General features: G+C 41.9%; 1 protein-coding gene across 28 annotated transcripts; it reads right to left on the bottom strand.

Moving 5' to 3' along the window:
• Window positions 1–18,799: 18,799 nt before the first annotated feature.
• Window positions 18,800–201,101, bottom strand: ABI2 (abl interactor 2). 28 transcript variants are annotated; one of them, XM_073633320.1, is made up of 13 exons: window positions 200,781–201,099; window positions 123,579–123,746; window positions 88,566–88,742; window positions 78,381–78,398; window positions 75,876–75,973; window positions 74,761–74,910; window positions 71,582–71,706; window positions 69,798–69,980; window positions 64,434–64,592; window positions 52,309–52,413; window positions 24,420–24,509; window positions 21,833–22,006; window positions 18,800–21,501 (listed from the first exon to the last, which is right to left on the bottom strand). In XM_073633320.1, the coding sequence occupies exons 1-13, from the start codon at window positions 200,895–200,897 to the stop codon at window positions 21,326–21,328; spliced, it is 1,740 nt and encodes a 579-aa protein (XP_073489421.1). In that variant the 5' UTR covers window positions 200,898–201,099; the 3' UTR covers window positions 18,800–21,325. The 28 variants fall into 28 exon arrangements, with proteins under 28 accessions (XP_073489421.1, XP_073489422.1, XP_073489432.1 ...); XM_073633321.1 differs by having other exon boundaries at window positions 71,582–71,703; XM_073633344.1 differs by lacking the exon at window positions 18,800–21,501 and adding an exon at window positions 23,202–23,235 and having other exon boundaries at window positions 21,893–22,006.
• Between the last annotated feature and the right edge of the window lie 60,933 nt (window positions 201,102–262,034).

The following is a 262,034-nucleotide window of genomic DNA, read 5'->3' as shown; positions in this document are numbered from 1 at the left end:
ACACTCACATTGGTCCCGACCCTCAAGGAGCTCACAATCCAAGGTTCCCAACTCACATTCATATACTAGGGCCAATTTTGGACAGAAGCCAATTAACCTACCAGCATGTATTTGGAGTGTGGGAGGAAACCGGAGTACCCGGAGGAAACCCACGCAAGCACAGGGAGTACATGCAAACTCCAGGCAGGTAGTGTCGTGGTTGGGATTCGAACCAGCGACCCTTTTTACTGCTAGGCAAGAGTGCTAACCGCTACACCACTGTGCCGCCATGACTCCACCCAAAAGGACTGGATCAGTAGATACTGGTTCAGGGATCTTAGGTCCAAAATGGGCCTTGTGTCCCAGTTTGGTTTTTGAACCGTAAACGGGTTCAAGTAAAAACCCCCCAACCCTTTCGGATACAGAAACCTCTACATTCACTCTTTGGTGCATTAAATGATGTAGTGCCTGAAGCAATAGGTCTCTTTTTGGAGGATCCGAGTGAACACTGGATCTTAGAAACCTCTGAGGGGGAACTCCACACAACTCCAGCTTGTAACTGCGGGATATAGTTGGTGACCTACTCGTACTGAACTATTGTTCTCCAAATGCCCGCAAAGTGCAGCAGCATTCCCCCCACCCTATACAGTGGGGGCGTCTATCTTCTGTTGTTTAGAAGAGTTTTGGACCCAGGGCTTTTTCTGGCCCTGGCCTTGCGGCTTGCCCCTGGCTCTAGTGCCCTGTTAGCGGCGGAACTGCCTTGACCCTGAGACACTTGAGGAAGCAGTCCTTGAAGTTTTAAACGAGGGACGCCTGGTGCTTTTCTTCACAGGAAGTAGAGAACTCTTCCCTCCGGAAATCTTTTGGATATATTTGTCCAAATGATCACCAAATAAACGTTCCCCATGAAAGGGGAAACCTGCCAATAACACTTCTTACAAAGAAGCTCGGCTGACCATTTCTGAAGCCACAAAATTCTGCACATATGTACAGACAAGAGAGCCAAACGAGAAACCTGCTGTATTGAATCCTTTAAGGCGTCAACAGCAAAACACAGCACTCGAGGAATATCTGTCTTATTTTCAGCCAGATCATCCTCCCGGTTAGGCCTGTCAGGCCGCCTGACCTGATCCTTTACAGACTGGCAGATACCAATTGCTGCAAGAACTGGCCAAAGAAAAGGAAGCTTTTAATAATGACTCCAATTTCTTGTCAACAGGGTCTTTCAAGCCCTGTGCATTATCTACCGGACAAGTTAAGTTCTTGTTTAAGGAAGAGTCTGCTGTATCTACGGCTGGCATGCTCCAATTCTTAAAGAACTTTTCATCTATGGGATATAAAAGGCAAAACCTCTTAAAAAGGAACAAAAAATCCTGTCAGGATGTTCCCAATCAGCATTCACCACCTGTTCCAACAGAGGGTGTAAGGGAAAAGCCTGTGTTGCCTGAGGAGGCTGCAGGGACCCAAAAGAGGACCAGGGGGGCTTGGTAAACTCTGTAAGAGGCAACTTAAAGGCAGAACAAACCATCTTGGTAAGAGTCTGGATCAAAAGCCAGGTCCTCCACAGAATCCTAAGCTCTTCCTCAACCCATTCCTGCTCCAAACTAGGAGGCTCCAGTGAGGGGGATCTGTCGCACTTCTTGCCTCCCTGCTGGATGGAGGCAATTATGCCAGCAATCCTGTGCTCTAACCTGGCTAGGGCCGAGGACAGTTCATCCTTGGTGATAAAGGGTGAAGCAGCAGCGTTGACTGTAGGCACAATACCAGATAGGTGCAGCGCCTCAGATTGCCTGGAAGCCTCTGGTCTTTCAGGGGATACGACTAGGTTCATCAGGAACTACTGATATAGGTGTGCCCTTCCCTGTAGTGTTAGTCCCGCTCCTCTTTTTTTTAAGACAATTTACTAACCACAAAAAGAGTACCTGGGTATAGTATTAACACACCTCAGAAGAGAGACCCTTTAATAGGGCTCACCAAGCCCCTATGCAACAATCTTGCTAAGCACCTTTAGCCTGCCAAGCAACACTTAATGACTCACGTGACCCGGGCAAGGAGAAATGAACCGCTGCAAATACCTGGTTTAGAGCCTGCTCTGTGTCCCACAGCTGCCTTCTGGAAGCACCGCATGCTTGGCATACACAGCTTAAATAAGCTGGCTGTGCGCCAGAACGTTCTTTTTTTGTTTAATAATTGTTTATTAAGGAATTTTTACAAAAGAAAAATAAAATAGACAAATAACATACTATAAACAATCTTATGAGCAAAATACAAAAGGTGTGTTGTGCACTTAATCTCAGCATAACGCAACATTTAGCACCGGAACGTTCTGTGCATGCATGCAAAGTATTCGCGTATGACGACCGGGCGTGGATGTATTCGCGCATGACGCAAATCTTTCTGCACCTAGATAAAGGCTATGGCGCATGTGCGCCATGGCCACCAAACAAACTGCACAGCAGAGCTCTCCACTCATGGCGAACCAAGAGGCAAAAATGGTCCACCGTTTTGTGCGCCATCATACAGGTAAAAAACAGCCAGACACAAGCAAAAGAGATACACTTTGCAAAACACCCACAGCTAGCCCAAAACTCCCCCGTATGGTCACCGCACACAGGTGTCCAGCCTCTAGCTAGCTTGACTGATTGCTACAATCTCTGGGACACCCCACAATAAGTAAAGGGGTTTCACTTACCCGTCCAGGCGCAGGGCAGCTTAGAAACTAAAAGCCCAATCTTGGCCCATCACAGTGGGTTCTTGTCACTTGAGGACCTTCAAGGATTGGGTACCCTTTTGATGTTTAGGGTCCACTCCCTTGGACCTGTACAGCACCCCACAGCAATGCCTCAGTGCTGTGGTGTCCAGGATTTAACGTTGCAGGGTCCAGCGCCCGAAGGTCGCAATACAGGCAAAACCTTGCAGGATCTTGAGTCTTCTTTATGAGGCTCAGGTACCATTTATCTAAGCATATAAAGTCTGTGTCAAATGGATGCGATCAGTCAACCCCTTGATTCATTTAAGAACAGTTTGTGGGACTAGAGACCTGGAGCTCAGAGAGCTCAAATAACCGTGCCATCCACCTTGCAGACACTGGTAAAAAAACTGAAGTACTTCCTATATGGGAGGGGTTATATAGGGGATCACTTCCTGTCTGAAGACCTTTGGTCTACCAGTGTCCATTCACCTAGAGATGAAGTATAACCCAGTAGGTAATGAATATTAGCCTAACTCTGTGTCCCATGATGTTTGAAGAAGAAAAAAATGGTCTTTTATTCAGGGAAGTGATCATACGAAGCCAGTTATCACATAGTTGAATCATAGTTAAATCATAACAGAAATTACCCAAATGACCCTGATCAAAAGTTTACATACCCTGGAATGTTTGGCCTTGGTAAAGACAAGCAAGGTGACACACACACAGGTTTAAATGGCATTTAAAAAGGTTAATTTTCCACATCTGTGGCTTTCTAAATTGCAATTAGTGTCTGTGTATAAATAGTCAGGAAGTTTGCTAGCTCTCATGTGGATGCACAGAGGAGGCTAGATACTGAGCCGTGGGGAACATAAAAGAATTATCAAAAGACTTGCGTAACAAGGTAATGGAACATACATTTGGAGAAGGATATAAAAAGATATCCAAAGCTTTGAATATGCTAGTCAGTACTGTTCAATCGCTTAAGAAATGGAAAATTCAGGGATCTCTTGATACCAAGCCAAGGTCAGGTAGACCAAGAAAGATTGCAGCCACAACTGCCAGAAGAACTGTTCAAGATACAAAGAGAAACCCACAGAAGAAATATAGGCTGCTCTGGAAAAAAGACGGTGTGGTTGTTTCAAGGAGCACACTATGATGATACTTGAACAAAAATGAGCTGCATGGTTAAGTTGCCAGAAAGAAGCCTTTACTGTGCCAATATATTAGAAACAAGTATTTTTGCATCACTACAGGGTGGGACTGTGGACTACAAGATAAGTAATAGTGTGCCGCATCCTAATTGAATTACTATTTGGAACCATAAAACATGGACTTTGTAGGCACTAGAATACACATGGTTAAAAGTTTTTAACATCTTTATTACAAAAAGAATATCAAAGAGGAAAATTAGACAAATATTGTTAAAAACTTTTTTCACTACAAATATTGCCCAGATATCACAGATCACACCACCACCATTTACACCAAGGTAGATATCCTGAATGGTTGCAAGAGCGTCCAAGGCATAACGATTAGTAGTGCTCCATCAGGTTAGGTGCAAGTTGGTATGGCATGATGTGGCTCACCTCTACATGTTACGCACCTGGGCGCTTCTTCAGGGGCTTAGGCATAGATTTCAGAAAATAGCTGGTAAAAATAGTAGTGGATATCCAGGATAAGGCAGGAGCTATAAAGATTTTTTTTGTCAGCGAGTGTTCAAATGGTCCAGAGCCCAGCAACAGTTAAACTGGAGTTCCACCCAAAAATGGAACTTCCACTTTTTGGATCCCCCCCCCGGTGTCACATTTGGCACCTTTCGGGGGGGGGGAGGAGGAGGGAGCAGATACCTGTTTAATACATGTATTTGCTCCCACTTCCTGGCATAGATCACCGCGGCGCTTGCGGTGACCTACGCCACTTCCGGTGCCTACACTCTCCTCCACCGCTGTATTCTGTGAGACACAGAACACAGCAGGGACCAGAGAGGACGCGCAGCACGACTCACGCATGCGCAGTAGGGAACCAGGAAGTGAAGCCGCACAGCTTCACTTCCTTATTCCCTTACCGAGGATGGCGGAGGCAGCAGCCGAGAGCCGAAGGACGGATCGGCTTCGGCTGCCGACATCGCGGGCTCCCTGGACAGGTAAGTGTCCATATATTGAAAGTCTGCAGCTGCAGTATTTGTAGCTGCTGGCTTTTAATAATTTTTTTCAGCGAACCTCCGCTTTAAGGATCATGATATAGCAATCAGGCAATGTAGTAATATATTTGCATTTTGAAGAACCTGTATAAATTGCTAAAACCCTGATAGACGTGGGATCAAACAATCCTTATGGGCTGCGGTAAGAGTAAAGTCCACATTTATTGGAATGTGTCCACTTGTTCTAACTGCCGCTCCATGGATCATCCAGCATAGACAGTGCGCCAATGACACAAAAAGACTGGTTACAATATGCACCGACAAAGACTTTGACAAGCCTCACAACTTCTGCCACACTGTAATCTGGAGTGATGAGACCAAAATAGAGCTTTATGGTCATAACCATAAGTGCTGTTTGAAGAGGGGTCAACAAGGCCTAAAGCGACAAGAATACTATTCCACTGTGAAGCATGGAGGTGGCTCACTGATTTTTTGGGGGGTAAGCTCCAAAGGCACAGGGAATCTTATGAAAATTGATAGCAAGATGAATGCAGCATGTCATCAGAAAATACTGGCAGACAATTTGCATTCTTCTGCATGAAAGTTGTGTATGGGACGCTCTTGGACTTCCAGCACGACAATGACCCCAAGCACAAGTTGACCCTCCAGTGGTTACAGCAGAAAAAGGTGAAGGTTCTGGTGTGGCCATCAGAGTCTCCTGACCCTAATCACTTCACCTAGGTTCACATCTTAAGATGTCGGGGACTTGAATGATGAAATAAAGAAAGAAGCCGCGCTTAGGAGAAAATGAGGTTAAAAAGTAAAGGTTGCTGCCTCCCCTGATAGGTATCCCCAAGCAGAACTCTAGAAAATACCAAAAATAAAAGAAAATAGGGGTGTATGGCGCTACCTATACACTAAGGGCACTAACAGTATAAGAGGGGGTGAGGGGCTGTGCCAGGGGTGTACTAGGGACTGTACCCTACGTGTACAATCACCACCAGCCTCAGCTCCTATATCACAGCCTGCTAACCTCTACCCAGTGCCTAGTGTGAAGATAAAAGGGTCATATGAGTGATGAGAAAAAATAAATAAATATATATATAATCCTAAATTACAGTACCACAAGAGCTACCCTAAAAGTGCATCATACTATGTGCATCCAAATATGTGAATGCAAATATATGTTCCTAAAGTACGGTACCACAAGGGCTACCCTTAAAAATACATAATGCTATGTGCATACAGATACATAAATACCACCATGGGGTGGTGCATAAGATGTGCTGCTGCACAGTCAGATATATAAATCTATAAGTGCCCAGTGATGTTGCATCCAATAGGAATAAAAAATGAATAAATAATGTCCAAAAAACCCAAAAAGAGGTGTATATACGAATATATATATATATATATTTTTTTTTTCTTTTCTCATCACTCATATGACCCTTTTATGTTCACACTAGGCACTGGGTAGAGGTTAGCAGGCTGTGATATAGGAGCTGAGACTGGTGGTGATTGTACACGTAGGGTGAAGTCCCTAGTACACCCCTGGCACAGCCCCTCACCCCCTCTTATACTGTTAGGGCCCTTAGTGTATAGGTAGCTCCATACACCCCTATTTTCTTTTATTTTTGGTAATATCTGAATGATGCCAGCAGCTGCAGGTATCATCCAGGATATTCTTTTCAGCCAGCGATTCCCTGCACAGTAAAAACAAACATAGCGGCTGATTTTTTTTACAGGTGGGAGGAGGAGACATCCCCAACCCCCGCCCCGCACGCTTCTCCAGTGATCAGCAAGGCGGATAATGAATCCACCAGTGCGGAAGTTTACCCAGTCATCTCTAACATCTCTAACTCTAAACTGGTAACCTGTAAAAAAATGTTAAAGAGTAGCCTATGGAGATTTTCAAGTACCAACGTTTGGCGCCATTCCACGAGTGTTCGCAATTTTAAAGCGCAACATGTTAGGTATCTTTGCAAATCCCATAAGAAATAAAGAAATGTGTTTTGCCTGCTCATTTTTTTTTATTATACATACTGTATATTCCCAAGGGTATGCAAAATTCTGAGCACAACTGTATAAAAGATTGCAGTGAGCTGCAGACGCTACAATGCCATCAGCCAACTGACAGACATATTGTGCTTCTGACATCCTGCCTCTGTGCTATACATGCCAACAGATATAATGCTAAAGTTATTTATTTAAGGTACTTATATAGCACCGTCAATTTACGCAGCGCTTTGCATATACATTGTTCGTTCACATCGGTCCCTGCCCTCAAGGAGCTTACAATCTAAGGTCCCTAACTCACATTCATATACTAGGGCCAATTTAGACAGAAGCCAATTAACCTACCAGCATGTCTTTGGAGTGTGGGAGGAAACCGGAGTACCCGGAGGAAACCCAAGCAAGCACAGGGAGCAACCCTTTTTACTGCTAGGCGAGAGTCCTACCCACTACACCACTGTGCCGCCCGAGAAGCTGAGTTAAGTAATAAATAAAATGTACATTATAACCAATTATATCCAAATTTCATATTTTAGATTGACGCTCTTAAGAATCAAAACTATTCAAGAAATACGGACATCAAATATTTCCTTGAGTGCCTTAGATCAGTGTTTCTCAACTCCAGTCCTCAAGGCGCCCCAACAGGTCATGTTTTCAGGCTTGACATTATTTTGGACAGGTGATTTGATCAGTTTCACTGCCTTAGTAATTACTACAGCCGTTTCATCTGAGGGAAATCCTGAAAACATGACCTGTTGGGGCGCCTTGAGGACTGGAGTTGGGAAACACTGCCTTGGATGATGCATGTATAATGGTGCTCATCTCCCTGCAAGTGCATGAGAAACATAAGTTCCACCACTTTTGGTTGGGGAAGCATTGCTTTCAAGAAAGAAGTCGATAATACTAGGCTGATTAGGCTGCCAATATACTTAATACACAGTGCTCATCACTACAGCCTCCAAATGTAGGATCTCATAGCTTTTAAACCCATATATTTTTTATTTCTGTGTGTGTCTCCATTGACATGATTTTTATGTTAGATTATAGATGTCCAGGTACCCACAGAGAAGATTTGGTTTGTGTTGCTCTGCCTGAGATCCCTCAGCTTCACAGGAGAGAGTATTTGAAACAGTGTCAGGTGGCTTAATGTTATTAGGTTTGCACTTACAATAATAAATTTATTACATACTGCTGGTGTAAAACTAGTTAGAGAGCTCTGTGTACTGGAGGGGACCAATTCACTGGTGGTAATTGATGCTGGTTTTCTCCAAATCCCAGTTCCAGTGACAGTGTCCAATAAACACAAAAAGAAACTGCAGTGACACTGAAATTTCACAGCTTTTAAATTAGATCCAAACAATGAAAATGAAGCAGGGCATATCAAAGACTATATCCTTCATATAATACCCAGATCTGGAGGAACATTGGAAGAGGTCGTTCTGGAACGTGGACCGCATGGGAAAAGATGCATCTATCCTTTAAGGCTGCAGCTGTCCCTTATCCATTGGGATATCTTCTACAGAGAGGAAGGAAGAATAGATTGCCACGATCGATTACCTTGATGTGTGAATAGACCCATTCGGGTCTATTTTTGAGGTGAGGGGCTAGAACACTGGGTGTGGATTTCTCAAAGTGATCTGCAGGCTATCACATCCAATCCTGTTTTTTGCTCTTGGATACATTTCTTCCCTTCCCCTCCCTTTTTCCACAGTCGACTTTCAACCATTTGTGAAATTTTATGCACATTTTTCTACTGTTATTGGACTAATATTTCACTGTATTTATGATTGCACTCCGACACGGTTTTTGATTATTACATTGCATTTGCACTTTGTTTTGTATTTTCATATTTATATAGCACTTTATACTGTGTTGTATCTCATTGGGTATTTTAAACTGTATAATATATATATATATATATATATATATAATTTACAGTGGGGACAGAAAGTATTCAGACCCCCTTAAATTTTTCATTCTGTTATATTGCAGCCATTTGCTAAAATCATTTAAGTTCATTTTTTTCCTCATGAATGTACACACAGCACCCCATATTGACAGAAAAACACAGAATTTACATTTTTGCAGACTTAATAAAAAAGAAAAACTGAAATATCACATGGTCCTAAGTATTCAGACTCTTTGCTGTGACACTCATATTTTACTCAGGTGCTGTCCCTTTCTTCTGATCATCTTTGAGATGGTTCTACACCTTCATATGAGTCCAGCTGTGTTTGATTATACTGATTGGACTTGATTAGGAAAGCCACACACCTGTCTATATAAGACCTTACAGCTCACAGTGCATGTCAGAGCAAATGAGAATCATGAGGTCAAAGGAACTGCCTGAAGAGCTCAGAGACAATTGTGGCAAGGTACAGATCTGGCCAAGGTTACAAAAAATTTCTGCTGCACTTAAGGTTCCTAAGAGCACAGTGGCCTCCATAATTCTTAAATGGAAGACGTTTGGGACGACCAGAACCCTTCCTAGAGCTGGCCATCCAGCCAAAACTGAGCTATCGGGGGAGAAGAGCCTTGGTGAGAGAGGTAAAAAAGAACCCAAAGATCACTGTGGCTGAGCGCCAGAGATGCAGTCGGGAGATGGGAGAAAGTTGTAGAAAGTCAATCATCACTGCAGCCCTCCACCAGTCGGGGCTTTATGGCAGAGTGGCCCGACGGAAGCCTCTCCTCAGTGCAAGACACACGAAAGCCCGCATGGAGTTTGCTAAAAAAAAAAAAAACACCTGAAGGACTCCAAGATGGTGAGATATAAGATTCTCTGGTCTGATGAGACCAAGATAGAACTTTTTGGCCTTAATTATAAGTGGTATGAGTGGAGAACACCAGGCACTGCTCATCACCTGTCCAATACAGTCCCAACAGTGAAGCATGGTGGTGGCAGCATCATGCTGTGGGGGTGTTTTTCAGCTGCAGGGACAGGACAAGTACAGGGATATCCTGGATGAAAACCTTCTCCAGAGTGCTCAGGACCTCAGACTGGGCTGAATGTTTACCTTCCAACAAGACAATGACCCTAAGCACACAGCTAAAATAACGAAGGAGTGGCTTCACAACAACTCCGTGACTGTTCTTGAATGGCCCAGCCAGAGCCCTGACCTAAACCCAATTGAGCATCTCTGGAGAACCCTAAAAATGGCTGTCCACCAACGTTTACCATCCAACCTGACAGAACTGAAGAGGATCTGCAAGGAGAAATGGCAGAGGATCCCCAAATCCAGGTGTGAAAAACTTGTTGCATCTTTCCCAAAAAGACTTATGGCTGTATTAGATCAAAAGGGTGCTTCTACTAAATACTGAGCAAAGGGTCTGAATACTTAGGACCATGTGATTTCAGTTTTTCTTTAATAAATCTGCAAAAATGTCAACAATTCTGTGTTTTTCTGTCAATATGGGGTGCTGTGTGTACATGAATGAGGAAAAAAAAATGAACTTAAATGATTTTAGCAAATGGCTGCAATATAACAAAGAGTGAAAAATTTAAGGGGGTCTGAATACTTTCCGTCCCCACTGTGTATGTGTATATGTATATATATATATATATATATATTTTTATTATATATATATATATATATATATATATATATATATATATATATATTATCTCTATATAGCGCTGCTTTACTTGACTACTAACAAAACATTAGATCTGTCACTAATATAATGAAATCAGCCACTAGCTGGCCCTATAAATTATGCACATTTGAAATCTAAAGTATGTGTGTATTGCAGATATTGGGCAGATTGTGCATTTGTGGTACTCTTATTGTAACTGGATGTACAGCCAGGTGAAAACCTTAATGCACCATAACAGCAATTCCATTGTCATGCTATTTATTTATAATAGAACCTCAATTCAACTTGTCAGTGCACCAAAAGATATGTGCACTTCAGCACTTTGTGGTGCCCTACTTTGACTTAAATTCTGGAGGTCTGTGTGAAACTTAATTGTTGTGTGCCTTTGCAGCTTATTCAAATTGAGCCCCAGAAAGGGCCTGTTTATGATGAAACGCGTAGGGAAGAGTCTCACCTGTGACGTCATCATGTACAGGACACAGAAAATGCTGTGATTGTTGCCAGCTTGGTGAACATATTGACATGCACGTTTTTTATACTTGTAAGTGCGTTTTTGTTGAGATAAATAAATGGTACTGCTAAAATCTACACTATGAGGAGTGTTTGCTTGCCTTCATATGTTCCTACTTGCTTGTGCTGCCTTTATCTGGTGAGCGGTGGAGAGGAACAGGATTGTGATCTGAGTAGAAAGCTGCCGCTGTGGCCGAGCATTTGAAATGGTTATAGACCACTCGGAATAAGGGAGTCTTCCAATTTGGTAAGCTTACATCTCGTCTTCACTGTGGTGACAGGTTCACTGGTTATATTGGAAGAAGAGAGAAAGTTTGTTATGCTCTTCTTAAAGAGGACTGATCACTTATAATTTGTTAACTGTGAAATATTTTGAACTGCTCACTTTTTTCATCTTTATTATCATTATTTCTGGTTATTTTTATCAGTTTGCCTTTATTATAAACACAACACTTTTTTCTTATTGCAATACATTAGAGAGGATATCCTCTTTTGCGCATTTTTTTTTTTAAATCATAGGATGACTCATCACAATGCAAGTTATTGCATCTCATTTATGCTGCAATTTTTTAATCACAATGCAGCGAAAATGTCTAACTGGGCCCTTAAACAAATTAGCCTGTCAATATCAATAGCGCACAAAAACTACCAGTTATTCTTTAAGCTCAAGCGCTTAAATAACCATTCAGTATATAATTGTATTTTCAGCTCCAGTGGATATGCTATTTAACCACTTCAATACAGGGCACTTTCACCCCCTTCCTTCACAGACCAATTTTCAGCTTTCCGTGCTCTTGCATTTTCAGTGAGAATTGTGCAGTCATGTTACACTGTACCCTAATGAAATTTTTATCATTTTGTTCACACAAATAGAGCTTTCTTCTGGTGCTATTTATTCACCACTTGTTTATTTTTGTGATAAGCAAAAAAGAGAGCTACAATTTTGAAAAAAAAAAAAAAAAAAAAAAAACCACAATATTTTCTACTTTCGGTTTTAAAAAAATCCAAAAAAGTAATATTTTGTCATAAATTTGCCAAAATGTATTCTGCTACATGTCTTTGTTAAGAAAAATCCTGATGAGTGTATAATTGGTTTGTGGAATCACGGAGAGATGTACGTAGATGATCATGTACAGATGTGCGCAAATGATCACGGACATGTGTGCGCAGATGATCACTGGGACAGATGATTTTACTGGGACATATGTGGGACAGGTGTTTTTACTGTTTGGGGACATATGTGGGGTGACACTGTTGTGGTGACACACTGTGGGCACACTAAGCTGGTCATACTCACTGATTATTGCCGGCTGCAGCGATCCGCTCTCCCTCTCTTCACTGACAACTTTCGTATGAGGAGAGGGAGAGCCGATCGCCTAGCAACCGGCTCTCTCTTTACCTTTTTTTTTTTTTTTTTAAATTTATTTTTATTCAAATTTTCCTTATAAGACACAAAGACATAAAGACATATACAAATTGGTTGTCTAGCTTGTACAGGTAATGTCGCAAGTACATCAGGTAAAAAAAAAAAAAAAAAAAAAAAATGAAAAAAAAAAGAAAAAGAGAGGAATACATCCATGCAATACAATTTTAACATATAAGTGAAAAGGGGATTTTTGGAATTTTTGGGCCGCCCCCCCACTGCCCATAAAGGCCTATACCTATTAACTAGAAATTACATTTAATCGTCGATTCTTGGTATCGTAACTGAAGCTAGTCCAACATTAGTAAGCAATGTTCATTTCCTCCAGCCACCCACTCCAAACCTTATTAAATTTCAATTGGCAGCCTCTATTAAGATAGGTATCTTTAACCAAACGTTTCCACTGGACATTTGTGGGGGGATAGGGCTTCTTCCATTGAAATGTTATGGTTTTCCTAGCGTAAAATAGAAGCAAACCAATCATCGTGCGTTTAGCTACAGCAGGAACTAATTTTTTTATAAGGCCCAACATACAAATCTCCATAGACAGTGGTAGATTAGTGGATGCAATTTTATTGATTAGGCCTAGTACCTCCCCCCAGAATTGTTGTATCTTTGGACAATGCCAAAAGATATGGGAAAAATCTCCGGGGGTGTAGCTACATCTCCAACACTTAGGGGAGTGGGCAGGATTTATCAAATGAAGTCTGTGGGGAGTGAAATACGCCCGGTGGACTATTTTAAATTGGACTAACTTGTCACGTATAGAGACTAGCGAACTAAAAGGGAAGTCCCAAACACCATCCCAATCTTCGCCACTCAAAGCTGGAATGTCACGCTGCCAACGGGACAAAAGGCCGTCCAACGGAGGCAAGGACTCATAGATTAAATGCTGATATATGTGAGATATAGGTTTTTTTGTACAACCGGATCTAAGAGTAGTCTCCAGTTTAGGCTGTATTAATATACAGGACGAACGTGGGAATTGGGCTTCGAAAGCATGCGAAAGTTGAAGATAACGGAACTGATAGTGCTGCGGAAGATTATACTGGAAGGAAAGCTGACAAAAAGAAAGCAGTGAGGTGCAAGACACCACTTGTGAGATTAATTTTATACCATATCTAGTCCATATCTGGGGGTCAATAGATTTGTAAAAATGTGGTAAATTGGGGTTTAGCCATAGGGGTGTATTAGGGGAAATTCCCATCTGGTTGTGTTTTTCAATAGCCAGGCCCATTTTCCAGGCCCGTAAAGTAGTAAGCATAGACGGAGTTAATAAATGTGGGGCACATGGGCCTCTGTAAATTAGGTATTGAAGAGATTCCCAGGAGCCTGCCACGGTGGCCTCCAAAGCGGAGGCCACATTGGTTTTATCAGGATTTAGCCACCAGACCACTGTCACCAGCTGTGTCGCCAAAAAGTACTTATAGCAATCCGGAAAGGCCATACCACCCTGCAATAGTGGCCTCATTAATGTAGTTAACTTATATCTCGGTGGTAAGGAGCCCCAGAGAAACTCTGAAAAGCGTTGGTTTAGTTTAGTAAAGAAGGATTTTGGAATCCACTGCGGGGAATGGCGGAATAAATATATGAATTTGGGGATGACCTTCATTTTAAGCAAGTTGACCCTTCCCCATACCGATAGGGGGAGATTATTCCATGCCTTGAGTTTAGCTTTCATATCCCCCACTACCGGATCCAAGTTTAATTTAAGAAAATCTGAGGCTTGTGCAGAGACACAAACCCCAAGATATTTAAAGGAGTCAACCCACTTTAATGGGCTATCTGGAGAGGATGTCAATTTGGCTGCTTGATCTATTGGAAATAGAGTAGATTTTGGCCAGTTTACCCGGAGGCCCGTTACCATGGAGAAAGTGTTGAGGAGTGACAGAGCACCCTGAAGTGATGGACCCGCGTCCCCCAAAAATAAAACCATGTCATCAGCATACAGGGCTACCCTCTCCTCCAGCATGCCTATCCTAAGCCCCTTAATATGAGGCGATGTACGGAGAGCCTCTGCAACTGGCTCTATAGCTAGAGCAAATAGAGCCGGAGAAAGAGGGCAGCCCTGTCTAATTCCCCGAAACAGTTGAAATGGAGTTGAGAGTCTGGAGCCCAAACGAATCGATGAGATGGGACACCTATAGATCACCTGCAACCATGATATAAACCGTAGTGGAAAACCCATTCGACGTAGAGTCTCCCACAAAAAGGGCCACTCCACAGTGTCGAATGCCTTTTCTATATCTAGTAGGGCAATAGCTCTGGTACCGGAGTTATTGTGTTGGGCATGAATATTGGTAAAGAGTCTCCTAAGATTAACGTCGGTTGACCTTTTAGGCATAAATCCTGTTTGATCAGAGTCAATAACCGAAGGTAATAATGGATATAGACGGGTAGCCAGCAGTTTGGTTAAGATTTTCAGGTCATTATTCAATAGGGCTATTGGCCTATATGAGGCACATAGCTCTGGGTCCTTAAGGTCCTTATGGATCAAAGTAAGATAGGCCTGGTGCATTGAAAGGGGCAGATCACCCTTGGATAGGCAGAGGGTGTATAATTGGGCCAGGATGGGTGCCAAAAATGCTGCATGTGCCCTATAAAATTCTATAGGAAGACCATCCGGCCCTGGCGCCTTGCCCAAAGGGAAGGACCGTATAATTTTTAAAACCTCTAAGGCCGAAATAGGGCGTACCAACGATTCTCGTTCCTCATTCGACAGCCAGCCAAGTGCTAGTGGATCTAAAAGGTTTTGCAACATCTCTGGCTGGAAGTCGGGGGGAAGAGCAGAGGTATAAAGAGTTTGGTAAAAGGCTTTAAACATTTGTAAGATTTCTACCTGAGAGGTCACCTTATCCCCAGTTGAAGACCGCAGGCCCGAAACCACTGTGGATGGATATTCATGCTGTGCCAACATGGCCAGGAAACGACCATTCTTGTCCCCCTGTTCAAATAGTCGCTGTCTACCTTTATGCATATCCAATCTTGTAACTTCCGTTAAATGTAAATTTAGTGAACTGCGGGCGGCATTTAATGCGTCAAAATGAGCTGCTGTAGGATCTGTACTATAGATTAATGTTTGATCCTCTACCATCTGTTGTAACCTGTAAGTTTCCCGGCCCTGCTGTTTCTTGACACTAGCGATAATAGAGATATATTGCCCTCTTGTATAGGCCTTGAAGGTGTCCCAGACCGTCTGTGGGGTCGAGGAGCCTTCATTAAGTTCCCAAAACTCAACTAGTCTGGGTGGGATAGTGTCAGCCACCTCAGGGTGGGAGATCCACTGTGCCCCCAGCCTCCACAGGGCCGCATCTCGGCGTGCAGGCGAGCGAAGCTCGATTACCAGTGGGCTATGATCGGACAACCCACTGGGTAGGTATTTAGCCCCTATTACATCCGTCAACAGGATTGAATTAGAGAAGGCTAGGTCAATCCGTGAGGCAGTCCTATGTGAGGCCGAAAAGCATGAGTATGCCCTAATAGCCGGGTGTTTCCATCTCCATATCTCCTGTAGCCCCATTGCCTGTGCCCATATAGATAGTTCAGAGCTATAGTTTTTTGATGGGACTGGTCTGTCCAAATCTGGGGAGATAGTAGAGTTGAAATCCCCCATCACCAGCAATTTCGCTGGATAAAAAGGAGCTGCTTTTTCCAAAACCTTATATAATAAATCGTGTGTAAAAGGTGGAGGAATATAAACATTTATGATTATATATTGCTGAGACCAGTGTGAAAACACCACCATTGCAAACTTGCCCTGGGGGTCCGTGCACACGTCCTCAATAACACAGGGGAATTTCTTGTGTATTAGGATTGAGACCCCTCTAGCATAAGAGGAGTAAGTCGCATGGATGGCCCTCTGAATCCAGGGTTTTTTTTAGAGTTAAAACCTTGCTGCCTGTGAGGTGGGTTTCCTGTAGAAGAATAAAATGTGGAGAGTGGGTTTTTAAATATCTCATCAACAGTGCCCGTTTAAATTTAGAATTAAGACCTCTCACATTCCATGAAAGGACCGAAAAGGTTTCAGCTAAGGAAGTGGCCATATAGGTTTAAGAAGCCATGGCCAAGTAAAATGACTAGGGGAACACCATTTGGAGTAACTCACAAGCAGCAAGATTTTTACAATATACCATGTACCAGCAATGTTAATTTTTAAGGCAATTTTTGAAACAAGCTTATACAAACCATGACAAAGACCAACATAAAATAACACAAAAATATATATACCCAAGCACGAAGTGCTTATCCGACTAAGTCCCATCTCCTCTCAAAAAACAAAAAAAGGAGGAGGAGAGTTGGGATTAGTTTTCTCCCAAAAAAAAAAAATATTGCAGATATACCCCTAAAAGGGGATATCGTACTACTACTACTATTTGTTCAGGCACCCTATAGCCGAACAAATATATAAAAAAGGAAAAAAGAAAAAACCTATCCAATACCTATCCAAAAAAAAAAAAAAAGGGGACGGGATGGGGAGAAAAGGGCAGGAGGGGGAGGGAAAAAAAAAAAAAAAAAGAGAAAAAAGGAGACAAAAAAGGAAGCAACAGAGAGTAATTGAGGTGGGGTTGGGTTCTAATTATCTAACTCTTGGCTCTTAGTATAAGAGATATAGTCCAAGTCCAAGTCCAAGTCTTTACCTTACATGATGGCTGTGATTGGACACAGCCATCATGTGATCAGGAAGGCCAATCACAGAGCCCTCCTGCCGATCTGAGATGCGCCATGTCCGGGTGACACGAGCGAATCGGGGGGGCTGTGCGGTCACACGGGGCTGCGTGATCCCCCTCTTCTGAGGAAACACCCACCTGGCCATATATGTGCAGTGGCTGGGTGGGAAGTGGCTAAAAAGCCTGAAACAAAGTAGAGAAGATAATATTAACTACAGATCTTTTGACAGCTCTACTTTTGTAAACAAGTGTATCAGAATGTGACATTAATACATATACAATATTTTTTATGATTGCACTTGTATTAGATGTGTGCAGGGTCCTCTTATAATGCTGAAGAATTCATGGAATTCAACAATCAGCATCAGATGTGCAGATTTGTTCTTTAGGTTTGTAACTCACCATCACGTAAAGCTGGTTCACACAAGAGATCCTTCTTCCATAACAGGAGCACAATGATTAGTTTTTCAAAAGAAATTCCAAAGAAGGTCCAGGGACTCTAAGCAATTGTAGCAGAGACACAATATTGAGAACTTTCAAAGTTTTTTGATTTTACTATAATAAAATGAAACAAGCATAGCTAAAATAGAAACCATTTACAGATTATGGTTACAGAACTAAGGTGAATGTTCCACTCTTAAGGTCAAAGACGCGGCATTGTGGGCACGCTCACACGCCACATACTCCGTGAGCATGCCCGTGGGTCCCGCGGACTCGATGTCCGCCGGGGGCCTGTGATCATGACACCGAGTGGCAGAACGGGGAGATGCCTATATAAATAAGGCATTTCTTGTTCTGCCTAGCAACATGACAGGAATCTACTGCTCCCTGCCATCGGGAGCAGTGATCTCTGTCATGTTGTAGTGAGCCCACCCCCCCCCCACAGTTAGAATCACTCCCTAGGACACACTTAACCCCTTAATCGCCCCCAGTGTTTAACCCCTTTCCTGCCAGTATCATTTACACAGTAATCAGTGCATTTTTATAGCACTGATCGCTGTATAAATGACAATGGTCCCAAAATAGTGTCAAAAGTGTCCGACGTGTCCGCCATGTCGCAGTCACAATAAAAAAAATAAATAAATAAAAAAAAAAAAATTTGCAGATCACCGCCATTACTAATAAAAAAAAAATATTAATATAAATGCCATAAATCTATCTTATTTTGTAGACACTATAATTTTTGGGCAAACCAATCAATATACGCTTATTGCTATTTTTTTTACCAAAAATATGTAGAATACATATCGGCCTGAACTGAGAAAGAAATTAGTTTTTTTTATATATTTTTGGGGGATATTTATTATAGCAAAAAGTAAAAAAATATTGCTTTTTTTCTAAATTGTCGCTGTTTTTGTTTATAGCGCAAAAAATAAAAACCGCAGGGGTGATCAAATACCACCAAAAGAAAGCTCCATTTGTGGCAAAAAAAAAAAAAAAAATTGTTTGGGTGCAACGTCACATGACCACGCAATTGTCAGTTAAAGCAACGCAGTGCCGTATCGCAAAAAGTGCACTGGTCAGGAAGGGGGTAAATTCTTCCAGGGATGAAGTGGTTAAAGCAATTGCTTTGGCACAATCTTCTAATGATAGTTTTCAAAACTTTAAATGGAGATATAAAGCTTACTTTTTTAGAAAATCTGTTTCATATTAGGAGGTAAAGTGCAACTGCATTGCTAAAAAAAAAAAAAAAATGTGACAATATAATTCAAGACTTATTTTACATATATTTAACAGTAATTAAAACATTACATTGAAATAATGGGGGTCTTGATCTTCAGTACATTTCACCATTATTTTAATCTTCTGCACACAATACAAGCAACCCCAGTCTTATGCCCAAATTACAGCAGTAAACAGATGCACCTCCACAGTATTATGTAACAATTTTTACTCCTCCTACTAACCTGGCACTGGGCAGCATGAATCCGCTATAAAAAAAATGCTACTATAATGGAACCAAAAATTTTAAAACAGGATTTAAAATAAAAAAAGTTAAAGCCACTAAACTATCACAGAATTAATAAAGTTCATTGTGAATATGACTTTTTTTTTACTATACATAGCTGGTGTCTTACGTTGCCTCATTGCATAACCCCATTTTAATTTAGGAAACTATTATAAATTGTAAAAAAAAAAGCACACTTTATGGCACTTCTAAGCATTTACTGCCAGGTTTATGTGGATAAACACATTTTTGTGCCTATGCTAACACTCCCTCTCCTCATATAGGTCACAGGGTACATGTTCAATTTTCATGATGTAATAGGAAATCGCCTTACTATAATCAAGCACTTTCAATGAGCTTGAGGAATTATTAGAGAGAGTGCCTGAAAAGATTCAGGTACTTTGTTGGTTTATAACCTTCTCTCCTCCTGCAAACTTAAGAGTGTTTTGCTGGTTACATAGTCAATAACTGGAAATTGTCAGGCAATTCTCCACAGTTCTTTGCTGTGAATGCATGACAAAACCTGGTACGATTCATATGGTAATCCTACAATATGCTTCCTGCTCCCTCCTGACAGAGGTCCCTTAACTGGCTCTAAATGCTGGGGGGAGGGTCACTGGTTGGCTATCCAGGTCTGAGTTGTTAATGCCCAATAGCAACACCAATAATGATAAAAGATAGATTAAAGCAAAAATAAAACCTGATAAGTGTTTTCTGTGCAGAGGTAACACTGAAAAAAATCTGTAGTGCCCCTTCAAAATCCCTTTTGTTCCCTATTTTAGGCAGTTTTCATAGTATTTAGGCCTTAGCTGCACTATGCTGTCTCTTATTCACATAGGATGCCAAGTTATTTAATTTGTAAACAATTAAATAAACAAGGGTTTTCAGAGATCTACAAAAAAAAATTGTGGTATACCATTAAGTTGGTCTTTGACCTACCCAATTACTGCTAGCAATGCTCTGTCGCACTGATAGAGAAAATCAGGTAGAGGATATCCACTAATCTGGAGACGTCATGATCTGGACAGATTTATTGTAAGGGAAATCACATTATATACAAGTGGTTTGCAAGAAACCATTTCTTCATAACAGCAAGCATTAGCACAAAGCAATGAAAAGAGGTCTCTAGCCACAGTTAATGCAGTACAATGAATAATAACATTTAAAGTCAGCATAACTATGTGCTATTATTGTAATTTTATTTAGGGAAGGGTAAACAAACAGTTCCTGAGTTCGCAACTAGACTGCAAACCACCAGCAAGATGTACAAAGTGACAATTTTAGGTCACCAGCTTACGTGGCCACATCTTTTTGATTGTCTCCAACACGCTCGTGGTGCCACAGAATGGCTTGACACACAGTGAAATCTATTCAGTCATAGTCTTGTACCACAGATAAGACTTAATGGTCATTACTATATGATATTCAGATTTATTGGGCGCTGGAATAAAAACACACAAGTGGCAGTTCAAAGGTTTGCTCATGTGTCCATTCATAAACATATTGAACTGTATATTAGTAAATGAAGCAAAAGATGGATTTCATGGGTAAACATGAAAAATACTTGCTCATATTAAGACTGTCAATATAAATGGCTATAGTCAGTAAGTCTTTGGGGTTTTTTAACAGTAAATTGTATACTAGGCATTTTGTTAACTGTTGCATTGAACACTGAAGGCTGTTGGTACACTCCCCATAACAGCATAAACTTTTTTTCTTTATTGTATTTCTACACTACTATAGCTGTGCATATTTTTTCCTGTTTAGATGTTCTTGATAAACAGTTTCTCTGTGTTTCTTCTTAAAAAGGTTTCTTTGGTGCTTTACACAGTAAACAAAACGACCTCAATCTGCAATATAAATGGATAAAGATCCATCTTCAGCTAAGGTTTGACATCAGCTAGCATCAATCTGCTTCTAGTGCAGCTGTGGAACAGTTTACAAGACCTGGCAAACTGCAAGGATTAACTCATTACATACGTGGCACAGGAAGAAACTGATAAAAATCAAATACTTTTAGGCTAGTCAGATACTTGTGACCATCAGGCAGACAGGGATAAGGGTGAAATAGGGCTCATAAATGTAATGTCATAGACCCTTTTGTAGATTTAAGATATCTCGAGTCCAACCAACAAATTCCAATAACCCAAAACTGCACTTTAGCAGCAGGAAGATCACTTTTGTTCAAACAACTTGTAGCACTATTTCTTTTAATAAGAAAGAAAAATGAACAAAACTTAAATGGTTCAAATGACAATGATCTCCTTCAGTTTATAAATGTGGCCCCCCAGGGGCTCATGTAAATCTGGAAAGCCCCAAAGATTCTGGTGAGAGAAGGGATTGTTGCAGGGTCCTGTCATCATTCAGAATAGTGCATGATTGACTCCACGTAGTTGCCTGGGAAAAGACCCGTCACGCCATTCATGACACCCTCATACCAGCCATCATCATTCTTCTTAATAACGTATATGATAGCTCCTTCTTGAAAGGACAGCTCATCTTCTTTGTCCTTTGAATAATCGTAAATTGCCACAACTGGAAGAAAAAGGAAGATATTAACAGGGTAAAGCGCACAACTTGTATCAATGAGGAAACAGTCTGTAACAGTTGGCAGTTGAAACTATTTATCCATTTAAGACTTATGTTTGCAAAAGAACACTTTTAGATTCAAAATCTTTAACTGGCAGAATAAACTAACAAGAGTTTCTCCCAAAGGCAACAATGCATCATATATTCCACATTATTCAATCCAAAATGATTAGATATAACACAGTATGAATAGACCACAACATTGGGCACATATAAAGGCTTGTTTACTTCCAGTGTAGCAGAGGTGGCTGCAAGAACAAATAGGTTACACCATTACCTTTCTCCAAGTAGTTTCTAGGTGCCCAAGGAGGGTCTTCCTCAGCATACGGGTCACTGTACTCTACTACTGCAGCTTCCTCCTCTTCATAATCTTCTGGAGGTGGGGGCGGGGGAGGAGATTCATCAAATACTGGTTCTTCTGCAGAGGGTGGTGGAGGTGGAGTTTCTGAAACTTAAAAACACAAACAAAATGGTGCATGTTAAGGGACTCATTTATATCCTTAAGAAAACAAGATGGGAAGAAAAGTAAAGCTGTTCATAGTGACAAAGCATATTTTATCTTTTAATCCTTAAGAATGTGAAAATGAGAATATGATTGGTCATCATAGATATAGTAAAATACCTGACTGACTTGTGTTTTCAATGCCCCCCCCTTCAGCTGCAAAGGTAGTCTAACGGGGATGTACAAATGGCATGGAAAAAAAAATTATACCCCTTTGGCAGGTATGCCCACAGTTGTGGCACAGGCTTTACAGGATTAAAACCGGCACCAAGTAGGCGAAATGTTGCCTCTTCACTGCCTGCTCAAGGCCTCTGTAAAGCAATCCGCATGCGTAAACTTAGCCTTAAAATGGTTCTAAAGTCAAAAAAGTTTTTTCTTATTTTAGCTTAATGCGTTCTTTGCATTAAGGTAAACCTTTAAAAAAAGAAAAAAAAATCAAAAGCCTTAGCTGCTCTTGACACGCCTTCTATAAATACGAAGTCCTACATTGATCCAGTGCTGTGCCCGTCTGCAGCTCTCCTCTTCCCTCTCTCAAACTTGGCTGAGAATAGTGGGAGCTGTTGGCTCCTGCTGCTGTTAGTCATTTACAGTACTTTGAAGAGGTAATAGGGGCCAGGGCTGGACTGTAAGTGTCTATGGATGCAAACAGCCCAGCTTAAGTCACGCCCACCGTCATGTATGCCACCATAGGAAGCAACTTCCTATAGGGCATATGGAGAAGAGACAAAGCGGACAGTGTCAGTGGAGATCCTCCCTCCACTTCACAGCCATACTATACACTTAAATTACACAAATGGAACTGAAACCAACATGACACAGACATAGAAATATATCTAGTTAAATTATTGTGTTCCTGCCTTAAGAAAATGTAGAGTATCTTTGTATAACTATTTATTCAGGTAAATATGAAATGCTGTATACAAATATTTTGTATACTTATGTTCAGCCATCAAGTAGATCTAGACTTGTATTTGTAAATTTACAAAAGCTCTTCTTTTCTGCATTGCGTGAAGAAAAAAAAAACCAAAACAACAGTTTACTTAGCTTAATAATAGTTCAAAACTGAAATTTACGCACACATTATACATGGACCTCCCCCCCTCTTACTAAGGCAGATTCTATTGTGCTCTGTCTTAACACCCACCATGTTGTGTGCATCCTGTGTCAAAGGGGGGATCCTGTATTGCATGTTCATTTATTTAAAAAAAAAAAAAAAAAATTATATACATCGTAAAAACAAAACCTCAGTATAAAAACTTTTAATGGGAAACTGAATTCAAAATTAATAATACAAGGACACATTTTACTTGCTTAGTTAAATTAGCGTTATATATATGGGATTAGGGAAAGATATGAACAGCAGATAATTATAAATTACATCTTTAATTCACTCTTTATTGAGTCTTAATAATTATCTTTTTGCTTTTGAGTGTAAACCATAATAAAAACAGCACTGTTATTCTACAGCACTATGGGATATATTAACCTAGTAATAACAATACAATGGAAACTATTCCCTTCTACAGACAGTGTATCTAAACCAAAAAATAAACATAATATTTTAATATTAATATTTAATATTTTACAGTTTACTAATCCTTCGATGTGGTGGCTGCATTATTTTGATCTGGTAAACCTGCATTTAACATGCCCATGTCCCTTTGTGACTACACCCATTTCTTCACTGTATCTATGGAAGGAGCTATGGTTTTCACACAGGTTGGACTTCAAATACATCTTCTTTCATCTCCATTATGTGGTGGATTTATGAGACTAGTAGTAGATTCTTTGCTTTTTTTGGTCAATTCAAACAAAGTTACATAGACACTGGATTTCTGACAAAATCAACTTTTTTTCCTCTACCTGCTGAACATGTTCTTGGCATGAAAAGAGAAAATCAATGCCACAGCACATCTAAGGACTGGTAAGCTGCAATATAACAATTATTTTGTGAATTAATGTACAAACACAGAAAAAAGTATACATTAGGACTGCTAAAGTTTTTCTACACATCTTGCTACAACAAAGGATCCCCTTTTATAAAACACAACAAATTACACTGCCTCTAAGGCCAGCCATAGATGGAGCAATTTCTCAATTCCTTCATCAACACAGTCAGTCTTGATGGAGGGATCCCTCCCGCGGAGCCACTGTGTTCTCCCGGCGAGAACACAGTGATTATTGCTAGCGGCTATAACGTCAGCTTGGGCACATTCAGCCTGCCCATGCATGGTTCAAATCAAGGTTGGTTCCTGGTGAACCGGTCAAGATTCAAACCATCTAAGGTCGGCTTAGGTAACTTAATTTTTTTTCTAAATAGTACAGACTAAAAGTTTAGCAGGCTATCTACATACAAACTTACTGTTTTCTTGAACTCTCGCCACAAATCCCATCAGCGGTAACTGTGGAGTTACCTGTAGTATAGAAGGGGGAGGAGGAGGAGCATGTGATACTGTGAGGAAAGGGGACATCATTAGTAGGCACAGCTTAAAGTGTGCTTATTATAAACAAACATGTTATTAAAGATATTTAACCCATCCAGACATTGGGATTGCATTATCTGGACTGCAAGAAAACTATTATAGTTAAAGCATATATATTTATAGAACGTATACTTCTAAAAGACCTAAAAACTAAACTAAAAGACATCAGACCTAGCTTTTTAAAGTATCTACTAACTGTCCCATGGACTTGGTTATTAAATAGCGAATAGAGCATGACATCACTCAAACAGGTATATTCAGTAAACATACAGCAAAACTGCCTTATTCGCCACAAACAGATTTCATGGGACAGAGCTTCGCAAGGCAGATAACTGGTAATCTGTGAACCAAGTGGTGCTCCTTCTGTTGAAGTCAGCAGCTAAGCTTTAACACAGTCTTTATACATCACAGACACAGTGGTAAACCTACAGAATCAACTCAAAAGTGAAAAGCATTCTACAACATATTCAACCTGCCTTCACTGAAATCCAGAAATGTTGGAATTCTTTACTAGTGAACGGGACCTGCTGTATAAAGGACAGCCACATTATTATCTTGTTGAAAAAGTTATTTGATGAATGAAGCACATACCACACCACCACCCCCCCCCCCCCCCCCCCATGGCTGCTTTTTGCTCATTTAGAGCCCATACACTTTTACAGGTGAAAACAAAAAGTGTACATTGATCTGTACATTTTCATCTATACCAATTGTCGTAGCGTTCAGAGGCCCTCAAGTACAGCCCTCCACACTTTCAGAGGTCAGCCCTACAGCAATGGGTTTACTGTGTTTTGCTGCCTTGTGTCATGTTAGGCATGTAACACACCTTAAAACCACAAATTTTGGTACTGCTGCATTTTAACTTGCAGTGCATTGTCCACTTTAATGCTGCAGCATTATGAAGAGGTGTTCCCAAATGCATCTTCAATGCACAAGTTGCAGTGTATCAACATGTGATAAGGAACTACTGTGTATTGTGGTACAATATGTTGGGAAAACCGTAGTTAAGTTTTCTGGTCTGTTGTGGTGCACCGATGGCCCATTTAAGTGAATGGGCTGCCTTAACACAATGCAACGTAAAGAGCAACATAAAATGCATTAAGGTTTGTCCCTCTATGTACCGCACAATGTGAATGTGGCCTTAAACTCCCCCTTGCAGTTTGCAGGGTAGGACTGACAACCTCTGCAGGTCATTGTACATCAGCTGTCAGTTCCAGCTCCACACAGGTAGGTACATGTGACTAGGATGTACAGGAAGGAGTGGGGGCCTACTTTTGTTGCATCTGTGTGCTTTCCTTCACAATACCTAAAAGCAGCTCCTGATGTGCAAGTCGCTGGAGGAATCTGCTTATCAAACTGCAGGAGTAGGGAGCACTCTGGGCTGGTAAGCAAACCTCTTCGGCACTGAAATGCAGCCAGCACATCGGGAGTTGCTGTCAGCTAGTTGTAAAGGACACAGCAGATGCATCATTAGATCCTTTGTACCCAACAGGTGGAAAAACCCAGCCCAGTACACATCAGGCAAAATACAAAGCCAGTGGGCTACGTTTTGGGCATGACATTTTCTTCAGCTTGCTGTGTCTTTGGATTAGTTTCCAATAGGCCCATTAAATATGCAAGTTTGTATTGTAATATACAGGTGATACTCAAAAAATTAGAATATCGTGCAAAAGTTCATTTATTTCACTAATGCAACTTGAAAGGTGAAACTAATATATGAGAAAGACTCATTACATGCAAAGCAATATAGTTCAAGCCGTGATTTCTCATAATTGTGATGATTATGGCTTACAGCTCATGAAAACCCCAAATCCACAATCTCAGAAAATTAGAATATTGTGAAACGGTGCAATATTCTAAGCTCAAAGTGTCCCACTCTAATCAGCCAATTAAGCCATGACACCTGCAAAGGGTTCCTGAGCCTTTAAATGGTCTCAATCTGGTTCAGTAGGAATCACAATCATGGGACAGACTGCTGACCTGACAGTTGTGCGGAAAACCATCATTGACACCCTCCATAAGGAGGGAAAGCCTCAAAAGGTAATTGCAAAAGAAGTTGGATGTTCCAAAGTGCTGTATCAGCACTGTGTTAATGACCCACAACCTGGATGCAGAGAGTTATGACTTGGTTGCATATACATTCCAGTTACGCAGAAATATTCAAATGTCAGAGTCTCTGGCATGCCTGCTAGGCAATTAGCATTTTCAGGAGTTCAGGACTGACAGCCTCCATATTTCTCTTGGCACAGATATTCTTTAAGTGCAAATACGTGAATGGGCCATAAATAAATATGTGGGAGTACAGGACTATAATAGGCTACAACCACACTGCCTATTCAGCAGGCACTTATACCCAAAATGTTAAAATTATTTTGTTAATGAAGACATTAGTGCCGAGGTTGTATTTAGTTGACGTACTGTGGAACTCCAAGCAAAAGATAGTCACTTTGGGGTTGATTTACTAAAGGCAAATCCACTGTGCACTACAAATGCACTTTAGATTTGAGGAGAAGTTCTGCTGATTTCTATGATCCAATCATGTGCAAACAAAAATGCTGTTTTTTATTTTCCTTGCATGTCCCCCTCAGATCTACAGCGACTGCACTCCCAAGTACACTTGCAGTGCACAGTGGATTTGACTTTAGTAAATAAACGCCATAGTTAGTTGGGTTAAAAGAAAAGTCCATCTAGTTCAACCAATAAAAGAACAAATCATACAATCCCATCCCATGGAATATCCCCAATCCTATACCCACCATTGATCCAGAGAAAGGTGAAAAACCCCAGCAAAGCATGATCCAATTTGCTACAGGAGGGGGAAAAAAAATCCTTCCTGATCCCTCGAGAGGCAAATCGGATATTTCCTGGATCAACTTTACTTAAAAATGTTAGTACCCAGTTATATTCTGTACATTTAGGAAATAATCCAGGTCTTTTTTTTAAAGCAATCTACTGAGCTGGCCAGAACCAGCTCTCAAGGGAATCTATTCCACATTTGCACAACTCTTACTGCGAAGAAAGATTTCCATATTCAGAGATGAAATCTCTTTTCCTCTAGAAGTAGAGTGCCCCCTTGTCCTCTGATGACCTTAAAGTGAATAACTCAACATCAAGTTCACTTTATTGACCCCTTATGTATTTGTACATGTTTATCATATCTCCTCTTCTCAAGAGAGAATAAATTCAGTTCCTCTAATCTATCCTCATAGCTGAACTCCTCCATGCCTTTAATCAGTTTGGTTGCCCTTCTCTGCACTTTTTTCAGTTCCCAGATATCCTTTTTGAGAACTGGTGCCCAAAACTGAACTGCATATTCCAGATGAGGTCTTACTAATTATTTGTATAGGGGCAAAACGACATCCCTCTCTCTGGAGTCCATACCTCTCTCAATACAAGAAAGGACTTTGCTCGCTTTGGAAATCGCAGCTTGGCATTGCATGATATTAAGCTTATGGTCTCCTAAAACTGCCAGATCCTTCTCCACAATTGATTACCCCCAGTTGTACTCCTCTAGTATGTATGATGCATGAACATTCTTAGCCCCCAAGTGCATAACTTTACATTTGTCAACATTAAACCTCATTTGCCACATAGTTACCCAATTACACAGTGCATTGAGGTCAGTCTGTAAGTTGGAGACATCCTGTAAGGATGTTATTCCAATGCATAGCTTGGTGTCATCTGCAAAGACTGAAATGGTACTTTTAATCCCAGACCCTACATTGTTTATAAAGATAATAAAAAGTAAGGGTCCCAACACTGAACCTTCGGGTACACCAAAGATGACCTTAGACCATTTAGAGTAAGAATCATTAACCACTACTCTCCGAATTCTGTCTTTTAGCCAGTTTTCTATCCATGTACAAACTGATTTTTCTAAGCCGGTAGACTTTACCTTACACATTTGCCGTGTGTGGGGGGAACTGTGTCAAACGCTCTTGCAAAAACCAAGTATACCACATCCACAGCCACCCCTCTGTCCAAGGTTTTACTTACGTCCTCACAAAAAGAAATCAGATTTGTCTGTCAACTTCTGTCTTTCATAAATCCATATTGTCTGTTGCTTAACCACTTAAGGACCGAGCCTCTTTTTTAGATGTGTTGTTTACAAGTTAAAAACTTTTTTTTTGCTAGAAAATTACTTAGAACCCCCAAACATTATACATTTTTATTTAACACCCTAGGGAATAAAATGGCGGCCGTTGCAATACTTTGTCACACCGTATTTGTGCAGGGGTCTTACAAGCGCACTTTTTTGGAGGAAATGCACTTTTTTGAGTTAAAAAATAAGACAACAGTAAAGTTAGCTCAATAGTTTTTTATATTGTGAAAGATAATGTTACGCCAAGTAAATTGCTACCCAGCATGTCACGCTTCAAAATTGCGCCCCCTAGTGAAATGGCAACAAACTTTTACCCTTAAAAATCTCCATAGGCGACGGTTAAAAAATTCTACAGGTTGCATGTTTTGAGTTACAGAGGAGGTCTAGGGCTAGAATTATTGCTTTTGCTCTACCGATCATGGCGATACCTCACATGTGTAGTTTGAACACCGTTTTCATGTGTGGGCGCTACTCATGTATGCGTTTGCTTCTGCACGCGAGCTCGGCAGGACGGGGCGTGTTTAAAAAAAAAAAAAAAAAAAAAAAAAAAAAAACTTACTTATATTACCTTTTATTTTTACACTTTAAAAAAAAAAAAATAAAAAAATTGTGTCACTTTTATTCCTATTACAAGGAATGTAAACATCCCTTGTAATAGAAAAAAGCATGACAGGACCTCTTAAATATGAGGGTCAAAAAGACCTCAAATCTCATCTTTACACTAACATGCAATAAAAATAAAAAATAATTGTCATTACAAAAAAAGAATAAAAAAAAAAAAATGGCCGTTTTGACGTCGCTTCTGCCCTGCGTTTTGAAGTGACATTTTGAAATGACGTTTTGACGTCGCTTCTGCCCTCACTTGTCTCCATGCCCAGCTAGTGAAAGCATCCGATCGCCTCCGCCGACGCCTCCGGTAAGCGTCGGAGGGCACCGGAGCTCGGCGGGAGGGGGCCTCTCCTCCGCTGCCTATAAAAGTGATCTCGCGGCGAATCTGCTGCAGAGACCACTTTTATCTTAAAGTGTACCGCCAGACGAACAAAAGGATAACGGGGTTATGGCAGCTAGTTGCTGCCATAACAACTATATCCTCCTTCAAAGTCAGGACGTATATCGGCGTGCGGCAGTCCGGAAGTGGTTAAAATATTTTTTTTCCAGCAACAACTATTTGGTCTTTTATTAAACTGTCCAGTATCTTCCTGACTATAGAAGTTAACCACTTCCCGCCAACGACATTATATGACGTCGTCGAATTTGAGTGATATCTGAATGATGCCTGCAGCTACAGGCATCATTCAGATATCTTCTTTTAAAATCGGTGATTCCCTGCACCATATGGACAATCATAGCAGCTGTTCAGCCACTTGATCATTCTTACAGGCAGCGGGAGAGGACGTCCCCCACCCCCACCCCTCCCGTCAACCTCCGGTGCTTCTAGCTCACCCGTACGATCGGCAAGACGGAATTGGTCCATGCCAGACGTTTACTATAGAGAATCTGGCGGGCCAGATGGCCCCTGGACAACTCTATGATCTTTCAGAGGCCAGGCGCGATGTTTTGACATCACGCCCAGCCTCTGCATTTGAAAAAAATGGATCAACTTTACCTAAAAATGTTAGTTCCCAGTTATATTCTGTACATTTAGGAAATAATCCAGCGTGAGCAATAATTCTAGTGCTAGACCTCCTCTAACTCTAAACAGGTAATCTGTAAAAAAATGTAAAGCGTCGCCTATGAGGATATTTAAGTACCGAAGTTTGGTGCCATTCCACGAGTGTGCGTAATTTCAAAGCGTGACATGTTAGGTATCTATTTACTCGGCGTAACATCAAAAAAATTGGGCTAACTTTACTGATTTTTTTTTTTTTGTTTTTTTTTTTTTAAATGCATGAAAGTTTAAAAAAAAAAAAAAACAAGTTTGAAAAATTACTGCGCAAATACCGTGCTAGATAAAAAGTTGCCACAACCACCATTTTATTCCCTAGGGTCTCTGCTAAAAGAAATATGTTAGGGGGTTCTAAATAATTTTCTAGCAAAAAAAAAAATTATGATTTTTACATGTAGGAGCAGAGTGTCAGAATTGGCCTGGGTAGCAAGTGGTTAAACTAACAGGTCTATACAGTGCCTTGCAAAAGTATTCCCCCCCTTGGCTTTTTACCTATTTTGTTACATTACAGCCTTTAGTTCAATGTTTTTTTAATCTGAATTATATGTGATGGATCAGAACACAATAGTCTAAGTTGAACTAAAATTTGAAAAAAAAGATATACATAAAACTATTTTTCAGAAATAAAAAACTGATAATTGGCATGTGCATATGTATTCACCCCCTTTGTTATGAAGCCCATAAAAAGCTCTGGTGCAACCAATTACCTTCAGAAGTCACATAATTAGTGAAATGATTTCCACCTGTGTGCAATCCAAGTGTTACATGATCTCTCATTACATATACACACCATTTTGAAAGGCCCCAGAGGCTGCAACACCTAAGCAAGAGGCACCACTAACAAAACACTGCCATAAAGACTAAGGAACTGTCCAAACAAGTAAGGGACAATGTTGTTCAGAAGTACAAGTCAGGGTTAGGTTATTAAAAAAAAAAATCCAAATCTTTGGACCATCAAATCTATCAAAACCAAATGGAAAGAACATGGCACAACAAGCAAACCTGCCAAGAGACGGCCGCACACCAAAACTCATGGACCGGGCAAAGAGGGCATTAATCAGAGGCAGCACAGAGATCTAATGTAACCCTGGAGGAGCTGCAGAGTTCCACAGCAGAGACTGGAGTATCTGTACACAGGATGACAATAAGCCGTACGCTCCATAGAGTTGGGCTTTATGGCAGAGTGGCCAGAAGAAAGCCATTACTTTCAGCAAAAAACAAAATGACACGTTTTAAAATGGTATAAACCAAACTAATGAGAGAGCCTAGGCTACCTCAATAGAGATGGGATTTTTGAAGGGGACTATCATATCTGTATAATAAGGTAAGCACTAAATTCTTAGAATTGAATTAAAAAAATCATTTAATTGAATCGGTAGTCAGTACAAAAATATCGATTACATATAAAATCACAGAATTCATGAAATCACTGTTGGTGATTGATATACAGGGATATATTTTTACACAGGATGCTTGAGTATGCAGAGAGCTCTCTGCATACTCAAGCATCCTGTGTAAAAATATATCCCTGTATCAATCACCAACAGTGATTTCATGAATTCTGTGATTTTATATGTAATCGATATTTTTGTACTGACTACCGATTCAATTAAATGATTTTTTTAATTCAATTCTAAGAATTTAGTGCTTACCTTATTATACAGATATGATAGTCCCCTTCAAAAATCCCATCTCTATTGAGGTAGCCTAGGCTCTCTCTTATTAGTTTGGTTTCTATCTAATACTAGGGATTGGGGACAATCATCTGTATCTGGAAATAACCCAACAATACTCCTTTTTCTCTATACGTTTTGAAATGGTGAAAAGGCATGTGGGAGACTCCCAAAATGTATGGAGGAAGGTGCTCTGGTCTGATGAGACTAAAATTGAACTTTTTGGCCATCAAGGAAAAGGCTATGTCTGGCGAAAACCCAACATATTACATCACCCAAAGAACACCATCCCCACAGTGAAACATGGTGGTGGCAGCCTCATGCTATGGGGATGTTTTTCAGCAGCCGGTACTGGGAAACTGATCGGCGTTGAGAGAAAGATGGATGGCGCCAACTACAGGGATATTCTTGAGCAAAACCTGTACCACTCTGTGTGCGATTTGAGGCTAGGATGGAGGTTCACCTTCCAGCAGGACAATGACCCCAAACACACTGGTAAAGCAACACTTAAGTGGTTTAAGGGGAAACATAGAAATGTGTTGGAATGGTCTAGTCAAAGCCCAGACCTCAATCCAAAAGAAAATCTGTGGTCAGACTTAAAGATTGCTGTTCACAAGCGCAAACCATCCAACTTGAAGGAGCTGGAGCAGTTTTGCAAGGAGGAATGGGCAAAAATCCTAGTGGTAAGATGTGGCAAGCTCAGAGACTTATCCAAAGCAACTTGGAGCTGTGATAGTTGCAAAAGGTGGCTCTACAAAGTATTGAATTTAGGGGGGGTGAATAGTTATCCACATTGACTTTTTCTGTTATTTTGTCCTATTTATTGTTTGATTCACAATAAATAAGAAAAAAGAAAAAAAAAAACATCTTCAAAGTTGTGGGCATGTTCTGTAAATTAAATGATGCAAATCCTCAAACAATCCATGTTAATTCCAGGTTGTGAGGCAACAAAACACGAAAAATGCCAAGGGGGTGAATACTTTTGCAAGGCACTGTAGTTACTTGGTAAAGACATCGATCCCTTTTTAAATATAAGCACCGCATTGGCCCCACCCCAATCCAGTAGTACTATTCCAGTCATTAAAGAGTCCCTAAAAATTTGAAACAATGGCTTTGAAAAGAGAGCCCAATTCTTTTAGGATCCGTGGGTGGAAGCCATAACTGTCCCAGCAGTGCCATTATTTTTTTTTTTTTTTGGCTATGGCGTGCAAAACACACCCAAAAACTTCACCCGGTGCATAAAAAATGTGCACACACATAAAGAGTGCTCACAAAAAAGTACAACGGGTACACAAGATGTGCCAATTCCCTGATCCCCGGGGCGTTAGGATCCAGACGGGGACAAAGGTACTTACTGTGGTCTATCTGGCCGGAACCAGACAGACCCCGTTCTCTGGAGGGCCTGCCGAAAGAGGACCCACCCAAGTACTAGGTGGGGCTCCCCCGAAGGGAGACCCCATGAGAGAGGGCGAACTAAGCCAAAAGGCCATGTCCACCCCTTCCCAAGACTTTCAGGGCTGGCCCGAGGACCCGCATCCTTACTCGTCACACAGTGGGACAAACATGAAAAACAAGACGTGACAACACAGGATTTCAATCAAAAAATAAATAAAAAGTGGGGGAAGGGATAGTGGAGAGTGAAAGAAGTGGCCATTGTGTAAAACAATGACCAGGCCCTCCGGCCAGGAATAAAAAATTCCTCTGGTCCCAGCCAAAAGGCCCGGCCCAAGAGGCAGGTGCTAAAAAAGCGTGGCAGTGCCATTACTCCAGTCAATTACTGGGTAGTTAAAATCCCCTGTTATCATCACTGTCCCAGTCCTATCTATGTAGGGAGCTACGTCTCCACCTCCTCATTAACACTGGGAGGTCTATAACAAACTCCAGTGATAACCTTTGTAGTACACACACCCATGTACAGTTCCACCCATAATGCTTCATCCTCCTAATCACACTCTCCAACTAGGTTCTCTTTCACACTCGCTTTGAGATCACTTCTCACATAGAGACAGACACCACCATCCCTGCGTTTTACCCTGTCTTTCTGAAAAAGAGCATAGCCAGGAATATTAATAGCCCAGTCGTGAAGAATGAAGCCAAGATTCAGCAATACCAAAACATTAAATGTTAGATAAAGTGGGGTAGGATTAAAGGATAAGTTCACCTTTGCTACAGTTTACACCTGTATTTAGGGTGTAACATGCAGCATGTCACTGTTAAGCATCCCCCTGCTCATCCCCTTTTCCCCTCTGCCCACATAGGCCTGTCATTCAGTCACAGGAATCTGTAAATTAACTACAAGTCTTGTCCAACACTACGGCAAACGGGCTTGTAGTTTGAATGGGCTGCAAGCGCACTGACCAGCATGCTCATAATTTGTTCATTCTTCCCCCAAAAGGGGATACGGGCATAAGGCTAAAGGAAGAATGTAGGAGCCTGCCACTGCACCCCCAGTCTGCTAATTGAAGGTGCAAAGCTTTTTAGGCTCCTGTAAAAAAACAAATGCACTTTTTTCACCTGCAAAAACGTGCATTTTTTAAATATTTATTTTACAAAAATGAACTTGTTCTTCAACCTTTTATTACTACATTTGAGGAGTTTACACTATTTTCATTTTTTTTTTTATATTGCTCTTGTATACATGAATTAATAAGATACATATGTGTAGTATGTCCAGCTGTATGAGAGCAAAGTTCTAATTGCATACAGACCCTCCACTAATTGAATTAATTTGTGGCCTCAAGGCTATATGCACAAGTGCTGCCCTAATCCAAATACATTTATATACAGGAGAAAAAAAGCACAAGACTCGTCTATTTCTCTTTTCTCATAAGGGAGCGCGCTGCAATTGCGCTGATCAGCATGCTCATAGTTTATTCATTCTTCCTCTAGCTATGGGAATACGGGTACAAAGCTAAAGGAAGAATGTTAGGAGCCTGACATTGTACCTGTGATCTGCTGATTGCGGGATAAATGCTTTTCAAGCAACTGTAAGAAAGAAAAAAAAAAAAAAAGAAAAATTCACCTCCAAAATCATGTGCATTTATTATTTACTTTTAAACGTGAATGTAGCTTTTAAAAAAGGACCCGTTCACAATGGCCTGCACAGTAAAACAAATATTTACTGTGCAGGCAGCTGCCAGTTAAAAAGTGTTCTTTTAAGTGCATCACACTGTTTACTTTTTCTTCCAACTTTTTTGAATTTTTAAAAGTGGCTAAGTTCTTAGCGCTTCTGTCTAGCAGCACTGGGATTATCGGTTACAGTCACAAGCACAGCACTACCTGCCTGAAGTTTTTATGTTCTCCCTGTGCCTGCGTGGGTTTCTTCTGCGTACTCCAGTTTCCTCCCACACTCCAAAGACATGCCGATAGGTTAATTGGCTCGGGTCTAAACTGGCCCTAGTATGTGTATGTATGAATGTGGATTAGGGACCTTAGATTTTAAGCTCTTGAGGGCTGATGTAAAATGTACCATATATATTTAAAGCACTGTGTAAATTGATGACGCTGTACAAATACCTGAAATTAATTATAAAAAAAAAAAAAAAAAAAAAAACACAATCTCTATGCACCCCAGGTTGGCTAAAGAGAGTAAAAACAGACAGTACGTGGAGACTTTGCAGTGCTCGGCACCTAGGGGCTCCATGGCAGTGTTAACAGGGCACATAGAAAACAGTGTGCCCTTGCAGTGACTGGCGTTGATCTGATGCAGGAAAACGTCAGTTACCACATGTAGTGTTTACAAGTCCTAAAAGGGCTGTCACAAAGAAAAAAAACAAAAAAAAAAAACCAAACAAACAAGAGGATGGTTTCATCTGTTTTTTCTCGTCGTCCGTATCTCCTTTGGGAACATGTTGCTTCATTTTCTTTTGTGCCAAATATTCCCAGGGGATATGTATAGTAGTAATAAGCTGACAAATGTTCTAATTCTTGTTCACTCTATACAGGAATAGTGCCTGGAATTCTACTTTTAAATAATATGATCTCTGCTGAAGTTTCAAAGAAAATAATCTGAAATATTTATCTACACTAACCTATACTCAGAAAAGTTTTTCCCCAATGCTTTGAGAAAAGACTGGCAGTTTAATGCCTGTAAAAGCATTAATCCACTATGTGGTGCAAGAGTCTGACCAGTTGGTCTCCCCTATCTTAAACTAGTTGCCTGATGTGTCAATTTAAAATACTATACGGATGTCTAAAACAAATAGATGGATTAATATGATGTTATTTGTGTCCATGACCTCCAGCTATCTACAACCTCCTGTTTGCTCCCTCCCAAGGTCTCTTGTCAGGGGTTAGCTACAATATAGCTTTCTAAAGCAGGCCATAGATGACTCGATTTTCTTTTGTGGTGGAAGCAAAGAAAAATTGCAAGATTTTGCCATCAACACATTCAGCATTAATTGGGAAATGCCTTCCGTGAGGCTATTTTCGCTATATGTGCAATAGCTGCTGGCAGTATTCACATGCAGATGGCTCAACTTGGGTGCAATCAGCCTGCCCATACATGGACTGAAATTCGGCCAGTTAAACTGAACCTCACTTGAGTAAAATTTTTCCCCTTTCCCACTCCCTCCCCACTGGACTGTAAAGCAGGGATCCATGCTTCAGTACATCGGGATCTATGGAGAGTTCTGTGCTTTGGCACAGTTTCCACAAGTGCCACCTCTTCCAAGTAGCCCCAGACGTAGTACGTTTAACCGATCCCAAGCATGGTTCAGAGCACTCACAAAGCACAAACAAACCAGCCCGGGGGGGGGGGGGGGACTGTGCTTGGGACCAGTTGAAAGTGGCAGGGTGAGCGCACCATAAAAGAATCACACAATTACTTTGTTTTTGGTTTCAACTTTTCTGTTTTGAACATCTGAAATGTAAATATTAAACATCCGTTCAAAGCATATTTAAACTGAGATCAGATTATAGTCAAGTTTAAAGTAATAGTAGTAGCAGTGAATTTCAGATTCAGTTCACAAACTGATGGTACAAGTGGACGAATATTCAAAAGAAAAAAAGTTAAACTCTAGGTAGATATAAGAGACCTAAATTAATGCAGCTCTGTAATCATTAACACATTAAGTATATTTTACAAATGAAATAATGGTGCGTACCTGAATTTGACCCGATATCAGCCTCCTGCAATCCATGTAAAGCAGTATTAAGAGTGTAAGAGGAATAAGCAGCACAATCGATGAATGCGCTGACAAGAAGCATGCTAATTGGAGGAGAAAGCAAACTGAAAGAGAAATTACTCATTACTGTGTGCTTCCCCTTTCATTGTCCAATCACAGGTTGGGGGCTGATCCAGGGTGACCTGGGCTCAAAAGAAGAAAGTTGGATGTTGCTGGCCATCTGAGGTCATCTTCGTGGCAGAAAAAGTAAAGTGGGGGGAATTTTCTGAACCAAAAAAGGTGAATATTGCAGGAAAAGCGGGTTTTATCATTTTGTCTTTTAATGGACTTTTTTTGTTTTTTTTTTGCTGGAGTTTTTTTTTTTTTATTCCAGCTTGTCATGATAGACAATCTGATGTATTAGGCTCCTTTTACAAACCAAAGACAAGATCATTTTCAAACACATTTTTTCAGTTTACTAAAGTGTTCTAAGGAAATCTGTATTGAAAACAAATAACATTCCTTTTCTCCACTGGGGCCATTCATGGTCCAACCATGACAACAACTTTCAAAGCCATCCACAATTTAGTCCCCAGCTACATCACTAGCCTAGTCTCAAAATACCAACCTAATCATTCTCTTTGTTTCTTTCAAGACCTCCTGCTCTCTAGCTCCCTCGTCACCTCCTCCTCTGCTTGCCTCCAGGACTTTTCCAGAGCCTCTCTAATCCTATGGAACGCCTTACCCCAACCTGTCCAATTATCTCCTACTCTATTAGCTTTTAGACAATCCCTGAAAACTCACCTCTTCAGAGAAGCCTATCCTACCCAAACCTACCAACTGCATTTTCATTTTCTCCACTAGGTCATCCCCCACAGTTATTACCTTTTGTTTCAAATGACCCTCCCTTCTAAAAATTGTGAGCTCTAACGAGCAGGGCCCTCTGATTCAGCCTGTATTGAATTGTATTGAAACTGTACTGTCTGCCCTCATGTTGTAATGCGTTGCTCAAACTGTTGGCACTATATCAATTCTGTATAATAATAACCACCAAGGAAGTGTTACTACTATAACCGCTTCAAGAAATTTTCACTTTTCAACGATGTCACAATTTGAATGACAATTGCATCATGCAAACGCTGTATTCCAATAAAATTTGTATCATTATTTTCACACAAATAGAGCTTTCTATTGGTGGTATTTAATCACCGCTGGGTTTTTTTATTTTTTGCTAAAAAAAAAAAAAAAAAAAAAAAGTTTTAGTTTCTGTCAGAAAATTTTGTAAATAAGTAGTTTTTCCTCCTTCACTGGTGTGTGCTGAGACGGCACTAATATGCAGCACTGATGGTCACCGATAGGTGGCACGGATAGACATCACTGATGGGCACTGTTGGGGCTGCACTGATCATCAGCGCCCTGATTATCTGTACAGGTCTTCCCTGGGAGGAAATGCCGCTAATGGGCCTTCCCTCACACAGTCAGTGTGAGGCGAGAAGAGACGATAACTGGCATTTCCTTGTTTACATGTGATCGGCTTTCCTCACATGGTCAGTATGAGGCAAGGAGAGCTGATAACCAGCATTTCCTTGGTACATGTGATCAGCTATGATGGGACACAGCTGATCACATGGGTAAAGAGCTGCTTCATCGCTGGGACATCATATGACGTTGTCCCAGAACAAGAGAGCACCCCGCACACCGTCATTTGTCTATGCGGTGGGCGGGAGGTGGTTAAAGTAGTAATACATTCACATTGTTGGAGGCCCTAGAGCACCAGGACAGTGGAAACACCCACAAAATTACCCCATTTTGTAAAGCAAACACTCCAAGGTATTTTCTGAAAGGCATAGTGAGTCTTTTGAAAAATGTAATTTTTCACTGCAGGTTTTTGGAAAATGCAGGAAAGAAAATGAAAATGCATGTTTTATAACAAAGTTGTCGCTCAAGAAGAGATTTCTAACACACATAGGCATACTTAGAATTATACCCCAAAATACATTCTGCTACTTCTCCTGAGTATGGTGATACCACATTTGTGAGAATTTTTCACAGCCTAGTCATATACAGGGACACAAAATCCAAGGAAGCACCTTAAGGCATCTTGGGGGCAAAAATTACATATCTGAATACCGATGATATTTTTTGGAGGTCCTTTAGCACCAGGACAGTGGAAACACCTATAAAATAACCACATTTTGGAGAATAAACACCACTAGGTATTGAAGAGACATGGTGAGTCTTAAGATTTTTTTGCCACAAGTTTTTAGAAAACGGGGGGGGGGGGGGGGGGACCTTAAAATTATTTATTTTTTTACACAAAGTTGGCAATTTAAGAAGATCTTTCTCACACACAGTATGGAAATACTTTTATACCCCAAAACACATTCTGCTACTCATTCTGAGTATGGTAATACCACATGTGAGACTTATTACACTGTCTGAGCTGATTATTTATTGGACATTGCATCTTGTGTATCACACAAATCAACCAGCATACTTGTTAAAATAAATACGGTATATCAGTTCAGTTAATTTTTTTTTGTGTGTATGTTTGTTACTAGACATGTTTATGCAACTGTATGGGGGATCAATGACCATTTTCAACTTACATATGTTTATGTCAACTGTATGATTTGCCTAAGCATTTATTTGTACCAGACTATGGTGATGCTAATGTAACATTATAAAATACTTAACATGTTCTGCCCATGTATGGGCAGCTTAACCACTTAAAGCATTTGTTACCCCAACACTTCATATTCCCGATATGTACCATGTACAACACAGTATCCACTTTTCTTTGTATTGCTTCCTTTATGTGAAATCCCTGGTGTTCCGGCTAGTCCTCTGGAAATGCAGAATCGCGTATATATACAGTATCTTAAGAAAGTGAGTACAAACCTCACATTTTTGTAAATATTATATTATATCTTTTCATGTGATAACACTGAAGAAATGACACATTGCTACAATGTAAAGAAATGAGTGTACAGCTTGTATAACAGTGCAAAATTTGTTGTACCCTCAAAATAACTCAACACAGCCATTAATGTCTAAACAGCTGGCAACAAAAGTGAATACACCCCTAAGTGAAAATGTGTAAATTGGGCCCAATTAGCCATTTTCCCTCCTCGATGTCATGTGACTCACTAGTGTTACAAGGTCACAGGTGTGAATGGGGAGCAGGTGTGTTAAATTTTGTGTTATCGCTCTCATTCTCTCATACTGGTCACTGGAAGTTCAATATGGCACCTCATGGCAAAGAACTCTGAGAAAACGAATTGTTGCTCAACATAAAGATGGCCCAGGCTATAAGAAGATTGCCAAGACCCTGAAACTGAGCCGAAGCACGTAGCCAAGACCATACAGCGGTTTGAGAGGACCGGTTCCACTCAGAACAGGCCTCGCCATGGTCGACCAAAAGGAGTCGAGTGCACGTGTTCAGCGTTCTATCCAGAGGTTGTCTTTGGGAAAATAGACGTATGAGTGCTGCCAGCATTGCTGCAGAGGTTGAAGGGGTGGGGGTCAGCTTGTCAGTGCTTAGACCATACGCTGCACACTGCATCAAATTGGTCTGCATGGCTGTTGTCCCAGAAGGGAACCTCTTCTAAAGATGATTCACAAGAAAGCCCACAGTTTGCTGAAGACAAGCATATTAACCACTTCCCGCCCGGCCTATAGCAAAACGACAGCCAGGCGGTGGTTGGGTTATCCTGACTGGGCGTCATATGACGTCCTTCAGGATAACAGCTGCCGCGCGGTAAAGAGCCTCCGACGGAGGCTCTTTACCATGTGATCAGCCATGTGCAATCATGGCTGATCACGATGTCAACAGGAAAAGCCATTGAAAAGGTTTCCTAATATGAATATTACAAAATCTCTTAGGAGTATTTTCTCGATAATGCCAACTAAAGGGCTCCACTGTCATACCAAGAATGATGCTTGCATGCTAAGGAAATGAGCAAGACAATAAATGAGGAAATGTAAAAAGAATTTCACAATGATCACGCTTTTGTAGAATGTATGAGGATAAGGACCAAAAGTGCAACTTTCGTTCCACAGTAAAGTAGTGCAGAGCGGCTGTAAACTTTCACCCTTGGTTTATACCGGATATTATGCAACCACTAAGGTTTTTGTTTTTTAAAAACTGCTACTTACATTTGGACTTCTGTACAGTGCTTTGAAAAAGTATTCATGCCCTTTGAAATTTTCCACATTTTCTGATGTTACAACGAAAAATGTAAATTTATTGGGATTTTATGTGATAGACTAAAACAAAGTGGCACATAATTGTGAAGTGGAAGGAAAATGATAAATGGTTTTCTAAATGTTTTACAAATATTTGAAGTGTGGCGTGCATTTGTATTCAGCTCCCTTTACTCTGAGACCCCCAACTAAAATCTAGTGGGACCAATTGCCTTTAGAAGTCACCTAATTAGACAATAGAGTCTACCTATTATAAATAGAGCTGTTCTGTGAAGCTCTCAGAGGTTTTTTAGAGAACTTTAGTGAACAAACAGCATCATGAAGGCTAAGGTACACACCAGACAGGTCAGAGATAAAGTCGTGGAGAAGTTTAAAGTAGGGTTAAGTTTTAAAAAAAATATTCCAACCTTTGAACATCTCACAGAGTAATGTTCGATCCTTCATCCAAAAATGGAAAGAGTATGGCACAAGTGCGAACCCACCAAGACATGGCTGTCCACCTACACTGACAGACTGGGCAGGGACAGCATTAATCAAGAGAAGTAGCCAAGAGGCCCATGGTAACTATGGGGGAGCTGCAGAGATCCACAGCTCAGGTGGGGGAATCTGTCCACAGGACAACTATTAGTCATACACTCCACAAATCTGGCCTTTATGGAAGAGTGGCAAGAGGAAAGCCATAAGAAGTCTTGTTTGCAGCTTGCGAGAAGCCATGTGGGGGACACAGCAAACATGTGGAAGAAGGTGCTCTGGTCAAATGAGACCAAAATTTAACTTTTTGGCCTCAAAGCAAAACGCTATGTGTGGTAGAAGACTAACACTGCACATCACCCTGAACACACCATCCCCACCGTGAAATAGGGTGGTGGCAGCATCATGTTGTGGGGATGCTTTTCTTCAGCAGGGTCAGGGAAACTGGTCAGAGTTGATGGGTGGAGTCAAATACAGGAAAATCTTAGAAGAAAACCTGTTAGAATCTGCAAAAGACTTGAGAATGGGGCGGAGTTTCACTTTCCAGCAAGACAACGGCCCTAAACAAAGAGCCAGAGCTACAATGGAATGGTTTAGATCAAAGCATATTCATGTGTTAGAGTAGCCCAGTCAAAGTCTACACCTAAATCCAACTGAGAATCTGTGGCAAGACTCGAAAATTACTGTTTACAGATGCTCTCCATCCAATCTGACAGAGCTTGAGCTATTTTGCAAAGAATGGGCAAAAATGTCACTCTAGATGTGCAGCGAAAGGTAATTCTACAAAGTATTGACTCAGGGGAGCTAAATACAAATGCATGCCACACTTTTCAGATATTTGTAAAAAAAAAAATTTTTAAATCATTTATCATTCTCCTTCCATTTCACAATTATGTGCCACTTTGTGTTGATCCATTACAAAAAATTCCAATAAAATACATTTACGTTTTTGGTTGTAACATGACAAAATGCGGAAAATGTCAAGGGGTATGAATACTTTTTCAAGGCCCTGTATATCTTTCAACCACACGGGGCTTTTTTTATGTGATATAAAAAAATGCCTTAGTTACCCTGAAGCAGGGTTGAAACCAATCATATATTTGTATGGAGAGATGTAAAATGATCCAGTAAATTTTACTGATGATGTTGGGGGAAAAAAAAATGTCAATGCTGTGATGATTTGAGGTATTTTAGCTTGTTGGTAGCGCCAAACAGTGAATCCACTCCACAAAAGGCCATTTTGTGGCCTGTTCTGCTCACTTTTATTGAAGTAAAGATTCACAGTAGAATAGTTTCCCTCACAGGGGTTCTCACCATCAATGTGTCAAAACAAACAGTACTCCACCTTGTGGCTCTTCTCTGCAGTGTCTCTGCTTAGGCCTCCTTGCCTTGGTCCTCCAGACCGTGAAACACACAGTCCCCTTTCACTAAACGCTGAACCTTCCTCAGCTCTTACTGTATCTCCTGCAGCTCTCTGCTGCTACATTCTCACAGGCTCGACCCTTCACTGTCCCCACATGGACAGTACAGAGCAACATGCTCCTAACAGTTCCCTTGCACAGACTGACGCCCTCGGGAGGGTGGGCCCACTGACCTCGACTCCCAGCTCTAATATAAGCCCAGCGCACACTTGGCTTATTTGTGTGCCTGTTTTACGCAAAACCTGGCCCAAACTGTCAAAACAAACAATGGCACGGGCTTGCCTCTCTACAATGCCGAGAAGGTATATGGCAAGGTGGCATGCACTTTTTGAGCTGGCTAAAAATGGTGTGCATCATGGATTTGATTTACTAACGGCAAATAGGCTGTTCAGTCTGCAAGAGACTTTTCCCCAGCTCTGTGTATGCGATAAAAATCTTTGCAAAGAATACCCAATTGTGTGCAAGAAACCGTATTATTGCTTGCACATGATTGGGTGATGGAAGTCAGAGTTTTACTTGTTCACTAAGCTAAGTGAAAATTCCCTTTAGTAAATAAACCCCAAGGCTCCACACAAGTATCTTTAAATACACGCTGTCAGGGCGCATGCGTGGCGCGATGCGGGATAGACGTGACTGCTGAGAGCTCTGTCTGACCGGGATCGCCAGGCCGGATTCCCAGGGCTAATTCTGCTCTAAAATCGCCTGAAACATCCCAGCACCCCTGAGGACCATAGCGGTGCATGAAATTCACCAAAAAGAGGGGCAAACGGCGCTCCGGTCACTCCCTAACCAACTACCTCCTCACCCTGGAAGAATAGCAGGGAAAGATGTCCCAAAATGGCGCCGGTTCACAGGCTGCTCCTAACAGCTCCACACAGACACACATGCGGCCTGCTAAGGAATGTGAGTACAACTCCCCTCTGACTAAAGCTGATTTAGATGCCAGTCTAACAGCTATATATGAAAAGTTAGCTGATAAGATACAGCTGGAACTTCATAAATTGACAAATGCTTTATCACAGGAGATTGCTAATATAGGAAGCCGGACTGATGTTCTGGAAACTAAGCATGATGAACTCTCCCTTGCACATAGTGACCTCAGGAGAGATTATGAAACACTAGCAGACAGCTTTTCTTTCATGCAGGCACATGTAGAGGATTTGGACAACCGAAATCGCAGAAATAATATCAGAGTGCGTGGTATCCCTGAATCTACGATAGACTCTTCCCTGCAGTGTCTAAAGTCTTCCACAAGCTTGTGCCAGATAAGCCTATGTCAGCCTTTACCTGTGACAGGATTCACAGAGCACTTCGCTCTAAACCACCTCCTGATAAGCCTCCACGTGATATAATATTGTGCATGAAAGATTTTCTCACCAAAGAGGATATTATGAGAGCATCCAGAAATACTCCAAATATTGAACTTGATGGCATTAGATTGCAAATCTATCCTGATATCTCCCCGGCTACCCTTGACCGCAGACGCAGGATGAAAGGTCACCACAATCCTTCAGACAAATAGAATTAAATATCGCTGGGGTTTCCCATTTAAGCTGTCAGTGATGCATAATGGCACCACATACAGTTTATAACATCATAGAAAGGAAAGACTTACTCATCAAACTGGGTTTGCTACACCCAGAACCTCCAAACTGTCTCCCTACAACACCTCGTTCATCCCCTATTTGGTCTACCTCCTCTTCACGCCGCAATCAGAGAGACCAAAGAAGATGGCGCCAATACTCTCAAGATCAAGCTTAGGAATTTGTTTCTTCAGTTCCTTTGCCTCACGCTCTGAATCTAAATATATAGCAGCAAATTCTCAAAAAGAAAAGTTCCTGTTCTTTTTTTCCCGCATCCTTAAAGTTTATATTACTGACGTCATGTTAAACTTTCAGGCTAAACACCTCTTACAGTAACAGTACAGATCTGAATGGAGAAACTTTTTTTTTTTTTTTTTGCAGCATAAAAACCAGGAATCACCAAAGCTCCTTTCATAATAACTTTGAGATTGATCCTGCTCATCATCCATCCTTCAAAATACTTGTTGAACTTGACTTTCCCCTCCTGATGGTACCTTAAATATTATAATATAAAGCTGACGTTTTATTTTACCCCCCCCCCCCACCTTTTTTTCTTCCCCTTTTCTTTTTCTTGCCCATATTTTCCACCACGTCTCTCTTGTATGAATATTATTGTTGCAGAGGTTATCACAGCCTTAAATTCACAGGTTTACACCTTAAATCACTCTTTAATTATTCAGGTATTCCGAATATTACATTTAGAATGTTATTTTTTCCATGCACCTTAAAGTTTGAATACAATCATTAGCCTGGCTCATCAGCTGTCGCTGGTTTGACCCCATGCTCGCACTCACGACCTGGTGTGGCTCCACCACCGATTTGGAGACCGAGTCAGGTCCTGTTTGCGAGTTCGGACTGTTTTTTGTCCTCATTTAAATTCTATAAGGTCAGACAACTATATGTCCTCTGGCCCCCTTATGATTAAATACAAATCACATTTTTGTTTTGCCCTTATGGCACTGTTTCTAGGTATTGTACTTTCTGGAAGATTCTACCTCCATCCCTCTACAGGTTCACACAAGAAGAGATTCAATTTATTACTCTGTAGTTGTTTTATTGCTCTATTTTATAGCCTTAAACTATATTACACATATCTAATCTATGGTCGTAGTGCTGGTATTCATAGTAGCTTGTTACATCCTACCATATGGAGAACTTTAGCTCACTTCGTACATTGGTTACTTTCTAGCCGAATCAAAATAATTAGTCCATTTATTTCCATTAAAAATGGGTCTTAAGATTTTCTCACATAATATACAAGGATTTAACTCCCCACAAAAACGGAGAAAAGCTTTCAGACACTATAAAAGATTGGGTGCAGACATTATCCTTCTCCAGGAATCTCATTTGTCCTCAGAAAATCACCCACATTAGTTTGACAAGACTTATAATCAACATTTCTATACTACATTCTCTAATAAATCAAGGGGAGTAGCGATCTTTATTCATAACTCTATCATATTTGAAATTCAACAAATTTACAAAGACATAGAAAGCCGTTATATCATACTTAAGGGCACAATGAATAACCGCTCAATTACTATCGCTTCCATATATGCCCCTAATGTGGCTAAAAAATCATTCTTCAATAAATTTTTTTAAACTCTAGACCACCTTAGCTCTCCTCATATGATATTAGAAGGAGACTGTAACTTAGCCGCACATCCCTCCTTAGATAGAAGCAAAGTTGCCCTCACCTCAAAAGCCTTCTCCAAATCAATCGCTCACTTAGCAAAATTCCTACTAATAGATTCCTGGAGAGCCCATAACATTGGTGTGAAAGCTTTTACCCATTATTCCCACCCACATGACTGTTATGCCAGGCTTGACTACATCTTCAGTACCCCTATCCCGTTAGCAAACTCTTTGAGGGCTCGAATCCACCCCTGTCCATGGTCTGACCACGACATGGTTGAATTTGAAACATCTCACATTGGTCTTGCTCCTACCCCATTCAACTAGCGTCTGAATGACTCTCTCTTATCAGACCCATCTACACTCCAGGACATAACCACTCATATTGAAGATTACTTTAGAAATAACTCAACAGACGATGACATCTCCCCCACCTTACTCTGGTCAGCACATAAAGCAGTCCTTATAGGATAAGTGATTAGTATAGCAGCAGCTAAAAACAAAGCTAAACTCAGAGAAATTAAGACCCTTACCAAAGACCTAGACCTCTTATACAATAAACTAAATCAATCACCTTCGCCCGAAATCACTAAACTTATCCAATGTAAGCGTCAGGCTCTAGATACAATTCTCTCAGCAGATACCGAAAAATCCCTCAGATTTTCTAAGGCCAAATTTCTGTTATATGGCAATTCCACCTCTGCCATGTTCGCTAAAAAACTTAATCAAGAACATAAACCCCCCCCATATATACAAACTACGAAATCAATCGGGTAACCTTGTTACCCACCCTAAAGAAGTATTAGACATTTTTTCAACTTTTTATAAAGATCTTCTCTCAGGCCCCCAAACTCAACCTCATCATACCTCAATCAAGTGGCTTGACAAATTAAGTCTCCCTTCTCCTAACGAACAACAGGCCTCTATGCTCAATGATCCATGCACAGATCAAGAAATCATTAATATAATTAAATCTCTGAAAACATCAACAGCACCTGGCCCAGATGGTTTTACTACATCATACTACAAAAAATTCGCTATCATTTTAGCGCCCAGACTAGTCAAACTTTCTAACCATATTCTTATGGGCGGCCAGTTTCCAGAAGAAATGCTCCTTGCTAATTTATCCCTTATCCCTAAACCTTCTAAAGACCACACTCTCCCTCAAAATTTTCGCCCCATATCAGTCCTCAATAATGATTTGAAAATCTTCAGCAAACTTTTAGCAAACAGATTGGTGACGGTTATAACTTCCCTTATCCATATAGACCAAACGGGCTTTATACCTGGAAGACAAATTACTGACATTAGACTTGTTACAAATATAATCCAAGATGCTAATCTCTTCTCTCGCCCACTATGCCTTCTCAGCCTTGTTATACATCCGACAGTGTAAACTGGTCATACCTTAACCACCTACTCCCTAAATTTGGCATTACAGACAAATTTATCCATGGTTTTAAAGCCCTTTACCATCCTCCCTCGAACTAGAATTAAAATCCCAGGCCACAACTTAGAATTCTTTTCCCTAAGTAGAGGTAATAGACAGGGTTGTCCCCTTATCCCCACTTTTATTTGCATTCGCTATAGAACCTCTAGCCCAAGCTATAAGAAATAATTCAGACATTAAAGGCTATAGCAAAGGCCCTACTGAATTCAAATTAAGCCTATATGCGGATGACGCATTAGTATTCCTTACTAATCCTCTCACATCCATACCCAACCTCATGTCTGAACTTAAATCCTTTCACGCTTTATCAGGTTTAGGTATTAACATAAACAAATGCTCAGCCCTTCCTATCAATATCTCCCCTAACTTGATCACCAACCTACAATAAAATTTTAACTTCATATGGTGCTCCAATTCACTTAAATATCTTGGTGTCCTCATTACATCCCAGCACAAGTTATTATACAAAACAAATTACACCTCACTATTCTCACACATTAGTTCTTTACTTAAAATATGGTCTTCATATCATATCTCCCTCCTTGGTAGGATATGTGCATTTAAGATGATGATTCTCCCCAAACTTCTATACCATTTCCGTGCCCTACCTATTATCGTCCCTAAATCCAGATTAGAAGCTCTTCAAAGAGATTAACAGATTTATTTGCTCAAATAAAAAACCAAGATGTAGCTACTCTTTCATGTTCAGGCCACAAAATAAAGGTGGACTTGGCCTCACAAACATTTGGCAATACTTCTTAGCAACCAAACTCACGCAAATGGCCCAGTGGTTTGCACCTACACCATATATTCCATGGCTAAACTTCGAATCAACTTCAATCTCTCCACACTTTTTACAAGGTTTATTGTGGTCTGACTTAAACTCTCACCATAAAATCCGCAAATTAAATAATATAGTTGCCCATTTTCTCCAATTATGGCTCAAAATTGATAAAACCCTCAAACCATCATCAAATACCCCACCTCTAGCATCCTTTCTAGGTGACTCTAGACTTTTACAAAACCACAACAATAATTCATTCCCTCACTGGCGAAAAAATAATCTCACTAATCTTAGAGCTCTGCATTCATACAAAACATTCCCTTCCTTCCCCACACTACAATCTAAATATAACCTTCCCTCCTCCGAACTAATGAACTACCTCCAGATCAAAAACTTCTATACTGAACATTATTCGTTAACCATTCAATCCCAAACGACACTATTTGAACACATCTGTATAAATTCCTCAAGCGATAAAGGCTTGATTTCCCTACTCTGTAAATATCTCAACAACCTCATGATACCAGAAAAATCTAACCCAATGCTACACTGGGAAGCTGAACTAGACAGTCCTATCCCCTTAGAAACTTGGAACACCATGACCGATAATCTTCGCAAATGTAACATGGCAGCTTCTTTTAGAGAATTGCCTATGAAACTATTCTCCAGACTGTATCCAACACCCTTGAAAATCCACTCCTTTTACCCAGCAGCTTCTCCGTATTGTTTCAGGGGCTGCAATGAACCTGGCACTTATCTTCATACTTTTGGAGCTGTAGACACTTGGAACTGGTTTGGAGAGCTGCTGCTAGTAAAAGAATTAATTACAAAAAAGGAAACAACCTTTCACCACAAATATGCATACTATATGCGACAATCCCAGATATACCACCTTCCTGCCTTAGGCTTATCCACTCCTTATGCAGTTCTATCCAATGGATGATAGCTCTAAACTGGAAATCCAAAAACTTACCTTGGCCTCAGGTTCTATCCAGGATGGAAATGCTTAAATTATCTGAACGAATCCACCATACTCTTCACGACAGTATGCACATTTTTAACAAAAAATGGATTCACTGGGTTTGATAACTAAATCCTACACTATTACGTTTTTCAATCCCTATGTTACTCTGAGGTACTTACAAATATATTCGACATATCTCCATAGAACTACCTTTCACTCTCACCATTAATACAATTTATAAGGTTATATTGTACTCTCTTGTTATAGACAATATATATTTTATTACCCTGTAGCGTCTTCAACAGATACTATATACTGTTTTTTTTTCTCTCACTTTATGTACATTACTATATATTCAAAAGATATTGTATACAAAACTTTGTAATCATTTCTTGAATCTTCCAAATAAACTATTGTAAACAAAAAAATAAATACACGCTGTCATGTTTTACCGCTAGCAAGGGCTCCATTAAAAGATTAATTCCCACCTACTGTCCCAGTGACATCTAGAATCCCTGTTTTTATTGCTGCCTGTGTCCCTAATGCAGGCGTTTCCTCACTTCCTGTCTGCTGAAATGTCAGTCACCATGACAGCAAGTGAATGGAATCCCTCATGGAGCCCCAGACAGCAGTAAAACCCTGACAGGGGTTCTAAACCTTACCCATTGCATCCCAAACTATATATAAGAGTTTTGGCTGGACATACATTTTAAACACCCTAGCCATGAGTTGCACATGTTTGATGACACTTGGAGGACTGTAATGTTTGTGTTGCATTTGCACAGTTTTAGGTACAAGTGATGGGACTGTGCTCGGACTAGCTGTCTAAATAATTTTTATTAGAGCGAGAAGAGTTAAAAAAAAAAAAAAAGCGTAAGAAGAGCAATGATAGGACTCCTATATTTATTTGTTTGTAAATTTATTATGATCATATGGGTCTTAATTGATAATGTGAATCTTTTCTTGACAGAGGTGAATGATAGCAAAATATGAACAATCCGAACATTGGTATTTCCAAACCATAACACAGGCAAGCAAATGAACATGGGGTAAGGATTAGGAGTCACAAAATAGCAGAAATTTTAGCCTGCTTAGCTTACTTTTATGACGGACACCGCCTAATAAAGTGTACTGTTAGGCAGAGGTGCATCTAACTGGAGGGTGGTCATTGTCAATCTGGATAACTGGTTTGTACACTAGCACAACTTGTTCTTGGTAAGGGCACATCTTACTTGCAGCAATAGCATCTGGAGATCAAAGTCTCTTTTAATGCAAGCCTAAAGCACACATAATTAATGTGTACAGTTCCAGACATGGCAATCCACAGATGTTCCTCCACCAATGCTCTTCACTGTGCTCCAGTACACTTCAGAACAAAAACGCTCCACATGCCCACATATACACTGTATGAACTTCACAAACAGAAAATAATTTTAGATTGTGCTGGTTCTGTTTTGCACTACCTATGATTAATAAACCCCATTAGAATTCCTTCATATCTTTCAACCAAAATGATAGCAAGAATAATAATAATAATAATAATAATAATAATAATAGCCAGGAGGCTTCCAGTGGGGCCATTATAACTTAGCTCCAGTCTAATAAAAATTCAGAATGTCGTTTACATGAGACACTGTTTAATCAATGAATGCAACCAACCAGCCAACTAATTAACTTTCTTCTTTTCATATTTATTAAATCTAATATGCTGACCAGAATTAGGTACCCTGAAAAATGCTGTGCCCCAGTAACCAACATATAACAGGCAGCTTTGTTTCTAAGAGCCTTGTCATGACATATTATTTATGCCATTTAAAGAACAACTCAAGTCGTATTATTTTGTGAAGGGAATAAAACACGGTTTCATGCATGTATTCCTTCATACAATCATATTAAATTCAAGTAGTGTAGAGTCTGAAGCATATAAAAGCCCACAGTTGAAATAAGGCTTCTAGTGAGAGTACTTGCCCTGTAGGTTGGCAGGAGGCCACACAGCAAAGGCTGGCAGGTGACTCATAAAAAAATGTGCATTATTTTATAAACGTTTGGCAGGTGAGAACGTTATTATGTATATGTGCTTCAGCTGTCTATTTACCCGGTTGGTTACATATGGTCTCTACGACATCCTTTTCTGTCCTGATGATGCAGAGGGAGCTCTAACATAATGCATTCCAATTCCCCAAAACTTTTACTGAAAAATCATGATACCTTCTTTTATACTACATTAAAAAACAATTTTTTTCAAGCCTCACCATTCAAACTATTCAAAGTAAAACATTGTTCGATACTTGCATGGCATCAGCAGCCTTAACATATTATACTTCAAAAGAGGCTCAAAACCAAACTCAAATGTTAAAACCACCATAGCTGATGTCAGCAGGTTTTGTAATGCATTTAATTATGGCAGGCAGCCTTCTGAATGTCAATATGCCATTTCCACACTCTGACGAAGCTGGCACTCTTGGGCAATTTGGTTTCTGAGTGCAGAGTGCAGGGCAATCCACCGAGTGTCTGCACATGGATATTTAGTTACATTTTTCCTGCATCATGTGCTTGACTTGCTGCATCAGCAATTGGCGATTTTATTTATCCATTAAGTTTTGTGTTATCAGCAGAAAAAGCAGTTACATTTAAAGTGTGACTGTTGAAAATGTATTCTTAAAGATTACACTATAATTTCATAGGACTGGTCAATAAAGTGTACTGACCTAGCACTTTTTTCACCCTCACATTTCTTGCAATTGCTGGCTGCTTCATGTCCCTTTTGTTTACCAGTCTGACAAGCATTCCACAGAAAAGAACAGGTGGTCTATCTGTGAGCCAGAAAGTTAAGAGTAATATTAGAGAATTAAAGAGAGAGCTAGAGAGGGGTAAACAAATGTAGAGCAAGAATTAAGAAGCCAGACAGATATGTGGTGGATGGAGATCCTAGAATGCAGGAAAGCAAGAAAAAGGAAAGGGAATTGTTAAGTGTACAGATGTTTTGGCATATGTGAGACTGATTCACTGAAGTGTGTACGTCTGAAATTTACAACACGGCAGTGTGCCCAGCCTTAAAAAATAGTTACTAAGACTTCTAAGAGCAAGCAAATGAAAAGCATGGCCATTTTTCTTCTAAATGTTATTTTTAAATTGTAGCGGACAATCACACATCAGTGCATCAAGCCCAACAATTAGTAGCAAAGTCTATAGCAATGTGAGCAAGGTAATGATTAGCTTTGATGTGGCTGACAGTGCAGCCTTGTAAGTATACGGTGGGTGTGGTTACAGATAATAAGCAGCCTGTCCCCATTTCAAACATTTGCTTTGAAACCTACAACTCCAGATGAAAGAAGGAAGGCTTATATGTTATATATTTTAGTATGCCAGCTTGTAAAAGGACCAGCCCTGCTACTCTACTCACTGAAGAGTACCCAAATATTCTACCATTACTATACAGTATTATATGGGATATATAAAGAACAAAAGATTTTGGTTGCTTTTACTGGTTTAAAACATTATGGTCACATACTTGTTCCAACATACATATACAAGCCACATGAAAAAGACGCAAATATGCCATCTGATGGCAGGCCACATTACTGTAGGCTTTGCTATATTCTTGAAATATAGTTCAGTGTATCTGTCTGGTATGCCTAAACGCACTTCCACTTGGTCTATAGTGATCAGCGAGGGTGGCAGCAGATCAACAAGGCAAAAGGTGAATGGGGGGGCGGGGGTCGCAGTGCTCGGCATGCAGTTAGTGAGGACATTTATTATACGGACAGTGGTCTCGGAAAGGAATACTTCACAGAGGGGAAAATATGGCAACACATTGGAATTGGGAAGGCAGAACTGGATATACTGGTGTTGGTGCATCTTGGAATTGTGTGGATGCTTTATTTATACACATAATAAAAAGTTTCTTCTTGTAGCTTAATTATTGTCAAGCTAATAAGCAGAAAGGTGAAAATATTTAGAGACTAAATAAATTCACCTGACCAACAGCTGGGGCTGTACCAAAACTAAAATGTGTGTGCGGAAGAATACCATGCCCTAGTTATGTATGGCTAAATACATAAGTGTATCTTTCTGTACCGTCAACCTTATGTACCCATTTTACATATAACCCATGGACAGAACGTTTAAGCATAGTTTGGCTAAGTGCATATCGATACTTTTATTTATCAGAACCTCAGCAACATTAAAAGTACAAGAAACAGGTTTTTAATATTGTAATACCTATATAGCAAAAAGATGGAGCCTCTTTTCAAGAAATAAAATGGAAAGGCAAGTGTAAACAGTCCTAGTTCACAAAAGCTCAAAAAATCAACTAAAATGGACATGTGGCTCAGTAATGCACAAAGTGCAGTGCAAGGATGTTTTATCAAAATATAATGCACCCTACGTTTAAAAAGTATTTGCCACTTAACCCCAGATGTCTTGAGCTTTAAGAAAATATCTACTGAAGCATATGCAACTTAACTGAGCAAGCTAAACATAACAAAAATCCCCTAAAGATAAAATGTTCTGACAACTGCACAAGGGAAACAGTTATCAGGGAAGCGTTTCAAGAGACAATTAACTGGAAAGAAGATACATCTAACTTAAGGTAAAGAATACCTTTTCAGAAAAATGTTGAGATAATATCTTCACAATTGGTATCCTGTTCCCACTTCCGGGAGTCCGGGCCAAGGCCCTTTCCTCCTCCTCCTCTTCCTGTCGCCAGGCCAGTAGGAGAAAGGAGCAGGACCTCACGCATGCGCAGGGGTTCCCGGTGTGAAGCTGTAAGGCTGATTGAAACATCAGCTGCAGTACCGACATCACGGGACTCCAGGACAGGTAAGTGTCCTATTGTTAAAAGCCAGCAGCTGCAGTATGTGTAGCTGTTGGGTTTAATTTTTTTTTTTTGGGGGGGGGGGGGGGGCGGAACACCGCTTTAACAATACCTGGAGCTCTTCCACTTTCTGTATCAGTGCTCTGTGCTGTAATGCTGGATATATGAAAATTTACCACAATATAGCAGCATCAAAAAAAAAAAAAAACAACATATAGATGAGGTATAGGTATTTCCTGACCTCACTAAAACAGGATAATACAAGATTGTCAATATTACGCTTCCAAATCTGAAGACGTGGATTACTGCATCATGACCCGAGTAGAGATACAGGCTAGTGTAAAAAAGTATGCTTGTCTAATCAGAAAAAAAGCTGCATCCAATCCTTTGGTACTGGAGGATGCAATGTCTTTAGTGCAGTCTTAATCTATGTAAACTTATTTCTCAAGATGCTGGTAAATGAGGGGTGCACAGAAACACATGTATATGAAAAGGACCAAGACATGCAGAGGAAAAGGAGAAAACATAAGCATCATGCTATCCTTCATTTGGATAACATGCCTATTTATGTTTAAGCATTTTTATTTAGGTAAGGCAAAAGTGCGCATTATAAATTAGGTACAGAGAGCATGCCACCTCTGTTTCAAAGAAACCTCAAGTGGGAGATGTTGTGCTATTCAGATGCAAGCATACCAACCAACATTACCTAATCTCAAAAAACTCATAGCACACATTTTTACCTTCTATGACAAATATATTTGGCACCACAAACATATATAATTAAGCATAAGACCAAAGAATGCGAAAGCCCAAGCAAATGTTATACTGTACATTGATTGCATTAATAATGTTAATAATGTAGATGAGAGAATACAGTAGAAAAATATATTAACAAGCAAATAGAATACAAGCACATGACAAGTGAGTGAGATAGACCACAAATGCATTTTTTTTCCTGTAGCATAATATGCAGAAACCTTAGCGAGGGACAGTTAAAGGTCACTGGCTAATGCTTGTATTTTCACTAGTCTCCAGATAAAAATGCATGAATATATAGAGGCTGATGCCAACTGGCATATTACCCTAACCACAAAATTGTTCTTAAAGTGATTAAATGCAGAAACCTAGATAAAATTAATCAAATCAATGTAAAGTCTGGATGATTTTTTTTAAAAAAGGACAATCTATATGGTCCTGTAACCATTAACCTAAAACTCTTTATATTTTAAATGCAAGCAGTGTAAATACTTGAATTTTGCCAAAGTACCTTATATCAGTCTCATGCATTCCCTGTATTGCAGGGCTGACAAGTGAGAGGAAGAAACCACAATAGGACCCAATCAGTTCACGTGCTGACAAAAGTATGCTCATAAGAGGAGAAAGCAGAGTAACAGAGAGATGAGTTCATCACTGCCTGCTTCTCCTTTCACTAGCCAGCCACAGGATGACCTGGACACACAGAAAGAGGGCTGAATGATGTTGACCATCAAACTGAGAACATCTAGGGTCAGAAATAAAAACGGTGTTGGAAATCCCTGGATTGAAGGTAAATTTTGCAGTAAAGCTAGTTTTGTTATTTTATCTTTAATGAGCTATTCATTTTTATCTTGTCATGTTTGGCTGGAATTGTGCTTTAACTATACCAGTACAATTTTCTTCTTTACCGTCACAGGAATAGTCAATAAAATGAATAACAAATAAAAACATTAGTTCGGACACACATTGACCTGGGACCTATGAATATATTTTACATTAAAGCCTTTCACTCAGCCGGTACAAGCAGTCTGTGGATTCCAGCGGCAAGAATCAGCGGATTCTTGTCGCTGGAATAACTAGGACATGCAAATAGAAGCAGCTGCTCAGCCTATTTAAACTAATGACAGGCTGACAGCGGCCACTGCTGTTTGCATATAGCCACACACAGAGCAGTCACCTGCTGTTAGGGTCAGATGTTCAAACCTGGATGCAGCTGACTGTGCACGGGCTTGGACAACCATAACCACAGCTATCCACTCTGTGTGCAGCTACATGCAGACAGCAGCAGCCGCCATCAGCCTTAGCAGCTGCTGCTGTTCGCATGCCCCGGTTTTTCGAGCCACAAGAATCTGCAAGCTGCATGTAACCAGCCATATATATGTGGTCTTAAAGCAGTATTAAACCCCAAAGCACACATTGATTATATTGCCGTTTACCAAGTCTTAGATGTGATGGCTGTATTCATTTTCTTTTTTGGCTTTTCTTCATCTACCGTATTTATCGGGCGTATAACACGCACTTTTTTCCCCTTAAAATCAGGGGGAAATCACAGGTGCATGTTATACGCCGATCCCCCGCTGACCGTGAGCGAAACGATTGCCGGCTGAGTTTGAAAATGGCGCCGCCGGCGCCGAAATACATAGCCGTGACTTGCGGCGTCTCTTCGGCCACTTTCGGCTCCACTCGTAGTCCCGCCCGGGATGGGCGTGACTGTGAGCGGAGCGAGCGCCGCCCATATACAGATTAGATAGGTTCGGCTAGCTCCGCTCACAGTCACGCCCAGTCCCTGTGTCCATCATACGGCGGGACTGGGCGTGACTGTGAGCGGAGCTAGCCGAATACACTCGGACGTGACTGTGAGCGGAGCGAGCGCCGCCCACATACAGATAGCCGAGTGTATTCGGCTCGGTTCGGCTAGCTCCGCTCACAGTCACGCCCAGTCCCGCCCTATGATGGACACAGGGACTGGGCGTGACTGTGAGCGGAGCTAGCCGAACCTATCTAATCTGTATATGGGCAGCGCTCGCTCCGCTCACAGTCACGCCCATCCCGGGCGGGACTACGAGTGGAGCCGAAAGTGGCCGAAGAGACGCCACAAGTCACGGCTATGTATTTCGGCGCCATTTTCAAACTGCAGTGACACTGACAGCCTGGGCAAGGCTGCAAATGGACACAGACAAAGCTGCAAGGCTGCAAATGGACACTGCAAGGCTACAAATGGACACTGCAAGGCTGCAAATGGACACTGCAAGGCTGCAAATGACACCAAGGCTGCAAATGACACCAAGGCTGCAAATGACACCAAGGCTGCAAATGACACCAAGGCTGCAAATGACACCAAGGCTGCAAATGACACCAAGGCTGCAAATGACACCAAGGCTGCAAATGACACCAAGGCTGCAAATGACACCAAGGCTGCAAATGACACTGGACAAGCATGCAGATGGACACTGTGCAAGGCTGCATTGATGGGCATTTAAATGTAAGTTTTTTTCCTTAAAACATTTTTTTTCTTAAAATTCCCTCCTAAACTTGGGGTGCGTGTTATACGCCGGCGCGTGTTATTTGCTGATAAATACGGTATTTTCCTCTTTATGATCCAGCCAGTCAGTCTGTTTTTCAACAGAAAATCTCTCTTGCAGTTACAGGGACAAGGCAGTTACAATGCTGTAACTGATTTTAAAATATTAGCTGGAGTTCAGCTTAAATTTGTTACAGTATTTAAATCTGCTAGTACTTCTAACACTTCACTCCCCCCAGACTGACAATGCTGCTGTACAATGATGCTGCTGGAGTGGTGTCTGTATAATACAGGTGTGTTACTGGCCAGATCATCAGGGGAAAATGGGGGGGGGAGCCTAAAAAAAAAAAAAGAAAACCAATACAGCCACTACATGTAATTGGTAAACTGCAATAGATTACATTTTTGGGTTTTGGGTTCAATACCGCTTTAATCTTCTACATCAGGATATAACTGGTGTTGGTTTTGGCATGTGAAATGTGTATTTTTATAACCAAAAATGTTATTTATACAAAATGTTTATTTAGCTTTCTTTTTAAATTGCTGACCTACTGATGAGTGGATTCTGATTCATATCCAATATTTTTAACCACCTCAACTTTCACACCTGTATACCCCTTATGCACAACCACAATTTTACATTTTGTTTTGCTACGGGTCTGTTTATTCGGTGATACTGTTGTGATCACTTTCAACAAAGCATTACATATTTTCTTTTTCTCCCCAAGACAAGCAAAGCCATTTATGGATATTGTTTTCCAGAAAATATTTAACTTTCTATTCAGTCAATAGGCAAAAAAAAAAAAAAAGTAAAAATACACAAAATAAAAATAAACAAACATACTTTTTGACTTTTCTGTGGATAAGGCTGGGTTCACACTGGTACAACATGCGCTCCGATTTTGGGAGCACATGTGGCATGACCCGCGTAAATCAATGATTCCTTATGAGAGCCGTCCTAACTGCTGCGATACAAGTCGATCTGACTTTGAAAAAGGTTCCTGCAGTACTTTGGTCTGACTTTGGGTCTTACTCAGCCCATTGAATATCACTGAAGTTGGCTTAAAGTCAGATCATCAACTTAACTCATCCGACTTTGGCATGTGACTTGTGCTTTGAGGATCTTGAAGGGGAACCCCCAATCAAAATGTTAAAAAAAATTGGTTCCCCCCCAAAAGCCATACCAGACCCTTATCCGAGCAGAGACAGAAGGAGAGCAGCACCATCTAAGCGCAGCATTATTCCAAACACAACCAGAAGTGACGTACACTGCTGTCTGAGCCGTCCTGAGTGTCTGAAAGCGCTGGGAACCACTGGCTTCCCTGGACCCATCAGCTGCCTCTTCACCAGTGAGAAGATCATTTCCCACGAGCGGATGAACCACATTATTATTCCCACATGCACTGACATCTCATACATCTTGTGAGTTACCAATTGACTTTTATGGAATAAAAGGTTTTAATAATGCTGCACTTAGATGGTGCTGCTCTCCTTCTGTTTTTGCCTTCCACAGAGTTACTTCTAGCCTGTCAAGCCATCCACCGTCAGCTTATCTAAGAACACTTCAGCTGTCCTTGTGCCACAAATGTACCGCTCCACTTGATGTGAAAGAGTTCTAATTACCCACTCTATCTTTATTCAGCTGATCAAGCACACAGGATTGAATGTACTTACTTTTGCCTTATCCGAGCACGCAGCCCTGCAGGTCAGGGTGTCACCGCCCGGGGAAAGATGGGGCGGTGACTTCACAAAAGGGTAGTGTCTCCGGATGACGTTACTGGATGGCCATGCCCTGTGTCTATAAAAGGACTGGTAGAGAGCGGAGCTTGCATAACTGCGGGAGCTAGAATCGGGAGAAGACATCAGAGGAAGAAGAACCGGAGGCAGCAGCAGGACCAGAGGAAGAAGACAGCGGAAGGAGAAGAACTGAAGAGGGGAGAAGACCTCAGCGGAGGAGGGAGAAGAACTGGAGAGGGAAGAAGACAACACCGGAGGACAAGGTGCTTTGGGGTGGGGGGCGCAGAGCCACGTGTTGAGGGCATGTGGCCTGGTATGGTCCAGGAGGGGGGGTGTTGCTCCCTCCCCCCCCCTTTCCTGACTTGCTGGGCTGCGTGCTCGGAAAAGGGTCTGGTATGGATACTGGGGGGGACCCCACGCCTTTTTTTTATATTTTGGTGTGAGGGTTCCCCTTAAAATCCATGCCAGACCGAAGGGTCTTGTATGGTCTTGGGGGGAACCCCATGCAATTGTTTAAATTTTGGCGTGGGGTTTCCCATTAAGATGCATACCATCTTTGTAGATGTCTCAGCAGAATTCACATACACTACCGATAATGTAAATTTGTGGAATATCGGTCTTCATTTGTTGCCTTTGGCAGGGACAGTGTAATATGCCCTAACATTCAATCCTGAAAGAAAAAACCTTACAAGCATGTTTAGTGTACAAAGCGTATGGACATTTATTTGCTTGCCACCAACAGTGTACACAATGTTGCAGAGACTGAACTGAACTGTTTGTCAAGTTTACCAGACTCAACAGAAGATAAAAGTGTTACTAAACCCAAAACCCTGCATTCACTATACCTGCTCTCCCACAGTACACAGAACATGGAAATTCATTTTTTTAGTAACTATAAACGGCTAAATACCTTTTCTCCTCAGGAGTATATAGCAGTCTTGTGACTACTATCAGTGGCTGGTTAAAGCTTGTAGGAGGAGTTTTCACACTGCACTGGCTGTCCTATCAGGATCCAGGAACGCTGACCCTCTGTCTGGACACTGCTGATTGCCCTGTCCAGAATCACATGTACACTCCCAAGAAAAAAGAAAACTATCTAGCAATACACATCAAACTGAGAATGTTAAGCCTGACTCCAGTAACTGTCTTATCTGGACCTGTTTTGGGTTCTGTGGAAGAGGACGACGACCTGTGCATATAGGATAAAACAGCCTTTTCACACAATGCAGAGGATTAGCCCCTTAGGTTTCACAGTGAGTATAATAAGCATGCTTTACTGCATATACACACTTTTACTGCTGTAGGTTTAGTAACACTTTAAGTTCCTTCTCTACAACATGGTATCAATTCTGCATAGAAGTAGATGATTTGTGTAGGGAGGGTGCACCTGAGGCAGCGTAAGATGACTTTGCATCTGCAATTTCCATGTTAAAATCTGTGTTGGGTTGGCCCTATCACCCACTACTGCCAAAAACATGTTGTTATGGTTTACAACTGACCCCAGAAGGAGGGGGAAAAAAAAAAAAAAAACACACCACATTTAAAGTGGTTTTAAAAGCTCAATTTTTTTACCTTCATGCAGTGAAGCACCTACTACTGTCAATCACAGCCAGTGAGCCAATGAGGAAAGAGTGGGGGCAGGGCCGAGCCACGCTCTGTGTGAATGGACACACAGAGCAGCGACTGGAGAGCGAGTCTTGCGTGAAACAAACTCATCTTCAAAAACACTGAATTTAAGGGAGAGAGGGCAGGCTCTGGGACTAAAGTGGTTTTGTATTTGTTTTAGTTATCCATATTGAAACATGGATAATATTGAAAATTGCAAATAAATCTTCCATAACGATTTTTATTTGTGTGCTTCAGATCAAACAAATATGGTACTACACAAATAACCCATTAAAGTGGACTCAATAAATATGTCTCCTTTAATTCTGCAATAAAAAAATTAAAATAACTGCCAACATATTTTTCACTTAATTTTATGGAGAAGAATCAGCACTGCAGATTATACTACGGAGTTAATGAGGCAGAAAGACAGCTTAATTCTGGCAGAGTTTCCAGTATGCTGATTATGTTATTGTGTGAAAGACGCACTAACAACATTGATATCTAATTATACTATGGTGCAAAATGAAATATTACTTCTAGATATTTTAGTGCAGTGAAAAATGTCTTCATAATATCCAACCTGCCAATATACACAGAGAACAAAATTGGTCAAGGACCTACACTAATCAGCTAATTTGCAAATAGCATATCTCATGCTTGCTGGACGCATATTAAAGCGGTATAAAACCCAAAAGCAAACATATTGCAGCTTACTAATTATTAGATGAGGTTGCTGCATTAGTTTTCATTTTCTAAGCTTTCTTTTATTTTCAGCTGGTGAAATGGCTAGCATGGCTAGGTCCAAATTACCGCAGGCAAAAGTTTTGCTCTTTAGCAGACACGCATGGGTGCCAATAATTTTTAAAGCCCCCTCGAAGCATCAGTAAACATGATGGCGTTTGCACGCATGACAAACCATATGGTGCAGCGCTTTCAGGAGAAAAGGGTCAGGGGACATCTTTCCCCATGTTTCTGTGGGTAGAGCAGCCCACTGAATTAAATGGGCTGCACTAGAGGCAGAGTGCAGCCACAGAAGATGTGAGCCAAGCCTAAAGTGATTGTAAAAAAACAAAAAAAAAAGATGTTATACTTACCTGCTCTGTGCAAGGATATTGCATAGAGCAGTCTCTTACCTCCTCTTCTGGGGTCCAACACCCCACCAGACTGAGAATGTTGCTGTCCAAGTCTCCCTGTTGCTCATTCATCCAGAGAGTATAGGCACCCTAATATTGGAGGTGTGTTACTGATCAGATCACCAAGTGAAAACAGAGGGAGAAAAAGCCTAAATAAAAAAACCCAATGTAACCACCCCATCTAAAGGTTGTGGAGATTATTACATTTTTGGTTTTGGGTTGAATGCCGCTTTAAGTATCACTGTCTATGCAACCTATTATAAATGAATGTAGAGTAGCATTCCTGACTATGTACTCAAAAGCCATCTTTCAAAAGGAAAAGTAAACCCACAAAGTTCATCAAACTAGGATTTTTATCCCAGATATCTCTGCCAAGTCTCAGCAGCTATTTGGAGCTGATAAAATCCTCATCTCTCAAAGCTGCTAACCAGGGTGTCCATGCAGGGATTATTCCTCCAAGATTGGTTCATGGCATATACAGATAGAAAAAAATGGGCTAAGTCTTGAAAATGGCATGTTCCAATCTTGTACAATTCTTGTTTATGCTAAATACATGTTTACTATAAGAACCATCCACCTTCCAGGCACAGGGCATCAAAATGTGCACAGTATAACAGGTAACTTTTTTGTATCCAATTAATTCAAGACCAAACAGCCTAGCTGACCTACATAAGCAGAATTATTCAATAATCCAAATATTAAACAATAAAAAGACAGAATGCCCAAATCTGTGCTATAAAGGAATTTATATTAGATGCAACATTGGAAAGTGTGTGAATAAATAAAGCAACTGCCCTGGTTGCTGTGCAGAACACAAACGCATAGGTCTAGCCAGGAAAAAGTATTGGCATGCAGAGTAACATCTTAAAACCTAATAAAAGTATAAATATGCAAGAAAATGGAACAGGATTACAATATAAATAAAATAAATCTGAATAAAATACATTATGAGCTGATTCTACAAGAACATGAAAGAACACTGGAGGATGTTGTAACTATCTATGATTGGTCAGAAATGTAAAGCTGAGAACACAATTTTTCCATCGACAACTGTATCTACAGCTCTAAAAAAATAGGTACCATCAATATAACTTAGATGAAAAAGCACACTGCACACATTAGTAAAGCATTAAGAAAGGAAACTTTTAGGCATTCCATTTGTTTGAATTACTACTTTTTTTGTATATGCCCCTTTGTTTTGCAAGATAAAAAGGTCTTCCCAGAAGCAAACCATATCTGCACTATTTGACTCATTAATGCAATTATATCTAAAACAGAGAAATCAAGCTTGTCTGAAAATTTGTGTTTGTGTTATCCCACCATATTTGTGATAAAACAACTCCAATAAAGACTAAAGGTCATGTAGGTAGTTATAAAACAATGCTTTCGATTTCTGCATATATAAAAAAAAAAAAAAAAAAACAACAGATGTAGTGGGCTGCATGCAATTTTTTATGTATACATAATTTTATATATCGGTCATAAACGGAACTATAAAGAAATATAAATTCATGAGAATATATTGCCCTGTACAAAATGTCAACTTTCCTTTACTTGGGTTGCTTATTATAAATGAGGGATTTTAAAATAGACCTTGAAATAATAGGACAGTAGAAAATCTTGTATATAAAAAAAATGTTGGTTATGTCTCATTATAAAGAATATTTAAACATGGTAAACAAAAATGTGTAAATGCAATAAATTGTCAGATACAAATTTGCTAAAAATCTGAATTGTTGGCAAGAAAAAAACAAGTCTGTATAGAATGATACCCTAAAATAATTATTGAGGTTGTACCTAAACTACTACTTTGTACCAGAAAGTTTTGAAATATAAAATACTAACACTATAAAATTAAAGTCCAAATATGACTTGAAAATGTGTGGAGCTCTGTCCAAAGAGAGGACATGGGTAACAAAGCTCAACTGCTATTAAGGATAGATTGCTGCAGCTTCACTTGTTTGTCATTGATTTCTTTCAATGACAACTGGAACAGCTGAGCTGGTCACAATCACAGGCACATTTTAATTGCCTAAAAGAATTTGGCTTGTCCAAATAACATGCAATATGTACTGCAATTAAAAATCAGTGGACAAGTTACTCAACCAGTTAACTGATCAGAAAGTTGCAAAAGCAGTTTAAAATGCAAAATGCACACAATTTTTTAAATATGGTTTATATACATTAGAGTTTTAACAGAGATAAAGGAGATTTGGTATCTCCCAATACCTTATCCATGACTTGTTGCATTCAGCCTCTTACCTGGATTTTGGCTATAAAACGGCCCTCCGTTTATCTGATTTTGAAGATTTGGCTGTGAGGTCATAGATGGAGGACGACGATATGGAAGAGAACCTCCTATTGTTGGTGGTGTGTGTCGGGATGCTGGTCTGTTCATACTGTAGAACTGAGCAGGGTTACCTAAAGATGCATAAGCAAACAAACTGAGTGCAAAATTACCTAACACACAAGAACAATTTGCTTTAAATATTTTGCGCAGTTTATTTCCACAAAAGCTACAAACTCTGAAATTATATCAAAGACTGTATGTAAATGTCAACTATAAGACATAAATATGGAGTGGTATTAAGAGATTAATACATACTAGAGAATAAAGCAATCAAGAAAAATAAACATAAAATATTTAACCTATAGCCCTAAAAATAGCACATGTACAGAATGACAAGTGGCTAAAAGAACAAAATACCTTTACTGTTTTAAAGTGCATCTAAAGCTATTCTTTCATTTTGGATAGTATGGAAGGGCTGGAATTTCTTTTTTGATGCTGTCCGTGCCCTTGCAGACATCTTTTTGTTTTATAGATCATTGCCACGATAACTAGAAGTGAGGGAAAATCTGATATTATGCTTTGTTACTTGGTCTGGAAAATCTTCCAAAGGGCACACTTGTTGTGGTGCCAGCTAAGAGGATTTCCTTTACTTTGGATAAATCTACTCTCTCTCTTTGGTAATTTTAACCATGCTTTAATGTTAAAAAATGGACTCTAGAGGTACTTTAAACAGAAAACTGAATCCCCCTACATATATTGCTCTAAAGCAATTAAACTGTATATACTGTATATTGAAAATTATGTTGTGGTTTTATTTATTTTTGCTACTAATTGCTGCAAAAAAGAGTTAGGATATGCTGCGCTGACAGTACCTTGAAGTGTCAAACTGCTGTTCTTACAAAGCCAATACAAAAAAAAATGTAAAATAAATGAAAACCAGCCAAATGGTTACTTAGTTTTGGTCAGAACATAGAAGGGTTATAACCGCTATTAATTTTTTTTTTATATTTTTTTGTGTACCCATGTGTACCATGGGGAGATTTCCATTCTCTCCCTATCAGAGCAGGAACTGATGGGAAATCTCTCAACCGGTGGCACAAACAAAAACACAAAAAATACATTGTAGTGGAGGAAGAGATAAACCACCAGTTTTTTTTTTTTTTTTTTATTGCTGTTCAGGCTATCTTCACCTGGTCATGACTGCTCCCCCTATTTCTTGTATGGGGGTCAAAGGCACAAGCAAATGGGGAAATATCTCCCCAATGGGGTCAGACAGGAATAAACACCTGGCAGATTTCTGAACTTTTCTCTACTCTAGCATATTCTCCAAGTGATTGTCTAGCATCAATATTTTTTTGTGTGGTTTTATAGGTTTTTGTTTAAAATCCCATCTACTTCACACAGGAATATTTTTTGAAGGATTTTTCCAGTGACTTGGCTATACACATTTTTAACCTGAGAAGTCAGTTATGCTGAATACTAGATTTATAAAAGCCACCCCGATAAAAGGAAAAAAATGCTGCATAGAAAAATTATACGCACCACTAGCTAAAGAAGTTTAAATAACCACAGGACAATATTAATGTGGTAAAGCCATTAATATACTTTTGTCTGCTATGTTAAATGATTTTACAAAACCAGAAAACCGCACTTACTTACATTGTTAAACTTGATTGCACCATTCCTTTTGATAATATAATCCAGTTTGTTTTGGCTCACGTTATTCAATGACTGAATCCAAGACATATACCAAATATGTAGTAAAACAAATAAGTATATCCCAGATGATCTAGAAGCACTGAAACAGCTTCAATACTTATTAAACTTACCATTGTCAGTACTTCTTAATTTTTTATTTTTTTTATGAATAGTCCAATAATAACACAAATGCAACACAATCAGTACTAGATTGATGAATGTTAGACTACAATAAGTCCAACTGTGCAATGGTACTAAAGTATAAGAATTCACCCATGGCAATGTAGAAAGTATTATCAAATTCTTGCCTAATACCAAGCTAAATTTCAACTTCACATAAAACTAAGGTCCCTTTCACACAGGCTGTCTGTTTTAAATCTATCCATTAAGTCACTCCCCCACCAACCCACAACCACCAGGCCTGGGTTGTAGGGAAGAGGCCCTTGTCCTCATCAACATAACACCCCCCCATGTTGAGAGCTCGTGGCCCCCCCCCCCCCTTTGACCTCCTGGGCTGCAGGAAAAAAGGCCTAGGCTGTTTTATTTTTAATGTTGGCTCTTTTACATTGATGTAAACTGAACACTAATGTATACTGAACACTAATGTATACTGAACCCGTTTTTTCTTTCTTTCAAAAGGATTTCCCCCCTTCCTGACCAGGCCATTTTTGCGATACGGCACTGCGTCGCTTTAACTGACAATTGCGCGGTCTAGCTATGTTGATCCCAAACAAAATTAATGTCCTTTTTTCCCCACAAATAGAGCTTCCTTTTGGTGGTATTTGATCACCTCGGCGTAAAAGGAAAAAAAAAACGCAATAAGCGTATATTGATTGGTTTGTGCAAACGTTATAACATCTACAAAATAGGGGATAGCTTTATGGGATTTTTATTTAATTTATTTATTTTACTAGTAATGGCGGTGATCAGCGATTTTTATCGTGACTGACATTGCGGTGAACAGATCGGACACTTTTGACACTTTTTTGGGACCAGTGACATTTATACAGCGATCAGAGCTAAAAATAGCCACTGATTACTGTATAAATGTCATTGGTGGGGAAGGGGTTAACACTAGGGGGTGATCAAGGGGTTAACCGTGTTCCCTAGGTGTGTTTTGTGGGGGGATGGGACTGTCTAGGGGATGCGACCAATTGGTGTTCCTACTTAGTAGGAACACACGATCGGTCTCCTCTTCCCTGAGAGAACTGGGATTTGTGTTTACACACACAGATCCTGGTTCTCTCTCTGTCACGAGCTATTGGGGGTGCGCGGCGGTCATCGCGCCCACCAGGCACGAGCATCAGCTCCGGGGGACACGCTGCGGGCACGTGCGCCTTCTAAAGCATCTTAAAGAGCTGACTTACAGCTATGACGACTCTCACAGGGGAGGCAACCTGCCGCAGTGTATCTGTGGCAGCTGGTCGGGAAGGGGTTAAAGACACTGGAATGTTAGAGTCCAAAGTAAGGTTTTATACCAGACACTATAGGTATAAGAGCTTTCATCAAGGCTTATGGAATTGTGAGATCTATTTGTGTGGATAGTGACTTATACTTTGAATCTGGTATGTTGTCAAAAAAGGAACTCGGTAACCTTCAGCAGCTAATTGAGCAAAGAAGAGATACCACAATTCCATAAGTCCTGACGAAGGGCCTCTGAAATATTTTGACTTCTGTGCCCAATTAAGGTTTGGAATAAAATCTACCTTTGGCATTTAACATTCCAGCGTGGCACTTCAATTTCAGATTCAAAGATTGTCTCTACATTCTGGAGTCTTTGTGGTAGTTTCTTGGTGCAAATAAGCCCCCAGCATATCATCCAGATGCCCCACTGGGACACGATCAGCACAATATTAACTAAACTTCCAGCAATAAAGAATCACAAGCCAATATCCTATGGTTCCAGCACCATCAATTTACTACTCTAAGCTTCCTCTCACAGAGAAGCAGAGAGATTTTGCACCTCTGCTGCAACCTACAAAGCTATAAAGCTAGATCTCTACGGCAGCTGGAATTCACAGTTTTATCATTAATGTAGATAGTGTATCAGGGCAGGGTGACAAGAGAATTTGGCTTTGTAATAACTGCAGCAGTTGAAACTAGGAGTTCATTCTTGCTACTGTAAAAACCATGAGATAAAAGTTCAATTTGAATCAATGCAGCCATGCAGGCCTAATGGTTTTGTTTTGTGTGTAGTTGGCTATTAAGCCCAGAATTTCCAGAGTCAGGGGGATGTTAGCCACAGGTAGGCAAAGCTGTCATTGAGAATAAGAGTTGTGAGATATGCCCTTTTTTTTTTTTTAATTCAACACACCACATGGAACCATCCATCTAGCAAAGGAAGAGAAGCAGAGCTTAAAGTATATTTCCACTTCTGCAGCCAAATTTACTACTTAATATTTTTACATTTCCCAATACACATACCTGAACATTAAAAAAAAATGAAAATTGCAATTTATTTTAGATGCTCTATTCGTATCCTCCAGCAAGGAAAATTCCCTGTTTATGAGGGGACGGAGGAGCTCAATTTGTCATAATTAACCTAGTCTGTACTGTGCAGGTAGCTCTAACCCTGTCTGCTCTAATGAAGGATTAAAGGTGCAGAGGAAGTACTGTTTGCTGTGGATGTTAACAAGGACAAACTTGGCACAGGCTCACTCTAACACTGCTTACAAAGCCTTGCAGTCAGTCACAATACCTTATTCTAAAAAATAAAAAAACTAAAGTGGTAAAAGGAAAAAAAAATTTTTTTTTTTTTTTTTTTTTTTTAAGGCATTCTATGTGAATGGGAATAGATAGTGGGGTTTGTGAAAATATGCTTAAAGCACATCTTGCAATAGATCAAGCAAATTGGACAGTTTTTGGCTATTGAAGAGAAAATTAAAGATAGATAATCTGGCACTAACGAATACTACCTCCTAGGTAATGGTTAGGTCACCCATTATGCACGGAACATATAGTGTATATTTTGGGTGAAAATGTTGAGATTATTTGTTGAACAAATATATTCTTCCATGTATTGCCACCTTAAAGAGACCATGTCACCAACTTTAAAAAAAAGCAAAGAATAAAATCGAATATTTTAAATATTTGCTGTGTTTTTCCATACCATAAATTATTGGTATTCAATTACAATATGCCTTTAATCTTGCTAGAAAATGTGACTACTCCCATAAAATAAATTCCTCAGCACAGTTGCCTTCCTCAATGCAAGTCATAACCCTTTCATCTTCTGGGAGTGTCTAAGTACTGCCTGTGATTGCCCAGCTTCTCTCCCTACATAAAACGTATGTAGCTGTCAAGAGGAGGAGCAAAGGCAAATGCTATAGTGTCATCTGAGTGACAGTTTCAGTTCTACAGACATTATATCTGGCAGTGCCCAGCAGCGGCCTCAGGGCTTTTGGATGTCTACACAAGTGAGGTTTTTACATATAAATAACATTCATAAAATACAATAAATGCACATATAATATTATGGGAAGATGTTTGTTGAAATCAATGGTCTGGCAACAGGGCCTTTTTAGGTAATGTAGACACATTATTAAACATTTACTTAAATTTCACTGCACTGAAGTTTACAAATATTAGAGGTCAGTTCCACGTCACCACCACACTGTTAGATTCATCCACACACTCACCTGTAGAAGGAGCAGAGGAAACAGCAGGGGGAGTTGGAGAGGTGAAACCATCAGCAGGGGGTTGAGCTCCTGCAGCAGCATCTGGGGTAGTTGAGGAGGGAGGGGCAGTAGCAGGAGCATGAGGGATAGGGGCAGGTGTGGAGGTAACAGGGATGGGAGGAGTGCCAGCTGAGCCAGCAGGGGCTACGTGGAGAGAGGAAGATGTGAAGTTAATACAGAAAGCATGTTAGGTGGGAACAGAAATGCTTTCATGAAGCTCAGTGTTAGGAATTTAGTCAACAGATCTAGGTACTGCCACCATTCACAGCCAGCAGTGGATGGAATACATGCAAAGGAAAAGACTTGATTCCATATTTTTGGATATTTGTTTGAGAAAACATACAGTGAATCATGAGCACCAATGATTATCATTACTAAAACAGGCACAGTTTTTCCCCTTTACATTTCATATCTATGAAGAAAACAGTGAATGCCATTCTGCAGGATCAAATTATATACTACACAACTAAAATACAAAAATGAGCTAAAGATGTATGTAAACACAGCACACGAAAGTAAAATAAAAGCCTGGGTAATGCCAAATACCAATCCCATTTCAGGGATTTTGCAGAAAATACCAATGACATTGAAGATGACACTTGCATTGTGTTCACCAAAGTCTATACCAAAAAGTTGCACTTTTGTATTTTATCACTAGCATAAATGTATGCTAAATAAAATTGAAATACAGTTTAACTCACTGTATCCTAAAAGGACACAAGACCTTCTTCTGGCAGAATATATATTTAAGCTCTATTCATTGTTTTTTTTTTTCCCAAGGACATAAAAAGGGCTGCATAGTCCTAAAATCCCAACTGAATAGCTACACAACTAAATATACGCTACTTTGTGGAAGATAAAGCAGGATCAAATATACTAAGCCTCAGGTATTACTAAGCCTCTTATGCTTGGCTAACAATTTGTAATATCATACGGTGCCCTGTTAGGCAATAGCACTTAGCATGTCTTGGTACTGCTGGATGTTATCTAGCTGGATAATTACTGCTACTGGCAACATTTATTAATGATTACTGGACATGGGACTTCCGGCAGTGAAAACTCTCAAGTAACTGCTATTGGAGTGAACTGGGGATTTAATGGTGATTATTTCTTAGTGATTCTGCAACATTTTGAATATCAAACTGGCTATATGAAACTGAATACTACATCTAACCGACTTTACTGGATCACTTTTTGAAACTGGGAGATTAAATGTTTTATATAGGAAATGCTATACATTACTAGATGAACTGATGTGTTGGAGATGAAAGATTTCTTATAGGGGACCTAGACTCTTCGGCTTATGCAGAATCTAATGGATTTACAGTCCTTCTCCATCAATGTATAACTGCAAAACTAGTTTCCTCAAGAAAATAACTTATACTAGCATTTTTTGATCTTTAAAAAGAGGTTTGCTAAAACAGAGGATAGAAAATGAACCAGGTACAAACACAACAATGTCATACAGCAATGGGTATCTTTATAGAAATGATGTGCTCGAATCAGTAACAATATGATGCTCACAATATTTGCTACATTGCATCGAGATATAAAAGAATGCATGCAAGAATTTATGTATACAAAAAGTAAAATAGAAAAAAAAGCTACTGCGCACAGCAAAAGCATACAAAGCAGAGGTCATTAGCATAGCATTTTGTTCATGAGGCAATTATTTTATTTTACTGTAATGCAAATATCACAAAACTGGCAAAGTAAAGAGATAATTGATTTTCTTTAAAACATACCTGGAAAGACACTGGGAGGAGAAGGAGTAGGGACAGCAATCGGGACACCAACACTACCACTTCCACTGTTCTCCCGACTGCTGCTCCGACTACTGGGATGACTTCCGCCACTACTGCCACTGCTGCTACAAGGAGCAAACAGAGAGCCAAAAACAAACAGTGATGCACATTTATTAATCAGTAAAACAGGACACTTTGCAAAACGACACCATTTACGAATACATTTTTTTTTTAATACAGAAAGCCTGTTTGATACACAGCAGTGTACAAGAAATATGCTATGGCCAGTCACTTCTTAGCCTCAATTTTTTTTATAAATAAAATGTTCTAACAGTGAAATGAATAATACAATGTGAATTACTTTGTCTAATTTTTGTATAAAGTTTTGTTACTTTTATAAACACAGTTTTCATCCAATTTCCTGTACAGTACAGTCCCACTTAAAGAGGAACTGCAGTCTGCTCACATAATTTGTAATAAAAACTCTTTGCCATTCTGAAGCTTCCCTCCAACCACTTTGCATCTCTTTTTATACATACTGTGATTCTTTACTTGCCAAATATGCTGCAGAAATCTCCCTCCACTAAGTCTGGCTGCAACCATTTTAACTGTGGGCAGCTGAAGCTGCTGCCTGTTCACTTCCTGGATTTACAGACACACACATCTCCAGCCCTGCAGCTCTAAGTGGCCCTCTTATGACTCACCCCCCTCTCCCTTCCTGGCAAACTCTCACGAGAGAGAGATCTGTGCATGATGTCATAAGCCTAGGCTTTTTACCAGACAACAGGAAGTGGGCTGTATAAGGTATTTACTGGCAGAAAAAAAAAATGTTTTACTATCCAAAGTTAAAACAACAAGGGCAGATCCAAAGTTAAAACAACAAGGGCAGAACATTTAATAGAATGAAAGTTGAAAAAGGGGGTTCCCTTGTTGTTCTATAAAAGTGAATTGACTTTAGCTACCAGTTCTATTTTCGCTATTATCGTTAAAAGTCAGCACATTAAAAGAAAAAAACAAATAAAAGTGCAATATGCAATAAAACATTATCAACTATATTTTAATCTTTCATCATTATAAGGCCATCAGAACCATGAAAGATTATCCCTGATTGTTATGGCTGATCTAACTTTTTCATATTGCCTTTAGCTTTCATTAGGTGAGCATATTAATATTGTGATATGAACAAGGGGCACACCTTTAAAACAAAGTTTCAAAAATTAAAGTGAGAAAGTATTTTTTATATTGGTTGGATTTTCTCATAATGTACAGGCTCAAAGTCTCAACTTTTGAGCAAAAAAAGTATGGTTTTGAAAAAAAAAAAAAAAAAAAAAAAAACTTGTACGGCATGGAAACAATTTACCAGTCAATACTGAAAGGATCAAGTGATAATGGTAAGGTCTACAGGCACCAGCAGAACTCAGCAGACTCCCCCTGGCCAAGTGCAGGAGCAATAGTGATTGGCCATTTTCATTTTCCTCAATTACTACTGCATTCTCCCAGATTAAGCTGGGATGGCATGTGCCTCTAATCCCCCCTCCCAGTGCATTCTCAGCATGTATGTAGAGAGAAAGCTTAAGGTGGTCTTTCTTCAAAGAAATGAGTGAGAAAAAACTGCCCTTACATAAGATATATGATATAAGATATTCTGCCCCTTAGACTGGGAGCCTGGCACAACTGACATGTTTCAATTGATTTACCAATGGCCCCAGAGAAAATCATCAAGTAGATCGCTTCAATCCACCAGAATCTGATTAAGGTGTAACTAAAGACAAAACTTTTTTTTTTTTTTAGGTTTTGGATAGAGTAGAGAACGATTAGAACACCTGTCAATCTTCATTGCCGTCTTTGCCACCATTAGGGAGATTCACCCTCCCTATCTGTGCTGTTTATCAATAATTGAAAGTGAAAGAAAACCCCACGTTTTGAGTTGACTTAAGAACAGTAATAGAGGGGAAATCTTCCAATGAGGACACCTGTTGGTAACCCTGGTGCCACCCCGGGATTCCCCCACTTTGAAGGGATTTCCTCTCACTTCCTGTTTTAGCTATGGGATAGGAACTGAAGGGAGATTTCTGAAGGGGCAAAGATGGCAAAAAAAAAAAAAAAAAAAAAAAACACAAAAACAAAACCTACAGGGGATTATAACCTTCCCTTCCTCATCTAAAATGAAAAAAAATATATATTTTGCATTAGTTCTACTTTAGAACCATGATATTCTTTTTCAGGCAATTTTCTTTTGGTTATATAATGCAATACAAGTATAATCCTCAGGAGCAGCAAATCTTATTTCAGCTTTGATTGATCTGGATCAATACAGTTTGAAAGTTATTACTGTTTTTCCCAATTTCATATTGTATAACAAACCCTGTTTAGGTACACTTAAATCACTTAATCCACTATAAACATATTGTGCAAAATTAAAAATATAAAAGACAGTTCCAACGTCAACCTTGCCAAACATTAAAAAAAAAAAAAAGTAAAAACATCTGTGCAGGAAACTAAAGAACATATCTGAGAGGATTGGTACTACATGCTTTTGGGACAAGACACACAAAAGGACTGATCTCAATGTAAAAGACCTACATGGAGTTGGGGGGGATATTAAAAAGAAAAATAAATCACACACAAAAATGCTAAAACACCGGTCACAAACCAAATCTTCAAGCACAGGCAGTGCCAAATACTTTCTGATGCTCTGTAGTAGTGAAGAAGCTTGTAAAATGAAGGGGGTGTATATCTAGCAAAAAGCCCCATTTTCACAAGGGATGCCATCAAAAAGAATGGCAGTGGTTTAAAAAAAAATGAAATTAATGGATTATTTGATTGTCTTTCTGAAAGTAGAGGTAAGAAACTAAATTTCAGTGGGTCAAGAGTTTTTTTGTTTCCAATGAAACTACACCAACTTACAAAAACTGAAGAAGTCTTTCAGCTGGAGTTAGTATACAATTTAGGTTGTGTAAAATTACACAGAAGAAAATGCCAGTGAGCTCCAATGTCCAATAATAAAAATAACGTCCTAATCAGGAAATTAAATGTGGGCCTTTTTCATCTTATTTAGGACTTAAAAATTTTAGCACTAATTCAAAACAGACTTCAGTAACCTGATAAAATGTGGTGAGTTGTTTATAGGAATACGCCAGCCACCATTTGGCACAATTGCTAATATAGCTTACATATACCTGTATGTGCGGTTCCTCTGGTTGACTGAAGCTGTTCTAACAGGGCTCTGTTGCTGTGAGGGAGCCATGTTACGTGTGGGGCTGGGAACATAGTCATTTGGAACGACAGGGGGACGCACAGGCTCCAGTGTGCGATAAGGTGAGTGTCGCCTTCAAGAAGAAAAACAAAAAGTAAAAAATAAACCTCTAGATGATATCCCGAAAATGTGGGACATTAGGATAAAACGTGTTACAGCACCACATCTCAATCTTGCGATGGGAGGGGTTTATGTGTAATCAAACAACTTTTGAACAGCTTGTAAAACTGATGAAAAAGAATGTAGGCCTGACTCGAACCTCAATTAAGATTCACACGTTTCAACCCCTTCACTGCTAGAACATTTGCAGAGCATTGGTTGAGAACTTAGAACTCAGGCAACATTCAGGCTTGTAATTCCACAAACAAAAAGGGATTTGCCACAGAGTGAAGTTCGTGAAAATAAAAATGTGATGTAGACAAAAATGATCTGGGGAACTAGTTGTCAGCTGAAATAGGATAAGCATTGAAAAATTCATTATGTAGATGTGATCTTTCCAATGGGAACGTCTACAAAAGCTATTATTTACGTAATGTAATACATTGTATGCATAGAAGACAGTGTAATCTGTCACAGTGGCAAAGCAGTATAATTAGTGCAGAAAAGCATGTCCTTGGATTTGATTTTTTTTTTTAAGTAAGCCACTTCTATTATAAGGTGTTGGGCAGGAAATAAACAGGTATTCATAACTGGTTTCAAAAATAATAAATTGTTCTTGTTAACATGCAGAAGATAAGCCTTCTAAAGGTCAAACATAGAACAATTGCTGTGTGGAATAATGACATGCATATACATAACACCGACAGAATTTATAAATATTTGTGGGACAAAGACTTTGAAATGTTTATGAAACATTTAAACATTTCCTTTGAAAATATATATAAAAAAGTATATATAGATATATATATATATATATATATAGATCAGCTGAAAACTACTTAGGCAACATAACAGCCAGGAAGCCTTTAAGCTTAAGCAGAATACAATGCATCTGTGATGACTCCAGTAATCCCTGTACTAGGACAGCAAAATAATTACCCAAGAGTTCCTTTGCCGGCTACTGGTGGACTAGGGGGCTTCTGGGTAGGTGGGGTGGTACGTGGCAATCCGCCCATCTTCATATTCTGTGTACTAACCTAAATAAAATGGAAGACAATACTGCATTAGAATGGCAACGCCTGTGGAGTTTGACAGTGTAAGAATTTGTTTCATAAACAGTGCAACACTTTGAAAACTGTATTTTAAAATGCTCGAGGAACAGATTCCGCAACTGAAAAGACAATTTGAGAAGAAGTTAGGCTCCATGAACACTGGCTTAAAAATCTCTGCTTCTACAGGAGTTGTGTTCTGCCTGTAGAAGCAGCTCAATGTTATCCTATGTGTCCATGCACATTAGGATGATTACAGGCATATTTTGGGCTCAACAAGGCAGGAAAAAAACCTTCTGGTTTGTGTTTCTGATTGAAGCTTTCTGACAAAAAACGTTAAACTCTCTTAAACGCATCTAAAACTTTATACAAAAAAATGCTCTATATGAGCAATTTTTCTGCCAAGGAAACTAACATTATTTAAGCCCAGTGTCCATGGAGCTTTACAGTATGAAATATGCACGCACATTTGGCGTTCAATTATGTTTACAAACATGCACAGAAAAATGTAAGTGATGCAACAACACCTCTTAAAGGGGTTGTAAACGCCCTTTTTTTTTTAAATAACAAACATGTCATACTTGTCTCCTTTGTGCAGTTCGTTTTGCACAGAGTGGCCCCGATCCTCGACTTCTGGGGTCCCCCGGTGGCGATGGTAGCTCCTACCCGCATCAAGTGTACATGTTGGAGAAGGCTCTCCTAAGGTGAACACCTGTGCGGGCGCGCTCCCGAGTCCTGCATCTGTGTAGGTTCACACAGAATGCAGGACTCGGCCCCGCCCCCGCATCATTGCATTTGATTGACAGCAGCGTGAGCCAATGGCTGCACTGCTATCTATCCAATCAAGTGCCGAGACAACGGGCAGAGAGGAAGAGCGCGTCTCTGTCGAGGGAACGAGCGGACTCAGGCGAGTAAAACGAGGGGGCTAGGGGGCCAGTCAGTGGCAGAAGTTTTTTCAAAAAACACGAGGGTTTACAAAAAAAAAAAAAAAAAAATCAGCAGATCAAGACCACGCATACATTACATAATTTCCGAAGTTGTATTCTGACGTAACAAAATTTTCGTAACTTAAAGTAACCTGTTTATTTTCGATATTGGACTAGCATTTAAAAAAAAAAAAAAAAATATGGATGATATTCTCATCATGTGTATGAGGCTAAGGATAACCTCTCTAAATCTAAATAAAAAAAATAATCATCATAATAACTCCGATAGGCGGGTAACAATATTACTTACGAATCTCATTGTGTGTAGATTAACATATTAAGATATTGTCTTTCACAGGGCACTAAAACTTTACTAAAACAAGCACAAAAGGTGATATTGGTCTCTTTACGTCATTTGTAAGATTGGTATGTAGTGCTTTTGTTACTGTACATGATGAATAAAGCTCTATAAACACTAATACCCAAAACCAAACTACTATTTTTCTTCATTTTGGATATAGAACTTCTATATGTTTCCCCGTCTTGTAGAAACAACAGATGAGAGGTACACGTCTCAACGTAAGGGAAATTCTCTCTCATTTGTTATTGCAACAAGTGCCCCTACTGGAAGCCGCCCCCCACTTCATTTTTCCACAGTGAAACACAGAAATAAAAACCTGACAGGTCTTCTAAGCCTTCTCTACTCAGATATTTATCAGCTCCTTTTTAGCAAGAATTGTGAAACTTTATTATTCTGCTGCGTAATCTCACCAATAGGCTGAAATGCTTAATGACACCTGTTACCCTTACTTCTACCTACTTCAAAACTGCACCAACAAGCCAGTACTCATGACTGTGCCAAATGCAGCATAACCGCCAGAATAACACTGTGCTTACTGCAGAATACAGATCTCGAAGACAAACAATTCTAAGAGAAAAAATATGCACTATTCAGTACAATTTTAAGTTTATCAAAACAATAGCTTATATGTATGGTATTGAATATGTTTAAAATGTGGTATTTCCGAACTTTACTTCCAGTTAGCCCTGTGAATAAACCATTCTTATATTTTGTTTCATGTCTAAAGGGGATAAAAACAAATAAGGCATTTATATCATTGAGGCTACTAAATTATCTTGTTTTTCTATTTCCTGTAATGGGGATAATAATGAAAGGAGTGTTTAGCAGCACAATTTATTAGCTTTCTGGATTATTTCCTTCCAAGATCACACAGAGGCAAATAACATTGCTGATTATTCATAAATCAATTAGTGTAACACAGCAGATTTATAGGGCTGCATCAAAATAATATTTAAAAACAGGAATGCAATATTGGTTATGCAGTTTTTGAACACAATGTAATTAAATATTTACCATCTGAACAGTATTTATTTTCAAACCATATCTTATTTTGGGTATGGTCTACAGACTTAAAATTGTAGACATTCACACCTACACAGAGTCTTACCTTAAATCTAAGCAACCACTTTACGTAGAAAATGAAGCACGCAAGAAGAAAAGAAAGGCAGTTAAAATTTCATCGTGATTAGTAAAGAAAGAATAAAATTAATCGGGAAAGCAATTTCAACATTGGTTAGCAACACCTATACAAACACAGACTACTGATAAAACAGGATTTTCTACTTACCACAAATTCCTTTTCTAGAAGTTCATTAGAGTGGTTGTTAAGTCACTATATACTTTTTTGATAATCTTCTCAGTTTCTTAATCCTGTGTGCCCGTGTGTGCATTTTATAAAAAAAATGCCGTCTATACCTGATTTCAGAGTGTTGTGACCGGCCACCTCTCTCCATCTGACAGCTGCAACGGGAGGGGCCTAGAATCCCCTGCTGATGTCAGTCTTGAGAGGTGTGGAGGAGAGAGGTGGGCGTTCACATGAGCACCAAATGGCGATCTGACATAAGGTTTAGACGGCATTTTTTTAAATAAAATGCACACACAGGATTAGGAAACATATTATATAAAAATGTACAGTGCTTTGAAAAAGTATTCATACCCCTTGAAATCTTCCATATTTTGTCATGTTACAACCAAAAACAAATGTATTTTATTGGGATTTTATGTGATAGACCAACACAAAGTGGCACATAATTGTGAAGTGGAAGGAAAATGATAAATGATTTTCAAAATTTTTGTTATAAATAAATACATGAAAAGTGTGGCGTGCATTTGTATTCAGCCCCCTGAGTCAATACTTTGTAGAACCACCTTTCACTGCAATTACAGCTGCAAGTCTTTTTGGGTATGTCTCTACCAGCTTTGCACATCTAGAGAGTGACATTTTGCCAATTCTTCTTTGCAAAATGGCTCAGATTGGATAGAGAGAGTCTGTGATCAGCAATTTTCAAGTCTTGCCACAGATTCTCAATTGGATTTAGGTCTGGACTTTGACTGGGCCATTCTAAAACATGAATATGTTTGGATCTAAACCATTTTATTGTAGCTCTGGCTGTATGTTTAGAGTCGTTGTCCTGCTGGAAGGTGAACCCTCACCCCAGTCTCAAGTCTTTTGCAGACTAACAGGTTTTCTTCTAAGATTGCCCTGCATTTGGCTCCATTCATCTTCCCAGCAACTCTGACCAGCTTCCCTGTCCCTGCTGAAGAAAAGCATCCCCACAACATGATGCTGCCACGTTTCATGGTGGAGATGGTGTGTTCAGAGTGATGCGCAGTGTTAGTTTTCCGCCACACATAGCGTTTTGCTTTTAGGCCAAAAAGTTCAATTTTGGTCTCATCTGAACAGAGCACCTTCTTCCACATGTTTGCTGTGTCCCCCACATGGCTTCTCGTAAACTGCAAAGGGGACTTCTGGCTTTCAACAATGGCTTTATTCTTGCCACTCTTCTACAAAGGCCAGATTTGTGAAGTGCATCACTAATAGTTGTCTTGTGGACAGATTCTCCCACCTGAGCTGTGGATCTCTGCAGTTCAAGAGTTATCATGGGCCACTTGACTGCTTTGCTGGCCTGTCAGTTTAGATGGATGGCCATGTCTTGCTAGGTTTGCAGTTGTGCCATAGTATTTCCATTTTCGGATAATGGATTGAACAGTGTTCCGTGAGATGTTCAAAGCTTGGGATATTTTTTTTATAACTTAACCCGGCTTTTAACTTCTCCACAACTTTATCCCTGACCTGTCTGGTGTGTTCCTTGGCCTTCATGATGCGGTTTGTTCACCAAGGTTCTCTAACAAACCTCTGAGGGCTTCATAGAACAGCTGTATTTATACTAAGATTAAGGCTGGGTTCACACTTATGTGAATTGGATGTGGATTTTCCCCACATCCAATTCACAAAGCAGGAGAATGTGACTGGCTCTCTATGGAGCCGGTTCACATATCTCCGCAGCAGGTCTGGTGCGTTTTGCAGGAAAAACGTGTGCCTTTTTTGGTCCGTTTCAGGTCCGAATTCAGCCCAAAGTTCGGGCTGAAATCGGACCTGAAACTGTGAACCAGGAGATACCGGACCCCTGCTGTGCGACGGATCCGCCTTAGGTGTGAACCCAGCCTAAAATGACACACAAGTGGATCCTTTTTACTAATTGGACGACTTCTGAAGGCAATTGGTTCCACTAGATTTTAATTACAGGTATCAGAGTAAAAGGGGCCGAATACAAATGCACACCCCCCCTTTTCAGATATGTATTTGTAAAAAATGTTGAAAACCATTTATTATTTTACTTCCACTTCACAATTATGTGCCGCCTTGTGTTGGTCTATCACATAAAATCCCAATAAAATACACTTACATTTTTTGGTTGTGACATGACAAAATGTGGAAGGCACTGTAAATGGTATTTTAGCTGCAGGAGTGGAGGGGCAAACATGGTCACTAGCTGACAGGCAGGGGAGGGGGAGAGAGCAAAGGGGAGAGCTGCTGATGACGAAGGCACAAACTGACCACGGTGTCAGGGCTCAGCAGCTATGATAAACCATGGTCAGCTTACAGGAGGAGGGCAGAACCAGGCATTTCAGGTGATACAAGGGGCCAAATGACAGAGCACAGGCACTGTGTTGTATAACATGCTTTAAAGGAACAGGATCCTTTTTTTTTTTTATTTTTTTTTTTAGGGTAACAAACGCTTTAAGGAACACAGGGTCAAAAGGAATTCTGGGACCTAAGGATTATACTGCTATCTACAGGAGTACAAGACGCTGGCAACCAAAAAGCTGCTAATCACCTGGTAAAAGCCCACCTACTCCCAACATGCTTCAGTTTTGTGCAACACCATGAGCGATAATAAAACCCGAGTCCGTTAATGAACTCCAAGAAATTGATATTACAGTAAGTAAAAAATCCTGTTTTCTTAATTGTTCAGCATTAAACCCAAAACCAAAGATGAATTACAATGCAGCAACAGCATTTATTTTCTTTTTTTTTCCCACTCTGTTTTTACCTGGTGATCTGGCCAGTAACGCACCTCCTGTATAAGACCCATTTCACACTGGGGCGCTTTTCAGGGGTTTTAGCGCTAAAAATAGCCTCTCAAGCCACCCCGGGGTGAAAGCCCAAGTCCTTCCACTCTGGGGCAGTGCGCTTGCAGGACGGAAAAAAAAAGTCCTGTGAAGCAGCATCTTTAGGTTGGTGCGGGAGCAGTGTATACATTGAAATGAATGGGCAGCAACACGGGCGCTATTAACCCATTTTTGGGCCACTAGCGGGGAGTTAAAATCGCCCCGCTAGCGGGCGAAAAGCGCTGCTAGAACTAGCGGTGCTTTACCGCTAACGCCAACACCGCCCCAGTGTGAAAGGGGTCTTAGAATGGCTCTACTCTGGATGAAGACGCACAGTGAGCATATTTAGACAGCAGCATTGTCAGTCTAGGGCATGGTCAGTCTAGGGCAGGGGTAGGCAACCAGTAGCCCTCCTGCTTTTGTCAAACTGCATTTCCCATGAGGCATTGCAAGCCTGGCAGTTACAATTACTCCCAGAGGCATGATGGGACTTGTAGTTCTGCAACAGCTGGAGGGCCCCAGGTTGCCTACCCCTAGTCTATGGGGAGGGAAATGTTAGTGTATTTAAATCTGCTAGTGCATCTAAACAATTGCGCCAAACTACAGTTAACACTTTATAAGCAAAAGGTGGAAGAACAACAAACATACTGGTTAAGTTGAAATGAAAAAAGACCACCTTATGGAGAAAGAAAACCCCAGGCCTCAATACAACCTTGTGCTTATTTGGAACAAGAAAGCCATCTCCACAAGAAAGTCTCTCACTTAAACTCATCTCACAAAGGCGATGGCAATAATGAAAACAACCTCGTGGGAGAGTGCTGACAGAGCTATATCCCTGAAAGGTTTAAAAGCATTGTCTTTGAAGAGACAACAGAACCAGGTTAAGATCTCATGTTACTGGTGGAGGTACAGGTGGAACCATGTGGGCAACACCCTGTACAAAGGCTGACATCAAGAAACCAGAGGCAATTGTTCTGGTAAAATGAATCGCTGCAGCCAAGATTTGACCTTTGACAGAACTCAAGGCCAAATGTTAATCCAGACCTGATTGAAGAAAGGTCAGGATGAGTCTCAAGCAATAATTCCTGAGAGATGTATTTTCCCTGCCTCACCCCATGCAAAGTACACTTTCAAGTGCAATTTTTCAAGAGGTGGCTTTTCTAGTTTGTAGGAGTGTAGGAATAATGGAATAAGATGAGCCTCAATCTCTCAGAACAGCAAGCAATTAAAAAGACAAAGACCATGAAGCAAAGTGTAGTAAACTGGTTATCGGTATAAAAAAAAAAAAAAAAAGTGCAGTTTTTTGGTATACCACGACCGGTCTCGCTTGTATGGATGGGGAAATCCACCCCAGGCTTTTTTTTTTTAATCAGCCTGCCAGCTGATCAAAAAACAAAAAAAAAAAAAACTAACATCTATAGCCCGCTTTAGGTTTTAAGGTTGAAGCCTGTGTAGAGCAGACAGGTGCTCTAGGTTTTAAGGAGCTAGGGGTTCCTGAGGAAGGTTTTTAGGAATCTTACATTGTGGAAATCAAACCTTTCTTCCCAAGAACTCTTTGATAAATCAGTCAAATGCCTTAGGCCCCTTTCACACTGGGGCGGTGGGGGCGTCGGCGGTACAACAGCGCTATTTTTAGCACTGCTGTACCGTCGTTCTTGCAGCTGTATTCGGCCACTAGCGGTGCGGTTTTAACCCCCGCTGGCGGCCGAAAAAAAGGGTTAAAATCACTCGTACAGCGTGGCTATAGCCGCGGTATAGCCGCGCTGTCCCATTGATTTCAATGGGCAGGAGCGGTTTAGGAGCGGTGAATACACCGCTCCTTCACCGCTCCAAAGAAGCGGTTTGCAGGACTTTTTTCACCGTCCTGCCAGCGCACCGCTTCAGTGTGAAAGCCCTCGGACTTTCACACTGAACAAACAGCGGAGGCTGTTTAGGGGCGGTTTGCAGGCGGTATTTTTAGCGCAATACCGCCTGCAAACCGCCCCAGTGTGAAAGGGGTCTAAATCAACCAAACCAGTGTCTTCCTTGGAAGGGCATAGGTGTGAGGCGCATTTTGCAGGCAGTTTCACCCACCCAAGCTTTAAGCCATAATATTCAGTGAATTTATATTCAATCAGAACAGAAGCAACTGCTTTAATTGCTCCGTAACAGCATTATCTTGAAACACAGGGTCACGTTAGTTGTTTATTATCTTAGTTCAGTTAGCTGCAGTTTGACATACTGAAGTTGCAGCGAGAGCTGGTTGTAGGGCTGGGTATGCAACATTATATAGAGAGCCTTTGGGAAAACACTGAGATGTTGTTTTAGGACATAGACAGGAGGATCTACTACAGAAATAGCACACTTCTTTACAAACTGCGCTGTACAGCGACCAAGGTGTTAAAGCAGGCAGTAAGACTTTTTATCTCCTCCTCACTATCTGCTTTACCTATTGGAGACTGCACAAGCATGTAGTTGCAGGGTGCTTACAGAGTGGCTCCATTTATTTGAATAGGTCACAACTGGTGAGTGGTAGCGCCCACGGAAAGCGACGGAGGGCATCATTTCTGCTGCGGCAAGTGTACACGCTTGGCTGCTGCCTCTGCAGCTAAAGGGGGTAGGGATTGGGGCAGTAAAACTGCAGCTCAACTGCAGGGTCAACCCCAAGCTCATGTGTGAATGAGCCTAAGAGTGCTGCCATTGACTGCAACTTAGGGCTCATTCACAAGTGCAGCAGGCACTGTTGCTCCTCTGAAAAGAGACTAGAGCAGGTTTGACAGGTGGCGAGAAGGCGATATGTCACATCCTCAGCGCCTGATTTAAACCTATAATTGCAGTGAAATGCACACAATTGCGCCACAGTACTACAGCAATTAGAGGTTTAAATTTGTTGTAAAAGTAGTTTGTTTATCTGAATACATTCTTTACATTAAGATAAAAAAAACCTGTGTGCAGCAGCCCCCCTAATACTTACCTGAGATCCCTCTCAATCCAGCGATGTTGCATGAAATCCACAAAACGCTGGAGACTCGCTCTTCTTATTGGCTGAGACACAGCAGCAGCGCCATTGGCTCCCACTGCTGTCAAAGTCATTGAGCCAATGAGGAGAGAGAGGGGGCGGGACCGAGCCAGGCCAAGGCTCTGTGTCTGAATGGAAACACAGAACAGTGGCTCGGGTGCCCCCACAGCAAGCTGCTTACTGTGAGGGCACCAAGCAGGAGGGAGAGGCCAGGAATACCGGCAAGGGACGAGAAGAAAAGGATCGGGGCTGCTCTGTGCAAAACCACTGCACAGAGCAGGTAAGCATGACATGTTTGCTATTTTCATATAAAAATAACAAACGAGAATGAAAGTCATTCTGTTACTTTAGGAACATAAAATATGACTATGGATAATTTGACTTGGCACAAAATTATCACAACTAGCACATTAAAAATATAGCGTAGCCAAACAATCACACACAGAATTTTCTTTTTTACAATATTTATTTGTAACAAAGGGAGCAACAATCTCCTGAACTGCTTACTAGTTTATGTGGAACAGCCAAAAAGCCTCCACAAAACAATTTTCAAAACCAAAAGTAACAATTTTTCATATTTCCTCTCCACAGTATTAAATAAAAAACAAAAAAACAAACATTCTCATAAAAAGAATTGAAGATGGGGGAAGCGTTAAGAAGAGAGTGTGACTAAGTTTCAATGGACATTTAAACAGAATCATTTTCTGAGCTGAAATTGTCAGTATCCGTCTCTGCTTCTGCAGCTACTCTTTTTTGTCCGTCATCACAATTAGGAACTTCTAAAAACTCACTGTATTGGTGTCACTGGTCCCTAAAAAGTCACTTTGTGTCTAATTTGTCCGCCTCAATGTCGCAGTCCCGCTATAAGTTGCTGATTGCCATTACTAGTAAAAATTTTAAAAAATTCCATAAAAATATCCCATAGTTTGTAGACCCTATAACTTTTGCGCAAACCAATCAATATTCGCTCCTTGGGATTTTTTTTTTACAAAAACATGTAGCAGAATACCTAAACTGATGAAGAAATTTGATTTTTTTTTTTTTTTTTTACACCTTTTTATTGGGTGTGTGTTTTAAAGCAGAAAGTAAAAAATATTGCTTTTCTTTCAAAATTGTCTTTTTGTTTAAAGCGCAAAAAATAATAAAAAAATGCAGAGGCGATCAAGTACCACCAAAAGAAAGCTGTGTGTGTGTGTGTGTGTGTGTGTGTGTGTGTGTGTGTGTGTGTGTGTGTGTGTGTGTGTGTGTGTGTGTGTGTGTGATTTGTAAAAATTGATTTGTAAAAATTGTAGCGGTAACTCAAAATGTGGACAGTTTCTCCAAAAATCTTTTGAATTACTCTCTCAATATGTAAATAAAGATCTTAAATAACACTTCATCCACTTGGAGTATCTTGGTGCATGGTAGAAGTGGAAGGTGGTAGTGGAAGGGAGCAGCCCATGTCGACCTTTGTAACAGGACCCACACGCTTCAAGCTACACCTCTGAAGATATGGTTAATCACAGACCGTGAACATTGTGCTTGAGTACATTCTGTAAAATGGGCAGGATGGCCATTTAAAAGGAGTTTAACCACTTAAACACTTGCCTACCAGACCAATTGTGACATTTCTCTCCTATATGTAAAAATCATATTTTTTTTTGCTAGAAAATTACATAGAACCTCCAAAAGTTATATATGTTTTTTTAGCAGAGACCCTAGAGAATAAATGGCGGTCGTTGCAAGTTTTTATCTCGCACGGTATTTACGCAGCAATTTTTCAAACGCTTTTTTTGGGGAAAAAAATTGTTTCATGCATTAAAAAAAAATAAATAAATAAAACAGTAAAGTTAGCCTAATTTTTTTGCATAATGTGAAAGATAATGTTATTCCAAGTAAATAGATACCCAAACATGTCATACTTCAAAATTGCACACGCTCATGGAATGGCACCAAACTTCGGCACCTAAAAATCCCCATGAGCGGCGCTTTAAAAATTTTTACTGGTTACATGTTTTGAGTTACAGAGGTCTAGGGCTAGAATTATTGCTTTCACTCTAAAGTTCACGGCGATACCTCACACGTTTACATATGTGGGCGCAAATTACGTATGCATCCGCTTCTGCATGCGCGCACATGGGGACAGGGGCGTTTTAAACATTTTTTATTATTGTTAATTTTACTTTTATTTTTCTAGCTTGAAACTTTTTTTTTTTTTTGATCACTTTTATTCCTAGTACAAGGAATGTAAACATCCCTTGTAATAGGAATAAGCATGACAGGTCCTCTTTGCAGTGACATATGGGGTCAATAAGTCCCCACATCTCACCTCTAGGCTGGGAAGCCTGAGAAAGAAAGAAAGAAAGAAAGAAAGAAAGAAAGAAAGAAAGAAAGAAAGAAAGAAAGAAAGAAAGAAAGAAAGAAAGAAAGAAAGAAAGAAAGAAAGAAAGAAAGAAAGAAAGAAAGAAAGAAAGAAAGAAAGAAAGAAAGAAAGAAAGAAAGAAAGAGAAAGAAAGAAAGAAAGAAAGAGAAAGAAAGAAAGAAAGAAAGAAAGAGAAAGAAAGAAAGAAAGAAAGAGAAAGAAAGAAAGAAAGAAAGAAAGAGAAAGAAAGAAAGAAAGAAAGAAAGATCTCAGCTTCCCAGCAGAGGTGGCGCCATTTTTTCAAATGCAGGGGCCGGGCTTGACATCATAGCATCGTGCCTGGCCTCTGAACAATCATAGAGACTCCGGGGACCATCTGTGGTCAGACTTAAAGATTTCTGTTCACAAGCGCAAACCATCCAACTTGAAGGCGCTGGAGCAGTTTTGCAAGGAGGAATGGGCAAAAATCCCAGTGGTAAGATGTGGCAAGCTCAGAGACTTATCCAAAGCGATTTGGAGCTGTTATAGCCGGAAAAGGTGGCTCTACAAAGTATTGACTTTAGAGGGGTGAATAGTTATGCACATTGACTTTTTCTGTTATTTTGTCCTATTTGTTGTTTGCTTCACAATAAAAAAAAAAAATCTTCAAAGTTGTGGGCATGTTCTGTAAATTAAATGATGCAAATCCTCAAACAGTCCATGTTAATTCCAGGTTGTGAGGCAACAAAACATGAAAAATGCCAAGGGGGGTGAATACTTTTGCAAGGCACGGTATACTGTGCAACAGATAAAATCTATGACTAAAGCGAACCAATAAATTAAAATATAATCCAGAACAGGGATCTGAATCAAGTGATTGCCAATTTGACTATTCAAAGTACGTATCTTAATATCTAATTTTCATATTAGAGTCCTCAGTACCAAATCGGTTACTGCAACCATACATTAGTGTTGTTATACTGTACTCGGTACAGTTAGTATATGACCACTGAACTATTCTGCAATAATGATCAAAGCCACATTTATAGAAACATCAAATCTCCAGAGCATCAATATCACTATTCCTAAAATCATCTTACTGTGCACTTCAAATCAACATCTAAAACACCAAAAACCTAAGAACAAACAAAAATACAGGTTTATCATTTCTCCCAAATAAATTCTAATGTGTGGCAGTTATGCACAGGTTTCTACAGAAATAAAAAGTTTATAGAATAGGTTTTTTAGAGGTTTTTCAAAGTCAGTTTTATATTTGAAACACCGCACACCTAGCAAAACCATTAGTAAACAAATAAAAGCGGCCTCCATGATTAAGCCCTGTGGGCAAGGTGAAACATGTTGGGGGCGTGGCTTTGGATGAAGCCGGCTGAGACTGCTTTCAACCTGTTTACAAATGGCTTTGCTAGGTGCACAGGGTATGGGACCTTAATCTATGCATATACACAGTATGTGAGGAGTCAGCACCCATCACAGAAAACAACGTATGGACTTACAGGTGCTTGAGCGCAGGTCTTAAGTTTTATGACGTTACTTTGATATATCGGGACTAATGGCTGGTTCACTGCAAAGGCACTCCAATTCTTAACTTGACGTTTGCGTTGCCAAAAATGATTGGAATATGAGTTTGACAAGAAAAATTTATACAACACTATTACAGAGGTATTTATTAGTGCTCAAAAAAATCAAAGCTATGATATACGGTAAAAGCTACAAAACAGATTATGGGGCCATAAGTGATTATGCATCCGGTTGTCTGTACTGTTCTTCAACATTATGTTTTATGCCCAAATTCTAAACGTCAATACATCAGCACACTTAATAACAAAAGAAATTCAACATACCTTCACCCCATGTCCAGTGTCATCAAGAAACGTGTAGTCAATAGGTTTACGAATATAACGGACTGGTCTCTCCAAATTGGCTGGAGCAATTATTTTGTGCGTTCTAGAAGTGTTCTTGTTCGTTGTCAAGATTCCAATCTCTCTTCTTGCAACTTTTTCTTTATGAATATCCACTGTCTAGAAATTATAGCAATGTTAACATAAAACAAACTACAAAAAACATTACATGGGTTGTTGATGAGTTCTAACTAACCATAATTGTAAGGGCAAGCTTTAGTACCTACCATCTGTAACAAATACTATGGTAAATACACATCAGTTAACTTAAACGGCACAATCTAACAGCATTTCTCAAACCTTTTTTTTAGTCAAGACACCCTTTAAAAGTAAGCAAAAGCTTGAGGCACCCCAGATGAATTACACCTTTTTTTTAAATTGGGTCCTCATTTGGTGGTAAATATATAGCATATCTCCTGACTTTTTTTTTTTAACCAGAAAAATATAATATAATATATATATACACACACACACATAGATTATTATATATATATATATCTATATATATATATATATATATATATATATATATATATATATCTATATATATATATATATCTATATATATAGATATATATATATATATATCTATATATATATATATATATAAACTTAAAGGGGTTGTAAACCCTCTTTTTAAAAATAAATAAACAAACATACTTACTCATACTTACTGTCATACCTCCACTGTGCAGTTCGTTTTGCACAGAGTGGCCCCGATTCTCCTCTTCTGGGGTCCCTCAGGTGGCTCCTCCCCACATCGAGTGTCCATGTTGGAGAAACGCTCTCCTTGGTTGACACTGTGTGGGCTCTCGAGTCCCGCATCTGTGTCCATTCACACAGAATGCAGGACTCGGTCCCGCCCCCGTCATTGGATTTGATTGACAGCAGTGGGAGCCAATGGCTGCGCTGCTATCAACCTGTCCAATCAGAGCACGAGACACCAGGTAGAGCTGGTGTGCTCATTCCCGGCCGGAGAAAGATCGGGGTCAGGTAAGTAAAACGGTGGCTCCAGCACCACAGAAGGTTTTTCACCTCAATGCATAGTATGCATTAAGGTGAAAAACCATGAGGGTTTACAACCCCTTTAAGCTGTATATTTTATGCCATTACAATAATGTAACCAAACATACAGGAAATATAAAAACATTTCACTTTAAGATAGCACATTTTCCAAGGATAAGGGATGCTCTCCAAGACAGACTGGGAGGGAATATTAGCATCGATGAACACAGAACAGAAATGGGAATTCTTCAAAAAGACTGCATGTGAACATACTGCAAATTATAATCCCATGGGCAAGAAGTTTAAAAGGCTAACAATAAAACCTATGTGGCTCACATCCAAAGTTAAAAAAGCTATAGATAATAAGAAAAGAGCTTTAAAAAAAATATATTAAAAAAAAATGAAGGAATGCTATCGTTTAACTGTTACAAAGAGTATAACAGAATATGTCAAAAGGAAATAAAGGACGCAAAAATTCAAAAACTAACAATAGATTGCAAAGGATAGTAAGACAGTCCCCCAAACATTATTCAAATATATTAATAATAAAAAGGTCAGGTCTGAGCATGTAGGCCAATTACAAAATAATCTGGAGTGGGTGACTGGGGACAAAGAAGGCATATTAAACAACTTCTTCAGCTCTGTGTATACAAAAGGAGCATGGGGGAGCTCAAGACCATAATGGGATGATATTGACACACCCCAAATTATCCCCAATGGCTCAAAATTGATATGGTCCAGAAATATTTAGACAGAATAAAGGTGAATAAAGCACCTGGACCGGATGGCATACACCCACAGATCCTAAAAGAATTGAGCTTTGTTATTTCAAAACCATTGCTTTTAATTTTTAGGAACTAGTTAATGACTGGAATAATACCACGGGATTGGCGTAAGGCCAAAGTGGTTCCTATATTTCAAAAGGGATCAAAGTTTTTAGCAAGTAACTATAGACCTGTTGGTTTAACCGATTCCCGACCGGCTTGCGTACATATACTGTAGCACAATGGCACACTGCGCGAAACGGTTCCTTTAAGAGTGGGTGCCCCGATGTGTGTGGCCGGCGATCGTGTGCACGAGCGCCAGCACGGAGATTTGTGTGTGTAAACACACAAATCCCTGTGCTGTCAGAGGAGTGGAGACATGTCGTTTGTTCCTAGTAAGTAGTAAGCATTAACAGCAGAAATGTCTCCTCTCCTACTCAGTCCCATCCCCATACAGTTAGAACACACTGAGAAAAACACACATTTTTTTATTTTCAAATTCTTTGTTAATTTTCATTACATCAAATATATAAAAACGTTTCCATATATTAACATTTTTTTTTATTTAATCCCCCGGTACCCCCCACCCCCACCTACTCCCGTTCCTCCCTGTCTACCCTCTTAGTCCGTTCCCATCATCTCTACAAATCTCCCTGTGTGCTTAAATTCCTTCCACATTTTCAAATCCTTCTATTTCCTCATCTCCAGTATATCTTAGATATTCCATATTGTAAATATCATTTATTTTTTTACACCAGCTTCTGATCATGGGACTTTCCACTTCTTGCTACGGTCAGGGGATTAAACTTTTTGCTGCATTCATCAGATGGGGTATCAATGTTCTATTATATTGCTTTATTGACATTTCTACCCCATGAAACAAACACCTCCAGGGTTCCTCCGGTACCTCTATATTAGTAATCTTTTATCCCTGGCAACACCTCTCTCCGGAATTATTTAATTTTAGGACATGTCCACCATATGTGGACCATGGTTCCCACAGCATTGCATCCACGCCAGAAAAATCTCGATGTCTCACTTTGGTATTTGTGCGCCATCTCCGGTGTTATATACCAGCGTAAAATACATTTTTCCTTGTCAAAAGAAGTTTATTGAGTATACAATGTTATAAAGATACATAAAGTAAGTTTACAAGGATCTATAAAGTAAGCTCATTGTTTTACAGTAGGGTTTATATAGGTAAATATCATGAAATTTCAAATATTAAACATTGGGTTCACGTAAACCTAAATTAAAGATATATATAATTTCCTTAGTTACTTTTGTAGGTATTTAAATGATTTATACCTACTATACATATTGTTTACAAGTAGAGTGTATATAGGTCAAATAAATTCTGATAATGAGCTTTAATCGTAAGGTGGAGAAAAGGAAAGAGGAAGAAGAAAAAGGGTTGAAAGGTAGAGGTATGGTCCACAAGGTTGTCCCGCTCGTCAGTTTATTATTCTTTTTAGTTCTCTTTGAAGCCTTAGAATGGGTGTCTCTGTAAGTCATTTAATCTGTTACCATGGCAACAGGACAGAGTCATTGAAGTTTGACAGGAACTGTTGTTTTATCCAAGGATGCCAAAGTTTTTCAAATTTTGGAATTTGATTTTGATCGATGGCTACCATCTTAGCATGGGACATTGTATTATTCATTCTGTGAATTGTTTCTGCTAGTACCAATGTAGGAGATTTCCATGCCTTGGCCACTGTTTGTTTTGCAGCCGTTATTAGTTGGATCATAAGTTTGAATTGAGAGAGTGTTAACCATTCCGGTTTTAGATTAAGTAAAGTTAAATATGGATCTGGTTGTATTATTTTTTTAAATATTTTAGATGCAATCACGAAGACTTCCTTCCAGAAGGTTTGGATTACTGGGCACGTCCACCATATGTGTAAATATGTGCCTATTTCTGGGCATCCTCGAAAACAAAGAGCTGAGGTATTAGGTGAATATTTTGCCACTCTAGCGGGTACAAGGTACCAGCGAGTTAGGACTTTATAATTTGTCTCCAGTGCTAAGATGTTGGGTGAAGATGACTTAGATGTGAGCCATATGTTAGACCAGTCTGTGTCTTCTAAAGTTCGTCCCAGGTCCTCCTCCCACCTCTGAACGTAAGAGGGTCTATTAAGATTTGGTACTCCATATAATTGATTATAAAGTGATGAAATTGTACCTTTAGCAAATGGATCTTTTGTACAGATTGATTCAAAAATGGATAATTGGGATAATGGTGTATCCCCCTTTAGAAATGGTGTATAGAAATTTTTGATTTGGAGATATCTAAATATCTCAGAGTTTGGTAGATCATATTTTTCTCTAAGCGATGGGAATGAAAGGAATGATTTAGATGCTATGAAGTCATTTAGTGTCTGAATGCCTGATGTTGTCCAAGCTTTAAAAGAATTTGGGTAGATCCATGCCGGATAAAAGGCCGGATTTCTGATAAAAGAAAGGAGAGGATTGTGTGGAGATTGTAACTGATATTTGGTTTTTAGCTTATCCCAGAGAGATAAGAAGTGTTTAGTTATGGGATTATGAATTTTAAAGCGGTCTTTAGGATCAAGCCATAATAAATTTGATATTAATAGGAGGGTCATTTTCTGAAGCCTCTATAAATACCCATAATGGGATTTCCTGTTTTGCATGGTATTTGGACAGACTGGCCAAATGTGCTGCTCTGTAGTAGTTAGTAAAATTAGGGTATCCCAGGCCTCCTTTATTTTTGGGAAGATGTAGTGTGTGTATAGGTATACGTGGTTTAGAAGAGCCCCATATAAACGAAGTTGCTCTTTTTTGTACTATTCTCAAAAAATAGGAAGGAATTGGAATAGGGAGGACTCTGAATAGATAAAGCAATTTGGGTAGAATAGTCATTTTGATTGCATTAATCTTCCCCATCCAGGATAAAGGAAGTTGCGACCATTGTTTTATTAGATTTGTGATCTGTCTTAATACAGGAGGATAATTGGTTGAGAATAAGTCAGAATGAGATGCTGTTAAATGAATTCCAAGATATGGGATTGATTTTTCTGCCCATGTGAATGGGAGTGCAGCCCTAGCCGGGATCAATTCCATGTTTGTGAGTGAAATATTAAGCACTAGGCATTTCTTAGGATTAATCATAAGGCCGGATAGGGCTGCAAATCCATCAAGAGCTGGTATTAAGTTAGGACCAGAGACCTGTGGTGATGATAGAAAAAGTAATATATCGTCTGCAAATATACATAATTTGTGTGTAATACCTCCTACTTCAATGCCAGTTATAGTTTGGTTTGTTCTGATATATTGGGCCATGGGTTCGAGTATAAGGGCAAATAATAAGGGAGATAATGGGCAACCCTGTCGGGTACCTCTTTCGATATTAAAGGCTTCAGATTTGTATCCAGCATATTTTATATAGGCTTTGGGTTTATTATATAATGCTTTGATCCATGTTAAAAAGTGGGGTCCAAAACCCCATTTTTGTAATGAATATTGCATATATTGCCAGGATACTGTGTCAAATGCCCTCTTAATATCGAGAGATAGAAAACATAAAGGGATTTTCCGTTTTTTAGCAATATGTGCCAATAACACTGCCCTGCGTATACTATCGCCTGCCTGTCTATTTGGCATGAAGCCTACTTGATCTCTATGTATTAATTTTCCTATAATGCTATTGAGGCGTTTTGCTATTATTTTTGCTAATAATTTAATATCGAGGTTTAACAGAGAGATAGGACGATAATTCACACAGGAAGTATCAGAAAGGGGTTTTGGGATCATACAAACAATTGCCATTAGTGTTTCTTGCCGAAAAGAATGTCCATCTAGAAGTTTGTTAAAAGTTTCAGTGAGAATGGGAGAGAGTATTTCTGAGAATGTTTTATAGTATAAAGCCGAGTAGCCGTCTGGGCCTGGTCTTTTGTTAAGTTTTAGGTCTTTTATGGCGTTAGCAACTTCATCTATAGTTATAGGCTCATCCAAACTGCTTTTTTGATTCTGAGATAACTCAGGTAAGGTTATTTTTGAGAAGAAGGATTCAGCCTCTGTAGGATTAAATTCATTGTTTGTCTTGTATAAAGTTGCGAGATGTGAGTGAAATTTATGGACTATTTTAACTGGATTACAAGTGTAAACATTTTTTGATAATTTCAAACGTATTGGTTTGAAAGATTTGTTAGTTGAATTTAATGCCCGAGCCAAATATGTACCTGGTTTGTTTGTATTCATGTAGAAATTGTGTTTGGAGCGTTTGAGGGATTTATCAACTGACTCAGTGAGAAATAGATCGTATTCCAATCTAGATTTTTCCAGATGAGATTTTGTACTCTGAGATGGATTATCTTGAAATGATATGTAGGCTGCATTAAAATTGAGTTCTAGTTTTTTTGCTAGATTTTTGCGTTCCCGTTTAAATAGTGCCATTTGTCTTTGTATTGTACCACGCAAGACAGGCTTATGAGCTTCCCATAGTGTTATTGGGGAGATGTCTGTTGTATTATTGATATGTATTCCTTTAAAGCTTGTTCAATGGCCATCTGATGTAGTGGGTGTTTGAGCATTATGTCCGGTAAGTACCACGTTGGGTCATGCGCTTTTGGTATGGCTGAGGCTATAGTAGTGTATACTGCATTATGGTCAGACCACGGAATCGGAATTATATCTGATGCAATAATTTCTGGTATCATTCCTATTGTTAGAAAAATATGATCTATTCTGGTGAAGGTTTGATGAGGGTGCGAGAAATAAGTGAATTTCTTTTTCATTGGGTTACTTTCTCTCCATGAATCTACCAGATTGTATTTGGAAAGAAGTTGAGAAAAAGGTAATCTAGAGGTTATTTTGGATGGTGTAAAAGGTGATTTATCTAGAAATGGGAGGAGGACCTGGTTCGAATCCCCACACATTATCACTGTTCCTATTTTGTGTGTATTAATCACTTGTAATATATGTGAGAGGAATGGTGTAGGTTGTTTGTTAGGAGCGTAGTAGGAAATCACCGTGATTGCTGTATCCATTATATAACCCATGAGTATCAGGTATCTACCTTCTGGGTCTTTAATTTCTGATGATAAGGTGAATGGTGTGGATCGGTGAAATGCAATTAGAGTTCCCCTTTGCTTGGTACAGGCAGAAGCCGTGTAAATTTGTTGATAAAAAGGAGAAATATATTTTGGAGTAGAATCTTTGGTGAAGTGTGTTTCTTGGAGGCATACTATGTGAGCCTTCTTGTTATGGAAAGTACGGAAGGCTTTGGTCCTTTTTTGAGGGACATTTATTCCCTGAACATTCAGGGAAAGTATATTCAGTGGTGCCATGGCAATAGATCAAATAGTTTTGACTTACTTTTTGTTATGCAGAGCTGACTGCGCAGATCAACCTGTGTGGACTGAAGAGATGAATAGATAGAAAAGAAACCAGTGAATTCTGGAGTAAAGAGTAAACAAAAAACATATGAGATTAGATGATACATTGTATAAATTATTTTTTGCAAGTAATCACAATTTACCCGTGAAAGAGAATAAATATCTCTTTCAGGGGAATAAGTGCCTTCGTCACACTCCCACATAATATGGTTGGGAGAATGAGGAGGGCTAATGGGGGTACACTGATCTTCCGCTTACAGGAGAGAAGTGCTATGTCAAAAGACATCAAAATGATGTTTCATTAGTTGGAGTGCAGAATATAGTTTTTGTTGAAATTATTTATTCCAGGGTGGTTGTATATGGTTAGTTTTGCCCTAGGCTAAATAATTCAGTTAGAAAGGTACTGTTAATAACTTTGGTATTGATGAAGATAGTTTGAATTATTTTGGGATTTTAACCCTTTTAGAGTAAACAATTACATATTTTATTCATATGTAACTGTTTAGATATGTTAACTCATAAAATTGAGGTTGTATTGCTTCAGATTAGAATAAACAAAAACATAATTCTAGGAACTAGTTAGGTAATAATATATTTGTTTTAAGAAAAGAAAGAAAAAAAAAAAAAAAAAAAAGCTTCCATTACTTCTGGATTATTGAACATATTTGTCCTAAAAAGTAATAAATCTATTGTTATTACCTGATAATATATAACTGAACAAGAATTTCCTTATTTCACTTATATGTTCTAAGGCTATATGAATCAGAAGTAATAAGAAATATAACTGGAATGTAACATGATCCCACACAGTGTGCGACTATCAGAATGCAGTTACATTCAGTTATAAATACAGGTTTTTTATAGAGAACCATCTCTTAGTATAATAAATGAAGAGATATCAGGAATTAGGATGTCAGTCCATTGAATCTTCTTGGTCCATGGATGATGTGGCATAACGGCCTCTTTTGTGAGAATGACGATTCCCATTTTGTTCTGGAATTTTCTGGGTGCTGCCTGAAGGTGAAGATGATGCCATTCTTCTGCGTGTGGGAGAGTTGCTGCTTGTGGGTTCTGTCAGATTTAATTTTAAAAGGGTTTGTTGTAGTTCATCTGCTGATCTGCTTCTGTAAATTGTACCTTGGTAGTTAAATCTGACTGAAAAGGGGAAGCCCCATTGATACATAATGTTGTGGCGTTGCAGTTCCATTAGTTGGGGTTTCATGGATCGTCTTTTAGTAATAGTAAGTTGGGATAGGTCAGCAAAAATTTGATAATTGTGTCCTTGAAAATTAAGTTCCTTTTTTTCTCTTGCAGCAATTAGTATTTGTTCTTTCGTTCTGTAATAATGAAATTTTGTGATTATATCACGTGGGGGTCCATCTTTCTTTTTGGCTGTGAGGGCTCTGTGTACTCTGTCCAGTTCTAAACGTTCAATAGGGATATCTGGCTTTAGTTCTTGTAATAGAGCAGTAATAGTAGATTGCAGGTCTGTCACAGTTTCAGGTATTCCCCTTATGCGCAAGTTTGAACGTCTGGCTCTATTTTCGTAATCTTCGAGCTTAGTTTGAAGTATTAAATTCTCTTTTTTTAATTGTTCCAATTCTGTTATATTTTCTTGGGTTGTAATTTCAATTTCATCCATTTTTATTTCTAAGGCTGCGGTGCGGTTTCCCAGCTCTCTTATTTCTTTGGTTAGGCTGTTTGTTATTTGGTCTGAGGTTTGTTTTAAAGCCTTATGAAGCATCTTTTCAAATTGTAATAATGATACTGGGGATACTGAGGAGGCTTGTGGAGAAGTTTGTGAGAGGATTTGTTCTGTATCTGACTCAAATGGAGAGTCTTGCTGTGACATTTTCTGTCTGTGAGAGCGCCCTGATGCTGTATATTGTGTGGTGACTGGAGCTGCTTCAGCTGCAGTGAGTGCCTGTGAGCTCTTTGTGAGGTGATTTTTATTTCTGCCACGGTTTCCTCCCAGTACCATATTTCCTGCCCAAACTTTCACAGTTTGTTCCCTGGGGCAAAAAGGTTCAAATGGATACCTTTTGAGCCTGCAGGCTCCGCTTTGTCCTTCTCTTCTCTCCTCAGCGGTGTGGAGCTCTAACAATGCATGTCTGCTCCGCTAGGCTCCGCCTCCTGCCCCCTCATAAAATACATTTTTAATGCATTTCAATAGTATTGCTGTCTATTGCCATCCTGTGTACCATTTTAAATATATTTTCCAAATGTAAATCTTCTTCTCACTTTCCCAAGTCTCTTTCCCATTTCACTATAAAACGGCGGTACCTCTGGCTCCTTAATTCCCACAAATATTTTATATATCCGGGAGATCCCATTCCGCATAGTTGCTGCTGCACATGAGCACTCAAACTGCAATAGGTTCTCTCCAGATCTTAATTGGTTGTGGCAACGTAGATACAAAATGTTTTAGCTGTGTGTACCGCCATTCATCTATCACCGTTATGCCGGCCATACACTGTTCGAAAGAATTTTCTTTTGAAAATTGTATCAAAGAATTTTCGTACGAATTTCCCACCATTAGTGGGGTGCAACAACGGCCGATTTTCGTGCGGCAATCAAATTTGAGGAATCGGACATGTTAGAAATTTTTTGAAAAACAAACGATTTTCTAATCAATGATGGGAGAATCGTTCGAGAAATGTAATAGGAAAAGAAAATTTACAGAGAGAAGAGAAGATTCCCGCCCACGAAAATTCTTTTCTGCAGCAACATGAGGTGAAATTGAAGGCTTGGTTGGCCGAATTTCGAAAATCAATGGTGGCATCATCGGATCGCCAAAAAAAAAAAAAAAAAAAAAAACGAACTTTCTGATTTTGAAAAGAAAACTTGTTCGAAATTCGACCATGTATGGCCTGCTTAAATTCTTTTTTGTGTTTTAGTTCCTGTAGTGTATAGATTTCCCCTTTTTCCATTATATCTTTAATTGTGCATTTTCATTCATTTCCCAAACCACTTCCCTTTCCCTAGTGCAAAAAAAATTAGTTATTTAATTAAAAAATTAGTGGTATTAAATGGGAGTTAAATTCCCATTTTTCTTGTATGTGTATGTGATCCCAGATTGCAAAAACTTTGAGTTATTTGGTGTGTATTTTCACTTAATTCTCTAAATTGTGAAGTTATGCATATAATCTTCCCCAGGGGTTCATTACTAATAGTATTTTCCAATTCCACCCATCTTTTTTCTTTGCTATTTTTTACTCATTTTAACACCCGTGAAAGCAATACTGCGTTATATTAATTTTTGAAATCAGGCACCCCCAATCCTCCCTGCCATTTATCCTTATTCAAAACTAAGTAACTTATCCTTGGCTTCTTTGTCTGCCAGATAAACCTTAATATTATGGTTTTTAATGATTTAAAATAGGCCTGTGGGAGAGGGATTGGTAACATTTGCATTTTATATAGGATCTTTGGCAATATTACCATTTTAATGATATTTATTCTTCCTATCCAGGAGAGATACCTTGTTGCGGATTTATTTCTGTTTTTATTTCGTTTAGTAGCAGTATAGAATTTTCTTGGTACATTGTCCCTATGCCCGATGCAATTTTTACTCCTAGGTATTTTAATTCTTTTTCCTTCCATGTATAATGGGAACTCTTTTCAGGGCCAGCTCTTCCCGTTTCCTTACGTTGATATTCAGAATTTCTGATTTAGAGGGATTAATTTTAAGATTTCTCCGTAAGACTTTAATAGCTTCATTAAGTTGAGTAATGTTATCCTAGGCCTATCTACACAAAACAAAATGTCATCTGCGTACGCAGCTATTTTACTTCCTCTCCTATCTTAATTCCCCTTATATCTGGGTTCTTTATAATTCCTACTAGGAAGGGTTCTAATGACAAAACAAATAGAGGGGACAGGGGGCACCCCTGTCTCGTTTTAATTATGCATATCAAAAGGTAGCGATAATGTCCCATTGATCTTTACCCTGGCTGTGGGGTGGTTGTATAATGCCTTAATCCAATGGGCCATCCTTGGATTAAGGTCTCCAGAGTACTCATCATAAATCCCCAGTCTACCCTATCAAACGCTTTTTTAGCGTCTATTGAGAGGAGTAGTCCTGGGGGGATCTACCTTCTTTCATTATTTGAAGCAGCAGTAATGTTCTTACCTCATTATCTCTCCCCTCCCTCCCTGAGATAAATCCCACTTGGTCAGCATGCACCAAATCGTTCATTACTGCTTTCATCCTACTTGCCAACACTTTATCAAATAGCTTTGTGTCGGCATTTAGTAATGAAATAGGCCTATAACTTGAGCATATGGTGGCATCTTTTCCTTCCATTGGGATAACAGTAATTGCGGCTGCTAACGCTTCCCTTCTCATTTACCAACTTGTACCTATCCTATTCATATACGAGCATAGTCTAGGCACTAAGATTTCTTTAACTTTTTATGATAGAATGTCGTAAGTCCATCTGGACCTGGATTTTTCCCTGTTGCAATGTTTTTTAGGGCTCGGCTAATTTCTTCTTCTGCTATCGGTTCTTCGAGGGGCCCTAGTTTATCCTCTGGTATTACCTTTAATCTCGCATCTTTTAAGAAATCTTTTGTTTTCTTTTTTTTTCAACCTTCTCTAATTTGAAGACCTGCTTTCCCTTTTGTTTTACTGAGTACAGTTCCCCATAGTATTTTTGGAATACACCTGCTATTTCCTTTGTTGTATATACCATTTCCCCAGTACTGTCCTGTATTTTCTCTATGTAATTTACTGATTTCTTCCTCTAACATATTGGCTAAATACTTCCCTGTCTTATTCCCCCATTGATACCTCTCCTTTTTAATTCTAAACACACATTTAACCCCTTGATCGCCCCCTAGTGTTAACCCCTTCCCTACCAGTGTCATTTACACAGTAATCAGTGCATTTGTACAGCACTGATCGCTGTATAAATGTATAAATGTCAAGGGTCCCAAAAATGTGTCAAAAGTGTCCGATCTGTCCGCTGCAATGTCGCAATACCGACAAAAATCGCAGATCACTGGAGGATTTGGATTTTGTGGGAATTTCAGAGACCTGGTTCAAAAGCTCTCATGATTGGCTGGCAAACTTTCAAGGGTATACCCTTTATCGCAAGGATAGAAAGGGTAAAAAAGGGGGAGGGGTATGACTATATATCAAGAATAATGTACACGTGAATGTGAGAGATGACATCACTAAGGGAGCTAGGGAAGGGGTGGAATCCTTATGGGTAGAGCTCCAAAAGGATGAAGCTAAGGGGAAAATAATATTGGGAGTATGCTATAGGCCCCCTAACCTGAGAGAGGAAGGGGGGGGACAGATCATCTATCACAATTTGGATTGGCAGCAAGGATGGGAAGTGTTATCATAATGGGGGATTTTAATTATCCATCCATAGACTGGGCGGAGGGAACCGCGCATTCATCTAAGGCTCGCCAGTTCCTAAATGTCTTACAGGACAATTTTATGGGTCAGATGGTAGACACACCAACTAGAAATAAAGCGTTACTGGATCCACTGATTACCAAAAATACAGACCTGATCACGGATGTGGAAATACAGGGCAATTTAGGTAACAGCGATCACAGGTCAATTGGCTTCAGTATAAATCACACAAAAAGGAAACATAAGGGGAATACAAAGACACTGAATTTCAAAAGAGACAACATCCCTAAACTACGAACCTTACTAGAAAGTATAAATTGGGATAAAATCTTGGGAACAAAGAACACGAAGAAGAGATGGGTTTGCTTTAAGAGCATATTAAAATAAGGGCATTAGCCAATGCATCCCATTGGGTAATATATTTAAAAGAGCGAACAAGTGTCCTGGATGGCTTAACTCCAATGTAAAAATGCATATAAAAGCAAAGAAGAAGGCTTTCAAAAAATACAGGGTTGAGGGATCATCATCAGCATTCAGACTTTATAAAGAATGCAACAAGAAATGTAAGGGTGCAATAAGGACGGCTAAGATAGAATATGAAAGACACAAAGCAGAGGAGAGTAAAAAAAAATCCCAAGAAATTCCTTAAGTATGTAAACAGTAAAAAAGGGAGGACAGACCACATTGGCCCCATAAAGAATGAGGAAGGACATCTGTTTACAAAGAGTGGGGAGATGGCAAAGGTATTGAATTTATTCTTCTCCTCTTCACAAGGGAATCGGGGGGCTTCAGTAACCAAAACTGCAGTGTTTATCCTGATGACACATCATAGGAAGCACCTCCATGGTTAACAGAGGACACAATTAAAATTAGACTTGAGAAACTTAACATTAATAAATCACCGGGACCAGATGGCTTGCACCCGAGGGTACTTGGGGAACTCAGTCAAGTAATTGCTAAACCATTGTTCCTAATTTTTTACTGACAGTCTACTGACTGGAATGGTACCAGCTGATTGGAGAAAAGCCAATGTAGCACCAATATTTAAAAAGAACCTAAAATACATCCCTGGGAATTACAGACCAGTTAGCCTAACATCAATAGTATGTAAACTCTTGGAGAGGATAAGGGACTATATACAAGATTTTATTAATGAGAGCGGTATCATTAGCAGTAATCAGCATGGATTCATGAAGAATCGTTCTTGCCAAACCAATTTACTAACCTTCTATGAGGCACCAGTCCTCAGGAAGGATGAAATGGAGTGAGTACAAAGAAGGGCAACAAAGCTAATAAAGGGTCTGGAGGATATTAGTTATGAGGAAAGGTTACGAGCACTGAACTTATTCTGTCTGGAGAAGAGACGCTTGAGAGGGGATATGATTTCAATATACAAATACCATACTGGTGACCCCACAATAGGGATAAAACTTTTTCGCAGAAGGGAGTTTAACAAGACTCGTGGCCACTCATTAAAATTAGAAGAAAAGAGGTTTAACCTTACACTACGTAGAGGGTTCTTTACTGTAAGAGCGGCAAGGATGTGGAATTCCCTTCTCAACGGGGGGGCATTGATAGTTTCAAGAAATTATTAGATAAGCACCTGAACGACCGCAACATACAGGGATATACAATGTAATACTGACATATAATCACACACAGAGGTTGGACTTGATGGACTTGTGCCTTTTTTCAACCTCACCTACTATGTAACTATGTAACAAGGGGTGTGATATACAGATGAGATGTCCAATTTAACACAGAACTGAAGATAACCGTAGGGTATACATAGATGGAATCGACATGTAAACAGGTCAAATCGTCATAAGGAGGTCATACATACAATCGCCTGTGCAATGAACGGGTAGAGTCAGGAAACACATATGGAACGCCTAGTAGGTTGGGTTACATAGGGGAGACATATATGAAGGCATATCAATAGTTTAAGACATACATTAAGACATAGAGCCCGGTAGGGGTGCCCCAAATTCCGACTGATCCCACTGGTGCAGTGTCAAAAAAATTTAAAAAAACTCGATTCGAATCGTGAATCGAGATTTTTTTTTAAGAAAATCCCAGATTTTTTTTTTTTAAAGAAAATCTCCCAGCCCTAGGTACATTGAATAGCCAGCAAAGTGGGATAATTCTCTTGGCAGCTAAAAGGATGTAGGAAGTCAATCATTTGATGTGTTTAGCAATACCAGTAAAGGGAAGACCCAGTAAGTAGTGCATTGGATCAAGCGGGAGGTGCAGATCTACCATTTTCTAACTAGCATTACCTCATGCGAAAAGGGTTGTATCAGAGGACATTGCCAAAAAATATGGAGCAATGAGCCTACTCCAAGCCCACAGTGCCAGAACATCGCTGAGCTAGAGGGATCGTATTTGTGAATGTCCTCAGGGGTCTTGTACCAGAGCATCAGAATTTTAATGGATGTCTCCCTCTGCACCACACACTTAAGAGGATTTAAAGGTGGAGGACCAGATCTTATCCCACATCTGGGAGGTGATAGGCCTACATAGCAGTTGTGCCCATCTACGCATGTATAAGTGGGTACCTTCAGTAAGAGGGGAAGATTCATGGAGAATGTGGTATGTAGAGGACACCAAGTGTAATTGGTGTGGACCTTGAGCACATAGGTATTCAAAAGGGGTAGGTTTATCCCGGGTCAAGGGCGAGGACAGAGAGTGGAAGATGTCTAAATTGCAAATAAAAATAAAACTTATGTGTAGGGATGTCAAACTTTTCCTAAAGTGTATCAAAAGTATGTAGCCTACGGGTGACTGGGTGCGCTAGATTTCGGAGTTGACAGGGAAACCTGAACCCATGGCATTATACGTCCCAAGTATAAATGGTCTGGTATAGATGGGTTGAATAATTTGTTCATAAGGGGGGACATGGCAAGGCGAGGGAGGATCTCTGAAGACATTTTCGCCAAATTATTAGAGTGTAGATCATTGGGGCAGTGTACTGCCCTCAATGAGAAAACCACCGAGCTTGCTATACAGTGGGCTTTCCCATTCCAGATAAATTTAAGGAAACCCCTTTGAATGGCTTTGAGTTGAGGCAGGGGTATAGCGATTGCTAAGGTTTTGAAAAAAATAGAGCAACCTAGGTAGAATGGACATTTTAAAATGTTAATCCTACCCAAAAGAGAAAGGGAATATTTATTCCATTGTTGGAGGGATCTGGTGATATCTTGGATCGGGGGGGGGGGGGGGGGGGGGTGTAGTTTGTGGAGTATAGAGAGGAATAAGTGGGAGTCAGTTGTATTCCTAAATATTTGAGGGTGGTAGAGCACCATCTGTAGGAATATGTTTGTTCAACCTGGATCCAAAGAGCTGGAGGCATATGTAAAAGTAGGGCCTTGGTTTTTGTTTTTTCGTTAACCTTATACCCAGATATGTCACTAAAGGAGGATAGCAGTTTATGCAGAGAGGGGAGTGATATCAGTGGGTTAATAAGAGTCAGCAATATGTCATCTGCGAATAGTGACAACTTATATTCCCTCTGTCACATCACCACTCCATGAATATCCGTTTGTAATTGGATGGCCTCAGCCAGGGGTTCTAGGCATAGAATAAAAAGCAGTGGGGAAAGAGGGCATCCCTGCCTGAGTGCCATCAGTTATGGGGAAGCGAGGCGACAGAAAGGAGGACATCTGGACTTGGGCTGTAACTCGTGAATACAAAGCTTCTAAAGCTTTAAAGGACGTGTATGGCCAACTCAACCTGTTAAAGGCTTTTTGAGCATCCAGGCTTAGGACAATGGCTGGGCGGGAAAATCTATTGAGGAGGTCTATCAAATCTATGGTGCGGCGCGTGTTATCCCCCGCATGCCTAGCCGGGACAAAACCTACTTGGTCTTTATTAATTAATTTAGGAATGAACTGGGATAGTCTGGATGCTAGAATGTTTGTTAATATTTTGTAGTCCGAATTTAATAGGGCTATGGGCCTATAATTATCGGGAATGGAGGGATCTTTACCGGGTTTAGGGATAACGGAAATATAGGAGTGTGAGATCTGCAAGTAGGGGGGTTGTCCTTTAAATAAAGTACCGTATAGATCTAACATATGGGGGGCCAGGATGTCTAGGAAGGTTTTATACTAGGAATAAGGTAACCCATTAGGACCTGGTGACTAATGGAGCGGGAGATCTTTGATCATGTTTGGAAAGTTCCTCCATAATTATAGCTGCATTTAATTTAACTAAATCTGAGGAGGACAGCTTTGGTAACACCAGATCGGAGAAAAACCTATCAAAGTTTTCTTGAGTAAATTTAAAATGGTTTTCAGGGGTTAGGAAGTTGTATAGCTTATGGTAAATAGTTCCAAAAGTCTTAGACATGGTAAGAGAGCAATGGGTCCGAGTTCTATCTGCTTGTAAAAGAAAGTCAGAAAAGGAGTGGAAAGGTTGTGGACGTAATTTACTAGCACCCTATGATGCTTATTAGAGAATTCATAAAATTTTTGTTTTGCCCATACCATGGATTTAGCTGTCTTACTTAGGGCTAAGTATTTTATTTGTTCCCGAAGGGATGTGACTTTGTGCAACTTTAACACAGTGGGCTCACACAGAAGCTGACGCTCTGCAGCCCGTAAGTCAGCCAACAAGGATTGCAGAAGTCTGTCCCCATCTTTCTTCAGCCGGGAGCCTTCCGTTATACAAACGCCAAGAAAGTAGACCTTGTGTGCCTCCCACAGTGTAGAAGAGTCCTGAACAGAGCCAACGCTGAATTGGAAAAATTCCTCCAACTCTTTAGCTAGTTTAGTTCGGGCAGCTTGTGACTGTAGGAGGTGATCCTAGAAGAGGTCTGGGACAAAATGACATCCAACGTGATAGGGGCATGGTCGGACCATGTGATGGGAGAGATGTCAGATTCAACAATGTAGGGGATGAGTGGGGCTGAGGTAAAGAAATGGTCCAATCTTTAATATATTTTATGGGCCATGGAATAAAAGTTGAATTTCTTAGTGGAGGGATGTTTAATCCTCCATGAATAAAACAATTGATGGGATCTAAAACATTTGCAGAAAGAATTTGCTTGAGAGGAGATCTTTCATGGGGGGCTATACCGGAGAAGAGTTTGGCTATCTCTAGTGGGGGAGATGACCAAATTGAACCAACAATCATGAACGTTTGGGAGTGGTAGTAGGGAGACTCAAAAATCTTGTTAAGAAAGTCAATCTGTCCAGAGTTAGGGGCGTATACATTAACCAAGGTAAAAGAAGAAGAAGACATATAGTCACACTCCAGGATAACAAACCTCTTGTGAGGATCAGTATGTGCTGTTTTGACCCTAATGGGGCAGGATTTTTTAATTAAAATTGCCATTCCAGCCTTACCCGTGGAATCAGAGGCAAGGTATGAGGAGGGGAAGTATTTCGAAGCAAACTTCAGTGAACCCCCACCATGAAAGTGTGTGTCTCCTGGAGCATGACCACATCAGCCCCTGAAGACCTGAACTATTTCAAAGCCAACCACCGCTTTTGTATAGAGTTCAGGCCTTTTACATTAAAGGACAAAATACGTAATGCCATGCTGACACATCAGCAATAATGGCTCGTTTGAGTATATAAAACATAAAAGAGCATAAAATAAAATAGAAAAGTGATGAATACATGTAAGACACAGTAAACATACTTGTATGTGTGTAAAAAGCATGTAGACCTCAGTAGCAAAAAAAGTAATGCATGACATTGACATAGAATCATATGAACCTAAAACAGGTACTGAAAAAAAAAAAAAAAAAAGAAAAAAAAAACGAACAAACAAACAACAATAGAAAGCCTGAGAGGCGGCGGCATCTCAGGAGGCCTTGGTAGGAGCCAAAAGGCCAAGTAGGGACACATGAGGGTCTCCAGCAGGGAACTCGGGAGGAGGGGGTCCTCCCACTCTCAATGTGAGTATAATTAACGCGACAAGAGAGAAAGAAAACCTTTTATAATCAGTCAGAACATCAATATTCCATGGGAATGGGAGCATTTACCCAGAAAAATAGGGTAACTCTAAACTGGAGTCCAGGCCACAACGATAAATAGCCTAGAAAAAAAAGAGGAAAAAGCCAGGAATTATTCCCGGCACATCAAGGAGGGTGCTTGGAAAATCAGGAGCGTTGGGGTGTGGAGAAAGATTTCTTCGACTGACCCTTGGCCGGGGTTCAGATACGGTTGGGGTTAGAAGGTAATGGACAACCTGGTGCGAGGGGAGGTAGCAGGTCCTCTTCAGGCAAAGGAGGGAGGTTCAGGCTTTTGATGAAGGCTACCCCTTCTTAGAGACTGTTCTGGACTCCCTCTTTGGAAATGATGAGACAGAAGGGGAATCTCCAGTAGTATGGGACTCTGTGGTGTTGTAGGTTTGTTGTGATAGGGTGAAGATTTCTCTGTTTGGATAAGGTGATGGGAGAAAGGTCACTAAATATATGGATCTTTGCCCCCTTTTATGTAATCTGGGACTTGTTGCTCGCGGCCTGGGTTAAAGCCTCCTTACTGTCATAGAAATGAAACCGTACAATTACATCCCTGGGCCTAGCTCTGGCCGGAGGTTTAGGGCCTAAGGATCTGTGGGCCCTATCCAAACGCCAGTCAACATTCACCACCGTGGGGGCCAGCGTGTTAAAAAGGCCCAGGAGATAGGGGCGTAGAGTGTTGTCACCAACCATTTCAGGGATACCATGAAAGTGCAGGCTTTGGCGCCTCTCCCCATTTTCTAAATCCTCTTCCTGCAATTGCAGTTGAGGATTTTAGGGTTGTCTTCCTCAAGAACCTGTACATAATTCACCAGATCATAAAACGTATTCTCCAACGCATCAGTGCGCTCACCTATTTGGGCGATTCCCCCCCCACCAGTTCCAGAGAGATCTTGCCCACCTCCGCCGCAATGTTGCAGAAGGTTCTGCAACTTGGGGGGGAGGGCTTAGTCCCAGATATAGGTTTAGTGGCCGGCGTGGGATTACTGGCTTCCTCAGTCCCCAAAAGCGAGTCCATCTTTGAAGGGATCGGCAGGGGAACTTGAGGCTGGGGATTGCGGCCTAGTAATGTATCGGTCCATAGCCGTTCTCAATCGGGGCCCAAACAACAGACAATAGCAGTGTTGCTGCTGGCCAATCTTTCCCATGGGGTGCCCAAGGAGCGGAGGAGATGGTTAGGCTTACCCCCCAATGCTTTCGCAGGATAGTGTAGCTGCGCGGAGGTCTTGGAGAGCAGACGGGACCTGGAGCTCACTCACAACACGTCCTCCATGTCAGAAGCCACGCATGCGCCCCCCTGTGGCAAATTAAGTTTAATGTTGATAAATGTAAAGTTATGCACCTGGGGGCCAAGAATATGCATGCATCATACACAATAGGGGGAGTACAGCTGGGGGAGTCAATGGTGGAGAAAGATCTGGGGGTTTTGGTAGATCATAAGCTTAATAAATGGCATGCAATGCCAAGCTGCGGTTTCCAAAGTGAGCAAAATCCTTTCTTGTATTATGAGGTATGGACTGCAGAGAGATATAATTTTACCCCTGTACAGATCATTAGTAAGCCCTCATCTGGAATATGCAGTTCAGTTTTGGGCACCAGTTCATAAAAAAATATTTGGGAACTGGAGAAAGTGCAGAGAAGGGCAACCGAACCAATAAGGGGCATGGAGGAGCTCAGCTATGAGGAACGTTTAGAGGATTTAATTTTTTCTCTATAGAGAAGTAGTTTAAGGGGGTATATGATAAACATGTATAAATACGTAAGTGGTTCATATAGTGAACTTGGTGGCGAGTTCTTCACTTTAAGGTCATCACAGAGGACAAGAGGGCACTCTTTACGTCTGGAGGAAAAGAGATTTCATCGACAAATAGGGATAGGCTTCTTCACATTAAGAGCTGTGAAAAAGTGGAATAGACTCCCTCAAGAGCTGGTTCTAGCCAGCTCAGTAGATGGTTTTAAGACAGGCCTGGATTCTTTCCTAAATGTACATAATATAATTGGATACTAACATTTATTATAGGTAAAGTTGATCCAGGGAATATCAGATTGCCTCTAGGGGGAATTTTTTTCCCCTGCTGGAGCAAATTGGATCATGCTTTGTTTTGTTTTCTTTGCCTTCCTCTGGATCAACTGTGGGTATAGGATTGTGCAATATTAAAATATTATATATAGAGATATAGATATATATCTATATCGCTATATATGTACAGTATGTGTGTGTGATGGATAAGAAAACAATAGTCTAAGTTGGTGAAGTAAAATTAGAAAAATATATACATAAAACAATTTTTCAGAAATAAAAAACTGATAATTGGCATGTGTCTATGTCACCCCCTTTGTTATGAAGCCCATAAAAAGCTCTGGTGCAACCAATTACCTTCAGAAGTCACATAATTAGTGAAATAATGTCCACCTGTGTGCAATCTAAGTGTCACATGATCTGTCATTACATATACACACCTATTTGAAAGGCCCCAGAGGCTGCAACACCTAAGCAAGAGGCACCACTAACCAAACACTGCCATGAAGACCAAGGAACTCTCCAAACAAGTAAGGGACAATGTTGTTCAGAAGTACAAGTCAGGGTTAGGTTATAAAAAAATATCCAAATCTTTGATGATCTCTAGGAGCACCATCAAATCTATCATAACCAAATTGAAAGAATATGGCACAACAGCAAACCTGCCAAGAGACAGCCACACACCAAAACTCACGGACCGGGCAAGGAGGGCATTAATCAGAGGCAGCACAGAGACCTAAGGTAACCCTGGGAGGTGCGGCAGAGTTCCACAGCAGAGACTGGAGTATCTGTACATAGGACGACAATAAGCCGTACGCTCCATAGAGTTGGGCTTTATGGCAGAGTGGCCAGAAGAAAGCCATTGCTTTCAGCAACAAAATGGCACATTGAGAGTTTGCGAAAAGGCATGTGGGAGACTCCCAAAATGTATGGAGGAAGGTGCTCTGGTCTGATAAGAGTAAAATTTTACTTTTTGGCCATAGAATCGCTATGTCTGGTGCAAACCCAACACATCACCCAAAGAACACCATCCCCCACAGTGAAACATGGTGGTGGCAGCATCATGCTATGGGGATGTTTTTCAGCAGTCGGACTGGGAAACTGGTCAGAGTTGAGGGAAAGATGGATGGTGCTAAATACAGGGATATTCTTGAGCAAAACCTGTACCACTCTGTGTGCAAATTGAGGCTAAGACGGAGGTTCACCTTCCAGCAGGACAATGACCCCAAACACGCTACTATAAAGCAACACTTGAGTGGTTTAAGGGGAAAGATGTGAATGTGGTGGAATGGCCTAGGCAATCCAATAGAAAATCTGTGGTCAGACTTAAAGATTGCTGTTCACAAGCGCAAACCATCCAACTTGAAGGAGCTGGAGCAGTTTTGAAAGGAGACATGGGTAAAATCCCAGTGGCAAGATGTGGCAAGCTCATAGAGACTTATCCAAAGCAACTTGGAGCTGTGATAGCTGCAAAAGGTGGCTCTACAAAAAGTATTGACTTCAGGGGGGTGAATAGTTATGCACATTGACTTTCTGTTATTTTGTCCTATTTGTTGTTTGCTTCACAACAAAAAGAAACAAAAAAGCATCTTCCAAGTTGTGGGCATGTTCTGTCAATTAAATAATGCAAATCCTCAACCAATCCATGATAAATCCAGGTTGTGAGGCAACGAAGCACGAAAAATGCCAAAGGGGAAGTAAATACTTTTGCAAGGCACTGTACATACAATATATATATATATATATATACACACACATACACACATATACACACATATACACACACACACACTGTATCTCACAAAAGTGAGTACACCCCTCACATCTTTGTAAATATTTTATTACATCTTTTCATGTGACATAATGTCTAAACCGCTGGCAACAAAAGTGAGTACACCTCTAAGTGAAAATGTACAAATTGGGCCCAATTAGCCATTTTACCTCCCCTTTGTCATATGATTCGTTAGTTTTACAAGGTCTCAGGTGTGAATGGGGAGCAGGTATGTTAAATTTGGTGTCATCACTCTCTCTCTCATACTTGTCACTGGAAGTTCAACATGGCACATCATGGCAAAGAACTCTCTGAGGATCTGAATAAAAGAATTGTTGCTCTACATAAAGATGGCCTAGGCTATAAGATGAATGCCAAGACCCTGAAACTGACCTGCAGCACTGTGGCCAAGACCATACAGCAGTTTAACAGGACAGGCGCCACCCAGAACAGGCCTCGCCATGGTCGATCGAAGAAACTGAGTGCACGTGCTCAGTGTCATATCCAGAGGTTGTCTTTGGGAAATAGACGTATAAGTGTTGCCAGCATTGCTGCAGAGGTTGAAGGGGTGGGGGGTCAGCCTGTAAATGCTCAGACCATATGCCGCTCACTGCATCAAATTGTTCTGCATGGCTGTCCTCCCAGAAGGAAGACTCCTCTAAAAGATTATGCACAAGAAAGCCCGCAAACAGTTTGCTGAAGACAAGCAGACTAATGACATGGATTACTGGAACCATGTCCTGTGGTCTGAGCAGACCAAGATAAACTGATTTGGTTCAGATGTGGTCAAGTGTGTGTGGCGGCAACCAGTTGAGAAGTACAAAGACAAGTGTATCTTGCCTACAGTCGAGCATGGTGGTCTGAGTTTTTTGGTCTGGGGCTGCATGAGTGCTGCCAGCACTGGGGAGCTACAGTTCATTGAGGGAACCATGAATGCCAACATATACTGTGACATACTGAAGCAGAGCATGGGGTCACAGGGCAGTATTCCAACATGATAACGACCCCAAACATACCTCCAAGATGACCATTGCCTTGCTAAAGAAGCTGAGGGTAAAGGAGATGAACTCGCCAAGCATGTCTCCAGATCTAAACCCTATTGAGCATCTGTGGGGCATCCTCAAACGGAAGGTGGAGGAGCGCAAGGTCTCCAACATCCACCAGCTTTGTGATGTCGCCATGTGGAAGAGGACCCCAGTGGCAACCTGTGAAGCTCTGGTGAACTCCATGCCCAAGAGGGTTAACCACTTGCCGACCACCTCACGCCTATATACGTGAGCAGAATGGCACGGGCAGGCAAAATCACGTACCTGATACGTGATGCCTTCCCGCGGGCGGGGGGTCCGATCAGACCCCCCCCAGTGCCATAGGCGGTCGGCTCTTGTTCGCGGGCGATGAGAGGTCGGGGGGAGGCCATCCATTGATGGCCACCCCCTCCCGATCGCTCCCAGCAAATCAAGTGCTTCCTCTCCCTCTGTAATGTAAACAGAGGGAGAGGAAGTGATGTCATCTCTCCTCGAGCCGGTCTTTTCGATCCGGCACCGAGGAGAGAAGACATCCAAGTAAGTTGCACCAACACTACACTTCCAGTAGAACACGCAGGCACACGTTTCACCCCCCTTCACCCCCCGATCACCCCCCTGTACCCCCTGTCACACTGACACCAATAGCAGTTTTTTTTTTTTTTTTTGCATTGGTGTCAGTTTGTGACAGTTATAAGTGTTAGGGCAGTTAGGTTAGCCCCCTTTAGGTCTGGGGTACCCCCCTTTAGGTCCAGGGTACCCCCCTAACCCCCCCTAATAAAGGTTAACCCTGTGATCACCCCCCGTCACCACTGTCGCTAAGCGATCGTTTTTCTGATCGCTGTATTAGTGACACAGGTGACGCTAGTTAGGGAGGTAAGTATATAGGTTCGCTGTCAGTGTTTTAGAGCGACAGGGACCCCCATATACTACCTGCTAAAGGTTTTAACCCTCTGATTGCCCCCTAGTTAACCCTTTCACCAGCGATCACCGTATAACTGTTACGGTGACGCTGGTTAGTTAGTTTATTTTTTTATAGTTTATTATAGTTTTAGGGCACCCGCCGTTTATTACCTTATAAAGGTTTAACCCCCTAATTGCCCGGCGGTGATATAAGTTACGTTTTTAGGGTCAGATAAGGTCTGCGTCGCCCCAGGCACCGTCAGGTTAGCGCCAGTACCGCTAAAACCCACGCACGCAGCATACACCTCCCTTAGTGCTATAGTATCTGAGCGGATCGATATCTGATCCGATCAGATCTATACTCCCCAGCAGTTTAGGGTTCCCTGAAACGCAGTGTTAGCGGGATCAGCCCAGATACCTGCTAGCACCTGCGTTTTGCTCCTCGGCCCAGCCCAGCCCAGCCCACCCAAGTGCAGTATCGATCGATCACTGTCACTTCCAAAACACTAAGCACACATAACTGCAGCGTTCGCAGAGTCAGGCCTGATCCCTGCGATCGCTAACAGTTTTTTGGTAGCGTTTTGAATCAGTCACTAACATGAGCTTTTTTGCCTGTGAGTCTCACTAGTGTACCCCCAAATTTAGAGCCCAAAATGGCAAATCGAAGGTACACTAGTGAAGAGGCCTACACGTTTCTGAGCATGACAGATAGTGAAGAGGAAGTCACTCATCTGTCAGATTCAGGCTCAGAATACGATCCTGTAGAGGACAGCGGCTCCATGACAGATAGCTAGGACGACGGAGTTGTGGTCCCTGCTAAGGTCAGGCGTACCAGACCCCGAACTTCTTCTGTCCTTGAAGTGCAAGAACCACACGGCTCTCGTATGGAGCAGAGAAGTACTAGTGCCACTATTCCTTCTGGTGAACTGGCAAGCACCAGCGGCCTAGTACACCCTGGTCGTACATCCAGCACTGCAGTAACACTTGGTGACGTGGCGAGTCCCATAAGTGCAGTTCAAGCTGGCGAGGTGGCAAGCACAAGTAGTGTCCCGCTGCCACCAAGAAGACAAACACAGGCCCGTCGTGCCCATAATGCCCTTCCTGCTGCATTCGCCAATCCGAATTGGGTACCCACTACTTCTGCAGCACCCGTACTTCCCCCTTTCACTGGCCAACCCGGAATTCAGGTGGAAACAGTTGACTTTATGCCACTGGATTTTTATTCGCTGTTTTTCACCGAAGATCTCTATAGATCTATTGTGGACCAAAGCAATTTATACGCTGGTCAACACATCGCCACTAATCCCCAGTCCTCCCTTGCCAGAGAATTGGAAACCAATTACGGTTTCCAAATTTAAGATCTTTCTGGGCCTTTCCCTCCTCATGGGCTTGAATAAAAAGAGTGAGTTGCGGTCATATTGGTCCACTGACCCAATTTACCATTCGCCCTTGTTCTCTGCTTCCATGGCCAGGGCACGATACGAGCAGATTTTGCGGTTCATGCACTTCAACGACAATGAACTCTGTCGTCCTCGTGGAGACCCTGGATACGATCGGCTCTACAAAATTCGGCCCCTCGTAAACCACTTCAACCATTGTTTTGCAGACTTGTTTACTCCCCATCAAGTTGTCTGCGTTGATGAGTCCCTGGTTAAGTTTTCTGGCCGCTTGTCATTCAAACAGTACCTTCCCAGCAAGCGTGCCAGATATGGGGTCAAGATGTATAAGCTCTGTGACAGGGCCACAGGCTATACATGTAGTTTTATGGTTTACGAGGGCAAAGATAGTCACGTAGAGCCGACAAACTACATAGGAAGCGCTGGCAAGATAGTGTGGGACTTGGTGTCACCCTTATTCGGAAAGGGGTACCACTTGTACGTGGACAATTATTACACGAGCGTGTCACTTTTTAGCCACCTTTTTGATCATCAGATTGGAGCATGTGGCACCATGCGACCTAATCGCCGGGGCTTTCCCCAGTGGCTTGTAGATTCCCGTCTTAGGCTGGGGGAGAGAGCCTGCTTGCAGTGTAATAACTTGCTCGCTATGAAGTGGAGGGACAATAAGAATGTTTTCGTTCTTACCTCCCTTCATGCAGACACGACGGTCCAAATTCCTACGGCGACTGGTGTTGTGGAGAAACCCCTCTGTGTCCACGAATATAACCTTAATATGGGAGGGGTGGACCTCAACGACCAGTTGTTGGCGCCGTACCCAATTGCCCGTAAGGCCAGACGCTGGTACAAAAAAGTGTCTGTTTATTTATTTCAATTGGCTTTGCTGAACGCTCATGTGCTATACAGAGCTTCAGGACAGACTGGATCCTTCCTTAAATTCCAGGAAGAGATCGTCAGAGCCCTTCTGTTTCCAGATGGTGCTCCACCTCACCTTCCCCAATCAAATGCAGTAAGCCGGCTGCATGAGAGGCATTTTCTTTATGCCCTCCCGAGTACCCCTACCCAACGAACCCCCCAAAAAAGATGTCGTGTCTGCAGCAAGCGCGGATTTAGGCGTGACACCCGGTATTATTGTCCCCTCTGTCCTGGCAATCCTGGTCTTTGCACTGGTGAACGTTTTGAACGCTACCATACATTAGTGGAGTATTAGCGTAGGGTACAGCACTGCACAGACTAGGACACACTTTCACAGGGTCTCCCAAGATGCTGTCGCATTTTGAGAGACCCAAACCTGGTACCAGTTAAAAAAGTTAAAGTTACAAAAAAAGTGTAAAAAAAAGAAAAAAAAAGAAAAAAAAAGAAAAAAAAAAAAAACACACAAAAAAATATATAAAATAAAAAAACCAAAAATAGTTGTTGTTTTATTGTTCTCTCTCTATTCTCTCTCTATTGTTCTGCATTCTATACTGCAATGTTTTATTTTTATGTTTTTATCATGTTTGCTTTATAGGTATGCAATTTTTTTATACTTTGTTTTTTTATTGTTAACCATTTTTTTGTTTTCAGGTACGCCATTCAGCTGCAGAGCGGATTTATTTATCTTGACAGCAACAGCATTTGCTCCCACGATACATAAAGCCGTGACTCCAGCGCTGTCGGATGTGATTTCACCACCACAGTTACATACTTCAGCATATATGCCGAAGCGTGGGGGCAGCAGTGGGTGGAGGAGCGATTTGCTCCTGCCTTTTGCGGGAGGATGCCCCCATGCTTCGGCATATATATATTTTAGGTAGGCACAGGTTGCGTTAAATGTTTTATTTTTTACTATGTTTTTTTTTGTATTTTGCTTTGCAGGTATGGTAAGTATTACTGTTATACTGTAATGTTAATGTTACTTTGTTTTTTTGTTAACCATCATTTGCTTAGCAGGTACGCCATTCAGTTGCAGCACGGATTTATTTATCTTGACAGCAACTGCGTTTGCTCCCACGATACATAAAGCCGTGACTCCAGCGCTGTCGGAGGTGATTTCACCACCACAGTTACAAACTTCAGCATATATGCCGAAGCGTGGGGGCAGCAGTGGGTGGAGGAGCGATTTGCTCCTGCCTTTTGCGGGAGGATGCCCCCATGCTTCGGCATATATATACGGTGCATGTATGCCCATCATTAGAAGTGGGTGGATGAAGGGAGGTATTCTAATGGTGGGCATACCCACCGATCAATATCTTTTTTTCGTTCAGCCCACAGGCTGCATGAAAAAAAGTTTACAATGTATGCCCAACAAGGACCAGCAACGTACTGGTATGTTGCTGTACTTTGAGTGGTTATACCAGAATGATGCCTGCAGGTTTAGGTATCATCTTGGTATCATTCTTTTCAGCCAGCGGTCGGCTTTCATGTAAAAGCAATCCTAGCGGCTAATTAGCCTCTAGACTGCTTTTACAAGCAGTGGGAGGGAATGCCCCCCACCATCTTCCATGTTTTTCTCTGGCTCTCCTGTCCCAACAGGGAACCTGAGAATGCAGCCGGTGATTCAGCCAGCTGACCATAGAGCGGATCAGAGACCAGAATGGCTCCAAACATCTCTATGGCCTAAGAAACTGGAAGCTACGAGCATTTCATGACTTAGATTTCGCTGGATGTAAACAGCGCCATTGGGAAATTGGGAAAGCATTTTATCACACCGATCTTGGTGTGGTCAGATGCTTTGAGGGCAGAGGAGAGATCTAGGGTCTAATAGACCCCAATTTTTTCTAAAAAGAGTACCTGTCACTACCTATTGCTATCATAGAGGATATTTACATTCCCTGAGATAACAATAAAAATGATTAAAAAAAAATAAAAATGAAAGGAACAGTTTAAAAATAAGATAAAAAAGCAAAAAATAAGATAATAAAGAAAAAAAGAAAAAAAAAAAAAAAAAAAAAAAAGCACCCCTGTCCCCCCCTGCTCTCGCACAAAGGCGAACACAAGCGTCGGTCTGGCGTCAAATGTAAACAGCAATTGCACCATGCATGTGAGGTATCACCGCAAAGGTCTGATCGAGGGCAGTAATTTTAGCAGTAGACCTCCTCTGTAAATCTAAAGTGGTAACCTGTAAAGGCTTTTAAAGGCTTTTAAAAATGTATTTAGTTTGTCGCCACTGCACGTTTGTGCGCAATTTTAAAGCATGTCATGTTTGGTATCCATGTACTCGGCCTAAGAACATCTTTTTTATCTCATCAAACATTTGGGCAATATAGTGTGTTTTAGTGTATTAAAATTTAAAAAAGTGTGTTTTTTCCCCAAAAAATGCGTTTGAAAAATCGCTGCGCAAATACTGTGTGAAAAAAAAAAAATGAAACACCCGCCATTTTAATCTGTAGGGCATTGCTTTTAAAAAAATATATAATGGTTTGCGGGTTCAAAGTAATTTTTTTTGCAAAAAAAAATAATTTTTTCATGTACACAAAAAGTGTCAGAAAGGGCTTTGTCTTCAAGTGGTTAGAAGAGTGGGTGATGTGTGACATAAGCTTCTAAATGTTGTGCATAAAATGCCAGGACAGTTCAAAACCCCCCCCCAAATGACCCCATTTTGGAAAGTAGACACCCCAAGCTATTTGCTGAGAGGCATGTCGAGTCCATGGAATATTTTATATTGTGACACAAGTTGCGGGAAAAAGACAAATTTTTTTTTTTTTTTTTTTGCATAAAGTTGTCACTAAATGATATATTGCTCAAACATGCCATGGGAATATGTGAAATTACACCCCAAAATACATTCTGTTGCTTCTTCTGAGTACGGGGATACCACATGTGTGAGACTTTTTGGGAGCCTAGCCGCGTACGGGACCCCGAAAACCAAGCACTGCCTTCAGGCTTTCTAAGGGCATAAATTTTTGATTTCACTCTTCACTGCCTATCACAGTTTCGGAGGCCATGGAATGCCCAGATGGCACAAACCCCCCCCCCCCAAATGACCCCATTTTGGAAAATAGACACCCAAAGCTATTTGCTGAGAGGTATAGTGAGTATTTTGCAGACCTCACTTTTTGTCACAAACTTTTGAAAATTGAAAAAAGAGCTGCAAAATACTCACAATGCCTCTCAGCAAATAGCTTGGGGTGTCTACTTTCCAAAAGGGGTCATTTTGGGGGGTTTTGTGCTATCTTGGCATTTTATGGCCTGCGTTTATAATCAAAAATTTATGCCCTTAGAAATCCTGAAGGCGGTGCTTGGTTTTCGGGGCCCCGTACGCGGCTAGGCTCCCAACAAGTCCCACACATGTGATATCCCCATACTCAGGAGAAGCAGCAGAATGTATTTTGGGGTGTAATTCCACATATGCCCATGGCATGTTTGAACAATATATCATTTAGTGACAACTTTGTGAAAAAAAAAAAAAAATTGTCACTTTCCCGCAACTTGTGTCAAAATATAAAATATTCCATGGACTCAACATGCCTCTCAGCAAATAGCTTGGGGTGTCTACTTTCCAAAATGGGGTCATTTGTGGGGGTTTTGTGCCATCTGGGCATTTTATGGCCTTCAAAACTGTGATAGGTAGTGAGGAGTGAAATCAAAAATTTATGCCCTTAGAAATCCTGAAGGCGGTGCTTGGTTTTCGGGGCCCCGTAGGCGGCTAGGCTCCCAAAAAGTCCCACACATGTGGTATCCCCGTACTCAGGAGAAGCAGCTGAATGTATTTTGGGGTGCAATTCCACATATTCCCATGGCCTGTGTGAGCAATATATCATTTAGTGACAACTTTTTTTTTTTTTTTTTTTCATTATTCAATCACTTGGGACAAAAAAAATATTCAATGGGTTCAACATGCCTCTCAGCAATTTCCTTGGGGTATCTACTTTCCAAAATGGGGTCATTTGGGGGGGTTTTGTACTGCCCTGCCATTTTAGCACCTCAAGAAATGACATAGGCAGTCAAACTAAAAGCTGTGTAAATTCCAGAAAATGTACCCTAGTTTGTAGACGCTATAACTTTTGCGCAAACCAGTAAATATACGCTTGACATTTTTTTTTACCAAAGACATGTGGCCGAATACATTTTGGCCTAAATGTATGACTAAAATTGAGTTTATTGGATTTTTTTTATAACAAAAAGTAGAAAATATCATTTTTTTTTCAAAATTTTCGGTATTTTTCCGTTTCTAGCGCAAAAAATAAAAATGGCAGAGGTGATCAAATACCATCAAAAGAAAGCTCTATTTGTGGGAAGAAAAGGACGCAAATTTTGTTTGGGTACAGCATTGCATGACCGCGCAATTAGCAGTTAAAGCGACGCAGTGCCAAATTGTAAAAAGTGCTCTGGTCAGGAAGGGGGTAAATCCTTCCGGGGCTGAAGTGGTTAAGGCAGTGCTGGAAAATAATGGTGGCCACAAAATATTGACACTTTGGGCCCAATTTGGACATTTTCACTTAGGCGTGTACTCACTTGTTGCCAGCGGTTTAGACTGTGGCTGTGGCTGTGTGTTGTTATTTTGAGGGGACAGCAAAATTTACACTGTTATACAAGCTGTACACATTACTTTACATTGTAGCAAAGTGTCATTTCTTCAGTGTTGTCACATGAAAAGATATAATAAAATATTTACAAAAATGTGATAGGTGCACTCACTTTATATATATATATATATATTATATATACACATACACACACATACACACACACACACACACACACACACACACACACACATATATATATATATATATATATATATATATATATATATACACACACATACAGTGGGGCAAAAAAGTATTTAGCCAGCCACCAATTGTGCAAGTTCTCCCACTTAAAAAGATGAGAGAGGCCTGTAATTGTCATCATTGGTATACCTCAACTATGAGAGACAAAATGTGGAAACAAATCCAGACGATCACATTGTCTGATTTTTGAAAGAATTTATTTTCAAATTATGTTGGAAAATAAGTATTTGGTCACCTACAAACAAGCAAGATTTCTGGCTCACACAGACCTGTATCTTCTTCTTTAAGAGGCTCCTCTGTCCTTCACTTATTACCTGTATTAATGGCACCTGTTTGAACTTGTAATCAGTATAAAAGACACCTGTCCACAACCTCAAACAGTCACACTCCAAACTCCACTATAGTGAAGACCAAAGAGCTGTCGAAGGACACCAGAAACAAAATTGTAGACCTGCACCAGGCTGGGAAGACTGAATCTGCAATAGGCAAGCAGCTTGGTGTGAAGAAATCAACTGTGGGAGCAATAATTAGAAAATGGAAGACCACCGATAATCTCCCTCGATCTGGGGCTCCACGCAAGATCTCACCCCGTGGGGTCAAAATGATCACAAGAACGGTGAGCAAAAATCCCAGAACCACACCAGGAGACCTAGTGAATGACCTGCAGAGAGCTGGGACCAACGTAACAAAGGCTACCATCAGTAACACACTATACCGCCAGGGACTCTGATCCTGCAGTGCCAGACATGTCCCCCTGCTTAAGCCAGTACATGTCTGGGCCCGTCTGAGGTTTGCTAGAGAGCATTTGGATGATCCAGAAGAGGATTGGGAGAATGTCATATGGTCAGATGAAACCAAAGTAGAACTGTTTGGTAGAAACACAACTCGTCATGTTTGGAGGAGAGAGAATGCTGAGTTGCAACCAAAGAACACCATACCTACTGTGAAGCATGGGGGTGGCAACATCATGCTTTGGGGCTTTCTCTCTGCAAAGGGAACAGGACGACTGATCCGTGTACATGAAAGAATGAAGGGGGCCATGTATCGTGAGATTTTGAGTGCAAACCTCCTCCCATCAGCAAGGGCATTGAAGATGAAACGTGGCTGGGTCTTTCAGCATGACAACGATCCCAAACACACTGCCCGGGCAATGAAGGCGTGGCTTCGTAAGAAGCATTTCAAGGTCCTGGAGTGGCCTAGCCAGTCTCCAGATATCAACCCCATAGAAAACCTTTGGAGGGACTTGAAAGTCTGTGTTGCCCAGTGACAGCCCCAAAACATCTCTGCTCTAGAGGAGATCTGCATGGAGGAATGGGCCAACATACCAGTAACAGTGGGTGACAACCTTGTGAAGACTTACAGAAAACGTTTGACCTCTGTCATTGCCAACAAAGGATAAATAACAAAGTATTGAGATGAACTTTTGATATTGACAAAATACTTATTTTCCACCATAATTTGCAAATAAATTCTTTCCAAATCAGACAGACAATGTGATTGTCTGTATTTGTTTCCACATTTTGTCTCTCATAGTTGAGGTATACCTATGTTGACCATTACAGGCCTCTCATCTTTCCATTTTATTGGTTGAACTAGACGGACACAAAATATGTAATCTTTTTTTCTTTTCTTTTTTCCGCTAAAACACATCACTACGAAGGCCTCATGTATATTGCTGCTAGTAAACAGATGTTTAGGAGCAGTTGGGCGTTTTTCAGCAGCCCCTGAACTCTCCTTAATGTTATCTTATGGGTACATGTACACTCAGTTGTTTATAGTAGTTTAGAAGCATTCTTTTGAAAGCAGATAAAGCGCATTCAGGATGGTAGTTTACTGGTATTTGAAATGCAGAATGCGTGTAACAATGTGCAAATGCGTCAACCTGCGTTTATAAGCGGTTTCAAAACGGGAAAAAATTCCTGACCATTTACAATGTGTAAAAAAACAACAACAAAAAAAGAAAAACAGACTTTCCAGAACCCTTTTTGTTGCCTGCAAGGAGGGAGAGAGGCCGCTAAATGTGCATAAACATGGCGTGTAAGAAGTGGCAAAACTGACATTCTTATTCTTCGGTTACTAGCTGTCAAGTTCCAGCGTTCAGAAGAAGTTTTAAAACGTCCTGTGTACATGAAGCCTAACACTGCTGCTCTTACAGTAAAGAACCCTCTACGTAGTTTAAGGTTAAACCTCTTTTCTTCTTATTTTAATGAGTGGCCACGAGTCTTGTTAAACTCCCTTCCACAAAAAAGTTTGATCCCTATTGTGGGGTCACCAGTACGGTATTTGTAAATTGAAATCATATCCCCTCTCAAGCGTCTCTCTTCTCCAGAGAGAATAAGTTCAGTGCTCCCAACCTTTCCTCATAACCACTATCCTCCAGACCCTTTATTCGCTTTGTCGCCCTTGTACTCGCTCCATTTCCAGTACATCCTTTCTGAGGACTGGTACCCAGAACTGGACAGCATATTCTAATTGCGGCCGTACCAGAGTCTTGTAGAGCTGGAGAATTATAATTTTAGCTCTGGAATTAATCCCCTTTTTAATGCATGCCAATATTCTGTTTGCTTTGTAAGCAGCAGCTTGGCAATGCATGCTATTGCTGAGCCTATCATCTACTAGGACCCCCAGGTCTTTTTCCATCCTAGATTCCCCCAGAGGTTTTCCCCCTCAGTGTATAGATTGCATTCATATTTTTGCCACCCAGATGCATTATTTTACATTTTTCTACATTGAACCTAATTTGCCATTTAGATGAGCCTCATTTGCCATCATGAGCCAGTCTTACCAGCTCGCACTCTGAGACCAGGAGCTATCCATGCTGCGGGGTGCATGGCTGAGCGTTCTGCAAGCACAAACCCATGCTGTATATGAGAACAGAATACATGCAAGGCCACTTTTCTGATGCGGCACCACCATTGTCTGGAATGGCATAATTTGAGGGTACCACAGACAAACCCAAATGGCACCCTCCCAAACAGTCACTGACAGTACATGTTTCATGGTATCCTAAGGAGTATGTGTGAGCAAAACAAAAGAAAAAAAAAAAAAAAAAAACATTCAACATCACTACAATACATGCACGGTTTCCCATGTCATGGCTCTCTAAAAACACTGCACAAGTACTGTAAAAAGAAAAAAAAAAAAAGATTATCCTGCCTGAAATGCAGTCAGTGCCCGGTGACAGCACTGCCACTGCTGTACTGAAAAGGCAGGACATGGGCAGGAACAGCAGCTGTCTGGTACAAAAGTAGGAAGAATGCTAAGGTTTATGGAGATAGGGAGCAGGAAATGTGCTGATGTAGTCCAACAGAAAAGAAGACAGGGCAGACAACCCTGATTGGGAGCCCAGTGTAACAGGGGCAGCGTTGTATGCTATGTATACAGGAAGCTGTGAGCCAAATGCCTGGTTAGCAGGATCACTGAGTATTTTTCAGTACCTGCAAGATTTTTAAAGAGTGAAAACAGGGTGAAATGTGCAGTTATTAGAGAGCTGTGCTAAACATGTCTATTTTAGATTTTTCTCACATACACCACAGAGTTCCTTTCATAGAAAAAGCTCCAAAAAGACATCTGGTATAACATTTAATACCACCAACTACCTGGCTCTTGCAATCTGTCCAATCCTGCAACATGCAACAATTTTCTTATAAATGTTGTCTTTTACCTGTGATATATGATTAATGGAGGATTCCATCCTTCTGAGCTGAGAAGCCTGAATATCCAACATCTGAAGGACATTGTTGGCCAAGGTGTTAATGAGATATGCCACACTAGCTAAGGACTGTGTCGTATAGGCTTTGGTTTCTTCAAGGGCTCGTTGCTTATCTGCAGACTGAAAGAAAGTCAAATAAGTAAGTCATATTTACAAAATGTTCTTACCTGCTTGTCTAAGAAAAAGCAAGAGGCACACCACCACTCTGTGCCACAATTATTAGTCTTCTACAGCTCAGTTTAAACCAGCAAATATTTTACTGGACTTATAAAGTGGCAACAGTTTGCGCAACACTTTACAGTATACCTGGAGACAGTACAATACAAGATAGAGTAAGGAGGGTCAAGAGGGCCCTGAGAATGAGAGCTTACAATCTAAAACAGGAGGCGCAATTGGTACATAAAAGTAATAACTGGTTATGGAGAAGTCCTAGATATGAGCAGGAGAGAAGATGACGAGGAAGCAAGAGAGCAGGAGGTCATGGGAAGGTGCAGAATTGAAATCGCCGCATCACAACTCAGGTGTCCCCGATGCGGCATCGATGCATGCGACCCGAAAAATCTATGTCGGGTGATGTCATCCCAACTTGCCCCGCCCCTCCCGAGAGCGCACTCCAAGCACTGTTTTGTAATAAATGCAGTTATAATCCATTAAGTGGCCACCTCTGTATGTGCTTTTTAAAATATATGCAGCTTCATACCTCATTTCTTAGTCTGTGTATAACTGTATATGCTGCTCATGTGACTGCCTGGCCCGGCTCGCCTCTCTCCTCTGATGTCTCTCCTGACCTCAGCCCCACCCGCCTCTCTCCTCTCACGTCTCTCCTGACTTCATCCCTGCCCACCTCTCTTCTGATCTGATAACTACAGTCGGTGGGCGGGGCTGTGAACTCCCACTGACGTCAGGAGAGATGAGAGACGTGAGAGGAGAGAGGCGGCCAGACCAGGCATATACAGTTATACACACACTAAGGTATGAAGCTGCATATATTTTAAAAAGCACATACAGCTTGGCACTTGGATATAATGGATATAAAAAACTGCATTACCACACAGGTATTTTAACAGCAGTATGTAGAGTACAAATGTGTTTGTACCTTACTTACACTGGCTCCTACACATGCTCTGTGCTGACATTTCCCCGGCTTCACCCCATTTGCACATTCCACTGTGTTAAAGTGGTTGTAACTTAGTTATAGTATTATATTATTAGTTATAATTAGGCTTGCCTGTAGCAGCACTGGATATCTCCTAAGCCTGCACGGTTTAGGAGATTTCCCTGTATTTGCAGGTGCCGATATCATGCAGCACATGCGCACTTAAGCAATGGCACATACGTGCCGTTGCTTCAGTTGCACTGTGCCGTTCGCGGCGGCTACCAGGCGCATGCGCGGGAGTGACGTCATCGCGGCTCCGGACAATCACAGCGCCGGAGCAGTGATACCAGGAAGCAAGCCCCGGGCGACATGTCGGCGGCCTAAGGGGGAGACTAGGACGGCTGCGGGGGCTTCGTTCTCAGGTAAGTACTTCGTAATGAGCTAGTATGCTATGCATACTAGCTCATTATGCCTTTATCTTGTAGGGTGTGTTTTTAATTTTATTTTGGCAGGAGGGTTTACTTCCTACTTAACTCCTGGTGTGTTGGAAGGTGCAAACGGGGGAGCCCAGAGAAATGTCAGCACAGAGACAGTAATACAGGGAACTTCACAGGGCTGTTTGTCAGTTGTGGATTCTAATCCCTCCTGACCTCTCAGCAGCCGTGTGTGTAAATTCCTGTACCCTGTAGTGCACCAGGTTAGTGCACTTCTTAAAGCGGAGTTCCACCCGTTTTTTAGTTTAGTAAAAGTCAGCAGCTACAAAAAGTTTAGCTGCTGACTTTCATTAAACCGTCACTCACTTGTCCCACGGTCCATCGATGCAGCCGCACAGAGCCCCGCTCTTCTCTGCGCCATCATATAGACTGTGGGCAGTGGCACCCGGCCGTGCCGTTCACGGCCGGGCGAGCACTGCGCTCTGCCATTAGCCAGCCAATCTTCTGGGACCTGTGTTGTGTCCCAGAAGATTGCTGGCAGGGAAGGGACGCCTAGGGCGAGAGGAGGAGTCACCTAGGCGGCTAGGACAAGAAGTCCCACTAAAAAGAGGACACATTCTCCCCCCCCCAAAAAAAAGACATGCCAAATGTGGCAATGTCAGGGGGCGAGTAGTGCTTAAAGCGGAAGTTCAACATTTGGGTGGAACTATAAGGGAGTGAGGTTATTTTTAATTTAAAGCAGAGTTCCAGTAATTTTTTTGTTTATTAAAAGTCAGCAGCCAAAAAAAAAAAAAAAGTGTATCTTCTGACTTTTAATAAAAAGACACTCACCTGTCCCGCAATCCAGCAACGTGGCCATCCGAACCCTCCATTCTCTCCCCCGCCTGTCCACGGCGCTGGCAATACTACTGCGGGCATCTGGCTGTGACAGCTTGCAGCTTCACAGCCGGGTGCGCATGTCTCACTGCGCTGTCCTGCATAGCCAGGCAATCTTCTGGGACTTATGATGTGTCCCAGAAGATTGCAGGGAGGAAGGGCCGCCTAGGCGGCCCAAGTGGAAGTGGGAGCGTGTCAGTAATTGTGATGCATCGCTGAATCAAATTGAATCGTTGACCAGATAATCGTGCACATAAAAGTCTGTTAATATAAAAATCAGTAACGACTTGCATCAAAACAAAAAAGTGAGCAAATGTTCCATTCCCGCTGAACTGAAAAAAACATTGACAATGCCAGGTTGAAATTTTTTGGTCGAGCAATGACCTACCAGATGCAGTCACTGTTCGAGGATTCTGACAGCCATAGGTGGCTGTCAGAATACAATAGCCAGCAGTGCAGATTCCTCAATCCGTACTGTTTAGCAAAAATGGTAGACTTAAAGGGGTTGTAAACCCTTGTGTTTTTTCACCTTAATGCATCATATGCATTAAGGTGAAAAAACTTCTGACAGTGACCGACCCCCTAGCTCCCCCGTTTTACTCACCTGAGCCCTGTAATTCCCACGGCGGAGATACGCTCTTCCTCTCTTCCTCTCTGAGGTTCGCGGCTCTTGACTGGATAGATTGATAGCAGCGCAGCCATTGGCTCCCGCTGCTGTCAATCAAATCCAATGATGCAGGCACTGGGGGGCGGGACTGAGTCTGGCATTTTGTGTATGGATGCAAATGCTGGGCTCGGTAGCACGCATGCATAACCCCTAGGGAGAGCGCTTCTCCCAGGGGGGTTAACCGATGTGAGGAGGTGCTGTCAGGGGACCCCAGAAGAGGGGGATCGGGGCCACACTGCAAAACGAACTGCAGAGTGGCAGTAAGTATGACGTGTGTTATTTAAAAAAAACAAAAAGGTTTACAATCGCTTTAATATATACATGTGTGGCCAACCTCACAGGTCATTTTCTTTAGAAAGCAGCCACAGCAAGTAAAAAAGCCTGTCCTCTGCCAGCATGCTGTAGAGAATAACCCCGTAAGTACAAACAATAACAGCTATTATATTGTAGGTGGGGTAGCGCTGAAAGCTGAAAATTGGCTTGGGCAGGAAGGTGGTGTTAGTGCCCTGTATTGAGATGGATAAAGATGATAGCTAAAAGCTAATTGGTTGCAATGCACAGCTGTTCCACATTATGTCTGAATCAATATTAATAAATTCCCCTCACAGTATTTTTCTCTCTTTAACGTGTGTTGCAGCACCCTGTGATGTGTTGTAAAATGTTGCACTGTGTTTAACTTCTTGCTGACCAGCCGCGCAAACTGCCGTAGGTGTACGTCGGCCACTTTAAGAGGTATAGGGGCACGCGCGCCGGAGCCAATGTGCGTCCCCGGCGACCCACGATTCCTTCTGGAGAGGGACAGAACGGAGATCTGTCAATGTAAACAGACAGATCCCCATTCTGTCAGGGAAGTAGAGAGAGATCTGCTGTTCCTAGTGATCAGGAACAGCGATCTATCTCTACTCCCCGTCAGTCCACTCCCCCCACAGTTAGAAACACCTCCCTAGGGAACACTAAACCCCTTAAGTGCCCCCCTAGTGTTAACCCCTACCCGTGACATTTATACAGTAATTAGAGACTATTTATAGCACTGATCGCTGTATAAATGTCAATGGTCCCAAAAAAGTGTCCGATCTGTCCTCCGCAATGTCGCAGTCCCGCTAAAAATCGCTGATGACCGCCATTACTAGTAAAAAAAAAAAAAGCCATAAATATATCCCCTATTTGTAGATGCTATAACTTTTGCACAAACCAATCAATATACACTTATTGCGATTTTTTTTTTACCAAAAATATGTAGAATACATATTGGCCTAAAGTGAAGAAGAATTTTTTTTTTGGTGATATTTATTATAGCAAAAAGTAAAAAAAATATTGTTTATATTTTTTTTCAAAATTGACGCTCTTTTTTGTTTATAGCGCAAAACATAAAAACCACAGAGATAATCAAATACCACCAAAAGAAAGCTATTTGTGGGGAAAAACGGCCATAAATTTGTGTACAACATTGCATGACCGCGCAATTGTCAGTTAAAGCTATGTAGTGCCATATCACAAAAAATGGCCTGGTCATTAACCGCTTGCCGACCAGCGCATGCCAATGTACATCGGCAGAATGGTGCTAGTAGGCAAAAGGGCGTACAGGTACGCCCCCTTCAAGAAGTGGCGGTGTGGGCACGCGCCCGCTGCAATCTCCGTGACTGCGGGTCCTGCAGACTCGATGTCCGAGACAACTTTCGTTGCTTTTAGTACCATAAGACTGTGCCAGACGCCCGCACTGACCATTTTTAGGGAAAAAAAGGGATTGGTTATCTTGAATCATTTAAAAGTTGCTACAGTCTATCACCAATGACTCTCATCTGCCCTAAAAATGTCTGTCAGTGCAGCCTCATCCTATCCTCAGAGGTATTACCATCAAACTATCAATTTTGGAATTAATGCTTATGTACACAAAACACAAAGCCCCGTACACACAAGCAGAATGTCGGGAGACATTTGCCAGTCCAAAAAACGGCCGACATTCTGCCCGTGTGCATGCTGGGAAAACCAGCAGCCAGCCAACTCCCAATTAGCGCTCTCAACCAATGGCAGAGAGCACTGATCGGAGTGTTCTGAAGGGGGGGGGGGCTGTGGGTCACCCCTCTGTCAGAACACAACATCTCAATGGGGGAGATCGCTGAACTAACCTCACATGGTAAGTACAGCGGCTCCCGTCAGCTCGCAGGTTGCACAAAAAAAAACTGTAGTGTATAACAGGCTTAATTAAGGGAGTCCGTTTGTACCTGATGAACACTGCAATGATTATCAAAATCAATCTGTAAATATAATTGAGGGGATCTTTTGGCAGGTATCCTGTGTAAATTGTATGAATTTACCCCACTCACTAGTCCAGCAAAGTACTTCCTAGAGATATAGAAAGATCTTGCGAGCCACAGATGGGTTAATGCCTACAAAATAAATCCCTGGTGATAGCCAGCTGCAAACACTAATCATGTTTCATGCCCGTGTAAATAGCAATAAAATGAAATAAATGCGTTTGCGCTAGAGGAATTATAATAATAAAAGTAAAAATCAGTGTATGGAAAATTAAAAATAAAATATATCTAAAACAATATTTAGTAAATATCAATCTGTGATAAATTAATTAGTGATAAAGTAAACAAAGTGCAACGTGCATATAAAATATTAGCAATCCAAGTGCAAACTCAGGTTTAAAAAAAGAGTGCTCACTCTTTCCATAAAGTGATTAATAAAGTTCATAAATGATGAATGCAAAGTACACAAATACAGTGTCCATCAACAGTGATATCCATCATGCTCATCTAAGAAGTGTAAAAAATATCATGCTCCAGGGCTCACCGGTGACCCCCAAAAGCATATGCGCTCACCTCAGAGCGTGTGACACAGTAACCAAACTATGTCAAAGCACGCTTGGGAGCCACTCCTGGGCTCTAAATGGTATGCAGGTGCTGACTTCCAACTTGCTCAGTTAATAGCGTTCCAATTCCTGGAGTGAGGGACAGGCGGGGCAGGACTCCTCTCTCTCTCCAGCCACCGGAATGTGGGACGGTGCACTTTGCATTCATCATTTATGAACTTTATTAATCACTTTATGGAAAGAGTGAGCACTCTTTTAAACCTGAGTTTGCACTTGGATTACTAATATTTTATATGCACGTTGCACTTTGTTTACTTTATCACTAATTAATTTATCACAGATTGATATTTACTAAATATTGTTTTAGATATATTGGGATATATTTTATTTTTATTTTTTAATTTTCCATACACTGATTTTTACTTTTATTATTATAATTCCTCTAGTGCAAACGCATTTATTTCATTTTATTACTTCCTAGAGATGACTGCATTTATTTTTTTTTAAGCATGCCTTGTTTGTCACATTATGAAATCCACCCAAAAAGGCAACAATTTAATGTTGCTTGGATAATGAAACATCTGATCACTGATTCTGACTCTATGCATTCACTATGCCCACTTTTCTGCTTCATGTTAACCAATGTGGTTAGAAAATGGAAAAAGGACATACAGGCTAAAGCCGGCCATAGACAGCCCAAATCTTGGCCGGTTCAGCAGGGACCAGCCAAGATTGAGTCATGTATGGGCAGGCTGAATGTACCCAAGTTCATTGACTGATCAACTTGGGTACATTCAGCCTGTCTGATTTTACATGCGATTATTGCTAGCAGCTATTATAGGCACTAGCAGCAATCACTGGGTTCTCACGGCGGGGACGGCTTCCCCCTCCGGGAGAACACAATGGCTTTGCAGGAGTGATTACCCCATAAACACCAACTAGTGTTGATGGGGGAAAATCAAGCAATTTTCTTTCCCGCAACCACAAAAGAAAATCGCTCCGTATATGGTTGGCTTAAAGGGTTTGTAAACTCAAAATTTTTTAAATAAAAATAACAGACATGTCTATACTTACCTGCTCTGTGCAATGCTTTTGCACACAGCAGCCCCGATCCTCTTCTCAGGTCCCCCGCCGGTGTTCCAAGCCCTTCCTCTTCATCAGGTGCCCCCATGAAAAGCCGCTTTCCATGGAGGCACCCGTGCGGGCTCTCTCTCAAATCCCGCTACTGGATCCATTGACACAGACAGCGGGACAGCCAATGGCTCCTGCTGCTATCAATCTGTCCAATGAGGGTGACAGCCGCTAGAGCCGCTGCGCTCGTGCAAATCGCTGAATCGGATTGAGCTCATGAAAGAAAAAGGGGGGGGGGGGCAGGGGGGAGCTGTAGAACAGAATGTTTTTTACCTTAATGCATAGAATGCACCCGTCATGCTGTGCAGTGCGGAAAATGGATGCAAGTCAGAAAACTTACTGTAAAGAATTACAAATACTTTGGCAGGTAAAACAGTAAACATGTATTCCACATGAGATCTGAGTCATCTGCCAACTCCAGGGAAACTTAATGTGGTTCTAAAGTCTAAACATGTTTTACCTTAATGCATTCCTTGCATTTAGTTAAAAAAATATTTAGGCATAAGTATCCCCCTTCACTCCCTCCTTTTAGTTACCCGAGCCCTCAATTGATCCTGCTCTCGCTGGCTTTGCTGATGCAGCAGAAGCCATGGAAAAGATCACTTAATTGCCAATTCCCCATGCCTCTAGACCAGTCCACCAAGCATCTTCTTCCCCTATCCGCCAAGGTCCTGACATCAAAAACAATGCAGGGACCATAGTCCTGCATTTTTTTTTTTATAGATTCATACATACCTAGGTGGATGCAGCATCGGTCCAATGCTCCATCTGTCCCCGACGCCTCTACACTGAGAACCGAGCGATCGAACGCCGCTGATCACTCGGTTCTGACAGCTCCCCGAGCAGACAGCTGCTGACTGACAGTCACAGCTCTCTGCTCCGCTCTCTCCTCACTCACTGGAGCGCTGGGCTGTGGAGGGTGTGGGGTAGCCGGCTCAGCCTCTCAGCGGCTCGCTGAGAGGCTGAGCCGGGTGTCAGTCCAGGCACCTGGCGAATCCAGATTCCATTGTTGTGATGACGCGGTGCCTGGACCAACTTCTGTGACATCAGCAGAGAGCGGACTTCAGCCCGCTCTGCTGAAAACGGGTCACAGGAGTGTCACTAATAACTAAACAGGTCCTTATTTATCCTGTTTTAAACAAGCTTGGATTTTAGGTAAATTGCAAAAAGAAAAAAAAAAAACAAAAAAAACAAAAAAAAAAAAAAAAAAATGGCAACCGCTCCTATCAGTTTATATACACGCAACACAAACATTTCCCAGCACACTTACAGTGGGGCAAAAAAGTATTTAGTCAGCCACCAATTGTGCAAGTTCTCCCACTTAAAAAGGATGAGAGGCCTGTAATTGTCATCATAGGTATACCTCAACTATGAGAGACAAAATGTGGAAACAAATCCAGACAATCACATTGTCTGATTTTTTTAAAGAATTTATTTGCAAATTATGGTGGAAAATAAGTATTTGGTCACCTACAAACAAGCAAGATTTCTGGCTCACACAGACCTGTATCTTCTTCTTTAAGAGGCTCCTCTGTCCTTCACTTATTACCTGTATTAATGGCACCTGTTTGAACTTGTAATCAGTATAAAAGACACCTGTCCACAACCTCAAACAGTCACACTCCAAACTCCACTATGGTGAAGACCAAAGAGCTGTCGAAGGACACCAGAAACAAAATTGGAGACCTGCACCAGGCTGGGAAGACTGAATCTGCAATAGGCAAGCAGCTTGGTGTAAATAAATCAACTGTGGGAGCAATAATTAGAAAATGGAAGACATATAAGACCACTGATAATCTCCCTTGATCTGGGGCTACATGCAAGATCTCACCCTGTGGGGTCAAAATGATCACAAGAATGGTGAGCAAAAATCCCAGAACCACACCGGGGGACCTAGTGAATGACCTGCAGAGAGCTGGGACCAACGTATCAAAGGCTACCATCAGTAACACACTACGCCGCCAGGGACTCCGATCCTGCAGTGCCAGACATGTCCCCCTGCTTAAGCCAGTACATTTCTGGGCCCATCTGAGGATTGCTAGAGAGCATTTGGATGATCCAGAAGAGGATTGGGAGAATGTTATATGGTCAGATGAAACCAAAGTAGAACTGTTTGGTAGAACTCGTCGTGTTTGGAGGAGAGAGAATGCTGAGTTGCAACCAAAGAACACCATACCTACAGTGAAGCATGGGGGTGGCAACATCATGCTTTGGGGCTGTTTTTCTGCAAGGGAACAGGACGACTGATCCCTGTACATGAAAGAATGAATGGGGCCATGTATCGTGAGATTTTGAGTGCAAACCATCTCCCATCAGCAAGGGCATTGAAGATGAAACGTGGCTGGGTCTTTCAGCATGACAATGATCCTAAACACACCGCCCGGGCAACGAAGGAGTGGCTTCGTAAGAAGCATTTCAAGGTCCTGGAATGGCCTAGCCAGTCTCCAGATCTCAACCCCATAGAAAACCTTTGGAGGGAGTTGAAAGTCCGTGTTGCCCAGCGACAGCCCCAAAAAATCACTGCTCTAAAAAGGAGATCTGCATGGAGGCATGAGCCAACATACCAGCAACAGTGTGTGACAACCTTGTGAAGACTTACAGAAAACGTTTGACCTCTGTCATTGCCAAAGGATATATAACAAAGTATTGAGATGAACTTTTGATATTGACAAAATACCGTATTTATCGGCGTATAACACGCACCGGCGTATAACACGCACCCCAATTTAGGAGGGAAGTTGAAGGGAAAAAAACTTACATTTAAATGCCCTTCAGTGCAGCCATGTCAGTGCAGCCATGTCAGTGCAGCCTTCCCCAGTGCAGCCTTCCCCAGTGCAGCCTTCCCCAGTGCAGCCTTCCCCAGTGCAGCCTTCCCCAGTGCAGCCTGGGATCCCCTGTCCCTGCTTCCAGGGCTTCAAAATCGCGGTCCGTGATTTGAAAATGGCGCCGCCGGCGCCGAAGTACACAGAGCCGGTCCTCTGCTCTTTCCGGCGGCTCTCGTTTACGTTCGGCTCCACTCGTAGTCCCGAGTGGAGCTATCCGAGTAGGTTCGGATAGCTCCGCTCGGGACTACGAGTGGAGCCGAAAGTAAACGAGAGCCGCCGGAAAGAGCCGAGGACCGGCTCTGTGTACTTCGGCTCCGGCGGCGCCATTTTCAAATCGCGGTCCACGATTTTGAAAATGTGACAGCTCGGGATCGGCGGGGATCGGCGTATAACACGCACCTGCGACTTTCCCCTGATTTTAAGGGGAAAAAAGTGCGTGTTATACGCCGATAAATACGGTACTTATTTTCCACTATAATTTGCAAATAAATTTGTTCCAAATCAGACAATGTGATTGTCTGGATTTGTTTCCAAATTTTGTCTCTCATAGTTGAGGTATACCTATGATGACAATTACAGGGCTCTCTCATCTTTTTAAGTGGGAGAACTTGCACAATTGGTGGCCGATGAAATATTTTTTTGCCCCACTGTACTAGCTAGTAATTGCTAAAGCTAGGCTTACACATAGAGCAATCCTTGCTATCCCTTTAACAGTCGGTTAGGAAGAGATATGTCACACCACCTCATGCTGCAGGGACACCTGTGCTATTTAGAGGAAAGATGTCTACTTTTGATTAGTGACTGGAATTTGGCAGTCGTCTTTTATTTCCGTCCGTTTGCTCTAAACTGGGCATAGAACAAATTCTTACTGGTTTTGCTGTTGACTACTTGCAGTCTTGATCTACATCTACTGCCCATCAGAGAAGGAGTCTTCAAATCTATTACATGATAAGTAAAGGAAAAACTAACATATAATGTGAAACTAGTGCATGGATGTACAAAGAAAAATAGTCTACACAAAATAGTCCAAATGAACTAGTATCTAAATTCCCATAGTGTGGTAAAAAAGTTCATAATAAGTGCATTACATCAAGTGGGGTCAGATGTAGGGAAAAATACGTGAATGATGATGATAATCTTCATATAGAGAGTGCCGGTCTTACCAGGCTCTCAGAACTCTCACCTTAAGAGAAGTAAATTCAGGCATCAACGGGTATCTTTTAATGGATGCTGTGTATTGTAGCGTAATGGTTGTCCAAGTTTAGCATCTGTGATGGCTGAATTATCTTCTCAGTATGTGGATACCTTTTCCTTTACGGTTTAATGAATCTCTAACCCAGCACTGATTTGCAGCAAATAAAATATGCAATGCATTTTTGAAGTTCCAAAAAATAGAAAGGTCTGCAAAGTTGAAGATTTTGTGCTCTTGATGCTAAACTTGGACAACCATTACGCTACAATACACAGCATCCATTAAAAGATACCCATTGATGCCTGAATTTACTTCTCTTAAGGTGAGAGTTCTGAGAGCCTGGTAAGACCGGCACTCTCTATATGAAGATTATCATCATTATTCACGTATTTTTCCCTACATCTGACCCCAGTTGATGTGATGCACTTATTATGAACTTTTTCACCACACGATGGGAATTTAGATACTAGTTCATTTGGACTATTTTGTGTAGACTATTTTTCTTTGCACATCCATGCACTAGTTTCACATTATATGTTAGTTTTTCCTTTACTTATCATGTGATAGATTTAAAGCGCAATATCCTTTTATCTTTATAGTTTTTAGAGTGTAATGTGAACACTTTTTGATTTTGCTGCAGTCTATATAGACATCATCACTACTCACTCACGCTTGTTATTATTATAATTGATACTTGGTTGTCATCACGCTCCTTATACTCACAATAGCGCGAGGGATACTATCACTTATAGTCGGAGTATATTCCCCCTGGAGTCTGATCCCTGCAAACCGTACTTGCATCTCCGCTTGTACGATTCACTGCCGCTGGTGCGTGGATCCACTACTCAGGTTAAGAGTACCGAACCCCCCTATCCCCAGACGGTGGAGGCACAACCCCGGGTGTTTTTTAAACTGCTGGATTGCTCTGATTGTTATACATCTGAATGAAGCATTACCATTCCATTTGAGACTACATTAAGATTCCATCTTGGTGTCCTATCTACATGAACTTATTGGTCTCTTATCTTCATTTGGAGGATTGATTTCTTTCCGCACTATCATTTATTTACAAACATCTTTGTTCCTAATGAGAAACAGTATATTTTGATGTACGTTCGTGTATATGATAGTGACATCCTCATATGGGCTATTTAACATTTCACTGCACATTTTTATTTTATGTCACAATATTCAATAATTTTTATTGTGTGTTTCATGTTTTTGTGCAGATATTTGGCACTAGTGACACGTCATTGTGTCATTTAGATTGGTTATCTTTTTTTCACTACCTAGATCTCATATGTTTTAGGTTTCTTTTGCATACATTCATATATATTTGGCACTAGTCACACATCACTGTGTTTCTAGATTGCTGCCTTTTAATTTACACACTAAATTGTATTTTTGTACATTCACTCATGGTTCTCAGATTGTTTAATCACCTGCCTGGTATTATTTCCACGTTGTCACGACAAATATTTCTAGTGCTACACATTTATTCACTCCCTTACAATTAGTCTTTTGCCACGTACACACGATCAGAAATTCTGATCAGATGGTTTTTCTGGCGGAATTCCTCTCAAGCTTGCCTTGCATACACACGATCACACAAAAGTTCTCTGAAATTTCGACCGTCAAGAACGAGGTGACGTAGAACACTACGACGAGCCGAGAAAATGAAGTTCAATGCTTCAGAGCATGCGTCAAATTGAGTATGCGTAGGAATTTTGCGTGTCGGAATTTGTACAGACGATCGCATCTTCGGATAGGAACTTTTTCCGACCGAAAAATTGAGAACCTGCTCTCAATCTTTTGCTGGTGGAAATTCCGCCAGCAAAAGTCCAATAGAGTATAGACACGGTCGCATTTTCCGCCGAATAGCTCTCATCGGTCTTTTGCTGGCCGAATTTCCGATAGTGTGTACGCGGCATTATTGTTGTGTTGGCAGCTCATTCTTTAGGTCGGTGCAGTAATTTTACTTTTATACATGCCACCTCATTGCCTGTTTTAACCCTGTAAATGCTGCACTATTGCAACGCAACCACGTGCCTTGCCAATTTTTACCACTCCCCACCCAAACCACAAGTGTAAACTAGCCCTAATAGAGTTAAAGTGGTTGTAAAGGTTCGTTTTTCATCACGCATGCACTGGTCGATTACGTTACAAGCTATTTAAGAACTGTTCGTCGGTGGAGCGGGCAGACGGCGGAAGTCAGTGACAGGTGCAGAGATTTTTTTTTCCCGGGTCGGCAGCAGCGTTCATTGTGATGGATCGGGGAACATGGTTTTTGTTTTTTTTTTGTTTTTTGTTTTTTTCTCTTTTTATAAAGGAATGGCCAATTTCTCCACGTCTTTTTGAACACTTTCCAACTATCCCATTTAGCCTTTAGGTCTACCCCATCATCTTCTTCTTCCCACCTATTGTCTAAACTCTCCAGGTAGTATATTTCGTTTATACCGAACCACCAGTCCGAATTTTTGGGCCATCAACTTCTTGCCATTTCTTCGATATAAGACTTTGCTCTACGTTGATCAATGTGGGGATTACAGATGCTTTATATTGTTTAACGGAACCTTCCACTCCATGGAACAAGCATATCCATGGTCTTCCGGTATTTCTTTGTTGGCAATTTCCTTTATTAATTGTAAAACCTCCTTCCAATATTTTTTGATTTTGGGGCAATTCCACCACAAGTGGGCCATTGTTCCTGCTACCTTACACACTCTCCAACACTCCGAGGGTTTCCGCGGTTGAAATTTACTCATTTTGTCAGGTGTCGCATAGCACCTTACCAGGCACTTTTAATTCATCTCAATCGTCTTTATATCAACAGCAGAGCTATGTGTTAATTTCATAATCTTATCTACAGTTTATTTATTCCTTCGTGACCCCAATTCGTTCTCCCATTTTTTGATGTATGGCGGAGCCTCCAGGTCATCCCTGGCCGATATTATTTTATATATACGAGCTATATTGTTCTTTGATTTTTCCCTCATACATAAATCGCTCCAGCGGCCTGTAAACGTTCCCGTGTCTTATTGGGTGGGGCAATTTCTCCACTAAATGCCTTAACTGTAGGTACCGCCATCCGTCAATCACCATTAAATCCGTGTCAGAGCTTTATTCTTCATAGGTGTTTAAATGGCCAAAAACTTATTTCTTTTTGACACTATTTGGTGAATGAGTAGGGGTACATTCAAATTCAAATGGAGGGGCCAGGATCTGAGGAACCCCTTGTTAAAGGGGGCTTCCAGATTCCGTTAAGCCCCCTGCCTGCAGACCAGCACAACCACCGGCCAGGGATGTGGGGAAGAGGCCCTTGTCCCCATCAACATGATGCCCCACTGCCCCCCAAAGCACCCGCCCATGTTGAGAGCATGTGGCCTGGTATGGTTCAGGATGGGTGAGGGCGCTCCATAAGGATCTGGTATGTATTTTTTTAATTTTGGCATGGGGTTTCCTCAAAATCCATTTTTTTTTTTTTTAGAATTAGCAGTCAGCTGATGACATGGCGGTCGCCTGCTCCTGAACAACTGGTTATTCACAGTTTATGGAGGAAAAAAAAAAAAAGCAAAATGCATGAAAACCGCATTAACCACATGGATGTGAACCTAACCATAGAGTCGTTTTGTATTTTGATTGCATAAAAACTATCTGTAAATAACCCACAGCTTAAACCACCTCAAAACAGGGCACTTTCACCCCCTTCCTGCCCAGCACGTTTTTCAGCTTTCAGACTGTCGCACTTTGAATGACAATTGCGTGGTCATGCAACACTGTACCCAAATTAATTTTTACTAACTTCCTTCGCACAAATAGAGCTTTCTTCTTTTGGTGGTATTTAATCACTGCTGGGCTTTTTATTTTTTTTACTAAAAAAAAAAGTTTTAGTTTATCAGTAAATTTTGTAAATCAGTAATTTTTCTCCTTCACTGATGTGTGCTCATGAGGCGGCACTTGTGGGCACTGATGAGGCGGCACTATTATGCTACACTGATATGCAGCACTGATGGGAATTGATAGGCAGCACTGATGGGCACTAAATGGCACCAGTAATGGGCATTGATTTGTGTCACTGATAGGCACAGATTGGTGGCACTGCTGGTGCTTTACTATAATCAGGGCACTGATGATCAGTCCCCTAATTACCTGCCCTGTTCTCCCCTGCGAGGAGATGCCACTGATCGGCACTCCTCGCCACACACACACTGTCAGTGTGAGGCGAGGAGAGACGATTACCGGCACTTCCGTATTTACATGTGACTGGCTGTGATTGGACACAGCCGATCACATGGTTAAAAAGCAGCGGCTCTTTGAGATCGGGGTTGTGCTGTGTCCTAGTAACACAGCGCAGCCGCGATCGCCGTGCACCCCCATGGGCATGGCTGTTCTGGTACGCCGTCATAGAACGTCTACCCAGAACGAAAGCTGCACTGTCCCTCCGCTTGACGGCAAGTGGTTTATATAATTATATAAAAAAAACAACTAAAATGTATTCATCAGGTTAGGCCAATATGTATTTTGTTACATATTTATGATTAAAAAAAAAAGGAATATAAAAATCGCAATAAGCGTATATTGATTGGTTTGCGCGTCTACAAGCTATGGGAAAGATTTATGGACTTTTTTTTTGTTTGTTTGTTTTATGTTTTTACTGGTCATGGCGGCGATATGCGATTTTTAGCAGGACTGCGCCATCGGCGGACAAATCTGACTCTAAGTGACACTTTTTGGGGACCAGTGACATTATTACATTGATCGGTGCTAAATGCACTGATCAATGTATAAATGACACTGGCAGGGAAGGGGTTAACATCAGGGTGCGATCAACGGGTGTTCCCTGGGTGGGGGCTGGGCTCACTAATCTACCACAGAAATCGATGTTCCCGATCACTTTGAACAGCAGATGTCCATGATGTCTGTCAGAACGGGGATCCGCTTAATTTCCCGTTCTGCCTTTGTGTACCGTGATCGCAGGTCGCCGGCGGACATCAAGTTGTCGCTCCCGTGGCGTGAACCTGGTGCGCACCCAGTGTCACATGCGCGTATGGCAATTTGTGCAATAGAGCCGACCTGCAGCTGTATATATACACAGTGGCTGGTCGACAAGTGGTTAAACTAATTGTAAAGTCTAAATATTTTTATTTCTTAAAATAACAAACATGTTATACTTAAATGCTCTGTGCAACAGAATTGCATAGACCAGCCCAGATCCTCCTCTTCTGGGGTACCCCACCAGCACTCCTGGCTCCCCCTCTTCTTGGTGCACCATTATAGAGTCGCTTCCTATTGTGGCATACCTGGAGGCTTGCTCCTGAGCAGCGCTGTGTCCATAGACAGAGACAGTGCGGCTTGGCCCCACCCCCTACTTATTACAGGGTTTGACTGACAGAAGCAGAAGCCAGTGGCTTTCGCTGCTTCAGCAAAGCCTGTGAGCGGGGAGACCCGCTACAGACATGTACAGTACTGGATCAAGTGAGGGCTCAGGTAGGTATAAGAGGGGGGTGTTGAGTTTGAGGGGGCAGTACAGGTACTGAAACATTTTTACCATAAAAGGCGAAGTTCACCTTAAGGAGCATGCGACATGGTACACGCATATTTAGGGTGTATCATGCTCCTAGCGACCCACATCCCACCACCAGTGCTCCCCGAACCCTCTATCACAATTTGAAAACAGCATGCTCACATGGCCACATCATTCATTCACAGTTTCCTATGAATGACAGACTACAAGCGCCATTAGCAACTGCAGCCAACGGCTTGTAGTTCTCAATAAACTGTGAGGGTGCTCTCATAGTCCATTGATTCTTCCTGCCATTCAGTAATTATTATACATGATTTATATAGCGCCAACAGTTTACGCAGTGCTTTAGAACTTGAAAGTAGACAGTACAAATACAAAACACTTTAATACTGTAGGAATCAGAGGGCCCTGCTCCTTAGAGCTTACAATCTAAGAATTGCCTGCCCATATCAGAGGTATGGTCAGACAGCATACCGAGTGTCTGCAGGATACACGCATTGCACCCACAATCAGCAGATCGCAATACTTTAAAGGCTGCAATGTAAACAAAAACAAAAAATGGCTTTTTTTTTTACCTACAAAAAGAAGTGCATTTATTTTTACAGAATGTGAACTTATCCTTTAATGCTGAGAATGTATGAAGGTAAAAAAATGCTTAGGTAACACTTAAATGATAACTGTATCTGCTGTCATCATCGGCACATGTGTACTGAAGTAATGGCACATAGGTGCCATTTGCTTTGGTGAGTGTGCCGCTACCGGCGGCTCCTACGCGGGAGTGATGTCATTGCGGTTCCGGCCAATCACAGCACTGGAGCCGCGATACCTGGAAGTAACTACGGGGAGAAATGTCGCCGGCCGGTGCTGTGTATGGGCACCGCAACGGGGGCTTCAATGTCAGGTGAGCATTATATAATGAGTAAGGGTCCTTTCACACGAGACGGATGCGAGATGATCCGCCCTGTGAACATCCGCTTGCTCAGCGGGGATCACTCCGTGGATCCCCGCTGAGCAGGCAGATGACAGGTCCATCACTGCACACTGTGCAACGACGGACCTGTCACAGTGCCGCTCTCCCCTATGGGGGAATCAGATGACGACGGACCGTAGAGTCCGTCGTCACCCGATCCGATAACGGATGTAAAAGTAGGTTTTTCCTCCGTTACACTTTTTCGGATCGGAGCGGGTCGGATGTCAGCGGACATGTCACCGCTGACATCCAGCGCTCCATAGAGGTCTATGGAGGGTCCGCCTAAAAAAACTGCCAGGCGGACCTGAACGGATCATTCATAGCTTCTTTTTTTTTTTCCACGTGGATTTACAACCACTTTAAGAGATGTCTAAATGCTGTTGCACAATGCTATGGCCACGTACAAACTGATTAGCCAGTTTATGAAAGGCCAGGAACTCCCTGGATGCACACTGTCTGCCTGAAGGGTCAGTCAGAGGCTCTATTCGGATACAACTGCTCAGAGGAGTGGTTACAAAAGGAACAGCAGTGGTGCCGGCCAATCACTATTACCTATCTGCCAGCCACTGCTGTTTGCACACACTGTATGTATGCATGCAGCATTTAGATTTGTTGGCTGCCCCTGTATGTGCACCCATGTGTGGCCTTAAAGGAGTTGTAAAGGCAGAAGGATTTTAAATCTTAATGCATTCTATGCATTAAGATAAAAAACCTGTGTGTAGCAGCCCCCCCAATTACCTACCTGAGCTCCTCCTCTCTCCAGCAGTGTCCATGATCCCCTCAGCCATCCAGTACACTCTTCCTGATTAGCGGAGACAGAGCAGCGGCACTATTGGCTCCCGCGGCTGTCAAAGTTAATCAATCAGGGGAGAGAGGGGGCGGGGCAAGGTTGGGGCTCCGTGTCTGAATGGATACACTGAGCTCTTACTCGGCTTGGGTGACAACCTGTAGCAAGCTGCTGGCTGAGGGGCACTCAAAAGGAGGGAGGTGTTAGGAGCAGCAAAGATGGACCCGAGAAGGAGGATTTTTTTTTAAAGCGAGCCTTTACAATCACTTTAATCAGCTTTAAACATTTGTATGTAGGAGACAGACAACCCTATGGCAGTAAGGAAATGGTAAGGGCTAAAAATTTTAAATATATATATATATATATATATATAAATATATATATATATAAAAAATATATATATATATATATATATATATATATATATATATATATATATATATATATATATATATATATATATATATATATCTCTATCTATATATATATATATATATATATATATATATCTCTATATATATATCTCTATCTATCTATCTATCTATATATATATATATATATCTCTATATATATATATATATATATATCTCTCTATCTATATATATATATATATCTCTATCTATATATATATATATATATCTCTATCTATATATATCTCTATCTATATATATCTCTATCTATATATATATATATATATATATATATATATATATATATATATATATCTCTATCTATATATATATAGATAGAGATATATATATATATATAGATATATATATATATAGATATATATATATATATATAGATATATCTATATCTATATATATATATCTATATCTATATATATCTATATATATATATATATATATATATATATAGATATAGATATATATATATATATATATATATATATATATATATATATATAGGGGAAGCTGTAGAATGATCTTCACGAGACTCTGATTCTCTGACCCAGTCATACCACTGTTCAAAAGGCCACCAGTTCAGAGACACATCTGACAGACGTAATGGCTACTAAAAAGACTAATTTGCTGGCAAGCATCTCTAAGGAAATATCCCTTAAGGGTTCAAAGAAAGTCTCTGCAGAAACACCTTAAATAAAAGTTTTATGAAGGGAGTGTGATGCCAAATGCCTTTAAAAAAGGATAGATAAGGCCGATACCTGTCCTTTTAGTGCGCCAACAGCTAGATTGTGGTCAATACTAGTTTGCAGAAAGGCCAGAATACGAGCCGCAGAGTAATATCAGGGACAGAACGGACTTCGGTTGCACCAAAGTCAGATTTTCAGGTAAAATTAAAGATCTTTCTGGTAGTGGCCTTTCTTGCTATCAGCAAGGTAGGAATCAGACTCTGATTTTAACCACTTCAGCCCCAGAAGTATTTACCCCTTTGCTGACTAAGCCCTTTTTTGCGATACGGCACTGCGTCGCTTTAACTGGACAATTGTGTGGTTGTGTGACGTTGTACCCTAGCAAAATTGACTATATATAAATAACTGATTTCTTCCACCGTTTAGGCAGATATGTTGTCTACATATTTTTGGTAAAATAAAAAAATAAATAAATATTTAAAAAAAAAACAAACGCAATATAGGGGATAAAGTTATGGCATTTTTACTATAATTTATTTTATTTGTAATGGTGGCGATCTGCGATTTTTATCGTGACTGTAACAATGCGGCAGACAGGTCTTTTGGAACTTGACACTCTTTTGGAACCAGTGACATTTACAGGTAAAATTAAAGATCTTTCTTTATAGCGATCAGTGCTATAAAAATGCACCGATTACTGTGTAAATGTCACTGGCAGGGAAGGGGTTAAACACTAGAGGGCGTGTTCTAACTGAAGGGGGATGGGCTCACTAGAACATGACAGAGATCACTGCTCCCTATCACTGGGATCCCTGTCATGTTGCTGGGCAGAACAGGGAAATGCCTTGTTTACGTAGGCATCTCCCCGTTCCGCCTCTCCGTGTCACAATCGCAGGCCACCGGTGGACATAGTCTGTGGGACCAACGGGCACGCTGCCGCAGCGGGCACGTGCCCGCTAGCTGCCGATGATGTAGCGACGTACGGGTATGTTTTGCGCACCTGTGCCACTTTGCTGACGTATATCGGCGTGAGTCGGTCAGCAAGTGGTTAAACAGCCATGCTGGTAATACCAGAGATTGAAACTGGATTGAAACAGGTTTGAAAGAGATTGAAACGGGTTTGAATAGAGGGCCTTAAGATAACAGATTTAGCCTGCTGGAAGGAGGCCAGGGAGTCATCTGCTAGAAGTCTGAATATGCCTGTGTACCAAGTTCTTCTGAGCCAGTTCATTACCAGTAGAAATCACCACTTTCTTTTCTTGCTCTATTTTTTGGAGCAGGCGTTGCAGAATTTGCACTAGAGAGAAGGCATAAATTAGCCGAAACTGAGACAAGGAAATAATTACAGAATCTGAGGCCAGAAAAAAAATCTCTCCTGCGCTTGTGCTGAGGGCTTTTGTATTGGTGGTAGTATTTTCGTGGTGGTGTTAATGTACAGTGCCTTGCAAAAGTATTCATCCCCCTTGGCATTTTTCGTTTTTTGTTGCCTCACAACCTGGAATTAACATGGATTGCTTGAGGATTTGCATCATTTAATTTACAGAACATGCCCACAACTTTGAAGATTTTTTTTTTTTTATTGTGAAGCAAACAATAGGACAAAATAACAGAAAAAGTCAATGTGCATAACTATTCACCCCCTAAAGTCAATACTTTGTAGAGCCACCTTTTGCAGCTATCACAGCTCCAAGTTGCTTTGGATAAGTCTCTATGAGCTTGCCTTATCTTACCACTGGGATTTTTGCCCATTCCTCCTTGCAAAACTGCTTCAGCTCCTTCAAGTTGGATGGTTTGCACTTGTGAACAGAAATCTTTAGGTCTGACCACAGATTTTCTATTGTATTGAGATCTGGGCTTTGACTAGGCCATTCCAACACATTTACAGGTTTCCCCTTAAACCACTCGTGTTGCTTTAGCAGTGTGTTTGGGGTCATTGTCCTGCTGGAAGGTGAACCTCCGTCCTAGCCTCAAATCACACACAGAGTGGTACAGGTTTTGCTCAAGAATATCCCTGTATTTAGCACCATCCATCTTTCCCTCAACACTGACCAGTTTCCCAGTCCCGACTGCTGAAAAACATCCCCACAGCATGATGCTACCACCACCATGTTTCACTGTGGGGATGGTGTTCTTTGGGTGATGTGATGTGTTGGGTTTGCACCAGACATAGCGTTTTCTTTGATAGCCAAAAAGTTTAATTTTAGTTTCATCAGACCCGAGCACCTTCCTCCATACATTTTGGGAGTCTCTCACATGCCTTTTCACAAAATCAAAATGTGCCATTTTGTTTGTTGCTGATAGTAATGGCTTTCTTCTGACCACTCTGCCATAAAACTCTATGGAGCGTACGGCTTATTGTCGTCCTATGTACAGATACTCCAGTCTCTGCTGTGGAGCTCTGAAGCTCCCTCCAGGGTTACCTTAGGTCTCTGTGCTACCTCTATGATCAATGCCCTCCTTGGCCGGTCCGTAGTTTTGGTGTGCGGCTGTCTCTTGGTGTGCGGCTGTCTGTTCTTTCCATTTGGTTATGATAGATTTGATGGTGCTCCTAGGGATAATTAAAGATTTGGATATTTTTTTTTATAACCTAACCCTGACTTGTACTTCTCAACAACATTGTCCCTTACTTGTTTGGAGAGTTCCTTGGTCTTCATGGCAGCGTTTGGTTAGTGGTGCCTCTTGCTTAGGTGTTGCAGCCTCTGGGGCCTTTCAAAAAGGTGTGTATATGTAATGACAGATCATGTGACACTTAAATTGCACACAGGTGGACATCATTTCACTAAATATGTGACTTCTGAACTAAATTGGTTGCACCAGAGCTTTTTATGGGCTTCATAACAAAGGGGGTGAATACATATGCACATGCCAATTATCAGTTTTTTATTTGTAAAAAATTGTTTTATGTATATATTTTTCTAATTTTACTTCACCAATTTAGACTATTGTGTTCTGATGCATCACATATAAGTCAGCTTAAAAAAAAAAAACATTGAAGTAAAGGCTGTAATGTAACAAAATTGGTAAAAAGCCAAGGCGGTGAATACTTTTGCAAGCCACTGTATAGTTGATCATGCATACCCCGCTGCCTAGGCTGACTGGGGCAAGGCCAAAGTACTGATGCATGTATCCTTTAAAAAGTTTATTTAAAACAAAGTGGTACATATAAAACAATACTACGTACGTATTCACAAATGTAGATAAAATATACCGTATTTATCGGCGTATAACACGCGCTGGCGTATAACACGCACCCCAAGTTTAGGAGAGAATTTTAAGGAAAAAAACTTTTAGGAGGGAAGTTTAAGGAAAAGAAACTTACATTAAAATGCCCATCAATGCAGCCTCATCAGTGTTCATCTGCAGCCTTGTTAGTGTCAGTGCAGCCTTTTCCCCAGTGCAGCCTTGTCCCCAGTGCAGCCTTGTCCACCGCCTGCCGCCGCCGCCATACACATGCTAGTAGTTTTAAATATGGCGCCGCGAAGTTCGGAGGGACTCAGCGCCGGCAGAACTGAACGAACGCCGCCGAGATACACATAGTCGAGTGTATTCGGCTCTTTCCGGCGCAGCTCACAGTCCCGCCCAGTCCCGTCCTATGATGGACATAACACAGGTCCAATGGCGGGACTGGGCGTGACTGTGAGCGGCGCCGGAAAGAGCCGAATACACTCGACTATGTGCATCTCGGCTCTGTGATTTCGGCGGCGCTCGTTCAGCACCGCCGAGTCCCTCCGAACTCTGCGGCGCCATATTTAAAACTACTCACTATGTGAATGTCGGCGGTGATCGCCACCGATAGCTCACAATTAGCGGGGATTAGCGTATAACACGCACCCACGACTTTCCCCTGATTTTAAGGGGAAAAAAGTGCGTGTTATACGCCGATAAATACGGTAATCATATTACTTGAACGGTAATAAGGTGATGCCGATAACAAGGGATAAAGAAAAAAAAAAATGGATGATCAGCTAACGCGTTTCAAGGATTTTCTTCTTCCTCAGAGCCTTACGAAACCAGGTCTGGTCTGCATGTTAGAATGTAAAGGACTGGACGAGTGGTATAGCCTTAGGGTAAGATTCTCCTTTGCTGTAGGAAGGTTTCTTCTACATCACGCTACATTAACTGGTTGCTGCCTGCCCACCGTCAAAGGACGGCGGGGACAGTGCGGCTCTCGTTCTGGGATGGCGTCCCAGAACGGCCACGCCGTGTTACTAGGACACAGCGCGATCCAAATCTCTGTAAAGGGCCGCGTCACAGCCGGTCACATGTAAACAAGGAAGTACCGTTAATCGGCACTCCTCGCCTCACACTGACAGTGTGTGACAAGGAGAGCCGATCAGCGGCATCTCCACGCAGGGGGACATGTAGGAATGTAATCAGGGCACTGATCATCAGTCCCCCGATTACAGTATAGTAAAACAGTGCCACCATACAGTGTCCACCAATGGCAGCAATAAGTGCCTATTAGCGATGCCAGTCAGTGCCGCCTATCCGTGCTCATCAGTGCCGCCTATCCGCGCTCATCAGTGCCGCCTATTAGTGCCACCTCATCAATGCCCACCAGTTCAGCCTATCAGTGCCCATCAGTGCCGCCTCATCAGCGCACATCAGTGAAGACGAAAAATTATTTTCGTTACAGAATTTACTGACAGAAAATAAAAAGTAAAAAAATTTTCTTTTTGTAAAAAATAAAACCCAGCAGTGATTAAATACCACCAAAAGAAAGCTCTATTTGTGTGAAGAAAATGATAAAAAAAAAATGTGTTTGGGTACAGTGTAGCACGACCGCGCAATTTTCATTCAAAGTGCAACAGCGCTGACAGCTGAAAAATGGCTTGGGCAGGAAGGGAGTTGTAAGTGCCCGGTAGGCAAGTGCTTAAACAAACACCAATATATACATATGTATTTACTTATGTATGTTTAGAGATCCCTCTCTCTTTAATGTAGAGTGCTGTGATGTAGAAGGAACATTCCTACAGAGGAGAATCTTTCTCTAAGGCTATACCACTCATCCAGTCCTCTACATTCTAACATGCAGACCAGACCTGGTTTCCTAAGGCTCTGAGGAAGAAGAAAATCCTTGAAACGCCGATCATCCATTTTTTTTTCTTTAGCCCTTGTTATGGGCATCACTTTATTACCGTTCAAGTGATAGGATTACATTTCATTTACATTTGGGAATACGTAGTATTTTTTTTATATATACACCACTTTGTTTTAAATAAACTTTACATGCATCAGGCCACACGCATTCCTTTTTCTTTTTCTGTATAATCTGAGGCCAGAGCTAGCGGATCCCTGGCTACAATGGTAGTTTGTTGTATCTGGAAGCCAAGATGTCCATATCTGGAGTCTCACATTTTTGACGCATCAGATTAAACACATCTGAATGAAGAGGCTATTCCCCTTGGTCCAAGCGGTGGCAGCTGAGATAATCCTCCTTCCAGTTGTCCATTCCCGGGATGTGGGAAATTGCTGGGAAGTGAATTTCTGTCCATGAGAGAATGTAGTTTGTTTCCTTTAAGGCAGCTAGACTACTTGTGCCCCATTGATAGTTGATATATGCCACATGTATGGCATTATCTGAATACACCAAAACTGGGTGTCCCTTGGAGAGTTCGAGTGCTGAAGGGGCAACCTGACCAAGTTTCCTTAACTGTCAAGGATTGGAAGACACTTTCCCCAGGGCTGACAGACTTGCGTCTGTTTTGGGGATGTTCCAGGTTGTAGGCAAGGAAAGATTTTAATATTGTTAGAGCTGAAGTGGTGATCCACCAGGACAAGGAATCTGTTTTGGTTGGATAGGAGCAAGGGTAAGGTAAGTCCAGCGAAAAGAGCCTGCCTTTTCCAAACCGACAGAATGTTTAGCTGGAGAGTACTTGAGCAGAATTGCGGGAAAGGTATAGTCTCAAAAGGAGGCAACCATTAGACCCAGAACTCTAACGGCAAATTTTACTGTGGGATTTCTCCTCAATCTCAATAGCCCAGCATGGGCGCTTGGAACTTTCTTCTTTTTTGGAAGAAAGACTTTTGCTTTGGATTTATCCAGGATTAGACCCAACTATTAACTATTCCAGGCATAGGCAATAGGCTCGAAAGCAGATTTGTTGAACTAGATCAGCCAGCCAAAAGCCTGGAGGAGCTGGATTATCTTTTGGACATCTGCTGGGAGTTTCAAGGTAGATGAATCTATTCAGGAGAAGGTCATCTAGATAGCCTGTCATTTGAATATCCCGTGTTCTGAGAAGAGCAAGGGTGCAAAGACCCACTGCAAAGCATAGAAAATCACTGATGAGGTGGGTAAATGGGAATATGCACAAAGTAATCTTGGATATCCATGGGATGCCATGTATTCCCCCTGTCTAAGAGGGGTAAGTACGGACCTTTCGGATTGCTAAATTTTGGAATTTGAAGAAATTTGCTGATGAATTTTAAGTCCAGGATAGTATGAATACCCCCATTGGGTTTTAATATCAGGAACAGGTTCTAGGAGAATTTCCTGAGGCTCCTTATTCCTTGGGGCAAGAGGTGGTTCAGAGCATTCTGCAAATCTGACTGTCATTGGACAGTTTTTGGTTGATTTGAAAGAAGAAAGCAGTGAGGCAGTTGAGTTTAGTATCCTTCTGAAACCACCTATTGGTCTGAGCTGTCTATGACCTAGAAAAATGCAAGCTATGACAACCCCCATACTCTTAGGAGTGTGGGAGCCTCTTTATTGTGAAGCTGGCATTGGGGAAGGGTTAGTGGCCTTTGTGGGTGAAGTCTTGTGCAAAAATAAAAAAAGCTGAATTTTTTTTTTTTTTTTTTTTTTTGAAGCTGAAACATGGTTAGAGCATGCAGGAGCTCTGCAATTGGAATGGATAGGGGTTCCTGAGGAGGGTACTTTTTTGTACTTTCTTCTGAGAAAGCAAAACCTTCCCACTTGTGACCTCTGATTTATTGGTCAAGTGTCTCTCCAAACAGACAACTTCCATGAAAGGGCAAAAGTGTGAGGCACATTTTACAGCTTCTACGCATATAATACAGCCATTAATATCTGTCTCGTTACATGTTGAGCAGCAGCATGGTACTGAAAAATAGGGTAGTTTTCGTTATTTATTGTCCTAGTCCAGTTGGCTGCCATTTGACATAAAGAAATAGCAACAAGAGCTGCTTACAAGGCTAGGTCTGCCAAGTTAAAAAGCGCTTTTAAGAGCGTTTCAAATTTTAGATCAGCTTAATCTTTAAAAAAAAAAAAAGGACCATTTTCATCTAGTACAGTGAGAGGTTTTTTTTTTTTTTTTTTTAGGACAAAAACAGCAGGGTCAACCACAGGAATAGGCCACTTTTCCTATTCCTATCCGGTGGAAAAAGTTCAGATTTTATTGGGGAGGAGAGAAAATCCTTTCAGGAGTGATAATTGTTATAAACTGCACATTTCGTTTATGAACTAGCAATGTTATGCATTTGTAGGTCTTTTTGTGCTCAAAAAGGATCATGGCAAGACAGAGCGTAGAGTCAATTTTCACAATGCCATGGCTTTTGCGGACAGAGACAATGAGCTTATCGACACTGGCAAGCATGTTGCGTGAAGCTCCCTCTTCAACATAATGGCAATGTAGGGGAGAGAAATCTGCCGAGCCCTCCTCTAACACTAACTCAACCTCCTCTTCATTCCCTTCTGGTTCTGTGTCCTCTAGAACATCAGTGTCTGACTCCAATTGAGAGATAAGGGCAAGAGAAGATGTAATGGAAATTTGTAAGTTCTGTATATAATTGTATTGTATTTTGTATGTATTGCACATTGCCCTCACTGTGCAACAGCACTAATAATGTTTTCAGTAAATGTTTACATTCTTTCGAGTCCTGATTAGAATAAGCCTGCCTATGTAACGCCCCTTGTTACGATAAACCTACAATTGTAATATTAATGTGATACCTACGTAATCATGTGCATAAAAACCTTCAATTGTGTCATAATAAAGCAGAACAGTAATTTGGAAAGATGCTGAGCGTATCTTTTGTGTCTGTTCCCTACTGCAGTGGTTATTAATTTGGAACCACTAACCAATATGAGGATAGGAGTTGCCTATCATCAATTTAACCGAGTCAGCATGGCGAGCTTTGCCTTAGGAGGGGATTCCAGGTGACCCTGAGTATCCGAAACAAGGAGCTTGAGACGATCCGGGAATTTCTGATAATCAGCCGGCTGAGGTTAGCCTTTTGCTTACATTTGAGTTATCAGACTTCCTTGATTGGTAAGGCATTTTCGGGACAAAGGGTACCTATTTTACTCCCCTTAATCGAACAGTATTGATTTGTGGTTATATGTTATCCCTGTCTATTGTCCATTGGAGTGTTATAGATAAGAAAGGGAAGAATAGTGCTGTTCACAGGTATATGTAGTAAATCTGCTAGATAAAGTAGTTTAGAGGCAAGAGGGTATAGGCACAAGTAGAGAAGACTGGCCAGTCATTATGGGCATTGAATTAAGTAAGGGAATGAAGGGTAAGAGACCCTCAAAAAATGCCCAGCGCAAGAGGAGCGCTACATATGAACCAAAGGTGCGGTTCTGCCTATACTGAGCCCCTAGATTAATGGTTAGAGTGGACATGGATCCACAATGGGTAACTGGGTTACCAAAGTCCATAGGGACTAAGAATCATGCAGAGTAAACAGCTAGAGAAACAGCTATCTATGTGAGCAGGATGGATCAAGGGTGACATTAACACTAGACAGAAAGGGACATTTTCATGTTAAGTTGTGGGATGAATTTGGGGTCAGGAACTACAACTAGTAAAAGTCAGAAACAGAGAAATGAGAGTTAAAACAGAATACTTTATATGTTGTCAGAGAGGGAAGATGGGATGAGTACTCTGGCTGCTCGTCTGATCTCCTAAAAGAAATGTGACTGAGATGAGAGGTCAGTGATAAACTGGAAGGACACCATGCCAATTCCAGTTTTTTAGACAAAACATTTATAACAAAATGTGCCGGGTTAACGAATCTAATGGTAAACAATGTGATCACAATTATTTTGAATCTGTTTTCCAAACATGGTAAAATGAAGGTTACATTTAACCGTGTATTACACAAACTGAATATTCTTTGATAGTGGAAAAAGTGCATTTAAAAAAGGGAAATTAAGTAAAATTAAGTAATAATGAGTATTAATTTCTAATATGAGTTTAACAATTTTATTAATAATATAGATATATTGAAACTGGTTTAGACAACCTTTGGTTGGAAATGAAATTCAGGTTAATGGGGAAATTTGTAATGAATGAGATTAGTTTAGATTAAGATAACAATTTTGTAATTTTACATTTATACAATAAGCCCTTATTGAGAGATAAAAAAAGATTAAAATGAGGTTGTTATTTTGAATAAAGCTGCCATAATATTTAACAAAGCCAAGATGGATGGAATACATAAGAAGTTCTTCTACAAAAATGAAATTTTAAGGTTTTTAAAGATAACTTGATGTGCGGTCCATGATGTGAGAGTAATAATAAATAAAATTTAAATATAACAGACCCATCACATCAAGTCCACATACCCTGTTAGGATAGATGCCACCTGCAGCCAGTTGTTTTATAGTTTTTGATGCTTTCTGGTCCATCATACAGATTGTTGATCCTTTTGTTTTATTTATTTTTATTTTTGAAATCCAAAGCAGAATGTGTGGATTTGTGAAATGATGTGCCCCTTTTTCTTGTAAGTACAGTGGTATAAGCAGAAGAATATTTTGGATTTATGGGCATCTCTGCATGATCGCAGGGTATTGTTATCATTTATTATAATATTGCCAGGAAGAAGTTGTCTTTTGAAACATGAAACTGGAGTTCTTACACAAATAGCATGATAGAAAACAAGCCATTGTAATATATTTATGTAGCTGGACCCAGTAATGAAGGGTTCACCCCAAAATATCAGAGCTGTAGCTTTTATGCAAAGGTGCTATTAGACAAAGTTAGATATTGTTTTGGTCAAACATTTAATTTTTAATGGTCCGACATTCTGTGCAGCAAATATACAGATAACTAAATGTTTGTCTAATGAAAGGTTTAAAATATGAGTTTGTTTATGTACAAATCTAACAAAGAAAAATGTGTACATTTGAATCCAGCCACCTTATTGCCTCTATTGGAGGAGGCTGGAGACAAAGGAAGACATGTGTGTTAAATTGATGTTGGGAATCAGCTGCTGTGAGCCCAGTGCAGGACACACTCCCTGAAGACCCAGATATTACATTTTTTGTAGATTTGAGTATGCAGTTTATCACCCAGAAGGATACTCCGTATTCAAAGTCATTGGATCCTTTTTCCCCAGCTCAAGAAGCAGAGCTCCATGTTTTAGCAAAGCCTGTGAGCTATAAAAAGAGTGTATATTTATATAGATAGTCGAGATATAGAGAGCTCTTGGTTTCATTTGAAGGGCCAGAAGTTTGTTTTTACTTCGGCAGGTAAACCAATAAAGCATGCAAAGTTAATTTGATTGGCTGTTTTCAGCCTTCCAGGTTCTTGCTGAGGTAGCCATATTAACTTTCACACATGGAAGCAGACCAGGTGACTAAGGATGCTGCATTTACAGCCCCGGACACTTGATGGGTCTGTGCAGCTCACAGATTCCACCCTAGTTCTGGCCCAGTATAGCTGGGATTAATAATGCAACTTTAAGGACCCCAGAACGAGAAGAACAAGTGGTCCACAGGGGGCAACTTCTTATGAAACAGGACTTTGGGAAAGGTGATCATTTATGTCTGCCAGCCACTCTTTTCCCTCCAGCTTGACACATGGACCGTGTCATCAGTCACAAGCAGTTATGGCTGCCTTAGTAAATGAGCGTGGGATAGAGCCAGGGTTCTCCACAGTTGTTTTTATAACATACCACTTCTTGTTTTACCTGTTACCAAAGGTGTTACCAAAAGCTGAAGATCCCTTCCAGAGATTATAAAAAGATACATCCAGATGCCCAAGTCAGGATCTTATGAGTATGCATTTTGTCTGTATGGACATGTTTTTTGGATGTCCAGCGGCAAATGCTACTGCAAAGGCCACAGTAAAAAGTGTTATCACAAGTAGTTTGTAAGTACAGAGTACCAGAAAGTACAGAGAGTAACAAAAGAAATCATTTTTCATAGAAGAGTCCTTACTAGAAGTTTTGAGGTTTTATTTTTACACCCCCTACTGTCTACAATGTAGCGGACAAAGTAGAGTAAGAAACTAAAAAAAATTTTGCCTGAATGTTTTCTTATATTTTATGAAGCCTCTAAGGGGATGTTGGACTCTCTCCCTATGGGATTTGTTTGGGAGTGTGTTACTCACTTGCTTATATTTTGTCTCAGCAGCTGAAGTCCTCCATTTGGATCTCACAGAGAACGTTGCTGATCTTTTAAGGTCTTTTGACAAACTCATTTATGTGTTTTCTCCCCAATTCCAGATCCTAAAAGTTTGGAAGGATCTAAAACTAAAGCCAGGTGACTTGTGGATTGTTAAGAGACATTTATATCTAAGGAAATGTTTGGAGACTCAATACAGCATCTAGTTCATGTACAGTTTTTGCAAAACTTGAAGGAAAAGTCACCTGGATCCACACCAGACACTGCAAAAATGACTAAATCAAAGAAATCTCTGTGTTTGATTTGTTTCCCTCTTGTGATCACAGTCTAGGGTACTTTTTGATTCAATTACTTTAATTGTAAGGGATATATATAGTTGAAAAGTAGTTAGCCATGTTGAAGTCATATTTTGTCTTTTGTACGTTTTCCATTTTATGTAGAATTGTCTGTGTTTACATATGCTGATAAGTCAGCATGCCCACAATTCAGCTAGAAGGCCATTCTGGCCACAGGAGTGTACAGCCAGTACTCTGTAAATATGTCTTATCAATCATTTGTTTTTCACAATAAAAAGTCATTTGGTAATGAAAAAGTTGCTCAGCTATTATTTTCTCCACAATGGAGTTTTTTTTGCCTCTTTGGCCAGGACTACCTCCACCTAAACGTGTGAAGGTTCCAGGTTAAAGGTGATAGCAGGTATGGTTAATGAACAAAATATTAATCAAAAGAGGGGAGACTGTAATGGAAATTTGTAAGTTCTGCATATAATTGTATTGTATTTTGTATGTATTGCACATTGCCCTCACTGTGCAACAGCACTAATAATGTTTTCAGTAAATGTTTACATTCTTTCGAGTCCTGATTAGAATAAGCCTGCCTATGTAACGCCCCTTGTTACGATAAACCTACAATTGTAATATTAATGTGATACCTACGTAATCATGTGCATAAAAACCTTCAATTGTGTCATAATAAAGCAGAACAGTAATTTGGAAAGATGCTGAGCGTATCTTTTGTGTCTGTTCCCTACTGCAGTAGTTATTATTAATTTGGAACCACTAATCAATATGAGGATAGGAGTTGCCTATCATCAATTTAACCGAGTCAAAGAGGAAGAGCATTTTCTGAGCCATGGGCAAAGATGGCTGTATTAAGGCCATTATCTCTCCAAAGAATGTTGAGATTCAGAAAAATTATGCTTTTGTCACGTAGTCTGCTTGTTGCATGCCAAAAATAGAGCTAGAATCAGATGCTGAGACCAGTGTTAACACAGAGTCCTGCTCCCGTGCAAAAAAGACACATTGCGGTTGATTAACTAAAGGAAAATCCACTCTGCACTTGGAAGTACAGTCAATGTAGATGAGGAGAAGATCTGAAATGAGGGGAATCACTGCTGATTGTATAATCCAATCATGTGTAAGCAAAATGTGTTTAATTTTCCTTGCATGTCCCCCTCAGATCTACAGCAACTGCACTTCAAGTGCACTTGGAAGTGCACAGTGGCTTGGCACTTAGTAAATAACCACCATTGTCACTCTGAGACAGATTGCTGTACAGGCTTCGGCGGAGCAAATGTTCACCTGCCATTTAGAACAGACTCCCTTTCCCTGGTCTTCGCCAAAACTACAAGTCAGGGTATTCCCCTTCCTGACTAATGACACCACAAAGCAACTTATTCACTCCTTGATTATTTCCCGCCTCGACTACTGCAACTCTCTCCTTAATGGCCTACCCTTAAGCAGGCTATCCCCCCTTCAGTCTATTATGAATGCTGCTGCTAGACTAATACACCTCACTAATCGATCCGTGACTGCTGCTCCTCTCTGCCAATCCCTTCACTGGCTTCCCCTACCCCACCGTGTAAAATTCAAAACGCTAACCATAACATACAAGGCCATTCACAACATCGCCCCCATCTACATCACCAACCTCATCTGCAGATATCGCCCAAATCGCCCCCTCCACTCCTCCCAGGACCTCCTGCTCTCTAGCTCCCTTGTTACCTCCTCCCAAGCTCGCCTTCAGGACTTCTCCAGAGCCTCTCCTATCCTCTGGAATTCCCTGCCCCAGTAAGTCCGATCAGCCCCTACCCTGTCCACCTTTAGGAGATCCCTGAAAACTCACTTATTCAGGGAAGCCTATCCCACACCTACATAACTGTCCCTGAGCCACCCCCATAAAATCATTCTTTGCAGCTATTACCTTTTGGACCACCACCCCCTCCCTTTAGAATGTAAGCTCTACGAATAGGGCCCTCCTGTACCTTTTGTATTGAACTGTACTGTAATTGTGTTATCCCCCTTATACATTGTAAAGCGCTGCGTAAACTGTTGGCGCTATATAAATCTTGTATAAATAATAATAGTAATAGAAAAAAACAATTTCAAAAAAGTTGGGACACAGTGTAAAATCTATAAAATGCAATGATTTGCAAATCTCATCAACCCATATTCTATTCACAATAGACAACACATAATGTGTTTAACCACTTGCCATCCAGGGCCAATTCTGGCACTTCGCTCCTAGATGCAAAAACCATCTTTTTTTGCTAGAAAATTACTCAGAACCCCCAAACATTATATAGGTTTTTTTTAGCAGAGACCCTAGGAAATAAAATGGCGTTCCTTGCAACTTCTTATGTCACATGGTATTTGCACAGCAATTTTTCAAATGCGTTTTTTTTTTTTTTTTTAAAAAAAAAAAAAAAAAAAAAAAAAAAAAAACCACCACTAAAGTTAGTCCAATTTTTTTGTATAATGTGAAAGATGATGTTACGCCGAGTAAATTGATATTGAACATGTCACGCTTTAAGATTGCACACACTCATGGAATGGCGCCAAACTTCGGTACTTAAAAAAACACTTTAGAAAAACGGGGACACTTCACTTTTTATTTATTTTTTTTTTTTTTTACACTTTCCCTTTAATTTTTTTTTTTTTTATTATTTTTTTTTTTTTATTACTTTTATTCCTATTACAAGGAATTTAAATATCCCTTGTAATAGAAATATGGCATGACAGGTCCTGTTTATGGAAAGATCTGTGGTCAATAAGACCCCAAATCTCTCCTCCAAGCTGAAAAGCCTGAGATAAAAAAAAAAAAAAAAGTTTTTGCTTTCCAGCTGAGTACACGGCAGTATTTACAACTACCAGGCCGGACGTGATGCCATAATGTTGCGCCTGGGCCTCCGAGAGTCAGAGATGACCTGGGACCATCTGGTTTTCGGAAATCTCTATGGTCAACGTCCGCCGCCTGCGGATTCTTTCTCCAATTGCGCCAGAGGGCTGCGGGGAGGGGAAGTTTCTTGGCTAAACTGCCGCTATTATTGTTGGTGCAGGGAAACGCTGGCTGAAAAGAATGGTACAGGGATGATGCCTGTAGCTGCAGGTATAACCACTGAAAGGGGAGGACGTCCATGTACGCCCTCCCAGCGGGAAGTGGTTAAAATGAGAAAATGTGTGCATTTTAAGAAAAATAAAAAGGTAATTTCAAAATGGATGGCAGCAACGCATCTCAAAAAAGTTGGGACGGGGTCATGTTTACCACAGTGTAGCATGCCCTTTAACAATACTCTGTAAACATCTGAGAACTGAGGACACCAGTTGCTGGGAGTTTTGGAAGAAAAACCATCTCATTCTTGCCCAATATAGGATTCTAACTGCTCCACAGTCCTGGGTCTTTTGTGTATTTTTCATTCCAAGATGCGCCAAATATTTTCAAATGGTGAAAGGTGTGGACTGCAGGCAGGCACCCGGACTCCTCTACTACGAAGCCATACTGTGGTCTTAGATGCAAGGCCTTCCTTGAATAGACATCTGGATGGGAGCATATGCTGCTCTAAAACTTGGATACATAGTGCCTTGCAAAAGTATTCACCCCCTTGGCTTTTTACCTATTTTGTTACATTACAGCCTTTAGTTTAATGTTTTTTTAATCTGAATTATATGTGATGGATCAGAACACAATAGTCTAAGTTGAAGTAAAATTGGAAAAAAATATATACATAACAATTTTTCAGAAATTAAAGACTGATAATTGGCATGTGCGCATGTATTCACCCCCTTTGTTATGAAGCCCATAAAAAGCTCTGGTGCAACCAATTACCTTCAGAAGTCACATAATACCAATTACCTTCAGAATTTACATAATTAGTGAAATGATGTCCACCTGTGTGCAATTCAAGTGTCACATGATCTGTCATTACATATACACACACCTTTTTGAAAGGCCCCAGAGGCTGCAACACCTAAACAAGAGGCACCACTAACCAAACACCGCCATGAAGACCAAGGAACTCTCTAAACAAGTAAGGGACAATGTTGTTCAGAAGTACAAGTCAGGTCTAGGTTATAAAAAAAATATCCAAATCTTTGATGATCCCTAGGAGCACCATCAAATCTATCCTAACCAAATGGAAAGAATATGGCACAACAGCAAACCTGCCAAGAGACGGCCGCACACCAAAACTCACGGGCCGGGCAAGGAGGGCATTAATCAGAGAGGCAGCACAGAGACCAAAGATAACCCTGAAGGAGCTGCAGAGTTCCACAGCAGAGACTGGAGTACCTGTACATAGGACGACAATAAGCCATACGCTCCATAGAGTTGGGCTTTATGGCAGAGTGGCCAGAGAAAAAAGCCATTACTATCAGCAAAAAACAATGCCCCGTTTTGAGTTTGTGAAAAGGCATGTGGGAGACTCACAAAATGTATGAAGGAAGATGCTCTGGTCTGATGAGGCTAAAATTGAACTTTTTGGCCAAAGAAAACGCTATGTCTGGCACAAACCCAACACATCACATCACCCAAAGAACACCATCCCCATAGTGAAACATGGTGGTGGTAGCATCATGCTGTGGGGATGTTTTTCAGTAGTCGGGGCTGGGAAACTGGTCAGAGTTGAGGGAAAGATGGATGGTGCTAAATACAGGGATATTTTTGAGCAAAACCTGTACCACTCTGTGTGTGATTTGAGGCTAGGACGGAGGTTCACCTTCCAGCAGGACAATGACTCCAAACACACTGCTAAAGCAACGCTTGAGTTTAAGGAGAGACATGTAAATGTGTTGGAATGGCCTAGTCAAAGCCCAGACCTCAATCCAATAGAAAATCTGTAGTCAGACTTAAAAAAAGATTGCTGTTCACAAGCGCAAACCATCCAACTTGAAGGAGCTGGAGCAGTTTTGCAAGGAGGAATGGGCAAAAATCCCAGTGGTAAGATATGGCAAGCTCAGAGACTTATCCAAAGAGACTTGTAGCTGCGATAGCCGCAAAAGGTGGCTCTACAAAGTATTGACTTTAGGGGGGTGAATAGTTATGCACATTGACTTCTTCTGTTATTTTGTCCTATTTGTTGTTTGCTTCACAATAAAAAAAAAATAAAATTATATAATAAATATATATCTTTAAAGTTGTGGGCATGTTCTGTAAAACCATATTAATTTCAGGTCGTGAAGCAACGAAACACGAAAAAAATGCCAAGGGGGGTAAATACTTTTGCAAGGCACTGTATCTTTCAGCAATGATTGTACCCTTCTAGCTGTGCAAGCTGTCCATTCCACAAGCACAAATGCAACCCGATACCATCAGAGATGCAGGGTTTTGAACAGAACACTGATAACAAACCAGAAGGTCACGCTCCTTTTTTGCCCAGAGAACGTGGCATCCATGATTGCCAAAAAGAATGTCAAATTTTGATTTGTCTGAATACAGAACATTTTTCTTCTTTGGAACAGACCATTTTAAATGAGCATTGGCCCATAGCAGATGGCAGAATTTCTGGATCATGTTCAGATATAGCTTCTTTGCATATTAGAACGTTAACATCCATTTTTGGATGGCATGGCAAGCCGTGTTCAGAGTGATTTCTGGAAGTATTCCTGAGTCCATGCAGTGATGTCTATCACAGAATCATTCTTGTTTTTAATGCAGTGCCATGTGAGGGACAGAAGATCACAGGCATATTGCATTTCGGCCTCGTCCCTTGCGCACAGAGATTTCTTCTGATTCTTGTAATGTTTTGCTATTATGTACTGTAGATGATATATTTAAAGTGTGCAGTTTTATATTGAGGAACATTATTCTGAAATTGTTTGACTATTTTTAAAAGCAGCTTTTTACAGATTGGTGAACCTCTGCCAATCTTTACTTCTGAAACACTGGCTCTCTAAGATGTCCAATCATGTTTCTGACCTGTTGCCAATAAACCTCATTAGTTGCAAAATGTTCTTTGAGTTCTTCCCTGTTAGTAACACGTTATTTTCCAGCTTTCTGTTGCTCTGACCAATATTCTGTTGAGAGGTGATGCTGCCATCAATTTATTTATTTCATTTCAGTTATGCCACGTACACACGGTCGGACTTTTCGGCTACAAAAGTCAGACGGACCAAGTCCGGCGGACAATCCGATCGTGTGTGGGCTTCCCCAGACTTTCAGCGGACTTTTCCAGCCGCAAATCTGACAGACTTTAGATTTGGAACATGCTTCAAATCTTTATGTCGTAACTCCGCCGGACCCAGAAATCCGCTCGTCTGTATGCTAGTCCGACGGACAAAAACCCACGCTAGGGTAGCTATTGGCTAGTGGCTATCAACTTCCTTATTTTATTCCGGTGTACGTCATCACGTACAAATCCGTCGGACTTTGGTGTGATCATGTGTAGGCAGGTCCGGTCGTTAGAAAGTCTGTCGACAGGCCGCCGAAAGTCTGTCGACAGGCCGCCGAAAGTCTGTCGACAGGCCGCCGAAAGTCCGTAGCTGAAAAGTCCGACCGTGTATACGCGGCATTACTTATAGCGCCGTCAATTTATGCTTTACATATACAGTGTACATTCACATCAGTCCCTACCCTCAAGGAGCTTACAATCTAATGTCCCTAACTCACATTCATACATACTAGGGACAATTTAGACAGTATCCAATTAACCTACCAGCATGTCTTTGGAGTGTGGGAGGAAACCGGAGTACCCGGAGGAAACCCACGTAGGCACAGGGAGAACATGCAAACTCCAGGCAAGTAGTGTTGTGGTTGGGATTCGAACCAGCGACCCTTCTTACTGCTAGGCGAAAGTGCTATCCACTACATCACTGTGCCGCCCATCAATTTATACGATTTGCAAATCATTGCATTCTGTTTTTATGTTGATTTTACACAGCGTCCCAACTTTTTTGCAACTGGGGCTGTAAAAAACTAGTGAAGCTGATTTCTTTGTGAAGGAGAGGTCAATCACCTTCAGACACTAGGATTCACAAAGTGGGGTAGAGCTATAGGGAAGGTACCCCGGGGGAAGGGTCGTATCCTCTAATGCTTTGAATGTAATCACCTGAAGGTAAGAGACTATAACCCATGCAGTATGAATAAGCTGACTGAGTCCTGTACTGTAGAATTAAAGTGGGTGTAAACCCACTTTAAAAAAAAAAAAACTAACATCTGCAACACAAAGGCATAATGCTATGCATACTAGCTCATTATGTAATACTCACCTAAGAATGAAGCCTTCGCTGCGGTGCCCGTATACAGCACCGGCCGGCAACATCACTCCCGGGGGTTACTTCCAGGTATCGCGACTCTGGCGCTGATTGGGCGGCACCACAATGACGTCACTCCCGCTCATGTGCGTAGTAACAGCACACTCACTGAAGCAATGGCACATGCATGCTATTGCTTCAGTTTGTGTCAGTGCACATGTGCCGATGATGTTGGCACATGCAAATACAGGGGATATCTCCTAAACCGTGCAGGTTTAGCAGATATCCTGGGTAGCTACAGGTAAGCCTTATTATAGGCTTTCCTGTAGCGAAAAAAGTGGTCTGCAAGGGTTTACAACCACTTTAAGATATACCTTTTCTAAACTAGATACCAACAATCTTTCAAGCTGAATGACAGCCAGCACCATTTAATTCCTCGGATCCCAGGATGTCATGGATCCACCCCTCTGGAGCAGCATTAACGTGCAGCCTGGGGACAGTGGTGTAGCAAGATTGCCCCCCTATAACCACTGGAGAAGAATAAGGACCAGTGATGTCAAGTGTGTGGTTTTTCGCATTTTATTTGGTGGCATTTGGGGGGGGGGGGGGGGGGCGCTGGACTTAGCTTTAATGCTGATGCATCATTCATGGTAATGCAGACAAACTCTCTAAGGGGTGTATTTATTAAAAAAAAAAATAATTGCATAGCAGTTCTTTATTCAAAGTGCTTCTGTATAAATGTGGAAAATAAAAAAATCTTTTAAGACCATTTCTTGTGCTGGATGAATGTTTTGGGGGATCAGGCAAGTAAAACTATAGGTATTTTATATGATACTTTCCGCCAAATGTGGTGTTTTCTGCTTTAAAATCAATGAAAAAAATAAATAAAAAAATGCAGCACACCAAATTGCCCAAAAGCATTCTTTTTTTCCTTCTTGCCCTACTTGCACAGGGCGAACGTACATATGCATTTTACATTCCGGAACTGTCCCCATATCTCTAACTTCCTAAGGGCCCAATCACACTAGGAACTGATTGTGAATCGCACAAGATCGCAAGAAGTGTTCCTGTGCAGTGTAATTTCAGCCCATTCATAGGTACCGCAGCTGGATGTTACTGAGTCATCGCCTGTATCCTATTTTATACTCGGGCCCTAAGGGTTCAGTATTTTTTTCTGAAGCAGACTTAAACTGTACATGCAGGTCCTCTCAACTCTCAAAATAGAAAACTGTTCACTTAAAAATGCTGAGAAAACAAAATACATTTTGTTTTATATTTAGCATAAAAAGCGTGGTTATTTTTTCCAGCTATTCTTTCTGTCTAAATAATGAAGACCAGTTGTCAATTTTCATTGTATTCATAAGACCTGCACAGGTATCCTGAATCGCTGTTCAGCAATTCCCTTTAGTAGAGAAACAAAAAGGCTTTTCTTCCTGCCCCGGGTCACTGAAAGCCATATACAATAGATCTTTTCATGGGAAGATTTAACAGCTGTTTGTGCCATCCCTAAAACCATTTGTAACTGCAGCATTAAAAAAAATGCAGACGAGGCTTAAAATAGAAGTAAAGGGTTTTTTTTTTCCCCATTCGCACTTACCTATGTGGATGCAGCATCGGTCTGATGCTGCACCTGTCCCCCCCAGGCATCTGCACTGAGGACCAAATGATCGAACACCGCTGATCACTCGGTTTTCAGAGCTCCATGAACAGAGAGCTGGAGACTGTCAGTCACAGCTCCCTGCTCTTCTCCCTCCTCGCTCACTGGAGCGCCGAGCTGTGGAGGGGAGGAGCGACAGTCTCAGGCTCTCGGCGACTCGCTGAGACGGGTGTCAATCCAGGCACCTGGCGGATCCAGACTCCATGGTCTGGATGACGCAGTGCCTGGACTGAAATTGGTGACTTCAGCCCACTCTCTGCTGAAAACGAGTCACAGAAGTGCAAAACGAACTGCACTTCTGTGATCCATAGGAGAAGTCCAGTCAAACGAGCTTTGGCTGGACTTCTCCTTTAAAGCCCAACTCCGGGAAACTTGAAAATCATCCTTTGCAGCAGGGCTTTCCATGCACTGCATGGGTTATTTATTCATTTAGGTCTAGGGGACTTATCAAAGTAGATCTATTAGGAGATCCTTTACGCTGCTAGACCAGTCCCCATAACGTCTTCTCCCCTACTCTGCAGCAATCTAAAGTCCTGACATCATCAAGGCCAATACAGGGTCCATAACCCTGCACTGGATATGATGATGCCGAGGGACAGTCCACCGCCGCATAATGGGGGGAGCAGCATCTGCTGGGGGAGTGGAGGACCAGGTCAGTAAAATCGCTTTTATTCTCCTTCTCCCTAAATGAGTAGTTAACCCTTGCAGTGTGGGGCACAGCCCCAGTGCACAGGATACTTTTCAGGATTCCCAGAGTTGGGCATTAAAATGAAAGTCCTGGAAAAAAAAAAAAACACTAATCTAATAACTTTGCAAAAACTAGTATTTTTTTTTTTTTTAAGTAAATGTTTCCTTATCCCTTAGTAATTAAAATAGCTAGCAATTCGCTGATGACAGTTTTGGGTGGGGAGTTGATGGTTGAATCATTCATTTTCTTATATCTATCTGAGAACTTTCAAAAAGCAGGATTTTCAAAGAAGTGGTTTGTGTATCTACCTCCTTTCACAGCTTGTAATGAAGATGTCACTTTCATGTAGCAAGATTCCTCAGTCATTTGTTTCTATATTATTGACAATCATCAGGAAGAGAGTATTTTAGAATTGTGGTTTTGCAGTAGGTCCTGCATTTAACCCCACTAAAGTATGTGTGCATGTGGAGTTCTACAGTGACTTGAAAAAGTATTCATTCCCCTTGAAATTTTCCACATTTTGTCATGTTACAACCAAAAACATAAAATGTATTTTATGTGATAGACCAACACAATGTGGTACATAATTGTGAAGTGGAAGACAAAATGATAAATGGGTTTTCAAAATTTTACAAATAAATATCTGAAAATGTGGTGTGCATTTGTATTTAGCCCCCCACTCCATACACCTTTCCATCAAATGACCAGCTTCCCTGTCCCTGCTGAAGAAAAGCATCCCCACAACATGATGCTGCCACCACTACGCTTCACAATGGGGATGGTGTGTTCAGGGTAATGTTCAGTGTTAGTTTTCCACCACACATAGGGGTTTATTTACTAAAGGCAAATCCACTGTGCACTTGGAAGTGCAGTCACTGTAGATCTGAGGGGGATATGCAAGGAAAATAAAAAACAGCATTTTTGCTTGCACATGATTGGATGATAGAAACTAGCAGCGCTTCCCCTCAGATCTACAATGACTGCACTTCCAAGCGCGTTTGTAGTGCACAGTGGATTGGACTTTAATAAATCAACCCCAATATGGTTTGCTTTTAGACCAGAGTTCAATTTTGGTCTCATCTGACCAGAGCACCTTCTTCCACATGTTTGCTGTGTCCCCCACATGGCTTCTGCAACTGTAAACAGGACTTCTGGCTTTCTTTCAACAATGGCTTTCTTCGTGCCACTCTTCCATAAAGGCCAGATTTGTGTAGTGCACAACTAATAGTTGTCCTGTGGACAGATTCTCCCACCTGAGCTGTGGATCTCTGCAGCTCCTTGCCCGGCCTGTCAGTTTAGGTGAACAGCCATGTCTTGGTAGGTTTGCAGTCGTGCCATACTCTTTACATTTTTGGATGATGGATTAAACAGTGCTCCGTAAGATGTTCAAAGCTTGGGATAGAGATATAGAGATATATATATATATATATATATATATATATATATATATATATATATATATATATATATATATATATCTATATCTATATCTATATCTATATCTATATCTATATCTATATCTATATCTATATCTATATCTATATCTATATCTATATCTATATCTATATCTATATCTATATCTATATCTATATCTATATCTATATCTATATCTATATCTATATCTATATATCTATATCTATATCTAATTTTTTTTTTTTTTTATATCCTAACCCCGCTTTAAACTTCTCCACAACTTTATCCCTGACCTGTCTGGTGTGTTCCTTGGCCTTCATGAAGCTGTTTGTTCACTAAGGTTCTCTAACATACCTGTATTTATACTAAGATTAAAATACACACAGGTGGACTCTATTTACTAATTAGGAGACTTCCTAAGGCAATTGGTTCCACTATATTTTAGTTATGGGTATCAGAGTAAAAGGGGGCTGAAAACAAATGCACGTCACACTTCTCACACATTTGTAAAAAATTTTGAAAGCCATTAATCATTTTCCTTCCACTTCACAATTATGTGCCACTTTGTGTTGGTCCATCACACAAAAGCCGAATAAAACACATTTACGTTTTTGGTTGTAATATGACAGACTGTGTAAAAACATGGTTGTGTCCTTCTGGTGCTACAGTTTTATTCCACAATCCTATGGCTGGATTCTTTTGTTGCATTAGCGCATGTTAATGCACACTAAATGCAATCTAGTCATAGTGTTGACATCCATTTTATATGCATTGCATTGAGTTGTGTTAATGTACATTTTTTTTTTGTTAAATGGACTTCAATGATGTACAGGATTTTTGTTCACAGCAGAAGCCAGAATATTTTTTTTTTCCTTCGTGTGTTGCACTAATGTGCACTTACCATGTTGAGGTGTGGGCTTTGTTCATAACAGTAACCAAAATACATTATTTTTCTTTTGTTAAAATGTGTAGAGAGTACTGTGATGCACTGTAATGTATTGCAACATGTGCTGCATTTAAATGCAGCATGTTCCATTCTCACAGAGCAGACACCAACACAACATGATATGAACTGAGCCTCTTAGGCCCCTCTCACACGGGGCTGTCCGTTTTGACAGACTCCACTTGCTCAGCTAGCGGGGATCGATCCGTTGATCCCTGCTGAGCCAGCGGATGACAGGTCTGTCTCTGCTCACTGTGCGGGGATGGACCTCTCAGAGCACCGCTCTCCTCTAAAATCAAAAGGTTTTTTTTATCTTAATGCTGAACCGGGGCTCTGTGTCTGAATGGACACAGGGAGCTGTGATTCGACAGGAGGGAGGGGCCAGGATAGCCGAAGAGGGATCCGAGAAGAGGAGGGTCTGAGCTGCCCTGTGCAAAACCACTGCACAGAGGTGGTAAGGCTTTAGGGGGCCAGACTGTGGCCAGTGGGAGTAGAAAATGCAACGGCACATCATTGGTTTTAATGGGAGCAATAGTGCCCAGTTGTTGACAGCAATGAGATGAATAGTGCCCCATTGATGGAGTCAGTAGAGGGAATGATGCTCCATCACTGGTGCCCGCTTGTGGAATAGTGACCCAAGGGCCAGATAAAGGCAAGCAAATGGGCACATCCAGCCCTTGGGCAGCAGGTTGGAGACCACAGTTTTAAAGTATTGTATGTGCATTGTTTTCAACATGTTGCACTGATGTGTGGGTTCTCTTGTTCACAGCAGGAGCCAACCCCCTCCTTAACAGGCACTTCACTGAATGCAATAGCGCTGCACCAATACCGGTATTGGTGCCAAGTATTTGTTTTCATGCAAATGCCATGATACCAAAACAGATACATGCGGTACAATTTGAGGCTATACAAAATGAAAGGGCTTAAACAAAGAAAAGCATTTGAACAGGAATGCGGTGCAATTCTTGTCCGAATCACCTGCGGTTTCCGGCACCACTTGTGTGTGAACCCAGGCTCATGCACACAATCAGCTGTCACCCCTGAACATATAACTCGCCACTGGACCGTCCTAGCCATCCTCCAACTCATTGTTCAGGAAGCTCATCCCGATCCCCAGACAGACTACCGACCCCGGGCAGGAAGAGGGAGAAATAAACATATACATACACACACACACACACACATACATACACACACATATACACACACACTTCTATACTGTGTATTTCTCTTACCACTCTAAAAACCACCAAATGAATTTCTGAATTTCTGTCTGCTGCTCTGTTCCTCTGCTATCAGCATAAATCACTTCTGACAAGTTATCCTGACACTAAGTGAAAAAAGGTGACAGGGGATGGACCTCCAACTGATCAACTGATTTAAAGCCTCAGCTCTGTCCTTGTGTGCTGTGTGAAGGGGGTGTGTGACTTCCCTCCAATCAGCTGTCAGCTCTCCTAACTGAGCTCAGCAGAGAGTAATTTCAGTTCTCTGCCCCCATTTTTCTCACAGGTCAGACAAGCTTTATAAATTCTGGACTTTTAACAGAAGAGAAGACTGCAGATAAACAGGTGCAACTTTTGTAGCAGGATTTGTTTCATCTCTGTGTTATCACCTGAGGTCAGTCACACAACTGGGTATATGTAAGGGTTTACTGACACTAAGTATTCCAAGCAAACTGTTGCATATGTGCAAAGAACGTTCCTTTCCAAAGGAAATGTCAAAAATGTACATACAGCTATACTTCCAAAATATAATAAGCTCTCCCGTTTAAACAAAAACGGTCATATAAATCCATATGGTTACAATTTCAAATTCATTATAGGACTTCTGTCTAAACATATTTAGCATAAATTATACTACTTCCTGTAGGAAAAGAATAGCCAAAAAAAAAAAAAAAAGACTGAGAGATTTGTTTTTTTAATGAATTATTCTGCTTTTCCACTAAACTTTTTCATTTATCAAATGAATCTGTTCAAATAAAAGAAAAAAAACACACACACTGCATGCAGCACAATATAAAATGTAAAGTATACTAAAGTTATATAAAAGGTGAACGAAAATAGAAGCCAACTTTATATTTTATTGGCAATGTGATTCTCTAAACTTCTCTAACAACTTTAATGGGGATATCGCTCCTCCCAGCTAAATCACACAATCCTATTACATTCATATATATAGTATTAAGGAGGGAAGGTAAGATTGGGTGGACCCGAGTTATCTGCAGTGCACAATCTTTACTTAGCCATCAGGAAACGCAGATTGAGTCTTTTCTACTGTCACTCATTGGAAATGCAGTTACAGGCATCATTCAGATATCATCTTTTAGAGCCGGCAATTCTGTGCACCGTAAGAACAATCATAGCGGCAGTTCAGCCGATTGATCGTTCTTAAAGGTGGCGGAAGGGGGCCTCTCGCCCCGCCGCCCTCCTGGGCTTCTCTGGGCTCGCACGTGCGATCGGCGACATGGAGAAAGAATCCCTCGCTGCCATACGATGATCATAGAGATTTCCAGTGACCAGATTTTTGCGCATGTGATATTGCTGCGATTTGCGTTTTTGCATTTTTTTGGCCCAATTTGTGGTTGGGCAGATTAAAAAACACAAATTGCTGCAAAAACGCATTACATGCTTTTCTGCAGCTTCTCCATTGAAGTATATTGAACCAAAAAAGCACCGTTTTGCGTTAAAAAAGTCCCTGACCCTTTCCAAACACGCAGCGGCTGAAAAAAGCATAGATGTGAACGTGTCCCATAGGAAACCATGTTACATGAATTGTAGTATGTTTCTGCAAAAACCACCAAAAACCACATAGATGTGAACCAGGTCTAAGACGTTTAGTAACATAATGGGGTTAAAAAAAAAAAAAAAAAAAAAAAACTAAAATTGGCCCTTTATAGTACGAAAAATAATAAATAATTAAAAAAAAAAAAAAAAATCAGATAAACACTACTGTAAGGGGTGCATTTTTTTACTGTAGAGCTGTGAAAATATTTACAGTAGCGATTATTTGCTCTTTTTAGTTTTTTTAATTGAAAAATAGTATGATATAGTAGCATTACTATAAAAATAGTAATCGATTAATTTCATAATCGATTCATTGTTTAAGCCCTAGATAAAAGTGATCTAAGAAAAAATAAATAAAAGAGAAAAAAAAGTGTAAAAATACAAAAAATAAGTAAAATAAATTTAAAAAAATGTAAAAGTGTAAAAATGCACAGAAGCGAACAGATGTGCAAGTTGCGCCCGCATATGTAAACGCCGTTCAAATCACACACATGAGGAATCGGCACATGCGCTAGAGCAACAATTCTAGCCCAAGACCCAGTAACTCTAGACTGGTAACCTGAATTGCGCCATTCCACAAGTGTGCGCAATTTTAAAGCATGACATGTTAGGTATCCGTTTACTCGGCGTAACATCATGTTTCACATTATACAAAAAAAGTGGGTTAGCTTTACTAAAAAATTGTTGCACAAATGCCGTGCGACATAAAAAGTTGCAACGACCACGATTTTATTCGATAGGATATCTGCTAAAAAAAAATATATATATATATATATATATATATATATATATATATATATATATATATATATATATATATATATAATGTTTGGGGGATCTGAGTAATTTTCTATAAAAAAAAAAATATGATTTTTACATGTAGCAGAGGAGTGCCAGAATAGGTCCAGTATGGAAGTGGTTAAAGGGGTTGTAAACCCTCATATTTTTTCACCTTAATGCATCCTATGGTTGCCCTGCTATTAATCTATCCAATCAAGAGCCGAGAAACCCGGGCAGAGAGGAAGAGCGCATCTCCGGCGGGGAATACAGGACTCAGGTGAGTAAAATGGGGGGCTGGTTAGTTTCAGAAGTTTTACCCTAAGGCCCCTTTCACACTGGGGCGGTGGGGGCGTCGGCGGTACAACAGCGCTATTTTTAGCGCTGCTGTACCGTCGTTCTTGCAGCGGTATTCGACCGCTAGCAGTGCGGTTTTAACCCCCGCTGGCGGACGAAAAAGGGTTAAAATCCCTCGTACAGCGCGGCTATAGCCGCGGTATAGCCGCGCTGTCCCATTGATTTCAATGGGCAGGAGCGGTTTAGGAGCGGTGAATACACCGCTCCTTCACCGCTCCAAAGAAGCGGTTTGCAGGACTTTTTTCACCGTCCTGCCAGCGCACCGCTTCAGTGTGAAAGCCCTCGGGCTTTCACACTGAACAAACAGCGGAGGCTGTTTAGGGGCGGTTTGCAGGCGGTATTTTTAGCGCAATACCGCCTGCAAACCGCCTCAGTGTAAAAGGGGCCTAATGCATAGGATGCATTAAGGTGAAAAAACAAGAGGGTTTACAACCCCTTTAAACAGTAACACAAATTTAACCACTTCAGCCCCGGAAGGATTTACCCCCTTCCTGACCAGAGCACTTTTTACAATTTGGCACTGCGTCGCTTTAACTGCTAATTGCGTGGTCTCAGCAAATAGCTTGGGGTGTCTACTTTCCAAAATAGGGTCATTTGGGGGGGGTTTGTGCCACCTGGGCCTTCCATGGCTTCTGAAACTGTGATAGGCAGTGAAGAGTGAAATCAAAAATGTACGCCCTTAGAAAGTGTGACCACTTGAAGACAAAGCCCTTTCTGACACCTTTTTGTTTACATGAAAACATTTTTTTTTTTTTGCAAGAAAATTACTTTGAACCCCCAAACAGTATTTGCGCAGCGATTTTTCAAACGCATTATTTTGGGAAAAGACACACTTTTTTAAATTTGAATGCACTAAAACACACTATATTGCCCAAATGTTTGATGAAATAAAAAAAAGATGATCTTAAGCCAAGTACATGGATACCAAACATGACATGCTTTAAAATTGCGCACAAACGTGCAGTGGCGACAAACTAAATACATTTTTAAAAGCCTTTACAGGTTACCACTTTAGATTTACAGAGGAAGTCTACTGCTAAAATTACTGCCCTCTATCTGACCTTCGCGGTGATACCTCACATGCATGGTGCAATTGCAGTTTACATTTGACGCCAGACCGGCGCTTGCATTCGCCTTTGCGTGAGAGCAGGGGGGGACAGGGTGCTTCTTTTTTTTTTTTTTTCTGTATTTTTTTTTCTTTTTTATCTTATTTTTAAACTGTTCCTTTCATTTTTTTTTTTTAATCATTTTTATTGTTATCTCAGGGAATGTAAATATCCTCTATGATAGCAACAGGTAGTGACAGGTATTTTTTTGAAAAAATTGGGGTCTATTAGACCCTAGATCTCTCCTCTGCCCTCAAAGCATCTGACCACACCAAGATCGGTGTGATAAAATGCTTTCCCAATGGCGTGGTTTACATCCGGCGAAATCTAAGTCATGAAATGCTCATAGGTTCCGGTTTCTTAGGCCATAGAGATGTTTGGAGACATTCTGGTCTCTGATCAGCTCTATGATCAGCTGGCTGAATCACCGGGTGCATTCTCAGGTTCCCTGCTGGGACAGGAGAGCCAGAGAAAAACATGGAAGAAGACGGTGGGGGGGGATTCCCTCCCACTGCTTGTAAAAGCAGTCTAGAGGCTAATTAGCTGCTAGGATTGCTTTTACATGAAAGCTGACTGCTGGCTGAAAAGAATGATACCAAGATGATACCTAAACCTGCAGGCATCATTCTGGTATAACCACTCAAAGTCCAGCAACATACCAGTACGTTGCTGGTCCTTGTTGGGCATATATTGTAAACTTTTTTTTTCATGCAGCCTGTGGGCTGAACGAAAAAAAAAAAAAAAAAAAAAAAGATATTGATCAGTGGGTATGCCCACCATTAGAATACCTCCCTTCATCCACTTACTTCTAATGATGGGCATACATGCACCATTTATATATGCCGAAGCATGGGGGGCATCCTCCCGCAAAAGGTAGGAGCAAATCGCTCCTCCACCCACTGCTGCCCCCACGCTTCAGCATATATGCTGAAGTATGTAACTGTGGTGGAGAAATCGCCTCCGACAGCGCTGGAGTCACGGCTTTATGTATCGTGGGAGCAAACGCTGTTGCTGTCAAGATAAATAAATCCGCTCTGCAGTCGATTGGCGTACCTGAAAACAAAACAATAAAACACAGTAAAGTATAAAAAACTTGCATACCTATAAAGCAAACATGATAAAAACATAATAACAATAATACATTGCAGAATAGAATACAGTAAAAAAGAGCAGAACAATAGAGAGAGAAAATAGAGAGAGAACAATAAAAAAAAAAATTGTTGTTTTAACACTCTTTTTTGAACTTTAACTTTTGTAACTGGTACCAGGTTTGGGTCTCTCAAAATGCGATGGCATCTTGGGAGACCCTGTGAAAGTGTGTCCTAGTCTGTGCAGTGCTGTACCCTACGCTAATACTCAACTAGTGTATGGTAGCATTCAAAACATTCACCAATGCAAAGACCAGGATTGTCAGGACAGGAGGGACAATAATACCAGGTGTCACGTCTATATCCGCGCTTGCTGCAGACACGACATCTTTTTTGGGGGGCTCGTTGGGTACTCGGGAGGACAAAGAAAATGCCTCTCATGCAGCCGGCTTACTGCATTTGGTTGGGAAAAGGTGAGGTGGAGCACCGTCTGGAAACAGAAGGGCTCTGATGATCTCTTCCTGGAATTTAAGGAAGGATCCAGTCTGTCCTGAAGTCGTTGAGGTCCACCCCTCCCATGTTAAGATTATATTCGTGGACACAGAGGGGTTTCTCCACAACACCAGTTGCCGTAGTAATTTGGACCGTCGTGTCTGCATGAAGGGAGGTTAGAATGAAAACATTCTTATTATCCCTCCACTTCATAGCGAGCAAATTATTACACTGCAAGCAGGCTCTCTCCCCCAGCCTAAGACAGGAATCTACAAGCCGCTGGGGAAAGCCCCAGCGATTAGGTCGCATGGTGCCACATGCTCCAATCTGATGATCAAAAAGGTGACTAAAAAGTGGCACGCTCATATAATAAATTGTCCACGTACAAGTGGTACCCCTTTCCGAATAAGGGTGACACCAAGTCCCACACAATCTTGCCAGCGCCTCCTATGTAGTCAGGGCAGTTTGTCGGCTCTATGTGACTATCTTTTCCCTCGTAAACCATAAAACTACATGTAATAAGGGGGAGTGACTAGTTTACCTAGGTTAAAGGGGAGAGGGGCCGTGCCACATCCAAAAAGCTTATTTTAGGAAAAAAGAGTTCCCCTGAGTGGATTTTACCGGCACTTGCAAAAATTATTATGTAAAATGGGAAAGTACACATACATATATAGAGTAAAACAATATTTATATTTATTCAAAACGTTCTTGTATTAAAAACAATGCAAACATTTGCAGACAGCGAAGACATATACAGTAGACATAATACAACGCGGTTGTAGTATCTATTAAGGTTAACAGGCAACAGAACATTTAAATGGTGGAAATCTTTTCAAGTCCAACGCGTTTCGGGTACATACTAATTCAATCCTTCTTCAGGGGCATGGTTGAAAAGAAAGGTTCATCTGTTATGTTACCGTTGATTTTTATGCGAGAGAGATAATGGTAGTTACAACCAGGGGCGAGAAATGCTTGCGAAAGAAATGGCGTTTGGTTTGGTGTTCATGGATGAGGGATGCTGTTCTCTGGGTACTTCTATCTCATATATAGCACTTCCCCAATGAGAAGGGGAAGAGGGGGAAGGGGGTTTCTTCTATGTTTGTTTTTAGTGGTGTGTATAAAGGTTCACCTACCCCTGCCTCCCACGGATGCGTACAGGCCACAGCGGTATACTGAAGCGAAGAGGAACAATCCTATTCTCAGACAGTATACATGTTTGGCCAGCCACACATCCCAGCATCCGGCAGGTAAAACGCCTGAGGCGTTTTTTTTTTCAGGCGTTTTACCTGCCGGATGCTGGGATGTGTGGCTGGCCAAACATGTATACTGTCTGAGAATAGGATTGTTCCTCTTCGCTTCAGTATACCGCTGTGGCCTGTACGCATCCGTGGGAGGCAGGGGTAGGTGAACCTTTATACACACCACTAAAAACAAACATAGAAGAAACCCCCTTCCCCCCCCCCCCTTTCTCTTCCCCTTCTCATTGGGGAAGTGCTATATATGAGATAGAAGTACCCAGAGAACAGCATCCCTCATCCATGAACACCAAACCAAACGCCATTTCTTTCGCAAGCATTTCTCGCCCCTGGTTGTAACTACCATTATCTCTCTCGCATAAAAATCAACGGTAACATAACAGATGAACCTTTCTTTTCAACCATGCCCCTGAAGAAGGATTGAATTAGTATGTACCCGAAACGCGTTGGGCTTGAAAAGATTTCCACCATTTAAATGTTCTGTTGCCTGTTAACCTTAATAGATACTACAACCGCGTTGTATTATGTCTACTGTATATGTCTTCGCTGTCTGCAAATGTTTGCATTGTTTTTAATACAAGAACGTTTTGAATAAATATAAATATTGTTTTACTCTATATATGTATGTGTACTTTCCCATTTTACATAATTTTTGCAAGTGCCGGTAAAATCCACTCAGGGGAACTCTTTTTTCCTAAAATAAAACTACATGTATAGCCTGTGGCCCTGTCACAGAGCTTATACATCTTGACCCCATATCTGGCACGCTTGCTGGGAAGGTACTGTCTGAATGACAAGCGGCCAGAAGACGTAATCAGGTACTCATCAACGCAGACAACTTGATGGGGAGTAAACAAGTCTGCAAAACGTTGGTTGAAGTGGTTTACGAGGGGCCGAATTTTGTAGAGCCGATCGTATCCAGGGTCTCACGAGGACGACAGAGTTCATTGTCACTGAAGTGCATAAACCGCAAAATCTGCTCGTATCGTGCCCTGGCCATGGAAGCAGAGAACACGGGCATATGGTGAATTGGGTCAGTGGACCAATATGACCGCAACTCACTCTTTTTGGTTATGCCCATGAGGAGGGAAAGGCCCAGAAAGTTCTTAAATTCGGAAACCGTAATTGGTTTCCAATCTCTGGCAAGGGAGGACTGGGGAATAGTGGCGATGTGTTGACCAGTGTACAAATTGCTTTGGTCCACAATAGACCTATAGAGATCTTCGGTGGAAAACAGCGAATAAAAATCCAGTGACGTAAAATCAACTGTTTCCACCTGAATGTCGGGTTGGCCAGTGAATGGGGGAAGTACGGGTGCTGCAGAAGTGGTGGGTTCCCAATTCGGATTGGCGAATGCAGCAGGAAGGGCACTATGGGCACGACAGGCCTGTGTTCGTTTTCTTGGTGGCAGCGGGACACTACTTGTGCTTGCCACCTCGCCAGCTTGAACTGCACTTATGGGACTCGCCACGTCAACAAGTGTTACTGCAGTGCTGGATGTATGACCAGGGTGTACTAGGCCGCTGGTGCTTGCTAGTTCACCAGAAGGAATAGCGGCGCTAGTACTTCTCTGCTCCATACGAGGGACCTGCGGTTCTTGCACATCAGAAGACAGAAGAAGTTCAGGGTCTGGTACGCCTGACCTTGGCAGGGACCACAACTCTGTCGTCAGAGCTATCTGTCATGGAGCTGCTGTCGTCTACAGGATCATATTCTGAGCCTGAATCTGACAGATGAGTGACTTCCTCTTCACTATCTGTCATACTCAGAAACGTGTAGGCCTCTTCACTAGCGTACCTTCGATTTGCCATTTTGGGCTCTAAATTTAGTGGTACACTAGTGAGACTCACAGGCAAAAAGCTCCTGACTGTTAGCGACTGTATCAAAATGCTACCAACAAAAACTGTTAGCGATCGCAGGGATCAGGCCTGACACTGCGAACGCTGCAGTTATGTGTGTTTAGTGTTTTGTAAGTGACAGTGATCGATCGATACTGCACTTGGGTGGGCTGGGTAGAGCTGGGCCGAGGTGCAAAACGCAGGTGTTAGCAGGTATCTGGGCTAATCCCGTTAACACTGCGTTTTTGGGAACCCTAAACTGCTGGGGACGCTAGTATAGATCTGATCGGATATTGATCCGTTCAGATACTATACCACAAAGGGAGGTGTACGCTGCGTGCGTGGGTGTTAGCGGTACTGGCACTAACCTGACGCTGCCTGGGGCGATGCAGACCCTATCTGACCCTAAAACGTAACTTATATCACCGCCAGGCGATTAGGGGGTTAAACCTTTATAAGGTAATAAACGGCGGGTGCCCTGAAACTATAATAAACAAACTAACCAGCGTCACCCGTAACAGTTATACGGTGATCACTGGTGAATGGTTAACTAGGGGGCAATCAGGGGGTTAAAACCTTTATTAGGTAGTATATGGGGGTCCCTGTCGCTATAAAATGCTGACGGCGAACCTATATACTTACCTCCCTAACTAGCGTCACCTGCGACACTAATACAGCGATCAGAAAAACGATCGCTTAGTGACACTGGCGACGGGGGGGTGATCAAGGGGTTAAAACATCATTAGGGAGGGTTATGGGGGTACCCTAGACCTAAAAGGGGGCTAATGCTAACTGCCCTTCCACTTTGACACCAATGAAAAAAAAAAAAAAACTGCTATCTATTGGTGTCACTGTGACAGGGGGTACAGGGGGGTGATCAGGGGTGATGGGGGGTGAAAAGTGTGTCTAGTGTGTTCTACTGGTAGTGTAGTGTTGGTGCAACTCACATCGATGTCTTATCTCCTCGGCGCCGGAACGAAAAGACCGCCTCGAGGAGAGATGGCATCACTTCCTCTGCCGCTGTTTACATTACAGCAGCAGAGGAAGATTGTCATTCGTTGGGAGCTATCGCAAGGGGGTGGCCACGAATGAGTGGCCTCCCCCTCACCTCTGATCGCTCCCCTAGGGCACCGTGGGAGGCAGATCACGTACCAGGTACGTGATTTTGCCTGCCCGTGCCATTCTGCCGCAGTATATCTGCGTTAGGCAGTTGGCAAGTGGTTAAAGAAAACCTTTAACCGCTTGCCGCCCGCCGTCAGTCATATGACGGCCAGGCGGTGCGGCTCTTGTTCTGGGAGGGCGTCATGACGGCCCTCCATTTAAAACAGGGAATGCGCGTGCATCCCCGTTCCTTCGGTGGCGGCGTGTTTCGTCTGCAAAGACTTCAACCATATACCCCAGTTGAAGTCTTTGCAGACGAAACGCGTCAGTTTGATATGCTTGCTGAGCCACAAATTTACATAGTGCTTTTTATGCTGTCAGATTTTTACTCTGCCCCTATTTGGCTGGGAGTCAGAAAAACTTTCAAAAAATAAAATTTTCTATGCGGATTCACACTATGTGGAGGCATTTTTCTATCTTTTGGGAAATTCCACCATTTATAAGAGGATTGGAGATCAAGGTTGGTAACCCTGCTACAGCTATACAACTATGGAGGTTTCAAGCCAGTAAACATCCATTCCTGATGGTTGGCGAGTAATAGCCAAGGGTTCCCACGGACTTCCCCTTGGATACAGCTCCACATCTACATCCTTCAGGCTAACCTCTCCATCTACCGTATTCCGGTATAAGCTCGTTTGACTCACCGCCTTCGGCTTGTGAGTCCACCTGTTCCGGTAAGGCTACCCCAGCTTCCTCGCTACTATTTTGAAGCTTTGGCCAGTATTGTTTAAATGTCTACTTCAACATCGTGTACACTGATCAAGTAAACTTTATATGGATATAGAAGGCATTGAAGCCGTTCACACGAGCGTTTGATATACGTTCATGCGGACTTAATTTTTCCCTGTCGGGTGGCATTTATTATTGATTCCTTATAGCTTCAGTAACTTTTATATTCACATTGTGTATAGATCATGTTGGACTTTTGTTAGAGATAACACTTATTCCACATGTTACACTAACATCATCACCTATATACATGTACACATCTTACGTTTTTATCAGTTTTTCATTTATTTTAGATTAGCCATCATACACAGGTTTTGATACTTTCATAGGATACATTTATGGTATAATCTGTTATGTTAGACCTCAGAGTCTCACTCATTTTTGTTTGATTTGAGATGTATGCCTTGCAGCTATGGTCATGTCCCTAACTGTTTCCATGTGAAATATCTTTATATCTCATATGTATTTCTGCATATGCACAGTACTATACTCATAGTTTGGCTATATAGTCATTTTTATATCTGTGATTGTTTCCACACGATATTTTATCTTTTATTATTTTCGCACACATTTCTTTACACAATATTGTACTCGCATCCTAATCTTTCGTTGGCCTAGTGGGTACCAGTAGGTTATCGATTTATTTTGATATCTAATGACACCCATTACTAGACACGTGTTGAATACACTTATTCACCCTTACATTTATATACGGGTGTTCAGAACAAAACTGATGGCTTATATCATATAAGTGCACGCATATATTTATGTACTCTTACTTCATTGTCTTCACAGTTTTTTTTCACACTTGTTTATCTGAGTGTCCCATCAAAATTTTTATTGTGCAGCTTACCCCCATAGTTCCATTCTGGTCAGGTTTTTGTACAGTAACAGACAACACTTTAACGCCACACTTTGTTTCATTTGTCACTTCACAATTGTTGTGTTGGCTGCTTTCCATCACAGTTGGCGCAGTATTTCCACTTATTTTTCACTGTAATACTCTTGATAGTACATGCATTTACATGGGTACATACTTGTCAAAAATACAAATAAAAATAAATGTGTGGTAAACCTAAATGCTTACAGATACAAGCATTTAGGTTTACCGCACATTTATTTTTTATTTATATAATTTTTTATTATGCAGATAAGCTTTTGTATTTCCCATACGCTAGGTCTTAGCTGTCTGTCCGCATTGTGTTTTGTCTTCACTGCTGTGTTATTTACAGTAGCCCCCTTCTACAATGCTATGATCATATTTTACATATTGTTTTTTACATTCTATGATCAGTGGCCCACATTGCTTCCTTGAGAACGATCGTGTTCTCCTGTGTTTTCCCAAAACAAAGACGGTCGCCATTACTCTCACTCTATACAATCTGAGCCCTCTGTGTGTGGGACAGGCTTGAGAAAGGAGTTTCCTTACCCAAAGGACATAAACCATGCTCACTTTCCAATGTATGATGTCATCACCGAGCTCCACCCACTCCACACTTTCCTATGTGGTCGATTATAGCTTTAGCCCTGTTTCACACTTGTGCGGTGCGAATTGAAGCTCAGGTTTCACTGGGGAGATAACAATCTCCTGTTCAAAGGATTCATTGCGTTTTTGCTCAGGATTAGAGAGCAGGGAGAGGGGGAGGGAGGGGGGGGGGGAGGGGGAGGTGTAGTGAGGAGAAAGAGAAAATCCTTGTTCAGAACGCAATGCATCTGCGAATCAGATGCGTTCCCATAGGAGATAATAGGCTTGTAGTTCGCACCGCAATGCCCAAAAAACGCACACGTTTTTTGTGCAATGCGCAGTGCGAATGCAACGCACATATGTGAACCAGATGCATTCATATGAATGTATTTTAAAATGTCCTGCGAATTAGATGCGGTGTAAGCCGCATCTAATTCGCATAGGTGTGAACCCGGGCTTAGTGCTGGTATTTCTATCCTGAAGCCTAAACAGTTTCCTTCTATGACTAAATACTTCCTGAATGACCCACAAGGTGCTGAGTCCTAAGGATGCTGTTCTTCTAAAGGGGAAGGCTGCCACCTAGAGGATATCTAGGATTACTGCAAGCTTACATGATTATTAAATGTGAGTGCTTTTAATTCCTGTGCATGGACACATAGGTTAACAAAGGGGCGTTTTAGAAGCAGAAAAAACATCAAACGCCCTTAAAAGCGGAGTTTGATGCCTAGAGTGCATGAGGCCTTTAATGAACCTTGTATGGCCAGCTTAACAGTCTAAATTCCTGGGATAATGAGCAAGGTAAGGTGTTTAAAGTGTGAAACTGGAATATGGGCCCAATATAATTATTGATGTAAATAAATCAATACTGTTCTCTGTCCTTGTCTAAGAAGCTTCACGGACAAGTCGTTGTGTAAATATAGATTACCTTCTTGCATCCATTTTGTGAGGGAGAGAAGCATTCTCATATCTCCCTTTTACATGCAACATCTCGAACTACCTGTTCAACTTTCTATCTTAAAAAGGGAAGTAAAGTCTAGGCTCTTTGTTGCAGAAAGGACATGCAATTTCTATTCGGCACTAAAATAAACCTACCTGTTTGCTCACAGTCTTCTGCAGGATGTACACAGAGTACATCCGGTACAGTGCTCGTCCACCAGGAGGACTGCACTCCTGTTAATGTGCAAGTGTTATCATCCCACACCGGCCAAATAAGATGGCTGAAGATTGGCACACGAAAGAAACGTGCCAAAAAAAATAACTACTTGCGTATGGTCACGCTGTGACATAGTTGAATACTTATGATTATTTAACCAATCACTAAAATCGCATAAGCACTAACATGATAATATCAAGTCATTTCAAGTCATTTCCACTCTTTTTAAATAGGTTTTCATTAAAAATTAATAACTGGTGCTCCTTGTTCAGGCACCTCCTGTTATGGGGTGACAACTTTCTCCCAATTTTGCTCCTATATTATCACCCTGTCACACAGTCCCCTAGTGAAGACTGCAAGAAACTGTGGCAACATATTGCACAAGCATGGTCCAATGTCACTATCAAGTAGAGCAACGACACGCAGCCGACACTGGGACAAATTCATGTAGACAGGAAGTGGATAAAAAGGCTGGAGCATATCAGGAGCAGAGAGATACAAAAATGTGAAGAAAAAAAAAAAAAAAAGAAAAAAGCAGTCTTGTGACTTCTATCAGTGTTCTGTTCAGTAAATCTTGTAAGAGGAGTTTTCATTCTGTTCTATGAGGCTCCATGACCCCTGACCCTCTGTCTGGACAGTGCCGATTGGCCCTGTGCTGATCACCTGCACCCTCCCAAGAAAAAAACTAACTTTCTAGCAATACACACCCAACTGAGCATGTGCAGAGTGCCCCAAAGGCTCTGTTCTATCAGCAGATGGATGGGGGACAGTGGGAGAAGGGGAGGATCAGAGAAGACAGGATCAAACAGCTATTTTACACAGTGCAGATGAATAACCCCTTAAGCAGAGAGCATAACAAGCATTCTTTACGGCATATACAGGCTGATTTTACTGTTGTGGGTTTAGTGAAACTAAGATACCAAGTGCTTTATCAAACAAGGCCAAACTCAAGAGAGCCCATTCACACCAGCCTGGTTACATGCGCTGCATTAAATGCATGTTAACATGCGTTATGTTAAAGTAGCTTTCTCATTCTTTTGAATGCACTGCCTAATGCACCACAATGCAAAAATGACATATGCAGCATTTCCAGCATGGTAATGCATTGTCACACTGACTTGCGCTGAAGCACAGCATAACGTAAGAAGACAAGTTGAGGTGCCACTAACAACGAATGCCACTGCAGCACACTAACACATGTAGTGTGTTTCATGTATTTCAGTAATGTACACATTATTGCAGTGCACTGATGTGATTGGGCCTGCAGGTCAAGGCTCCAGTCACTGCTTCCATAAAGTAACAGGTATCACAGCTGCTCCATCCCCACCACCTCTTCAAGCTACCCAGACATTCGTCTTCGACTATCAAGTCGCTGCCAATGATGCAACTCCTGCGGATTCACACAGGATTTATATCATCCCCAGCATTTAAATCCATTCTCAGCATCTAGTAGATATCAGTAGTGAGCTGGGACTGTAGTTTTGCCCGCTCTGTGCAATGTACATAAAGTAGAGAACTGCTAGGAAGCAAGGGAAAACATTTTTTTGACAAAGGAAACTTTAAACATATCACTTTTGTCGAAGGGCAATGAAAAGCAATTTTTTATTATCTGATCCTCCGCTACCTAGCAAGCTGGTGCTCTCCTCTACTGCCCTATGCTCCAGCAGTGGAGTGTCCCTCAGTGTTCTCACATCCAAGGTAGGGTTATAGGCTCTGCAATGGTTTTGATGGAATCAGAGGACCTGCAACCACTGGAGAATATGCAAGAAGAGGCTTTGGGGACCAGTCTTACCATCCCAAAGGGATTCTGTGGGAGCAGAGGACCCAGTAAGTAAGGTGCTTTTTGAGGCCCTTTAGACATAAAAGAGCATTTGGGGCAGAGCCACTGCAAGGAAGCATTTTTCTCCCCAATAAAAGCTTACTTGCAACATTTTTCTTCGCCATGAGTTTTTCCATTCAGCTTTAAATTACTTGATTTTTGTGTGCTTTTACCTGCAGTCACTTTAAAACAGATTAGCAGATATTGATTTTTCTCTTCTCAATGGGCTCTATTACATTTTTATTGGAAATATTTTAATTGTTTTTGCATGCACTTTCTAGAAAGTAGTACATGTACTTCTGGCTGCAGTCCTCGGTATTCCCCACACCCTCAACTACATTAGCTAGGTATTTTAAGAAAGCAATGTATACTATCCTCAATACTATGAATCAACTAATACTCAACAAAAATTTGGGGAGAGGGAGAGCTCTCATAAATAAAATGTGTAGAGTTCACAGAAACTGTTCAAAATAAGAACATTGGAGTCTATAATCAAAAAAGGTTTTATACATAACTACTTCAGATGACTAAAGGATTTTTGAAAAAATAAACAGGTTATCCTTACATGGCTCATTTATGCACAGAGCAGCCTTGATCCTTCTCTTTTGAGGTCCCCCACTGGTGCTCTTGGCTCCCCCCCCCCCCCCCACAGCAAGTCACGATCCCGAGCTGGGTTGTGTGTCTCCACTGACATACAGCGTTGCTTGCCACCCACCACCCCCCCACAGACAAAACAGCAAGTGAGAAAATCCCTGCAAATTAGGGGAATTCCTTGGGGACCCCATGGTCCCCAGAACGTGTTTCCCCGTGGAAGATTTCTTGTCTATTACTTTGCTGGGGACAACCTAAAAATTTAGGATTTTCTTTGACCTTCACTTTCGAAGATAATGGTAAACCTCGATTAGAGAGGGTGAATCTCCATAAAGGGGACACAGACAGCAATGAAAACTGACAGGTGTTCTAATCCCACTCTACTCTATCCAAAACCAAGGAAAAAAAAAAAAAGTTTTGCCTTTAGTTATACTTTAAAGGTAAAAACTTCAGCCTTTACAGCCACAAGCTTCTAGTGCATTTATATAGAGGGTTGACATGAAATTTTTACATGGACCAAACTCTGTAGTAAACCAAAGATTGTTGTGTACCAAGTAAGCTTTTGAAACCTTTATATTCATTTCTTTTATCAAAGAGAAGAGACGGCGCCACTCACTAACCTAGTGCATTAGTATTGTAGATGAATGTGGCCTCAATGTTTTTTGTTTGCTTTGTTCATTTCTATTTTTAGACCTTTAACATATATTTACACGTTTCACATTAAAAAAAAAAAAAAGAGCAACATTTTAAAATAAATAAATAAATTTTATTTCATTTGTAAATAACTTTTTAATACTTTATACCATTGCTGACAGCTAAAGTGTAAACAAAACAGTTGCGATAGGTATCGGCGAGTACTTACATTTATTTATTTTATTTTTTTTAGAAGTATCAGTTCTTTATAAAAAAAAAAAAAAAAAATGGTATTTGTGCATCCAAGTCAACATACAACAATCCTGCACTGAAATTTAACATAAGAAAACTTGTATAGGGAAGTTCTAACATTCCACAGCACAATAGAAAGGATATTAAACCATTCACACAAGTCACTGCCCCCAAAGGATCAATGCCCTTAATACAGTTACCCAGACACAAGCATACATAAAATTGCAAGTATTACTTTTAAAGTGATTGTAAAGTCTCATTTAAAAAATAAATTAAAAAACAAACATATTATACTTACCTCCTCTGTGCAGTGGTTTTGCACAGAGCAGCCCCCGACCGTCTTCTGCGCTCCTGGCCCCTCCCTCCTGTCAAGTGCCCCCACAGCAAGCAGCTTGCTATGGGGGCACCCAAGCCAAGTCACAGCTCCCGATGTCTATTCAGACACAGAGCTGCAGCCCGGGCCTGCCCCCTCTCTCTCCCGATTGGTTGACTGACTTTGACAGCAGCGGAAGCCAATGACGCTGCTGCTGTGTCTCAGCCAATCAGGAGGGAGAGTCTCGGACGGCAGAGACATTCGTGGACATCACTGAACAGAGATTGGGCTCCGGTAAGTATTGGGAGGGCTGCTGCACATAGAAGGCTTTTTATCTCAATGCACAGAATGCATTAGGACAAAAAAAATAAAAATCTTCTGACTTTACAACTCTTAAGGAGTCAATCCATGTAAAACTGGTGGTTCAATTTTGGTACATTGCTAGAGTCAAAGTTATACTAAACACACACACTGTTTAATTTACAATGTCCCGTTTCTAACTGTATGTGGATGATGGCACCATTTAATTAATAATTATAATAAATAATAATAATAAAAAAACACACATCTAAGTACCTTTTTCCTAATCGATATACAGCTGTCACATGACCCAGCTCTTTCCCAGCCTGTCTGCAGGGAAACATAAGCAGGAGGAGCTTCCAGTCCTCTGCTGCTGGTTACATGTTTAAAATAAAATTGAAATTGATTAATATCAATAAACTATTATAAAATGGTCATACAGATATACATTTGAAATCAAATCTATTATTTTTTTAGCAATAACATGGTGTGGGCGGATTTCTGCCAGTCGCAGTCTGTGTCACACCCCTCCAGCCTGTGTCTTAGAATAAGGGGAGGTGAAGCCTCATTAATCTCATTAATCCCGGCCCCATTGTGTTTAGCTGGTTGGTGGGCATGGAGGAGAAGGGAGGAAGTGGGCTGTCATTTACCACTGTGTATACACCCACATGTGGGGCTCTATAGTCACATGGGCTGCTCAAATGTGGTAGGGAGGAAATGCCCAGCATAGAAACGCACTGAAAACAGAGCATGTGCGAAGTTGTCCCCACAGCTGCAAAATCCCAAGCTGAATTGGGGACTTGGACAGAAGGGGGAGATACGGAACAGTATCAACCAGGTTTTGTGCAGAATACAGAAAACAAATCTCATAGTGACTGAGTGAGTATGAACAGCATGTAATTCAGCAATGATAGTTTTTTACGATGTGGGTTAGGCCCCTTTCACACTGCCACGACTTGAAAGTCATTCGATTTTTCCGCAATTTCAGGGAATGCCTGTGTAAACTTGAGGTCTATTGACCTCAACTCGCATCAAAGTCGGACCAAAGTAGTACAGTGACTACTCTGAAGTCACACAGATATGAATGGTTATCATTGGGAATCATTTTGTACGACTTGTCATGCGACTTTGATGTCAAAAGTTGCAGGAAAAGTGTGAAAGGGGCCTTAGTGACTTTACACCACCTGAAAAAATTACTGAGGTGACAATTACAAGTTCTGACTCACCCTGTTAAGTCCATGTGCACATTTAGCATGGGGCTACTGGGCTTAGTTACAGGCAGAGGGCACAGATATACCAGGGCTGGGTATTGCACCAAGCTGTACTTACATTTAGTGAAGTATGCGCCCAGGGACTAACACCTGGAAAGCGAGAAATCTGCCTTCTGGGCTTTAGTCCCTGGGTGCATACTGCACTAAACGAAAGTACCACTGACTGCACCTCCCAGTCCCGTTCAGCTGCAGCAGCTGTCAGCAGGGCTGGACAGTAGACTTGTGCCCTTCACCTGTGGCTAAACACCCAGTGTGCATGGTGCCTGCACGTAACAGGAGGTACCGGAATACGAATGTGGGAAGAACACCCAAAAAAACTAAATGGATAGAAGAGGTCAGGGATTATGCCAGGAGAACAGAGCTCTCTTTTGCAGTATCCAAGACATAGAAGAAACAAGGGGTTCAGTCAGATCACCAGGCTCCAATAAAATATCTTGGATAAATTCATACAACCTCAGTATAAACTAGGGAACTGTGCATTCATTTTTGGTGAAATGTACTCCAATAGTTTTATGTTTCTACCTTGGACTACCTCATGTAAAGCTGGGTTGTTTTTTTTTCTTCAATATTGGATCTCCTCAATTACATTTTCACTGAAGTCTAGAATAAAGCTAGCTCTTAATCATGGGGCTGGTCCTAAATTTCAACCTATGAATATCACTGTGCTAGTTAGAAAGACCCCTAAAATCCTATCTTTAGTCTTCAACCACACAAGTTAAGTTTTCACTGGTTCCTCCTACAGGAACATGGATCAATGCCTTTCCATAGTAAAAGCACCTCCCCCACAGTGAGAAAACATAGTTAGGCACACAGTTAACCCTTTGATCACCTCTGTTAACTCCTTCCCTGCCAGTGTCATTAGTACAGTGACAGTACATATTTTTAGCACTAATCACTGTATTAGGGCCACTGGTCTCCAAAAAGTGTCAAACATGTCAGTAAGCCCTGCTTCACATTGTAGCGATTTGGCATGCTATTTGACATGTTAAATTGTATGCCAAGTCGGCAGCTATTGCCAGCAATGGCACCATCCAAATCGGTGTGGAGCCGCACCGATTCTCAAAAGTAGTTTTTGTACTACTTTTAAAAACTTCGGGGTGCGATTTCAACAGACATCTGTGCAGAAAGTCACACAGATGTCTCTGAAATCACCCCCCGAAGTCGGGACTGACATGCGGGAATGAAATCGTGTGAATTCAGCTGAACTCACACAATTTCATTCCTGCTATCAGTGTGAACCTGGGCTTAGTGTCCGATTTGTCCGCCGCAATATCGCAGTCCCACTATAAGTTGCTGATCGCTGCCATTACTAGTAAAAAATAAATAAAAATTCCATAAATATGTCCCATAGTTTGTAGATGCTATAATTTTTTCACAAACCAAATCTATACACATATTGGGATTTTTTTTTTTTACCAAAACATATGTAGTAGAATACATATGGGCCTAAATTGATGAAATTAGATTTTTTACATTTTTTTTATTGGATATGTTTTATAGCAGAAAGAATAAAATGTTTTTCATTTGTGGGAAAAAAAAACAAATTTTATTTGGATACAGCGTTACATGACCGCGCATTTGTCAGTTAAAGTGGATGTAAACCCAATGTCATCCTTTCTAAACTACTGCCATAGGGGTTATCTATAAGGATATACATGCCTCCTGCATGTATCTTTACCTGTCAAATGTCTCCCCTCTGTCTGTTATGAGACCCGAAAAACTGCATATTCTATGGGTGGGTCTGTTGTCTGGAGCTCGGTGGGTGGAGTCGTGATGTCAGTAGACTCCCCGCCCACCCCTACACTCCTTGTCAATATGCATTTTCTCCTGTGTATTTCTAACACTGAACTTCTGCTATGATCTCTAACATCCAGTGAAAAGACAGGAAAGTAACCACATGACTTCAGCATGCCAAATCATGCTGGGGTGTGATACAGCCAATCCTGGCAGAGCTGCTGAAGAAAGGAGTGGGGGAGGGAATTCAAAAATACTGCAGGTCTCTTAGGCTAGTGCACGAGATATGTAAATCATCTGTCACTCACAGCAAGGGGGAGTATTTGACAAAGTTTTTCTCAGTTTGTCAAGTTTTATCTCACTGAACAATAAACAAGGATTGCTCAGAGATGGATTAACTGTGTGTGGCAAGACTGGGCTCAAATGATAGGAAATCTTATACTCTACAGCAGGGATATGCAATTAGCAGACCTCCAGCTGTTGCAAAACTACAAGTCCCATCATGCCTTTGCCTCTGGGTGTCATGCTTGTGGCTGTCAGAGTCTTGCTATGCCTCATGGGACTTGTAGTTCTGCAACAGCTGGAGGTCCGCTAATTGCATATCCCTGCTCTACAGTATATATAAAAAAAAAATTTCGGGTTTACATCCACTTTAAAGTAGCGAAGTGCCATATTGCAAAAATGGCCTGGTCATGAAGCGGGTAAATCTTCCGGAGCTCAAGTGGTTAATGTAAAAACCTGTTTCTGTATTCCCCCCCACCCAAAACAGTTACCGGACACCACATGATCCAGCGCTGTCCCCACCAGCAGCCCTGCTAGTCTCTTTTCCTCCTTTCACAGATGACAAAGGCAGCATCCTGTAATGAGGAAGCCGGGCCGAACCACACTGTGTGTGTCAACAATTGCACACAATGTAAGTCAGGAGGGAGTCCGCAGGTGGACCACCATAGGTTTCCTGCTATAGGCTACCAAAAGAGCCAGGAGCACCAGTGGGGGACCTGAAAAGGTGAGGTTCAGGGCCACCCTGTGCAATCAGGCAAGCACACCACGTTTATTATTTTAATTAAAAAAATAAATAAACCTTTACAATCACTTTAATGCTTTTCCTCATTTGCAAATGATTTATAAAAGGACAGCTAAACATGATATACCACAACATCCATTTTACTGTTTCAATCAATATATATAAAATGATAATGGAAAGCACACCATTAATAAAATTAGTATTAAGACAATTGCAATGAGAACAGCTTTCTTGGAGGTGAGAAGTTATTCATATGGCAAAACACTAATGCTAAAACCACCTCTGATTCACAAAACCTAGGCACTCCTTTAGCCAAGGGAAAATAAACACAGCCATGCCATACTATTATGAAAAGCCATTCATAATTTACAATAATTAAACTGGGTGTGTAAATTCATCTGAAATGGGTGTTCCAACAGTAAGATCATGCTTCCTGAGAAGCACACCAGTAAAAAGGTTAATGACATTAACACCCAAGCTTTACACACGTATGAAGCATTGCAATAAAATGATGATCTCCTCACATCAAAGTCAAAACACAGCATAATGATAATGGGACATTTAAGGCATAGAAAATGTTTCTTCATGATAGTGTCATTGTTTTCTACATATCTGCTAAGCAAACATTAGGTTTTGGTGTTCAGAAACAGAATCATCATGTAGCTACAAAGTGAAACATTGTCCTCAGTTGTCAAACATCCAATCACGTGTGGAGAAGAAAAAAAATAAAAAAACACCTTCTCCCACACAGCACTGAATGTCTGAATTGAACATTCACTAGTTGATTTGGTAAATTAGGCCCACATAGCGCCAAACAACACCAAGGTGGTCCTTAATAGTTCACATGTTTTTTTTAATTAACAGGCTAATCGCTGGACGTCCATAAGGCCTTCGACAGCATTGAGTGGCATTACCTCTGGTCATGGGCAAATTTGGTTTTGGCAAGGTGTTTCTGTCTTGGGTCCAGTTCTACAGCTCACCGCAATTATAGGAGAGGCGGACATATTTCTTTACCCGTCAGGGGTGCCCATTGTCCCCTCTCCTCGTCGCCACTGAGCCCATGGCGGCCTTGATTCAGGCTAACCTCTGTATCAGAGGCTTTCGGCATGGAGAGCTGCATGAAAAACGTATGCTCTATGTGGACGACACTGTGCTGCTTCTGAGCGACACTGCTGACTCACTAAAGGAAGCAATGTCAGTGATTGCGGGCTTTGGAACATACTCAGGCCTAGTAATCAACTGGACCAAATCCTCACTCATGCCGATAGACATAGCACCGTATAGTCTGGGGCATACGGTACATGATGTGCTGGTGTCATCCGGTTTTAAAATACCTGAGAGTCCATGTCACTCCTGTGACACGGGATTATCTTTCCCTCAATTTGTCACCCTTGATCAATAGAATTTGAGAGAGACAAAGTCTGGGCGCCCTTAAGATGCCCATGGTAGGCAGGGTGAATCTTATAAAAATGATCTTCATGCCACAATTTCTTTACACTCTGCATAACACACCTATGGTGGTTCCCCTTAAAGTATTCTGAATCATTATCAGGGCATTTCTATGGCTCAACAAGCCCCCACAGGTTAAGTTGGAGCAATTGGAAAAGTCCAAAGAGGCGGGGGGCCTGGCGCTGCCTAATCCGTGACTGTATTATTTAGTGGCCCAGCTGTAGCATATTACACGGACCAGGAACTGGGATTAATAATATAATTAAGAGGCCCTGGCCTATGCAAAATCCAACAAACAATTCCCCACGTACGTCCTCATACAAAAATTTTGGAATAAAGTTAGGCAGCTATAGGAGGTTTATGGGTTCAGGGTGGATAAAAATGATTTTTTTTTTAATCAAATTTTTTGATTTGAATCAAATTTTTTTTATTTAAAAATCAATTTTTTTTAATCAAATTTATTTTAATAAAATGCTTTTGGAGTAAAAAAATCTATTAGAGCTGCACGAATAATCGTCAAGAATCGTTATCGCGATTTTTTTCCCCATTGCGTTCTTGAGTGTTTCTCGATTCTATGCAGAGAATTCTCTCTGCTCTGCTGAAGCCGACAGCTGTCAAGAGAAAGGAAGAAAAAAAAAAAAAAAAAAAAAAAAAAAAAAAAAAAAAAAAAAAAAAAAACACAGGCAGTCTGCCTAAAATCACAACATTCTTTAGCAGTGGAACTTAAGCATAACCCTTTCATGACTAAGCCTATTTTTGACATTTGGTGTTTACAAGTTGAAATCCATATTTTTTGCTAGAAAATTACTTAGAGCCCCCAAACATTATATATTATTATTTTTTAGCAGAGAATCTAGAGAATAAAATGGCGATTATTGCAATATTTTATCTCACACGATATTTGTGCAGCTGTGTTTTAAACGCAACTTTTTGGGAAAAGGGACACTTTCATGAATTTAAAAAAAAACAAACAGTAAAGTTAGCCCAATTTTTTTGTATAATGTTAAAGATGATGTTATGCCGAGTAAATAGATACCAAACATGTCACGCTTTATAATTGCACGCACTCGTGGAATGGCAACAAACTACGGTACCTAAAAATCTCCATAGGCGAAGCTTTAAATTTTTTTTACGGTTACCAGGTTAGAGTTACAGAGGAGGTCTAGTGCTAGAATTATTGCTCTCGCTCGGACGATCGCGGCGATCACATGTGCGATTTGAACACCGTTTACATATGCGGGCGCGACTTCCGTATGCGCTTTCTTTGCTGCGCAAGCTCGCGGGGACGGGGGGCGCTTTAAACATTTTTTTTCTTATTTATTTTTATATTTATAAATTGTGTTTAAAAAAAAATTTTTTTTGATGACTTTTATTGCTGTCACAAGGAATGTAAACATCCCTTGTGACAGTAATAGGTGGTGACAGGTATTCTTTATGGAGGGATCGGGGGTCTAAAAGTATTCAGATCGCCGTTGGCAGCCGAGTAAACGGGAAGTGACGTCATGAAATCGCTTCCGTTTTTACAATTAGGAGGCTGGAACGAAGCCGCTTACGTGGATACCTGGAAAGCAGATCGCCGGCTCTAAAAAACAGTACCGGGATGATGCCTGCAGCTGCGGGCATCATCCCGGTATAACCCCCGAAAGCCAAGTACATCTGCATATGCTCGGCGGGAAGGGGTTAAACATTTAACAGTTTGTCAAAGGAATAGACTTGTGTGTAAATGAGGAAAGTTTAACCACTTAATATAAATAAACCTTTTTCTGACATTTATTGGTTTCAAGTTAAAATCTTTTTTTTTGGCTAGAAAATTACTTAGAACCCCCAAATATATATATTATATATATATATATATATATATATATATATATATATATATATATATATATATATATATATATATATATATATATATATATATATATATATATATTTTTTTTTTTTTTTTTTTTTTTAAGTAGAGACCATAGAGAATAAAATGGTGGTTGTTGCAATATTATGTCACACTGTATTTGCGCAGCGGTCTTTCAAAGGCAATTTTTGGGGAAAAATTTAATTTAATGATAAAAAAAAAAAAAAAAACCCAGTAAAGTTAGCCCAATTTTTTTTGTATAAATGTGAAAGATTTTATGTCACAAGAATCATGATCTTTTATTTCTAAGCAAAAAATCATGATTCTCATTTTGGCCAGAATCATGCAGCTCTAAAATCTAAAGATAGTTTTTTTATTTAAGATACATTAATAATTTATTTTAGTTTATTCACCACGAAATGGGGCATGGAAGCTGTATATTCTGTAATATTTACATTTTTGGTAAACTCATTCAATGAATCCAAGCTCTGCAAGCCGAGATAACATGCACTGCATTACAGCTGCATGATTCAGGCCAAAATCAGAATCACGATTTTTTTGCTTAGAATAAAAAGGATCACGATTCTCGCGAATCTTTCACATTTACAACAAGAAAAAAAAAAAATATATGAGCTAATTTTACTGGCTAGTTTTTGTTTTTTTAATTCATTAAAGTAACTTTTTTTTTTTTTTTTTTTAATTGAATTTGAAAGACCGCTGCGCAAATACAGTGTGACATAAAATATTGCAACAACCACCATTTTTTCTCTAGGGTGTCTACTAAAAAAATATATAAACATAAAATGTTTGGGGGTTCTAAGTAATTTTCTAGCAAAAAAAAAAAAAAAAAAAGATTTTAACTTGAAACCAACAAATGTCAGAAAAAGGTTTAGTGTTTAAGTGGCTAAACTTTTTTCACTTACACACAGTCTATTCCATTGACAAGTTGTTACAATGTTTATACTTAAGTTCAACTGATAAAGAATGTTTTGATTCTTGGCAGACTGTCCAGTTTTTCTCTTCCTTTCTGTGGAGGGCTGTGGCTTCAAAAGAGCAAAGAGAATTCTTTGCATAGAAATAATTGTGAAACACTTTAGTCAAGATCCCAATAACGATTCTCGATGGTTAATTGTGCAGCTCTACATTGCATTGATGCATTGACACAATTTCACAGTAACCATGAGATAAAACAAAGCTCAGGAATATTACTTTATCCCATTGTTTTGCAAATCTATGTACACTACAAACTCTATGATTGAATCGGTTCTGATACTGCTGTTTTACTAACCTGACAGCTTATTATTCTAAATAGGAAACCTTTATTTGGTTTGCAAACATTAAAGATTATAACTACCAGCAAGAAAAAGTCCTTACATTTAAAGAGCACCTGTCATTTCAAATCCATCATGGCAGCATCTGTTAGCGGACAATCACTCACCTGCTGCCTCCACATCCCTCACCTTGTTGTGCAACTGCCGCATCACCAGCCGTCTCACTAAAGTGAATGGGACTGTCGGTGAGTCAATAGCAGGTCAAAAGGAGAAGCTGCTGCGGGACAGAGATGACAGTTGCTCTTAAAAATTATGATTTAAATCAAGTTGATTTAAAGTGGTGTTCCGGACGAAATTATACTTTTTAAATAAAAATACCCCTATAATACACAAGCTTAATGTATTCTAATAAAGTTAGTCTGTAAACTAAGGTCTGTTTTTTTAGTTTATAGCAGTAGTTTGTTATTTTATAAACTTACAGCAGGCCGTGGCCATCTTGTGTGGGCATCTGAAGCCAGACTATTTCTTCCTGGATCTCATCCTTGCAGATCTCGCACATGCTCAGCACAGCACAAGCAGTGTAATAGGTTTCAGGTCAGGTTTCCATAGCAACAACAGTTTCAGAGGAAGTTGCCGCCCCTTCCCAGAAGGCATTGCAAACAGGAAATGATGCGATGGGCTGCAGCCAGGGAGGAGGAAGTGAAAAATGAATACAGCAGATATACAGTAGGTGCTGAGAAAAAAAAATAAAAAATATCCAATTTGTGTACAGTGCACAGTTTAGTGAGGGATGCTGAAGAGTTGTAAAAGTGGGTGGAACTCCACTTTAAAGCAAGTTTTTTTTACTAGTGAGTTAAAATCGACTTGATTTTAATCAAATCAAATTACTAAACCCTGGATGGGTTTACTAGTTATAGCCCCATCTGGGCAAATGGATATTATGAAGAGCTACAGGCACTGGGGTTGCGGGGCTCGGTGGAGGAGGCACGGAGTTACACACCTGCGCCACATTTTTGCCGCTGGTAAATTGTGCTCTTTCTTCTCTGCAGGAGCAGTTTCGACTCCCCCACACAATGTATTTTTACAACAAGCAGCTGCACCATGCGGTTAAAGCACAATCGAGCAGGTTGTCCAGATGTGCTCAATGCCTGTCTCAGCTATACATTGTACTGCGGGCACACTTTACACCAACTACTGTTCAGGATGGGGGGGTGAAACCGGATTCGGACTGCCCCAGATGTCTGAGGGACCATGGGGATCTTATTCATTTGCTGTGGCGCTGTCCCAAGCTGCATTTATATTGGACAGGTGTTCTGACTACTGTTAATAGAGTTTTCCAGGTCAATGTACCGAGGGACCCAAAACCATGTATATTGGATGATCTCCCAATTGATGATCATCCAAAGCAAGTTATTGCTAGAGCCTTGTTTCAGGCTCATTCATCGACATTGGAAGGCAGTCGACCCTCCAACGGTGACAGAATGGATAGCTCAGATAAGAGATACTTTACGGTTGGAGAAGTTTATCTTTCAGCATAAGGGACGCTCCGGCAAGTTTGATAAACTGTGGGCGCCTTGGTTAGATACCCCTGGCCTCTCTCCTGTAGATCTAGCATTAGATAGACTATAACTATAATGCTGTTGGTATAACAATCTTGGGCGCTAGGGATGACTGCTAGCTAGATGTTATGTAATTCTTGACAGGTTATGTACTGGCGGTATGTAGGTTCTACTTGATCCATGTCATAAGATGTTGTGAAGTGATTGCTGCTTATAATGAACATGACATTATATTCTCTGTAACCAGAATTTATGACAGATGTTGCTTTCTGTAAGTATTATTTTTCTTTAATAAACTTCTTTGAGAAAAATAAATAATAAATTACAGGTTAGCACAGCGCTAGAGTGAGGACTTGGGCAAGTATTGGAGAAGGGGGTAATGTTTCTTCTTCACCGATGTGTGCGGATGAGGCTGCACTGATGGGCACTGCAAAACACTGTACTCACTGCTCCCTTCACAGATCCTGCTCTCCTTCCCTTAGACACAGTCCCTGTGTCAGGAAAGGAGAGCCATTAACATTCAAAGACCTGTTGTGTTTACATCTGTGACCGCTTGTGACTGGACACAGCGATCACCTTGTAAAGCACCACTGTGTTTGGCCCTTTACCCTGATCTGTGATGTACTGTGTCCAAGGCAGACAGCGGTCACAGAGTTCCTGATGCGCCACACAGGAGGTCATCTAGGAACGCCCTCCCAGAACTAGGGAATGGCCAGATATTAAACATAGTGCAGTTGGGAAGTGGATAAGGCAGCCCTTTAATTCAAATGGACCATCAAATTCACCACGACATAATAACTGCACCTACAGCAAGTTTTGCTAGCACAGCATTGCATTATCACTCATTGTGGCGCAGTGCAATTCATAATGAACTGAAATGCAGACAAGGAGCCTTAAAAAAAAAAAAACAACACACACACGAGGATCCTTAATGTGGTTGGCTCTTAAAAGGAGTACATTCTTTTACATAGCCAAGCAAACCTAAATTTTGAATACTCAATGTGTACAGAAATATATAGAATTTTCCTTGCATACTAGCTGTATAATTGTAGAAAATTAAGGTCCACGAGTGCTAAGGGCCCTTTCACACTGGGGCGGGGGCAAAGCGCCGCTATTGTAAGCGACGCTTTACCGTCGGTATTCGGCCGCTAGCGGGAGGTTTTACGCCCCGCTAGCAGCCAAGAAAGGGTTAAAAACCACCGCAAAGCGCCTCTGCAGAGGCGCTTTGCCGGCGGTATAGCCACGCTGTCCCATTGTTTTCAATGGGCAGGAGCGGTATATACTCCGTTCCTTCACCGCTCCGAAGATGCTGCTAGCTATTTGTGCTATAAACAAAAAAAGACAATTAAAAAAAAAAAAAAAACAAACAACATTTTTTACTATAATAAATATCCCAATTTAAAAAAATAAATAAATAAATTTCCTCAGTTTAGGCCAATATGTATTCTACATATTTTGGGTTAAAAAAAAAAATAAAAAAAAAAAAAAACAATCGCAATAAGCGTATATTGATTGGTTTGCGCAAAGGTTATAGCGCCTATACAATAGGGGATATATTTATGGCATTTTTAGTATTTTTTTTTTTTTTCTAGTAATGGTGGCAATCTGCGATTTTTATTGTGACTGACATTGCGGCACTGGACACTTTTTTTACCATTTTGGGACCATTGACATTTATACAGCGATCAGTGCTGATTACTGTATAAATGTCACTGGCAGGGTAGGAGTTAACACTATGGGGCGATCAAGGGGTTAAATGTATTACCTGGGGAGTGATTCTAATTGTGGGGGGATGGGACTGACTAGGGAGGAGACCGCTCACTGTTCCTATATTCTAGGAACACGATCTGTCTCCTCTCCCCTGACAGGACGTGGATCTGTGCATTTACACACACAAATCCACGTTCCTGCTCTGTCACCAGCAATCGCGGGTGCCCGGGGGACATCGCGGCTGCTGAGCATGATTACCGGCTCCTGAGTGACGAGGCGGGCGCCCCGCACACGCCACCTATACAGCTGGGAATCAGAGGATGTCATATGACAATATGCAGGTATTGAAGTGGTAACAAAAAAAAAAAAAAAAGAAGAAGGAATAGATTTTTACTCTAAAAGCATTAACTAAATTTGATAAAAATTGAAAAAAAAAAAAAAAAAAAAAAAAAAAAAACACGATTTACATCAAAAATCCTATCTAAAAGATAGTTTTCTATTTAAGATATATTAATAATTTAGTTTATTCAACATGAAATGGAGCTTAGTTATGCATGAGGCTGTATATTCTGCAATATTCACATTTTTGGTAAACTCATTCAATGAATGCAAGCAGAGATAACATGCACTGCATTGATGCATTCACAGAATTTCACAGTAGCCATGAGATAAACAAAAGTTCAGGAATATTCTTTTATCCCATTGTTTTGCAAATCTATGTACACTACAAACTGATTGAATCAGTTCTGATATCGCCGTTTTACTAACCTGACAGCCTAGTATTCTAAAATAGGAAACCTTCAATTTGTTTGCAAATATTAAAGATTATAACTACCAGCAAGAATAAGTCCTTATATTTAAAGAGCACCTATCATTTCAGATCCATTATGGCAGTGCCTGTTAGGGGGCATCCACTCGCCTGCTGCCGCCACGTCCCTCACCTTGTTGTGTCACTGCCACATCACCATCCGTCCCATTAAAGTGAATGTGACTGTCGGTGAGTCAACAGCGGGTCTGAGGAGGATTTGCTGCAGGACAGAAATGACAGTTGCTCTTGTAAAATAATGGATTTAAATCGAGTTGATTTAAATCAAGCCATTTTACTAACGATTTAAAATCGACTTGATTTAATTTAAATCCACCCTGCTTCACGGTGTACATCTAGCCACGTGGCTCAAATCTAGATTCTAAAGAGAAATACTTTGCTAAATGTTTTTGTGCAATTTACACATATCAGACTACGCTCACATCTGTTCTTGCAAACTCTGCACCTGTTTACTTTTGGTCTAGCAACAATTAGCAATTTGCCACAATGTAGCTCTGTGCACTTCCGCAACTCCATACATTACTGCCCTAGGCAACACTGCAGGTCTGCACACTTCTACACTAGCCGACTTTTTTTTTTTTTTTTTTTTTTTTTTTTAGTCATTGATACCACACAAACTTCTGCACTAACCAACACGCCCATTACACTCACCAAAAATGGAGCAACACCCACCCTTGCACTTGCCAATGCCTCAATGATGTGCACTTTTGCACTCACCAACATTAGTCCAATGCACATTTTTGCACTTGCCAATACTGCACAAGCATGCGCTTTTGTGGTCACCAACATGCACCGATGTGCAAATCTGCAAGGATACTCGCTCACACCGCACCTCTATACATTTCTGCACTAGCCAAGCCTGCAGCCACATGCATTTCTGTCCTTGCCTACACAGCAAAAACAAACTTTTCTGCACTCACTAACACCCCACAGAGACACGCGTTTTCATTCACCGACACAGTACTGATGTGCATTTTTGCACTCTACAATACCACAGTGATGAACTCTTCAACTTACCAGCAATATGCTGACACCACAATGGTGTGCTTTACTGTATTTGCCAACAATGCATTTTGAAACACACTTACACAGCTGCCATGCCCACTTCTGCAATCACCAACACCACAACAAGGAACACGTGTTGATTTTCCATACTGTTATAGGGTTGCCACCTCATCCCTTTAAATCTAAACACATATGAATTACACAGGTTCTGTGGCTGATTAAAGCAGAGTACATCCACTTTAACTTTTTATTAATCAATTAATGCCAATAATGTACTTATGGAACAGGTTATTTGTTTTTTATTCGTGGGCTTACCTTGTTTATAAGCTGCTCAACTGCACTTCCTCCTTCTTCCACCCATGGGTAATGACGTCATTTCCCAGCGGCGCACTGTCTCCTGGGAGCTCGGTGTCATAATTCCCAGGAGTCAGTGTGTATCGTCGCCGCTCAGCATCGCGAGATTTCAAAACCGGAGGTTGACATAAATGTTTATCTTCGTTGCCATCACAACGGGGCAGGCACTTCCAATGCCGTTGTGATGGCAATGTCAGAAGTCACGGCGCTGCGAGCCATACATATTGCGAATGCGTGAGAATAGGCGGTGCATGCTGATCGCTCAGCTGCATCGTATCCCAAAAGATAGTGCTTGTGGGCTTCACATGCCCACAAGCAATATGGAAAATGCCAGGAGAGAATATAAGATATCGTACGATCGGTAATCGAGCGGCGATCGATCCCTAAAATGTGAGTGATATAAATAAGAGGCTTTTTTTTTTTTTTAAAAAAAGGAATTCATCCAAAAAAAATTAATAATTTTAGACAGCTGGAACTCTGCTTTAAGGTGATAATTAAACTCAGCGCCTTATCTATATTAAATTGGCCTCATAACCTATGAAATTCATATGTTTTGGGGTTTAAAGGGATGAGGTGGCAACCCTATACTGTTAACATGTGGTTACACCCCTTTAATACCTGATGGAATATATACATGTACAAGCCATTAGGATCCGAGCACAGGTATACCTTTTGTATTGTAGGTCAGACCAGAACACAGTGGCCCTCCCCCAATTTGTCTCTTGGCCCCATGTTGGCATTGTGTCCACAGCAGCATTTGATTTTTGCAGGACGGGTTCGGGACCAGCGGTAGACAGTTGGCCAGCTTAAACATGTATTGCAAAATGTGTGTGAACTAAAAATCCCTGTTTTTTTCTTTATTGCAAAGTTTGCTAGAAAGGGTAAATAGCAGTGTGCAGAGGGTTCATCCAGAATTTGTAGGTTTTCCATACTCATCTTGTTCAATAAATGCACACACTTTCACTAGTGATGCATTACTGAGCTTCATTAGCTGTGTCTTTTATAGCTGCCTGGGGTTTAGCTGTAACATAAATATTCAAAATGACATGGTAAAGCCTATAGAAGATCAGTGACCAGGATCAGTCTCTGCATAAAGTGTATCACAACACTGTCAGGACCCAATTGTGTTTGTTTATACCCTGACAGCTGATAGCAGTGTGTGAAAATACAAGGTGGACAATGGCTTTGTAAACAAACATCCACAGAAACACAAACTTTACATCAAAATGAAAAAAAAAAAAAAAAAAAAAAACATCCTAGGATAAGGAGGACAACTGAGCCAAACCCCCAATTCTACAGAGAGCCGGAACTGGGGGGGGGGGGGGGGGTAATGAGATCTCTGCATATCACAGCACAGCCACTGATCGTTCTCTATATAATAATACATAGAACTGGTCTTTATGATTAGATTACAGTGATGATAGTAAAGGTGAACCCCTGTCAGTGCAAGCAGAGATCAGTGATGATGATGCTGATGATGAGATGGAGGGATGTGTGATGATGGAGGGATGTGTGATGATGGAGGGATGTGTGATGATGGAGGGATGTGTGATGATGGAGGGATGTGTGATGATGGAGGGATGTGTGATGATGGAGGGATGTGTGATGATGGAGGGATGTGTGATGATGGAGGGATGTGTGATGATGGCTGGTGTCTCCAGGTATAATTAGAACTAGTCATGGAGCTTCATCTCCATTCACATGGTGTGATCCTAGAAGGGATGAGATTGGCCATACACCGAGCACATCAATGGGCTCTTCAATGAATGGGGCGCACAGGGTGATAACAAGCTCAGCACTGGCTCTATAGAAAACCCATTCACCTCCTGGGTGACGGAAAGGTCAGTCCAGCGCCGAGCAGCAGCTCATCCATATAACATATTCGTCTGATTCCAGTGGGTGATGTCAGCCTATGATATGAAGCCCCGGATGGTGGGAATACACAGGCAGCGATGTGCTCAGTCCCCGGGGTCGTCGTGTGTATTCCACACACCCCCCCATACACATATATAGATTTATATATACACACATATACAGAGGGGGAGCCCCCATCTCTCACCCCCTCACACACCTGAATGTAGTTGTTCTCGCAGTAGTCCGCTACCCTCTCCAAATTGGTATAACTGTCGAGCAGGGCCCGCCGGCCGCCGGGGATCTCCTCCTCCAGCAGCATCTGCAGCTCCGCCATGTTTTTCCTCAGCACATTCTCCTCCTAGGAGCCCCGCTACACTGCGGAGGGAGAGCGAGGAAAAGGCAAACGCGGGAACGCGCGCTGTGTGAACAAAAAACCCAAAAGGCGCGCTCCCTTCACACTCTCAGCAAGTGGGCATGTCCAAAGGAGCGCGCACCCGAGCTCACAGCTGTGGTGGAAACAAGCGCGCCTGCGCGGCGCTAATGGGCGGGGCTTGGGGGGTGCGCGGTCTTGTCTTGTCTTTTTGCTGGATCTCCGCTTCGTACGGTCTCCTAGCAACAGGAAGACACTGAGAGCGCTAGAAAGAGGGCACCATGGTGGTGACCCATAGCGCTCAGCTGACACTCAATTAAAGGGAATGTCCTTCTTTTGGAAGCATGTGTCTGTCAGTCTTTTCTTTTTTCGTCCCTGGTGTACAGACCTCTGTAAAAACAATCTTGTATTCAATTATTGCAAGTGTTAGATCTTTTTCACACTGGGGAGGTTGTTGCATTCAAAGGAGAATCCCACCTTTTGCAAATAAATGCACCCATGCAAAACGCCAAAATGTGCAGTTATAATTTTTTTTTTCGCATTGGAGCCTGCAAAGCTTGGCAACCACGATCAATGGATTGTGGGTTCATTGCTCTGGATTCTGCAGACTTTTCCTTCTACCCAGGTCCTTTCAGCCACTTAGCTGGGGAAACTATCAGGGAGCGCATTGGGCAGGGGGCTTTTGGGGGTTGTTTATGGGGCCACCATGTTTCATGTTATATCCTATGTAGGCAGGGCCACCATCGGGGGGGGGGGGGGGGGACTGCTCTTACATATGTAGGGGGCCCGGGAGTCCCGAGGGGTCCGGCTCCAACCAGTTGTTGGGTCCAAACATCCCTCAGAGTGTCCTGCCCAAATACCCAGTCAGCCTCCCTGCTGCCACAGTCGAGCCACTCAGCAATAGTGCAGGCTGTGCAGCAATCAGAGCTGTCCCTGAATGCATGGGGACTAACGGCATCCACTGCCACCAGCGCCGCTGGTCTCAGCTCTAGGGTTTGGTTGCTAGGACTGCCTATGTCCAGGCCTAAAGCTGTGTAAGGGGTCCCAAAATTTCTGTTGGCTTCCCTGCATGTAGCGCTACCCCCCCCCCCCCCCCGAGCCGCTGAATATTAATTCCCCCTATTCCTGCACAGCCAGGCAACAGGCATTTCCAATGTGCATCCAGACACAAGAAATCAGTCAATGGGCCTGTTTTTTTTTTTTGTTTTATTACGGGGTCAAACTTAGGTAGGGTATAGAAATTATGGGATGCCCAACTTGATTTGAAGAACAATAGATGAGGCAAACTACTTCTCTATGTGCATAAAAATGAAGGTCCTGGACTGTACTCCCTCTGGAATATTTACAGTCTCTAAGGATCACAGGCAAAGTTCTTATCAAACCTGGAGCTCTGAGTCCCTTTTAATGAAATAGCACAATGTCCCAAACTGTATGCAGGAGTATAGTGTATCCTCAGTAGAACCTCACATAGTTCTGATGCTTTCAGATACTACCAGCCCAACTGGCTGCTCTACGGAAGTCCCCAGAACAAGGGATTGGGATTTAGCACAATGCTGTCCCTGGAAAGTATGCTACTCTGGCAGTCTTTCACCTTGTATGCCCCTGGGTGCGCTGAGCTACTCACACTGTCCCTTGATTCCTGCTGCACTAGGCAAGACTTCTGTTCAGGCTTCCTACTGTCCAGATCCTCCCATGCCAATCAGGGAGTCTTCTGCACAAGCCCAAAGGTAACTGAGATCCCTCTCTCTGGCTTACTCTCCTTCCTTTCCTCAGTTCCTGCCTGGAGGCAGAGACCCCAGACTGTGCCCTCCCAGGCCACCCGACAGCAAACTCAGCACTCCATCTTCCACCTGGCTCCACCATATTTAAGGGTTGAACCATCCACCCGGCCAGTGCCTTCTGCCTGAGAATTAGCCAGATTCCCCCAAGTATGCAGTTTAGGACCTCCTACCCTCTGCCCACTAACTTCCAGAAGCTTCTCCAAGCTTCTAGAACCAAAGGGAGATGCCCTGCAGAGCCCTTTAGCCTGAACTGGCGTGACCCAACCAGGTTACAGACTTACATAGCTACCATGAGTCAACAAAATACATTTTCCTACACTAGTTGCACACTAGAGGGTGCTACACCTAAATATAAGTGTAACATGAAACATGGTCAGAAAGCTGGACTAGTCCTGTGGCACACATACAATAGCGCACATCACGTTGTTTCATTGAGGCAGCCCATTCATTTGAATAGGCTGCATAACGCTTCACAACACCAAAAATTGTACCTACTGCATCTCTGCTACTATTTATTAAATTTCCAGTAAAATACACACTCAAATTCATTTCAGTGCACCCAAACACAATATAATAGCTAGCTACTACTATTATTATTAATATTATAGAGGATTTATATAGCGCCAACAGTTTGCACAGCGCTTTACAAAATAAAGGTAGACAGTACAATTACAAAACAGTTCAATACAGAAGAAGCCCCTGCTCATGGAGTTTACCATCTAAAAAGGAATTGGAGGTGGTACAAAAGGTATCTGTGGTGGATGAGCTAATGGTGGTGGTCGACATACAGTTTTTACATGAAGGCGGGGTAGGCTTCTCTGCATAAATGACTTTTCAGGCATTGCCTAAAGACAGACAGGGTAGGAGTTAGAGAAGGGGTGGTCTTGCGAGGAGCAGAATGGACAATTTGGGCGATATGTCGAGATGAGGTTGGTGATGTACTGTAGCTGGGAGCAGTGCTGTGGATGCCTTTATATGTTCTAGTTAGTATTTAGAATTGTATATATTGAGCTAATGGAAGCCAGTGGAGGGATTGGCAGAGTGGGGTAGCAGCCACAGATCGGTTAAGAGGGTCATACATGATGCGAAATCTGGCTGCTTCAGCAAGGACCGGCCAAATTTTGATCTGTGTATGGGCATTGTGGTTGTACAGAAGCAAATTTACTAATCAACTTCTGTACAACCAACTTGTCAGGTAGGGGGAAATATCACAAGCAAAGTTTTAGACAGATTGAGTTTGAAGAAGTGGTGTGACATTTATTCTGATATGTTGCTCAGTAAATTAGTGATACATGAAGAGATCGAGGGGGTGGTTTGAAGAGTAGAGAGCTAGATATGGGTCTCGTCAGCACATTGGTGGTATTGGAAGCCATAGGAGGTTATCAACTGGTCCAAAAAAGAGCTATAGAGAGAGAATAGAGAGTGGCCCAAGGACAAAGCCTTGGGGTACCCCAACAAAAAGAAGAGGAGTGGTTGAGATAGAGATGTAAGTGAAACTGAAGATGCAATGAGATGGGTAGGAAGAGAACCAGGAAAGTGCAGAGTCACAGAGGCCAAGGGAGTGGAGTTTATTGAGTAGGAGTGGGTGGCTGGCTGCATCAAAGGCAGTGAAAAGGTCTATGATTAGGAGTATAGAGTAGTGGCCATTGGTTTAAGCAGTTAATAGTGAGTTTTATTTATTTTATTTTTTTTTTTTTTAATCTTTATTTAAATTTTTCACAAGGCCATACAAAACGTGAGAGAGTAGCCAAAAAAAAAAAATAGACAAAAACATTCAGTAATCCCAACATCTTCTCTCAGAAACCTCCCCACTACCCACCCTCCCCTCCCCATACCCCACCCCCCTTCCCCCCCGCAGACATCTGTTGCTGTTTCCTTTACTAGGGTGAAACTACTGGAATACCCCTTGGGGTCGGATTACTTCATCGTCAGTTCGGCATAAGAGAGCGAATTCCTAAAGGTCGTCCAAATTGCCCATCTTCCTCCCCTCGACGCATCATCTTTAAATAACCCGTCTTTCTCCCCTTTCTCTAAAATATGTATTTCCTGTATTTTGAGCAACCAGTCTCTGACCTTAGGGCCTTCAGTATTCTGCCAATTCTTGGGAATTTCACTTTTTGCTATATTTAATAGTACTGGGATTATAGACGTATTGTACTCCCGATTGCCTCCTTCCGAGCTGTGGAACAGACATATCCATGGGTCATATGGTATTGATTTACCCGTTATCATTTTAATTATTTGAATTACTTTCTCCCAAAACTTTTTGACCACTGGGCAGCTCCACCAAATATGAGCCATGGATCCCGGCATCTCACATCCCCTCCAACAATTAGGCGACCTATCTGGTTGGTATTTATTGATCTTTACGGGCGTGGCGTACCATCTGGATAGGCATTTATAGTTTGACTCTATCGTTTTTATGTCAGTTGCCGTGCTGTGTGTAGCTGTTAATATGTTGCCCTTTGCATTTTCTTCTAATGGTACCCCTAAGTCCTTCTCCCATTTCTTAATGAATGGTGGCGTTTCCAACTCCTCCCTGATCGATAATATTTTATATATGGCCGACATATATCCTTTCAGCTTATTACTGTTAAATATCTTCTCTATTGGTAATAAATTGTTTTCTTCCCTTATCGGAGCCGGGAGACTTTTAACAAAGTGCGAGAGTTGGGCGTATCGCCATCCATTGAGTCTCATTAGCTCTCTACGTGTGTCTAAGTGCTCGTAAGTGCCTATTTTCCCTTTCTTCATAATATCTTTAACTTGTGTTTTGTTGTTTAAGATCCAGTTACCCCCCACTTCCTCCATCCCCGGGGGGAACAGCTCGTTATTTTTTAAAAAAATTAATGGTGAATTGTACTCCCACCCATTTAATGTGTGCATCCAATCCCAAATTTTAAAAGTGTGTTGTGTAATAGTGTGTGTGTTTGGACCTAGTGTTCTACAACGAGGGGGATTCCAAAGTACATTGTTCAAACGTGCTCCACTTAAACCTATCTCCAGGTTGACCCACCTTTTGGTGGTCTCTCCCTTGACCCAATCAACTGCCCGTGCAATTACTATTGCGTTATGATATTTTTTGAAGTCGGGGAGGGCCAGCCCCCCTTGTGCTTTCCCTCTACATAATTCTTTGTGTGCAACTCTAGATTTCTTATTCTTCCAGATAAATCCCTTTATTATTTGTGTTAACTTTTTAAAGTAAATTTGAGGCAATGGGATAGGCAACATTTGCATCTTATAAAATACTTTTGGGGCCAGCACCATTTTCACTGAATTGATTCGCCCTATCCATGAGGTCGGGCAGTGACCCATCCTCTTAGCTTCTGTTCGGACTTCGTCCAGCAGAGGCACAAAGTTCAGGGCGTATGTCCTCTGCACAGAGTTCGACAACTTAACCCCCAAGTATTGGATATTGTCCCTTACTGGAAAGTGGAAAGTGTCCCTAATCCAGATCTCGTCCTTCTTTTCCATGTTGACATTCAAAGCTTCAGATTTTCCCAGGTTGATCTTATAATTTGATAACTCACTATATTTCTTAACAACCGATAATACATTAGGGATCGAAATCCTCGGATTTGAGATGTATAAGAGGACATCATCGGCATATGCAGCCAGTTTGTGTTCCTCTTTCCCTACTGTACACCCCTTAATGTCCGGATTTTTTCGGAAGGTAGCTAGCAAAGGCTCCAATGTCAACACAAATAAGAGGGGGGACAACGGACAGCCCTGTCTAGTGCCGTTTTTCATTTCAAACTGAGCTGAGGGGGTGTTGTTAACTTTAACAAAAGCGGAGGGGTGGTCGTATAGAGCTTTAATCCATTTTAACATTTTTTCTCCCACCCCCATGGCTTCCAACGTTTTGAACATGAAACCCCAGTCTACCCTGTCAAAGGCCTTTTCGGCGTCAATTGACAGGAATAGACCTGGGGTTCCGTTGCTCTTAAAGGCCTCTACCAGGAGCAAGGACCGCACCCCATTATCTCTGCTCTCTCTCCCGGGGACAAAGCCCACCTGGTCCGGGTGGACCAGATGCGCCATTCTCCCCTTAAATCTGGATGCGAGCACTTTTGCGTACAGTTTAATGTCTGCATTTATAAGCGCTATAGGTCTATAACTGGAGCAGAGGGTGCGGTCCTTGCCCTCCTTAGGGATTAGGGTCACTGCCGCCAGCAGGGCACCTTCACTCATCTCTCCCTGGGATCCAAGCTCATTCCAAAGCCTACACATCCTCGGGATCAGCGTTTCTCCAAATGTTTTGAAGAAGGCAGCTGTAAAGCCGTCTGGGCCTGGGCTTCTCCCAGAGGGAGTAGATCTCAGGGTGAGACGAATTTCTTCCTCTGTTATGGGTCTGTCAAGGTCTTTTGAGTCCATTTCGGACAATTTATTAAGCCCTGCCTCTGTAAGGAAGGCCTCTGCTCTTTTATTACTCCCTCTGCTGCAACCTGTTTTACTCACTGAGTATAGGGATGTGAAGTAATGCCTAAATTCTTCTCCAATTTCCCCCGAGGTGTATTTCAATACTCCATTTTTATTTTGAATCTTATCTATAAAATTTATGTCCCGTTTTTTCCTCAAAATTTTGGCCAGGTGTTTTCCTACTTTATTACCCCACTTGAATTTTTCTCTTGTATATCTGTTCGTTATGTGTTGCGTCTCCTGTTCCATTAAGTCCCTTAATTCGTCTCTCTTGGTGGTTAGTTGCATCAGTAGTGTCTTATCTGGGCCTCTATAGGCTTTGTGTAACTGCTCTATCCTAAAAATTTCTGCAATGAGAGCTTTTTTTCTTTTTATTCTTTCTTTTTTCTCCCCTGCGCCTATTGAGATCAGTATCCCTCTTATGTACGCCTTAAAGGTTTCCCAGACCATCGTCCCCCGTGTTTCGCCCGTATCATTGGTTAGGAAAAAATCATCTATATCCTGCTGGATTCTTTCTACGTTTTTGGGGTCTTTAATTAGGTTCTCATTTAGGCGCCAAGTAAACGGAGGTTTATGCACTTCTTTTAGTTTTAATTTCATTGTAACGGGGGCGTGGTCTGACAGTGATCGGATCCCAATCTTGGTCTCTACTACTGAATCCACCAATCGATGATCCACCAGGAGATAGTCCAATCTGGAGTGTGTGTTATGCACGGGGGAGAAAAAGGAATAATCCCTGACCCCCGCATGCTGAATCCTCCACATGTCTAACAACTGACATTCATGCAGTTTTTTCCCAACTCTTCGCAGGGTGTCTTTACTCATCCCCCGTGCATTTGATGAGCTATCTAGTGGTGGGTCAAAACAGAAATTGAAGTCCCCTGCTGCGATCACCTCCCCTTCTCTAAATTCCAGTAACTCATTTAGGACCCTCATCAAAAATTTTGATGGGTCTCTGTTCGGGCAGTAGATATTGGCAAGGCTGAGGATTCTCACTCCTATCCTAATTTTCAAAAACAGGAATCGCCCCTCAGGGTCACTCTTCCTATCTATCAAGCGGAAATTAACATTTTTCCCGAAACCAATTGCCACCCCCTTTGCTCGCTTTGTTGGAGAATCACTGTAGAACCAAGATGGGAGGTATTTAGAATAGAGTTTTATATTTGCATCCCACGAAAAATGGGTTTCCTGTAAAAAAACTACCTCTGCTCTGTGGTGGTACAGCTCTCTTAGTAGTTTATGTCTCTTGTTAGGGGAGTTTAGGCCCCTAACATTGTATGTTAAACATAAAAAGTCCATTTGACCAAAACCTTGTGCCTTATTTGCAACTTTATGGAAAAAAAACGAGCTCTATGAGTTTTCTGTCTGCACAGGGCGACACCCCCCCTAGCCCCCCCTCCTCCCCCCCCTCCTGTCCCCACCTCCCCATCCCCCCTCCACATCTCCCTCCCTCCCCCCCCCCGCCATTACTAGGCAAGTGGATCGCAGGGCGGCCATCTCTGAGCGCCCACTCTGCGACCGATGTGCCCTGGGGTGGGTCCCGGTGAAAGGCGGCTGCGGTGACTACTCAAACCTTTATAACTTGCGCCTGTTCCCTCCCTCTTTTTCCCTCCCCCGCCCCCCCGCGCCCCCAGCCAAACCCCCCACACTCACCACCTCCCCCTCCCCCCCCAAGTACACTACGGGAAGACACTTTCAGGGATGATAGGGACCCCAATTTCTAGTTTCTCACAGAAGTCCTGTAAGTCCTCCATTTGTCTCAAATTACAAGTCCTGCCCTCTTTTGCTACGTTCAGGGACAACGGGAACCCCCATCTATACTTTAGGTTTGCATCTCTTAGTAAGTCCAGCAGTGGCTTCAGCTGTCTCCTTCTTGACAATGTACCGGCGGATAAATCAGAAAAAATCTGTATCTCTTGATTGTTGAATTTGACCGGCCAGGCCCCTCTTAGTTTACTCCAGATATTGGCTTTGTCCTCAAATTGATGAAATTTCACAATGATATCTCTGGGTGCATCTCCTCTTAGGTTATGAGGTTTCCTGATCCTGTGGACACGGTCGATTTTCAGTTCACTATCCAGGTTTCTTCCCAAGAGGGGATTGAAAAGCTCTTTACAGACTAAAAACAGGTCCTCATCTCTGTGCTCAGGCAGTGATCTAATTCTTAAATTTTGTCCTCTGTTTTGGTTTTCTTGTTCTTCCATCTTATAAAGCAGCTCTCTGTGTCCCCTCTGTAGTGTTTTTACTTGTTTTTTTAACATGGCTATTTCTCCACCTTGCTGTTCCACCCCCCTCTCCATCTCCTCCACTCTTGCTAGGAGGTGTCTCATGTCAGTTCTTACATTCAAGATTTCTGTTTTAATTACTTTTTCTAGATTTTCAAACATATCTTGAATCTCCATTTTTGTGGGGAGCGCCTCTCTTGTCGGATCTGCCTCCATATTTAAAGCTGGAAATCCTTCCGCAAATGTCCCAGTGGTAGCTGCCCCCCCCTGGGCTCCTTTGCTTTTGGTAATAGCCTTTTTTCTATCTTTAGCTTCCTTTGGCTCTTGTTGTTTATTATCCGTGCTTGGGCTTTTCAGAAACTTTTGAATAGTACTCGAGTTCAGACTGTCTCTAGATTTATTGGGGTCCGTCGATCTTTGGGGGCGCCCTCTCATGTTCAACCCCGCTCCCCCCTGGCCGCCTGAGCCTTGATTGACCTAATTAGGTCCCACCACCTGTTGTTACAGTCTGGCTCAAGGCTCCGCTTCTACCAGTGCAGGGACTTTAACACAGGGGTGGATACCCAACCCGGAGGCCCTCACTTTAGAGAGGGCACGATAGTGCACCCAACGTGTTGTTCAGATTAAATTAACTGGTCTAACCCGGCTTTTAACAATGCTCTATCGTTGGGGCGGGAGCCCAGACGCCTCCGACCGCGGTCTCCCTTAGACCCAACTTAGGTCCACCTTTGAGAGAAATGCAAAAAATATTATGTCCTTGGGGGGTGCTTATGATTTAGAGTCACTCGGGCTACCCGAGCACCTTCTTAGCGATATCAGGTAAGTAGCATACCCCCACTTTAATTACATAATGTCCACTCTAATCGCAGCAATGGTATAATGTTTACAACTCTTCTTGTATCCTTTGCAATGCTTTAGTTGGCTTTTTTTCCACACATAGTTTTAATATAGCAATTAGACCAGTTCATGTAGCATTGATATCAGCCAGGCTGATCCTACCTGACTCCAGGTGGGCTCCAGAGGACCTCTTGCAGGGACGGTATCCACGTGCCAGGGAGGGACCTTTACCAACGCCAATGCCGTGTTCAGCGTAGAGGAGTAGGAAAAAAGGGGGGGGGGGAATCCTCTCCCTGCACGGTTCACCGCACTGTCAGATTGCCAGGCAGTCCTGTCTGCGCTGCCGTACTCCCTCAGATTGTCACAGCGCGAGTAATGCAGAGGAGGAGCGGATTCCGAGGAGTCCTGTGGCGACAACCTCGCGCGGGGGGGGGGGAGACCAGAGGCACCGGAGGTTGGTGAGGTATGTCTCCCTTCCGTCTGCTGAGTCAGCCGCTCCAAGGACGGCACCGATCCCCGGTGTTCGTCGGGCGGCTTCCCCCGCTCACTCTGGTCAGCTGGCCGAGGAGCCCGCCTATGGCTGGGGGGGAGGAGGAGGGGGAGAAGCGATTGACGGCCACGGTCTCTCACCCCGGGCTTTTAGGACGCTGACCTCCAGCAGCGTGCAGCTCTCACCGCTCTCATCGCCCCTGACACCGAGCCCCGCCCCCAGATCACAGCACGTTACGTCATGTCTCCCATCCCCCTGGATCAGGCAACTAACTGAATAGTGAGTTTTAGAAAGGCAGTTCCAGTGGAATGTTGTGGACAGAAGCCAAACTATAGGGGGTCAAGAAGGTTGTTATCAGAGAGGTAGCAGCTCATATGGTTGTGGACAAGGTGCCCCACAAGTTTGGAGGCAAGCAGAAGCAGAGAGATGGGTCTTAAGTTGTTCAAAAAAGTGGGTTCCAGTGAAGGTTTTTTAAGAATGGGGTAACCAGTGCATGTATGGTATGGGAGGGAAAGTTGCCATTGGAAAGTGAGAGATTGAAGATGTGAGCTGGAGAGTGTAGAACAGAGCAGGAGGGGGGCCATAATAGTTGTGAAGGGAGTTTGGCATTTTTTCCAGTGGTAACAGGGTCGAAGGAGGAAAGTATTGAGTGTGGTTGTGTTGGTGGTATGCCGATTGGAGGGGAAAACTGGGCAGTAGAGACCTCATCATGAATTGTATTACTCTTGTTTTTTAAATGATTGGCGATCTCCTGGACAGTAGGTTTGTGAGTATGTGGAGTCAGTGGGGAATGAAGTAGAAAGTTAAGGGTAGAAAAAAGTTGAAGAGGACTGAATGCAGGCCCGGATTTACTCTTTGCCGCCCCAAGGCCGGGTCCTTCAATGCCGCCCCCCCCCCCCACACACACACACACACAGACACACACACACACACACCACGTCCTTTATCGATGACTTCTACAATAGATCAATTAAAAACACATCTCCACACACGAGAACACTGAAAATAACTGGCTTTAATTGTACAGACTAAAAATACTTCAGGGTAAGCGCGCGAGGGGTAAGGATTTTTCGCAGGCAAATTTTCAAGGCAATGGCTGGTGTTAGTGCTTCAATCATCCCCGGCACCATGGTTGTTATGGTGTCAGGATGATTGAAACACATTATTTCTATCATTACATTGTAATATAAACTGAAATAGTTCAACTCACCATAATGCAGAATCATTGGGAGCCCTGAGCGTGTCACTTGCCACCATCTCTTGTCACTTGCCACTATGCCTTCCACCAGATGGGGATGTCACTTGCTACGCTGCCTGCCACCAGATGGGGATATCACTTGCCACCATGCCTGCCGCCAGATGGGGATTTCACTTGCCACGCTGCCTGCCACCAGATGGGGATGTCACTTGCCACGCTGCCTGCCACCAGATGGGGATGTCACTTGCCACCATGCCTGCCGCCAGATGGGGATGTCACTTGCCACGCTGCCTGCCACCAGATGGGGATGTCACTTGCCACGCTGCCTGCCACCAGATGGGGATGTCACTTGCCACGCTGCCTGCCACCAGATGGGGATGTCCCTTGCCATGCTGCCTGCCACCAGATGGGGATATCACTTGCCACGCTGCCTGCCACCAGATGGGGATGTCCCTTGCCACCAGATGGGGATGTCCCTTGCCACGCTGCCTGCCACCAGATGGGGATGTCACTTGCCACGCTGCCTGCCACCAGATGGGGATGTCCCTTGCCACCAGATGGGGATGTCCCTTGCCACGCTGCCTGCCACCAGATGGGGATGTCACTTGCCACCAGATTGGGATGTCACTTGCCACCAGATTGGGATGTCACTTGCCACCAGATGGGGATGTCACTTGCCACCAGATTGGGATGTCCCTTGCCACCAGATGGGGATGTCCCTTGCCACGCTGCCTGCCACCAGATGGGGATGTCACTTGCCACGCTGCCTGCCACCAGATGGGGATGTCCCTTGCCACCAGATGGGGATGTCCCTTGCCACGCTGCCTGCCACCAGATGGGGATGTCACTTGCCACCAGATTGGGATGTCACTTGCCACCAGATGGGGATGTCACTTGCCACCAGATTGGGATGTCACTTGCCACCAGATTGGGATGTCACTTGCCACCAGATGGGGATGTCACTTGCCACCAGATTGGGATGTCCCTTGCCATGCTGCCTGCCACCAGAAGGAGGAGGGCGGAACAGCGGTGCGGGCAATGAGAGATGTCATCTTTCTCCCCCACCGCCGCACCGCTGACATTACTTGCTACTCTCATTTTTTTTAAAAATGGCGCCGGGCGGCGCAATAATGCTACTGCGCATGCGCCGCCCGGCCGAGCGCTTACGAGCTTTCCCGAGCCCGGCCGGCTTCGGAACGGCGCATGCGCAGTTTCGTGGTCGGCTCGTGGCCATCTTTTCTATGGGCACTGGTGCCCATAATAGACTGTAATCGGCAGCACGAAAGGGGGGGGCGGCCGCGAAGTCGCTGCAGGAGCGGCGCCGCCCCTACACCACTGCCGCCCCGAGGCCTGGCCTCGGTGGCCTTGTGGCTAATCCGGCCCTGACTGAATGAGAGGGTTTTGGTGAGAATGACAAAGTAAGTTTGGAGCTGGAGCTAGGAGTTGTATCTGAGAAAGGTAGATTTGTAGAGGATGACGTTTTGATGACGTTTTGCAGGGAGTTAGTTTTACACCACAGTCATTAAACAGCACAGCTATGTCTCTTGAGATTTCTAGTGTGATCTATTTGCCAGGGTTGTAGTGGGCAACTCCTGGTTCTGCCCATTGAGAGGGGAGGAAGTGTGTCTGGGAAGATAGAGATTAGGTTGTTATACATAGAATTGGCCAGGTCCAGGCAGGACAGGGATGAAGTTTTTTCATAAAGGCAGTCAGTAGCAGAATGAAGAAGAGAGAGGTTGAAGTGGCGGAGATTTCTACGGGTAGCCATTTGCTGGTTGAAGTCATGGGGAGTCCGAGGCAAGGACAATGTGAAAATGATGGTTGTGGTCAGAGAGAGGAAAAGGGGTGTTAGAGAGGTTGCAGGGAGTACAGAGGTAAGAGAATGCAAGGTTGCAGTGGCGGCCGGTCAATAAGGGGTGCAGGGGCACTGCCCTTCCCCACTGTTAGAGAAATGAGATGCTTATTTTATAATTATTTAATGAATGCTTGCATGAGATTGCTTAGAAGTAGAATAATTTCAAGTTACATAGAGCTGTTTTGAGTCGTTGAAATGCATATAAATCACAGAGATAAGAAAGTTCATTTTTAGTTCATTAATTAGATTGACAGCAGTTGAGCTACAGCCTGATGCGATAAGAACATCTTATACAGGTGGTTTAAAAATAATTATGTGGAATATGGGAAAGTTATGTACAGTACATTAATTAATTTTGACAGGGTCAAACAAAGGTCTGCTTGTGCCCTCATTAAAACTGTTAAAATACATTCAATAAAGTAGTTAGCTATGTGAATATATATGTGTATAGTGTAGTGTATAGTATAAACTATCACCATGGGGGAAGGGCTCTAACCAACTGTTATTAGTCTTGAGAAATGCAAAGAGGGAGGATTCGGGAACCTATGGGCTAGGATTAAATATACCCCTGGGAAAAGATGATGCAGTAGGGACCATATGGATTCAAGTACTCAGGAAAGGATAAGTTGTGCCCTCAGTCACCAGCATGCCATTAATAAAGCCACGTCCAGACCTGTTCAAAGCTAACTTCAACTATAAAGAGCAGTTAAGTATAGAAATGGGGTTTGGAGATAAAAATGAGTGGATAGAATGGGTAAGATGGACAACCAAGACCAAGGGGCTGGGGAATTGTATCTCATGTGCCAACTCACGACCCCAGCTAGCGACTGTTCCTTTCCTAACTGAGGAAACAAACCTGACATGTATAATAAAAATGTTCAAGGAAAATGTCACAAATACTGAATGTACAAAAGAGCAGAAATTATATTCAACCACCAAGATGCGAAGTATACCCCCCTCTGTTAGAGCTGTCCCAGGGAATTTCACCTGCTTTGTCAGCACCGAGGATAATGGACAGCAGGTAGGAAACTTACCCACGACGTACTGCATACAAAATATGTCAACTAGTGGCCCACCATACCAGCAGGATTGGTTTCAAAATCAAAAAGAAACAATTAGCTAATGTGCGGGGATATGAAACTTAGGACCAAAATCCCTCCTAATTGGAAAGGGAGCTGTGCTTTAACCCATTTGCTTCTTCCCTTTTATATGATACCTGTAGGTGATGAGATAAAGTTGCCACAGTTGAAGAAACAACACTTCCGAATGAAAAGGAACGCACCGCAAGGATCATTTGACAATTGAGTCTACATTGATTCGATCGGAGTACCACGAGGAGTCCCTAATGAATTCAAAGCACAAGACCAGATATCCGACAAATTCACCTCCATCTTTTTGACAAGAATGTCAGTTGGATAAACTAAATCTTCTATAACCAGCAAAGGTTTGTGAACTATACCAGAAATGCCCTTAAAGGAGTAGCCAGCCAACTGGATGCAACCTCATTGACAGCCTGGCAGAATCGTATTGCTCTTGATATGCTGTTGGCAGAGAAGGGAAGGGTTTGCAAGATGTTCAGGAACTTTTATTGCACTTTCATTCCTAACAATACAGCCCCCGGTGGTAGCATAACGAAGGCCCTGAAAGGATTGCAGATGCTGTCCGAAGAACTGGCTGAAAACTCTGGCATGGAAGATCCTCTGGCTGGACTCTTTGAGACATGGTTCGGTAAATGGGGTGAACTGGTGAGAAATATGTTAATCTCAATAGTGATGGCAGCCACAGTACTGACCCTGTGTGGTTGCTGTTGCATTCCCTGTGTCCAAGGACTCCTTCAACGGTTCATTGACACATCCTTGACAAAAACTATGTTTCTACAAAAAGATCTAAATGAACTCTATTCTGGACTTCATTCTGAAACAGATGAGGACGAGTATAAGAACTTTACACCTGACTCTCATGTGTGAACTATATGATAAACCTTGGTGAAATCCTGAAAGCTGAAGTGCTGAAAGAACTGTCATAAATGAGTATAAACAGGGGGCAAATGTTAGAGAAATTAGATGCTTATTTTATAATCATTTAATGAATGCTTGCATTAGATTGCTTATAAGTATAATTTTTTCAAGTTACATAGAGTTGTTTTGAGTCCTTGAAATGCATATAAATCAGAGAGATAAGAAAGTTCATTTTTAGTTCACTAATCAGATGGACAGCAGTTGAGCTACAGCCTGTTAAGATAAGAACATCTTATACAGGTGGTTTAGAAATAATTTGGTGGAATATGGGAAAGTTATGTACAGTACATTAATTAAGTTTGACAGGGTCAAACAAAGGTCTGCTTGTGCCCTCATTAAAACTGTTAAAAAGAAGTGGTGGGTTGAACCTACACACGCAAATTATTGACACACACCCTGCTCAGTTTTGCCCTATTTCTTGTTTCTCAGGTTGAACTTTGAGTTTAAATTACTTTACTATTGCTTACAGGTGACATGCCAGGAACATTGTGTGTAAGGCATGCAAACTAGGGGCCTTCCAGTTTGACATTCAGCACACACTGGTCCACGGATAAAAATAGGCCTCCCCTATGCACTGATCATCCCACATAATTGTTAGCTTGCTTCTAATGTGACAATCCCAGTACTACGCTTGGTACCTTCAACTTTGACCCAATGCCTTCACACTGATGTGCTCTGGAAGTACAAGTGGAGCAATGGTTCCTAGCCTACGCGCAAGAGCAACTTTTCTCTTTTTTTTTTTTTTTTTTTTTTAGGGTTGGGCTACATTGCCGAGTAGATGTATATTGAGGGTGGTTTTTCCTTTCTATTTTTTTTTTGATGATGGAACAGTAGACATAACATCGTATTATTTGCCATAGAGACTTTACGTATTCATATTCCCTATGAAGATGAGCATATAAATATGTATATATCTAGGGATATCTATGTTCTAACGAGGGGTTTTCTTCCCTTTTTTTTTTTTTTTCTGTACAAATGTGAACAGGTAACTGTTTCTTTAACTAACACCTTGCCTTTTTTACAGGTTGTACATTATGGTTACAGTTTTTCGGGTACCACTGGGATGCCATGGCCCTGCCTCGGGATGGTCCTGGTGCCTAGATTTGGGCGCCGTGCGGCTTCGGGGCTGGGACGCGGGACCGGTGCTGCCCTAGCTTAAGGTTTGCTTCTAAGGCAAATACTTTGTGATTACGGCCCGTTAATCCGTCTTCACCAACTTTTTTTTTTTTTTTTTTTTCCCCAGCCGGGTAACAATAATGGTGCCCTAATGGCATGACCACAAAGGCTTCGAGGGCCCATATGGCCGGGGCCCGGAACTCAGCTGTGCCTTACTACTCCCCGCACTAGGCACACTCTGCCCAGGTGGCAGTAGCTTCTCTCTGCGGAGTATACATTTTTGACTACTAGATCTCTTCTCTTCTTATCTTTCTTCTTCTTTCTCTTGTCAATCTTTTCTTCCCTTTTTTTTTTTTTTTTTCCCCTCCCCTCTCCCTTCACCCATTTCCCTCCCCTCCTCCCCTCCCTGTGCACCCCGGGAGTCAACGCAAGTTGACCCAGACTTAGACAACATGACTGTCAAGATCCTCTCATGGAACATAAAGGTACTGAATTCCCCGGAGAAGCGTACTAGCTGTCTTGCCGAGCTCTGGAGACAAAGAGCGCATATTGCATTCCTCCAAGAGACTCACTTTAGGGCAGACAGGATACCTAAACTAATTAACAAACACTTCCCAAGGGCCTATCACAGTCCGTCTTTGTCCTCTAAATCTAAAGGGACGAGTATACTCAGTTCTAAGTCCCTCCAATGGCAATTCCTCGAGGAGTTCCGTGATCGGGAGGGTAGGTTCCTCCTCATAAAAGGAAAAATTTGTTCTCAGACCTTCACTCTCGCAAACATCTACCTTCCGAATTCAAATCCTCTCCCCACCCTTGAGGCTTTCTTATCAACACTTGTCTTAGGTGGGGATTTCAACTTAACATTGGACCCTCATAAAGACTCCTCCTCGAACCTGTCTTCCCTCCCTAGGGGAACCCGACTTCGCCTAAAAGATCTTTTACACTCACACCAACTAATCGATATCTGGAGAATAGTGCACCCTCAAGAACAGGACTACACCTTCTATTCCACCGTTCATGGGTCTTACTCCAGAATCGACCTCTTTTTCCTAAAACACTCAGCCATCCCCATGGTCACCAAGACGGACATAGGTCACATAGCACTTTCTGATCACGCTCCAATTCTGTTGGAGATGTCTATTTCACAAGCATCCCCCAGGACATCCACGTGGCGACTCAATGAGACGCTCCTAAAACCTTTCTGTCAATAATGACTCTGTAGACAACCCAGCCATTGTATGGTCAGTGCATAAGTGCGTCATTAGAGGCATACTAATCAAACACGGTCACGCGGCCAAACAACGTCGTGCTAAAACCTTGTCTGACCTCTTAGCGCAACTTCACACTTTGGAACGTCAACATAAGAGTCGGCCTGATAGTGCTACCGAGACGGAACTTGTCCGTCTTCAGGAAGCTATACGAGACCATTCCATGTACGAAGCGAAACATGTACTACTGAAGGCCCGTCGTTCTTTTTACGAATACGGCGATAAATGTGGTCGGCTCTTGGTCAACGCCTTACGCTCGAAGCGCTCTCAGACATACGTGCCCGCTCTTCTCTCGTCATCGGGCTCCAGAGTCCATTCATCGCCGGAGCTGGCGGATACTTTCCGTGCTTTTTACTACAAGTTGTATAACTTGGATCCAATTTCCACCCCTCAGTTGCTGCCCCAAAAAGCCCTAGACATTCGCAAATATCTTCAAGAGACTGACCTTCCTACGCTGACGACAGAAGAGCGAGTAGAATTGTCCAAACCTATTACCATGGAGGAATTTGCAGCCGCAATAGCTGACACCCAGCCCGGTAGGGCTCCTGGACAGGATGGTTTTACCCTCCCATATTACAAATTATACCTGGACACTTTGGCACCTTCATTTCTTGCAGCCTTCAATTCTGTGTTAGACGGACACAATCTCCCTGCAGACATGCTGCGCGCCTCTATATCTGTGATCCCTAAGCCGGGTAAAGACCCACTACTATGTGCCAGTTATAGGCCCATTTCACTTCTGAACTGTGATATGAAACTATTCACTAAAATCCTGGCCTCTCGGATGAATGCCTTATTACCACATCTGGTCGGAATAGACCAAGTCGGTTTTATTCAAACTAGAGAGGCCAGGGACAACACCACCCGGACACTGAACATCATAGAAAAAGCGAAACGTTCCCGAATACCCTTACTGCTCCTTTCCACAGATGCCGAGAAGGCTTTTGACAGGGTGGACTGGTCCTTCCTTCGGGAGACACTTAAATTTGTGGGTATGCCAGATTCCATCCTGTCATGGATTTCAGCCATCTATGAGAATCCCACAGCGACTGTCCGGGTTAAACGGCTTTGACTCCAGCCCTTTCTCTATCTCGAACGGCACCAGACAGGGCTGCCCCCTGTCTCCAATGCTGTTCATCCTCTCCCTGGAACCTTTTCTACGCCATATCAGAAGTAATCAGTCCATAAAAGGCATCCAATCTGATCAATGCCAACACAAAGTTGCGGCTTATGCCGACGACCTTTTGTTCTACATTACCGAGCCCCTCACCTCTCTACCCTCCTTGTTACAGGAGCTGAAGCGCTATGGCACCCTATCTAATTTTAAGGTTAACTTACAAAAATTAGAGGCCTTAAGTGTTTCCTTGTCAGATTCTACTATTTCTAACTTACGCCCTTCTTTCCATTCAAATAGGCTGCCCGCTCAATACAATATCTAGGAACAAAAATCTCTGCAAAACTACAAGACATCGTCACCCTCAACTTTCAGCCCCTTTTATCTACGCTCGCTGCTGATCTTGAGAGGTGGAACTCCCTGGCCCTTTCCTGGTTCGGCCGCTGCAATATACTTAAAATGAATGCAATGCCCAGACTCCTGTACTTATTACAGGCGCTGCCCGTTAAGATACCTCAAACATTTTTTCACGCCGTTCGCTCATTATTCATAAGATTCATCTGGCGTGGAAAACACCCACGTCTCGGCAGAACACTCCTATTAAGACCAAAGATTAGAGGCGGTCTCGAATTCCCAGATCCAGCTCTATACTATACTGCGGCACATATGACCAGGGTCGTGGACTGGTGCCGTCACAGTGATTTGAAGCTTTGGGTATCCCTGGAACAGGAGGCAGCCAGAGCCCCACTGGCGGGACTACCTTGGGCTGGGAAAACTCCTGCCACCCACTTGACTACTTACCCACTGATTGGACCAACTCTTATGGAACTGAAGAGGTTTTTCCGCTTAGCCTCATTAAGAAACTTTCCATCTCCACTGACGCCACTTATTGGTCATCCGGATTTTCTACCTGGCCTCACTGACCCGTCTTTTCGATCGCAAGCCCCACAGGGACTCATGAGGGCCTCTACGCTCCTGCGGTCCTCCGGTTGGCTAACTACGGAGAACTTGCTCTCAGGTCAGGCTCCACTCCGGTTGGACCACTGGAGGATCAACCAACTATTCCACTTTCTTGGCTCATTGCCCAAACCAACCCACTTTGTCAGAAAGCTCCACTCTTTTGAGGAACTCTGCTTGGGTGAGGGACCGATTCGGAGGTCCTTATCAACCTCCTACAAATCCCTGTTGGACCTTCACGCCACCGAGGATCCCCCATTCTTAGCAAAATGGGAGAGAGACTTGCAAGTCACCTTCACAGAACCCCAAAAAGAACGCATACTCTTTTTCGCACAGAAATCCTCTATGTGCAGCAAGTACCAAGAGACCGCATATAAAATAGTGACGCGCTGGTACAGAACCCCTTCAGTGCTGGCTAAGATATTTCCTCTACAATCTGACCGCTGCTGGCGCTGCAACCTACACCCAGGCACTCTATTACATATTTTCTGGGACTGCCCTGTGCTCAAAACTTTTTGGCAGCCAGTGCTTAAGCTCGTACAGAAACTCATGGATATCTCCCTTCAGGATAATCCAGCTGCGGTTCTTCTTAACCTTACTCCCCTGTCAAGGAAACGTTACCACAAATCCCTCCTCAAGCATCTCCTTAACGCGGCTCGGGCTAGAATTCCACCTCTTTGGAAGCAACAGGCTGCGTCAACGGTGGCCCAATGGTTCGCGAGTGTGAAGGACATTGAGCAGATGGAGGATCTGACCTCTGCGTTGCGGGACAAGTCGGAGGAACATAAGTCCAGATGGTTTCATTGGAACCTTTTTCGCTTCTCCGACGAATTCCACCAATACCTGTCAGGATCCATCATCTAGGATCCCCATTGACAGTTCAGCATTACCGAATTTGGCTCCCCGGGGGCAACCGTCTCTCCCCTCCTCCCCCCCCCCTCCCAGGAGTGTTGTTTGTTTAATTTTTAATTTTTTTTTTTCTTCTATATATCTTTCTTTTTCTCTCTCCTCAGTCTTCTCTCTCTAACTTTACTATTTTTCTCTTTCTATAAAAAAGACATAAAAAGTGATGGGCACAGAAGTTTAAGTTTACATTATATTAGACTTCAGCGAGTGGTATCTCAGTCTAACTGAATAATGACCTTCACTCACATGTAACTGTTAAGTTTCTGACTGTTATACTTGACGTGTTCATTACAGTTTAAATGCAATACGAAGCTATCGTTATATTTGTATCTGTGTCATATCTTTAAATAAAAAATTAAAAAAAAAAAAACTGTTAAAATACATTGAATAAAGTAGTTAGCTATGTGTACCCTGTTTCCCCGAAAATAAGACCTAGCGTGATTGTCAGTGATGGCTGCAATATAAGCCCTACCCCCCAAATAAGCCCTACCCTGTTTCCCCGAAAATAAGCCCTACCCTGAAAATAAGACCTACAAGGACTTTAACTAGGGCTTATTTGGAAGGTAGGGCTTATATTTCAGCTATCACCGACAATCACACTAGGTCTTATTTTCGGGGAAACAGGGTATGTATATATATATTATGTAGATAATACGGTACTTTTTTGTGAAACCAATGTATGTATACATACACATAGGATTGTATAGTGAAAAACAATAAGACATAACACATTTGGTGCGGTTATTGAAAGTTCATTCTCCCAAAGTTGTAAATCTGTTATCCTTGAAGTTGGTTAAGTCTTATCAGGACGAGGAAGGTTGATTTAACACAGCTGGGTGCCATACTGTCTCTACACAGGTGTTTTTAATTGGACAAAAACAGTTATAAATCACTTTAATAAACATAGAGGAATTCTGGGAATGAATAAGTTTGTCTGGTTGTAGAACGGGTGTCAGATTTATGATTAGTTACATTGACGTAGATTTTAGCAAACAATCATATCTAGGAGAGATGGCTAAGATAAGGCTTGTAAAGGTATATAAATGCAAGTTTTGCAATTGTTAGACAGACAAGTCAGATAGGAGCTCATAAGGCTGAACTCTATGTATGCTGCCCTATTGCACAGGTCATAGAGATCATAACGAATGGGCAAATATCTGTTCTTTTGTTGTAACTTGTCTCCTCATACAAGTCAAATAAAGAAAACATCTTAACTTGATCCAATGTGTGGTCTCAGGTGAATTTCCCTCACACCCACCCAAAGATTGCCAAAGAAGAAAGCTACTTTAACATATTAAAAACTGTTAGTCATATATATTATCATTTGTTATAAAAAAATAAAAACTGTATTTCGTTCATATGTGTGAGCAGAACGCCGGACTAATGGGTGTCTATTAGGTCCGTAAACTTTTGAAAAGCATGTGATTTGAGGCTGAGCTTTAATTGTTTTGTTTCAGATTGTCCTCTGCGCCCCGAACCCTCCCACATTTAATTTTAGCGAATCAATATTCTTTTTATATTTTTGGTCTCATTTGATTGGACCATTCTCAATGCGTCGGGTGGGACTTTGAGCGTCATTGCGTCACTTCCAGCTTCTCATCCCATGGAACACAAGGCATCCTGGGCACGCTGTGTATTGCATGCAATTGTTTCTTCTACATCCATGTAAGTGAGTTTTTGGCTTTCAGTTTGTTTGCGCCCCCAAATTTTTTTTAGAACTAGCACTGCAAGGTTGAGTGTGTTGCCGTCAGAGTGGATTACATCTAGTGGCATCAATACAGGGGTTCTGAAGGTGGATTTCACAATTGTGTGATGATCTTGGTGTCATTCCAGGAGCATGTGAGTGCATTATGTGTCATTTTATCATTATTTAATAAAGTCTTTGAGAGGTTCCAGGCTGTGGCCGACTGCTGTCTCCAACTCAATTCAGATATCTTATACCCATGATCAAATTGTGATCATTTGCATTACAATCACTACTGATAGGTTTATGCAACCTTACCTTACCCAATTGGTAAGTGAACTCTGCCTCCCTATATATATATTTTTTACTACTTCTTTTTTCCTTTTTCCCTTTCCCCTTTCCCTCTTTCTCCCCTTTCCCCCCCCCCCCCTCCCCTTGTTTTCTCCCCCCCCCCCCCCCTCTTTTCCTTTTCTTTCCTTTTCCCTCCTTCCCTCTTTCTCCCTTCCCCCTCCCCTTCTCTCTTCCCTTCTTTTTTCCCCCCCTTTCCCCTTTTCTTCTCCCCCTTTCCCTCCCCCCCCCTTTCTGTCATTTCCTTCCCTTTTGTGTTTGGCTTTAATGCTTTAAATCTTTTTAAAAAATACAGATACATTGAGACCCCACAAAAACTTTCTAACTCAGTGTGTATTCTTTGTTTCCCCTGTCCTTGCTGACTCCAACCATCAGGCCTTACCATGTTCTGTCTGGAGACCATAATCTTTCATAGGGCTTGTCCCATTATCCATTTCACCTGGCATTGGTTATACCTTCAATATTGATACCTATATGTGTACTGTGCTTAATATTTCATGTCTTTTGATTTTGTTTTTGTTGTTGTTTCTTTTATGTATTTTAAACTTTAGAATCTCTAGCTCCTGAGGAAGCGTTCTGCGTAACGCGAAACATGTAGAGCAACTAGAGAATATCTCACCGTGGATTACCAAACCTGCTGCACTTTGTCTGCCACAATTGTGTACCTATCTACTGTTCAATACCCAGGGGAAGTATTTCTCCTATATATGGACTAAGTGATATATGTATACATTTATAACCTTCTTTATGTTATACAAATATGCAGGTTAGGACTCTCACGGTGTATGATTATTAGGGTCCACATCTAGCCTGAATTGTTTTTAATTAATCTATGTGTGTCCATTGTCTTTTATAATTTTCCAATAAAATACCTTTATCTAATTTATTTTTTGTAGTCTAACACTATTGTGCCTCCAAAGTCCCATGCCTAGAGTTTTTCTTTTATCTATAATCCGATTTTTGGGGACGTTGGCACAAACCGTTACTGAGTACCTGCAGAGTCACCCTGCTTATTGAGGTACTTTGGCACTAGGTTTCCCATTTGATATTTAATAAAGTCGTTTATTGCAATACTAGGGCATGCACTTCCATGGTCTGTTGTTTTTTATTTAGATTGTCCACAGTCCTTGTTTTGGCAATTCAAGAGACAACTGCAAAGACCCTGATAGAGTGAAGGTTGCAACACTGGTTCAGAGCCTTTTTGGCTGATCACACCTGAGCGGAAGAGTAGGATTAATGTTGATCTGGTTAATAAAAAATTAGATTGTGATTGTTATTAAACAGCGGGTAAACATCCAACAGGGATTGGTCCCACAGAAAAAGCATGATCCTGATTGCTGTTTAAAATCTTCGTTATACTATTCAAAATAAAAAATATGAAAGTTTTGAACCATTTAATTTAATTGTGGCATGCAACCAGTTACCAAATCACTTGGCCCACATTCTTCAAAAGGTTGAGTACCCCTGGCCTAGAGCTTCAGGTTTTCCTGAGCCTTGAGAGTAAGATGCCAAAGGTAGCCTTAAGGACTGTGACTGCTTTTACAGAGTCCCAGATAAACTGGCTGTCCCCTCTGCCTCCAGTAATATTTAAGGCTGCTGCTGAAGGATTTTTGCTTGAGAATCTGTCCTCCTGTATCTGTTTTGCATTTTGGAGTATCTTGTACCCTCAACCCTCTCTCCTGTTCAAACACTGTAATAAATCTCCAGAAAGACGACACCTAGACCAGGGGTGTGAAACCCAATTTCACTGCAGGCCACATCAGCATTATGCTTGCCCTCCAATGGCTGGTTGTATCTGTAAGACTAAATAAATATATCTACTTTTTATCATGTAAAATATTTGCCTCTGCATATTGCTGCATCTAGTAATGACATCCGATACTAGCGGTGTGCGAGCCTCCTTCTCAACTTGCATATCATTTTATTATTCTCATAAAAATTAAAAACAGATGTCCAGAGCCCCCCCCTCCTTCATTAGATGTCAAGAGTCCCCCGCCCTTCCTTACATCACATTGCACCCCCCTTACATTGTGCTGATGCCAGGAAGTAGCCGTGGACGGAGCTGGGAGGCAGATAGTGCAGGGTCTGGAGGAAGACTATAGGAGGACTGGAGTCTGCTTATTGCTGACACCGGGGGAGGCACAGACATGGGGAGTGCAGCAGCTGTACAGAGAGGCGCAGAATCTGTAGGAGGAGATCTGTCCTCCTCTCTGCTGCCAACTGCTGAGACTGGGAACGGGGGCAGAGTAGGGATGAGCTTCGTGTTCGAGTCGAACCCATGTTCGACTCGAACATCGTCTGTTCGCCCGTTCGCCGAATTGCGAACGATATGGGCCGTTCGCGCCAAATTCGTGTGGCGCGTCACGGTCCATAATTCACTGCGGCATCGCAGTGCATTGCTGGCTGATGATTGGCCAAGCATGCACTATGATCCGCATGCTTGGCCAATCACAGCGCCGTCTGAACAGAGAGCCGTAATTGGCCAAAGCCAAGGAGGCTTTGGCCAATTATGGCTCAGGGGATTTAGTACACGCCCCACACTATATAAGGCTGCCTGCACGGCGGCCCTGTGTAGTGTGTGTCCGGCGTTCATAGATAGAGAGAGAGAGAGAGACAGACAGTGTCATTTGATTTGAGTTAGATAGATTAGGCAGAACAGTCAGTCAGTTAGCTGCACTTACAGTGTATTGTGTATATATATGCATCCCAGGTGTTGCATATATATATATATATACACTGTATTCAATTTAGCTAGATCCGTTCCTGTTATCTTCTTACTGACAGGCAGGCTTGTCTTGTTACAGTATTTACAGCTACCTGAAGAAAATTGCTGGTGTTCTTTTGATCCTATTAGTACCACAGTCAGGCAGCTAGACTATTTACAGTTACTGCAGTGCGTCCTGCTCACAGTGTTCAGCTAAAACTACAAGTTAGTGGGGTGCGTCCTGCTCACAGTGTTCAGCTAAACCTACAAGTTAGTGGGGTGCGTCCTGCTCACAGTGTTTAGCTAAACCTACAAGTTAGTGCAGTGCATCCTGCTCACAGTGTTCAGCTAAAACTACAAGTTAGTGTGGTGCGTCCACCTCACAGTGTTCAGCTAAACCTAGAAGTTAGTGCGGTGCGTCCTGCTCACAGTGTTCAGCTAAACCTACAAGTTAGTGTAGTGAGACCTCTGCACAGTGTTCATCTAAAGCTACAAGTTAGTGCAGTGCATCCTGCTCACAGTGTTCAGCTAAACCTACAAGTTAGTGCAGTGCGTCCTGCTCACAGTGTTCAGCTAAAACTACAAATTAGTGCAGTGCGTCCTGCTCACAGTGTTCAGCTAAAACTACAAGTTAGTGTGGTGCGTCCACCTCACAGTGTTCAGCTAAACCTAGAAGTTCCTGTTATCTTCTTACTGACAGGCAAGCTTGTCTTGTTACAGTATTTACAGCTACCTGAAGAAAATTGCTGGTGTTCTTTTGATCCACAGTCAGGCAGCTAGACTATTTACAATTAGTGCAGTGTGTCCTGCTCACAGTGTTCAGCTAAAACTACAAGTTAGTGGGGTGCGTCCACCTCACAGTGTTCAGCTAAACCTACAAGTTAGTGCGGTGCGTCCTGCTCACAGTGTTCAGCTAAAACGACAAGTTAGTGCTGTGCATCCTGCTCACAGTGTTCAGCTAAAACTACAAGTTAGTGTGGTGCGTCCACCTCACAGTGTTCAGCTAAAACTACAAGTTAGTGCGGTGCGTCCACCTCACAGTGTTCAGCTAAACCTACAAGTTAGTGCGGTGCATCCTGCTCACAGTGTTCAGCTAAAACTACAAGTTAGTGTGGTGCGTCCTCCTCACAGTGTCCAGCTAAACCTACAAGTTAGTGCGGTGCGTCCTGCTCACAGTGTTCAACTAAAACTACAAGTTAGTGCTGTGCGTCCTGCTCACAGTGTTCAGCTAAAACTACAAGTTAGTGTGGTGCGTCCACCTCACAGTGTTCAGCTAAAACTACAAGTTAGTGCGGTGCCTCCACCTCACAGTGTTCAGCTAAACCTACAAGTTAGTGCGGTGCGTCCTGCTCACAGTGTTCAGCTAAAACTACAAGTTAGTGTGGTGCGTCCTCCTCACAGTGTCCAGCTAAACCTACAAGTTATTTTTTTGCGAGCTCTGCACAGTGTTCAGCTAAAGCTACCTGTAGAAGGTTGGTGGTGTTTTCCTGATCCTATCACTACCGCAGGCAGCTAAAAAAGCTACAAGTTAGTTTTTTGTGAGCTCTGCACAGTGTTCAGCTAAAGCTACCTGTAGAAGGTTGGTGGTGTTCTCATACTACAGGCAGGCAGTTGATTTTGCTAGCTGCAGTATCAGTACATATATATATATATATATATATATATATCCCAGCTTAGTGCAGCTACAGGCCATTAGTATGTCTGGAAGGCCAAGAAGGAGAGGCAGACAGTCACAAGCCAATAAGAGAGGGCAAGCAGGCTCTGTGTCTAGTGCTGGTCGTGGAGATGGTGCATCCTCATCAGCACGTGGCCGTGGGACACGCTTGGCCTTTTTTTTGGCAGCTGGCCGTGTTGAGCCGCAACATGCGGAAGACTTGGTCGAGTGGATGACCAAGCCGTCCTCATCCTCCTCATCCTCTCTCACCCATGTCCAGGGTACTTTGTCTGGCAAAGCAGCAGCCTCTTCCCTTGGCTCAATGTCATCAGTGACTCCTTCCCTAGCCCCACCATGTCCTCCTGAGGAGTCCCTTGAACTGTTTGACCACAGTGTTGGGTACATGCTCCAGGAGGATGCCCAGTGTTTGGAAGGCTCTGATGATGATACTGAGCTCGATGAAGGCAGTAACGTGAGCACGGACAGAGGGGGTGCCCAAGAAGGACAGCAATCTGGCAGTCATGCTCCCCCTGCTGCAGCATACTGCCAGGTTTGCTCCAGTGATGAGGAGGGAGGGGATGATGAGGTCACTGACTCAACGTGGGTGCCTGATAGGAGAGAGGAGGAGGAGGAGGCGGCACATCACCAACGAGGCAGGATGCCCTCCAGGGACCAGCCTAAGGGCAGCACCTTGACTGCATCACACCTCAAAGCTCCACATGTGCAGGGCGCTGCAGTCTCTGCGCGTTATTCAAAAAGTTCTTTGGTGTGGGCCTTTTTTGAGACGAGTGCATCAGATCGCACCGCTGCTATTTGCAACATATGTCTCAAGCGTATCTCGCGTGGCCAAAACATCTCCCGCTTGGGTACCACATGCTTGACCAGACATATGCTGACCTGCCATGCAGTTCGTTGGCAAGCGTATCTAAAAGACCCACACCAAAGAACAAAGAGGACCTCTCCTTGCTCCTCATCAGCTAAGATCTCCAACCCCACTATACCTTCAGTCCTCTCTGAGACCTGCACTGAGAGGAATGAAGGTGTAGAATTAGGTGTGTCACAGCCAAGTACTTGTGGGCAATCTGCTTTTGGTACACGGACGTCAGATTGTACAGGCAAATTTCCCTGCCCCAGCTGCTGCACCGCCGAAAGAAGTTCGCTCCCAGCCATCCACATGCCCAGCGGTTGAATGCTAGCTTGGCAAAATTGCTAGCACTTCAACTGCTGCCTTTTCAGTTGGTAGACTCTGCCCCCTTCCATGAGTTTGTGGAATGTGCGGTTCCTCAGTGGCAGGTACCCAAACGCCACTTTTTCTCACAGAAGGCGATTCCGACTCTCTACCAGCATGTGGAAGGCAATGTCCATGCCTCGCTGGACAGGGCGGTCAGCGGTACGGTGCATACTACTGCTGACTCATGGTCCAGCAGGCATGGACAGGGATGTTACCTAAGTTTCACGGCGCATTGGGTGACTCTGCTGGCAGCTGGGAAGGATGCAGGACAAGGTGCAGTAGTGTTGGAGGTTGTTCCGCCACCCCGCCTCCAAAATGCTAATGATTGTGACACACCTCTCTCCTCCACCCCCTCCTCTTCTTCTTCCTCCATGGCCTCTTCCTGTGCTTTGTCCTTGTAACCAGCGGTGCTCCGTAGCCGTTCAAGGGGCTACGCAAGTACGCAGGCCAAAAGATGACATGCGGTGCTTGAGCTGGTGTGCTTGGGGGACAGGAGCCACACTGGGGCAGAGGTTCTGTCAGCTCTGCAGGGGCAGGTTCAGAGGTGGCTGACGCCATGCCAACTTAAGGCAGGAATGGTGGTTTGCGACAATGGCACCAACCTCCTCACTGCCCTCCGACAGGGACAAATGACCCATGTGCCCTGTTTGGCTCACGTCCTTAACTTGGGGGTGCAGCGGTTCTTGGGCAGGTTCCCGGGCTTACAGGATGTCCTGAGGCAGGCCAGGAAAGTCTGTGTGCATTTCCGCCGGTCATATAATGCCAGTGCTCGGCTGACGGACCTCCAAAAGGAGTTTAACCTGCCCAAGAACCGCCTAATCTGTGACATGCCCACCAGGTGGAACTGAACGTTGGCCATGCTGCAGCGGCTGCACACGCAGCAGAGGGCCATCAATGAATACCTGTGCGACTATGGCACCAGGACAGGGTCAGGGGAGCTTGATTTTTTTTCCCCACGCCAGTGGGCCATGATCAGGGATGCATGCACTGTCCTGTCACCATTTGAGGAGGCCACGAGGATGGTGAGCAGTGACAGTGCATGCATCAGTGACACTGTCCCCCTTGTCCACCTGTTGGAGCACACGCTGCGTGGAATAATGGACAGGGCACTTGAGGCAGAACAGAGGCAGGAAGAGGAGGACTTCCTTAGCTCTCAAGGCCCCCTTTATCCAGACAGTGTTCCTGCGTGCCCGCCGATCACACAGGAAGAGGAGGAGGAGGAGGAGGAGGAAGATTGTGTCAGTATGGAGGTGGAGCCTGGCACTCAGCATCAGCAGCATTCTTTAAGGGATCAGTCCCAAGAAACAAATGGACTTGTACGTGGCTGGGAGGAGGTGGCTGCGGACCATGTCGTCCTTAGTGACCCAGAGGACTCCGGACCGAATGCCTCAGCAAACCTACGCTGCATGGCCTCCCTGATCCTGCAAAGCCTGCGTAAGGATCCTCGTATTGGTGGTATCAAGGAGAAGGACCAATACTGGCTGGCAACCCTCCTTGATCCACGTTACAAGGGTAAGGTTGCGGACCTTATCTTGCCATCGCAGAGGGAGCAGAGGATGAAACATCTTCGGGAGGCCTTGCAGAAAGGTCTGTGCAATGTGTTCCCAGAGACTGGGAGGTTACAAACTCCTGTTTCTGGACAACGTGTTGCTGAGGCTTCGGTCAGTCAAAGAAGGAGCGGTGGAGAAGGTGGCCGTCTGACCGATGCGTTCAGACAATTTTTTGGTCCGCAGCCCCAAGGTATGATCGGTTCCAGCAACCATCGCCAGCGTCTGTTTTACATGGTGCAGGAATACCTAGGGGCAAGATCCGACTTGGACACCTTTCCCACCGAAAATCCTCTGGGTTACTGGGTCTTGAGGATGGATCACTGGCCAGAGCTTGCACAGTATGCAATTGAGCTACTGGCCTGTCCTGCATCCAGCATTCTTTCGGAACGCACATTCAGTGCTGCTGGAGGCTTTGTAACCGATCACAGGGTGCGTCTGTCCACCGACTCGGTCAATCGACTGACCTTTATAAAAATGAATCAGTCTTGGATCACCACCAGCTACCAAGCACCTGATGCTGATGTAACCGAATAATTTTTTTTGAAATCTCAGATCCCTTCAAAGACTGCCTATGCTGATGCTGAGTGACTATCCCTGAGTAATTATCCTCTTCCTCCTCAATCATCACGCTGATAGCTTGTAAGAACATTTTTGGTTCTGGGCGCCACCACCAGTGCCTAAGGCCCAATTTTTCAGCCCCTTTTTAACAGGGGCGTGTAATTACAATTTTTGATGCAATACTTTGCAGCAGGGCTCGTTTCTGCGTTACAACTAGAGTATCTGTGAGGGGTTGCAGTGTTGTGGCACCAGCACCAGTGCCTAAGGCCCAATTTTTCAGCCCCTGTTTAACAGGGGCGTGTAATTACAATTTTTGATGCAATACTTTGCAGCAGGGCTCATTTCTGCGTTTCAACTTGAGTATCTGTGAGAGGTTGCAGTGTTGTGGCACCAGCACCAGTGCCTAAGGCCCAATTTTTCAGCCCCTGTTTAACAGGGGCGTGTAATTACAATTTTTGATGCAATACTTTGCAGCAGGGCTCATTTCTGCGTTCCAACTAGAGTATCTGTGAGGGGTTGCAGTGTTGTGGCACCAGCACCAGTGCCTAAGACCAGTGCCTAAGGCCTAATTTTTCAGCCCCTGTTCAACAGGGGCATGTAATTACAATTCTTGATCTAATATTTCACAGCAGGGCCCATTTCTGCACCCACCAAGAGCGAGTGAGGACTTACAGTGTTGTGGCACCAGCACCACCACCACCACCAAAGGCCCAATTTTTCTGCACTTGTTCAACAGGGGCATGTAATTACAATTCTTGATGTAATATTTCACAGCAGGGCCCATTTCTGCACCCACCAAGAGCGAGTGAGGACTTACAGTGTTGTGGCACCACCACCACCACCACCAAAGGCCCAATTTTTCTGCCCTTGTTCAACAGGGGCATGTAATTACAATTCTTGATCTAATATTTCACAGCAGGGCCCATTTCTGCACCCACCAAGAGCGAGTGAGGACTTACAGTGTTGTGGCACCAGCACCACCACCACCATCACCAAAGGCCCAATTCTTCTGCCCTTGTTCAACAGGGGCATGTAATTACAATTCTTGATCTAATATTTCGCAGCAGGGCCCTGTGAGGGCTTACAGTGTTGTGGCCACAACAACACCTAAGGCCCAAATTTCTGCTGAGTATATAGGGCAGGCCCCTACTTTCAAACATCTAACTTACAAACGACTCCTACTTGCAAATGGAAGGAGACAACAGGAAGTGAGATGAAATCTACCCCTAGGCAGGGAAATTCTCTCCTGTAAGAGTTAATATGGGGAAAATATTTCTCCTTTCCACTGATGCTTTCCAATCCTTATTCCACAAAAAACCCCAAATTTTCAAAAAACATTTGTCATTGGGACAAAATGTGAGGTGAAATCTTCTGAAGAGGAGGAAAGATAGCAAAACAAATGTCACAGGGGTGATAACCCTTCCCTATGTTTTCCAAAAAGCTTAAAAAAGATTTTTTGGCTGGAGCTAAACACGTTAAAAATGTACCCGTTAAAAATTACAAACAGATTCTACTTAACAACAAACCTACAGTCCCTGTCTTGTTTGCACCGCCTGTATACTGCTGTTCAAAATATATAGGGCCTGGTGGCCCCACACCTTTCCTTATTTTAATTTGGGTGCGGGGTTCCCCTTAATATCCATACAAGACCCAAAGGGCCTGGTAATGGACTGGGGGTACCCATGCCGTTTGTCTGACTGATTTTCATCCATATTGCCAGGACCCGACATTACATTAAACCCGCAAGCAGTTTTAAATAAGATTTTTTCCTTTAAAAATGACATTTTGTGCAGGGACTGTTCTAAACACGGGAAACACGCGCCACTTTACAGGCATACTATAGACACACCCCAGGTACGATATTTAAAGGAATATTTCACTTTTTTTTTTTTTTTACTTTAAGCATCATTAAAATCACTGCTCCCGAAAAAACGGCCGTTTTTAAAAGTTTTTTTTGCATTGATACATGTCCCCTGGGGTAGGACCCAGGTCCCCAAACCCTTTTTAGGAAATACCATGCAAATTAGCCTTTAAAATGAGCACTTTTGATTTCGAACGTTCGAGTCCCATAGACGTCAATGGGGTTCTAACGTTCGTGCGAATTTTCGGTCCGTTCGCAGGTTCTGGTGCGAACCGAACCGGGGGGGTGTTCGGCTCATCCCTAGGGCAGAGATGAGCCTCTCCATGGCTGCATGGAGCACCGGAAAAGTTCTGTTCTCCTTTCTGCTGCCAACTGCTGGGACAAGGTGGGGGCAGAGATAAGGGGGGTTCTGCAGCTGCAGGAGAGGTGTAAGGGCCACATGAGATGGCCTGGCAGGCTGCATTTGGCCCACAGGCCTTGTGTTTTGACACGTGCTCTGGGCAAAGGCCCTATTCACATTGTCCAGGGACAACCATCTCCAAACAGCTTCCCCACAACACTTTGCAGTGAAAAGCCCAGCTTCATAAAGTAGTGTCCTCCAGCAGCATTTTTATCCAGGATCCTCTAGACCCTGAACCTAGAGAAAACCCCAGAAGAACAGAGAGCTGAGCAGCTTTCCCAAACCTTTATCTTCTCCACAGCCACCTTCTGTGCTCCGCCATAGATTGTCTGAGATCAAATTAATAATCATATGAATATATGACTGACCCTCCTACTCTATTTCTGGAAGCTTCTTTCAGAGGCAGTCAGGAGCAATCAACCACCAGGCTTAGGGATAGACCTGACCAGACTTGAAAAATAAATTACTGCTCTAATGAGTACAGCAGAGCCAAAACCTACATTTAACCAGCCTAGTGCAGGGTGCTACAATTGTTTTTTATGTGTCTTAGCGAAGGCTATTATTAAGCAGTGCTGAAAAAGGAACCTGTGGCAACTGCACTCCTGGAATCACAGTGTCATGACTCTGCAGTAGTGTACATGTCTGTTTGCTCACCTTTCTGTTGTGTTCAGGTTAGAGGCCAGTCGCTGTTCACCTGTATGCTTAAGTAATCTCCCCTCAAGCATGGCTCCACCCCAGCCTCTAACTAGGAACACTATATTAACCTCTGCACTGCAAGCCAAGCCTTACTGATCAATATTGTGTGTTTGGCTTCCTGTGTGTTTCTTGCCGTGTGCTCTATGTCTGTTTCTGTTCACCGATCCTGGCTTGTTCTTTGACTATCCCTGCCTGCTTGTTACCCTGACCTTTGGCGTTTTCTTTGTCTAACGCTTGTCTGCTAGTTGCCTCAACCTTTGGCTTGTTTCCTGACTAGCCCTTGTTGTCCTGGATTGCTGCTTCCTCTCTACCCTCTAATAGCCTACCATGAGCATGAGCTGGGAGACTCTAGGGCCCACGACCTGCAGCAAGTTGCAGCGCAGTCCATCCTCTTCACTAAAGGCTCTGGTGAACACCTGCTGGCTCTTAGACTCCACGCCCTGGGGAATCTTATGCTCTAGCTCCCATTGGGATCTGTGTTGGTGCTCCGGTGGACCTGCTTTCCTGATCCACCCAGAGCTCCATCCGCAGCAGTCAGCCATAGGGTCCACTACCTTAGCGGTGAACTCCTGACTCCAATGGTGTGCATCTGTCACCTGGCCTCAGGTGACCTGACACACAGGAACTTTTTTGTTCTTCCCTCCTGGCCAGTGAAAGTGGCATTCCTGGAGCAGCCATGTACCAGTAGGCTAGACTTGTTTAGCTTATAGGAATAGATCTTAACTCCAGGGCAGCTCAGCTTATATCGCCATCACAGTCCATGTGTGCCAAGATGATTGACTCCTGCGTATGCGCAGCAGTGAGGACATCCTGCACTGGCCAGTGAAGATGACCAAAGAATGACATCCAGCAGAAGATGCCAGCTTCGGTGAGGGATGGGGACCTTTGAGGGAAAAGTAAGTTTAGCACTGCTTCAATATTCTATAGACCTTCAATGCATCTCATGCATTCCTCTATACTAAAAGAAATCCACCCTTTCCTCTGTGCTACCCACTATATGCAGATATGAACACAGATAAAAAACAGACGAGAGAGGGGACATTCAAGTCTGACACCAATATTAAAAGACAGTAACTGAGGTACCTAGCCATTAACACAAACCCTAGCTTGTGGGTCAAAATATAATGTTACCCAATTATAGCTAATAAACACTGACTTGCAACCTGATATGGACAGCAAGCGTATAGGGCCATTCTAGGATTCCAGGAATGTATTTTAATTTTCCGTATGACACAAACCTACATCAGAAGCAGGGACGGATTTTTTTTTAAAATTCTTATCTTCGGTATAAAAGAGGTCAGATTAGTTGTGGATAAGCCATACACAGAAGTCCAATGACAATAAACATTCAGGTACAACTGCTGGAAACAGTTCTTTCCAGCTTTAGCCAGCAAGCATCTTTATTATCCAGTTTATAACAAATTAAGCCCAATGTATATTCTGATTTTACATGGCTTCTCAACTCCAGTCCTCAACCATCCTGCAGTATGTTGAAGGTTTCATTCAGCAATCACAGGGGCAGCATTGTGGCTTAGTGGCTTAGTGGTTAGACCTGCTACCTTGCAGCACAAGAATCCATGTTCCAAATCCCACTCTCTGCAAGGAGTTGTATGTTCTCACTGTGCTTTTGTGGGTTGTCTTAGAGTATTAAGGTTTCTTTCCACACTTCAAGGGCATGCCTAAAGTGGTATTGTACCCAAAAACAAAAATGTAATATATTGCAGCTTACCAATCATTAGATGTGTTGGCTGCATCAGTTTTCTTTACTTAAGCCCCTCAAATCATTATTCAACCAAAAAAAAAAAAATGTCAAAGCAATATCTCCAAGGCCAATAATAAATAATACGTTATCTCCTCGGATTCCTCAACATGTCTGGTTGACGAACGGCCATTCAGAAATGAACTGAAAAGCACAAAATGAAAAGCGCGAAAAGAAAAGTACGAATCAACACTCATCAAATCTCTACTAACACAAAATTAGCAGAAGGAGCCCAAAAGGTGGCGCTAAAGAGCTGAAAAACCACATAGTACGTCTAGTACATCACTACGTTCGTAATTGTTGGCCAACATTTGTGTGACCGTGTGTGTAAAATTCCACGGTTTTGTTGGCGGAAAGTCTGATCGTGTGTACCAGGCATTAGACTTTTTTCCCTCTGTTTTTACTGGTGATCTGGCTAGTATTACACCCCCTGTGTTAGTGAGGCACAAATCTGGAGGAAAGAAAACAAGAGACACAGCAGGCAGCAGCATCGTCAGTTGGGGGGGGGGGCGTGTTAGATGCATCATATTTAGATATATTAACAAATTGAATCCAAACTCCAGCTCACATGTTATAAACAGTTGCAGCAAACAAGGTTTTGCATGAATAAATAAAAGCTGATCATTAGGCTGCGTTCACACCTGAGCGCTTCAAAGTTGCGCATTTTTACCACGATTTTGACGCGATTTTGTTCAGGTAACCAATGTAAAAGGCAGAAAAACACCTATAATCTGCCCCAAAGAAGCTCATGTTCTTTTTTGAGCTTAGGGCGTTTTTCAGGCATTTTGCTTCAGGTGACAAAACGTTCAAATGTGAACAGATGCCAATGAAATGAATGGGATTTTCCTTGTTGGCCATTTTTCAGGCGTTTTTTTGAGCATTTTACGAGCGTTTTATGAGCTGAAAATGCTCAGGTGTAAATGTAGCCTAAATTACCCCTGCCAGTGTTAGGTCTAGTTCCTGTAAACTAATACATTCTGCTGGAGAGCTTGTGCTTTTGAAAAAACAGCTGACTTGCTGGCTAGCTCACCAGATGAAAATAGAAGAGCTTTTATATAAACAGAAGTACAACTTGAAAATATAAAAAAAAAAAAACTGTAAACTCTACTGGCTGTAATGCCAGTTACCTGAATATATTACCAATATTAAATATTAGGAAAAAAAATAAGAAAAGCTTTTTTCTTAACTATTTTTCTTTTAGCAGCTTAGTAGATGCCCCCTAAATATTCTGATGTGGTAGTGCACTGTTAATTTTGATGTCAAATTTCAATTTAGTTTAGTCAAAGTCTTTTGACTAAAATGCCATTTTAGTTTTAGTTGTATTTTAGTATTTTTTACTAAAATGCCATTTTAGTTTTAGACGTATTTTAGTCATCTCAATTGTTTTAGTTTTTGTCATATTTAGTAGACGAAAATATTTTAGTCGATTAAATTAACACTGCTAACAAGAGAACATAGTTCCCCATGGATTGAGTACTATCTTCCCGTAGATATCGACAGATCTCTTGAAACCTGATTTACTGAAACAGCCTACTTCTGTGCTAACAGATTACTGAGTTGAGCTCATGCCCTGGCATCTTGCTTCCTCCCTACCCTGGCATCTTGTCATTTTTCTTTACCTTTTCTTTCTTTACTTTTGCTTCTGTTCCCTTTTGGTGTCTGCCATTTACCTGTCTTATAATGGCATGAATGTCCACAACAATTTTTGAAGAGGTGATTATATTATCATAGGCAGAAGCACTAGAAAACAATTTTAGTCTTACATTGATACTAAAGGCTCAGTTTTTTTCTCTAAAATAAAAAAGAGGCTTATACTTACCTGCTCTGTGCATGGATATTGCACAGAGCAGTGGCTTACCTCTTCTTCTGCGTGTGCCCATGTGCCATGTGCTAGGGGGGCACACACGCAGGCATGCTACTTAGCTGGACTGTGTGTGTCCATAGACACACACAGTGCAGCTTGGCTACTCCTCCTACTCCCTCCTCACATGAGTTGACTTACAGCACCAGGAGCCAATGGATCCCGCTACTGCCTGTGTGTCTTGTGAGAAGAGGAGAGGAGACAGGGGTTCAGCCAGGCACAGCGCAGAATTGAGAGAGGTAAGTGTTTGTGGGAAAGAATGGTTAGTGGATAGTTTTTTTAACTCAATGCAGAGAATGCATTAAAGTGGAACTTTAGTCAGAAAATTAAGTTCTGATAGATCACTTCAGGATGGTCCTTTTGCAGATATAGCTATGTAAAACAGGCTCCTATATTGTTTAAAATCCAGCAAAGCCCTGTCTCACCCTACTGTGCACATGCTCAGTTGCTCTCTATTCTCGACTCTGTGCCTAAAATCAGAGCCACTAGTGGCCACTAGAGCTTTAAGATTTACTGTTGCTGAAGGGGGAAGAAAGCAACAGGCATGAAACCAGCTGTGTAAAGGGAAAACAGATTAGCGAGGGAGAAAAGAAAAGCAGTGAGATGACAAACTCTGCTGCCAGGGAGACACAAACTAGTTAAACTTACAAGGATATTGTCTTATCTCCATGATTCTCTCGCCTTTCTCCCTCATGGGCAGCATGTGAATTTCATCACTGTAAAGCTTCCTTTAGCCTTCCACTCTATCCAAGCCAAGGCACACAATCAAGGTTGGAAATGTACATATTTTAATTGAAGAAAGTGATGTATAGTTTTTGAGACCAGGGGCAGAGTTTCCAATAAGGAAGTGACTGATCTGGGCTTCTACAAAATGGTGGCCTCCAGCAAGAAGAAACAAAGGCAATGCTGGAGGCAGTTTACAGCACAAACCAATTTTGGAAGTATATTTTTTTCAATGTGGAATGTATGTTCTTTTGTTAAAGAACAATAATTGTTATAAAACTGTTATGGGTAAGGTTCCAACCTTTTGACTTTAGAACCACTTTAACTGGTTCCCGACCAGCCTCCGCAGTTATACTGCAGCAGGATGGCTCCCCTGGGCGAGCCATCATCGCTGTACGTCGGCTGTAGGAGGCACACGCGTGCCCGCAGCATGTCCCTGGAGCCAATGCGATCACCCTGTGGGCGCAATGACCGCAGGGCACCCACGATCGCCTGTGACAGAGCGAGAACCGGTTCTATGTGTGTAAACACACAAATCCCAGTTTTGTCAGGGGAGAGGAGACCAATTGTGTGTTCACCAATCGGTCTCCTCCCCTAGTCATTCCCATCCCCCCCAGTTAGAACATACCTAGGAAACACAGTTTACCCCTTGATCGCCCCCTAGTGTTAACCCCTTCCCTGGCAGTGACATTTACACAGTAATCAGTGCATTTTTATAGCACTGATCGCTGTATAAATGTCACTGGTCCCAAATTGTTACAAAAGTGTCCAATTTGTCTGCTGCAATATCGCAGTACCGCTAAAAATCGCAGATCGCCGCCATTACTAGTAAAAAAAAGAAAATAATAATAAAAATGCCATAAATCTATCCCCTATTTTGTAGACGCTATACATTTTGCGCAAACCAATCAATATATCCTTATTGCGATTTTTTTACCAGAAATATATAGAAGAATACATATCGGCTTAAACTGAGGAAAAAAAATTGTTTTCTTAAAAAAAATTGGGGATATTTATTACAGCAAAAAGTAAAAGATTTTGTGTTTTTTTCAAAATTGTCACTCTTCTTTTGTTTATAGCGCAAAGAATAAAAACCGCAGAGGTGATCAAATACCACCAGAAGAAAGCTCAATTAGTGGGAAAAAAAAAGACGTACATTTTGTTTGGGTACAGCATTGCACGACTGTGCAATTGTCAGTTAAAGCAACGCAGTGCTGTATCGCAAAAAATGGCCTGGTCAGGAAGGGGGTAAATTCTTCCGGGGGCTGAAGTGGTTAAATTTGCTTGTTTGACAGCTTGGTGCCTATGACCATGTTCGTGTAATGCATAAATGTCCTCTACCTATTCAATTTTGTTTACAGCACTTAGGTACACAAGATAATCTAAACAGGTCAATAAGCATAGCCTGATTGAACTCTTGAATTGTAAGAAGGACACTGTCCTTCTCTGTAACATTATCGAACCATGTTACCCGTTGTAAAAATTGTCAAACTGTATGCACATTGCTTATCCTTAATAAAAAATGTATTGAAACTGATAAAAATACAGTTCATTATTAGGATATGAAAATCTATTTCAAACATGCATAACACAAGGCTGACCATTTAGAAATGATTGACACCCCAACAGCCCACTATTCCCGGCTTCTAGATGCATAGGGGTTGATTTACTAAAGGCAAATATGCTGTTCACTTTGCACGGGCAGTTGCACCTTGCAATGAAATTTGCCCCAAAGTTTAGTTATTGTGATGAAATTCCACTTTTCAAAAATGCCTAATCACATGCTTACACATGATTGGAGGATGGAAGTGAGCAGAGCTTCAGCTCATTTACTAAGCTCTGAGACATATTCCCGTCCAAGTTGTAAATTCCCTTGCAAAGTGAACAGCCCATTTGCCTTTATTAAATTAAGTCCATAGAGTCTGCAGAGCACAAAATGATTGGCTAGAGACAACAGTTCTTTCCAAGGAAGATGGAAGTCTGAAAGCTCTCCTTATTTTGGCAATAAAGTAAAGGATACCAAATTCATTTTCTATTAGTGATAATGTTCCATGGGGTGTACTAACTAAATTATTCTACCTGTTTCCTAGTGTTGCCTTTAAATATAATTTGTACTTATGGACAAAAAGAGTCTAGGTACACTGAGTTTCAAGCTATATTTCATAAATACAGAGCTAGAAGCATGAATAAAAACTTGCTTCTCTACAAGTATCATAAAAATATTGAGTGTAATAGTGCTTGAATCCACCTCTCCTTTATTGATTTCTGTGCTTTATTTCTTTTATATTATGTAAAATAATTCTTATAATTGTAGTATATTCTCCTCTGGTATAACACCACACTTCAGCCAGACCTTGAACTGAGTTATATATCACTGAACATTTAAAATATATAAAGTCTTCTTTGTGTTGAAAGGCAGAACAATTGGACTCATCTTTGAAACTGGAAAAAAGGAAGGAAGTCTATTTTGTAGAAGACACTTAAACTATTTTTTTTTGTTTTTCAAAACTGGCAAAGAGCATATGGGGGAAGTAGGCATCTAACCGCAACTAGTTTCACATGGTAAAGCAATAGTGCAGCTCTCTAGTGCTCAATAGGGATGAGCTTCGAGTCGAACCCATGTTCGACTCGAACATCGCATGTTCGACTGTTCGTCGAATCGCGAATGTTATGGGCCGTTCGGGCCAAATTCGAGTGGCGCGTCACGGCCCATAATTCACTGCGGCATCGCAGTGCATTGCTAGCTGATGATTGGCCAAGCATGCACTATGACCCGCATGCTTGGCCAATCACAACACCGTCTGTACAGAGAGCCGTAATTGGCCAAAGCCAGGGTAGCTTTGGCCAATTATGGCTCAGGGGGTTTAGTACACGCCCCACACTATATAAGGCCGCCTGCGTGGCGGCCTTGTGTAGTGTGTTGCGGCGGCAGCAGAGATATAGACAGAGAGATAGTGTCATTTGATTTAAGTTAGATAGAGTAGGCAGGCGAGTCAGTTAGCTGCACTTACAGTGTATCGTGTATATATATGCATACTAGGTGTTGTGTATGTATATATATATATATATATATATATATATATATATATATATATATATATATTTTGTATTCAGTTTAGCTAGATTCGTTCCTGTTATTCTCTTCCTACTGACAGGCAGGCAGGTGTTTTTACAGTATTTACAGCTACCTGAAGAAAATTGCTGGTGTTCTTCTGATCTTATTAGTACCACAGGCAGGCAGCTACAGTATTTACAGTTAGTGTAGTGCGTCCTCTGCACAGTGTGCACCTAAAGCTACCTGAAGAAAATTGGTGGTGTTCTTCTGATCCTATTAGTACCGCAGGCAGCTGCAGTATTTACAGTTAGTGTAGTGCGCCCCCTGCACAGTGTGCACCTAAAGCTACCTGAAGAAAATTGGTGGTGTTCTTCTGATCCTGCAGCTGCAGTATTTACAGTTAGTGTAGTGCATCCTCTGAACAGTGTGCACCTAAAGCTACCTGAAGACAATTGCTGTTGTTCTGATCCAAATAATACCACAGGCAGGCAGCTGCAGTATTTACAGTTAGTGTAGTGTGTCCTCTGCACAGTGTGCACCTAAAGCTACCTGAAGACAATTGCTGTTGGTCTGACACTATTAATACCACAGGCAGGCAGCTGCAGTATTTACAGTTAGTGTAGTGCATCCTCTGCACAGTGTGCACCTAAAGCTACCTGAAGAAAATTGGTGGTGTTCTTCTGATCCTATTAGTACCGCAGGCAGCTGCAGTATTTACAGTTAGTGTAGTGCGCCCTCTGCACAGTGTGCACCTAAAGCTACCTGAAGAAAATTGGTGGCGTTCTTCTGATCCTATTAGTACCGCAGACAGCTGCAGTATTTACAGTTAGTATAGTGCATCCTCTGCACAGTGTGCACCTAAAGCTACCTGAAGAAAATTGGTGGTGTTCTTCTGATCTTATTAGTACCGCAGGCAGGCAGCTGCAGTATTTACAGTTAGTGTAGTGCGTCCTCTGCATAGTGTGCACCTAAAGCTACCTGAAGACAATTGTTGTTCTGATCCTATTAATACCACAGGCAGGCAGCTGCAGTATTTACAGTTAGTGTAGTGCGTCCTCTGCGCAGTGTGCACCTAAAGCTACCCGTAGACAATTGCAGTTGTTCTGATCCTATTAGTACTACAGGCAAGCAGCTGCAGTATTTACAGTTAGTGTACTGTGTCCTCTGCACAGTGTGCACCTAAAGCTACCTGAAGAAAATTGGTGGTGTTCTTTTTTTTTTTTGCCACATCAGCAAATTGTATTTCCGGGAGAACATGTTTCAATTTTTAAAATTCAAAAACTCGTCCCTTCACGTCGTCACATCATTGTGGCAGTTTTTATCTACTTTTTTTTTTTCCCAACACATGTATCACATACAAAACCCATAGTACAATAGGCTTCCCTTGTTTGACACCTCCTAAGGCACTCCCTGTCCACCCCCGCCCGCCCAACCCCCCCAGCTCACCTCCCTCGTTTCACTTCCCTCTTACCCACACCCACTCTGCTCCGCTCTTATCTTTCCTGATGTCTACTCATCGCGCCCTTACTCTTTTTTTTTCCCCCACTAGGAATGTCTGGACCTCTAGGCTAAGTGCCCCATACCTATGCCGCTTTTAGAGAGTCTTTGAACTCCACCCACAAAAAAGACAAAACAAAAATTCCCCAGGGGGTTTTTTAGGCAGCAATACATATTCGAATATACAACAAATTTATTATAAAATACAAACTCTGGTTCACGTGTAACAAACATCGGCATAAAACATCAACCATGGCTAAAAGGGCCCCCAGATGAATGGCGTATCATCAAATTATTATCCACATGAATACTCCGATGCATTTCGACCCATTGGTCTTCTTCAGGGGGATTTAGATTCTAGGGAAATATATCACAATTAGAGTTTGAACTTGAAACTTTAGTCAATATGTAAGACATTTACACAGCCTTTAGCGTTAATAAATAACTGTATTACATCGTATCTATGGAGGTATATTTACCATTGAGTGGATGATATGGTGGAGATGCACCACACGAACCAGATTGTTTAAAAACATGAAGGCCCAGAGATCCCAGAGACCACACGTATCCCTCCGTGCCCCACAGGCACATCTGCAGTCCATCGGACTTACAAGGGGCCACACACTTGGACGGGGGAGGGGACGGGGGGCGAGGCACCTGCCATTGTATATGAAGGACTTTGTTATAAACCTTAGTAATAATATTCTAAAAGTATCTAAAAGTATCTAGTGCCGTAGGGCAATAGCTGATTAGCCCTCACTGAGGTAGTTGTTTGTATATATGTATATATCTTGTTAGTAGAACCTATTACTTTAAAGTATATAATTTATTGATAATATAATGATTATGAGATGCAAATGAGTAAAAGGGGTATGATGGGTGATAAAAATAAATTGGGAGTATTAAGTCCAATTTGATCATGAGTGGAAGAAGTGAATGTGCTGGTAGTGCCGTGGTGACAGTAATGGATGTGGGATGATCGTGTGGGAATACACTGTGGAGCGTAAAGTGAAAAACCAAATGGTGTAAAAAATTAAAACAAACCAAGCTGTGATAAAAACTAAAAATGTGTATGGGTACCAGTGAACGGAAAAAGCCATGTCTCAATTATTGAGTTAGATACCATGAGTGTATGGGATGAGTGTAAAAATTGAAATGTGAGCATGTGTGTAAATGGTGTGGCAGAGGTGAAACAAGTATGCTAAGTAAGCATGCCTGAAGCCAAAAAGTAGTGGGTAAATGGTAGTACTATTAATAATAATAAAATCAATATCAACTGTAGTAAGTATACCAAGCATAGCACTTACCTAGTGCTAGATAACTCTCAATAGAGTGGCAGCTTTCCGGAGGTACAACTAAGGATCAACCAGGAACTGCCAATTTATACAATCTCAGGGGGCTATCCTACGACTTGCAGGTGGTAAACTCCTCCCCGACACACCAACCCCCACACGTCCACGCCGTCTGTGTGGCCCCCTCGGCGTGGCGGAAGCCCCGGCAATCACCGTCACCTCCGACGCAATTGCATGACGTCACAAGAACCCGCACGCACGTGACGTCACAGACAGTCCGGCGGTGATCACGGGACGCCGCCGGCACGGGAGATGCTCCCCACGGCTGCTCTTAAACAAGAGCCTTGTCGTGGAGACCACAAGGGGGAGAATCGCACAAGTGTAATGCGTCTCCCCCCCACACGTGCCGGGAAGTCAGATGGAGATAGGAATGCCACCCCGGGACACGAAGCGGACACAGCAGTCCGTGGGCAGTGAGCCTTACATGCCAAAACAAAATATTGTAACCACATATAATAGTTCATAAATTTTTAGGGTAGTAATGTAAATCTGATAATATATCTAGATGTTGAACAATTCATTAGAAAAGCCAGGGACATATTATAAAACCAAAGAGGTCAAAAGATGGGGAGGGAAAAAGAGTGTTTTCCTTCATCCCAGGAGCACTATGAAAGCCAATTGGAGCGAGGATGGGGAGGGGGAAAAATAATTGTTTTCCTCCATCTCAGGAGTAATGTTCTCCTATGCCAGTTAGTGGTAAGTACAATCTATACCGGGCAACATCTTCAAACCATTGGAATATGCCCTGGCCTATGTGGGGTCTTTCATGTGCTAAAGGGGGAAACGGGTGTTTAACCACCGAAATAGACGAAAACAATGGAGAAAACACATATGCAAGAGCACCCAAGGCTGCACAACCCAAAAGTATAATACAAAAAAGACAAAACAAAAATTCCCCAGGGATTTTTTTAGGCAGCAATACATTGAATATTATTGTAACAATAAAGTAAATCAAGTTCATATGGAATTCGAATATACAACAAATTTATTATAAAATACAAACTCTGGTTCACGTGTAACAAACATCGGCATAAAACATCAACCATGGCTAAAAGGGCCCCCAGATGAATGGCGTATCATCAAATTATTATCCACATGAATACCCCGATGCATTTCGACCCATTGGTCTTCTTCAGGGGGATTTAGATTCTAGGGAAATATATCACAATTAGAGTTTGAACTTGAAACTTTAGTCAATATGTAAGACATTTACACAGCATTTAGCGTTAATAAATAACTGTATTACATCGTATCTATGGAGGTATATTTACCATTGAGTGGATGATATGGTGGAGATGCACCACACGAACCAGATTGTTTAAAAACATGAAGGCCCAGAGATCCCAGAGACCACACGTATCCCTCCGTGCCCCACAGGCACATCTGCAGTCCATCGGACTTACAAGGGGCCACACACTTGGACGGGGGAGGGGACGGGGGGCGAGGCACCTGCCATTGAATATGAAGGACTTTGTTATTAATAGTACTACCATTTACCCACTACTTTTTGGCTTCAGGCATGCTTACTTAGCATACTTGTTTCACCTCTGCCACATCATTTACACACATGCTCACATTTCAATTTTTACACTCACCCCATACACTCATGGTATCTAACTCAATAATTGAGACATGGCTTTTTCCGTTCACTGGTACCCATACACATCTTTAGTTTTTATCACAGCTTGGTTTGTTTTAATTTTTTACACCATTTGGTTTTTCACTTTACGCGCCACAGTGTATTCCCACACGATCATCCCACATCCATTACTGTCACCACGGCACTACCAGCACATTCACTTCTTCCACTCATGATCAAATTGGACTTAATACTCCCAATTTATTTTTATCACCCATCATACCCCTTTTACTCATTTGCATCTCATAATCATTATATTATCAATAAATTACATACTTTAAAGTAATAGGTTCTACTAACAAGATATATACATATATACAAACAACTACCTCAGTGAGGGCTAATCAGCTATTGCCCTACGGCACTAGATACTTTTAGATACTTTTAGAATATTATTACTAAGGTTTATAACAAAGTCCTTCATATACAATGGCAGGTGCCTCGCCCCCCGTCCCCTCCCCCGTCCAAGTGTGTGGCCCCTTGTAAGTCCGATGGACTGCAGATGTGCCTGTGGGGCACGGAGGGATACGTGTGGTCTCTGGGATCTCTGGGCCTTCATGTTTTTAAACAATCTGGTTCGTGTGGTGCATCTCTACCATCTTCAGCTGGGGGCCCTTTTAGCCATGGTTGATGTTTTATGCCGATGTTTGTTACATGTGAACCAGAGTTTGTATTTTATAATAAATTTGTTGTATATTCAAATTCCTTATGAACTTGATTTACTTTATTGTTACAATAATATTCAATGTATTGCTGCCTAAAAAACCCCCTGGGGAATTTTTGTTTTGTCTTTTTTGTATTATACTTTTGGGTTGTGCAGCCTTGGGTGCTCTCGCATATGTGTTTTCTCCATTGTTTTCGTCTATTTGGGTGGTTAAACACCCGTTTCCCCCTTTAGCACATGAGAGACCCCACATAGGCCAGGGCATATTCCAATGGTTTGAAGATGTTGCCCGGTATAGATTGTGCTTACCACTGACTGGCATAGGAGAACATTACTCCTGAGATGGAGGAAAACAATTATTTTTCCCCCTCCCCATCCTCGCTCCAATTGGCTTTCATTCCAATGGTTTGAGAATGTTGCCCGGTGTAGAACACATGTACCATAAGCATGGGAGAATAGTGCTCCTGGGATGAAGGAAAACACTCTTTTTCCCTCCCCATCTTTTGACCTCTTTGGTTTTATAATATGTCCCTGGCTTTTCTAATGAATTGTTCAACATCTAGATATATTATCAGATTTACATTACTACCCTAAAAATTCATGAACTATTATATGTGGTTACAATATTTTGTTTTGGCATGTAAGGCTCACTGCCCACGGACTGCTGTGTCCGCTTCGTGTCCCGGGGTGGCATTCCTATCTCCATCTGACTTCCCGTCACGTGTGGGGGGGAGACGCATTACACTTGTGCGATTCTCCCCCTTGTGGTCTCCACAACAAGGCTCTTGTTTAAGAGCCGCCGTGGGGAGCTTCTCCCGTGCCGGCGGCGTCCCGTGATCACTGCCAGACTGTCAGTGACGTCACGTGCGTGCGGGTTCTCTCGCGCACGCGCGTGGCGTCATGACGTCACGCAATTGCGTTGGAGGTGACAGTGATTGCCGGGGCTTCCGCCTTCCGGAACGCCGAGGGGGCCACACAGACGCCGCCAGTCGACGGCGTGGACATGTGGGGGTTGGTGTGTCGGGGAGGAGTTTACCACCTGTAAGTCGTAGGATAGCCCCCTGAGATTGTATAAATTGGCAGTTCCTGGTTGATCCTTAGTTGTACCTCCGGAAAGCTGCCACTCTATTGAGAGTTATCTAGCACTAGGTAAGTGCTATGCTTGGTATACTTACTACAGTTGATATTGATTTTATTATTATTAATAGTACTACCATTTACCCACTACTTTTTGGCTTCAGGCATGCTTACTTAGCATACTTGTTTCACCTCTGCCACACCATTTACACACATGCTCACATTTCAATTTTTACACTCACCCCATACACTCATGGTATCTAACTCAATAATTGAGACATGGCTTTTTCCGTTTACTCGTACCCATACACATTTTTAGTTTTTATCACAGCTTGGTTTGTTTTAATTTTTTACACCATTTGGTTTTTCACTTTACGCTCCACAGTGTATTCCCACACGATCATCCCACATCCATTACTGTCACCACGGCACTACCAGCACATTCACTTCTTCCACTCATGATCAAATTGGACTTAATACTCCCAATTTATTTTTATCACCTATCATACCCCTTTTACTCATTTGCATCTCATAATCATTATATTATCAATAAATTACATACTTTAAAGTAATAGGTTCTACTAACAAGATATATACATTTATACAAACAACTACCTCAGTGAGGGCTAATCAGCTATTGCCCTACGGCACTAGATACTTTTAGATACTTTTAGAATATTATTACTAAGGTTTATAACAAAGTCCTTCATATACAAAGGCAGGTGCCTCGCCCCCCGTCCCCACCCCCGTCCAAGTGTGTGGCCCCTTGTAAGTCCGATGGACTGCAGATGTGCCTGTGGGGCACGGAGGGATACGTGTGGTCTCTGGGATCTCTGGGCCTTCATGTTTTTAAACAATCTGGTTCGTGTGGTGCATCTCCACCATATCATCCACTCAATGGTAAATATACCTCCATAGATACGATGTAATACAGTTATTTATTAACGTTAAATGCTGTGTAAATGTCTTACATATTGACTAAAGTTCAAACTCTAATTGTGATATATTTCCCTAGAATCTAAATCCCCCTGAAGAAGACCAATGGGTCGAAATGCATCGGGGTATTCATGTGGATAATAATTTGATGATACGCCATTCATCTGGGGGCCCTTTTAGCCATGGTTGATGTTTTATGCCGATGTTTGTTACACGTGAACCAGAGTTTGTATTTTATAATAAACTTGTTGTATATTCGAATTCCTTATGAACTTGATTTACTTTATTGTTACAATAATATTCAATGTATTGCTGCCTAAAAAACCCCCTGGGGAATTTTTGTTTTGTCTTTTTTGTATTATACTTTTGGGTTGTGCAGCCTTGGGTGCTCTCGCATATGTGTTTTCTCCATTGTTTTGAACTCCACCCACTTCCTCCACTTCGTCTGAAAGACTTCCATGTCAATACCTTCACTAAACCTAAGATATTCCAGGCCTTGTATTTCATTAATTTTGTTGAACCAATCCCTCATCGTGGGTCTTCCTCTCTTTTGTCAATACCGGGGTATAAGGCTCTTAGCTGCGTTAGTGAGCTGCAGTAATAATGTATATAGATATAAAAAATAAAGATATATCTTTGTGGACATTTCGCTCTTATGAAATAGACACGCCTATGGGTCATTCGGGATAGCAATATCAGTAATCTCCTTGGTTATTTCCCTTACCTCCCCCCAATATTTTTTTATTTCAGGGCAATGCCACCAGATATGTGCCATTGTCCCAATTTCTTTGCAGCCCCTCCAACATCTTTGCGAAGTTTCCTTCTGACATTTATGTGTTCTTCTGATCCTATTAGTACCACAGGCAGGCAGCTGCAGTATTTACAGTTAGTGTACTGTGTCCTCTGCACAGTGTGCACCTAAAGCTACCTGAAGACAATTGCTGTTGTTCTGATCCTATTAATACCACAGGCAGGCAGCTACAGTATTAACAGATAGTGTACTGTGTCCTCTGCACAGTGTGCACCTAAAGTTACCTGAAGAAAATTGGTGGTGTGCTTCTAATCCTATTAGTACCACAGGCAGGCAGCTGCAGTATTTACAGTTAGTGTACTGCGTCCTCTGCACAGTGTTCACCTAAAGCTACCTGAAGACAATTGCTGTTGTTCTGATCCTATTAATACCACAGGCAGGCAGCTACAGTATTTACAGTTAGTGTACTGTGTCCTCTGCACAGTGTGCACCTAAAGCTACCTGAAGAAAATTGGTGGTGTTCTTCTGATCCTATTAGTACCACAGGCAGGCAGCTACAGTATTTATAGTTAGTGTACTGTGTCCTCTGCACAGTGTGCACCTAAAGCCACCTGAAGACAATTGCTGGTGTTCTCATACTAATAATACTACAGGCAGGCAGTTGATTCTGCTAGCTGCAGTATCAGTATATATATATATATATATATATATATATATATATATATATACATCCCAGCTTTGTACAGCTACATCTCACTGCTGGCCATTAGTATGTCTGGAAGGCCAACAAGGAGAGGCAGACAGTCATAAGCCAATAAAAGAAGGCAAGCAGGCTCTGTGTCTAGAGGCAACAGTGCTGGTCGTGGAGACGGTGCATCCTCATCAGCACGTGGTGGTGGGATATGCTTGTCCTTTTTTTCGGCAGCTGGCCGTGTTGAGCTGCAACATGCGGAAGACTTGGTAGAGTGGATGACCAAGCCGTCCTCATTCTCCTCATCCTCTCTCACCCAGGCTCAGGGTACTTTGGCAAAGTAGCTGCCAACGTGGCCTCTTCCCTTGGCTCATTGGCATCAGTCACTCCTTCCCTAGCCCCACCATGTCCTCCTGAGGAGTCCCCGAACTGTTTGACCACAGTGTTGGGTACATGCTCCAAGAGGATGCCCAGCGTTTTGAAGGCTCCGATGATGGTACACAGCTAGAGGAAGGCAGTAACGTCAGCCCAGTGAGAGGGGGTGCCCAAAAAGGACCGCAATCTGGTAGTCATGTTCCCCCAGCTGCAGCATACTGCCAGCTTTGCTCCAGTGATGAGGAGGGAGGGGATGATGAGGTCACTGACTCCACGTGTGTGCCTGATAGGAGAGAGGAGGAGGAGGAGGCACATCAACAAGGCAGGATGCCCTCCAGGGGCCAGCTTAAGGCCAGCACACCGACTGCATCACACCACAGAGCTCCGCATGTGCAAGGCGCTGCTGTCTCTGCACGTTATTCCAAAAGTTCTTTGGTGTGGCCCTTTTTAAAACGAGTGCATCAGATCCCACCACTGCTATTTGCAACATATGTCTCAATCGTATCTCGCGTGGCCAAAACATCACCCGCTTGGGCACCACATGCCTGACCAGACATATGTCGACCTGCCATGCAGTTCCTTGGCAAGCGTACCTAAAAGGCCCACACCAAAGAACAAAGCGGACCTCTCCTTGCTCCTCATCAGCTGGGATCTCCAACCCCACTATACCTTCAGTCCTCTCTGAAACACACTGAGAGGAGTGAAGGTGTAGAATTAGGTGTGTCACGGCCAAGTACTTGCAGGCAATCTGCTATCGGTACACCGATGTCAGATTGTATCAGGCAAATTCCCCTGCCCCAGCTGCTGCACCGCTGAAAGAAGTTCGCTCCCAGCCATCCATATGCCCAGCGGTTGAATGCTAGCTTGCTAGCACTTCAACTGCTGCCTTTTCAGTTGGTAGACTCTGCCCCCTTCAGTGAGTTTGTGGAATGTGCGGTTCCTCGGTGGCAGGTTCCCAAACGCCACTTTTTCTCACGGAAGGTGATTCTGGCTCTCTACCGGCATGTGGAAGGCAATGTCTTGGCCTCGCTGGACAGGGCAGTCAGCGGTAAGGTGCATATTACCGCTGACTCATGGTCCAGAAGGCATGGACAGGGACGTTACCTATCTTTCACCGAGCATTGGGTGACTCTTCTGGCAGCTGCATGCAGGACAGGTTGCAGTAGTGTTGGAGGTTGTTCCGCCACCATGCCTCCAAAATTCTACTAGTGGTGATTCTGCTACACCTCTCTCCTCCACCCCCTCCTCTTCTTCTTCCTCCATGGCCTATTCCTGTGCTGATTTGTCCTCGGAACCAGCGGTGCTCCGTCGGCATTCAAGGGGCTCCGCAAGCACGCAGGCAAAAAGATGCCATGCAGTGCTTGAGCTTGTGTGCTTGGGGGACAGGAGCCACACTGGGGCAGAGATTCTGTCAGTTCTGCAGGGGCAGGTTCAGAGGTGGTTGACGCTACGACAGCTTAAGCCAGGTATGGTGGTTTGCGACAATGGCACAAACCTCCTCTCCACCCTCCAACAGGGACAACTGACCCATGTGCCCTGTTTGGCTCACGTCCTTAACTTGGTGGTGCAGCGGTTCTTGGGCTGGTCCCCGGGCTTACAGGATGTCCTGAGGCAGGCCAGGAAAGTCTGTGTGCATTTCCGCAGGTCATATAATGCCAGTGCTCAGCTGGCTGACCTCCAAAAGGAATTTAACCTGCCCAAGAACCGCCTAATCTCTGACATGCTCACCAAGTGGAACTCAACGTTGGCCATGCTGCAGCGGCTGCACATGCAGCAGAGGGCCATCAATAAGTACCTATGCGACTATGGCACCAGGACAGGGTCAGGGGACCTTGTTTTTTTTCCCCACGCCAGTGGGCTATGATCAGGGATGCATGCACTGTCCTGTCACCATTTGAGGAGGCCACGAGGATGGTGAGCAGTGGCAGTGCATGCATCAGTGACACTGTCCCTCTTGTCGACCTGTTGGAGCACACGCTGCATGGAATAATGGACAGGGCACTTGAGGCAGAACAGAGGGACGAAGAGGAGGACTTCCTTACCTCTCAAGGCCCCCTTTATCCAGACAGTGTTCCTGCGTGCCTGCCGATCACACAGGAAGATAACGAGAAGGAGGAGGAAGAGGAGGATTGTGTCAGCATGGAGGTGGAGCCTGGCACTCAGCATCAGTAGCATTCTTCAAGGGATCATTTACAGTCCAAAGAAACCCATGGACTTGTACGTGGCTGGGAGGAGGTGGCTGCGGATCATGTCGTCCTTAGTGACCCAGAGGACTCTGGACCGAATGCCTCAGCAAACCTACGCTGCATGGCCTCCCTGATCATGCAAAGCCTGCGGAAGGATCCTCGTATTCGTGGTATCAAGAGCAGGGATGATTACTGGCTGGCAACCCTCCTTGATCCATGTTACAAGGGTAAGGTTGCAGACCTTATCTTGCCATCGTAGAGGGAGCAGAGGATGAAACATCTTCAGGATGCCTTGCAGAAAGGTTTGTGCAACGAGTTTCCAGAGCCTGGGAGGTTACAATTTCCTGGTCCTCCTGAGGCTTCGGTCAGTTACAGAAGGAGCGGTGGAGAAGGTGGCCGTCTGGCCGATGTGTACAGACAATTTTTTAGTCCACAGCCCCAAGGTCTGATCGGTTCCAGCAACCATCGCCAGCATCTGATTCACATGGCGCAGGATTACCTAGGGGCAAGATCAGACTTGGACACCTTTCCCACCGAAAATCCTCTGGGATACTGGGTCTTGAGGATGGATCACTGGCCAGAGGTTGCACAGTATGCAATTGAGCTACTGGCCTGTCCTGCATCCAGCGTTCTTTCGGTGCTGCTGGAGGCTTTGTAACCGATCACAGGGTGCCCCTGTCCACCGAAACGGTCGATCATGAGTTAATATGGGAAAAACGTGTCTCCTCTTCACTGATGCTTTATCACCAATCCTTGTTTCACTAAAAACCTGCAAATTTTCAAAAAACATTTATCATTGGGACAGAAAGTGAGGTGAAATCTTCTGAAGAGGTGTACAGACAGCAAAACAAATGTTACAGGGGTGATAACCCTTCCCTATGTTTTCCAAAAAGCTTAAAAATAGATTTTTTGTCTGGAGCTACACTTTAAAAATGTAACAGTTCAATATTAAAAACAGATTCTACTTAACAGCAAACCCACAGTCCCTGTCTTGTTTGCACCACCTGTATACTGCTGTCAGAATATATAGGGCCTCGGGGCTCCACGCCTTTCCTTTTTTTAATTTGGGTGCGGGGTTCACCTTAATATCCATACAAGACCCAAAGGGCCTGGTAATGGACTGGGGGGGGGGGTTACCCATGCCGTTTGTCTGACAGATTTTCATCCATATTGCCAGGACCCGCCATTACATCAAAGCTGCAAGCAGTTTTAAATGACTTTTATTCCTTTAAAAATGTTTTGTGCAGGGACTGTTCTAAGCACGGGAAACACGCGCCACTTTATAGGCATACTATAGACACCCCCCAGGTACGATATTTAAATGAATATTTCACTTTTATTTTTTCACTTTAAGCATCATTTAAATCACTGCTCCCGAAAAACGGCTGTTTTTAAAACTATTTTTTGCATTGATACAAGTCCCCTGGGGCAGGACCCGGGTCCGCAAACCCTTTTTAGGACAATACTATGCATATTAGCCTTTAAAATTAGCACTTTTGATTTTGAATGTTGGAGTCCCATAGACTTTAATGGGGTTCTAAAGTTTGTGCCAACTTTCAGTCCGTTCTCAGGTTCTGGTGCGAACCAAACCGGGGGGTGTTCAGCTCATCCCTAGTGCTCAAATAACACATGCAATTGAACTTTAGTAATCCATAAAGTAAAAAAAGTGAAATATAAAAAGTGATCGAACATAGTCCAGAAAGAAGAGGAAATATAAATTTCACTGATCCCACAGCCGTGATGGAAACAAAAGACTCCAAGAAAGACAGGTGACATCCTTCACTTTCATGCTCTGCTTACTGGACAGAGTGTGACTCCCTAATTATAGTGGTCAACATGCGTTCCTATTACAAATTAAATCCAGCGTTTCTGGTTAGTGTGTCCATCTTTTACCAGCATTAACTGAAATTAAATGTTTCTGGTAACTGTTGATTAGTTCTGCTTGGAGGAATTACGGGGAAAAGTAGCTTTGGAATGGTCCCCAGGGGCTCACTGGCTCAGTCAGGAGCTGACTGGTTGCTGGAGCTGTTTTGTCACCATTCTGAGAGGGATCTCCCTGCCTGCTGAAGACGCTGGATTGGCTTTGTAATAAAAGTGCATGTTGATCACTCTTACAAGGCAAAACAGAATGGCGCACGAGAGAGTACTGAAACACACTTAAAACAACTTAAAGTCTATAAAGTCCAGGAATTATACGTATGCAGCATTAATGGCAGCTCCCTTGAGAGAAAAGCAGTCTCTAGAAGAACAAATAGGAGAAAGGCAAGGTGCGCCAAAAACTAAGTGCAGCAGAAGATGCAACAAATGGTATATTTAATTAAAATCAGCCAAATTTCTACTTTGTCAGAAACCATGAATCAGACCAAGACAGAAGTACAGTTTATCACACTTGTTTAATAATAATAAAAAGGTAAACAGAGTAAGCGTAGTCAATACATAGCCAGAATTCAGTAACCAGATCGGGTAGTCAGTCAATGCCAATGTCAGAGAGCCAGAGATCAATGTAGTAGTACAGCAAGCAGCATCAGGAGCCAGAAGGGATGTCAGCCGAGCAAGTCTTCAACAGGAACGCAGGAGAAGTCTCTGAGATGTGACCAAAGGCGAAGGCAGAGATGAAGTGAGCTGGACGGATTTAAGTAGCCAGGACTGATGAGCAGATCATCAACAGCTGAGTCACTGTGGAGAGAAAGGAGCTGGCAATTAGCCGACAGCTGAATGGCCAGCTCAGAGAAGGAAGGGCTGGGCCCAGCACTTGCATACTTACACTTTTATAAAAATCAGTAGTCATATAACAGTAAAATACTGTGGTTACTCAGCAAGTCCCTGGTGGATGGTGGTGTGTAGATGTTGACACGAGAGGAGAGGAACAACCGGCTCGTCGTCTCGGAACCAGCATGGAACACACTCGGAGTCGCATTGAAAGTGACGTGAGAACATGGAGATAACGTTTTAAAGCATCCGCTTCTTCGTCAGATCGAAATGGCTATTGATCTCGAGATCAATAGCCATTTCGAACTGACAAAAAAGCAGATGCTTTGAAATGTTATCTCCATGTTCTGACGTCACTTCCGATGTAACTCCGAGTGTGTTCCATGCTGGTTCAGAGACGACGAGACGGATGTCTGGACGGTTGTTCCTCTCCTCTCGTGTCAACATCTACACACCACCATCCACTGGGGACCCGCTGAGTGACCACAATATTATATTGTTATATGCCTATTGATCTTTATAAAAGTGTGAGTAGCCATTTGGCTGATTTCAATTAAATATACCATTCGTTGCATCTTCTGCTTCACTTCGTTTTTGGCGCACCTTGCCTTTCTAATATAAGGGGGTCACACTCCATTCAGTAAGCAGAGCATGAGAGTGAAGGGTGTCATCTGGCTTTCTTGGAGTCTCTTGTTTTCATCACAGCTGTTGGATCACTGAAAATTATGTTGTTTTCTATTTTTTCTCTACTCGGTTTGATCTCATTAAATACATGTCACTTTTTTTTTTTTTGTACTTTATGGTTTACTAAAGTTCAATTGCATGTGTTATTTGAGCACTAAAGCGCTGCGCTATTGCTTTACCATATTAAAAGAGTTTTGTATCAGGACACAGTGCACAGCAGCTGTATACATTTTTGCCCTAGCGTGGATCTACACCAATTTTTATAACTAGTTTCACATATAATTCAGAGCACCTCATGAACCCTTAAACTTAGGGCATTCTATTATGCAAATACAAACTGCAGTTTTTTTACTCAGTGCTCTAGCCTGCGCTCTTAGGCACATCTCAGCCAACAAAGTCTAGTAAAACTCCTGTGTTGCCAGGGGCAACAGCTGACAACAAACAAACAGATATAGGGTCAGAGCAAACGAAAACAGACAGTAGCAGGGTCAGAAGACTGATGGCCAAGTCAAGTGCAGACATAATCAAGGTTCCAGACAGGCAAGCAAAGCAATAATAGACAACAGCAGAAATAACAGGCTGGTGATAAGCACAGACACGCTAAGAACCAGAACAATTCTAACAATATGTAGGAATAATCCAAGACATGAACAGTTAGATAATAATCAGAGACAGACCTCTATTCAGAGCATGAGCAAACATACAAACCTGTTGATCAGGGGTTGACTTGCAATTCTGGCTTCAATTTAAAGTTCACTAATAAGGGCAGGTGTGCACAACAGAGACCTGAGCTACAGTGCTCAGGAGCGACCAGCAAAAGGAAAATATTTAAGGCCCATTTTTACACTCTTCTGAGACCAGAACTTGCTTGATGCCTGTGTTATGTGTAAATTAGCTGGTTGAAGGTAAGTCTGACCATAGAAGGGCAGTTATCTTCCAGAGAATGAAGTATGGGGATATGCCCAGCTCTGCTTACTGAGACTTGCTGCAGTTCTCACCTGATACTAACAGCATTTAACAATCAGTACTTATGACCCTTCAGACTTTTACATCAAGGAGTAAAAGGTCACTGTGGATTTCAGGGAGAATTTCCAACAAGATAGAAACTCTCCTTGTCTTATAGCAAGCCCCTTCAACTGCCTGCCCTCTTCGTATCCAAAAATGGCCAATAAAATGAAATATGCTAATATTCAAGCATAACCTCATAAGTGCTTCTGTTGAGATAATGATATGGACACAATGGAGCTATGGGTGTGCCTTGGGTGCTAAAGGACCTTGTTCCGGCACCAATTGAAGGAAAGACCAAACATTTTAATGAAAAGTATTTAAAATATATATTTATAGGGCAGATTACATTTTCTTGGAATTAAACTTTCCTAATAGCTTAATCTATGAAGGATTCAGACTTCCTGCATTGTACTGCTTTAGCGTGACTGAGGTTCACGGTTCTTCTTTGAAGCTTTGCCTGTCAGAGCCTCACAGCATTAGGGGTTATCTGCAGTCTGTTTAAAATCATGATAGGTATGAGCAAGCACTCTTAGTACTGAAGTCTTAATGTTTTTTTACCTTAATGTATTCACAGCATAAATGTAAAAAAAACAACCCAGTACATTTTTGTTACCCCAGGTGTTTTCTAGGATAGACCAGGGGCACCTCTGGGCACACAGATTAAATGTTAAGGGCCTAGTAGGATACCATGGTGACCACTTTGGATAAATTCTTTTTTTAATTAATAAAAAAGAATTGGTTTAAAAACTGTATTGTCACTTTATGATGACAAAATAAATAATAGATGGATTTAAAAATACATTTTACAATGTTCCATCTCCATATTTCAAAGGAGACCAAGGGGAATCAGTGGAAGATTTGGGAAATATACCATGGTTGCCATGGTTTAGCAATGCCCCTGCTACCCCCATGTCCATGATTACCTACCTGTTGTCCTTGCCCTCAAACTTCTTTGTTCCACTATAGACACTGAGGGCAGCGGAGTAATGGGCTCCTGCTGCTACCAGTCAAACTACTGAGTGGACAGGGGGTGGAGAGAGCAGGGCAGGGCTTGCCAGGCGCTGTGTTTTTTCATGGCACACAGCTGAGCACAGGTCCAGAACAGGAGTTCTGGTGTCTCCTAAACCCTCAGCCAGCTAAAGGAGACACCCACAAAGAGGGAGCAAGTGGCAGTGGCTTTAGGACTCCCAGGACAAGATAAAAGGGGAATTTGTATGAACAAGGACTACAAAGAATAGGTGAGTTTGGATCTCATGTTCTAGAATTTAGAAGAAAAGAGGGCTCATCTTCAACAAATAATAATAATTAAAAAAAATGCTGAATAGTTATGGAGTCAATTGTGAAAGTCTCATGAAAATATTAATTTGATTGGCAGTTCTCAACTGGAAATTACAAAGCTACAGTAATAATTGGGGTGTCTACTTTTTGAATCTTCTCAATATAGGTTCCCTTCACTGTATTTTTTTCTATATGTTTTCTGACATTGTGAGAATCCATGTGCTATATAGAAATTATTATTTGATATAGTTCCTAAGAACCAATGAATAAATCAGGCATGAAGCACAACACAACATTGTTCTTTCCCAATAATTTTTATTACATTTTTTAAAGAAATTGGATAACAGCAGATGCACCTACACAGTTTATATACAAATTACACAGGTAGTTTGTATGTAATTGAGGTAAAACATCCTCAAACATATACAAAATAGTGGACCAAGGGACAACACAATATTTTCTAATTTTGAATTTCAAAAATACACTTAGCCTCTATGAGCTAAAGTTAAAGGAAATTTTTATGAAATTTGTGACTAACTCGGTTTCAAATTGCACTTTACTGTACATGCGGACCAAACTTTCTTGGTTTAGAAAATTGAAGATTTGGTCCAGCATATACTCACAGTCATCCTGGTTGAACAAAAACAAATGTCAGGCAAGCTTAGCTTCTTTGTTGAGGTGAATAAACACCAAAATGCACATCTGTGAGCACTTCCGTGTTCCGTGTTCAGTGTTGGGTGCCAAGGGACAGGAGATCAGGGACTTTGTGTTCCCAATGTCCATCTCTAGTACAAAGAAAAAACAACATAAATTTGTTTAGACCCCCTGATGTTTTATTATTGTGTACCTGTCAGCCTACCAATGGCAGTAATAAAGTGAACTGCAAAAAGTAGAATGTTCAAGAAATAATAAAATAATCTTTTAGTGCCTCCCCTCTAGTTGGTTCAGCCCCCACTTGTGTGAAGTACGTTAGTTTTCTAGCAAAGTGTATAAAAGCATGTTGCCTTTACTAGAATCTAATATACCAGTCTATGTCTGAATTGTTGAAATCACCCATATCAATGATTTTGTTGGCAGCCTTTACAATTTATGGCAGAGTTTCAACTTCAGCTGCGTTGCCTAACTGAAGTGATTTACAACAAACCCCAATTAGTGCTCTGCGGCTGTGTTAATTAACTGATACAGATGTTGTTGTTGCCTTCAGAAATGCCTATTTTTGAAGCTGGTCTATGACACGATTATTCAGCGAAACCTTTATTTAGAAGATGTATTACATTTACTAAGATGCATCTTAGATTTTCCTTACTTTTTTATTAGCTAGCACAAGCAGTCTTAATTGCCTGCTCTTGCTAACCCCAACTTGTCATTGTAAACCCACTAACCCCTGCTCTCCCTTGCCACTTAATCCGGTTTTAAAATGATCTCTAACCTTCTGACGATTCTATCCCCCCATTACAACTGGAGCCTTTCTATGATGATGTAGCCACACCATAGCTTAGAACCTGTCGCATATTGAAAAGACATTCACTTGTTTCCATCCTTAAAGTCCCACAGTCCTGGGTGTAGCATGTAGCATCTACACTATTTCTAATAATTACTGCTTTGAAGGTCATGGAGCTACAGTGCCTTGAAAAAGTTTTCATACTACTTGAAATTTTTCACATTTTGTCATGCTACAACCAAAAGTGTAAATGTATTCTATTTGGATTTTATGTGATAGACCAACACAAAGTGGCTCATAAATGTGAAATGGAAGGAAAATATATGGTTTTCCAAAATTTTTCCAAATAAATATGTGCAAAGTGTGACATGCATTTGTATTCAGCCCCCTTTACTCTGATACCTCTAACTAAAATCTAGTGGAACAAATTGCCTTCAGAAGTCACCTAATTAGTAAATAGAGTCCACCTGTGTGTATTTAATCTCAGTTGAAATACAGCTGTTCTGTGAAGCCCTCAGAGGTTAGTTAGAGACACCTGGTGAACAAACAGCATCATGAAGGCCAAGGACAGGCCAGGGATAAAGTTGTGGAAAAGTCTAGGTTAGGTTATAAAAAAAATCCCAAGTTTTGAACATCTCACGGAGCACTGTTCAATCCATCATCCGAAATTGGAAAGAGTATCCTACAACTGCAAAGCTACCAAGACATGGCCGTCCACCTAAACTGACAGGCTGGGCAAGGTGGGCACTAATCAGAGAAGCAGCCAAGAGGCCCATGGTAACTCTGGAGGAGAGATCCACAGCTCAGTTAGGAGAATCTGTCCACAGGACAACTATTAGTGCACACTCCAAAAATCTGGCCTTTATGGAAGAGTGACAATAAGAAAGCCATTGTTGAAAGAAAGCAATAAAAAAGTCCCGTTTGCAGTTTGCTAGAAGCCATGCGGGGGACACAGCAAACATGTGAAAGAAGGTCCTCTGGTCAGATGAGACCGAAATTTTACTTTTTTGCCTAAAAGCAAAATGCTATGTGTGGCGAAAAACTAACACTGCATATCACCCTGAACACACCATTCCCACCGTGAAACATGGTAATGGTAGCATCATGTTGTGGGGATGCTTTTCTTCAGCAGGGACAGGGAAGCTGGTCAGAGTTGATGGGAAGGTGGATGGAGTCAAATACAGGGCAATCTTAGAAAAAAACCTGTTATGCCGCGTACACACGGTCGGATTTTCTGACGGAAATGTTGGATGTGAGCTTGTTGACTGAAAGTCCGACCGTGTGTATGCTCCATCGAACATTTGTTGGCAGACTTTCTGCCAACAAATGTTGGCTAGCAGTTTCTCATATTTTCCGCCAACAAAACTTTGTTGTCGGACTTTCCCATCGTGTATACACAAGTCCGTCACACAAAAGTTCACGCATGCTCGGAATCAAGTACGAACCGGAAACACTCGGTCTTGTAAAACTAGCGTTCGTAATGGAGATATCACATTCGTGACGCGGCAAATTATGAAATCTCTCAATGCAGCGCATTCTCTTCTTCTTTATAATGGTATAATAATGAAGTTGCTTTGCTGCTGATATTCACAGAATTCTGACAAACGTATTTTTTATTATTTCTAGTGATCTCCTGAATAATATTTACATAGTAGGTGAGGTTGAAAAAAGACACAAGTCCATCAAGTCCAACCTATGTGTGTGATTATGTGTCAGTATTACATGTATATCCCATGTTGCAGTCATTCAGGTGCTTATCTAATAGTTTCTTGAAGCTATCAATGCTCCCCGCTGAGACCACCGCCTGTGGAAGGGAATTCCACATCCTTGCCGCTCTTACAGTAAAGAACCCTCTACGTAGTTTAAGGTTAAACCTCTTTTCTTCTAATTTTAATGAGTGGCCACGAGTCTTGTTAAACTCTCTTCTGCGAAAAAGTTTTAAACCCTATTGTGGGGTCACCAGTCCGGTATTTGTAAATTGAAATCATATCCCCTCTCAAGCGTCTCTTCTCCAGAGAGAATAAGTTCAGTGCTTGCAACCTTTCCTCATAACTAAGATCCTCCAGACCCTTTATTAGCTTTGTTGCCCTTCTTTGTACTCGCTCCATTTCCATTACATCCTTCCTGAGGACTGGTGCCCAGAACTGGACCGCATACTCTAGGTGCGGCCGGACCAGAGTCTTGTAGAGCGGGAGAATTATCGTTTTATCTCTGGAGTTGATCCCCCTTTTAATGCATGCCAATATTCTGTTTGCTTTGCTAGCAGCAGCTTGGCATTGCATGCCATTGCTGAGCCTATCATCTACTAGGACCCCCAGGTCCTTTTCCATCCTAGATTCCCCCAGAGGTTCTCCCCCCAGTGTATAGATTGCATTCATATTTTTGCCACCCAAATGCATTATTTTACATTTTTCTACATTGAACCTCATTTGCCATGTAGTCGCCCACCCCATTAATTTGTTCAGATCTTCTTGCAAGGTTTCCACGTCCTGTGGAGAAGTTATTGCCCTGCTTAGCTTAGTATCGTCTGCAAATACAGAAAATG

The sequence above is a fragment of the Aquarana catesbeiana genome, linkage group LG06, assembly GCF_042186555.1.
Source record: "Aquarana catesbeiana isolate 2022-GZ linkage group LG06, ASM4218655v1, whole genome shotgun sequence".
Lineage (NCBI taxonomy): Eukaryota > Metazoa > Chordata > Amphibia > Anura > Ranidae > Aquarana > Aquarana catesbeiana.
This window is presented reverse-complemented; position numbering and strand designations above follow the sequence as displayed.

Coding starts and splice junctions, on each gene's coding strand:
- ABI2 (XM_073633320.1), bottom strand. CDS start 200,897: ATGGCGGAGCTGCAGATGCTGCTGGAGGAGGAGATCCCCGGCGGCCGG. Junction 123,747..200,780: donor GCGAGAACAACTACATTCAG/GTGTGTGAGGGG, acceptor ACTTTCTTTCAG/TCTGCAGATAAGCAACGAGC. Junction 69,981..71,581: donor TCCTCCCAGTGTCTTTCCAG/GTATGTTTTAAA, acceptor CTCTCCACGTAG/CCCCTGCTGGCTCAGCTGGC.